Source organism: Mauremys reevesii, linkage group 5 (genome assembly GCF_016161935.1).
Source record: "Mauremys reevesii isolate NIE-2019 linkage group 5, ASM1616193v1, whole genome shotgun sequence".
Lineage (NCBI taxonomy): Eukaryota > Metazoa > Chordata > Testudines > Geoemydidae > Mauremys > Mauremys reevesii.
Genome location: NC_052627.1, coordinates 65,559,621 through 65,822,254, shown reverse-complemented (window position 1 = coordinate 65,822,254; position 262,634 = coordinate 65,559,621). Strand labels below are relative to the sequence as shown.

The following is a 262,634-nucleotide window of genomic DNA, read 5'->3' as shown; positions in this document are numbered from 1 at the left end:
ACAGCTAGGTACAAGAAACCCTGCAGCGAGCAGCCCTGGGAATAAATTAGTCTGAGGGGAAGCTCTGGCAAGGTTTTATTGAGAACTGTTAGCAATCTCACCCTGACGTTTGCTGCTTATCTTTCTAAAGCTGCAAAAGAAATGAGAATTACATGGGTAGTAGGATAGGGAATAGCATGGTGACCCAGTCACTCTCAATGAGCATGTTGCCCTTCTTGATTGGAGTTTCTTTTACCTCAACTGGAACAAGCCTATGTTTTTAGAGCAGTGAATGAGAGACCAGTATTTTAGTCCAGGCTCTCTATGTAAATGTTGGTTTAGTAATTCTATTTGTTCATTTCTAACAGTGAACTAGTTGCAGAATGACACAGCTGTTCCATTTATGTAGAAAATTGGTCAGAGTATTTGAATTACAGGTAATTAAGAGTTACTCTGATTAACTATGGATTTGCTACTGAGTAGTTTTGTAAAGTTGTTAGAGTTTTATTATATGCCTTATGACACTTTGCACAGGGTATTTTCATGCCACTATACATGCATTTTTAAAGGTAACAGTTTAAGTGTAAGCACTTAAAGTACAGTTCTACTCCATAGAATAGCTTACTAATATGGTATTGTGAGGCTCCATATTAGGAACCTTTTTAAAAAAAAAAACCTACCTGAACACCACCTTTACAGTGAGAGTCTGCAGCTCCATTATAATGGGTCTTACTCATAGTTGCAGCTCCTTGGAGGCAGACACCAGGTCAGTCAAAGCAGGCTGCAAGAGGCCACATTCTTGAAGACCCAGTTAGCAAGCCAGTTCAAGTTACTTCTAGAGCTGCTTTGTAGAGCTAATTCCTTTAAACCTTAATTCAGAGGTTATTAGGTAGAACAAATTATATAAACTCTTCCTAGTGGAGAGTAACTTCAAATTCCACCCAAATTAGTGGCGGATATATATGTACATATGTGCCCGACAAAGAAAACAGAGGAGAGGGCAACAGTTGAAATCTCCCTCAGAACTATAACCTTGTGGTGGGTGGGTTGGATCTGCTGACTTCCATGCTAGAAGAAAGGTGATTCTCAGCTAAGGCAAATTTTCCTGTTCTTCACAGTGAAAGCCTTTCCAAAAGCAGTGTATCACCAGCATGGGAAACAAAGGACAAATGATGAGATACTGTCTTTTTTTTTAAATACATCAGTTACAGAGTGAATACTAGCATACAGGTCTCTTGCTCCAATGGCAGAGGAGGCCTTCACATTTAATTTGTAAAACTAGTGAAGATGTGAAAAAACATGACCAGGTGGCCCCTCCTCCATCTCCTTTTTGGATATTAGTTATGATCCTTCTGGAAGCTTCCAGGCTTCTGAATGAATGAGCAGGAATGGGGGCAGGGACGAAGAAAGGCCCCTATCTTCTGAAATATACCAATTTAGTCATCTACTAACTGATGCCATAGCAGCAGTTTCTTTCCCCTGATTAGCCCCATGGGTGGATGCTCTTATTCCAGAATTAGCTTAATCCTCTTTGATTAAATTAATTCTGAATAAGGCACTCTTATTCAGGAATAAAAAAGTGTCCACATATGGAATTAATGAGGCATTGCTTTAAGTTCACAACCTATCTTATTCAAGCTATATTAATTTAAAGACCAGCCCTTACGCTAGTTTGAAGTTTGTACACAACTTGTTTTCAGTCCCTCTAGCTAAAACAAAGACTCATTGTAACACTTAAAACTTTGCAGTTAAACACCATTAAAATCAATTACCTAAAGCTAAAGAAAAAAAAATCTCAGACATTACGGGGGGGGGGGGGAAATCAGCTCACAGCATTCTAAAAGAGAGAACAACTTCTGAATTTTCTAATTAAAAGAGCATGATAAAGTTTAGTTATCAACACAGAGCACCTCCCATCTACAGTGGTTAACATTTCTGCAAGTAACGTTTCCATGGCATTTCCTATACTAAGCAATCTATGTCTAAACACGGAAAAACACTGGAGTAATTAGACCCCATTATTTTCATGTTAATGGCAGTCACTGTATATATTTTTGTTTAAAAGAGAACGTAAGTGAAACAGAACACCAAAGCATCCTTATAGCATTCAGAGAAGAAATAGGCTCTTCAGTCCAGTAAACACACCAGTTGGCTGTAAAGCACAGTAATTGTCAGAAAGATGACTATAAAAATGACATCATGGGATTCCATATTCATTTTCTCTCTCAATAACATTCTCAACCTAGAAATTTAAAGTCAACATGAATTTCTCTCTTCCATCATTACCATATAAAGATTCTGCAGTCAAAACTTACTCGACAAATTGATGAGGTGCAAGACAGAATAAAATCCAGCTCATTTTTCTGTACTGACACTGGATAACAATTTGCGTTTGCCAGCATGAGTCAGATAGTCATCCTATCTGTTCCCTATGTAAGAACTTGCCATTTTTATAGTAATTTTTCTGGCTACAATCAATATAAAAAATATTTTTCTCTTCATTAGCTGGAGAAGTTTCTGTTTCCCTATGTAACCTACATAATAGTCTAAAAAGCTGAAGTCGACATGATAGCAAAAAGGAACACAGGGTACATGAGATTACAATTAAAAAATTGATTTCTATATCTCATTTTGCTGTTATTTTAAAATGCATAACGTGAGCAGTGAGTATTACTAATTATTTCAAGACTGCTCTTTTTTTGTCAAGTTAACTTTACAGATTATACATTTGCTTTATATATTGCCTTTTGTTTTAATGGAATTGTTCATGGAAAAACTCAGACAGCTAATCTAATATTCTCTATGACTCCAAATAGCATACATTTTTTTAAAAATGTTTACACAAATATCAGTTTAACACAGTGCTGTTAAGGACACCACATCTTTTACAATGACAAACTAGCCTTTCAAGTCATTCCAGGAAGAATAAGGCTTACACCCCTTTTATTCATCCCATTAAAAGAAAATGCGGAAGAAAAAGGACTTTTGGCAGTGATTCTATCGCCAAAGTGAAACACAGAGCTTGTCTACATATGGAAGTTAAACAATTCAACTAAAATTGGTTTAAAAAAAACCAAACAACCCAGACCTGCTCTGTGGACACAGGTGATTCAGATCATTGAGATCAGTTCAGGTTTTGTTTGGACCTTGGAAGCTAAGCAGATGAGACAGATTTAAATAGAATTAAGAGCAATTATACATCACATTGCACCAGCTTAACTAAATCAGTTATCACATCTCTAGTTAATTCAATGCAGGGTGTGTAGAGCAGGCAATAAAAATCTTTAGCACAGATGAATGAGAATGCTCAGCCTTAGGGAATGATGGGTTAACTGAGCAAAGATGTGAAAGGCAGCCCTTGAGGGGACAACCCTTCCCCCCAGATTGTTCCTTCCCAGGTGCGCCTTGCTTCCCCTTATCTCTCCCTGCTAGCTCAAGGCTTCACTGGGGAAAGGATTTTAGGGTCTTCCACGCTCTGCTTCAAAGCCAGCCCTACTCCCAACCCCTACCCCAAGTCGCCATGAGAGCCCGGAGTGGGGAGGAGTGCACAGACCGGGCACCCATGTTCTAGCAGCATAGGCTCTCCCCCCCACCACTGCTCTCTACTGGATGGGATCCTGGGGACTCATTTTCGCACTGCCAGCCTTGGATGCTGCTGCCAGCCTCAGGATCTAGCCTCTCCACAGCTGGTTCCACATGCCCTGGGATGGCACCATGAACAGCTCCCCCTCTCAGCTGGCTCACAGCTTCCTGTGGCACTGAGAGGAGCCACCATGGGTTCCACCAGGAGAGCCTGGCAGGCAGAGTGGGACATGGGTGCCATCCCTGCTCCCTCCAGAGCCCCTGCCTCCCTCATCTCACTACTCACCCCTCCTCCTTGCTGGCTGCAGGGTTCTTCCTGGTCCCCAGCACTGAGAGGAGCTGCCACAGATTCTGGCAGATTGAGAGCCCAGGTGCCAGCTGTGCTCCCAGCCACATGAGATTTGACTAGCTACCAGACTGCTGGATGGCCATGTATGCAGATCACAGGGTGAAAGGTCACTCAAACATCTTCCAGGCCTCTCTAATTGCTCCAGGTCACTTCCTTATAGCATTGTTTCATTTGAGTTTAAGAAACAGAGTGATTAATTTTTTATTACTGACTAATCCAGTTTAGTTCAAACCATAACAGTGCATGTTCCTTTCGTCTGGCAAGAAGGGAGTTTTTTGGTTTTGGTTGTTTTAGTTAATAATAGAAACTTACTGTTATGCAATGTAGTTCACTGTCCAGGGCAGGAAATCCCCTACCCAGACTACATACAAAAAGAAGCTGATAAGTAACTGAACAAAATTTGCTAAGAATAGGCTAGGAGGGGCCTAACAGAACTGACACAGAATTGCATGATGTATCAATCATCGGAAAAGAGAGGCCCAACAGTTTCAAACTATGCCAAATGTACCCTACACGTACTAACTTCTAGTGTGGTACCTAACATTGCCTCCCATTTCAGTCATAAGGAAAGGAGTGATACCTGTCATTAGGGAATCCTGACAGCAAGAGGTTTCGTTTTGGATTACATCTCCTAACAGCAGTAACAGAGGAGTCTGGTGAAGGCTGGTCCTCCTGCTGAGTCTCACACAGAGGACAAAGCAAACCCCACATCCTAGAAACATGCTTAACACTACAGATCCTTAAAACTTAGCCTTGCGTGCAACAAGGGAGTTTTGGTCATACCGTTGAGCCCAAGAAAGCCTTTTTTATATATTACATGAAGAACCCATGCAGCCCCAAATCGCACATGATATCCACTAAACCCAAGAAAAAAATGAATTCTGGATTCTATAAAGTAATCTTACCTTGAGTTTCTGCACCAGTAAATCTATGCCCCTGAAAACATTCCACACAACTGTGACAGCATGGCACGTGTTTTTCTGCAGATATCAGAATTGGCAATTTGGCTCGATATAACACAAAGCATTTACCATCACTACACTTAATATGTGTCAGGTCCATGTAGTTTATCCACTGTCTCGGCTTACTGGCTACAAAATAGAGACACTTGGGCCTTACGGCATGTTCTATGAAAGGATCCAAAGAGTCCCCAGTCCCTTCCACAGGGATGGGCACATAAAGCAAAATGAGATTTTCGGGTCTTTTCCAATAGCCTTGAGCTCAATTTTTATGCATTTCCCTATGAGTGAGGGATGGGCTGGATACCTGATCCATATAAATTCCCTTAACCTGAAGACGTTAAACTGCCCACCTGCAAACTATTGTTTGTTTGACAAGTCTCTGCCAGATCCAGCAGCATCCCTTAAGAATAAACCCTGGGAAAGCCTACCCATTTTATGAATCAAGAGGCATTTTACAATGCCACAAGAGCATCCCTATGTAAATGTGCTAGCAATGCTACAAATACTATCCCTTACCTCTTACACATCACTTTTCATCTGTCAATCTCAAAGTGCTTTACAAAGGAAATAAGCCTCATCATCCTCATTTTACAGATAGGCAAACTGAGACACAGGTAAGTGACTTACCAGGTTCACCCAGTAGGCCAGTGGTAAAGCTGGGAAGAGAACCCAGGTGTCCTGAATCTCAGTCCAGTATTCTATCCACTAAGCCACACCAAATAAGCAACAGTGTCTCAGCTTAGTCTTTATGTAAGAGATTTTATTGCCTTCATTACAAAGGGGTTAACTGGCTACCCCTAGCATCAGAAAATGGTCAATTTATGCACATAGCTTTTAGTGGCAGATATACATTCTCCCTCTACAGCCCTAGAGTTAAAGACTTTTCCTGAGTTCATGCAGTTGTAGATCTAGGAACCCTTCTGATGATCAAGTTATGAATATTCCTGGTCACTAAATGGGACACTATGCTTCTAGGTTGACATACATTTCTTAGTTACAGGCCAGGGCCTGTGCTCTCAAAGGAAGGGGGTAGAGAAGGAGATTCTTCCTACTGTTCTCTCCTTTGCTTCTTCTCAAGTCTGACAAGGGCTTTCCTGAAAGATGGGTCCAAATTAGGCACAAAGGGAGGTGGAGGGATGCTTTACAGGAAGCCTTCCTCCAATTTTTGACGTTTTTTTCAAGTGTGTTAACATAAGGCTGTATGAAAGCCTGCTTCTCTAAGCCATTACCTGAGCATCAGCCACCATCTGCAAATGCACAATTTGCTGAGGGCCTAGTTGCTGGCTCAGTAAAGAAAATCTGGAGCTGGTGCCTCGGGGGATAGATTTAAGTCACATATTTAGTACCATTTTAGCTTAACTTAGAGGCCACAGGTAAGCACCACACTGAATCTAACATGCTGCTTGCTGAAATTTCACTCCATAACTTAAGGCCAGGATGAAGCACAACCAACTAATCAAATATTCAACCAGCCAAGTCTTCTCAAATATAATTGAAAATACCCGCTTTATTCTTGCTTCCAGTGATAGTTCAAATAGGTTCCTGGCAGTCCCTTTCAGCTGTTTCACCTTTTGTATCGGCTGGTGCTCATTAGTCTGTGTCTTTTGCTGCATCTAATTCCTCTTCAGCTTCCCCATTTGCCACCGCTGTCCTACTGCAAACAGCATCTTTAGTAGAGACTTTTCTCATTTTAATGTTTGGCAGTTTCTTCAGATCACCATCCCATTCTCTTAAAGAAAAAAAAAGATATAATAGAAAATAATTAATGTTTAAAATTCAGAACCCAGAAAAATTAACTACTGTTGGTTACTGAAAAGGGTTTTTAAGCAGGTCAGGGAGAGGCAGAAGTCTGGAACCAGAAAGGATTTGCTGCATTAGCCTTAGCCTGACATCAGTCCCAATGTGCTCTGTCCTCTGCAAACCTTTACTGGTTCATGTGTGCACAAGCAGGTGCGTACCACAAATAATACATCTTCCTCCCACTTGTTCTACACTCATGCTGAAATCTGTAAGGGAGGCACTTGTCAGCTGGGACAGCATATCAGCAGGGGAATCTAAAAAAGAACCCCAAGCCAGCAACTATCTAACTGTGAGATAAGAAAGCAATGGGCTGGGAGAAGGTGTATATGATTAGCAGGAGTGGGGTGCTGGGTTAAAAATAAGCAGATGGGGATGCTCAGGAGAAGTCAGTGCTTAAAGGGTTAACAGACCTAGTACTGACTGTATAAGGGAAGATTAAAGTTTGCTAAAATGCATGCTGCTGTATACCACACTAATTGCAGTGTGTTTACACATCTATACAGCATTGGGCTGCAACATGGTAAGATCTCAGCCAAGAAAGGTCTGGTCTGTATTTTGATAGGTTATCACTAAGGGTTCTGCGGGAAGTGATGTTGGCCATTTATAGCAGTGACATTCTTCCCTGATAGTCAGTACTTGCCCAGTGCCCCAGCACGGCATATGGGGGGATGCTGATGCTGTCTTTTTGATGAGGCATAAATCAAGAATTTTTTTTTTTTTAAAAAAGAACAGCAGTGTTAATCCAGCTCCCCTGTGAAAATGTTAAGTCAAGCAAGTCAGCCTTACTAACTTACACTATCAATTTAAATCCCCCCAGCAGTTTCAATTGGATACAATGTTTTTCATTTCCTGTCCTGAACCTCTATACTGCTGCCGAGCACAATTAAAACCGTTATGACTTTTCAACACACATCTGGTTGCTTTCAGTGATGAATTAAGTGATTCACATATCTATCTAGTTTGTAAAGTGCTTTAGGATTCTGTGGGATAAGAGACCCTGACAAAAAGTAAGTTACATATATTACTCATTCTACTCCCACTGTCAATTTCTATTCTGTACCTTTCTGACTATGAACCAGTTGGTTTTAGATCTGACAGACTTAACTCCCTTTGTGCAACATAATGAGTGCAGTTGGATCAACTTCCCCATTTGGGTGCTCAGTGTGCAGAGCTAATATTCCACCTACTGGAAAACAGTAATTCATTATGATCTATGAGAAATGTTAAAATGTTGTATGAGTGATTCCAAGGAGATACAAGGCACGTGTAATTTAAATTCACGAACTGAATCTATTACTTTCAAAAGGCTTGAGGCTGCATAAAGGAGGAAGGACTTGTTTAATAATCACGTCAGGCCCAGGTTCAAAATTATAGCTGTTTGAGTATACTAAAGGCAGTTGGTGGATGATTTTTCTCAAGGGCAATAGCCATATTTTTTTTCATTTTTTTTACATGGACAAATCTGCTGTGGTTCTAACAAGGTAATAAAACAGAAACCTTCTGTCAGAATTTTCATGGTACAGTAAGTCACTCTATGAATTCCTGATCTCATGGCAATTGGAGGTTTAGTGCCTTTAAATCTAACTCCTACCACACAGATGAAATCCTCCAAAGCCTTCTGCCTAATGGACAGAAAAGATTGAGCTGTGGTAATTAATCCACTGCACTGCCCAATTCTTAAGATTCCTTATCGTTATTCCTAAATAAATGTAGTTCTCGACTGTATAGTTTGCCTTAAGTCTGACTGGATTATTATTGCGGTTTTGTATTGCCATGGGAAAATGCTAGTTTACTATGCTGAATTTTTAAACAAACATTTAAAATGCTGAGCACCTGTAACTTTCTCTGAGTAAAAAGGACTCGAAGGTGCTCAGCAGCTCTGAAAATCCATCCTTAAGGATTTCATTTTACAAATGGACACAGGAATTACCATATCAGATTTGACCACTGGTCCATCTAGTCCACCATCCTGTATTCTGTATCAAAAGAAGGTCCAAGAAAGTCTGATTATAGAATAGCCTGTTGTGGAGAAAGAGGGATTTATGTGTGGTATTTTTTATAAATATCTTATGCCCTTCAGGCTGTCCATAATATTCTTCTGCCTCAATGCACAGAGTTAAATCAATAGGATTGTTAAAGGAATCAAGCAGGAAGGCAAAACAATGACACAGATAAGAGTCCTCGAGGAAATAACAGGGAAATTGTTTATTGGCTCCATCTAGGCTAAGAAGCGTTTACTCTCCCCCAGACTAGGCCTAGTATGAAAGGGGATCCAAAACATCTTTAAAATGATGGCGTTGGGAGGAAAGGGAGGCTGCGCAGGGAGTGGCAGTGAGAGCTAAGAGACACACTGAAAGAGAACATGCTACGAGCAGGACAGTCTGGTTCTCCCCAGAGACGGGAGTTAACTAGCTGAATGGAACTTACAAATACTTGCAAAGAAAGATTAAGGTGTAGGTATAGAAAAATAGGTATTAGGACTCTGTTTCTCTAACATTTTGCTCTGCAAGCTCTGGCTGAAAGGATAAATAATGTTTTGTTTTGAAGATGCTGTTTCTGTCACTGCACACTTATATTGTCACAAGCTCCAGAACGGAAACTTTTACAGGTGCCAAACCCAGTAGAGCCTGTCACATTAACACAGTTAGGAAACAGGGTAGGGGGCTGCAGCACAGAGATCCAGTCCCAGAATGGTTGAACTGTATGCTGCCACCCAGAGTATGATGCGGAAGCCAGGCCTGTCATCTAAGGGGTGCTCTCAAGAGGGACAAAAACCACAGTTTCACCTGTAACCATGATGCCTGTCCATACAGAAAGTTTCTTTCCAGTCTCCATGACTTAGTGGCTGGCTCATGCTTTGAAATGTTATATCCCTCAACAACAACAACAACAAAAAAGTTGTATCTCCTCTAATGTAACTGTCTGAGCCAGTTCTCATCCATATAAATGGCTAATCATTTTACAATGTCTTCTAAGTTGTTGGCAGGAATGATATTTTATGGCTGTGCATTCCAGGCTACACAAATCTTGGAAATCACATTGAAATCTTAAAGGGAAGAATCAACAACTGCATCTGGTGTACATATGCAATACTACTGATTTTACTATATCTAGTTTGTATGAAGTATCAGAGGGGTAGCCGTATTGGTCTGGATCTGTAAAAAGTGACAAAGAGTCCTGTGGCACTTCATAGACTTACAGACATATTGGAGCATAAGCTTTCATGGGTGAATACCCACTTCATCAGACACATGTTTGTATGATGCACCCATCGGAAAATAAAACTGTGCCCCAACTCATATGGGTTACTTAAGGGTATATCTAAACAATGCAATACTCAAACTACTGCATAATAGGGTAAATGAGATGCAGATAACTATTTAGACTTTTTTGGGGGAAGGGAGGAGAGTGTATGTGGCAGGTAGGGGTGGTGCTCGGATATCTTCCCATTTACCATTAAACGTTGTGCCTTGAGCCTATATATTGGCCTATCCTCCCGGTTAAGAACTGGATGTTGGTCTCTCTGGGGCCAGAAGAGTCTCCCAAAATGACATTCAAAGTATGTTTTCTTCTCCAGGATAGGAACATGCTAAATCTATAGTGCACCCTACTGAGCCTTTGCTGATGCATGGAGAAAAGAATCAAGCCCAGCACCATAACGCTGATCCTCTGAATCTCTCAGAGCATGGTCCTCGGTTATTTTCTATAAGAATTGCTAAAATATAGACAGAGAACTTCCCACCTTAAAAGTTTGTTTGAAAATATCCAAAAAAAAGAAGCCATTGAAGTTATATGAACTCAATTCTAACAGTCTCAGCACTTTAAACCTTATAATATTTCAACAATTGACTGTTACTAGCTAGTAAGTTACAATTTTTAGGCTGCAGTAGCTAAGAAAAAAACTAGAACAACAAAATATTGAGTAGACTAATAATATATGTCATCAGTTTCCTTTCAAACAAGAGAACACTGTCCTCCACCAACTGCTTTTCGTAGAATGCTGGGTTGGTTGGGTTTTTTATTAAAAAAAAATAAATTGGTGGGACATGCCATGTCATTTCAAGAGATGTCCAGTTGGGCACATTCAGACCACAAATAATTAAATACAACAAAAAGAAACTCACCTGAAAATTTTAAGATGTTTGCCATTCACAATGTCGGGAATGTCTAAAGGGAACAAAATTAAATACAGTTGGATTACCAGCTATAAATTATCCATAGCAATTCTCATTTCAGAGCAAACATTAAACTAGGACTTCAAAAATGTATCAGGTATATGCTAGCTGAAGGACTGAACCCACAAGGTCAGAGGTGGATACAGATCATACAGAGAATGGTGAGGTCCAAGGGTAATAATCTAGCAGGAAGTCTATCTTTTCTCCCACAACTGCCAGGAAGGGAGAAGATGCTGGGATTTCTAACAAGGTGCTGTTTCTGAGCCTATTTTAGCAGGGCAGTGGGGAGACTCTCCCAAGGTACTTTATCAACTTTTTAGTTGCCTCTAGTCACTGAAAGGAAGCTGCATTTCGTCTAAATGTTTGTGTCAAAACCGGCAAAAGATTTAGGCCCTTAAAAGGAAGCTGCAAATGCCTACAGTGAGATTAGCAGCATAATTAAGTTATTTGTATTACAATTGTACCCTAGAGTCCCCATTGTGCTATACATACATACACGCACACTCCCGAGAACTACAGTTTAAACAGACAAACCAGTTAAACTATGGGAGAAAAGTCCCATTTCAAAACTGATTTAGGCACTTTGGCTCCTAAATTGCTAAATTTGTTTTGAATATAGGACTTGGACACTTTTGAAATTTTACTTGAAGTGACTTTGAATCACAGAAGCGTAGAACTGGAAGGGACCTCAAGAGGTCATCTAGTTCAGCCCCTGCACTCGTGGCAGGACTAACCAGACCATCCCTGCTCTTAAAAATCCACAATGATGGCGATTCCACAATTTCCCTAGGCAATTTATTCCAGTGATCAACCACCCTGACAGTTACCAAGTTTTTCTTAATGTCCAACCTACACCACCCTTGCTGCAATTTAAACCCACTGCTTCTTAACCTTTGATAAGACAAGGAGAACAGTTTTTCTCCCTCCTCCTTGTACCTTTTATGTACTTGAAAACTATTATCATGCCCCCTCCCAGTCGTCTCTTCTCCAGACTAAACAAACCCACTTTTTTCCAATCTTCCCTTATTGGACCTTATTGCTTTCTAGACCTTTAATCATTTTTGTTGCTCTTCTTTGGACTTTCTCCAATTTGTCCACATCTTTCCTAACATGTGGTGCCCAGAACTGGACACAGTACTCCAGTTGAGGCCTAATCAGCGCAGAGTAGAGCAGAAGAATTACTTCTCATGTTTTGTTTACAACAGTCCTGCTAATACAACCCAGAATGATGTTTGCTTTTCTTGCAACAGTGTTACACTCTTCACTCTTATTTAGCTTGTGATCCACTATGACCCTCAGATCCCTTTCCGCAGTACTCCTTCCTAGAGAGTCATTTCCCATTTTGTATGTGTACAAACTGATTGTTCCTTCCTAACTAGATTATTTTGCATTTGTCCTTATTGAATTTCATCCTATTTACTTCAGTCCATTTCTCCAGTTTGTCCAGATCATTCTGAATTTTAATCCTACCCCTCTCAGCTAGGTATCATCCACAAATTTAAGTGTACACTCTATGCCATTATGTAAATCACTGATGAAGATATTGAATGGAACCAGACCTAAAACTGATCCCTGCAGGACCCCACTTGATATGCCATTCCAGCTTGACTATGAAAAACTAACAACTACTTTCTGGGAATGGTTTTCCAAACAGTTATGCATCCACCTTGTAGTAGCTCCATCTAAATTGTATTTCCTTAGTTTGTTTATGAGAAGGTCATGCGTGACCATATCAAAATCTTTACTAAAGTCAAGATATACCACATCTACCACTTCCCCCCCATCCACATGGCTTGGTTCTCTGTCAAAGAAAGCTATTAGGTTGGTTTGATATGATTTATTCTTTAAATCCATGTTGCCTGTTACTTAGCTCCTTATTATCTTCTAGGAGTCAGCAAACTGATTTCTTAATTATTTGCTTCATTATCCTTCTTAGTACTGAAGTTAAGCTGACCAATTTGTAATTCCCCAGGTTGTCCTTATTCCCCTTTCTATAGATGGGCAAACATAGTGCCTTTTTTCAGTCCTCTGGAATCTCTCCCATCTTCCATGACTTTTTGAAGATAATTGCTAATGGCTCAGAGATCTCCTCAGTCAGTTACTTGAGTATTCTATGATGTATTTCATCAGACCCTGATGACTTGAAGACATCTAACTTGTCTAAGTAATTTTTAACTTGTTTTTTCCCTATTTTAGCCTCTGATCCTACCTCATTTTTACTGGCATTAAGTAAAAGTTGGATGTCCAGTTGTTACCAAGCTTTTTGGTGAAAACTGAAACAAAAAGTGATTTAGCACTTCTGCCATTTCCTGTTATTGTTCCCCCTCACTCCCAAATGAGTAACAGGCCTACCTTGTCTTTGGTCTTCCTCTTGCTTATGTATATGTTCTTGTTACCCTTTATGTCTCTAGCTAGTTTAAATCTTGTTCTGTGCCTTGGCTTTTCTAATTTTGTCTCTATATACTTGTGTTATTTGTTTATATTCATCATAGAATCATAGAATCTCAGGGTTGGAAGGGACCTCAGGAGGTCATCTAGTCCAACCCCCTGCTCAAAGCAGGACCAAATCCAACTAAATCATCCCAGCCAGGGCTTTGTCAAGCCTGACCTTAAAAACCTCTAAGGAAGGAGATTCCACCACCTCCCTAGGTAACCAATTCCAGTGCTTCACCACCCTACTGTGAAAAAGTTTTTCCTAATGTCCAACCTAAACCTCCCCCTCTGCAACTTGAGACCATTACTCCTTGTTCTGTCATCTTCTACCACTGAGAACAGTCTAGATCCATCCTCTTTGGAACCCCCTTTCAGGTAGTTGAAAGCAGCTATCAAATCCCCCCTCATTCTTCTCTTCTGCAGACTAAACAATCCCAGTTCCCTCAGCCTCTCCTCATAAGTCATGTGCTCCAGCCCCATAATCATTTTTGTTGCCCTCCGCTGGATTCTCTCCAATTTATCCACATTCTTCTTGTAGTGTGGGGCCCAAAAACTTAAATCCTACTTTTTATATTTAATAAAATCACTTTTGTAATTTGACCTAGTTTCCACTTTTTGTGGACTTATTGAAGATTTCCTGGTTAACCCAGGGTGGTCTCTTGCCATACTTCCTATCTTTCCTACGCAGTGGGCTAGATACTCGTGCAAGGTCAAATAGATCATTGCCTGAACTGGGACTCAAACCCAGGTTTCCAGTTCAAATAATTAATTTTAAAGATCAATAAAATATTAAGAAAAAATGAGCATGTATAAGATTGTATCTTCATGGAGGGGTATAATCAGATCTTGCTGTTTAAACCCCTGGATATCCAAATGACAATCTCTCTTTGGCTGTGGAACACACCATTTCCCCCACGCAAGCCATTCAACTGTCTTGGCCCCTATCACCATCTGAATTGCCTGGAAAACTTGAGGTGATGCCTGCTTGAGTGACAGGGCACCTCCACTTCACTATCAATGTATCTGTTTACATAGTAGTTGAAGTTTAAACTGTTAATTATATATCATTATTATAAACAGAACTCTTGGTACTAAGAAACTGTCATTTTGCAATTACTGAAATTTCTATTTTAAAGAAATACAGTTGTATAATTTGTAATTACAATGTTTTGTTTACATGGTATGTTGAGATTTGTCTTCTCTTTCCTTAAGTGATTTTATCTCTTGCTTAATCATAATAAATAGCAGTAGCTTTTAATAAGAGCCTTTTATATTGATTAGTGACCTGCCTGAACCTAACTAAATAGGAAATAAATGGGATCGAGTAATACACTGATTATCCAACCTTTACTGATTTAACAGTATGCAGAATATAGAATACAAGCTTTTTGTATATAGATGTACAGGAGAGATGATTTTTCTAATTTCCAGTTGAAATTACATGGCCTGAACTTACTTATATCCCTGTGCATTCCTATTGGCATCAAGGTGGTTGTACAGGGTGCAAATCAATGCACAATTTGGCCAAGAACCTTTAGGTTGTTTTACGTGACACATAGTCATTCCCTGTTTCTTGGCCATTTCTAAAATCTTACAGGTGACCTATTTCTCATGCCATCAGTAATAGCGAACACTTTAGAGAGATTCTAATGCTCAGAAGCTTTGAAGTTTTAGCACAGCTTGAAATGCCTTATTACTATCTAGAAACAACTATATAGATTTAAGGAGCAGCAAAGTATCTCAACAAGGAATGATGCTACCTCTGTAGCATTAAATCTAAATTACTGCCTCATGTCATATAAATGTCACATTTCAGATGACTCCTATGCGGTCTCTGATTGACCCTGAACACACAGTGAAAGTTATAAGTTATTCTTTGTCCATCAATTTTCTTCACTCTCAAGGTAATAAGCCAAATAATTCTATCAATACTGGATTATGTATCACATTTCTTCATGATAAAATATAGCATGTTACTTATCATTCATCTTAGTTGTTGTAGTTAGACTGCTGATGCTTTTAAAAAAAATATTTTCCTTACACTGAATTATAAGGTCATATACTGAAGTGCAACCATACATCAGATAGGCCTTGAGAAGTACTGGGCATTATCTCAGCTGTTCTACCTATCTTGATTACTGCAACAGGGATATCTACACTACTCTACACAATCCCCAAACCCTTGATTTTGGGTCCTGTATTTTAGTGAATAGTTTCAATGAGAGAAGAGTCCCTAAACGAATACTGACCCAAGCCTTGAAAATCTGACGCATACCCTTCTTGGCTTGTGAAAGAGGCATGAACAACTGGTGCTACTCTCGACCGAAAAAACAACGCCTCATTCAGAGCAGGACTCTTCCTTTCCTTCTTCAAATATACAAATAGTTTGAGCAACACTGAAGAAACCCACCCTGGACAAATCAGTTCTACCCATCTACTGCCCAATGTCAAACTTCCCATTCCTGAACAAACTCAAAGAGAAGCTAGCCAAAGGCCAACTACAAGCTCATCTAATTGAAGCTAAAATTCTAGACCCATTATAATCTGGATTCAGGACAGAATATGGAACCAAAACCACTTTAGTGGCACTGAGGGATGATTGCCTCCTGTCAATGGATAAAGGACAGCTCCATTCTGATCCTGCCGGAGCTCGCTACAACCTTCAACACTGCTGACCATGAGATAGTGCTGTCTCACCAGGGAGAGGGAGCAGAGGTCCAGGGTAATGCACTAAAATGGCCTTAATCTTTCCTGGAGGGACACAACCAAGGAGTAGCGGTAGAGAAGCAATTTCCCATCACTAGACCCCTCACTTGTGGAATCCCACAAGGTTCAATTTTCTTCCCAGTCCTTTTCAACATTTACATATTGCTACCAGGCAAACTGGTCAGACCACACTCTGCTCCGAGTTCAAGGTACATTTCTTCCACCCTGCCATCTCTAACATAATACACAGAAACACGTATACTTAAAAAAATAACAATTAAAAATAAAAAAACCTTACCAAAACAAAGGCACTGCACCTTCTCCTGAGAAGATGAGAGAACAAACACTACATGACAGATGAGTAGCCACTTCATGTAATGTATTACTGGAAGGTGCTCAGATGTTTGTAGAACGAATGATTGCCTCTGCTGCTGCTCCTAGCTTAACTGGACAGTAGCAAAGTGAATCTTTCCCAACGCTTGTCAGTTTTTCTGCTGCTCACAGGCTTCTGAATAGCACCAGGGAAGACTCAAGATTCTGGTTAGTTTTCACTCTGTAGCTACTTGGCAGAACTCTGAGCAGCAGCAGAGGCACAACTGTCTGAAGACTTAAGGTGACATCTCTGCATCAGTTTATATTTGGTTCATATTTAGAATATTTTCTTCACGTAAGTGCTAAATTGGTTTTGGAGGGGGTTTTTGGTTTTGTTTTTTAAATGAGTTTAGCTTCTTTAGAAGTAGACTGCACTGACATGGGAAAGCTTCCAAATTGTCACAGGAGAGTATATAATCCACGCTTTTCTGGCTTACACAACATCAGTTGAAAATAAATTTTGCCTTTCCTTTATTTTCATGGCTAACTCAAGTGCTTTACTCCCATGTTGTGCAGCAACTGCTGTAATAATTGACCCTGCAGATTTATCCTAATTGTGAACTCAACTGTAAAAAAAGTGAGAGAAAGTTTATATAGTATCATAACCTATATTAAAAAATATTGATGGGAAAAGGTGCAAAAGGGAGAAAAAAAGATTAAACTAGTGCAAACAAAAACTCCTGCTGATATCACTCAAGGACTGTAATTAAGATCATGCCCACTAAAGAAAAAAAGTGTGAGTCCCAAAATCAATAGACCAAAAGTGGTGTGTCAGAAATTAGGCCCAATAATTAGAGGATTGGCTATTCTGCTCATCACTCCCTAACAAAGAATAGAGATGGAGAAGGGGGGGAGTTTCACCATCATGGGTTCCACCCCTACCATCTTCTGGGACCTCAGGAGCCACTGTGGCATCATTGGGCTTTTGTCAGTCTAGTCCTGAGAGATGTCCTGACCAGTCAGGGCCAAGAGAGGGACCCAGATGACATCAACACCTTCACTGTCTCCAGCTAAATCCCAAACACCATCTAGGATGTGAGACTTTGTCACACACACCCTGTGTATTCTTTTCCTGCCCCAACTTATTCCTTCTCTTTCCTATCCTGCTCCTTTTTCCTTCTGTTTAATAAAGGTCAGGCTTAGCCAGCCAAGACTATATATTTTGCAACACTGCTGTCAGCCTGTGACCAGAGAGAATGATGAAAGCAATTCCTTAAACTGCCTGAAGGTGGTACAAGTTTACCAGGTCTCAGAGTGGCTAATAAGACCATGTGCCATGCTGCTGTTTCTCTAGCAGTGAAGATACTAGTGGAGACAACACAGAGACAGGAATCATTTTCTATCTTTTCTATTCTTTTTCATCCCCTCTTGTGTGCATTTGTCTTGTCTGTCTTCTAAGAAATGGGATTAGTCTTTAACAGCTTCAGTTCATTTTTTTCTCCTGTGCAATATATACACAAGCTCATCCCATGTTTATTTGTGTTAAATAAAATAATTTCCTGAAAGATTGTGATAAAAATATGATTCATCTTGACTTGGAGAGAGGAGATTTGGTCAAAGAGATTTAAAAAAATAAAATCTCGATCAGGCCATGCTCCCAATTAAAATGCTATTAAATGTCGTTGGTATCTACCACAGCAATAACAGACATTTTACTTTTGTAGAATATAGGACGCAAAAATCATTTAGATCTAGATTAACCTTATTCTAATACTGCAATATAATCAAAAGATTTATGGGCACCTGTACACCTAGAAAGTGAGTTAAGGTTTCACAGGTTTAAAAAATGAACATCTACAGATCATCTACTGGAAGTGAAAGCACTAGGATTTATTGTTCAAAAAGCAAAGTTTTATTCATTAATAGCTATGCATCTTTAATAAGCCCATCAACACAGTGCCTAGGCATGATACCAACACTACAGTAGTACCGTATTTCCTCACAAAAAGGATATACACTTGAGACAGGCATGACAAATGTGAGACCCAGGAAGCATGAGGAAGTGTGCCAGACAGACATGGATTTTTGTGACAGTAAGTTTTAAACGTGTCTTCGTGTTCATGGCTTACTGAGATGTTTTCTTGGGGAATCCCTGAAGGGTGGTTAATGCAAGTTCTTCAACACAAGTTATGCAAAAACTCAGTTTCTGAAGCTTCGCCTCTTGAGGAGAGGGCCACTGACCAGTGTCACCTATTAAAGGAGGCCCTAACTTCATAAAGAAACACTTGAACTGTCCCAAGGTTGTTCTTAATCTGAAACCTGATATGAACTTTTAACCAAGGGAACAAACCAGGTTGAGGGATTTGAAAGGCTGCCACCTTCCAGAGCCCTATTTGGAGTTGGGGGAGACCTCCATTAAGCTTTTAGCATGCAGGTAGTACCTTTTATTGTGTTTGAAATGTTTTCACTATGATATTTTGCCCTAAGAATAAATGTACTTTGCTTTGTGAAGGCTGACTGGTAACTTGTGTACCCTGCATGCTGAAGAAAGAGCAACATAGAGATGCTGTATCCCAGTCAGACCTGATCCTTCCACAGTCTCTCTCTCCAGTCTGGAGGGAGAAACATGGGTCTCCGTCCAAAAGAGGTGATGGCTAAGCCTGAAACCTTAAGAGAGTTACAACTGAAACTGTGACAACAGGCCTTATGGTGTACCTTGAGGTCTTCAGAGTAGTGCACCAGAGAAGCGTGGTGTGTATAGTCAAGAGCCCTCCATCAGAAATGCCATGTCTTTAGCTCTCAGATGTTGAAATATAGGGTGTGTTAGCAAAAACACAGAACACTATATGTACTCTTGATGGTAATATTAACCAAGATGTCTAATATTCTGTCTTACTAATGGATATTAACACCAAGATTTTTGAAAGTGGATGCCTTAACTTTGTCTCCTAAATTCATATTTAGGCAACTTAATAAATGGCCTATTTAAAAAAAAAAATGCTGAGCATCCAGTAGCTCCAACTGAATTCAATGGTTGCTTAGCATTTTTGAAAAATCAGTTATTTTGATGTTTAAATATGGATCTAAGAAAATAATTTTAGGCACCTTATTTTGAAAATCCTGATATTAAGCTTCTGTTATAAATAAAGAGAAAATATTTGGGGTTACGTTCAACCTAGCATCTTCTCAAACAGAATTTTTGATCCCATTGGAATCACAGATTATAATTTATATTATTTCCATCTAAGCACCAACAAGATACTCAGTCCTGTACAGGACTGTTAATACAGTTCCTGCCCAGAGAATTTATATATTGGAAGACAAAGTGCACTGTGATATCTAGAAAAAGGAGCTACCTCAGGAATAAAAAACTGAAAACATCTAGGGAAGGTAAAAATACAACAGCTTAGGCGCCGCAAGCCTGGGAGGCGGGAGAAGTGAAGCAACCACGGCGTGCTCGGGGAGGCGGGGCAGGGGTGAACTGGGACGGGGAGTTCCCCTGCGTGCTGCCCCCCCCTTATTTGCTGCAGGCGGCCCTCCCTGCGCTCCCCTGCCCCAGCTCCCTCCGCCTAAATGCTGGCGGCGACTGGGGCAGCCGAAGATCTGGCCGCCGCGGTTGCTGCCGAAGAAAATGGCGCCCCCCAAATTCTAGCGCCCTAGGCGACCGCTTGGGTCGCCTAAATGGTTGCACCAGCACTGACTAAAAAAACAATTTCCTTAACAACCTCATTGATTATAAGACTGAAGCTTCCTTTATTGTTATTGTTCCTAGAAGAATCAGTACAGCATTTACTAATTTCTCTGAATACTCAGCTGCCGGTGTAGCTGTTTAAGAACTTGTGCATGAAATTCAGCCTGTTAATGATCAACTAGTGAAGAAATGTATAATCTTGAGTATCTATTCACTTGAACATGATTGTTTATACAAAAATGTCAAACCTTGGATGACTTTTAGAACTCCACTTTTATATTCTAAGGTTGCTTCAAGGCAAAACATACAACACAGAAGGGAAAATTCTGACATCAATAACAGAGAGAGACACTCAAATATAAAGTCAGTTTGAAGATATTCCCTTTTATTAGAGAAGCCTCTAGTGATGATGATGAGATAGAGCCACTAAAGCACAGTCTCCAGCCGACTTCCCATTTTTTTCCTCCCATTTCCAATTATAGTATTTAGCAGCAACAATTTTCTCTGAATGAAGACTGAGTTCTAGACAGACTGAACCTTCAACAGCTGCGATAACAAATGATGAATGATTTGAGGCTGCATTTAACATGTAAAGGGGCACCAGCAAATTAAAAATGTCACATTTTTGTGATTTTTAAACTTACAGCAATAGTAAGAAAAAATTCAGATTTCTATAAATGAAAACATCTTGTTTCTTTATTTTTTCCAGTTTGTTTACCTTGTGCATTTGATAGAGTTGTTTGCTAGCCTATTTCATTGACTTTTTTTTGTTTGCCTGGAACTTTCACACAGCATCAGGAGAGAAAAAACATTTTTAAAAATAAGGAAACAATTTTTAAAACCACAGAAATTGGAAGGAGGACTTTGTATTGGTGAACAACAATTTGAAAACAAGAATAGATTTTTAAAAAGTCATATAGATTGCTTCCCTATTTCTGCCCGAGAAGAAATGCAAAAGAGGAAGCGAGAAGAAAGAACACTGGATTCCCATTGTGCACTAAGTCACATAGCTTAACACCATGAACCCCTGAATTGTTTGCTATCTTATGAAGAACAGAATATGAGAAGCTCTGGAGGATTAAGTATGGCTGGCGAATATTTTGAAAACCTTTCATTACTCCCCACTATCCCCCCACCCCATGAACATTGGAAACACTTGTTTCAAAGAAGCTAATTGGCCAAGATTTTACCTTCCAAGCAGGAAACAAATGTTGATTTTTCCATTTTGTTAATGAACTTCATATCACTATGAAAGTATCACTGACTTTGAATACTACTCCTTCTAGACATTAAAGTTAAACTGGTTATTTGGCTCCAAAAAGGGTTTATTTTTAAAAAGTAATGTGTCAGGTCATTAAATTTGATATTACTTTCTACCACATCCTCCTCAACACAGCCTGGATATCAGTCTCCACAATTCCTTTCCCCATCCCAATTAGCCTTGTTACACTTGATTCCTGCTCTTGCCCATCAGCCTAGTTCCACGTACATGATTTTCAGTCATTTCAGGCTCTCTCTCAAGCATAGCTGGTATTTGCATACCACCTTTAAAGAGAATATATATTTTTAAAGGGCTGCTATCAGTTCACTTAGGCTCAAAAATTTCCATTCTTTAATGTCAATCCCATGCAGCATCCCAGACTGATTCCTTTCATTGGTAATACTCATGCTGCGGTTCTCAAGACGCACACAGCTCTCTTCTCAGCTATTTTTAAGGCATGATGAGACACTGTGATGATAAAGGGGCAACTGCTATTTTTTCCCTGGGACAATTTAAAAATAAAGACCAACAATCATGTCTGGCAGTCTGACTTTATATGTATTTGTGATAGCAGCCAGTGAAAATGCTGAAATGTCAAATTAGAAGTTAAGAATATTGTTTTGAGCTGTCTAATGGGCTATTATAACTTTTGTTATAAATTACAGCATTATTGTATTCTAAATGTTTCAGGGTTTTGTTTCAGGGGCCTTTGGTTGTTAAAGTTTAAATATTAGGGTATTTTTATAAATGTACACTCTCAACCCTACTCCAAACATCCACGGGGCCAAAGATTCATCACCAGCTACACATTTGAAGAGGTCCTTCTGTATATGTATCTCCTCAGCCTGATCAGAGTTTCTGTCTGTTGGGTCTACACAAAGTTTTAGGTGGGGTCAGGGTGGAGCAAGAGACCGGTCAAAATGAAGCACCATTCCTTGATGAGCCTCTACATTTTAATGAAGAAATCCAAGAAACCCAAGAAATTTAATTAAGGCTGCAGCTATATTAATACCCTTTGGCTCTGCTGCATCTACTGCAGGAGCCGTGCTCCACCGCAAATAAGGAGAAAGTGTAAATCCTGGTGGAGGCAGGTCCAATTGATACAGGACTATTCCTACCTCCTTGGATCAAGGGTTCTTTTTCTCTTTAAAGATCCCTGTGATTCATGGAGTGGGAAGCCTTGGGCCCTCTAAGTTTAGTAGGCTCCAAAGTCCTCCCTCTTAAGTGGACAACACTCTGTAAGCTATGCAACATGAATCTCAGTGATGTTAAGTTTCTATTACTGAGACAATGCTATGATGTTTCATGGTACAAATGTTTCATGGCATGAGTTTGGGATGGTTACCAGTCATGAGTAATGAAGCCATGAGCAAGTAATGCTGTCATTTGAAATGAGAGCTAATAAAACTTTATACCAACAAACAACCTCATATGTATGTCTCCAAACACATAATTATGTACCCTTTTAAAGAAGGGGCAACCTTTTTGTTCAAGCTAAAAAAAACCCCACCTTTTTTAAAAGAAAAGTTTTTAAAAGGGATGCGATTCATGCTCTTTTGAGGTGGCTATATTAATATGCTTTAAAAACAGAAGTCAGGATTCCTGTGAAGTCTATCAACTTTAGTAATCAAAATCTACATGCACATATGTCTTACAGCAACATAAAGCAGAGTCATTGCTCACAGGTGATCACTGCATTCAAGGAAGTAAAATGAATTTCTAACTAGGATCTTTTTGTTTGTTTTTACATCTACCTTAAAAGAACCTGGAAATCAAGAGAAGTAAAGGAAGATTTATTTCTCTAAAACAAGAAACCAAAGTATGACCTAAAGCCTTCACTAGAACGGGGCGCGGGAGGAACAGCTACTGCAGTTTGCACAACAAAGAAATAATAAGGCAGCCATACCTATCCCATATCCTTCATAGAGTTGTCTTTCATGCTCTATGGTCTGTTTGATGATCATCTCCCTGGAACTGTGCTGCCTTCCCTGTCTGCCTTTAATGCTGTTATGTAACTCAATCTGTTCCAGTTCATCACTGAATCGATGCAAATATCTGAAAGACAACAAGTTTAAGCTATGAGATGTCTCATAACATTTTAATAAAACGATACTGGTTTGGTCATTTGCCAGGGAAATATTTACCAGTTGTTTCTTTACCATCTGCACCACATCTAAATATGCCACAGATCCAGTTTTTCACACTAAATTCAAGATTTGCACTATTCTTCCAAAAGAAAAATTCTGTTTAGGCTGTGACCTTTAGACTCTTACCCCTCAGACTTAGCAGAGTATAGCATGTCACCTATTGTAGCCAAGAATCTCTGGCAAAAGGAAGACTAGCACTGTACTGGGAAAACTTCCAAATTACTACAGGATAAATAATAATAGGAGATATACCTATCTCCTAGAACTGGAAGGGACCTTGAAAGGTCATTGAGTCCAGCCCCCTACCTTCACCAGCAGGACCAAGTACTGATTTTTGCCCCAGATCCTTAAGTAGCCCTCTCAAGGATTAAACTCCCAACCCTGGGTTTAGCAGGCCAATACTCAAACCACTGAGCTATCCCTTCATTTTTCTCATGGCTCTTTACTGAACCCTCTCCAATTTATCAACATCTTTCTTGAACTGTGGACACCAGAACTGGACACAGTATTGCAGCAGTAATTACACCAGTGACAAATACAGTGATACAATAACCTCTACTTGTGACTCCCCTGTTTATGCATCCCAGAATTGTGTTAGCACTTTCAGCCATCAGCTCACATAAAAACATAAGAATGGCCCTACTGGGTCAGACCAAAGTCCATCTAGCCTAGTATCCTGTCTTTCGACAGTGGCCAGTGCCAGGTGCCCCAGAGGGAATGAACAGAACAGGTAATCATCAAGTGATCCATCCCCTGACAAACACAGGCTAGGGACACCATTCCTGCCCATCCTGGCTATTAGCCACTGATGGACCTATCCTCCATGAATGTATCTAGTTCTTTTTTGAACCCTGTTATGATCCTGGCCTTCACAACATCCTTTGGCAAGGAGTTCCACGAGTTAACTGTGTGTTGCGTGAAGAAATACTTCCTTTTATTTCTTTTAAACCTGCTGCCTATTAATTTCATTTGGTGACCCCTAGTTCTTGTGTTATGAGAAGCAGTAACCACCACTTCCTTATTGACTTTTTCTACACCAGTCATGATTTTATAGTCCTCAATCATATCTCTCTTTAGTTGTCTCTTTTCCAAGCTGAAAAGTCCCAGGCTTATTAATCTCTCCTCATACAGGAGCTATTCCATACCCCTAATAATTTTTGTTGCCCTTTTCTGAATCTTTTCCAATTCCAATATATCTTTTTTTGTTTTTTTAGATGGGACAACCACATCTACACATGGTATTCAAGATGTGGGCGTACCATGGATTTATATAAAGGCAACATGATATTTTTTGTCCTATTATTTATCCATTTCTTAATTATTCCCAGCATTCTGTTCGCTTTTTTGAATGCCGCTGCACATTGAGTGGATATTTTCAGAGAACTATCCAAACTGACTCCATGATCTCTTTCTTGAGTGCTAACAGCTAATTTAGACCCCATCATTTTATATGTATAGTTGGGATTATGCTTTCCAATGTGCATTACTTTGCATTTATCTACATTAAATTTCATCTGCCATTTTGTTGCCCAGTCACCCAGTTTTGAGAGATCCTTTTGTAGCTCTTCCCAGTCTGCCTGGGTCTTAACTATCTTTAGTAATTTTGTATCATCTTCAAATTTTGTCATCTGTTTACACCTTTTTCCAGATCATTCCACACTCATGTTCAGCTGATTGTCCTGGGAAGCAGTGACTTTGAAAAAGATTTGTGGACTGTAGTGGATAGAGTCTCCATTCATTAAGTGTGACCTACATTCTTTGTTCCTAGATGTATACGTTTACATTTAACCGTACTACAACACAATGTTTGCTTGTGCCCAGATGACCATGCAATTGAGATAATTCTGAGTCAGTGACTGTCCTCTTCATTATTTATCACACCTCCAATTTTTATCAGTTATTTTATGTTTTCTTCCGGGTCACTGATTAAATAGCATAGGGCCAAGAATTGATCCCTGCAGGATCCCACTAGAAACACACTGGCTTGATGATGATTGCCCATTTACAGTTACAGTTTGAAACCCCTCAGTTAGCCAGTTTTAAATCCATTTAATTGGGACCATGTTCATTTTATATTATTCTCGTTTTTTTAATCAAAATGGCATGTGGTACCAGATCAAACGACTTAAAGGAGTCTAAGTATGTTATGTCAACACTATTACTTTCATCAACCAAACTTGTATCCTCACCAAAAAAAACAAAAATCAAGTTAGTTTGAAAGGATCTATTTTCCATAAATCATGTTGATTTCCATTAATTACATTACACTCCTTTAATTCTTTATTAGTTGAGTCCTGTATCAGCCGCTCCACTGTCTTGCCAAGGATCGACGTCAGGCTGACAGGCCAATAGTTAGCCGGGTCATGTTGTTTACCCTTTCTAAAAATTGGCACAACATTAGCTGTCTTCCAGTCTTCTGGAACTTCCTCATTGCTCTAGGACTTATTGAAAAGCAACATTAATGGTCCAGCAATCTTCTCAGACACCTCTTTTAAAACTCTTGGAAGCAAGTTATTTGGACATGCTGATTTAAAAATGTCTGACTTTAGGAGCTTCTGTTTAACATCTTCCAGAGAAATTATCACCAGCATTTGATCAGAGTATATCATCTGCTTCCATTACAGAACAGAAATATTTATTGAACACTTCTGCCTTTTCTGCATTATTCTTCATAATTCTACCATTTCCATCTAGTAATGGACCAATACCATTGTCAGAACTGTTTTGATCCTAATATATTTTAAAAACTGCATAGCAGATTTCTCCTTGTGTCCCTTATCAATTTTCTATAATTCCTAACTTCTGGTTTATATTAATTACTACCAACTTTCCCTTTATTCCATTTGTTATATTTTATTTTTTATAGCTGCCTTCACGTCCCCTCTAAACCAGGTCGGAAGAAGTACAGCCTTCTTCCTTGATTGCCCAACACTTCCCATTATAAGACCCTGCTTTCAGCTGCTTATAACTTTGCCAAACTTTAATCACTTGAGCAGAAATTTCTCAGGCCAGGTGTCTCCCTCAGGCAGAACTTTTTTGAATGTTTCCGCTAAAATGGTTTAGCCATTTCAGAGAATGAGATTAGAGAAAAAGTGTTATTTTGCCTATGATAAACATATGTACTGTCATTTCTCTGAGAAGCTCTAGTGCTTCCATGCTTTGGAGCAAGAACTTGAAATTTAGTGGGGGTAGCGGGGTTGCCCTATTTTTGCCATTCCTGTGAAACAAACAGCCAAATCTGTCTAAGATATGAACCTATGAAAAAAATCCCTGTTTATAGATGTTCAGTAAAGACCTGGTAAAAGTTTGGAATCTAAATTCTCCAAAGACTCTGTCAGTACTCTAACATGCTCCAACCAGGGCTGTACTTAAGGACTATCATAATAGTTATACACAAGGGAGCCAAATTAAGGTTGCACAAGCAATTGTAATTCTAGCATTTCCTAATTTTTGAGTGCTTGACTTCACGACCATAATAATGCTGTTTTAATGTAGTGTTTTGAATGTGAATGCTGTTTTAATGTAGTGTTTTGAATGTGAATGTGAATACACTAAGTAAGTTATTACTTAGTGTAACCTATCTTAAGTAAGCGCTCTGCAACCCAGAAAAAAAAAAAGTCATATGTTGCCTGCTATAAGTGGTCTTTCACTAAAAAGTCAAACTAAAGTACTCTGGATACATTGAGGATATTTTAAATTCTCATGCCATCATTTATACTGCGAAGACTTTAAAACATAAGATGGGAGTAGATCCTATAACATACACCAATGGTGGATCTGCCCCAGAGCAGCACCGGAGATGCTCCTCAATAACGCAGGTTTCATTGAACTGCATACAAAATATGCCATAAATACTGGGAGTAAAAGGAATTTACCATCATGATATAGGCATTACCTATTAAGAGACGTAGCTGACAAATTGGTAACGGTGGCAGCCTTGGGTACATGTAGTCCTATGTATAGTAATGATATAGTGCCCATACAGGTCCCCACTTTTGCAATAGCTCTGGCGCTGTTCAGCTGGCCTTCCTAAAACAGCATGTGGCAAAGCTAAGCAGCGGGTCTAAGTGAAGTAGAACCTATAGATTGCACTTTCACCAAGAAATGCGACTAACACTTCATGCATCGGGGACATAAACAAACAAACATTTAGATTACTGATCATGTAGTTACTGGAAAAGATATAGGTGTATCCATTTTAATTTGAGTTTGCCTTCACTACACATTCAGAGATATAATATAAAAGTCTCTCTGGTTATACTCTGATCTCATCCAGTAGTTCCAGAATAGTTATGATCTACTTATGCTAGCATAATATCTTCACTAATAAATCAATGAGATTTCTAATAATAAATATGAAAGGGAAATATTTAGTATATTTAAGATTCATCTTAATTTACCAGTCAGTAAGTCAATCTTATTTCCAACAAAAAAGAGCCTTTTATATTCTTGTATACCCCATTCTTACTTTTCAATTAGTTCACAGGCTTCTTTCTTTGTGTAGTCTGCTTTGCTGGGATCAAGGTGACTTTGAAACCATTGCAATTTTTCTCCTACAGGAACAAAGTGTGTTTTAATTATTACAGTAGCACTAGCATAGAATAAACCCTGTCAATGTTCCTGCAATAAATCCCATTTTTCAGGGGTTTAAAATTCAGTCATAAAAAATTGCCTCACTATGGCACAAGTACAAGGTCTCAGTCTAGATATGAAATTAATACAAAGAATAGGTTTCATCCAGTTGTCATTTTTAATTTGGGAGAGAAGATAGAAGTTGTTTACAGATGTTTTCCATCTTCTTTTACTATATAAATAAATAGTTTTAAAGTACTGGAAATCTGGAAGAAAATATTACTTTTTTTTTTTTAAACACAACCCAATTCTTCAGCAATCAATACACACAGTATATTTTTTTCAGATAGTAAAGTGCAGAGGAATTAGATGAACATCTTAAAATTATTAAAAAAACATTCTGTAAGTACTGCTTGAGAAATGTTTAAAAGTACCTAAAATCACTTTCAGATCATGTTATATTACAACAACATGATTGGGGGGGGGGAGGGGAGGGAGAGAGGCGGAATCACGATATTGGATCAATATCAAGACAATCAAATATGCAATGGAGAAACTGTCAAAATTAGCAACTTAGAGTTGCAGCATGAGAAACTGTCCTGAGGCCTTTTCATTCCCTGATCAACATATCTGCATAATTTAAGAGTAAAGTAAATTAACAAGGTAAACCATCAAACTCTTTAAAACACTATCAAATTGTGATCTGAAATTTACCAGCCTTCCAAGTTGTTGCCCGATATCTCTGTCAATTCACAAACATCTACATGAGATGATGTAAGTATAAATTTCGGAGTAGGCTACATCTAATAATATGGATTGACAAGGCTTGGTGGTATTAATGAAACAGAGGTTTGTTCTGTAGTATGCCAAGTTGCCTACTGCTACAGTCAGCCACTTGATGAAGTCCATGTGTGTTGCAAAGAAGTGAAGTCAAGAGATACCATATACCTCTTAGCTCTGATTTCACTTGCAGTTGCCAGGCTGAAATGAGAACATCCCTGATATTCCAACAATTATACAGTTTATTAATAGATTATAAAGACAGTCCTTGCCCCAAACAAAGAACAACTGGATAGAATTCCTTTTCCCAGAAAGTCTGTAAGACCTAAATTATAGGACAAATTTAATTTTGATTTCACAGAATATCAGGGTTGGAAGGGATCTCAGGAAGTCATCTAGTCCAACCCCCTACTCAAAGCAGGACCAATCCCCAGACAGATTTTTGCCCCAGATCCCAAAATGGCCCCCTCAAGGATTGAGCTCACAACCCTCGGTTTAGCAGGCCAATGCTCACACCACTGAGCTATCCCTCTTCAACCAAGCAGCTTATGATACTTACCTACAATGCTCAGACGCAAGGCTTTTTCATTCTTCAACCTAAAAGACAGAAAGCACACACACTAGTCAATCATTTCCCCAAGAGAAAAATCAATGGAAAAGCTGGATGAAAATATGTTGTAGCACAATTCCACCTCTAAAACTTGCCAACGTCACAACTTCTGATTTCCTTTTTTATGTGAGAGATCCAGGGCAAACGGTTAATTCAGATTTTAGTAAACTATTTCCAACATTTCGCTATTGCGTTGTTTAAAGTAATGGTGGAAGGGAGGTGAAGGCAGAGTAAAAAGACCCCTTGATATTTATTGGACACTACAATATAAACATTTTATTGTGACAAGTAGATATAAATAAGTGTTTTGATGTCTTTACAAAGCCAGCCAATGACTCAGATTTTCTTGATCTGTTCCCAAAGTTTTTTTCTTTTTCTCACTCTATCTGAATTATGGGTTATATACTGAAACCTCATCAATTCTGAAGGATGCATATGTAACCTGTTGTTCAGTATGTGTTAAATGCCCCACTCTAGTGGCTGGTTTACAAAAGATACAAGTCTTCTAGAGCTACTACCTAAAGGAGCTGCTCAAGTAGTAGACATTCATGATTTTACCACTGGAGAGTTCAGTTCAATCTCCAGCTAAGACCCACATTTGTCCTAATTTTGTTTCCAGCAAGCCAGGGTAAAATATACAGAAGTGTTCTAATTATTTTTTTACTTGGGCACTGAAAAAAACATTATAATAATGGCAGATTAACACTGTCATGTTAAAGCTTTATTAACCTTTTAAAAACAGTATCACTCCGTGTGATGGAGACTCTCCAAAAGTTATATATGGGAGAAAGAGTCTGATTAAAATATACAAAATAAAGGAGCAGATCCTCAGCTGGTATAAACTTATAGTGACACTGACTTCAGTGGTGATAATGACAATTAACACCAGCTGAGGATCTGCCCAAAATGTCTAGGGCCGGGGTCTCAAACTCAGTTTTCCTTAGGGCCAGTGACAGTCCTCAAATCCTCCCAGAAGGCCAATAATGTCACTGAAGATGGTGTTCAGAAAAGAAAGCGTTTATATTTTATTTTTTACTTCAAATTTCTTAGAAATAATAAATCTGTCATACAACTTTATACAATTCTTCATCTGCCAGAGTTTTTAGTGTTTGCCAGACACCTGGCAACGCTTCAGTTCTGTCAGTTTGTTGATGTTTGGCCTCAGTGACTGAGCAGTTGAAACCTTCAGGATTGCAGCAAGGTGTGCACCAGACAGTTGAGTTCGGCATTTTGACTTGTTTATATTCATTGTGGAAAAACATGATGCTGCCTCCATGGCTGCCTGTGTCTGGCAACTAATGATGCTGCCTCCATGGCTGACTCTGCCCGGCTACTAGTTTTGGTATCTCTGTCCCTCTCCCCCAGCCAATGGGAGCTACAGGGGGCGGCACCTGCAGCAGACATTGCTGGCAGCATGGCTGCATGCATCTCTCCTCCCCGGGCCACAGTGGGGAGGTTCTCGGCCCCAGATGGCCCGCAGGCCGGGACTTTGAGACCCCTGGTCTAGGACACCCTCTACCTGGGATGGACACACTTTTTTGTGCAGTAGAGTCTAAATCTAAATAAATTAGTTTAGCAGGGGATAGGGGGAGTGGAAGTTATTTTTATTTCTTCAAACATTTCACAAGTAAGAGCAAGGTTATAAATGCTAGCTAAAAGATTAGAATGCTTAAACAAAAATGAAGTTAATGGAATTCATCTGAATGAGGGTTTGCAGGATGAGCAGACTTCAAATCTGGAATGTGATGAGCACAGACAATACAAAGGATTTAATATTAAAACAAAATTAAAATGTGAGTTGTACCTAATGTTTGAAATAGAGACTAGTGTAGGAAAAGAGGGAAGGAGTGCAGTGCACAGAATTGGAAGCACATGGGGAGAAGCAAAGCAAAGGGAGAGATTTTGAAGGAGGAGAGCACAGAAAAAGCACTCATTCCATAAATAGGTAACAGCATGAAAAAAAAGACACCAATGAAAGAAGATGACAAAGGAAATAGCATAGGCAGATGATACACTATTTTGTTTTGTAAAAACTATTATTAAAAATAGCTGAAACAAAAGTCAGCCCATTATTTTTACATATTAGTTATATCAGAAGCTTTGCATTTTATTTAGTCATCTTCAGTGTTTGCCATACCTTACATGACAACACACACAGATAATAGTGCATGTCTACAGAGTGTTGCCATGGAGAAAACTGGGACGTCAGACAGACAAGCAGCCTAACTAAGTGTAAGCTATATAGTTTCACCCTGGCTGTAAATGCTGCATATGAGGTACGTGTTACTATCCAAAAACCACTACAATTTTTTGTTGTTTCTTTTTTCAAGGGGTCGGGGGGTGAGTGCTTGAATACACACAGGCAATATTTGTGTGTGCGCATTTATGGAAACACTTAACAGATTTTCATGAAAAGAGTTAACATAGAACACATGTTATTTACATGATTGGTACTGTACTCTGCAAGAAGAGATTAGAGTGGGTGGCGGTTAAAGCCATGTAGATCCCAAATGAGAAAATATTAGACTTCTGAAAGGATCACTGTCATTTTGTGGAATCACTAATAAGGAGAGGGATGAGGGGACTCTTCTGGCTGGGAAAACATTTTCTAAAGTTGTATCTGTTCTAGTCAAGAGCTTAACACAAGGAATTCTTCCAGTGAATATTAGGGCTTGTGGAAGTTGTTGCAGTGACAGCAAAGGAGTTTTTATACACAAAACTATCAGCTTTCTCAAACTGGCCCACCATTTTGGATGCAGGATTGAGCCACGTGGAACTTTACAAGTGAGAAACAGTTGCCCATCACAACAGGCTGCAGTCTGATAAAAATGCACAAGTCAGCCACTCCAGCTCCTCGTGTCTTAAGGTATGTCTACACTGCAGTTAAACACCTGCAGCTGGCATGCGTCAGCTAACTTGGGTTCACGGGGCTTGGACTATCTGGGGCTATTTAACTGCAGTGTAGACATTCGGTTTCGGGTTGCAGCCTGGGCGTTGGGACCCTGCAAGGGGGGAGATTGAAAAGCGGCGGTAAAGGTGGTAGCTTTTGTTTGTTTGCAGTATGGGTATCTACCCAATATTATTATTAATTTGTACTACTGCAGTACCTACGAGCCCTAGACATGGACCAGGACCCCACTGTGCTAAGTGCTGTACAAACTCAGAACAAAAAGATAGACTGCATATGGTGGATGGCTAAGAGATGAAATGGAGGTTCTACTCTGAAAATTGAGACTAAACTTTGGTTCTACTCTGCAAGTTCTATGTTTGTGTCTCAGGCCTGGTCTACACTAGGACTTTAATTCAAATTTAGCAGTGTTAATTCGAATTAACCGTGCACCCGTCCACACCAGGAAGCCATTTAATTCGACATAGAGGGCTCTTTTTTTTTCTTCTGTACTCTCCCCCGAGGAGGGGGGAGAAGCAAATTCGACATGGCTATGTATGCTAGGCTAGTGGATGCAAATCGAACTTAGTAGCCCTAGAGCTATCCCACAGCACACCTCTCTCTGGACTGACAGGACAGCAGTCCAGATGCTCTGACTCTCCAAACACAGCAAAAAAATGAGAAAATTGAAAAAAATTCCTGTCTGGACAGTTAGAGAATCAGTTAGATCATGGTGAAGGGGTTGAGCACAGCCAGCAGCAAGCAGCAGCTCTCCAGCAGCAGAGTTCTCTGAAATTCATGTAAAAAGAGAATGAGGACCCAGAATAGAGACCCAGCTCTGATCGGTGTGTGGCGAGGGATGTGCTGGAGTGGGCTCAAAAACTGAGCTGAAGGCAAATGCAAAGGCCAAAAGAAGAGAGAGAAAGAGGAGAGAAAGAGAGGATACAGGCGGGATACAGGATGGCGGCAGCACAGGGAAGGGACCCAAAAAAGAAAGCAGAAAAAAAAAAGCAAAAACGGAAAGCATGGAGCGGACTATGGAGCCTGCCACAGTGACCATGGACCACCACGGCCACGACAGTGGGAGACGATGTTTCGGGACGGGGGGATGGAGGGGGAGGAAGGCGGAGGAGGGGGGTTGGGGAGGGCAGGCTTGAGCGCAGCGTTTCCAGCTTGGTTTCTCTTTCATCAGCTCCTTCATCCTCACTCCCCTCCCCCCCCCTCCCCCCCCGCCTCCCGGCCCGAGGCCGGGACCCGATGAAGAAAAAATGTAAACTTTTTTAAAAATGTAATGTTAAAGTAACAGTAACATGTAAGGAAAGGATCTCTATATATAGGGAGGAAAATCATAAGGAGATAGGGAGAAAGCTCAATAGGAAATAGAGGAAAAAAGGAGAAGAAGGAGGGGAGCAGAGGGAAAGAGGGTTGGGCAAAGCTGCTCACAATTTCGCACCAGGCTTTATTGAGTTTTTGGGGAGTTTTTGAGGTTTTAATTTTCCCAATGCATAATAATACTGGCAGCTGGCTTTTGCTGTGGCATCGCTCACGCAGCATGCTCTGCTTTCTTCAGCTCCTCTCCTTCATCTCTCCTCGCTCTCTCTCTCTGCAATTAATATTATTTAACGTCTGCCTAAAAGTCCAAAGTATTTTTAAAAAAAATAAGCGAGACGGCGAGCAGAGAGAGTCAGCGGGCGCGCAGAATGAATGTAGACGAAAGCCACAGAATCAATTGGACGCAGGGAGGGAGGGGAGGGAGGAGGAGGGGGAATCACAGTTCCTGCAGTATCCCAAAAGCATTGCATTCTTGGCTGATCTCCCAATCCGAAATAACCAAAACATTCACATTTTGTCACATTGGCCCCCAGCTCACAGCCTACCCCCCCCCCCCCCCCCCCAAAGGAAAAAAAAGGAAAAGAAAACTCTTTCTCTTTTTTTTGTGTACCCAATGCTGTGTAGAATGTGCTGGTAGACGCGACGGCACTGTGCTGTACTGTAGCATCCCCCCCCAACCCCCCCACAGGTGGCTGGCTGCTGTATATGTCGTCATCATCATGTCTGCATCAGCCATCATCAGCCTTGCTGTAGATGGTGTGATCTCTCTGACTGGCCCCCCCACTCGCTGCATGCCCCGAGCCAATCCACTGCCAACCATCAGCCATCATACCATCAGCCAGCTGCCTCCATCAGCCCCCCCCTTCATCTGTGTGCCTGGAGATGCTTCTGACTGGATGCTGTCATGTCAGCAGGATGCACTTTCCACCACCCTGCTGCTGCTGTGTCTGGCTGGACAGGCTGTTCTCCTCCTTTTCTCTCTTCATTTCAGTCACAAGTCTCATCAGTTGTGTCTTTATTGCCCAATTTTTAGTACAGGGTCTGGGGACACAGGGAGCCGGAGGGTGGGGTGATGAGGGGAAGGAAGGGGGGGGGGGGGTGCAGGCAGAGAGCTGCTGGGGAGATGCCAACAGCTCATCATTCCTGCATACACTGACACTGGCCGCTTGTGCTCTCTGTTCTCTTGGATCTGTACTACACTAGCCCCTATGGCTATCTGGATATTCAGGAATTATTATATCTGGATTCATAAAGGAGGTTCTTGATTTTTCCAGGATTTATTTTTTCTACCATAAAGGCACCCTTCAGCGAGGGCACCTGCGACAGCAGCAATGCAAATAATGCATGATGACTGCACACTATGGCATATATTGCCAATTATGCATGGCATGACAGTATGTATGGCTGATGACCAAGTAATGCTGCGCTGCTGCCTGTGGTGGCGCTGTGCTGCTAGCTGTATCTGCAGAATCTCTGTGCAAAAGGCATAAAGTACACATAGTGACAGTGAGCCAAACAGGCGCCAGGTCATGGTTGCTGCGCTAGCCTGCTAAAGGGTAATCCAGGGAAAATGGGCTCGAATGTGGTTTCTGAGGCTTTAAATAGGAAGGAATGAAACCGACATGTACCCAGAACACACCCAGGACAACCCGGAATGAAACCCGAATTCACCGGGTCGGGACACTCAACACGGGTGGGACAGGTGGAAGTGGGTGAGGAAGGGGATTGCAGAGGGCAGGAGCTATGGCAGAGCAGGTGCTGCAGGGCAGGCTGCAGTGACACAGCTGTCAGGTCATTTGCAATGCATGCTGTGCATGCTCTCACTCCCTCTTTCCAGCAAAATCTGTCATCATTTTCATCAACAACTTCATCTTTCCCAGGAGACAGATTCACCAAAATCCAGATTTGCAAAAGCCAAGAGACAGACAGAAAAAGAAATGACGCATGGCAAAGAAAAAACAGGGGGGGGCTGAAAGACAGAGGGACGATGGAGCATCTGCGAGGCTGCTCCTGCAGCAGAGCGGACCAGCAGAGAGCAGTGGAGGTGGCATGAGGACAGCGGAGGCACGAGGAGAGGAGGAGGAGAGGTGCAAACAAGGCGACACGCTCCGCTCCACATGTTTTGTTTTGCAGGCAGGGACAGGCAGGAGGAGCAAGAGCCCTGCAGGCAGGGCAGGCCCGCGACAGCCAGACAAAGTCCCTGACCCCCTCACCCAACCACAAAGTCCCCCGCGGGGCACGAAAAAATAACTGCCACCCCAGGGGAGGAAAGGGCCCAAAAAAAGCTCAAGTACCCAAAAGCCAAGTCCTTTCTCTCCCCTCCCACGCCCCAAGCCCAGTCCCCTCCCCCTCCCCCAGTTTCATAAACCCCGCCCCTTTCTTTGTTTCCCATGTAACTGTTCTAGTTCTTTTTGACTGTACTGTTTTTGAAGGGGGGTGGTTGGTAATTGACTTTGACAATCACACTGGTGACAGGGACAGGGGGAGGATCAGCAGCAGGTCACACACACACCAGGGTCAGTAGCAGGGGGTCCACTCAGGTATGGGAGGTGGCACCAGTGTGGTGCAGGAGGGGGGGGGTGGACTGGAGTGGGGGGGGGGGGGGGGTTCGGGGGGGGGGGTCCTGGGTCCTGGACCACAGAGGGGGAGGGCAGAGGAATCTGTATCCGCCCCCCCGCCACAAGGCAGGCCCACATCCCACACAGAGTCCTGGCAAGGTCCCAGTCACTCCACCCACACAGTCCCAAACCTCAAATCCAGGAGGCTGGGAGGAGTGGATCTGTAGAGCTGTCCAGGCTCCAGTCTGCAGGCTCTTCCACTCTGGAGCACAGGCTGTCATCCCCGCATCCCAGTTTAGCCCTCACCCAGTACCCCATAGAGTGTCACATCCATCATAAAGTTAGTGTAAACATTTCATTATGTATAGTATTTTTAAAGTAGGTGTTGGTTTAGTATTTATATTAACTTTAAGCGTAAGAACGGGGTTGTAAGGGGCAGAAACAGGGGAAGTAACTGGGGAGAGTAACAGGAACAGGTGCTGTAAAAGCACAGAGGCAAGTTCAGCTTGCTTGTCGTTCCTGAACAGTCACAGGCTCACCTGCACGGGCTTAGCCAGAGCAGGCACAGGCCCGCCATAGGTGGTGGGTGCCAGCATCTGCACATAGGGCAGGGCTAGCTCACCGTTTTTTTGTGGTCCCTGCAGAGGCTACTACCCTGCAGGTCAGGTCGGGAAACTCTGCCATAGGACCCTGGCAGCGTCTAAACCAGGGTGCCAGATGGTGGTAACTTTCCCCCCACCTCGCACCAGCTGATTGAAAAGCCACCCTAGGCCCAGCAAACCACCAGTGCACCCAGCTGCCAGTGAGGCCCCGGGTCGCCAGCGTTCGGCAGAGCTGCGGGCGGGTCTGCTGCTGTAGCAGGCACGAAGCGCTGCCCAGCGGCAAGCGCCAGCACAACGCAGCGGAGCGCGTGGCGCGGGTCTGGAGGAGGCTGAGCGTGAGGCACAGGAGGCGCCCCGCCAAGTGTTGAAAATCAGAAATCAGGCAAGGAGTTTCGCATGCAAGGGTGCGGTTAGGAATTTTTTTCCCAGCATGCCCAGGAGGAAACCCGGGAAAACCCCAAATTCGTGACAGCATTCTGCTGGATACGGAGCCTATGGAACTGGACTCAGTGTGGATACGACTGGGCACAGTGCAGTGTACACAAACCAACACCAAGATCATAACGCATATTCCACAAATTCGATTTTGATTCAAATTTTTCGTAGTGTATGTAGTGATTACCTCAGATTCCATGTCAAATTTCCTCAGTATCTAAATTAAGAGGGTTTTTTCCTCTCCTATAAATTCCATCCCTGGCTCAAAAGGTCAAGCTGGGTTCTTTGATCCTATTTTAAAAATTACTGTTGAATGGATACATTTTCCTTCGCTTCCTATTTCAGGCTGTTAAACAGTTGCTGTTCCCTCCTCTACCCACGCCCATTTTTCATTAGTTGAAGTGCTTTGCAAATGTAGTTGCTGGATCAAGATCCTTCCATATGAAAAGCTCTCTATAAAAATTAAAATCCTCATTCTTTTTTCACATTTGGCTTTCGACGTCTTCACTTCTGCTTATATAAACTGAAAACAGTTAATATTCTATCATTCCAGAGATCGAATTTGTAAGCAAGAGTAAACATTAAAGCAGTCCTGCTGCTACCACCACCTTCATGAGCTCAAGATAGATTAAGATGCAAAACATGAGACGTGCTAGGGAAAAAACAAAATCACTTCTAAAAGGCAAGGGTTTAAGGCTGCTTCTAAAGGGTCATTTCATGTCAAGTCAAGTAGTACAGTAAAAGTCTTTCAGCGTGAGATATATTAGACTGGCATATCTGCAATGGAAGCATGCAACATACCACAAACCCCTTAAATACTTTACAATATATGAGCTACAAACACTGTATCCTTACTTAGAACAAGAAAAGAGTAGCACTTAGTTAACTTTGACTCCCAGAAGCACTATAGGCCAGTGGTTCTCAACTTGTGGCCCAAGTGACATCATCAGGGCTGTAACTGGGGACAGGCGGCCGGGGGGGGAGGGGGAGGGGCACGTGTTCCAGATGACCCAGTGTCATACCCTACAGAGTAAATTTTGCTACTAAAAGTTGTACCAAATTCTTCATATACCCTGAGGGTATTCAGAGGTCTTCCAGGGGGACTCATCTAAATCTTAACTCATCTAGATATTTGCCTGAATTTATACCAGGATAATTTTCCTCTGTAGGCAAGCCATAGACTGGGCAAAGTAGGTCGAAGATCATAATGCAGTCTCAATCTGATACTGATGGCAGTGACAGTCTTGTGCATTACTTACTGTTCACTCATTGTCATTCTACAGCATTTTTACTTTTCTAATATTTGTCACTTTCTCCACTGCATACTTAATTGAGGTTTGCAAAGCACAGTGAAATCCTTGGTTGGAATGATAAGAGACAAGTATGATTTTAATTGCATCTGCATACACTGCACCAGCACCTCTATTTGAAAATTTCCATTTCCAAACCATTATTATTAACTGGGCCTTTGGTTTTACATAAACACTAATTAAGCCCTAGAATGAAGATACTTGACAAATTTTCAAAAGTGTAGAACATATATTTTATCTATTTAAAAATGTTAAGACAGCTATGAAGATCCATGTGCTCCAGTCTCTACAATTTCAGCCACTTCTCATTTCATATCTGTTCTCTCTACATGGAGCTTGTACACACTACCACTTATAGCAGCATAACTTCTGTCACTCAGAAGGGTGTGATTAAGCCACCCTCTCCCCCGAGCAATGCAAATTACACTGACATAAGTGCCAGTGTGGCTAGTGCGATGTGCCTCTCGTGCAGGTGCAGTGGTTACACTGACAGGAGAGCTCTCGCCCAATAGCATAGCGCGTCCTCACCAAACACACTGCAGCTGTGCTGAGGTAGCGCTTCTAGTGTAGACTAGCCCATACTGTATGCAGGGTTATGGCACTCACTGCTACGGGGGTGGAAAAACGAGAAGTACTAGGCTGAGGAGAGTTGACTGCCATGAACAAGTGAGGAAGAAGCAGACAACAACGGAAGCACAGGTAGAAGACAGCAGCACAAATTCAGGAGACTCCGTTAAATAAACCGCAAAAAGCTATTTTTAAAAAGTGGTATTTTACTGAAGTGGGAGTTTCATTTAAACCTGTGCAACAGAATACTAGTTTTCAAATATTTTACAATTATGTATTTCAAATGTCTTGTTCCTAATTAGTTTAAAAAAAAAAACCCTAACCTACACATACACCCATTAATTCAAATCATGGTTAGAACACTAATTCTTAAACACAAATATTGGAAAGTGAGGAAATTCATAGTCAGAATTCCACAAATATCCTTAACTCAGCCATAAAACCCTACCTCTGCACGTCGTTCCACAAGAAGTGTGGTTTCAGTAACACTTCAGGCACATACTCTGGAAACAAAACCAAACTAAACCCAAGTGTGGTGTGTAGTCTTACTCTGGTTATTGTTACTCTAGTTATTACCATCACTTACAGCATGTGATGGGTCAGACACTTGCAAGGAAGGGATTGATAAGGGTCTGTAGTCCCAATTGGCCCTGCACCGCTATACCTGTAGCAGATGTCAGGAGAGGAGAGGGGAATTAAAAGGAGGTGGCCCAGCTCAGTTTGGGGTTGACAAGGAAAGAGAGCGGAGCTCCACTCCTCTTGGTAACAGAAGCTTGGTTTCAAGCAAGAGTCTAAGAGAGATGAACCTCCAAGCAGATGGGACAACCAGCCCAGAAAGAGTAATTAAAAGGATTGGTTGCATCAAGACAAATCCTGGGCAGGGTGGGGTGTGGCCCTGCCAAAGACTTCTCAGATTACCCTGGTTTTGAGTTTATAATATTCCTTTGTCTTTTGAACTCTAATACCCTGGAAGAGGAGGGGTTAAATTGTGACCTGCCTGGAGGGCGGAGTCATGGTAAGAGGTGGACCACTGCAGGACCAGTGTGGCTGTTGGGGTGCCAGATTGGGAGAGAGCTGCCAGAAGGCACCTCAGCAGTGAGTCCACTCTTTTTTACATTGAAGTTTAATTTTCCTGGTTGATTACTATTGTCTCATAACCCTAACAACATTTAAATATAGTAGTTCGTGAAAAGCGAGATTAACTGTCCTCAAGGTAGATTTGATTTAAATCATGATGTAAATCACTAGTCAGGAAGACTCGATTTAATCATAGATTTCTACATAAAAGTGCATTCTTGTTGGTTTTATAACCTTAATACATAATTTTCACAACTCAGTGATAAGACCCACACTGGATCTCTTTTATGGCCTTTTGCCATTATATGTTTTCCCTTCTAGTGAGAGAATGGTATGGTAGATCTCAAATCAATGAAGGCTACACTCAGGCCTCAAGACTTCTGGAAATATGCTGCTCAAACAGTTTCACTTTTGTTTCTACTGCCTGTCCCTCCCTTCTCACATTTATCTCCAGACTTCTTCTCCTTGACCAGATCTATTCCGCCCCCAACCATCTTCTATTCAATGAACTTTTTGAAACTTTGCACTTTTAGAGAGAAGTAAGGGATTGACACTGTACATAAATTTGCAGAGACACGATAGGGTTGAGGTCTTATTTCTCACCTCTATATATTATTTATTTATTTAAAACATTTTTGCTGTTAACAAGCATGTTATCTCTGGAGACAGAAATCAACAGTCTGAGAACTGCAAAACATGCATCCGACAAAGTGGGTATTCACCCACGAAAGCTCATGCTCCAAAATGTCTGTTAGTCTATAAGGCGTCACAGGACTCTTTGCTGCTTTTGCAAAACTAAGCTTCTCTGCTGTGTTTTCTAGACTTAGTTAGCACTGAGTCCCATTGGGTAGATAGAAAGATTAACCTAAATAATCTATACAGAAGCCCCTGGAACCCCATAAAATTGGGTCCCTAATCCATGAACTATTGGAACACATTTACAAAATTTTTCTTAAACATTACATGAATATATTGTCTCATACTACAGAATTAGAATTTATAATCCCTATTCCATTATGAGATATCTTTGAGCTATAATGTATCTTAATTAAAACTATCTTTAGATAGATTTTTTCCTCAAAAAGCATTTTATAAAAAAATCTGATTTAAATAAATAAAATCTGATTTTTTTTGGTTTTTTTTTTTAAATCATTGATTTTTATCCACCCTGACTGTTCTGGTCATCTCTAATCATGCATTTAATAGATAAAATGTGCAATAGCAGAGAATCTCCCAAAGCAGTTCTAATATATATATATACATATATATATACACACACACACACACACACACACTTAAAATGCTAACAAGCAGACCTTTAAACCACTAAGCAGCCCTAAACAAGAGTTCCCAGCTTGAGAAGATTTGTTCCCAGAAGAGAGAGGCTGTCCTGCCAGTAGATCAGATCACCATGGCATAAAGGAGCTCCATCAGTAGAGACAATGATAATTCTTCACCAAATGTTCTACCCTGCCTGCACTAGGCAAACTCTATCCCTCTCAAGACAGTGCCCTTCGCTAGCCCCATAGAAGGTGGGGGGGAAGAGGAGAAGGGAAGCAGATCTCATTACAAAGCAGGAAAAAAAGATGCAGGGACCGCCTCTAGAGATGAGTTATTCAGACTCTATTCTCATTCAGTCTTTCCCGCCTTTGGTAAGGCTGCAAAATATGCCAACTAACTTGGTGTTTTCTGTCATCTGGACACTTGTACCAAGAAACTGAATTCGAACCAAACTTATTGTCAATGTCAACTTGCAGTAGATTCAAACAAGGTGAAAAGCTTCATGTCAATTACCAGTCACGTGTTAATCAGAATCATTTTAAAAAGTACTTCAGTAAATAGACTGATAGTGTAAGTAAAAGTTCTGAAAATCATCTGGTAGAATTTGGCATTAGGTTCAAGTTTTATGCAATGATTTTACATTTTACTTAATCCTGTCTCTGTGAAAGGGCGTTGACTAGATGACCTCTTCAGGTCCCCTCCAATCCTACATTCCTATAATTCAGTACCTTGACTTTCTAATAAATCAGGTTGTCTAATTTAATTTTACATTATTCCTGTGCTGACACTTCTATCAGTTTCTAAGAAATGTTATTCTATAAACAGTCTCACTATTAGAAAATATCTGATATTCAGCCTAATTATCTTTGTTTTAAATTCATATTAATAACTCCTAGTTTTACCCACTTACCAAAAAAGGTTCCAAATTTCGTGTTCCCCACTTTCCTGAAATTCAGACGCAAAATAGTACTTTTAAAAACACAGAATTATTCTCCCTTTCCCCCACATTGGATAACAGTACAAATTAACTCACTTTTCCTTTTTTTCCTGTTTGTGCGCTTCTCTGGTAAGCTGAGCAGCCTTTCTGCTGTAAGGATGGATGACTTTTTTCTCTTGCCCTCCTCCTCTGCCCTTTGGTACTTTTGGCTGAAATGAAACATAACAAGGAATAAAATGAGACACTTCAGTTCCCTTCACAAAGTGTCTCATAAACTAGTGCAACCAGAGTAAAAGACTGCTCAAAGGGAAGCCAGCAGCACCTTATCAAAGAGATTCACTCAAGAAAGAGCACGCATTAACACCTCAGAAGGTCCAAAATTCATACAGTGGGTGGGCTAGTATAAGTTATATTCATGTCATTCCTTGTGTTACTAAGAATAATAAAACGCAGACTCCTGAGTTCAGATTCCAACACAGCACATGCAATTTGAAAATCAGGCATACATACTCTGAAGGCTGAAGCAAAGTTCGCAGTTATAACACACACCAACTCTAAACTAAAAAAAGATATAAAGGCTGCTACTCTTCTAACAGAAAATACCTTCCTTCTTAAAGAACTCAATGGTGAGGAAACTTTAAATTACCTCTCCTAACAAGGATGCAATTTGCAGTATACCCTTATTTAAACTTTTCTCTATGTTTAATGACGGCTCCATTTAAACCCTTGTCAGGAACCCATCTAATTTGCACAGAAAGAACCAGATTGCAGCTGCCACCCACAGAGACTACATGTCCCAAAATACAATGCTCCATCTTAGTGGAGCAACAGAAATCCAGTGGTCACTTCTGCATTAAAGGACTTCTACAAATAGAGATAAAGTTATAGCTTTCTGCAACGTCAGTGACTCAAGTGCATTTGTATATGTTCTAAAGAAAAACATCTTAAGCAAATGTTCAGGTTACAGGAAGGGGCTCTTTTTAAAAAGGAATGCATTGCAAGCCTCATCCCCACACCACTCCATTTCCCAGCTCTGAATCTGAAACAAGAAACTTCTCAAGAAGATACAGCTAGGAATACAGCTGTAAAAAACTACCTAATACAAACCAGACTCACGTTGCAGTTGTGGCTAGTTCTTTTCCCAGTAGTTCCCATTATGCTTATTTATTTATTGTTATGAAGTTTGAAGGTTGCCCCAAAATTAATGGAAAGACTACTAAGCAGTGCAACATTGAGGAATGCATAGGGAAGAAAGAAAACAAGAGTAAGCTTGGTCATAAAGTAGTGATCCTGCACTAGTGTTCACAAGTTTATTACTGTGATGATTTAAATTTGCATAGACTGCTTCCTCTAGCACTTCTTGAGAAGACACCCTGAAGCTCCACTAATTTAAAGAAGGTATTAATAACCAACTAATGTTGCTCATGTGACTTCAGCCCAATTACATGACAAACTGGAAGTAGCAACAACATGAACAAGGAAGGTATATAAAAAAGAAAAAATCATGCCATAAGCAGCAAGGAATTGCAGTTTGATGGCCTTATTCTAGTCCACATCACAAAAATGTGGGTAGGAGGCTGTGTCAAATTATATCACAAGACTGGAACAGAAGTTTTTCAGTTTAAGATTGGAGTTTCTAGACAGAATATTGGTGGGAAGTCTAGAAAAACATAGATAATTGCTCTAGTCAAGTCATTGCTAACAATCATAGACTCATTTGCCCATCCTGTTCAGAAACACACTGAAATACAACTGTGGAACAGCAACACACATACGAGCCAACTACTTGCTCAAAACTTGAGCCAAAAGTGTCCAAAAAGACAGATACGTTTCAGTTGCTATACACTGATCAACACCGCTGAGAGTACAAATTTAAAACTTTAATCAAACACTTATATATGGTTATCTTGACAACTAATTTATCCAGACAACTCCCTGTAGATAGTGCTTGAAATGATTGATTCAGAACCAGTTAACATTATATTTACTACCACCTGTTAGTTTTTCATTCACTCGGTTTGGTGGTACGTGTCTAGGGAAGACCTTTGGCTGCAATCAAGTTTGTCATGTTCATTTACTTTTGTTTGTTTATAGTTTCTAGAACAGAATGATTTTCTGTCCTGTTGACTTGACATAGAAAAGGAAAGAACCGATTAACTACCTGAGCATTTAACAGAACACTGATCCTATTTCAACTTCTGCAACAAGTTTCAAATTGCCTTTTCTGATGATAGAACAGCTTAAAAAATGGCCTGGTTAAAGAACCTGCAATGAATGTCTGGAAGAGTTTTTAAAGTACACTCTGTGGTACAACAGATTTTATTCACAGCTAGAATTAAAAAGTACTAATATTTTTTAAGTGAAGAAAGCACAGTTTGCAAATTGGAATGTGTATCAGTGGACACCATTAAATATGACAACGCAGAATTTTATTACACTAGTTTTCCTACTCCCTAAACTTACAGTACGAAAATCAAATACACCTGCTGAATTTGCACATGCCAAACTGCAGGTAAAATATTGGGGGCAAGGGTTGAGGCTATTTTGAATATTTGGCCTTGAAAGCTAGAATACCTATTTTAGAGGAATTTCCCATAAGCATATAAACAAAGTAGATTATTATCTTGACTTTAGTAAAGCTTTTAATACTGACCTCATAAACAAACTAGGGAAATACAACCTAGATGGAGCTACTATAAGGTGGGTGCAAAACTGGTTAGAAACCCATTTCCAGAGTGTAGTTATTGGTGGTTCACAGTTATGCTGTAAGGGTGTAATGAGTGGGATCCCACAGGGATCAGTTCATGGTCCAGTTCTGTTCAATATCTTCATCAATTATTTCGACAATGGCATAGAGAATACACTTACAAGCTGGGAGGGCAAGTGCTTTAGAGGACAGGATTAAAATTCAAAATGATCTGGACAACCTGGAGAAATGGTCTGAAGTCAATAGGATGAAATTCAATAAGGACAAATGCAAAGTACTCCATTTAAGGAACAATCAGTTGCACACACACAAAATGGGAAATGACTGCCTAGGAAGGAGTACTATGAAAAGGGATCTGGGGTCAGTGGACCACAAGCTAAATGAGTCAACAGTGTAACACTGTTGCAAAAAAAAAAAAAAAACATCATTCTGGGATGTATTAACAGGAGTGTTGTAAGCAAGACAAGAAGTAATTGTTCCGCTCTACTCCCCGCTGATTAGGACTCAGCTGGAGTATTGTGTGCAGTTCGGGACACCACATTTTAGGAAAGATGTGGAAAAATTGGAGCGTGTCCAGAGAAGAATGACAAAAATGATTAAAGGTCTAGAAAACATGGCCTATGAGGGAAGATTGAAAAAATTGGGTTTGTTTAGATGTTTGAAAACAGATGATTGAGAGGGGAGATGATAACAGTTTTCAAGTATGTAAAAGACTGTTACAAGGAGAAGGAAGACAACTTGTTTTCTTAACCTCTGAGGCTAGGACAAGTAGCAATGGGCTTAAATAGCAGCAAGGGAGGTTTAGTTTGGACATTAGGAAAAACGTCCCATCAGAGTGGTTAAGCACTGGAATAAATTGCCTAAGGAGGCTGTGGAATCTCCATCATTGGAGATTTTTAAGAGCAGGTTAGACAAACACCTGTCAGGAATTCTCTAGATCAGTGGTTCCCAAACTTGTTCCGCCACTTGTGCGGGGAAAGCCTCCGGCGACCCAGGCCAGTTTGTGTACCTGCCATGTCCGCAGATTCAGCTGATCGCGGCTCCCAGTGGCCGTGGTTCACTGCTCCAGGCCAATGGGAGCTCCTGGAAGCGGCAGCCAGTATGTCCCTCGGCCTGCTCCGTTTCCAGCAGCTCCCATTGGCCTGGGGCAGTGAACCGTGGCCACTGGGAGCCGCGATCGGCTGAACCTGCAGATGCAGCAGGTACACAAACCGGCCCAGCCCACCAGGGGCTTTCCCTGCACAAGCAGCGGAACAAGTTTGGGAACCACTGGTCTAGATAATACTTAGTCCTGCCATGAGTGCAGGGGACTGGACTAGATGACCTCTCGAGGTCCCTTCCAGTCCTATGATTTGATGACTTAAAGTTTAAACCATTTGGACTGCTTACATTAGGCATGTATTAAAAATCAGCAGAATAGAAAGTAAGACTTACACCTAAACTTTACTCCTTTTTCTGTACTAGAAATACTGTTGCATATATATTTTAAATTATTATTAAAGGAATAAAGATTTTGAAAAGAATATACTCCCAGGGTATACCAAGTTATGCTACAAATGTATTAGTTCTCTTATACTGTGGTATGTTGAGGTAAAAATATTTTTCTGAATACAGCTGGAATAAATTATTTGTTATGAAATGTGTGGATTGCACAGCTTCGTATATTAAACACAGACTCTGAAAATTTGTACTTTTAATTATATTGTGTAGCAACAGACTCCCAAATCTATCTAAGCAACTTGGATATTTAATTTCTATTAGAAACCAATAGGGATTATTATGTCTAACTCCCCCATCTGACTTTGAAAAGCTCATCTATCATCTTCATATTGAGCAACACAATTCTATATTTTGGTATTTTAATACACTGGAAGTGCCTCAATTGAAAAAAATATGAATGTTATGATCTCCTGGTTACTTGTTATTTTTGGTCTTTGTATATATATTTGCACATTTCAGTAGGCAGGGTTAAGAGTGGGTGTGCCGGGTAGGGCAGGTGGCGCGAACAGGGAGTAATGAAGGACGGTCTGGCCGCAGGGGAGCGGCGGGATCCCTCAGTTAATTCTGTGCAGAGTTCTCACGCTGGAATGATTTAAAAGCACAGAATAACTGTACGGAAAGGCAGATTGTCGCGGGGCACTAGGTGGAGGGCCCTGAAACACAGAGACAACGAACGACACCCCAACGCCCCCGTTCCCCTGTATCCTGCCTGCAGCCCCACTGCAGCACTGGCTGGAGCCGGTTCTGGAAACAGGCGGAGGGGCCCCGGGTAGGTTCCCGGCTCGCTCCCGGGCACGGGCGAGGCACCGGGGTTCCTGCGGCGAGCGCGGGCGTGTTGGGCTCCGCACGCGCTGGTTGCCCGCAGGGAGCAGCCCCCTGGCCCGGCCGCCCCCTCGCTCCGTGTCTGGCGGCGACGAGCGCCACGGCCCGTGTGCTGGTGTCTGGAACAGACCCCGCTGAGCTGCGGCCCGGCAGCGCGACCCACCCCCGCACTCACCATGGCGAGTCCCACGCGGCGGGCGGGCGGCACGTGCCGGAGGGGAGGGGGCACCGCGGCAAAAACCGGAACCGCGTGTCCGGTCCGCCGTGAAAAGAGCCCGGCTCAGTGTCCCGCTCCCGAGCGCCCCGTTCCGCCTGCGCTCGGTGATTCCGTCTCTGGCCCAGCGCCGTGTCCCTCCCGGGGGCTGCGGCTTGGGCTCCTGGCCGTTCCGGGTGCGCGTCTCCCCAGCGGGTGGTGGGCCGGGCCGGGCCCGCCTGCTGACCGCCAGCCGCGGGCCACCCCAAAAAGCCAACTACAGCCACGTGCGCGGGTGTGGCCAGCTCCCGCCCCCAGAGCAGCAGTTGCCCTAGAAAAATCTCAACACGAAACCAAGTCTTACGAAGGACGGTGTAGGAAACTAGTACCCCGTGACTGATCCCCCAACGGGAGCAGCGGTTGACAATATAGTAATAATGATAGAAAGCAGGTGTGTCCTTAACACTAGCAAACAGACCTAGGAAGTCAGCAGTTCTCAGTGCTTTACTCCAGAGGTCAGTCTGCCCCAAAAATAAACATTCTGTGCACAATATTTTAAAATGCTGAAAAATTTTATTTGTCAAATAAATGTGGAGGCTCCAGCATGGCACTGGCTGCACAGAGGTGGGAGATCACTGTGCAGCTGCCCCCCGGACACAGACTCAGCAATGAGGCTGCACCCAACCCTGACACAGTGCAAGGACCGGGCCTGCCCCAGAAACACCCCAGGGCCCTGCCCTTCCGTGTCAGGTGCACCAGGTGTGGGCAGGCAGGCTCAGCAAAGCAGGATACAAATGTGGAGGGGCTCAGTGTGGGGGGATCCAGGTGTGGGTTGAGAGGGAGGGGAGTTTGCAGAGCTTGACAGATGGGGAAGAAATCGGGGGGTGGGTCTGACCCAGTTCCAGCTGCCCTGCAGGAGAAGAGTAAGTACAGTCCTCCCCAGCCCAGCAGGGATGAGCAGCTGAGCCCAGCACAGGGTAGGCGGTCACCAACCAGCTTTTCCCCAGTCCTGCCCTCTGCCCCACAATGATTTACCTCTCTTCTGTCTGCCCTACGCACAGAAAACATACTGCTGGGGAGGGACACATGACCGCTAAGTACTACCAGGGGTGCTGGAACAATTTTTATAGTTGAGGTGCTTAGAGCCATTGAATCATAAACTACTATGGGTGACGGAAACTACTTCAAGCCAGGGGTGCAGAACCACCCCCAACACCCTTTGTTCCAGCATCTATGAGTACTACTATAAAATTCCTTAGATATGTCAGAAGAGCATCCTGATAGGTTAGCTTGGCAACTGCATCCTGGTAGATTACTTTGGCAACATTATGTCAGGACACCATTTATTTTATTCTGTCACAGCGGTAACTTTTATCTCATGAAGATACTATAGCTTCAATATTTGTATGACATCTGCTTACACAGCTTCTTTTAAGGAAATTATAGTAAAATATCTTGAGCTAGTTCAGAGTCTGATATAGTGTGAAAATATACAGAGCATTTTCCATAGAATATATGTCCTAAAGAAGCTATTCTTTCGATTACTAAAAGTCTTAAAAAAAAGATTCTTGGGCCAGCTCCTCAGCTGGGGTAAACTAGGATGCTACCATTTAAGTCAATGGAGCTATGCTGGTTTATTACATTAGCTGGGGATTTGGCCCCCTTGTCTCCTGTGGTGAACATCTATCATCTACCTATATGCTCTACTCTGCCATTCTTTTCCTATTTTGTGCTTTTTTTTTCCCCTTTACTCCCATAAACTGCTACCTTCCAAGACCAACTCAGGACATCTGAATACCTGGTCCTGCAACCCTTATGAGAAAAGTCCTTAATCACATGAGTAGCCCAACTGAAATCAGTGGAACTACTTGGGCATGAGGACTACTCCTACTTTTTTGCATCAGAGCTGAAAGGTAGGGCCCATAGCACCTACAACAGTATGTGGATTTAAAATAATACAGAATATGGGATAGTATGTGACTTCAATATGTAATGACTATACTGAGGAATGTAGTCTCTTTATTTGCACTTATTTACCATTTATGATACATGAGAAAGAATGAGGTTATATTGGAAAGATGATTCCACGATTTTTTTATATATATCCTAAATTATTAGGATTTGACTGGATATAAGAATTTTTACTGGAAATTCTTGTTTTCACCTGTGTGGCAGTGAGGATCAAACACCAAACAAGGCTAATAATATAATTTAGTCAATATGACAATTATATTAGAAATAAAATAGAAAAAGTATCTGGTTACAAGTAACTTCTCCCAAGTCTGCAAAGTCTGTTTTTCTGTCTGAGACAAAAGAAATGTATGAAGATGTAGGAGAAAGATAAAAGCATATTATCATAATATTTTGTGTTAGTTTTTTTAAAAGAAAACAGAATAAGTGTGGAAAGGACTAATTTTCCTCATTATACACATTGTTTCCAGAAACTGCAGCAAAGCATTGCGTCACCTTTGGACTTCAGCTTGACAAGATGCATTTATTTCAATGACAACTAGATGTGGTTATTCTGAAGAAAGGAAGAAATGAATGTATTAATAACTTGTTTCTTGTGAAACAAATTCTGCATTCATATTAATACAAATAATATTCTGAACATTTAGTTTTTACTATGTTAATTTTTCAAATTATTATTTTTAACGTATTGAGGAATTAAGTCTTCTCTCAATGAACATTTAATGCCCAGCTACATGGGGCCATTTACACTATGGATAAGCAGTTTAGGAAATCCAGATACCACAGAATTGTCTCCCAACATAGTTAAACACAATACCATTTTGTAGCGTACACTGATCCTAACCAGGCCTGATTCTCAACTCTGCCACATTACCTTATGCTAGCATATCTCCTTTGACTTAAATGGATTTTTATTAGTATTACACCAATGTAGCTGAGTTGAAAATCAGGCCCAGCTGCATTTTAACTCTGTTCCAAATTGTGCTACAACCTTGGACAGAACTGGCTACAGCAACAGTTTTCAAACAGTGGGTCGGGACCCCAAAGTGGTGTGAACCCATTTTAATGGGGTCACCAGGGCTGGCTTAGATTTGCTGGGCCCAAAGCCAAAGCCTGAATCCCACCACCTGGGGCCAAAGCCGAAGCCTGAGCCCCAGTGTCTAGGGTCGAAGCTGAATCCCGAGGGCTTCAGCCCTAGGTGTTGGGGCTTAGGCTATAGGCCCCCTGCCTGGGGCTGAAGCCTTTGGGCTTTGGTCCCCCAGCTCAGGGCAGTGTGGCTCAGCTTTGGCCTCCCCCTCCACCCCCCAGGCGATGGGGTTCGGGCGGGCTCAGGCTTTGGTCCCTCTTCCTAGGGTCGCGTAGTAATTTTTGTTGTCAGAAGGGGGTTGCAGTGCAATGAAGTTTGAGAACTTCTGGGCTGTAGCATTTCAAGGACAATTGTGACCTAGGGATCCTTGGTGCCAGTTGGCAGAGGTCATAGGGGGTAATAGGGTTTTACAGGGATCCCCTGGGTTGGATATCTGCATGGTAGTTCACCTAAGGATGGGATGTGAGGTCTCTACCAAGAGCCAGTAGTCTACTGGTCATCATAATCATTGTAAAATGTATGTAAGGGTAATATTTAAGGAATTAGGTATCTATACTAAATGTGCTTAAGGTCTTGGAGTTAAGGTAGGTCACCAGAAAGGTACATACTTTTGAAGAAGTTTCTCTCAGGTAGGAAGTAACTGACACCTGGCCAGGGCTGGCTCCAGACCCCAGCGCCAAGCGTGCGCTTGGGGGGGCGTCCCGCGGGAGGGCGGCAGGCGGCTCCGGTGGACCTCCCGCAGGCATGCCTGCGGAGGGTCTGCTGGTCCCGCGGCTCCGGTGGACCTCCCGCAGACGTGCCTGCGGGAAGCCCACCGGAGCCGCGGGACCAGCGGACCCTCTGCAGGCACGTCTGCAGGTGACTGCCAGAGCGCCCCCCGTGGCGTGCCGCCCTGCTTGGGGTGGCACAAATCCTAGAGCCGCCCCTGCACCTGGCTGACCACCTCTATATGATATGCTTCCTGCTGTATGCCTATTTGCACTGAGCCAGGTGTGAATTGACAGATTATGAAATCTACAAAAGAGGAAATCTGTAGGAAGAAACAAACAGCAGTGGGGAAGGCTCCTGTTTAAGAATCAGGACAAAGGATTTGTTTGATATATCTTGGAATGCAAAGAGACACACTGAATCCTACACCTAGGAGTCAAATTGACAGCATGCATATCTCATGAAAGAAGAATCTTAGAATATCAGGGTTGCAAGGGACCTCAAGAGGTCTGCTAGTCTAATCCCCTGCTCAAAGCAGAACCAAACCCCAACTAAATCATCCCAGCCAGGGCTTTGTCAAGCCTGACCTTAAAAACCTCTAAGGAAGGAGATTTCACCACCTCCCTAGGTAACCCATTCCAGTGCTTCACCACCCTCCTAGTGAAAAAGTTTTTCCTAATATCCAACCTAAACCTCCCCCACTGCAACTTGAGACCATTACTCCTTGTTCTGTCATCTGGTACCACTGAGAACAGTCTAGATCCATCCTCTTTAGAACCTCCTTTCAGGTAGTTGAAAGCAGCTATCAAATCCCCCCTCATTCTTCTCTTCTGCAGACTAAATAATCCCAGTTTGTGCTCCAGCCCCCTAATCATTTTTGTTGCCCTCCGCGGGACTTTTTCCAATTTTTCCACATCCTTCTTGTAGTGTGGGGCCCAAAACTGGACACAGTACTCCAGATGAGGCCTCACCAATGTTGAATAGAGGGGAATGATCACGTCTTCGATCTGCTGGCAATGCCCCTACTTATACAGCCCAAAATGCCGTTAGCCTTCTTGGCAACAAGGGCACACTGTTGACTCATATCCAGCTTCTCGTCCACTGTAACCCCTAGGTCCTTTTCTGCAGAACTGCTGTCTAGCCATTCGGTCCCTAGTCTGTAGCAGTGCATGGGATTCTTCCATCCTAAGTACAGGACTCTGCACTTGTCCTTGTTGAACCTCATCAGATTTCTTTTGGCCCAATCCTCTAATTTGTCTAGGTCCCTCTCCTCCAGCATATCTACCACTCCTCCCAGTTTAGTGTAATCTGCAAACTTGCTGAAGGTGCAGTCCACACCATCCTCCAGATCATTAATTAAGATATTGAATAAAACTGGAAGGGTCACAGCTCACCTGGCTGTAAAGCACTACAAGGATTTCAGGTGAGGATTAGATATGAGAGTGTCTTGTTAATTAAGTCTAGGCTCTAGAATGGAGTGTTTATTATTTTATTTTATATGTAACCATTTGTTTCCAATACTTCTACTTGTTACTAGTTGAATCTCTATACTTTGTTTAAAAAACTTGATTTCCCTATAAGCAAATCTAAGTGCTGTGAGTTAAGTGTAGCAGTGATCTGAGGTGGAACTGGTAAGTGGGGGTATACTGTTTCTTTGGAAGCAGTGAATTGGTGGATTCAGTGAGTATCCTGTGAACCAGAAGCTGGTCCAGAGAGATGCTCTGAGGACTGGACTGTGCCTGTTGTTAACCAACAGAGTGACAGCAGGATCTGTGAAGTACAGAGGGAGGTGCTTGTGCTGCTGGTGGGGTTGGGGAGCTGACTCACAGTTGGCCACAGACAAGGACTCACATTAAGGGAAGGTGGTAGTGAGGTGTTTCACAACCCTGGGTACCCCAAGGAAGCATCACAACAGTTATACAGCTGGATGCCACCCATGCTGTAAAACAGTACTATGCTTTAACCATTTGAAGAGACAATTGCAACCCAATATATCATTTGTACAGTGTGGATGGACCCAAAGGGAACATAAGCCTCTCTGTCAAGATGGGAAGAAAAAAAAGAGACTGGATAACTATGAAGAAAGAAGGCAAATTTCTATCCACATCCACTATGCAAGAGAAACTCACACTCCTTCCTTCCTATTTTCCCTGTTCTTCCACCAACCGTACTTTGCATAATAAAGGCAGACCAGTGAACCCCTCAGCCACTGAATCATTTAGCAGGCTTTTGGAATTTCCTTAGTCATAAGAGGCCTCTCTTGCCTTTCAGCACTTTACCCATCCCACATATTGCTTGTAGAAAAGCTCCTTTTCACAAGAAATGTACATCATTGTCATGCATCAGAGATTAAAACCTAACACAACATCATTTCTGCTCTTCCGGGAGAAGACTGCTACAGTGATGGGATGTTCTAAAACTAACTAAACAGAGATTTTTGCAGTAAATACTGGAGGAAGTATGGTCTTGTGATTAAGGCTCAGGAAAATTTGAACAGAATGGAAATAGAACTAAAATGAGTCAGGGTACCATTATGTTATCACTTTTTCTCCATCTATATTTTTAGGATAATTTTAAACAGAGTTGCTTATCCTCTTGTTTTAATAACATGCAACTTAGGTCACACTGATATTAGACGAAGATAGTTAATGATCCACCTAGGTCCCAATGCCTTGTATGCCCAAAACTGTCATTGATCATTCTCAGTTGGAGTTTAGATCTGCAAGGAATGCCAAAGGGCTCCCAGAGATGAAATTGCAGAGATTCCCTTCTTGAACTCAGAACACTTGTAAAAGTTGTAGTACAGCGTAATAGGGAAGGGATTTTTTTTAACCAAATCACCAAAAGCTTTGTCACTGAAGTAGCAGAATAATCTCCTAGTAGTTTGAAATGTTCCCTAAAGGCTATTCAAGTGCTATCATGTACTGAGGATCAAAAAAGTGAGTTAATTATCTCGTCGGCTACTGAACTAAAATAGAAAATTGTGACCGGCACATATCTTACAGGTGCTAAGAGAAAGATACTAGTTTCACAGATGGATTAAAAAGTATATTGTAACTGAGGTGTTAGGGCAGTGGTTCTCAGCCTGCACTCAGCACAAAGCTGCAGCCCATGTGACATTCTCCGGGCCACACAGGTAGTATTGGACGTAGCCTACAATGGTAAATATGTTGAGAACTATTGTGAGGGTAATATCAAATACAATAACTTTGTGATAGTTTCTTCGTTTGTAGTGCAAATAATCTTGGTAAATATGAAAACTTCCATCTTGAACAGTTGTTCATGCTGGTTGTAGGGTGTGTTTTGTTTGTTTTCAAACTCCACTATCTAACTGATATTCAGTTCTGAGACATACACAAAATTTGTAGAGAATTCTAGCATGGTTGCTTGCTCCTTTGTGGTCTAGAGGCCTGGGCCCAGTCGACCTTGATTACTGAAGAGGCACAACTAAAGAGAGCAGCTGGTCCCCTACAAAGGAAGAGCAAGTTGCATTCAGGGAACTTGGCAGATGAGACAGGGAAGACTCTAAAACCAGGGGGAGTTGTTAGGAAGGGCTGGGAGTAGCCGAAGCGAAGGCAGGAAGGGACTTGAGGCACCACGGGAGCTTGGGCCTGTGCCCAGCCTAAGGCTGACGGGAAGGCCTTTGTGTCAAGTTTTAGTTTAAGTGACCCAGACCCAAAGGAGGGCTGTTGTTGCACTTGTAAAATCCTCATTTGGAGCTAATTTGAGGAAAGGGGAAAGTCAGGCGAAGGACTGTTCACAGGGCTGCCTGAGGCCACAAAAGGGTGCCTGAGACGAGGCCACATGTTGACAGAACCAAATTTTATTTTTATGATGTCCTGCTTTTATTCAAGGTTCAAATGTCACCTGAGACCCTTATCAAGTTAAGTTTTACTTGCAATTTTTATAGCTATTGGAATATTTGTGTAACACACTTAAAATTTAACATACTATGTAATCATTCCGAAGTGCGCTGGCAGAAATGAAATAAACACTCCAAGTAGTGTCAGTCACATCTGGTACGTATCAAAATTTGTCCAGTGTGGGTTGATAGACTGGCCCAGCATTAGAGAGCTAAGACATCATGTACTATATAAGCAATAATTACAAATTATAATGGGTAAGAGAATTTGGATTTAATAGTAATGCAATGTAAAAACAATGTCATTAATTATATGACTGCTTGCCAGCTGAACTGAATCTAAAATTGCTATTATTTTGTGATTCAGAAAAAAGTACATCTGTTCTACTCAATGTGAGAGAAAGATAGACTTGGGAGATAAATATGAGTTTAGGTTGTTTCTTTTACTGTTTGAGCCAAATTTAATTTTTAAAAAAATCTTGCTAGAGCCCTGATTTTTTCCCCACTGCCTACCTCTTTATTCGGTTATTTACACCTGTGCGATGTGGGTGTGAAATACTACCAGAGCAAAATTGTTGCATTTCATATGCACTGCGCACTTGCTGTACTTAGGTATTAATGACTGCAAATACATCTAGATAGAAGTAGGCCCACAGATGTATGTTCATATCTGTCACTATCATTAACATGAAATACTAAGCACTTATACACTATGGTGATGAGGGACATATAAATGTCTAGTTAGAAAGAATGTGGAAGAGCTACTAGTTATTGAGGAGAGGGAAACTATATTTTACTGCTGAAACTAGCTGATCAAACCATTCTACATCTCTGCTGAACTGAGTGAAGAGACCTTTTTTTCCAAGTGTAACCTTGTCAAGTTCTATAACCTTTATCATTTTGTAATTGTTTCACATCTTGTTTTCATATCTAAGGACCATTTATTGACTGAAAATGTATGAGCCACTTTAGAATATTTCCTGTTCCTTTAGAAGATCAAGTATGGGATAAAAATCCACTTTGCAGCATGTAGCTTTCAAAACCTGACATTTCTTACTAAGATATCACCTTCAATAGACATAAATTCATAATTTCCTTATCTCAAGGGCACTTGCCAAAGACATTCAGATTGGAGCATTGATAGTACATTACAATATTTTCTCTCTTTGAATAGATTAGTGGGCTCTCAAACCTAGCAATGGTTCAATATGTTGCCTGATTACCATACTTTCTAATCCACATAAGATCATAGCCCTGAGTATTACTGGATAAGATGTCACAGCTGGACATTTGCCATTCTTAAGGTTACTGAGAGCAAGTGGAAGCGTCTTAATTTGTAATATGATTATGTGTAACCTCACAACATCTCCATGTATCAGAAATCTATAAGGCTGAAAGGTCAGATTTCTTTTAACTGTATCAATTCAGTTATTTATTCATTTGCGTTGTAGTAGTTGCTAAAAGCTCCAATCCAAGTCCCTACTCAAGGGTTTTTAAATGAACATGGGTTTTAATTTCCCTCTCTGTACAGTTGGCAATGACATCCCTTTCCTCACAAAATTGCATGGGAGAAGGAAGTTATTCAAAAATCTCCTTTCATTAAAGTGTTTTGATCTGGATACAATTTTTGAACAAATATTTTATTCTTAAAAAAACTGCAGTTTAGTGTCAAATTCAGAGAGTAATTTCAGCCCCCCAAAATTAAAAAAGAAAAAGTTAAAATGTTTTGTGTTGACTCTTTAGAAATAAAATATTTAAATTTTTCCTTTTAAAATGATGTTTGGTTTTGAAATTTGCCTAAATTAATTTTTTAAGTTAAAATATGTAAAAGCAAAATATTTCATTTTGGATTAAACAGAACATCTCTGTCAATGTAAAACAATTTTTTTTGTTTTTTTATTTTGCTGAGAAAACTGAAAAGTTTTCATTTTGGATTGACTCAGGGAACTGAAACATCTATTATGTGAACAGCTGAACAAGGGTTTCCAAGGCATTGCTTTCTCAAGGAGGAAGATTTGAGATGCCAAACAGACAGAGGGCATTTATCCAAATGGATTTTTTTTTTTTACAGGAAAATCCTCTGGTTTTCAGGAAACAATGTCACGTAGTATGGCTGATCCCCAGTTATTCCGTCCTCCAAAACACAGTGACAGCCAACTTTTGACTTGGCTAGACTGAGAGGCCATCTCAGTTTGTTGGAGTGGTGGGGGAAGGGTGATGTTTAGGCTTTTCTCTGCCCACACTCTCTTCTGTGCTTGTTGTCATTTGGTTACTTTCTTTTGGTTTCCTGTGCACCATACATTGGAAGGGATCAGTAGCTGTTAAAATGGCTTTTCCCCTTCCTTTCTGCACAAATCCAAGGATGATTCTTCTCTCACATCACTTTTATAGCACCGTAACACTAATAACTTAATGCAGTTACTCGCGATTTACCCAAGTGTGGGAGGTGAATCAGGCCCAGGATATATACAGTATAGGCGCTGATCCTGCAAAGATGAAGTTAATGGGACTGTATGCAGTGTGTAAAGTTAAGTATGTGAGTTGGGCTACCTTTCTCGTCATTGCTTGAACTACCATTTAACTGACAGTGGAAGAAAAGGATGTGGCAGGAATATACGATTTTTCTCCAATACTGTTGGAACAGATAGGTTGTGAAGCACTTTATGGAATCTATCAAGAACCCTTAGAACTTCTGGGAAGCTACCTGAACCCTGAGGATGTTTCAAACCAAGTCAGACTATCACCTAAGAGAATCACTGAGTATACAGCAGGCATATTTGAGAAAGAAATCTGAAATGCCCCAGGAATTGATCAGCATGAAACTGATGAGGTTGAGTCGCCTGGACCATGAGCAAAGTTAAGATGCTGAGGATGACAATCCATGGAGAAGAAAACCTGCAGGCAACAGTGGGAACAACTGCTGGAATTGTGTTAGGCCTAGTTCTTTAAAACACATACAGCCATTCTGCTGTTTTTATTAATGTTTCAAAAAGGAATACAAATAAGAACCTAATTGAATAGGAGGGAAATGATTGGGTTATTGTGTGAGAATGATAACTCCGATGTAAATACTGTAGAGATGAAGACCACTTCCCATTTATGTTGTTTTTAAAAAATGATAAATGCACTACACAGCCATCTCTATACTTCAACCACTCTCTTTACCTCTACCAAATTCCCCTCTCCCAGTTACTCCACTACTCTTAGCCCATATGCTTTCATTCATTCATTCATTCATTTAGTCTTCTCAAGTTGGGACTCAGGATTCAATCTCTATTGCTTTGCAATTTAGACACAGTACCACTTGACTCATGCTTTGGAAGTCTGCCAAAGGTATCCCACAGGCCACCTTTTAGTCCTCTGAACAGTCAAGTTTTCCTGTACTGCACCATGAACAAGGGCTAGAGCACCCGCATTGTGAGAGGGCACAGGAAGTCTGGGATATGAGTGCTTGGACTTGGGCCTGCATAATGAAGTATAGATGCTGGAGCCCCAGGTTGGGACCCTGGGTTCAACAATTCATAATCTGGGGTAGATGATCAAGCCTAAAGTTAACAAATCCAGGCTCTAGGATTTGTGCCACCCCAAGCATGGCGGCACGCTGCTGGGGGTGCTCTGGCGGTCGCCGGTCCTGTGGCTCCGGTGGACCTCCCGCAGGCATGCCTGCGGATGCTCCACCAGAGCCGCGGGACCAGCGGACCCTCCACAGGCACGTCTGCGGGAGGTCCACCGGAGCCGCCTGCCGCCCTCCCGCGGACGCCACCCCAAGCACGCACTTGGCGCGCTGGGGTCTGGAGCCGGCCCTGAGTTCTACTAACCCTGAACTTACACTGCAGTGTAGATGTATCCTATGTGATCTAAGACAAGTCATCAGAATGTCTCTCCTTTCCCCAAGCTTGGTATGGTCCACTTGCAGGGATTCTGGGCCTGATTTTTTTCCCCACTGCCTTACACTTTATATACTCATGTTGCACTCATTTTACACAGAGATACATTTTAGGTCCCAATCCTGCAAATATTCTCTCAAGTAATTAAATGGAACAATTCATGGGCATAATGTCAATAGAGCTTCTCACAGGTCTAAAGTTAAGCATGTACATGATTATTTGCATGAATAAGGCTCTAATTTGTAAACTAGCACACGAAGCAAAATTAATGGAGAATCAGACATAGTGACTATAGTCAAACTGATAGCCTAATAAAATCTAAAATGTGGAATCCTACTTCGAAATAATTACACCTTTGTAGCATCCTAGTTTCCCTTCATTTCTAAACAAATAACCTAATGTACTACTTGAACTCTTTACTTTACACTACCGATCTCTTTCTTACTCTAGCTTTTTGGACCTCCATATCTTTCTTTCCTTTCCAGTTACACTACAGCCCTGATCAATTCCCTCTCACTAACAAAAGAAGTAGAAGACCATTTATTCTTCCGGTCAGAGGTTTTTAGGCTATTGCAATTAGCCGGCATATCCAGTCACTCTAACAATACCATTAACTGTATACAATTAGGAAACTATCCCTTTACTTATTTAGATTATATTTTAAATGGCTATCATGTTCTAGCTGCTGATAAATATGTTTTAAAATATTTAAACATGATTTAAAAATATTAAAAAATAGAATAGCAAAAAATCAATACCAGTGCATGCAAACTTACCCATTCAGCTCAAAACCATCTGCTTTCTTTCCCAAACCTGCTAAGCTATCCCCTCACCATAATGTAGTAACCTCCCACAGCAAACTGTCCAAATCCTTCTATTCATCCCATCTGTTTGAGAAAACAGATGAGCCTTTCAGCATCCCTAAAGATTGCCCAATATTAGGCTGTTGGACTGAGGGGACCTGAGAACCTTCTCACTAAAAAGGCCCTGCAACCAGACTATGGGATACTGATGTAACATTGTTGTCATGCTGCTTAATAAACTCAGGGAATCTCTAGCAGAAGAAACCTAGGAACTGATTCTCCTCTCACATACACTAGTTTTCCTTCCCTGTAACACCATTTACTTTAATTGCACTATTCCTGGTTCACATCCATGCAAGTCAGAGGAGAATCAGGTCTATAGTTACTTGTATTGTGTCATTGTGCTAGACTTTGTACAAACACATAACAAAATGATGGGCCTTGCCCCAAAGAGCTTAAAGGTAATAATTTGTCTAAATGTATAATATAACATTTGTGTATGTTCATTATTTGTTTCACGCCTCAAGGGCTCTCTGTAAGGCAGAATGAAGGCAGCGGGTTGTGTAGGAGCAAAGGCAGGTCCAAGGATCTGCTCCCACTCTCTCCTCCCAAACCACTACCTTTGAGTTGCTTTGGGCTGTGCAGGGTCAACTGGGAAGCCACAGACAGTCTCCAGGGCGAGTATCTGTTTTCTCATTCTGCCTGTACATCTACCCAGCCCAGGCTGCAGATTTTTTTTCTAAGGCTGTTTGTAGTGGAGTGGCTGCCCCACTCCGATAGACAGGGGTTAAAAGCAGCCAAGCTAGGCTGATTGGGGAAGCAGCCACAACTGTGGCCAGCTCAGTTAGGGCTGCAGGCCTTAGTGAAGGCCTACAAAGGCACTGGGGCTACAGAGGTGTAGCCTGGGAATAGGCAGAGGCAGCTGGTCCTAGCCTCTTGCCAGTGATGAGTGGCCATTACAGACTGCAGTCTGCTCCAGAGAAAGGGGGCTGGATGATGACTGGAAGTAGCCACTGAGGCAAGGTGGGCATAGAGGGCTGAAGGTTCCCCTGGGAGGGGAGACCAAGAATGTGGGGGTACTGCTGGGGCAGAAACCTGAGATAAAGGGTCCGGGAGGGACATGGGGCCAGCGGCAGGAGAGACACTGGCCAGGAAGCGCTCCATGTGCTGGAGAGCTAATTCCCAAGATGACCAGCAGGAGGCACTGTGCCAGTGAGGCACGCTTCACTACACTATTTCTGCATTTAAAATTCTACCTGTGCTGCTGTAGCACTTCTGTGCAGAGACACATTACAGCAATGGGATGGGTTCTCCTGGCCCTATAGCTAATCCACCCCCCCCAAGAGGCAGGAGCTAGGTCAATGGAAGAATTCTGCTGTCGTCCTAGCACTGTCTGTATTGGGGGTCAGGTCAGCATAGCTACATCTTTTTCACACCCATGTATACACTGGGGTTGCGTTCTTGAAAAGAGAAATGGATATCAAAACAATGTATACTGGGGAATTTTTCCCCAGAAGAAATAATGGAATGGGGGGAGAGGGGGAATGCATTCACAGCTTCACCACACTCACCTATGACAATGCTCTTTTTGCCTAAACAGTGTACCTTTTTACAATGACAGGCTATACCATACACATTTTAAATATAAAACATTGAATAAAATAACATTGAACCCTACTAACACCATTCAAACACATAGAACATTTTAATACAATAAAAACAGTATAGTAATACAGTATAAAACAGTGTCAATTACGCTAAACTTAGGTAGGGGTGGCGACTGGGTTTTCTTGGGCTGGCTTTTCCGTGGCTGGCTTCTTGCTTGCAGAAGTCCTTAAAAAGGATTTTACCAATGTCTGCTCTCCTGCATGAATCTTTGAACAATAGATTTCCCTATAGCAAACCACTGCATCATTGAAAGCCCTGGAGACTTTGGCAGACCATTCACTAAAAGGATCACTGCTCTGTATGATTTCTGTCATCTCATCCGGTAATCCAAAGAAACAGGAGAGATTCTTTGTCATCAGACTCTTGGTTTCCTGCCCTATGTCATTGTCATCATCGTCTTTGCTTTCCTCGAATATCTGTTGTTGGTCCAGCTCAATCAGTTTCTCATTTGTCAGTTACTCAGTGTGAGACTCCAACAACTCCTGTACATCATTCTCTTCCACCTCCTCAAAGCCAACATGCTTCACCAACTTAACAATTTCTTGCTTGAGAGCAGGAATGGCATCAAATCCCACGAAGCCGTGGACAGCATCTAGCCATGCATGGTGCCAAATGCCATTCATACATTGCAAAGTGACCTCTTCCCACAACCCGTCAATGTTTTCCATGCCGTTCAAGATATTATAGGACTTCCAAAACTCCTTTACACTGGGCTTTCCTTCACCTGCCATCTCCTTAATCAGCATGGAGAACATCCTCCATAGGTAATAAGCCTTGAATGTGGCCAGTGGATATAAGTACAGTACTGTACAATAGGGGAATGTGTTCCAATTCACGTCAGTCCTGATCCATGCAAACAACGGATATGTGGATCAGGACCAGCGTAAATCAGAACACGTTCCCCTATTGATGAGCAACAGATATCCGAAACAATGGCTAAGGGGAAGATATATACCAGGGACTCCCTGTAGATCAGCCCTAAATCACAATAAAGACTTCCCTCCCTTATGAGAATGTATGCTTTAATGGCACACTACACTTTGGGAATGAAGGACCTGACAGTGTCCCTTTAATTTAGTGTTAAGAGTAAGGTGCAGCACAGTTTTCTTCATTTTAGAGTAAATTGAATCATGTGCCTGATAAATAATTAATTGATCTATTCTTAGATACACTAAGATGTTTTCACCAGTAAACAGTAATAAGAATGCAAGATGAAGGAACATTTTCCTGACAAAAAAACTGCCTCATTTAAGAGACGGTTTTTATACTTAGACAATTTCATGTTTCTCCATAGAACATGGAAAGAATCTGCAATGGGTCAGCTTTGCATCACAACACATTTTCTTTAATTTAAATGTGATTCATACAGTAGATAATTCTTTAGTCCTTTCTGTTCTTGGTGTCTGTTTTGGATGTTCTCTTGGTGGTTTTTTTTTCCCCCCATCCATTCACATCTCTGTGGACCAGATAATCAATTTGCAGCAGTTGCACCTCTGTTGTATGAATGTACTACATAACATGCAATACACTTTCTCATTTTAATTAATCAGTTTGGGAACTATATTTGCTAGAGATTCCTGGATACAAGCTTCCTCGTCTGATCCCAGAATGGCTTCATCAGTTGCTCCCATGTGATCGTTCTGAAGCCAGCTAAAAGTAATGCCACTGATGACTTTTGTTTTTGATGATTCTCAGTCAGAATAGACAGGCAGATTGAGACATTCTTGACTGCAGCAATAACTGTGTACAGGATCACAAGAAATGACAACCTAAAAAGTTTAAGGATCAGCTTTTCAGGTGGCTTAAATCAGTGTAGTGCTCTAACTTCAACATAGCAACATCAAGATATACCAGCTGAGTGTCTGGCTCATAATACTTTTCAATATTAATCATTAGAGCTTAGGTCACTTTAATTACTCGGTCTATTGTCTGAATTTGACCCACAGACTCAAAATTAGATTTTTAAAAGAACTGGAGATGTTTGACTTCTAATGCTTGTAATTATGTATGCTAAGATAAGGGCAATCAAACTTCATGACTCAGGCCTTAAGCTGCTTGCTGTAGGGGTCAGGAAGGAATGTATTGCCTGTTGTATAACCTGTTAGTAGCAATATTTTCTTACGCCGTTTTCTTTTTCTTTTTTTTTTTAAAGCATCAAGTCATGCTGAAGGCAGGATAGTGGACATGAACATGCCCGTGGTCCAATCTTGTATGGCAAATCCTATATCCTATTTGTACATTCCATTTATTTCTTGATTTTTCTCAGACTTTCCTCCTCACAACCTCTATTGTGTCAGATGTTACTTGCTTTAAAGAGCTGACAACATATAAAAAAATAGGTCAGTATGTATATTTTTTGAAAAAGCAGCACTGTTAGTGCATACCTGATAGTTGTCTTGGCCCCAATCCTGACCAAATATTGTATAGCATGACACAGGGCACATGAAACCCCAGAATGTGATGTAAATAAGTTACATTCCAGCCCCAACAATCGTGGAGCAGTTTACAGCCAGTGTATAAAGGGAGAAGAAGGGAACTACACGTGCTGTGAGAGAAGCTAGAGTTGACTGCTTTGTGACTGAGATGCTCATGCACACACACACACTCTGCAGTGCATTCTTGACTTCAGTTGAATGTGACAGATTTACACCATCTGAGGATGTGGCACTATCTATATGAGATGACCTTTCCTCAAGTCAAACCCCCAGCCATCTAACAATTATTGTGATTCTCTCTACTACTTTTAATCTCTCTTTTTTTTTTCCTGGTAGTGAGGTGACCAGATCGGAAAACAGTATTGCATTGGTACTTTTTTTTTTTTTTTTAAGGAATTGCCTTTTGAAAAGAAGATAAATAGGATGAAAACAGCTGAGCTTTTCAGTTTCCAGAAACTGTAACTTCCGGTGTCTGAACTGTTTCACTCTCCCAAGTGTGTCACAAACCAAAGCCTTCTGAGTTTAGCCAAAGGGAGGGGAGGATCAGAGGCCTTTACATCCCCATATAGAAGGCAGAAATGAAGAGTAGTGGAGCTGTGGCAGAAAGACAGGTCTCAAAAAACAAAACAAAACCCATTAGGAAGTCTCACGCCTTGGCTACACTTGCGAGTTACAGCACAATAAAGCAGCCCCAGATGCCCTAGCTCACTGCCCGTCCTCACTGGCAAGGCACGTACAGTGCTCTGACCCTGCAGTTACAGCGCTGTTGATACTCCAGCTTGACGAGTGAAATAACGTTTGCTGTGCCCCTGCTGGAGCGCCGCAGCACCAGTGTGAACGAGATGTTGTGTTACTGAACTGTGATCAGCCTCCAGAAACATCCCATAATCCCCTTAAGTCAAGTGGCCACCCTTGTCATTGTTGTGAAATCGGCTGCAGGAATGCAGAAATGCCCTTTCAAAGCTCTGTTTCACAGAAGCTGGCTGCTTATCAGCTCTGAGAAAAAGCAAACATTTGCTGTTTGCTTTGAGTGAGTGAGAGAGAGGCAGGCGGGAGGAGGAGGAGGATCTGAACTTACAAGAGAGCATTCTGACACACTCTCGGCACCCCAAAAACCCACTCTCTCTCCCTCCATGCACACACAACACACTCCCTGTCACACTCCACCCCACCTTACCCCACCCCATTTGAAAAGCATGTTGCAGTCACTTGCATGCTGCCCATAATGCACCGCTCCCAATGCCTCTGCAAGTGCCACAGATGTGGCCATGCCAGTGCGCTTGAAGCTGTCAGTGTGGACAGACTGCAGCGCTTTCCCTACTGCGCTCTATGAAAGTGGATTTAACTCACAGCACTCTACATCTGCAAGTATAACCATGCCCTCAGACTTTGCAACCCCATGACAAAACCAAAGAACAACATTAGTAATATGACTATTAACATTTGCCTGCACTTGCACATCTCACTTCAGGTGGCTCTTTTCTTCCTAAAGGATGCCAAAGAACTTTACTAATTTTAAATCATAAATATCTAAAAGATTGATTTGAGGAGGGAGATCCTACTTAATATGTAATTACTCTACAGGCAGACAGTCTCCTGGGTGCACAGTATAATCTTGTTTCCATTTATATACTGTAAAAAAACATTGCAGCTAGATCCTCCTGGCTGTATTACCCATGTTTAAAATGTAATGGAGAAAAATAGCATAGTTGTTTTCTCTTGGCTAGGTTTGGAGACCACTTGCATTTGACAACTATTTTAAAGGCTTTAATATTTTTTTTATACCAGCCTGTGGTAGATTAAAGCCAAATGCTTAAAACAACTGGCTACAGAAAACAGTAACAGAGGCCTGAGGAGATCTTCACAATGCAAAATGTAAATTTGAATCGTAGACTATGAGATTGAGCAGACCTAATAGATCACGCAAACCAGGGCAAGACCTGGTCCAACAGTGTTTTGACAGCTTTGTCAATTCTTATTTAAATTGCTCAGCTGACAGTCTTCCACCACTTTTCTCTGGCAACCTTCCACAGTCTAAAATGTTACTGATTTCATAGCCTCCAACTCAATGTGAAAGAGAGGATGAGCAGACTGTGACATGATTTAGTAAACATAATTTTAGTGTCCTTGTCATTTGTGTTTAGCGTTGACAGCATGTTCGGGTATAAACAAAACAGAGGAAGAACTGGTACCTACCTCATAGAGTTTACAGTGTAAATGGACACGCCAGCCACAAACAGCTTTGGATGATGCAAGAAAGGTAGTTATGATTTTTTAAAAAAAATCTATGCATAATAGCACTTCTAACGTAGTTGCATTAAATTAGGAGCTTTAATGGAAGATGTGTATTTTCAGGCTGAATTTCAAGGAAAAGAGTGGTTGCCTTGTTAACTGAAGGTGGGAGGGAGTGCGATGTCTGAGGGGAGAATGGAAGAAAGCTTAAGATAGCTCTTTGAAAGAAGTTAGTAGCATTGCTTTCTACTTTAGGCTGTACATTTTCGTATTACAGAGTCTGCAAACCCTGATTTATCCAAACTCCTTAAAGCTGCAACATGCTTTTTGTAATGCCATAAAAAGGCAATAGTCTTTTTTTATAGCTATAAAGACACTTTCTGAATTACACAATGGTGGAAATGAATTAGATTTTGCAGAATTAGAGCACTACTCGTTCAAAGAGAATTATGGTAACTACAAGGGTTGTCATGAAAATCTTGCTAATTTTGCCTTAGATAAATTGATAAGCTTACATCAGCATCTGTAGTATTAAATAAACCTTCATATATCTACTGTAGGGAATACCTTGAACACTGAAGATACTGTGCTAAAGTTACTAAGGCCAGGTCTACTGTACACACTTACATCGGTCACTTGGGTGTGAAAAATCCACACCCCTGTGTGATATAGTTATACTGACCTAATCCCCGGTGTAGACAGTGCTACATCAGTGGGAGAGCTTCTCCCATTGACATAGCTCCCCCCTCTCATGGATGTGGATTAACTACACCAACTGTAGAAGCTCTCATCACCATAGGAGCATCTTCACTTAAGTGCTATGCAGCTACAGTGACGCAGCTGCACTGATGCAGCATTTTAAAGACTAGATCTGCCCTAAGATCTAAAAGCTTACAGAAGCAGCAATCAGAGTTGTAGTTGCTGGTGCTTCAGAGTAGAAAGAATGAAAAGTGGTGTTTTTAAAGAGCAAAAACACTGCCCAAATGTTACACAATAATTGTAATGGCTCATACACAGCATGCCTGATGCCCATATCACATGGTCCATCGTGAGATTCATCATCATAACCATTCTACCTACCATGGCATCAACAAAATCCTAGCGTTGGACTGCTTCAGTTATTGGCCTGATATTTTCAGCCTTGTGAATAGGAAAACACCCAGCATAAACACAAACTGATTCTTCTTTGTGCTCCAGTCTGTTTTCATATGACTAAGCACAAAAAAGAGGACTTGAATAGGGTATCAGCCTCTCTTTATAAGAACAAGGATATGTTTTGTGTGTAGTGGCTAGAACGTCCCCTGAAGTTGCAGTTTAAGGCCAAACCCTTCAGCGCTTCATTTATTCCTGTAATATTCCCACTGAAATCTGCAGGATTCTGCCCCAACTTGATCTTTTATTTTCTTAGTGCTAGAGTGGCAACATAGAAAGAAAGCATAGAGCCAAATCTTCAGCTGGTGTAAATGGCATAGCTCTACTGAAGTTGTAGTACAGTATTGTCTTTAGGAAAATGCTGTCCATGAAATCAATGGGGTTATTCTGGCCATTTTTTTTCTTGTACTACAACATCCATTGGCGATATAATTCTAGTTTTCAGCTTCAGCTAAAGCCCTACTATCTTGTTAATTAAATACGTCCACATAGAACTGTATGTAAATAACTGTTTTGCATTTTTCCAGTAGTACAAATTGTCTTGTTTGCTACAAAAAGTAGACAAGTAATGACAAAACTTCCTAAGGGAAAGTAACTACAGTACAATACTACTGTCTCTTCTACCTCCTCTCTTATTCCCAATATAGAGAGAGGAAAAAAATTGAATGGAGGAGAAACAAGTAAAACTACAGAAATGATAGCACAAAAAGCATTTGCATGTCTAGTAGAGTATTTAATTGAGGAATCATGCTGCACTTTATTTTCTGCTGTATAAGTGCATTGCATTAAATACAGACTAACACGGCTGCTACTCTGAAACCTGCATTAAATGGTATCATCTGAGATTTCTAAAACACATTCACTTACCAGGTAGAATGTTATTGCTAATTGCCCCATTTTTAGTATTCTGTACGTGAAATATTTACCACATACAGTCCATTGTAAAGCAACACAACTCATTCCATCATTCTTGAGAAACTTTGTATTTCTTCATTTACTAGCATCATTAGAAGCCTGTTCAAGGACAGCTCTTTCTTAGTGAACGCATTGCAGGGGGATGTGAACTTCTTTTTAAAATGGCGGTTGAGACTGACTAGCCACAGCACCTTGTTTAAAAAAAAAAAGTTGCATAAGGACAAGAAATAAAAGGCCAAGTTCATTCTTGGATGTAAGCTGTCATAATGCCCCTTATGTCAATGCACATGTTTACAGCAGGCTTGAAGTTGCCCCTGTCTTTCAGGCCATATTTATCCCAAACTACCTCATTCCCAGACTCCGTTCCATGACCCACACAGCTTCCTTCCACCTGAAAACTCAGAGGTGGCACCATTTGCTATGCTACCAGTAAGCGTTTGCATGGGGTTTCAAAGATTTAGCCATAGAAGACGGTGGCCAAAAACAGAGATACAAATTACTTCTATACTAGAGCTGTATGAAATGTTTGCAATGAAACCTGTTGTGTATGAAAATAGCATAGTATCTCTCAGTAGGTTGTGAACCCCATAGTGTGTAGCCTATAGGATGGTTTGGGGCTTAAGAAATAAATGGAAATTAGGTTTGGGGCTTAAGTTAGCCAAACCGTAGAAGAGTATGGGAAACTGAAGTTGTTAGTGTGAGAAAGTTAGAGATAGGTTGGAGAGAGTGTGTAATGAGAAAGTAAGAGTTAGCAAGGACATGACTCAGAGTTATGTTACCATTTATGTATAAATAGCTTAAGCAAGGTTTTTAATTCGTGTTTTTGAGAATTGTGAATTTTATTTAAATGCTGTCTATTGATAGTATGAGAAAAACATTGGTGCAGACATTAATTTAAATAATGGTCAATGTCAAGAAAGTAGAAATAAGAAAGTGGAAGAAACAGAATTATGGTAAAGGACAGTTGTATGTTAATTTAGTACTAAAGGAATAGTTTTACTAAATTGTGGGGAAGCTCCAGTTAACGTCAAACATTAGGTTCCAGGATTTTAAGGCTGTACTTCACTTTATAAGTGGATGATCACCCATTGATAGGCTATTTCATCTTTGAATGTAAGCATGACTGTAGTTTTTGTTTGCTTAATTTTTGTTTTTAAATAAAGTTTCAAAGTGTTTCCTATTGGACCTCTGCTAAATAAATGTTCTGTAACGGACCGAGAGGCTCAAACCTGAAAACTAAGTTGGGTTTTATTGCACCCTTATCTTTAAAAACATAATATTAATTGGAAACATTTCAACATAAGGTGATCCTTTCCATATTGTGTGTTTGGGAAGCTGCCAGAATACAACCAGAGTAGCAGGGTATGTTTAGCTAAATCTTGCAGTTGTATATATTCAGTAAATATAACAATCTAAATCCCATTGTGGATCCTTCATATTATCTTTGCGTAAAGAGGAAAAGACACAATCAAACCAAAGAAAACTTGCTTTTTCCCTTCTTTATGCCAATCCTAATGTTCAATTAGGCCCATGTTTGAAAGGCTTGCTAAATTTTATAATCCTGGACCCAGTTTTGGGCAAGCCTCGTTGAAGTGTCTTACATCAAAAACACGTGAAATTCATTATATTACATGTGTTTCACTTGAAACTTGGCTATAACGTTCAGATCCCAAACTTGGAGTGCTAGAAGGTGTGAACTCTCATGCACTGGTATAAAGACAACATTCAGACATCTGTGAAGCAAAGAGGGATTAGCTGTATAATAATCATTCCTCCTCCAGAAAACACAAAGTACTTCACAAAGATGAGTATATTAACTCCGCCTCAGTTTCTCCAAGGAAGAAAGTGAAGTACCCAAGGCCACAAAGCAATCCATGCCATAGCTGGAAATAGAGCCCCTAGCTTTTGAGGGTCAGTCTCATGCTCTAGCCACTGGACCACACCGCTTCCCTGGACACTGCACAACACGCACAGCTGTAAGCTATGGCTATTCTGAGCCCCACTCTCTTGTTCCCAGGGCCAGGAGTTTGGAGAAGAGGGGTAAATAAATCAGACTTATATGACCAAAGTTCTGTTATTCCTGAGAAGCCCAATATCTGTTCACATCCACTTTTTTCAATTTGTTTTATTAAATATTGAATTTGATATCTGCTGGTGTGGTTGCATGTACATGAGTTTGAATCTTTCCTATTTAGCTTTGATAGCTGAGGTCAGGTGCTTTGACTCATTTAGCCCTACAGTAGACTGTCATATAGCTGTTTGTGCCTAACAGGCATCTGGAAATGAGACTTACACAATATTGTACTTGTGTAAGTGGATAAACAAGAACAGATCAATTCATCAATTTCTAAAATAAGTAGGAATGAGAAGAAACAGTTCACCCCTTCCTGATTTTAATTTTTTCCTTAATTTCCCAAAGGAAACTGGAATGAGCTCAAAAAAGCCTGTGACATACTGTACTCTCAATTAGTTTCTATTGAATCAGTACCAGACCAAAAAGAAACATCCTTCTAATAAGATGTAGCAAAATAATCTGCAACCAAAATTAATTTGACATACTTTGGCCTAACATCTTTCTTTACTAATGCTTGAATGTTATCTCATTATGTTCTGCTTAATAATTTTCAGCTTTAAGCACCTTTTCTTTTTCTTCCTTAGTTTTTAGTTGCTAATATAGTAGATATACTACCTACTATATAGTAAATGGAAACAAGCAGACAGTTATCGTATTTATTGTGTAATAAATTGGTATGCATGCTTACCATGTTTCTCTTAGAGTCAGAAGTGTTGAACTGAATTACCATATAAACACAACTGCTATCAACTACTGGGGATTTTCCTTAAGTGTGTGGTTGGGGTGTACAAATCCTGTACCAAGCAAGGAGGAATTAGAGTAACTGTGTGCTCAGGCAGCCCCACCACCCATGTGAGGCATGCTAATCTTGGAGAAGGAGTCTTAAAAGGGAGAAGCTCTGTTCAGAAGTGCCGAGCTTGGGGAAGTGGACAGACTTTATATTCTGTCCCTGAAAGGAACACAGAAATGAGCCAAGCTACTTTAGGTGGTCTGTGAGCACAGAACTAGGACAGATAGCTGGAGGATCCTGCTAGGATAGAGGGCTGGTGCCACTCCTTATTTCTGTTAAGTTAGTTTCCTTTCCTTTGTTACCTTGAGAATTGAGACTAGTGGCTTGATCCTAGGGCAGACCCTCACTGAGAAGGAGCCTCCTGAGGAAAAGGTTACCAAACATAGGAAGTCATCCTGGGAAGAAGCAAGAGGTCTTACAAGATAGTTCTTAACCACTTACTACAAGGATCCCTGGGCCGGAACCCACAGTAAAGGCAGGTATAGGCTTCTCCTGCAGCATCAATGGGAAGAAGGGCTATCGGGCCTGGACCAGGGATTTCATTCTGCTGTGAGGTCCTGGGAATATTGGGTGAAAACCCCTAGCTTATCCTGAAAGTGGTGAGACCAAAGGTGACTTGGCTGGAGGGCTGAATCACAAGGCAAAGGAGGACCACCAACAGACCTGGTTGGCAAGACTACGGAGGAAAAAATGCTGCACGTAGCCACAAGGAAGTGTGCTGGCTGGTGAGTCACATTGCCAAAATAAAGGTATATCTACATTTCGATCATGATTCTCAGCTGAAGGGGACATACCTATGCCAGCTCCAACTGAGCTAACACACAAGGTAGTGTAGCCATGGCAACCTGAGTGGTAGGATGGGCTGGTCACCCTGATATGTGCTAGGGCAGGGGTGGGCAAACTTTTTGGCCCAAAGGCCACATCTGGGTATGGAAATTGTATGGCGGGCCATGAATACTCATGGTTCCTGGCCAATGGGAACGGTGGAGGCAGTGCTTGGGGCAGGTGCAGCTGGCTGTCCCTCTGCATAGGAGCCGAAGGGGGGACATGGAGTCCCAGCACATGCGGAGCAGGGCAAGCCCCAGACCCCGCTCCCCATCAGGAGCTTGAAGGCCAGATTAAAATGTCTGAAGGGCTGGATGTGGCCCCTGGGCTGTAGTTTGCCCACCCCTGGCCCAGGGTCTTGGATAGGTCTGTATTTGGAGCAGCTAATCCTTCCCACCACTTGTGCTGCCATGGCTACACTGTATCTGGAGTGTGCTAGCTCTATTAGATCTAGGGTGCGGGTGTCCCCTCAAGCTAGGAATCACACCCCCAGCTCACAGTGTTGACATAACCTAAGTAGTAGGTATCTATGATTTGTCTTGGAAAAGGGATTTGAGTTCTATCCACTGCTGCCATGAATTTCCAAAAGCCCATGAAGTGTAGCATAATAAAAACCATTAAACCCCAGGTAGCTGCAGATTGTCTCCATTTTCAATCAGCCAACCTTATTCTAAAATCAGTCACATGGAACTATTACAAATGTTCCCTTGTGTACCATTAGTCTGTAGTCAGGTATTCCAAAAATGCTGCCTACTAAATAAAAATAATGATGACCACTGTGGGTTTGCAGTAATTGAGTTTTATAACATAATTAAACAATGAGCAGTATACATGGAAATGCAATTGGGTAGCTAATTATTTATGTTTGAAATCCATAGATTATCTAGTCTCTACTGGTCTAGGTTCAATTTTCAATTAATATTCTAGTAATCATTGTCAATTTTGAATATAGGGAAATATTATTTAATGTTGTGTGATATTGTCTACTAGTACTCTTTATTTAAGAACTTGATTTGTATTTTAAAAGGAATCTGTAAATAGATCTAAAGAAACTGCTAATTCACAGAGGCAAATATTACATACCAGGAAAAGTTATAAATTATATAGCATTATTATAGTACAGCATTTATATACATTAGTATACTCAAGCAGAAAGATGTTTGTTTTAGTGATCTCTCTATTATAATATCCACAAATTGCTACACCAACAGGTATAACAATTATGTATCCAGGCATATGACAGGTCAAGAGATTCATTCGAAGTATGAAGAATCAGAAATTTATTTTTAGATTATTTAAAAAGTAGTCACTGGATAAATAACAAAGATAAATGCCATTTATTGTATTCTATTTACAAAAGGAAAACTACCTAACAATACTTCTCAGTTGTATCCAACCAAAAGTCATGAGCCAGAGGGGTACTTTATAATCAACTTCTCTGTGTGGTAAGTTGTTGCAGTTTTTGTATTTTCTCCCTATTTAGAATAAAACATGATCAAACTATAAGGCTGACTTCTGCATGTTTTCTTTACTGAATAAACTTTATTGAAGAGGGTTTCATACTTGAAATTTGCTCCATATTTGTTTCTTTGAACTTTACCCCATAAAACCTGCAAAAATATATGCAATGACAAGGATATTTTTGACAAACAACTATTGAGACACCTTTTTCTTCCCCCTCAAAAGAAAAAAAAAATTCTACCCATGCCTAAGTGGTGACATTATGGGGAACTGGTTCCTTTGTGTTTTTTCTTGATAAGGTGAATGAATTGAAAATTAGTTTTACAATGGGAAGCTAAAGCTTCCCCATAGATAATTAATATTATTACTATTCAATCACTTTAAATAATCTATCTCATTAGCAACTAATACCACCAGCTCTTCCAACACATGAGTTAAGTAGTAATCCCCTAAGGGAGAAACTTAATAAGCAGTGTAAAAAAGATTAATTGATTCTACTAACACTACCTTACCATAAAAGGATTAGATAATCATTCTGAATTAAAGGCTGAAATTAACTGCAAAATTAGCAAATACCTTTCCCTTTCCCTCTGCAGTGTTGTGAGGACCCAAGGCTTTACAAAAGACAGAGGGTATGATTCTGACCAGAGACCACTTGTGACAATCTGCAGCCACAGTGGCTTGCCCTCCTCCTACACTGATGGCTCCAGCCCTGAAGCTTAGCCCCTGCCATTTCCCTGGCTACTGCAGATTAACTAATTTTAATGCAACACTGTCATGGAAAAGAGAGGTGTGCAGTGGAATCCCCTCTCTCATCAGCCTGCTGAAATCCAGAGTAGTTTGTTACCAATCCAGCCTGCATGTCCCCAGCTCGGAAGGGCCTAGCTTCTCTCTGAGTCATTCCTCTCCCATGCTCTGGAGTGTACAGCCTAACCAATCAGCACAAGTGTACTTCATTGCAAGATGAAATGTTTATATATCTTATCAGTAGGGATGTGCGCTGTAGGCTGCTCTCTGTTAGAAGATTTGCTTCTGTGCAGGAGCCAGGCTCACCCATTAATGGCCTGCCCCCAGGAACAGTTCACCTGCAAGGGATCACACTCAAGCCCTCTAGCAGCCCATGCTCTGACTGCAGTGGGGGTAGAATTTGCACAGTTTCACAGACCCTCCACTCAACCTCATACCACTTTCCCTTTCTCATACCCCACTATTTGACTGGTAGCCCTTGGTCTTTCCCTCCCAATCCTGCGAGAGGCTGCTGAGTCCATGGAAGTCTTGCTCTGCCCTTCATTGCTGTCTGCTGTAAACGCTCCTGTACTGTACCTACCCCAGTGAGCTCAGCTGGGCACCAACTCAGCATAAGGCTCAGGGCACGGGGCGGGGCAAACTGGTGCGTAGTATGATGGTGGCCACTACCCATGCTCGTAGAATATGGTGACCTTCAGCCTTAAATTTCAGTTTGCTCTACAGTGGGCCCTCTGGCAGGGTATATGCTGGGAACATTTGCCTGCCTGGCTTGTAGCATGTTCATTGCCAGTGTGTGTGATGTGCTGGGGTGCACCTGGACTGAATGGGAGAGTGAGGAGTGGCTGCAGGGTGGGAGGGGAGTGCAGGTGACAGGGGAAATGGACCAACTGAAGAGGGAGCCAGGGTGGATGGTAGAGGAGCCATGGTCTGGGCTTTTCCCTCTCAGAAAGCATTTATCTGTGGCAGCATGGAGTGGACAAGCATGAGCCTTAGTTCAGGCAGAGTCCACCTGGTGGGGCCAGAGCCCACCAGGACATTTGTCTTTGGATGAATGTGGTGCTATTGTTGACTTTTACTCACAAATTTTCCATGTACTCCCACATACAATTCACTCCCATTAGGCTCTACTGGCATGACAAGTTAGATTAGTTTGTGGGCGCTCATAAAGGTCTTCCTTCCTTACCTGTGCCCCATATGCATACAACATGTATGCACTAGAGCATGCAGGGAGGCCTACTTTTAAACACATACACAACCCCTGTACTCCCAACAAGTATATATATGCATGACTCCCACATACATTCATACACCTCACCCAGGCACACACTTATACGTGCCTCTCAAATGTACATAATCCTTCTCCATGTGCACATACTTACAAGTTCTGACACACTCCCTCTCTGCACCCCTTCTCATAAAGACAACTACCTCTCCCTCATGCACCCTCACACACAACTGCACACAGATTCATACACCCCCTTTCTCACACCTACGCCTTCATGCAGTGAATCTCTTCTGAGAAATAGGTGTCTCATGAAGTCTCTTGCAGGCTGCAGTTGCTGGTGGGAGCCCTGCCCCACACCCGCTCGGACCCAATGTTCCTTATGCCTGGTGAACTTTGGAGCTTGGCGCTTTGAACCTAAACTGAGCTGAGCAGGGTTAAGCAGTGACTCTCTATCCCTCAAAGGGATCCTCAGAGGTCCCTTTGGGAACCTAAGCCAGATTGCCACAGGACTCCCTTCCCTTTTCCACTGCGAGTTACCCTAGGTTGCTTTGTCATCTGAGCGCGCCATATAAAGGCCCAGTCTCAGCCCTCTCTCCCCCATTCAGCTAGAGCAAGCCAGAGCCTGCCTGCTTTCCCAACTGGATATTAATTTACAGCTTCAGAGAGCTGCCTGCCTTGCTCAGATCAATACTTGGGCTTGAGCCAGGGGTGAAACACAATCAGTGGGTGACTATGCTACCTACAGTTTTAAGGATATGACAGATATTCATGATTTGGTCATAAGCGCCTTGTCCCTCTCTGAAACCAGCTTGTTGTAGTTCTGCTTCTATTATTTGGTCATGCAATTCCTGAATTACGGAGAGCAGTACTTTACTCATGTGCAATATCTGGAAGATGATACAATAGTTGCTGCTTATATAGCCCCTTTCTTTGGTACAGGGGGAAAGATTCCCTTTGTCCAGTCATCAAGCCAATCTCTAGACCTCCATACATGGTTTCACATTCTCCACATGAGATCAGCGAGGGCCTCTTTCTCAGTGGTGGAGTAGTTCCTTTCTCCTGGGAACAGCTACCGACCGAAATAGCTGATGAGGTGCTCCTCGCCTCCTACCTCCTGAGAAAGGACCTTCCCGAGTCTCGCTCCTGAAGCATCGGTCTGGACAATGAATTCTTATTTGAAGTTGGGACTGAACAACACTGACTCGCTACACAGACTTTCCTTGAGGGTCCAGAAGGCATCCTCTCGCTCGTCTGATGGGCGGACTTGGTGGGGGCTGTCTTTAGTTAGGACCCCCATTAGTGGGGTGGCAATGGACACAAAGTGAGGTACAAACCACCGGTAATACCTGGCCAAGACCAAGAACTGACACACCTGCCGCTTTGTGGTTGGGGTTGGGTAGTCCTGGAGTGCTTGGACTTTTCCAGCGAGGGGCCGTGCCTGCCCTTTGCCCAGGGTGTACCCCAAGTATGTGGTTTCTTGCCACCCAATCTGGCATTTCTTGGGATTTGTGGTAAGTCTGGCGGCATGCAGAACTCAGATGACAGCCACCACCTGGTTTAGGTGATCTTCCCAATGGCGGCCATAGATCACAACATCATCCAAGTAGGCCACGGCATACATGGTGTGTGATTGTAGGATGTGGTCCATCAAGCGCTGAAAGGTCGCCGGGACCTGGTGGAGGCCAAACGGCATCTGGGTGAAGTGATATAGTCTGGCCGGAGTAGCAAAAACTGTTTTCTTTCTCAAGCTTGGGTCCAAAGGGATTTGCCAGTATCCCTTTGTGAGATCCAGGGTTGTAATGTAGTGGGCTCATCGACGCAGGGCATTAGGTACGCATCAAACTTCAAAATGGCATTCACCTTCCTGAAGTCAATTCAAAACTGGCAGGTTCCATTGGGCTTCGGGACAAGGACGATGGGGCTCCATCACTCACTCTGAGAACCTTCTATGACGCCAAGCTCCAACATCATCTGGACCCCCTCCTTTACGATTTCCCACATTTGCCGGAGAAGGGGATGGGAAGTCTCCCTGGCCATCTTGCCACATTTGGTCAGAATGACATGGTGGGCAAGGGTGGTCTGGCCGGGCATCGTGGTGAAGGTCTTGGGGAAAGCTCTTAACAGGCAGAAGGCCTGCTTGTTGCTCAGCGGTGAAGATATCACCTAACTGTGTTCACCATTGTTGCGGGTCTCCTTTGCCTGAGGACCCAGTGCCGGTTCAGGGGTGTACAGGGCAATGAGTAGCCCCTCATGCTCCTGCCATAGTTTTAGGAGATTTACATGGTATATTTGTTGTTTTCTTCTGGTGATCCAGTTCAATTTCATAAGTGACTGGGCCCATCTGGCAAATGACCTTGTAGGGGCCCTGCCAATGAGCCAAAAGCTTTGATTCCTCAGAGGGAAGCAGAAGGAGCACTTGGTCGCAAAGGACAAGGCCATCAACCTGGGCCAACTGTTCGTTGGCATGGCGGAGAGTAGGACCTTCCCTCTGGTCCCGACTAAAGTATGCAAAGCCAGGTTGGGTGGCTGCACCTTCCAGGTGGTTCTGATCAGGTGCTGGGGCCGGTGGGTCATTGGAGTTGGGCCCCTTTTCCTGGGTCACACCGTTCTTGGGTGAGTTCCCCTTGAGGGCCTCCTGTTTAGGCATCGCTTCGAGCAGTAGGGCCCAGAGCACTCCAACAGGTGTGGGTGCCAGTCCCACCGTCATTACCTGGGTAACCTCGTTTATGGTAAGGGGGACCCAGGCCCTGAGGTACGGGCTTATGTCCCAGTGGATGCATTGGATCCGTATCTCCCCAAGAGTCTGCTCGGAGTCCAGGGCAAGTTCCTGGTGGACAAAGGTTTGTCCACACCCTGAATCAATGAGGGTGGTGACGGGGTCCCCCAACTTCCACATGGGAGTCATAAGTTTAGTGGCAGATTGTTGACATGCCTGCGACTTGCCTGTGTAGACCCAACCAAAGCTTCAGTTCATCTTGGTGCATTCCTGTTGCAGGTGTCCGAACTTGCCACATGAGAAGCATGGCCCCACTTCAGGGCATCCTAGCCACGTAGGGGTTTTGGCCATGTCCCAGGGTGGACTTGGGATTGGCGCCTGGGCCTTCTGATCTGGACACCCTGGCACTCCCCAGGGTGTAGAGTCAGGTTGTCGTAGGGTGTCATCCGCCCAGCCATCCTGCCTTCGGGGTTTGGGCTGCCCATTGGCCAACTTAATGAGCTTGTCCATCTCCATCATCGTGTCAGGGATGCTTTGCGGTGTGACTCACTCTAAACCGCTTATCGCAGGGGTAGGGTCACTGCCCACATTCTCCACTAAGTGTAGTGGTGTCACAGTCATCACTCCCCCTTTGGGTCAAAGGGAGGCCATACCGTCTCACTAAGTCACTGGGATCATGGTCTAGTGTCAGGGGAATTAGCATACTAGGCATTATTGCCCCGGCTTTGTAACAGGGTGGAACCCCAAACAGTCAGTAGGCCCTAGGCCCTCAGGCAGGGCTGGGCTAACAAGCCTTCTATAGGCTCAGGCCCATAATCAGGAAGCACAATGAAACAGTCTATGGGCTCTCACCCTTAGGCAGGGGAGGGCTAGCAAGCAGTCTATGAACACTAACCCCCAGGTAGGGGAGAGCTAGCTAGCAGTCTAGGGTGGGGTGGCACAGCCCCACCTGACTCCACTGTGTCCTCGCCCAGGGCCCTAACAGTGGCAGGGTGTCCCGAAGTCTGGTTTCCCTGGACTACTTCCTACCAGAGTTCCAGATCAGACTCCATGGTCTCAGGATCCTCTGCTTCATCCGGGTACTCAGCTGCTGGCAGTCCCACCAGCTCCTCCCCAGCCTCAGTCCTCTCCGGGTCTAGGGTGCTGCCTGGCTCAGCCGCAGGGTCAGTGGGCTGCAGCCAGCAAGGCACATCTGTCTCCTTCCCTGGCTTGGCTCCAACTGAGCTAGCAGCTTCACCTTTTGTACTTCCTGCCCTGCCTCTCAACTTCCAGTGGGAGGGTTGAGCCTGGCCTGACTCTGCCCACAGGGCAGAGAGAGTGGTTCCTCCCACTCTAGTTCAGAGGGAGGCCACACCACCTCTCTACAAGGCTATTTGCTGTGAAATTCAGTTACCCAGTTAATAAGACTGCAACATGGCTAACTATACAATAGCAGGTGCAATGATGTCTCATCTGTGGAGGAGTAGAAAGGCATATTAAAATTTCATTGGGATGCCAGAATTGAAAGAGCCAATTACAAACATCTATTGACTCACAACTGGAAATCTTAATATGGACAAGAAATGATGTAATGAAGAACATTCCTTTTTTTATATATATATAAACAATGATCAATCCTTTGGGAAAGTGAGATCTTGTTTGAGTTTCTTTTTCTTTTTTTTTTAATATAGACTTTTTGTTGGGAAATTGAGCTGTCTTTTCTCATTCACACTTGTCCCTGAAAGAATTGTGTGAATTTTCACAAACACTCTACCTAGGTCTTTGATTAAGAAATGTGTCTTAGAACATTGTTTTAGGAAATCTCAGATTTCTAGTAATATAGAGAGATATAGGTTGGAATTTTCAAAGGCACCCGTCTCTTGTTGAAAGTCAATGGGATTTGAATACCTAACTTCCTTACAGGCCTTTGAAAATTCCAGTCACAGTTAAGCTCCTAAATCTATGTTTAGGCACCAACATAAACAGCCTGATTTTCACAGGTGCTGAGCAAACAACATTTCCCATGGACTTTAAGGAGAGCCTGGTGGGACACTAAGCATCTTCAAAAAATCAGGCTACTTATGTAGGACTGAGATTTTCAAAGATTCATAAGCTGTTTGGGTGCCAATTCCAGTGGAATTAAGTATCCAAATCCTTTAAACAGTTTGAAAATGTCACCATAGGTGCCTAAATATAGACTTAGGAGCTTTCTATTAGGCTCCTACTTCTGAAAACTTCACCCAATTATCTTGTAACTCCAACGTCAAGACCTGAATAACAGCGTTACTGCTATTTCTTTTCTTTTTTTAATATTGTAAGTATACTTGTAGCTGGTGAGAGAAATAACATTCCAACATGAGAAGCAGTTCTAAGAAATGGTATAATGTACAATATAGCTAGCAGTAGAGCTGTTATGCTACTTCACAGTAAAACCAATGAATTTTCAATGCCTGATATTAGTAGGGCAATACCCAAACCTAAGTTCAGTCCTACCTAGACAGTAAGTGTCATACTTTTCTTTACATAAGAATGGCCATTCTGGGTCAAACCAGTGGTCCATCTAGCCCAATATCCTGTCTCTGACAGTGGCCAGTGCCAGATGCTTCAGAGAGAATGAACAGAACAGGGTAATTTCGAGTGATCCTTCCCACATTGTTCAGTCCCAGCTTCTGGCAGTCAGAAGGATACCCAGAGCATGGGATTGTGTCCCTGACCATCTTGGCTAACAGCATTGATGGACTTATCCTCCATGAACTTATCTAATTCATTTTTTAAATCGGTTATACTTTTGGCTGTCACAATATACCATGGTATTGAGTTCCACAGGATGACTGTACACTGTGTGAAGAAATACTTCTTTTTGTTTGTTTTTAACCTGTTGCTCATTAATTTCATTGGGAGTCCCCTAGAAACATTCAACATGTTGACAAAGTGTACTAATTATATAAATTGAAGGGACATGTTAATATTGTGCCTTTGTAAACACACGACATTCTCCGTGAAATGTAGTGCACTTATTATGGAAGGCTTTAGTCTAAAAAATATTACTTAAGACTTGGTGTATTAAAATTGTTTTTTGGATACTATGCCAGCTCTTGCTTAGTGGGTATTGCAACTCAGAACAGCTGTTTTTTTTTTCCTGACAGCATCTATATTATTCACTGTAAACTAAATCTGTTCATAAAACAGTATCTGCCTAGCAGCACCAGGGGAAATGATTTTATACTAATTGAACTGTTTGCTATTATTTTTATTATGGTTTCATGTGAGCAGCCCTGCAGTTAAAATTTAAAAGGCTTCGCTCACTCTTTCCTTTGTGGCTATAGGAGTCTGTGGCCGTCCCTCCCCATTAGTCTTGGAGTGAGGCCATGGCCACTTGCAACCGCGTATCTATAATGGCAAGGCTCAAAGGGGAATTAGCAGTCTCAGGAGCTCAGGCCCTCTGGACAGAGCAGAGCAAAAAGCCATCAAAGGGGCTCTAGCCCTCTGGGCAGGGCCAAGCAGTAGGCAGTTTAAGGAGCTCTGGCTCTCTGGCAGGACAGAGCGATAAGCAGTCTACAGGGCTCTGGCCTTCTGTGCAGGGCAGAGCAATAAGTAGTCTTTCACCTGGCCTCCTGGCTCAAGCAAATAGTGGACAAATGCAGGCCTCTTTGCCAAAGGTGGATAGGTGGCCACCCCAGGGGCCCAAGCCCACCCTACTCCACTGGGTCCCAGCCCAGAGCCCTAACTGTGGCAGATGGTTCCACCACTATGTCAGCGGGAATCCCACCGAAACACACTGACCAGAATGCTGGCAACAGAATCGGGCTATTGTCTGGTGTCCCTGGGCTACTTCCTACTACCACTGTGGCATATACCTCTATCTCCTGGGATTCTTCTGTCTCCTTGGCATACATAGCCAGCAGGAGTCTCAGGAACTCCTCTGTGACCTCACTGGTCAGCAGACCTGGCAACTCTTCCAAGTCATTGGGACTGCAAAGCTCAGTCTCAGGTGAAGGGTTCAGCAGTGGGTAAGAGGCATCTATCTCCTTTGGCTCTCACACAACTGAGCTGTGGGACCTGCCCTTTGAAATTCCTGTCCCACCCCTCTGCTTCCAGCAGAGTGAGTGTAGCTTGCCTGGCCCCGCCCACCAAGGGTGGGAAGTCAGTTTCGGAGGGAGACCACACCCTCTCACTACAATGGCTTATAGTTTTTTTTTCCCAAAAAGACATTACTTATGGGAGTGAAGTTTCCTAGAAACATAAGAATTACTGACTGGATCAAACTAGTGACATGTGTAATCCAAATTCCTGCCTGTGACACTGGCCAGAACCAAAAGCTTCGGAGGAAGATGGAAGAAACCTTGTAATTGATAATTAAGGAATAACCTGCCAATAGGGGAAATTTCTTCCTAATGCTAATGGTTGGCTTATGTCCTGATGCATGAGGCCTTGTGTATAGTTCCCTCCACCACCCACATCTTCTACTGTAATTGATCATCCATATAGATATGCTGAATCTTATTGATCTAGACATTAGTGATATTTTGGCAAGGAGGTCCACAGATGAATTATGCATGGGAGGGAAGAGGGAGAAACAATCCTTTTTCATGTATAAACTTCTTGCCTTCTAGTTGAATTGAAAATCCGTTTGTCCTTCCATTATGAGAAAGGATAGTTAGGAGCTCCCATTTTACCTTCTCTATACATTCATTGTTTTGTATTTTTCTACCATGTCCCCCTCTTACTCATTTCCTCTCTAAACTCACTGGTCCCATCTTTTCAACCTCTCTTCATACTGAAGTCTTTCTGTGTTTTTGATCATTATGGTGCCCATCATTTTTTAGGTCGGATGATCAAGATGGAATACAATATTTTAGGTAAGGGCACACCATTAATTTAAATAAGGGTATATCATATTTTCAGTGTTTCTACCTAATTCTGTATACAGCCTTACATTTTGGGTCAAATAAACAGCGGATGTAAACTGGTGTAGCTCTAAAGTCAGTGGTGCTATTCTGATTTACAGCAGCTGAGGATCTGACTGTTTGCTTTTTTGACCACTTCAGATTAATCAGACACTTTCCTTGAATTGTCCAATGACAGCAAGTCTGCTTCCAGAGCACCTACAGATAATACAAGGCTAGATATTTACTAGCCTTAATATGACTATAGAGTGGAATCGTGAAGAGCATTTTCCTCTTGCACAGCCCTATGTGGCTAGGGTGGAGTAAAGCAGAGCAGGTGCTATGCACCCAATACTACCTTCCCTTGGGGTGGGGGGGGCTCAGATTATATGCAGCAGCCAGTAACTTTCTCCCCACCACCCAAGCAGACCAAGAGAGGAGCAGGGAAAGAATTACAACTCTGACCACTGATGTAGCCTCTCTCTCACTGCCCTTTTTGCCATTGAATACAATGGGATCTGCTGAACGTTCACTGCTTCTGAAAAATCAAGCCACTTACTTAACTGCCTAAATATGGACTAAGAGCCTAATTTTAGGCACCCATTTTATTTCAGCCCTGTATGTACTCCCCAGCAGCACCACATTGAAAGACTGTATGGAATGGTGACTTAAAGGGTGATAAGACAAAGCATAGATTTTTGTGTGTGAACATGGGACAGAACATGGATTTGTGTATATGTGGAAGGGACAATGGCATTTTAGTTAATACCACCTACAGTAAAACAAGCTACCACAGATAGATAACATAACCAGGGCAAGTAATGTTTTCGTATTTCCAGTCTCAGCCATTATGCTGCATTAACATGGTCTGTGCAATTAATATGGTGAAGTTATGACCAAGAAGAGCTGCAGTTAGCTGTTTGCCAGAGAATCAAACACTGGCAGACTAACTGAGCCCCTGTAGATTTCTATTAAAGCAACATATTTACCACCCCCATTTGCTTGTTAGGCTGTGCCCAACTTTGCACCTCAATGGTGAGTGTATCTGTTTAATTCATGAGTGATATTCCCACTAATGGCTCTTATTTTATCCTGAGCTAAGGCAGATACAGTTGAAAATCAGTGAGAAGGAGCAGCAATATGTTTGGAAGAAACCCTGGGAGAAAGTGAATACTTTTTATTAAATATTTTGGCATAAATGAGGTGCCTACATATCTGTATTGGGAGAGGGAAGGGGAGGGCTGGAGAGAGAGACAATTTGTATTGTAAACAATATATTAAGTATAATGGAAATCTGGCATTACTGATAGTATTCAGCAGCTGAGAGAGGGTGGATGAAGGGAAACAATATTATAGTATATTGAGTTCTTTACTGCAGTGTGAACATATTTATAGAGTATGGCGATAGATATAGGAAATATGGGACAAAACATGATTTTTCTACTTGTCTGTCCAACACGTCTTCTGTTGTTTCCCTCTGCAACCAGCAACATACTCCTGCTGAGAGTCTTTTACTGCAGTTCAATTCTAGGGCTCTCCCATGGCATCATCTAGAACAGGGATGGGCAAACTACGGCCCGTGGGCCAGATCCAGCCCCTCAGGGCTTTGGCTCCAGCTCACAGGATTGCCCCCCTGTGGCGCCGTGGGCCCCACACCACTCTCAGAAGCGGCCAGCACCACTTCCCTGCAGCCCCCCCGGGTGGGGGGCAGAGGGCTCCGTGTGTTGCCCTTGCCTCCAGGCACCGACCCCTGCAGCTCCCAATGGAAGCTTCGGGGGAGGTACCTGGAGGTGTGGCAAGGGCAGTACACGTGGAGCCCTCTGTCCCCCTCCACCAGGGCCGCAGCGCCTCCTGGAGTGGCACGGGGATAAGGACAGGGCAGGCATGCAGGGAGCCTGCCCTGGCCCCGGTGCGCACTGCTGCCATCCCGGAGCCTCTTTAGGTAAGTGGCACCGGGCCAGATCACGAACCCCACCTGCACCCTTCCCCCCAACTCCCTGCTCTAAGCCCCCCTGCCTGCACCCCTCCTGCACCCCAACTCCCTTCCCTGAGCTCCCTCGTACACCCTGCACCCATCTTGCACCCCAACCCCCTGCCCTGAGCCCCCTGTTGCACTCTGCACCCCTGTGCACCTCAACCCCCTGCCCTGAGCCCCTTATACACCCTGCACCCCTCCTTTTCCCCAATCCCTTGCCCTGAGACCCTTCCTGCACATCACACTCCCTCCCACACCCCAACCCCCTGCCCTGGCCCTGCATACAATTTCCCCACCCAGATGAGGCCCTCGGCCCAAAAAGTTTGTTCACTCCTGATCTATAATGTGATAGGATTTTCAAGCTGTGCTCACTCATTCAGTTTCTGCCTGATAAATTTCAGTGTGTACATACTCTTTGTCAAAACACTTTTATAAATGAATAATTCATCAGAGGGGCTCCATTTTGCAATAGCGTGCAACATTCTGTAAGGGTATCAGGTCAATCTCTGTAAAGTGTATGAGTCCTGCTACTGGGTATTGAGAGATTCAGAAACTCATGCTACTTGTACTCTTTGCCATTTCTTGCTCAGGTATTTATTGTTTGATAGATGAGTACTCTTCATGACTTAACTATTCATTTTGTAAGGTGATCTTGGAGACATGAATCCCCATTCTACTTAAGGGTAACCTGAACTTGTTTCTTTTCCTTATGTGGATGAGTAACTCATCCCGTATTTTTGAGCATTTGCAGCAGAAAATCAATTTTTAAAACTTCCTTTCATAAATATTTAAGCAAGTGAGCTTAAATATCACTTCCTATGAGCATGTGGTGCTACTAAAACTCACTGAGTATTATGGGGGTTGCTGACCCCTACTGCCCTTACAGGGGAAAGACCATCCCTGTTATTGGGCTCAAATAGAGTTGAAGTGAATTCACTTAAGAATTCAAATTAATATTCTTAGGAAGCATGTCGTAATATTTTGCCAGGTCTACTTGGGACCAAAACATTTATGGCCTGATTTTCCAGAATGGCTGAACACCTACTCTCTCTGATATCTGTAGGTGCCTGTGAGTGAAACCAGTCACTTAGTGACTCCTTGAATTCTGCAGCGCAAGTGCAAAGTCAGTGTTTTGAAGAAACAATAATCCCAAATCAAGAAAAAAAGAGAAGTGGCTGAGTATGCCAAGTTTTTGGCAAAGGAGACCAAGGGAAGACTCTAAGGACAGATTTTCAAGGTACACATGATGTTCTTACTGATTAGGTTGCTTTTTATTTCACAAGAATGTTAAGAAATAACAAATTTCTAATTACACTATGGGGAGTAATAAAAATACTAACTTCACAGGCTTTAAACACCACCCATTTTCTAATATAGAGCAGGACTTTGTAACAAAGTTTCTAGTCAGTAGGCAATAGCTGAAGATGGAGGTATTGAATCCACCAGCAGAGGGTGCCTAAATTCTTCTACTAATTCTGTAGAAATATGGAGTCTGAAGACTAAAATCTCCCCATAATTACTCGGCCCAAGCCAGGGAAGCTAATGATCCAACCAGCAGATCAAATCTGGCAATGAATCCTGATCTCGTGCTACCTGAGGCAGATTGTGCATACGCTAAGGAGAAGACCAAAATTAATGTAAAAAATTGACAAGGACTGCAAAGTTCAAACAGTGTTTCCAATTTCATGCCAAGATCTCCATAAATGTAAAATTTGAGACTGATTTACTTTCAGTGCTTCAACAAAAGTGTGAGAAGAATAAGAATGTTCCTATTAATTTCTCCACATATAAGAGTTTTGACTTTGTGATGTTAGAACAATCAGCTCTGTGCAAAACCCCACCACACAAAGAATAACGCTCCAGTGCTTTGTATTGCCAGGATAATACCCCATATTCATCAAGATCTTTTTTATAGATGAAGTTGCACTAGTCCTCTTTTCTTCATTTGGCTTTCAATCACTTATTCTCTAAGGAAAACTCTAAAGAGGATCATGAACTTTATGCATGTTCTAAACATCATTATAGAATTGATTCCCAATATCTGAAAAAATGAGATAATCCATTATGATATGAACAAATGTATTCTCAGAATACAAATACAGAGGGCCTATCCATTCCATAAGCACCCTGCCTGCTAACTTTCCCGCAAAACCTCCTAATGGTACATGCAATAAAATCTTTGCCTAATTACTGAAGAAAACAGTTTGCTGGTTTTGCAGTTAGATTTAAATAACAGTAAATCAAATTCACACAGTAAAATGTATGCTTCTATGTTTGGGATGGAATTTTATATCTCTGCTTGTTAGTTCTTCCTTAGTGCAGTAATACTGCAGATGAAATTCTGTTGTAGGGAATAAGCTATTAAGTTTTTGCATGGGGAAAGAAAAGGCAGCAACTTCCTTACTTCTTTTGCTGTAGTAATAGTGATATGGGCAAGGAAGAGAGATTTTTAATGTATAAGTATTCCTTAGACTTAAGCCTTTGTCTAGTTTTTTCTTCTATTTCACTATTGTGGAATTTGAAGTATAGCTGTGTCCTCTGTATACACCTATCTAAAGGGACAATAAAAATAACATTTCACCTAAATAGACTTATTGAACTACTGCTAAAAAGTTCCGTTGTTTTCATTTAATAGGACAAGTGGTATTTAATTATCATAGCATTCTCATCACTATTCTTTGGGTAGATTCATTTATTTAAACATTCACTTTCTTTTCTTGTGTAACCGTGGTATAAATGATTAATAATAGTAACGTCTATCAGAATCAACGGGCATAGTGTCACGTACTATACGTACACCAAAGAGACTGACTTTGTTTCTGTCCTGTGAACTTTATGTAGCAGTTGTTTTCTTCTCTGTACATTAATGTAATGACTTTCATAAGTGAGGGTTAAAGCCTTGCATTGCCTCCTATATTCTTAGATTATCTATTTATTATTTCAATTTAAAATAATGAACAAAGGCGCCTCGCCAAGGCTCTAGAGGCTCTAAAACATCAATTCAATAACATCCCAACATTAAAGTAATCATTCCAACTGGCACTCAGCCAGACAGACACACACTCCTTTTTACCCCTTCATTGTTGTGGGAGGCAGACGCCCAGCCTTCTCAACAATCCCTCTCAAATGGACATCTTCTGCCATGTGTGGAGAAGGACACCATTCAGGCTATTTCAGACCAAGGGGTGGGGAAGGGGGAGATCAAGCTCCACAGTCTTGGAGTCCTCACAGAGAACACCCTGCCGGGTACTTCCTCTCTTTTATAGTGAGGAGCATCCAGCTCCAGTGTCCCTGATGACTGCAACTGTGGCATTATGGCACAGGGAGAGAGGCAATTCTTCAGCCATGTAGGCTACTTCCAGCATAGATAGGGTTTTATAGGTCATGACCAACACCCTAACTCCACCCAGAGACCAAGCGTGCCTAGCACAGATCCTGGAACACTGGCTTCATGTGTTCCCAGCAAGACAATCCCAGCTCAGTGAACAATCCATTGCATTCTGCACCAATGTCAGTCTCTGGTCTTATGGGGTAGCCCCATGTAGAGCACATTGCAATACAGAGATGTATATTGGTGATGATCACATATTCAGGTGCATAAGTGTTCTGCCTGTATTAAGTAATGAGTCCCAGTGGTTACATAAAATAATCAAGGTGAGTTTCACTGGAACAACTTGCACTTCTTCAAATTTATTGAAGACAAGTTGTATTTACAGGATATTATATCACAACAAAAATGTGGCTATCAGTATAAATTCACACAAGAAAAGTCAGAGTTCAGACTGAGCTTATATCCTGACTTCCACACTCTGCTCTCAGAGGCCAGATTCCCAAACCCTTATTGATGCTGAATAGTACCCTACTCCACCAGTAGTCCACTTGGAGCCAATGGAACTGCCTATGGAGTTAAGGGATACTAACTAGAGTAAAGTATCAGAGAGGTAGCCATGTTAGTCTGGATCTGTAAAAGCAGCAAAGAGTCCTGTGGCACCTTATAGACTAACAGATGTATTGGAGCACGAGCTTTCGTGGGTGAATACTCCAAAATGTCTGTTAGTCTATAAGGTGCCACAGGACTCTTTGCTGCTTTAACTAAAGTAAGGTTATCAGAATCTTGTCCCCACTGTATTGGTATACATGGCACATAATCACTCAGGTTGCTTACTACCAGTCTGTTTTATTAAGTGCAGATTTTATCTCCTGTTTTAAAACAGATGTTGACTTATAATTGAAACCAAGAATTGTAATTAACTGTTGGATGTTTGTGTGCGTGTTCTAGTCAGAATGAGACTTGCTATTGCCCTCTCTTCAGAAGTCTCTAGTTCTTGCCGATTCTGCAGAAAGGGAGAAGTGATAAAATGCTGTATTTGCCAATCTTTTGAACCAGGTCATTTCACTGGTAAAGCTGAAGTAAACTGGATTAGGAACAGCTGCCATAGGTTCTGCTGCTCATGAAAATAGAAGTAAACCTAAGACTGATTTTTCACACTGAAAAATGTGTCTGAACTAATATGTCCCTGATCCTACTCCCATTGAAATCAATGACAAAACTCCCATTAAATCCAGCAGATTCAGAATTGGGCTCTATACGAGTCCTGAATGCCAAAGTGCTATATTAGAGAGACCAGGTGGATAAGATAATATATTTTATTGGACCAACTTCTGTTGGCAAGAGATACAAGCTTTCAAACAAGACAGAGCTCTTCCTCAGGTCTGGAAAAGGTACCCTGCGTGTCACAATTAAATACAAGATTGAACAGATATTTTAGCATAAGTTGGTAGCACATATTCTAAGGTACCATTCAAGTGAATTACTGGTATCCACCTCAAGGAGGATTTCTAATCCAAGTCACCAACAGAGACCTTTCATGAATGTGAATGAAAATGGATGTGCGGTAAGTTATTCATTTTTTATCCATCTTTGCTCAGAACATAGTAACTGAATTTAGTTTCAGTATACATATCACAATATTTTCTCTTTAAGAGCAAGCATTAACAAATCAAATTGGTCTAGTCTATATATATACACTGTCTTCATAACCATAATATGATATTTTAGTGTTCGACCCTTAAAAAGGTCATTCCAATTTTCTAATAAGAGCTCTGGCCAATTACTGCTTTCTGTGCCAGTATTCCCTGTTTGCCAAGATGAACGGTGTGACAAAAGATGCCTATATAATAGCCTTGCTGAACCCTTAGAAGACATTCTGTGCAAGGCTATTTTAATGTGACCAGTGAGAGAGTTCTGAGGACGGAAGGTGGCTAAATCTCAATTTAGATTTTAAATGAAAACAAACTCTGAACCTTTAGGAAAGATTTAATAGCAGCTGCTGTGATCAGATTATTTTTACAAAACATACTTTAATGTATTAGTAAATTTAATGTATTGTAAATAGCTTGAAAACAAACCATTTGTAAAATAAATGGTCATAAAACATTGTTATATACAGTAGCCTGAACTTTTTTATTGTGCTCCTTTACTTCAGCCTACACAGGCACCTCAAGGAAAATTAATCCAAATTATCTAGGTCCTTGGTCTACACCTACAATTTGAGACACAAAGTATATGAGGCAATATCTTTTATTGGACCACCTTCGGTTGGTGGAAGGTACAAACTTTTGAAGCGCTCTGTAGCTTGAAAGCTTATATCTTCCACCTGCCTCATTTACCTTGTCTCTCTTATAACCTGAAACCAACACAGGCTACAACAACATGGCAAACATCTCAAACTGAGGCTGACCTAGCTACATCACTCGGAGATGTAAAAAAAATTCACACCCTATGTGATGTAGTTAGATCAATGTAGCCCTCAATATAGATGAAGCAAGGCTGATAGAAGAATTTCCCTATCAACCTAGCTACCACTTCTTGAGGGGGTACACCCCTTCTGTCACTGTAGTATCTACACTACAGCGGCAAAGCTGCAGCTGTGCAGCTGTAGTGATCATAGTACCTTAACCATGTGAATTTACTTAAACTGTGATAACTTTTTGTGTGGACACCCGCATTCAGAACTAGTGGCCTTAATTTGGTTTAGTTTAATTCACTCTGGCCAAATTTAGGCCACTTTAATTCTGAATTAGTATGTCCACACAGGAATTTAATGCAGGTTAACTAATCCACTTCAAATTCACACTTCCAGTCAATTTGGATTAAATGTCCTGGATGTTCCATTTAAACAAGTCCTTAGCTGTTATTTTCTAACACATAGTAGATTGTAATAGACTGTCTAGTCAGTGGGGGATAGCTCAGTGGTTTGAGCATTGGCCTACTAAACCCAGGGTTGTGAGTTCAATCCTTGAGGGGGCCACTTAGGGATCTGGGGCAAAAATTGGTCCTGCTAGTGAAGGCAGGGGGCTGGACTAGATGACCTTTCAAGGTCCCTTCCAGTTCTAGGAGATTGGTATATCTCCAATTATTACCTAGTGTGATGAACAAGGTTCCACTTTATAGTGAAGTTATTTGGCAATGATGGTACACTGCCAAAGTATATTTCAAAAAGAGTCCATAGTCACTAGTATAGTAGATCTGGAAACCCTATGTTAAGTGTAAAGAAAAGTACATTATCAATAAACTATTTTCCTCAGTGTTAAAAGTAATGTATTTTTAGTATAACAGCATGATCCAAAACATCTTTATTGATTCTGTCAGACCTCCTAGTTTAGCTTTGAGAAAACATCTTTATATGAATTCAAGGTGGCAACATTCACCCAAATTAGATGGTTCCCTTTCAGGAAAGGAAGAGAGTAGTACATGTGTTTGAGACACTAGGGAAAAGTTATAGAAGACTTGTGGTTACCAGGCAAGATGAACATCAGGAGGCAGGATTTAAGGAGGTAACTAAGAGCTGTGCAAATGTAAGAATATTGAAATTTAAGGAAAGTGATAACATAGAAGCTTACATTTTAAGATGCTGATAATTTAAGAGCCTGATCCTGCAGCCATTTCATTCATACAACTCCCACTGACTTCAGTAGGAGTTCCACAAACTAAGTGGTTGCAGGATCAGGTCCTAAAAAGATATAATGTAACTATCTGAATTGGAAATTAACCAAAATACCAGAGTGAATATCTCTAGATTTGTTCTGAAAGATGCCATGACAATTTTAACAAGTGAGCAGAACTTTTATTATATGTCCCCTTCAGAGAGAGAATTAAGATTTAGGAATCTACTTTCCTACTGATTCTCACTCATACTAGTGTGGATTTACTTGCTTAATAATCTGGGAGACATTTAACCCAGTGCTGAAGAGCCAACACAAAACCTGTATCTCACTGAAGCTCTATTTTGAAGGAATAAGTGGCACGTAAGCCTTTTTCTGGACCTCTGCGCACTTGTTAATTTCACCCATAATGCACTGAGGAGACAATAAGCCCCTTCTGATCAAACTTCATGCACAAACAAGGTTCAATATATATTGATTTAGTAGACTCAGTCATGTCTAAAGTTACTATTCATATAGGGACTAAACTTGCAACATGCAGAGGTCCATTTGTGGGGTGCTGAGCCCCAGTAAATTCCATTAAAACTAATGAGTCTTGAGGACATTTAACACCTTGCAAGAGAGTGAACTGAGCCCATAGTTCAATAGATGACTCACCCACTAACATTTGAGGCCCTGGAAAGAGCCAGTGCCATAGATGGTTCTGCTGCATAGAGGAGATGCCTTGTAGAGAATAATGCAGGAGAATTAAACATTCCTTACATGCCACAGAGCTGAGCATCCTGTGAGCTCCACATAGACAGGTATGCTGTAGAGAGAAAGTAGCATGGCTATCAGCTCCATGGTTACACTAATCCATTGGCTGCAAATGCTAACAATGGCATACAAGGATCTGTGCTGCTATTTCAGCCTTCTGCATAGTTCCTCACTCAAAGCTTATCTCTTGAATGAGGAGAGTCTCTGCATAACTGAACAATTCAAATGCTTTGAATTGGGTTTTTGAAAGCACTTTTGTATGTTTTCAAACGAAGATGATCTATGCGTATGAAGATGTTCCTAGACTCAGCACCTTTCTATATCAAATTTTGTGTTTTCATGCTTAAATAGTGCACAGAGAAATAATATTTGCTCCTGCTGAATATCAACAGACCTTGACAGCTCTAGCTAACCTCAGTGCTAAGCCAGCTTCAAGCCAATTAAAAATATTCATGCTAAAGATATTGCACTGTTGGATCACAGTGGTTAACATTTTAAACTGTCTTAAGAGTTTTCAACTGATTGCACAGTGCACGCTTTGACATGCCCTGCTTTTTAGATTCTGAAATAGATAGGAAGTGTGGAATGGCAAAGAATTCATATGGACAAAGACTGATTTTCATATAACATTCATGTACAACGTGCTTTACAAACATTATCTAAATTCTTACAATACCCCTGTGAGGTAATGGAGTATGAGTTCTTGCTTTATAGATGTGGGAAAATGAGTCAAAGGGTAAGAGGCTTGTCCAAGTCTACAGAGGGAATCAGCATCTAAAGTAGGATTAGAATTTGAGAATTCTTAACTTCCAGCATAAACTCAAACCACCAGAACATTTTGTACATTATGGGTGGGATTTTTAAGAGTGCTTAGTGTTGGTTTAACTGTGCTCTCACTGAAGTCAACTCATAACATATTGGTCCCATCAGAGTCAACTGAAAGACTCCCATTGACTTAAATCAATATGGGGCCATATTCTATATGCTGTGCCTATATATTCATAGGTGTATTCATAATGTAATGGAAAAATAGTGGGTGGGATTTTTAGAAGTGCATAGGCTTAACCCAGCTCCCATTCAAGTCAATGGACCATGAGGTTGCTGGCAGACTTAGATGTCCCCTCCAGGGGGTGCTAGAGAACTGAACACATTGTCACATGCACCTGGAGGAGAGCTGAGGGAGGGCTCATCCCGCTGACCCCTCTACATTGCTGAAGGGGTAGTTTGGTGCTGTTTATCTCTAGTTGGTAATATAGCGTGCCCCACTCTTCTATTGCTGTTATGATGAGGTTGCTGCTTCTCCTTTCCTACCGCTGGCCCCACCAGTTGCTATGTGAACCAAAAAGCATCTTCTGTCTGATGGGCTCTATTTCCTCTCCCTTGGCTGTTACAGAGCTGGCAGCCAAGCTTTATCAGAACTTCTCATATGTGGGAATAAAGCCACATGCCCTAAAAAAGAAAGATCAAACTGTTTGTTTCTTTTTTAAATCAACAGCCCATCTGCTTAGCAACACAAGTTTTCCACAGTATTGTGTCCCTAATGAATACAGAATCCAGTTTTAGGTCTCTGTTCTAACATTCAGAGCCTTCCATAGGACTGACCCTAGCTACACTGGCTCTCCCTCCAGGACCACAGCATCTTGTCACAACTATGCTCTGCGAAAAGGCTTACGCTTCATCCACGTTCCCAACCAGGCTGAAGACAAGTGGTGTGCAACACTTACATTTGACAGCTGCAAGCAAGCAACCTCTAGCCAGTCTGTCAGAAAATGTTATTCAGCTGAGCTGAGAAAGCCACTGGCTAACCTTTCCAGCCACAAACCATCTTCCTGAAGCCAAATGAAGCCACAAGAGTCATGACAACCACCTGCATAAGTAATATTATTTTCAGTTTTGTTTTTCCAATTTTTATTAGTAGACAGATGCCTCTACCTCAGCATTCTTACGCTTGCTTTTATTTTAACTCTAACAGATGGCTGGTGGTGAGTGTGTGAGTGTAGGAGTTTGTGGATAGAACCCACAGAATTTATTTGAGAACACTGCTTGTTGAATAGTTCCTCAAATAGCCAAAACTATCCTAGAATAAACAACCTCACTGTCCAAAAGATCACAGATGAATATATCTTGTGTTAAGTGTGTTTAATCATGAGAAGCTGTTTTCATCTAAAATTTTCATTTGAAATTTAAATGCAACAAACTGTTATCTTGACTTGGACTGGAATTGTAGAATCATACGACTGGAAGGGACCTCGAGAGGTCTTCTAGTCCAATCCCCTGCACTCAAGGCAGGACTAAGGGAAGGGGAAGAGATTGGCTATCATCTAACCACCTACACTGGAGTGGTACATGGGTACAGCTGTACTAATGCAGCTGCACCACTGTAGTGCGTGTGGTGAAGATATTCTGTGCAGATGGGATAGCAGTCTCTCATCCGCTGAATTACTCCATCTCTGTAAGAGGCGGAAACTATGTCAGTGGGAGAGTGTCTCCCCCAGACATAGCGGTGGTATGAACAGCTCCCTTGAAAGAGCTCCCCTTTAGCTTCAGGGGTCTGAACAAGCCTCCCTCTTGGGGCTGGGGTTGTTTTAGTCAAGGCCTTCCCAGCCCATAGACTCTCCCATCAGGTTCAGACATCTTCCCCACCCTCCTTATTGGGTTTGAGGGGATTTTAGTCAAGCTTCTCCTCCCTTGTGGCGCTGTGCTAGTTACCTCAGGCCAGCTGTGGGTTTCAGCTAGCTTCTCCCTCAGATGGTTTTCTCTAGCTGATCTCAGGCTCAGCAGACATCTTTCTCCTGAAGGTGTCCCTCTCTGAGGGATGAGACAGAATATATACAGCTCTCTTCTCCCAGATCATTCCCAGTTGGTTGGCTGAAAAGGGAATCGTGCCTCACCCACTCTATAAGGTTCCTGGTCCTGGGCTCTTAAAAAACAGTAACTGATGTTCTCTCAAATACTGTTTATTCCTGCTTCCTCTCCACCAATACCTCTTATTTCCAAAGTATTGTGCATACATCAAAACCTCCCCAAATCATAAAGGAGCATGCCACATGACTAGAGTGTTGTGACTGCTAGGTACTACTACCTTCAAGGGGGCAGACTGCCTGTGGCAGGGCTGGGGTATAAACCCCTTGGATGCCCTGCCAAAGGGGTAGCTTCTTCCCGGTAGAACAGGCAAGTGCAGGGGCCCAGAGTAAGGAGCTCAGCTGCAGGCTCTAATGAGGGCAGGCCCAGAGGAATCAGCTGAGTTGAGTGGAGCCAGCTGTGCTGGGGGCTGGGAGGAGATATAAGCCCAGGGGAAGGCTCACTGAGGAGGTGAAAGGTGAGCCAGGGGGAAGACAGAGAGAAAGCCTCAGGGGCCAATAGACCCAGAGAAGGGTCAGAGTGGGGATGGTGTTATGTGAATTGGGAGTCTGTATTAAGCACTGTAAATAAAAAGACACAGGTGAACCACCTGAAGGAGGTGTTGGGGCCCTTTCTTTGACCAGCCCAAGCACAGAGCACAGGGATGAGAGGGCAGTAACTGTGCAGACCCTGTGACAGTGCCCTATCAAATCCTCACACAGAACATTCAGAGAAGCTGGACCTAGACTATGGAGCTCACTTCTACATGAAATAAGCCTGACCACAGATCTCACCACTTTCAGAGCTAAATGCAAAACTCATTTGTTTGACTTAACTTTCCCTCAGTAAGTTCTCTACACATGCTGATGCACAACACACCCAGTCTCTCTCTCTCTCTCTCTCTCTCTAATCTCACACACGCACAGACACACAAACTAATTCTAAACAACCCCTATAAATGAATCAAGTCTTTTAAGAAGACTGGGAAGAAAGAAAGGGAATGATTAAAATATTTTTATAACATATATAGGTTAAATATTTTAACCTATATGGCACCTATGTGATGGGTGCCATATAGGTACCATAGATAGATAGAAAAAAGAACAATTTCCCTACTATGCTAGATGATCCAGCACTGACTACATTCAGTGAATCCCCTGATTTCATCATTACAATATACAACAGTCAAAATGGGGTGTAGGATGGGGAACAGATTAATTGACTCCATCCATGGAAAGATGCAGGGGACTGGATAGACACGTAAAGCCAAAATCAGCTTTATGCAGCTGAATCTGAAGGGAATCATCTCACCTCAGAATAGGGAGGAAGCTCTTTACATTTAGAATCTGGAAGGCTTCCAGTGCTTGTGTATGTCTTATACGCAGGGGCGGCTCCAGGCCCCAGCACGCCAAGCACGTGCTTGGGGCGGCAAGACGCGGGGGGCGCTCTGCCGGTCACCGGGAGGGCGGCAGGCAGCCAGCCTTCGGCGGCTTGCCTGCGGAGGGTCCTCTGGTCCCGCGGCTCCAGTGAACCTCCCGCAGGCGTGCCTGCGGAGGGTCCGCTAGTCCTGTGGATTCGGTGGAGCTGCAGGACCAGCGGACCCTCCGCAGGCACGCCTGCGGGAGGTCCACCGGAGCCGCGGGATCGGCGACCGGCAGAGCGCCCCCCGCGGCATGACGCCATGCTTGGGGTGGCGAAATGTCTAGAGCCGCCCCTGCTTATACGGTAGCTGTGCTTCCCCTAAGAGCAGGAGTTGGAAATGGTTTTAATTATTAAAATAGCTGTTTTCCTCAAAAAGCAACACAAACCAAACCAACATACTACCAGAAAGAGTGAAAGGAAATACTCAGCATGGAGAAAGGGATAGGAAATGCTCCAAGTTCCAACCATGTATCTGCTTTTTTGTTCTAAAATTCAGCCTGTTAGCTAGCTCTAGATTCAGAGATACAATTAATAAGATAAGTATTACTTTTTTAATTAGATTAAAAAAAAGCCCAGATCCTCAGCTGGTATAAACTGATATACTTCCCATAACTTCAATACCAGTTTGTACTGGCTGGGGATTTATCTTTGTGGTTTTCAAAGTTTTTCTCACATGAAAGTTGGTTGATATATTTTTAAACATATTGATCCAGCATCGCCAACAGAGACGCCTATACAATATACAATGATGGCACAATAAAGGGCTTTTTAGAAAAAAAGAAAATCTACAAAATGTAATAATCAGCTGCCACAAATAAACTAATAAATGATATCACCATCAGACATGAAAAATTATGTGCTATTGTGTAACTCAACTTTGGGGAAATTGTTGAATATTGAAGGAAAGACACTACTAACTGCTATGCTAATAGACTTCTTATCAAAAGATAGTCTGGAGAGAGAAGATGTCAGAAATATTGCAATAACAGTAGGCTGACAATTGTTTGAAGTATTATAAAGAAGGACTGCTTTTGCCTGGAAATACCTCCAGCCAAGAAACACAATAAAAAGAAAGATTTTGCCTCTTAGTTTGAAAAATTTATGAGCGAGACTACTGGAAAAATACAAAGATAATGGAAGGAGTGCTGTATATGGGAAATAGTTTCCTGAAATATGTTAAAGTTAACAAGAGGACCCTTTACAAATAGGAAATTGAAACCAGAATAAAGGATAAAGCTCTCTGGTTTTATAGGGGTTGTTTAGACACAGGTTTGACAAAGATTTGCCAGGACAAAGGTTTTTTTCTCATGCATTTAATATTATATAAATTGTAATCTATCATGAAAATGAAATGCACGCTCTGAGGAAGGATGGTATTCTGTTCTGTTCCTGGAAAGACAGACACTTGAGTTCTATTCCTAGATCTGCACAGATGCTCCATATGACCTTGAGTGAGTCACTTATGCCAGCTTTTCAAAGGCAGGTTCCTCAAGAGCTTTTCAGAGGAGTTGAGCACTGCCAGCTCCCACTCAACTATAAGTTGCTCAACGCATCTGAAAAGCAGGCCGCTTATTTAGGTGAATAAATAAGGATTTAAGTGCTTCAGTTTCAGCATCCAAATTTGAAATTTTGGCCTCAGTCTCTTGGAGACAAACCAGTCCTTCCTCCACAGCTGTGGAGCTCTCCTGACAGTGGAACCAATGTGGTTTTCTTGTTTAGGGGAGACTGTGGGAGTGGGATTTGTGAGGATCAGAGAGGGGGATTCATCCCCCATAGACTGTGTCCCCACCCACCTGCATATCAGTACACAGGAAATGTGGGGGTGCAAAGGACTGGAGAAGTTGCTGCTACACAGATACTCCAATCGTCCTCTTTTTTCCCACAATGTGCACATGCTAAGGCTGCAGGGCTCTCTGTAGTCTCAAAGTTGCAGTAGTGACAGCAGAAAAACTGTACAACTGCTCCATGTTCTGTGAAGGAGGAGTCCTGTCCTCTGGTTGTCCCACAGCGATACTCAATGTATTGCCTGCTATTTGAGCTATGAATTGTACAGATGGGACTTTGGCCTTGATGCATACGAGCTGATGGCTTTCCTACACAAAAGACAGTCCACCCAGAATATATAGGTTCAAAACTCACCCCCTTTCTTAGGGTTTTGCTCGATGACTCATCTATAAAATGAGAATAATCCTTAATCTCAATACCCCTGTGAAGCACTTAATTCATCAATGTTCAAAGCTTAGCGATCCTGTGATGGAAGGTTCTAAAGAAATGTGAAGTATTATTACATATTATTATTAATTATTATTTATTATTTATTTTGTTATTAGAGAGGTCAATTGTTACTTTTGAGTAGGGCTGACAAATGATTAAAAGTTAATTGGCTTTAATTGCGAGATTAAAAAAAATAGTTGTGATTAATTGCTGAGGACGGGTTCTGCTAGATAACAATCCAAAGCAGTGCAGACCACCACATGTTCATTTTCATCATCTGAGTCAGATGCCATTAACAGAAAGTTGATTTTCTTTTTTGGTGGGGGTTCTGTAGTTTCTGCATCAGACAGTTACTTTCTTAAAACTTTTGACAGCATATTCCACACCTTGTCGCTCTCAGATTTTGGAAGGCACTTCAGGTTCTTAAACCTGGGGTCAAGTGCTGTAGCTATTTTTAGAAATCTCATGTTGGTACCTTCTTTGCATTTTTTGAAATCTGCAGTGGAAGCATTCTTAAATCAAACAACATATACTGTCATCTAAAACAAAATATGTGGCAGAATGCGGGTAAAATCATGGAGCACGAGATATACAATTCTCTGCCAAGTAGTTCAGTCACAAATTTAATTAACACATTTTTTTAATGAGCATCATCAGCATGAAAACATATCCTCTGGAATGGTGGTTGAAGTATAAAGGGGCATACAAACATTTAGCATATCTGGCAGGTAAATATCTTGCAACTCCAGCTACAACAGTGCCATGCAAACACCTGTTCTTGCTTTCAGGTGATGTAAATAAGAAATGGGCAGCATTATCTCCCGTAAATGTAAACTAACTTGTTTGTCTTAGCAATTGGTTGAACAAGAAGTAGGACTGAGTGGATCTGTAGGCGCTAAAGTTTTATATTGTTTTGGTTTTGAGTGCAGCTATATAAAAAAAAAATCTACATTTGTAAGATCCACTTTTACAATAAAGAGATAGCACTACAGTATTTGTATCAAGTGAACTGAAAAATAGTAATTCTTTTGTTTATCTTTTTAGTGCAAATATTTGAAGTACTGTACACTTCGTATTCTGTGTTTTAATTGAAATCAATATATTTGAAAATAGAGAAAAACATCCAAAAACATATATAATAAATTTAAATTGGTATTCTGTGGCTTAACAGTGCGATTAAAACTGCGATTAAACACAACTAATTTTTTTAATCTAGTTAATTTGTTTTGCATTAATTGCTTGAGTTAACTGTGATTAATTGACAGCCCTACTTTTGAGTATTAAACGTATACTCAGGACTGTATCAGAATTGCAAGCTAGCACTTTAACAATGTGTGTGTGTGTGTGCACAAGTGCGCAAAGGGGGTTTCAGGTTCTGCAAGTGGACGAGGGGCTCTGTAGCAAAGCATGTAAGCAGAGTCAGTTCTGGAAAGAGCCAGCTTAAAGCAAGGTAGGGTGTGTTCTGTGTCTCTGCTTTAAGGTCTGTCTACACTGAAATGGGGAGGTGTGATTGTAGCACGTGTAGACATTCCCAAGATAGCTTTGATCAAAGTGAGCTTGACTAATGAGAGCACTGAAGCCATGGCAACATGAGTAGCAGCTGCTTGATCTGGATGAGTGTAGCTAGCTTATGCAGCTGTCCATGCTGCTGCAGCTTCACTGGTAGTGTTACTCAAGATAGCTTTGATATAGCCAAAGCAAAGCTAGTTTGAGTATCTCTACACATGCTGTAATCTCATCTCCCAGCTGCAGTGGAGACACACCCTTAGGGAACAGCCTGATTTTTCTCTCTCTGATTTTGGGTTCTTGTGCATTATCATTCGGAATTCTAAGAAATAAAGTAGTGTTATGTTGCAATCTTCCAGCAAGATTATTTATGTTATCTGACTTCTCTGTATGCTGCAAACTTAACAAAACACATCAATGATGCTACAGTGCCAAAGTATACTTCTAATAGTATACCTACCACTACATGTAAAATTATCTGTGTTTAGTTTTGCTTTTGTTCTCCCTGTTCACCAAAGAATGCCCTTTAAATGCCACCAGATTGAAAATGTGAACTGGAGGAGAAAATGGGCTAAAGAGAAAGGAATGAATGGGCAGCTCCTAAGGTGAAGCTGACCTGCATGGAACTCAGGTTAAGATTGTGTGTACAAAAGTGCCTTAAAGCTCACCTTTGTACCCTCATCTGTTGCTGCAGCCTCTCTGCAAAGCCAGTTCCCCTGTGTTGAGTTAAACTAGCCAGAAGCAAGGAATGATATATATTTAGTTTATTTATATTATAAAAATATAGCATGGGAGGGGTCAGATTTCTTTGGGGAAGACACTTTCAGTTTAAATTGGGAAGATAAAGCAACTATTGGAGTATAAGATAGACTTATGGACAATTGACTTTTGGACTTTTCCAGACACCAGAAGATTTGGCACATACCTCAATAAGGAAGGACAGACATTTGCCATGTATTTTCGTTGAGCCTCTGACAGTTACTAATGCCGTAGTTTTATACTACCTTGGCAGAGCCCTTTTGCAGGCACAGAATGACTCACCTGATATTGTAGTTCACACTATTTATGCAGTCGTTCAATTGTGAGCAATGGCTGAGGAGAAAACAGATGAGTTCAGCAAAATGGCAATTGTCATTGGATGTGGGCAGCCTATGAGATCAAAGTGACCTTTTAGTTCTTAGGACAAAGACTCTAGAGTGAGGAAGGTTGAATGGTTTATTTTTGTGTCTGTGATTTGTCCTGTCTGTGACTGTAATTTTTGGTTTTGTTTTGAAGTTTTTATTTAATAAACATGAAGAGAGAGGGAAGTGGGTAAAGGGAGAGGGAAAATGGTGGGGTGAGGAGTAAAAAGCAATACAGTAGAAAGGAGAGTGGGGAGCGTAGTGCACATTTTAGTAAAAAAGACATTGAGCCAGATTCTGCCACCCTTGCTCACTTTGAGTCATACCTTACTCCACATGTAGTTTAATTCATTCCAACGGAGTTAATTGTGGAGTAGTGTATTTCTCAGTGTAAGGGGTGGCAGAACCTGGCCATTTGTACTTAAAACAGATGCAGATACTGACTTGTTCACAGAGATACTGGGGATAGCAAAGAGCCACAGTGGGCTCTTAAAATCTAGCTCTAGAGTTAGTAAGATATTTAAGTACATTCTTCACTTTAAGCACATGAGTAGTTCCACTGACTCCACCATCTGACTGAACCAGAGCCCTAGTGTCTACTGCTTGGATGCAGACTCAACCAATATTTGTATCTGAAAGGTACCACAGTTCTCCAAAACAACAGACTATCTGTAAAGAAAAACAGATAATCATTTGCACTCATGAGGAAAAAATGTTTATCTTTCTATTTCTTCTTATTTCTGTTATCACTTGCTCTCCTGAGGATCAGTAGATAGAGTTCATTCTGACTCAAAACATACCGTTCTTGGAGGAAAGTCATGAAAATAAGGACAGAGGCATGCTATCTATGTTCAGGTCAAGTTGAAAATCATATGAAATGATAGGACACAGTAAAATTACCAGAAAAAAAGGGTAGATGATGCTAATTAAATCCAGAAGTATGAGAACAATCTGGAATATAGTGATTATCCATGTAGTTATCCAAGTGAAGAAGATAGTCTTTAAAGAAGCAGCAAAAGATCTGTTGATGTCTGGCAAATGTGATAGAGAAACATTGGCTGGACTGGATGTATCAAGATAAAAAAATATATAAATGTGTTCTAATCACATCAAGCAACAGAAATTTTTATTTTAAGAAGTGGTCAAAATAGTCTGATTCAATTAAACATTATTTAGCAATAATAATAATTTGCTGATTATAGCCTCATGATATTGATACTGAGATGAATGGACTCATTTTGTACATGAATTGTGAATTTAGAGTTCAGATATTTGTAAGGTACAGTTGAAACATTTGATTGAACTATTAAAATGATAATATGGTTTTGTACACTACACATGATTTCCTCCATACAATAGATAAACAAAAGACTAATATTACAATGTATCTGTATATTTCTGCTGTACATAAGAGGCATGTACAAACCATTCAGACCTAGAACTAACCATTCACACCTAAAGCTGCTAATCATTGCTAACAACTGATTCACACCTAAAACTGAATAAAAGATATTTTATACTTCAGTATGCTTATAGGCATAACATTGTTTGTTTTATATTTTATTGTAGAGCTTTTAAAATCATGATATTTGGTAGCATGGAATAAGAGACATCAAATCAGCTTTTATGCCATTGTTAAGGAACCCATATAAGATGGGATTCAGGCAGCAGGACATCATACCCAGTAAGTGACATATGCAGTATACTAATTTAAAATGCCTATTAGAAATAAGATTGGCATTAAAATCAGTGACAACATGGAAAAGGTGAAGAGGCATCCAACTGACAGCAAAAACTAAGATCAGTACTGTCAGTCTGCAGAAAACCCTCCGTGATCTTGTCTTAATTCGAGTGATGGATCGGGATACTGTAATCATGTCTTTCATCTCTGAATTTTCTTCTGGTTTCATCTCAAAGCAGATTGGTACCCCTGGTATGAACTTACTGGATGAAGAGAGCTGGCTTCTTTCTGTACCAGAGGTTTCTGGGAGTTCTCCAGAATTATTATCCTGATGACTCCGTAAAATAGCTGGCATCACACTGGCACTCTTTTTGCTATACCTTTTTCTGTGTTGTCCGACAAATGTACAGCTCCATCTAGAACTGCTGGAGAGTTGCACCTGAGATCTACAACTCTTGGGTGGATGAAGTGTTAGGTTTATCATCTCATTTTCTTCAAATTTGTTTTCCTTGTTTGACAATCTGGAATTTACACTCCTGCAGACGCTGGTATGACTTACGGTTAAACAAACCAAGGGCAATATATACTGCATGAGTAATAAAGAAATAGTAAAGGCAATTCTATATGAATCAGATGGCCATGATTCAATACACAAATGCCTGCTGTTCAGTGTCTCTAAATTAAGGGTTTCATGGAGATCTACAATTTTGTGGAAAACTGGCAGAGGGGAGCAAATTGTACAACCAAGAACCCAGATAGTTGCTATTAAGAAATAGCCATGTTTTGCTGTTAAATTACTAGAAAGGGGATTTTTTATCATGCGGTATCTGACAACAGCAATAGAGATTAACATTAAAGTTGAAACCAGAACTGACACACATTGGAGGAAAGGCATAACATGGCACATGATTGCTCCAAATATCCACTGATCGAGCAGGACAGATGTTAATGTAAAAGGCGAACAAAACAGCACAACTAAAATGTCAGAAAAGGCTAGGTTTCCAATGAGAATGTTTATTATTGTGTTCTGCTTGCGTTTTATTAGAGCCATCAGTATAAGTAGATTTCCCATGAAGCCAGCAAGACTTATAAGTGTGTACAAGCCAATCAGAAAGTACCGTAAGTCATCTACGCTGCTCTTATAGTCTTCCCAGGCAGAAAAATCAGAACTCTTGATAGTAGCAGAGCTGTTCTCCTTAGTAAGCATTGTGTAGTCTTTCAGTTCTAAATCCATATTACAGTCCTGCTTAGAATCAGAAAGATGTTAATTAGTAACTGCAGAATAGATGACATTGGTGTTAATCAGAATTTAGAGAAACAACCATTTTCTTTATTGCTTCATTACATTTAAAAGTGCAGTAATATCATTATACTTTGCCCTAAATCCTGCATAATTATAAACCCTCACCAATTAATTGCCACAGTTCTTAGCATGTATTTTATGCAGCCTACCTAGCCCCAACCTTTGGATTCTCATATTTTGCACTTACAATTTAAAGCGTGGTGCAAATGAAGTAAACAATTAACAATGGTTTGCTGTTGGCCAGATTGTGGACCCTTTACTCATGAGTGACCAGCTATTTATCAAAGTAGTCCCTTTAGAGTCAAAGGGACTAGTCATTTGAATAACTGCTCACCATTGTGAATAAGGAGTTCATAATCTGGCTCTGTGCAATAATTGTACCCACCCATATACTATATTATTAGGGTATCTATTTCTGTTACATGACGATAAACTGCACTGGAGTGCTTAAAAATGCGTAATGTTTTGTTCCAGCTATATTCACTATTTTTATAATAGGGAATTTCACCAGAAAAAGAATCTTTCAGAAAGTGTCACACTATGGCCCTCACTGTTCCACAGAATTCAGTTCCCAGTGTGGCAATTTTTTAATTGTATAGCTGCTATACTCAAATTAATCTCCTTAATCCGGAAAATAGTATTTAATATATGTTAACAATAGATAGAGCCAAGTCCTGCAGATTCCACTGATTCAAAGCTTCCACTGAAGTTACACAGAGTTTTGTCAGTAGAGGTGAAATAGAGAATTCTGGGTTAATACTAGCAGTCAGACAAATCCTAGCAAATCTCCCTTTTACTATAATGGGATCAGTGAAATTTCAGCACCATTGCAACAACATAGTTTGTTCTGTTATAGATTATTCTACACAGTTTTCAGGTACGTCCTCAAGGCACTGACAGGGACATCATCATCATCACCAGAAACCTCCTCTGGATCCATCCTTGCCTGCTCTAGCAAATGAGAGATTGAAGTCTAGTGTATATGAGCCACTCAATGATGCTTGCTGTCATTAAGATCAAGCATGCCGCGTTTGAAGGATTCTTTTACTATGACTAGTGACTTCCACAAGAATCACTTATGGTGGCCTAGTGCTCCCCCTTGTGTCCTGCCCCATGGACATGAGGTGTACAGCCTGCTTCTGTCCAATCAGCGTAATGTGCACAATATGCCATTCTAGTGTATGCTCATAGCCTGTATCAAGACGTTGGAGTAATTGTTCAAGATCTACCTAAGTACCCATAGATGGTTGGTTGTTGCACAGAGCAGAAGGAATGTCCACTGATGCTTTGTGCTGTGGCTACAGTAGTGGGCCACCAAAGACAGCTAGGTGTGCACTGAAATTGTACTGGTTCAGGTATAAACCTGCCTTAGAAGACTGGAATCTCCCCTTCAGACCCTTTGATAAATACAAGGCAGTACTCTTATAGAAAAGGTGGACCACAAGGAAATCTCATGTATTGGGGGTGGGGGAGACCTAGCTATCTCCAAAATCAATAGACTATTGAACCAAAACCAGTATATTCTTCATTTCAGCTAAGTGTCAGTGGAAATATATTTAGTTTTGCCCCCAAAGGTCTGCATATTTGGATTAGTTATAAACACTAATGTTGCTGCTCTGACTTATGGGTTGATGTTGCCTTTTTTCTTTCTGAGAGAGGTCACGAACAGAACTGAAGTGATGTGGTGTGACATTACACCACATATTCTTCATAGAAATATGGTTATGATATGACTATGGCATAACTAAAGTATAAGCAAGATGGCTCATGTAAGATATCATTGGAAAGGTTATGATTTACTGAATATGATTATCTAATTGGTATGCATGTATCATTTCTGTATCTAAAGTTAGGGATATTGACTATGTAATAATTACAACTGTGTTTGTACTTGGGGGTAATGCCCACCAGACAGTAGGCAATCCTCCTGAATGACCCATTTAAGAAGAACAATAGAACTTTGAAGATGCTGCATTAACACTACAAGGTCAGGTGATAGAATCACCTGATGAAAAATACCCCATTGGATACTGCTGGTACTTTTCCTTTGTAGGGGGATGGGGATCAAACGAAGGATTCCCGCCTTAGGTAAATCCTTTTTAAGGGTTGGGAAGAGGGTTGATCTAGACTCTCCTCTATTTCCTACCCAAGAAGAAGGACTGCTGAAAGAACCTGAAAGGACAAAGGAACTAACCTGAAGGGAAAGCAAGGATGAGTCCAGACTGAGACAGGAGTCCAGTCTGTAAGAAATATCCGGAACTCCGAGCTACAGAAACTCTGCACCCTGCCTAATTCAACATTTAGGGTGAGAAATTACATTTTGTAACCTGTTTCTTTAGTGAATCAAGCTTACTTTGTGTGTTTTGTTTTATTTGCTTAGTAATCTGCTTTGTTCTGTTTGCTATCCCTTATAATCACTTAAAATCTGTTTTTTGTAGTCAATAAATTTATTTCTTGTTTATAACATAACCCAGTTTGTGCAATTCGTATCTGGCGTGGGCAAGAAATTGTGCATCTCTCTTTTCACATTGAGGGAGAGGGTGAATTTTTATGAGCTTGCGCAGTGCAGATTTTTCTGTACAGTACAAGACAGTATAACTTTGGGTCTGCACTCCAAGGGAGGTGGACAGCTGAGTGCTGGGGCAAGTACCTTAAGCTGATCTTAGTGTCTGTGTCTTTCTGCAGCTGGGTGTGGCCCTGCCTGTGTGTGCTAGAGGAGGCTTAAGAGCCTGGCTCAGCAAGACAGGGTAAAGGGGGCCCAGGCTGGCAGAAAAGGAAGGCTCAGTGGTATCCCAGTACATCAGGTGGCACCTTAACAGAGGGCAACCCATCACAGTGGTACTCCTACTTAAGGATGAAGACAGAAAAGTATCACTGCCAGCTGTGGGAGAGTAGAATAACAGAGTGGAAAGAGGGAGACATTTGGGTTGGTCTATACCTTAAAATTAGATCAACCTACCTATATCACTCAGGACTGTGAAAAATTTCACAACCTGTGTGATGTAGTTAGATCAATCTAACACCCACTGTAAATGCAGCTAGGTCAACAGAAGAATTCTTCCATCGACCTATCATCTCTTGAGGGGGTGGTTTTAGACAGGGCAGAAAAAACCCTTCTGCCACTGTATTAAGTTGCTATGCTTCAGCTTTGACACTGTAGTGCTTGTAGTGAATATGTATGTACCCAGAGTCAATTTGCATGCATGAGCACTGCTTGCCTCTCCCAGAAATAATGATTCAGTACATATATTGGAACTGGTGGGTATTTTACTAAGCTTGGGCTGCAAATCCTGTTTGTTTTGCTGCATGCTGGTCATGCAAGAAATGGGTGGGGGATTGTTATAGAGATGATTCAGTAAAGAGGCAGTTGCCAGTTTCTGTGGGTTTCTACCCTGACTCACAACACTTACACAGAGTGTCTTGATCTTGAGTGCTATTAGCTGAATGAAGCTGAAAATGCTTCTCCACCATACTGCTGGTTTTCAGCCCACAATCACACAATAACATGCCACTGATATTATTTGGACTTTTGCTCTTACTGAGGCTTCTGTCTTGCTGCTTGGTATTAGCAGCAACTTCTACTGCTGGGATTTGTTATCCCTCTCTGGCCCTATTCTTGTCAATGACATCCAGTGAGACTTTCAATAAGTCTTAGGTGCCAGTCACTTTCAAAAATGGAACTTAGGCTCCTAAATCACTAAGGTGATTTTGAAAATGTTTCCCTTCATCATATTTAAAGTGAGGTTCCAACCTGAACAGTGACAGTAAAAACAGTATCTTGGGGTTCCATACTCCTTGTGTCTCATTGGTTTCCTATCAACTTTGCTTTATAGTCACCATTCATCGTGTAAATAAATGTACTTTAAAGTAAGAAAATACATCATGAACCAAGAAGATCCTCATGACATCTTCCTGAACCATGTTCACCTATGTCCAGCTGTGTATCTTAATTTTCATCTTCCTCTGATGAGCACTTTAGTCAAATTGTTTCTCCCCCAAGTTATGTTTTTAGGAAGAGTTTTGTGGGGGGAGGAGGGAGAAGGTGTTTTTTTTAAACCATTTAAACTAATCTAAAGCCTTAAAATGGCACAAGGAGCTTAAACCACTGTCCTGTCTGAGCTCAGTTTAAGATATAAAGTGATCTAACTTTATATTGGTTTAACATGTCTGAAGTGGATTATGTTCATTATTCCACTTTAAGGCCTGTTATTGGCTTAAAATGCAAAAAGCAAAAAATCCATAAATCATAATTTTGGAGGATGGAAGAACTCTGTGTAAGCTTGCAAGTTTGTCTCTTTCACCAACAGAGGTTGGTCTAGTAAAAGATATTACCCACCTTGTCTCTTTAATATCCTGGGAACAACACTGCAAACACAATGTTAACCCTGTATAGTTAAGCACCCAGAAGCCAAGAAATACAAATGTTGAACATATAACTTTAATGCTGCCCTGTTGCATATAGGTATTATAATAATCCATAATTACTTAATCATTGCCTGTCTAAGCTCCTAGAAACACTGAAATATATTATATTGGATAAAAAAATGTCATGTAATTACAGACTGTGTCATAATGCCTATATGCAACAAAGGAGAGTTAAGGCTGTGCATTTACAAAACACAGATTAAAGAGGTAGAGCTGCCACTGCAACTGTTCCAATTCTTTTATAATTAGTACATTCAACATTACATTTCAGTTTAAGAACCTTTGAGCTCTGAAAAGAAGAGTAAGAGCACTTCAGAACGCCAGACAAGTGTTTCATCATATGTTAATGATGAAAAGATTACTTATCTCTCTTAAAGTGGCCATTATTGATAAAAGATAATAAATATTACAAAATTCTTCTGGAAAAACAACAATATGGCTTCCCACAGTAGGCAAATAATCTATTCATTAAAAATAGGATTATACCTCCAAATTCGAAGGAGTGTGATATACCATAAATTAGTACCTCACTGATCAGTAAAGCAAGCCTAACATATTATTAAAGTATATGCTACTGAGCACAAAGTGTAACAAACGTCTAGATAAACAACCAAACAAACACTGAAGACCTTACAACTTAAGATTTGTAACATGCTTTTCTTTATTTTTCTAGAAGCAGCAAAGAATCCTGTGGCACCTTATAGACTAACAGACGTTTTGCAGCATGAGCTTGCAGCATGAGCTTGCATCCGAAGAAGTGGGTATTCACCCAGGAAAGCTCATGCTGCGAAACGTCTGTTAGTCTATAAGGTGCCACAGGATTCTTTGCTGCTTCTACAGAACCAGACTAACACGGCTACCCCTCTGATACTTTATTTTTCTCGAGGGAGGCATTTTGAATTGTGCCAGCTAATACAATATATTATATTTATCATCCAGCAATCAACTAAAGTATATTATTAGTTACTTAGACAAAATGCTAATTTCATTAAGCATAGATTTTCAATTATCCTCAGTGGAGTATTGCCAAAGTATAATTGGTTAAAAATAAAAGAATTAATTTCAAAGAATCACAGAGTTAGAGATGGCAAACACGTGCTCATTCCAGTTGGTCATTTCTCATGTTCTGTAAGCATGTCAGAGGTAAATTATTCCTCAAAATGTAAAACATGAATGCCAGAATATTTATGTTTAAAGGGCATTGCATTAAGTATAATTCAGCAACGTGGGAGGTGTTCGATAATATTTATTTCCATTTCAAGGGATATTGAATCACTACCTCGCCACACTTGGGAAAAGTCCTTAACTGGATACTATCTGCTTTAAAAGGTATGCGCACTACATTCCATTAAAGCGATTATAAATAAGGAACAGAGATTTCCCTCTAGCAGCCTGGCTCCTAAACTGCACCTGGGTTCGTTCAGTGTGGAGCTAGCCCCGCCTGGGTGCCTTTGCAGCAGCCCAGGTAGGGCAGTGCCCGGCAGCAGACGTGCTGCCTGGCACAGGTGCTCTGAGCGGCCATCGGGGCGCTGACACCGGCTGGTTATTGCAGACGTGGGGCTGAAAAGCGAGCGCTCCCCTTGCGGGCCCTTCCCGGGGTACTTCTCAGCTGCAGATGCTGGGCCAGATCCGCCTCCCATCGCACCAATGGGACCGCCAGGGGGGCCGCCGCGGCGGCTTCTCCTCCCGCCCCCTGACCGCGCCCCGCTCAGCAGCTGCGGGGCGAGGGCTTCGTACTGTACCTGCCGCCTGAGCCTCTGCCTGCAGCGCCCGCGGGGAGGGCGAGGCCCGGCTCCTCTCTCTCCCGGCGCCTGGCTGCAGGGGGCGGTCGCTGCGCTGCGCGGTGGTGGAGGGACCCTGCTCCGGGCCGCTAGTGGCCCGCGCTGCCGGGGAGAGCCTGGCCCAGGAGAAGGGGCGAGCTGCGGACAGGCGGACCCGGCACCCGAGCCCCTGTCGTGACCGTGGCCCAGGTCCTCTCCTCCGCGCTGCTGGCGGGCGGCGACCCAGAGCCCGGGCCGGTGGGGACAGAGCGCTGCCGCCCCCCTGCCCGCTGCTCAGTGCCAGCCACACGCGGCGCGAACTGCTGCCGAGCGGCTAACTTCAGCCCCCCTCGCGCCCCCGCCTTCCCCGGCCCCCTCCCCAGTGATTTCCTCTTAAGGTGGCCGGGGGGTTGGCTGCTCAGCCTGCCTCGCCGCCTACAGAAGCCAAACCCAGCAGCGAGACCAGCGGTATCTTGTCTGAACCCGGAGTCACTCCACTGAGCTCGGGGGAGTCACTCCGCATCACTTACACCTGTATAACTGAGATCACAACCTACCGGAGGTCGAGTCATTCGGGGACCATTCGGTATCCCTTTAATCCCGACAAACGGTACTAAATACAATGCAGCGTATGCATCCTCCCCGAGCCAGTTCACTCCTAGCCATTCAGATGCCCCTAAGCCCGGCTAGTTAATTTAACTCCCCCTCCCACCTGCTATCCAATAATGTTCATTTCTGATCGGCGAGTCTTATAGAAGCCAATGATTTATCGATTTTTTAATGGAGAATAATTAATATCCATGAACCATACTATCCCAAAGTCCTCAGAGCGGCTTTCCTAGCAGACAGTTTATCGCTTCTGGAATCCTGGAGAAAGAGCAAAGAGCAATGAACCGTTTTACATGTGCGAAACACCGCCTCGGGGAGGGTTTCTGAGCTGAAGGCTGTGTCTTTGTCTGACAGAAGCGTGGGCGTTGGGGGTAAGAATGGGTGATGGGAGGATTAAGATAGAGAGAAAAGAAGCAGTGCTACTAGACTCCCTGAATCCATCTCCAGGTGAACCACCAGGGACTGGGAGGAGTAGGGGGGAGCATTCTTGAAACATTGGCTATCCTGCCCGTTTTTACTTTCCTAAGCGTGTGAAAGTGTGGGAAGCGGCAGCCAGGGCCCGCATTGCAGAGGGTTTAAAAAGTGATACAATATTTTTAAAGATAACAAGTGATTTAATTTCGGTCGGATTTAGTAGGTATTAGGAAACATACAAAGTCCCTTTTAATTCGGACGAGCAAAAATCAAAATGACAAATCAATCCACGAGGTTAAACTGGACATCTACCTTTTCAATGTTTCAGATAACTCAGGTTTTGTATGCAATTGTGCACGTACTAACCAGCTCCAGCTCTGCTCCTTATGGAAAGTGCTTGAACTTTGTCTCCTTACTTGGATGTTGCTTCCCATGGAGTGATCAGGTCTGTTTGCCTTCTTTCTATAATCTCCAGAGTGATATTTGTAAGGTCTTCCTATTTTACTGATAGATCTTTATGTACTCTGCAATTTGGTATTCCAGTTTACACACAGATCACAACTACTGGAGGTGTATTTCAGCAGGAGCTCTATAATCATGAGAGAAACTAAGCGAATTTGAAATAGGTCAGATGCCAACAAAACATTTTGAGCCTCCCTCTTAGGTTTTATCGTCATATTTGCATGCATAGCAGAGAGAGGGAATGCAGCTATTTAAAAACATGATATAATAGAAGGTATAAAAATGGCAGATCTATGCTGTACATTAGTTAGTAAATAGGTCCGAAGTTGAAATATTGTGACTTGGAGAATACCACAATAAAAGGGAGAGTTTTGCATAAATATCTTCCAAACAAGAACATCCTTGCCTAGAAATAATATAAAAGCTGGATCTAGTCCCTGTTGATGTTGATAGGAGTTTTTGCCATTCCCCCTTGTTGGAACAGGATCAGGCCTAATTCAGTTTATTGGGGAATCTTGACAAACTATTTCATGCAATATTTGTTTCCTGTAAGTTTCAAGATTACTCCTTGTCAAAACTTCATACAGTGGTTTTGATATGAAGCTATTGAAACTGTAAACAAATCCTACACCATAGATTCAGTAGGTCATTCTCAGCTAGGACCATAGTTCACTTATTTTGCTAAAACAGAATGTATTGTATATTGTAGGAGATAAGTAATCTGGAAACTCACCAGTAACAAGGTAATCACAGCAGGATGATTGGTACAGTTTTAGCCTGCATTTTCTTGATTTGGACAGTTCAGAATTTTAATACTAATTTGAAGATACTTTTAATGATTTGATTTTCACTGTTTTCAGTACTTCTAGAAGAGTATGGGAGTTGGTGGACTCTGCATAACAACATTGGCTTACTATAGAAATAAATAATGCAGTCCTTACAGAGGAAAAACTGTATTCCCCTCAAAGGGAGAGTTCTGGCTGATCAAGGATCTAGCCCAAGACAGGACATGTTTAAGTGACTATTATTTTTAAAATTGTAACATTTCCTTTTGAAGTGTAGGGTCTGTCATGGGATGAGACATTAAGAGGCCAAATTCTGCTAGTCATATGGAGTATTTCAAGCACTCTGCAAGAAGTCTCACTGATCACAATGGAACAATAATGGGAGGAGTAAGTTAGGTGCAATACAGTTTCAGTAAGAGTGATAGAATCTGGCCCTACAGTGAAGCCCCTTTTAGTGGCAGTCCAGGTGAAAATTAAAGATCCAAAAGCACTTTTTGGAAAGAACAGGGAATATCCCCACTGTCCTAACCAACATTCCTTCCTTTTCTCAATAGATCAGCTTTTCATGTTGAAGTCTGTATGTCAGCTATTTCTACAAATATATTAGCTTTTCCATTCTCTTACAGTCACTACACTATCAATTGCTTGCATCCGAAGAAGTGGGTGTTCCCCACGAAAGCTCATGCTACAAAACATCTGTTAGTCTATAAGGTGCCACAGGATTCTTTGCTGCTTCTACAGAACCAGACTAACACGACTACCCCTCTGATACTCTACACTATCAATATTTAATACTGTGCTGAACACAAACCTTTGGTATAACTACAGTTTGAAAAGCTTTACCATATAAAAGCAAATGGTCATACACATTTAAAATACCTCCCAGACCATAATGAAACTGAAAATGCCAATACAGGGGCAAATCCTGCTCAACTGATGCATATGAGTAGTCTCTTCAGTGTAATACACAAGTGAGCACGATTTGTTCCATATTATTCTATTTTTCTTCAGATTATTCATACAGAGCAAAATCTATTCTACATGCAAAAAGCCTGAGTAATCAGTCTTTGTGCAGGTGGAGTGCAGCGGGGTCCCAGAAGTGAAATCCAATCCCACAACCAATGGTTTGTGAGTGGGGTTGCCCCAAACCACCTCCTCTCACTTCACACATTGCTCTGAGTCTGTTATTTTAGTACAAGTTTCTCATCAGACTCTGAAATGTCTCCTTCACTCTGGGAGTATATTAAGATTTTAGGGCCTAACTTTTAGAGGTGCTGAATACTCAAAGCTCCAGCTCAAGTCAATAAGATCTGCAAGTGCTCAGTGTCTGTGACAATCCGGCCTTAAATTAGTAATTGTCAGAATTCTCTGGCATACAATCACCCTGAGTCAGATCCTAATGTCATTACGAAGTCTGCTTCTAGTGTAGCAGTAATCCATCAGCAAGACATTTTGACAGCAAGACATTTTGAAAATTTGGAATGAATTAAAAAACAATTACAACTTTATGATTTGATATGATATATAAGGAAGTTATATACAGTATCTCTGTTGTTTGAAAATACTGCTTTCCACAGGATAACTCGATTGTCCATGCCATCTCTTCCCTTCTTCTCTCTCCTCTTCTTCCCTCCAAAATGCATGTATTTAAAAAAATCCTACAGGTTATTTGTGCCTCCATTTGTGCCTCTTCCCTTTCCAAAAAGACAGTGTAAGCCAAATTCCTTCCTTATATAAAACAATCAGTGATGAGCCTGGACAGCAGCAAGAAAGGTGACTTTGTGAAATACAGTTGTGATATCTGTGCATGTCAGGATGTGTCACAGTGAACTGGCATAACACATGGCAGAGACCATTTTAGTACCTTCTGTTTACCATCCTCCAAAGATACTAGTGGAATGGAAAGATGAGATCATATGATGAAACTGCGTCATCTGGTTCCCCCTCAAATACAGAACATAAATATGTCTGAACACTTCTGCACTGTCTGCATTATTATTGACCATTCTACCATATCCATCTAGCAATGGACCAACACCACTGTTAGGATTTGTTTTGTTACCATTAATTTAAAAAAACCTCCTTATTGTACTTAACTCTTCTGATCACAGAGTTCGCCTTGTATTCCTTGGCTTCCCTTATCAATTTGCTATAATGTCTAACTTCTGCTTTATACCCATGACTATCAATTTTCCCTTTCTTCCATTTGTTATATATTTTTATTATTTTGTTTTTGACAGCTGCCTTCACTTCCCCTTTAAACCAGATTTTTTATTTATGTATTTATTTTTTTAGCAGTACAGTCTTCTTCCTCAAATGTGGGATCTTGTAAGGATGAGTCTAAATGAGTCTGCTTCACCATAAAGCATAAGAGGTTGTTTCTGGCTGCTCAATGCTTATTCCTGCAGCTCTGATCACTCTTGTGTCTGCCTTGACTCCAGCCTTGTTCCTGTCTGGTTCCAGCTTGCTACAACCCTGCTCTGACCCTTGGCTTGTCTCCTGGCTCCAGCTCTGACCCTTGGCACTGACTCCTGTTTCCTATTTCTGGCTCTACTCACTAGGCTGGGCAACAGTTCTAACCACTAGATCCTGGTCCGTCGTTTGTGGGGGTAGACTAGGGCTCCAGCACAGCAGAGGGTAGTATTTAGTCCTATAACAGAGTGCATATAATGTAGTCATTCGAACACTGCTGCTGACAAAGCCCCGATTCACTCGAATGGTAACAGGAGCAGGTTCAGTAATACATGTGAACAATACATAATTGTGCAACAAAAGCCTTGCAGACATATGAAAGTAGAAGCATATGCTCATTATTGCAAAATGAAAACAATAAACATAAAGTTTAAAAAATCTTGGCAAAAAAGAGTGACATTTCTATTCAGAGCAATTTCAACCTCAAAGACAGGTTTTTTGCACATAGAAAAGGATCACACAAAACTCTCCAGGTATCCCTTAACTCGCCCTATTGTATTTGAGTATTGCAGAGCATTGCACTAAAAGGTGATTTGTGTAACATTTGTGCTGCAGTATCTGGGCAAAACAAAATAAATGACAGAGGATGTCATCACCTTAATTTTGATATTTTCTTTTTCTTTAATACATCCTTTACAATATTTTGGGATATACAAATAGATTATGATGTCTGGATTGGTCAACAGGCAAGCTAGTAATATTGCTTTCCTAATGGCTCTATAACAGCTGTTACTCCTCCTTCAATGTTAAATTATTATTTTATGAAAGGTTGTTATATTTTATCTGTTCAGTACTGTTTTTCTAGGTAGGGTGTTTGCATACTATGTGTTTTGTTGCAGAAAGTCAATTACTAGAAAATAAACAATAATGTTTGCAGCTCATGGTTTCTTTGGTGTACTGAGATAATGTACTCCCCAGAGAAGTCTGAATATATTATTTTACTGAACTACTGCTTGGCTATTTTGTTGTTTCAGTATTCTTGTGTCCTTCCCATGGCTAGCAATAAGAAAGAATTATTGGGGAGTTGTTTGACCTCTTTGTGAACCAGGGAGTTTGAGCTGGAAAGTGCTATTAGTGCTGACACTAGAGAAATATAGTTAGAATGGATAAGAGGACTTCTAAAGTCTGAGTTCATTTTATAAGGCAAGTATACTATGTCTATATATTATGGAACATTTACTTTACAACACATATTACGAGTCTGAAAAGAAAACATCTCTGCTTTATAAGGTGAGTCCTGATTATTACTGTTTTGGGGTTTTTTTAGTGCCCCACATGTGTTTTAGGTGTTTCAGTGAGGAAAGCTATAACCCCTGTCCAATAGAGTTTACAGTCTAAATTTAATGCATAAAACAGCATGTGGGGGTGACAAAAGAGTAAGCTTGTGGGAGGGGTGTGTGACGTGAGATAGGACAAGGGTTATAGCAATATAAGCTGCCTTTGAAAGATATTGCAGGGTACAAAAGTTAAGAACTACAGCTCTAACTCAATGGTTCTTAACACATGGGAAGCAGTAACACCAGTTTTGGTACTATAAGCCTTTGGGATTGTACTCCAATGAATTATATTTTGGGACTTCCAAAGTACTGCACAAATCTTACTTAATTAAACCTGGACACTCCACTGTATGGTAGATACGGGAATGGGATGAAGGATGGCCTTGTAGTTAAAACTCAGGACTGGGACTCAAGGATTCCTAGTTCTGTTGCCAACTCTGTAGTAGACTTGCTGTGTGATAGTGGGCAATCCTTCAAGGGCCTTGTAAATTTGCCCCCACTTGCAGAGTGCTGAGCATCAGGAACTGCCATTGCATTGACTTCATTGTGAGTTCACAACACTCAGTCATTGCAGGAGCCAATCTTTAATCTCTATTGACTTCAGTTTTCTCATGTGTAAAATTAAGATACTAATAGTCACCAATTACAAAAGGGATGCTGTGAGGATTGGTTCATCCGTGTTTATAAAGTGCACTGAGATCCTTGGATGGAAGGTTCAATAGAAACAAAGTATTACAGATTACTTCCTGTACTACAGAAGTGTAGCTACCTCAGAGGTGAAACATTGCAGCTGACAGTAACAATATGCAGTATAAGATTGGAAAACAAGAAGCAAAGAGTCTCTCATACAATTGAAACTGCAGGGATTTTTTTTTAGATAAGACAAATGTAATTTCTCTAACACCACTACTCAGAACTAGGAATGTGTAAGTAGGCTCATCCCTTGCCTCTGGCACCTGTTGGTAGTCAAAGTGCTGGGGTTGTGCATGAGACACTAAAGCTTACATTTATTTTTTTTTAAATAATGTAAGGTGGGGGAGGATGGGCATGAGCCTCACAGAGAAGCAGTTAAGTGGTGGGAGCCTCCTGGTGCAGGAGGAACAGGGGGAAGATAGAAGAAAGTGGTCCCTTCCATTTTAGACTGGCAACTCTCTCACTCCTTTTAAAAAATCTGTAAAATTGGCACTGACCCTACCCACGAATAGTGTCACAGGCTCTTCAATGACCAGTGGTCAGACCCTCAGTTTACAGATCCTGAAGGGGCCATTGTCTCAGAAAGAAAAGCACTATCTAGGGAATGCCAGTACTAATGTCCCCTTCAACAGCTGGGCTTCCCTGTCTGAGTACTGGCCAGCCCTACTCTGCTCAGTTGAGAAACATGGGGGCTCCTGGCAGTTATAGCTGTAGGTTTAGCTTAGCCACAAGCCTCAGTACCGGTCCCTGATTTCTTCTTATACTAAGCCAGGCCTCCCATTTACTGGTAATATTGTATTAATTAATGTAATGAAATTACTACTGTAATGATGATAGCATAATAATAATCATCACCCGACATTTTTCGACAAGGCAAGTCACACAAAAATTGCAGAGTGCCATCCTAATGCAGCTATGTCTGCAATGACTTATGTTTCTTAATGAATTTAAGTCACTGGAAAACCCAGGATCTCAGCTTTCTAGTCATTCCAGACTTAAGTGAAATTCACCAGTGTTTGCAAGCTACATGGTAGTTGTGGTGATTTTTAAAAATTAAATACAAGTTTAATTGTATGACTTTTCTGAGACTCTCCACGGGGTCCTAAAATCTTCCAGGTTCTGAGGCTTGAACGCTACTACTACAACCCTTAAGCAGCAGTGCTTTGTTGTTGAGTTCATGGGGTGAGAAGTGGGAAAGGTGAGCAGAACTAGCCAGGTGCATCCTGTATTCAAATATCTGATCAAACTTGGAGTTTTTACAATAGGAGCTGCCTAGGGCAATGGTTCTCCAAATTTTCCTTCTACATATCATATTATGAGGATAGTTTTACCCTTTCATGGCCTATTTCTCTTCCCAATCCCCCAGCCATCCCACTGATGAATTGTCATGATGTTCCAGCATTCAGGAAGATCCAACAGACCAAAATCTGAGAAATGCTGAGTTAGGGCAAAGCAGGACTACATACAGCTGTGAAACGTACCTGCAGAAAATCATACATTCACTGAATCTAAGGAGTACTAGTTATACTTCCTTGAGGTTTGGTGGTTGTTTAGTTGACTTATTTTTACTTTAAAGAAAATATTTAGCATTCTTAGTATTTCGAAATGTAAAGAAACTGGGCGTTTTTACATTTGGGACTCCTTATCAGTTCAATCACTTTTCAAGAGAAAACAAAGTGGAGACCAGTTGTGCTGCTTTAAAGCAACAACAGAACACTTTATAACTGACATATCCGAGACACAATCCATGTTACCAGTCACATCTCTAGCCAGCTCTTATATAATATCGTTTTAACTTTGGCCACAAGGCGGCACTGGCTTGCAAACAAAATGTTGCAATATTCAATCCGTAAAAGCAATTTCAATCTGCTTCCCCTCCCAAGTTCTTCTCAGTGCAATCCCCCTCCCCTTTTGTTTCAATACTTAATTGCATTTATTTCAGAATTACTAGGCAACCCACCCCCAGATGTATAATTTAAAGGTGATGTGCTTGCACTGGGATCTTCAGGATCTGCTCAATAGAGCACCATCATGTGATACTGGGATAAGGTGGAGTTCAGCTTTAAGGGGGTGTCTCCAGCTCGCTTCACAAATCTTTAGGGTCAGAGCTGGAGAAATACCAGTGGATGTTTTCCCCATTGCCTGGCTCCTTGTTCTCCATCCACCCTTCTGCTCAAACCCTCCCCAAATCAAGGAACGGGGGAAAATAAGATCAGTTACAAGGTGGGTTCCTGTTGTGGTTTCCTCGTTTTTTATTTTATTTTCATTTGTGGTGCGCGCGCGTGCTGTTTAGAGGATGTTTCTGTGGCTCATCAGGGGGACAGAACAGGTGTAGCTGAGAAAGGTGTATTCCTGACCGTCCGGAGTCTCTCTTGGGTATGTTACCTGTCGGTCCGGGCTAACAGTATGGTATGCTTCCCGGTGAGCGGCTGGAATAGTTTTTACAGGGTATTTCCCGTCACCTTGCGTTGCATTCTGGTCGCTTTTTATCCCTTAGCATCAAACTTCGGATCAAATCTTTGGAGAGAGCAGGAGAGGTCTGTGTGATCCCGACGAGGGGGAGGGCTGGGTTGGGTTGGGTTGCCGGGCTGTGTGCTTTTTCTGCCTGCCTTTAATGTCTCCTTCCCCACCCCTAGAAGCATAGGTTAGCCCCTCCAGGATCCTTTTTTTTTAAGGCGTGGGGAGCCTGAGCACAGAGAGGGCAAACCGGCGTCTTCTCCGGCTGATGAGCTGTCAAGGAAAGACAAGCGCGGTCGCTGTCAACTTCATCTGCTCCCCCTCCCAGCTTATCTTAATGCTATCCCTGCTGGAGAGATGGGGAGGGAGGGAGTCACAATCGCACAGCAAACACAGCTTCCTTTAATCCGATCACAGGGGGGCGATTTGGGGGCTGGAGGCTCCGGTGGCTTCTCTGTCGAGAATAAGGAGCACAGGCATTTCCCCATTTAGAGCCGTCTACTAAATAAGAAATAGTTTAAGAAGGAGCTCGGCAAAATCAGCGACACTCAGGCGTGACACCGAACAAGGTCCTGCGGCGAGGGCTGAGTCTGTGGCTGAGTTTATTATCCAGTCCCTCTCCTGATTGGAGATCTGGGAGGAGAGAACACATCCCCCCTTCCTGTACCTGGACCTGCGGAAACCTACTGAAGTCCCAACCTGCTTGGAGTTGTATGACCTCTGCTGCTGAAATGAAAATGTGGTTAATGTTTACAGCAAAACCAGTCCTGGTTTGTCTTTCAGCTGGTTCCGGCAAAGTCATACTGTCGGGAGTAGATAATTCATGAAGTCCTCATTGCAGGCACTAAATACTTCTAAATACAGCTTCTGGTTCTTGGGAGCGCTACTGTTTTTCAACACAGACAGTTGTCTGTTAAAATACAAAATACAACAAACGCAGTTTGGCTAGGGGCCTTACATACCATGATGACAGGCTGCATATAAAATCCTAGAATAGACCGGGGAGAATAGACAGACTGCATGAAGCTATGTGGTAAAGATATTATAAGCGATAACACTGAGGTGGATGGATGTCTGCTATTAAGCTAGCTGGAACAATCAGAGTAGTCAAACTTTGGCCAGTGGATGTAGATCGCCAAAGCCTGGTTATATTAATTAGCGATTTTAAATGTGCATGTATTGCTAATAATGGTTGTAAAGAATCCGTTGCAGAAATGGAATGCAAAACCAGCTGAGCGTGCGATTTAATTTATGCGTGAGCCTCGTTTACTTTTGTAATCTTCCTGTTGAATACCTAGGGCCCGATCTTGCAGTCCTCACTCTGGCAACGTGTTCAGGTCTGTCTGAGTGAGAGTACGGGCTCTGAACCCTAGCATATATCAAACAGAAGTAAGGCCAGTTTCCTGATGGGAGGAAAACATATTTCCTCTGAAGACTTACCTCTGTGTTTGTGTTTGCAGTTTATACGGACTGTCATTTAAGGTAACTTCACTCCCTGGAGGTATCTTAAAATAAAGTGGATTTCAGCAATATATGCTCCGGCGGCTTTCATAGTCATTGAAAATCACATTTGTGACAACGACATTATGGAGCTGTGATTCAGGAACTATTAACATGGCGTAAACTGGCAATACTCCCTCCTACAGTTCTGACCTGAGGTTAAGCATACAACATTGTAAATAGCGTGTCTGAGATTTGGCAAAGGGAAAATTCCAGATTCAACCAGACTGTTGCTAACTGCAGGTTGTAGCAGAGGTGTGTCCGTTTATTGTTGACTTCTTTCAACACCCCCACCTCCCCACACACATACATGCCTGAGTTTCTGTGATGTAATAGCCTGCAGCTTTTGCGAAGGAGGGGCTTATCTGAGCATTTCTATTTGTGTTGCATAGGTAAATATCGATCGCTCCCCCCCCTCTTTTTTTGCAAACTGTTTAATTTTTGCTTTTTTCTTTTCTTTTCTTCCCCCGCCCTTTGTTCTTCTCTGCTAGACAACAATTCTGTCTGACATTAAAGTGATCAGAGTTGCTGATTTGCCTTTGACCCAATGTCAGTGGCACGTTAGTGACCAGCCGGTCAACAGTAGAAAATCAATTAGGTAAGGAACTATGTTTTGCAGTAACTTTTTCATCACTGTTTACTCATGTCAGATTGGGCTTGTCCTTTGATATTTTATAGCTAAATAGCTTTAAAATAAGAGATGCATTAAACACATGACAATTTGAGAAAACAGAACATAACAGGTCAGAAGAAACCTTAAAAAGAATGTAATGTTTAAAGTTTCAATCGGTCGTAAGCTGAGCTCACTTTTTTAACTACATTATTGTCGTGTGTTAAATGTAATTTGTTTAGATAGTGAACTGTCGGCAACTGTTCTCTTCTCACTTGTAAATATTTTGCAACATAATGGAGCTTTCTTTCTTTCTTTCTTTCTTTCTTTCTTTCTTTCTTTCTTTCTTTCTTTCTTTCTTTCTTTCTTTCTTTCTACTGTATCCCGCACTTCCTACAGAGGCAAAACTTCTCATCGTTTGAGTAAGGGGCGCGGGATCTAGGCTATCTAGCCCTTAATTTTGGTAATTCGCCTTCCAGTCTCTATTTTACATTCTAGGATTCGCGGACTTCCAGAATCTGGAGAGCGATTATTAAAATTGTGCTCACACGTCACCCCTAGCATAGATTAGGACCCATTAACCCCCTTTCTTCCTCCCTCAGTTTTAGTGATACAGCTTCTTTTTGCATGTGAAGAAGTGTAGGATTAAGATCTCAGTAATGGCAGAGTACACAGGGTAAGGGGCGAGGGATTTCGCAGAAGTGCTTGCGCCGCTATTTAGCAGTGAATAATTCTCCTCCCAACCCCGTCATATGGCGAAGATAGTTAACCATGGAAACCGTGTCACTACAAACATTCTATTTTAAAAAAGCTTTGGGGGAATAATTCGAATGAAAATGATTGATGCTTGAGAAGGGTGAGAGATGGGTATCGTTGAGGGCTGTAGGTTTGGGAGTGATTCCTTTTTCTTTTTTGAAGCCCCAGAATGGAGAAGACATAGAATCCATTAAAATTGTCTTCTCCGTCTAGCCTCGTTTTATAGCCAGAGTCGCTTATACAAACAGAAATTCCGCCTTGCCTCCATTACCACCCTGACACTATACCTACGTCCTCACTTTCTAGTTTGTCAGCAGCACTCGCTCATTCTAATCTGTACAGCTCTTCAGCTCCGCACAAAGCAATCTCACGGTGGCACACTCAGAGAAAGAACTCCTGTCACCACGTCTGGAGAGGCAATTACATTCAAGGGAAAGATTGTGACACTCCTGATATGCGTTGGCCCACCCACATTGTTCCAATCCCCCTTTCCATAGTTCTTCATCGTGGTTGGCAAACGCGTGACATGAAACTAGAAGGACAATACGTCTGCTTCTGTTCTGCCTCTGAAACGATGGTCCCTGTTATACTTTCGGTTATATTTAGCATAATTTAAGACGATACGTGTCCTTCCCCCGTGATCAAGCGCCCTCCTCCGAATAAATTCTCATGCGTATGTCTAAAGGACTCGTCTGCTTCCTAGCGTTGGGTGCAACCACCAGCTGGGAAACTCTTCCAGCTTCGTTCGCTGTCAACTCGTATAAGAGCGAAATAAGCCTATATTCCTGACTGAGAATTTAAGGCTCGGGGTGCAGGGCGCTGGAAGTGACTTCCCCGTTGGAGTCTATTCGCAGCAGGACAGCTCTGCTAGGGATTATATACTCATCGTCCTGCGTGCTGAATCTCGCCTTGCTTTTTGGTCTGTCCGTGGTGCTGATGAAAATTCTTCTCGTGTCGTCCGTTCTGCTTATGGGCAAGTCTTCTCACATTCCTTGGTGCTTTCTGCTCCAGAGTGAGCGGCACTGCTGGCTATATTTCTGAGTCAGTTGGGTGGATGCTGCCCCGAGGTGGATAAGCATTTGAAATGGTAGAGAATATTCCATTAGCATTGCTTGGACGGGATCCTCATGGCAGGTGTTTGATGTAGGGTAGTCTGTAAAACCTCTTTTGCTGTGGGGATCTTGCTTACTGTCTGAGACCACTTGGTCTGTTTTGAGGGTTATGAACAAAGAATCGGAGAAGCAACTCACATACTCTGTACTGCAGAACGAAGGGCCAATCTCTCTCCACGGTCACATCTGCATCCTTAATACCATAAAATTATGGCACAATTAAAATGATAAGAAATAAACACGTGCTCTTTTCCCTTTGCAGATTGTTATCAAGGTTATCGAGGAAATGAAGTGACAGCTTTTGGTGAGATCCTGCTGTTTGAGTGATGAGAACATTTTGAGCTTCTGAAACCATTCGGAAGAAACTCAGTGCATTCGAGACCACTGCAGGGCGTGGACGCAAGTTCCAACAACATGAACACATCATTTCTCTCCTCTGCTGGGAATCAGTCCATCCACCTGAACTTTTCAGAGAAGAATTCCAGAATCATACACTTTCAAGATGAAGATTGCCACATGCCATTGGCCATGGTCTTCACCTTGGCTCTGGTTTATGGGGCTGTGATCATTCTTGGTGTCTCTGGAAATTTAGCCTTGATTATTATCATCTTAAAACAGAAGGAGATGCGCAATGTTACCAACATCCTTATTGTCAACCTTTCCTTCTCAGACCTTCTAATGACCATCATGTGTCTCCCCTTCACCTTTGTATATACTTTAATGGACCACTGGATTTTCGGGGAGGCCATGTGCAAGCTGAATCCTTTTGTGCAGTGTGTCTCAATCACAGTCTCGGTTTTCTCTTTGGTCCTCATCGCGATTGAACGCCACCAGCTGATCATCAACCCTCGAGGGTGGAGGCCGAATAACAGACATGCCTACCTAGGGGTTGCTGCCATCTGGATTCTAGCCGTGGCTTCCTCCTTGCCTTTCCTGGTTTATCATGTATTAACTGATGAACCCTTCAAAAATATAACAATCGATGAATATAAGGACAAATATGTGTGCTTGGACTTGTTCCCTTTGGACACTATCAGGCTTTCTTATACCACAGCTCTGTTGGTGATACAGTACTTTGGACCACTTTGTTTTATATTTATTTGCTACTTAAAGGTAAGAGAGAATCTATTTTATGATCTCTCCTTATTTCTGTCTGATTTCTGTTTGTCCTTATAAAGAATTGCCTCTGGGCTAAATGATTATATATTTTTCTTTGTTGTTGAATTTTGTTTTTTGCAGATATACATACGCTTAAAGCGAAGGAACAACATGATGGACAAGATGCGAGACAATAAATACAGATCCACTGAAACCAAAAGGATCAACATCATGCTGATCTCTATTGTGGTTGCGTTTGCAGTCTGCTGGCTACCTCTTACCATCTTTAATATTGTGTTTGACTGGAATCATGAAATTCTACCTGTTGCCACCTGCAGCCACAATTTATTGTTCTTGATTTGCCACCTCACAGCCATGATATCTACCTGTGTGAACCCTATCTTTTATGGGTTCCTCAACAAGAACTTCCAGAGGGACTTGCAGTTTTTCTTTCATTTTTGTGATTTTCGCTCCAGGGATGATGATTATGAGACTATAGCCATGTCCACCATGCATACAGATATTTCAAAGACCTCTTTGAAGCAAGCAAGCCCAGTAGCATTTAAAAAAATAAATAATGATTACGATGAAAAAATATAACCCCCCCTCTCCAACCCAAAATGTTGGCAGTATGGTCACAGGTGATATGGGCCCAAGGAAAAGCACAAACTTGTAACAAAATGGGTAATGATTTTTCTTTTTTTAAGGAACTCTTGTCACTTTGAAATTATATGCTGTGCATTTTTCCCTATTGCTGCTTTAATATTCACAGCAGTTATATTTGAATCACACTATAAGACATTGTTGGACCTGCTTCTATTTAGGGTTTTCATCAGCTGTCTTTTATCGGAAAGTTATGCACGTCTGCACTAAGATTTACCTATTGTATTTATCAAAAAGGACTATTTTTTTCAGCAGTGTGAATATATACAAATCCATTGGAAACAATAGTGGTCTAAATGAGAGTATCACTAAAGAAGACATCTAGTCTGGCATAAAATTAGATCATTCTGATTTGAAGAGCTTTATTTTTTTTTAATCCAGTTTTAGAGAAGTATTAAATAAAACCCTGTTTGCTGGAATAACCAGACAATAATGACTCCCTCAGAAACCCTCAGATTAAATTAAATGGTGACATGCATATGCATTGTTTATAGAGATAATTTGTTTTTTAATCAATTAGGATCAAAGAAAGAATTAAGGGCCATTTTCTGTTCTTATTTATGCTAGTGAAAATCCAGAGTAATTCCACTGAGTGCAATGGAGTTATTCCAGCTTTTCACCAGTGTAACTTTTAGCAGAATTTGGCTCTTAATCCTGTCTTTGAATTTGATCCTAACATCTTACAGCTAGATTTAATAATGCAAACATTTTTTTCATTTAAAAACCACAATTTAACATTTTCATTTGCTAACATCTGAAGGAATCAGACTGTTAGCATGAAGTTTGCCCCTAACTCAAGACATACACACCATTTAAATCCTACTTAGACCCTTTTTTGAGGACCTAAGTGGTGTTTAAGAGCCAGCCCTCTGCACAGGGTGGAATTTCACCCTCAAAGAATACTTTGAAAATCAGGTCCACTAGTAAAAATATGTGGTGGTCCTGGCTATTTGAAATTTTAATAGTAATTACTTTGCTAGTCTACATTAATAATGTAGAGCTGTATTCTTCCATCAGATACAATGACGTATTTCTGGACTTTCTCCAGCACAATGAAGGAATTGATCCAGATTTCCATCATTGTAAAGTAAGGCAGAATTTGGCTTGAAATTTTTGTTGGCATATTTGGTTGCCATACACCCATTCCATCTATTGATCAAAGGTGTTTTCACCTGGGGGGGCCACTCATTATTTGCCCAAATGTTCACAATACAGTTCTCTGAATTACCGGTATAACATTTGTTAAAAGGCTTCTCAACTATAAATCTCCAGAATATAGGCATACAGGGCTAGATCCTCTGCTAATGTAAATCTACATAGCTCCACTGAAGTAAATGTAACTACAACAATATTCATTAGCTGAGAATCTATGCCATAAAGTGTACTTTTCTGTCTAAGTCAGTGCCTATACAAGTAATCAGCTTGTTTAATACAAAGAATAGAGCTGATTCTTGTTTACACTAAGGTCCCTTGAAACTATTTTGGCAGTATAAAAAGGCCTAAAAGTAGGTGTAATGTAAGTATAACATACATGGAAATTAGGCCTGGCATCTCTAAACATAAAGGATCTCTAAGTATGATGTTGAATTTAATATACTCAAAATATGATAGGAATAGATGATTAAGAAATGAAAATATTTTGTTTTGCCAGTGTTCAAATGTCAAAAAATAATTTGTGCCTTGTGCAGTCTTATAAATAATGTATTATATAGAATGTTAAGGTATCAGTGTGTCCTTGTGCTATTATAGTTTCATGTATCTCATTTTGGGAATGTTATTATGAGGGCGATGAGACAACTACTGTACATATAAAGTATCCAGAAGAGAACATTTTGTTTTAGGAGTTTGGCCACTTTTGTGTTTTGTAAGTTTTTCCTTTTCTCTGTGGCCATCTCTGGTGATACATTGCCAATAGTTTAACAATGGGCGTCTACTAATATTTCCCCTTCACTCTGTGATAAATGCCATGAATCAGGGGTAAACATTCTTGCAGGGAGAAATAGAGCAGGACTGGCAAATCCATCCTTGTTTTTCCCATTTAAAGAAAAACACTTTATTGTAACCATACAGAAGCCAGGAGACAAAAGTATTTGGCAAACTAACATATTAATGTACCTGCAGGAGACGTTTATACAGTTTCCACTGTGTTTGGCTCCACTAGCGCAAAGGGACTCTAATGCTAGTATTGCCTGTGATGCGAATAGGAGAGTGGGGTAACCAGGGGTGCTGGAACAATTTGTATAGTGGGGGTGCTGAGAGCCACTGAACCAAACTGTAAACCCTGTACATGCTGGAAACCACTTCAAGACAGGGGGTGTGGCAACACCCCAGCACCCCTACTTCTAGCACCTAGGGAGGAAACAGCTCCTATGCCAACCCCAGGGGCGGCTCTAGACATTTCGCTGCCCCAAGCACGGCGGCATGCCACGGGGGGCGCTCTGCTGGTCGCCGGTCCCGCGGCTCCGGTGGACCTCCCGCAGGCATGCCTGCGGAGGGTCCGCTGGTCCCGTGGCTTCGGTGGAGCCTTGCCTGCCACCGGAGCCCTGCCTGCCACCCTTCTGGCGACCGGCAGAGCGCCCCCCGCGGCATGCCGCCCCAAGCACGCGCTTGGTGTGCTGGGGCCTGGAGCCGCCCCTGGCCAACCCTTCCTTGTGGTTGGTGTAGGACATATAAACAAAGCAAAGCAATCCCTGATGACTGTAACAGCCTCTTGAGACTGCTGTCTGTGTGGTTAAGTTACAGCTGTCCTATAACTGTTCTAGCAATCTACTAGAATTCTTTGAGGGGGTCAATAAGCATGTTGACAAGGGGGATCCAGTGGATACAGTGTATTTAAATTTTCAGAAAGCCTTTGACAGGATACCTTACCAAAGGCTCTTAAGCAAAGAAAACTGTCATGGGATAAGTAGGAAGGTCCTCTCATTGGTCAGTAGCTGGCTAAAAGATAGGAAACAAAGGGTAGGAATAAATAGTAAGTTTTCAGAATGGTGCAAGGTAAATAGTGGTCCCAGGGATCTGAACTGGGACTAGTACTGTCCAGCATATTCAAAAATGATCTTAAAAAAAGGGTAAACAGTGAGGTGGTAAAATTTGCAGATGATACAAAACTATTCAAGATAGTTAAGTCCCAGGCAGACTGCGAAGACCTACAAAAGGATCTTTCAAAACTGGGTATCTGAGCAACAAAACAGCAGATGAAATTCAGTGTTGATAAATGCAAAGTAATGCACATTGGAAAACATAATCCCAGCTATACATATAAAATGATGAGAGGTATATATTAGCTGTTACCACTAAAGAAAGAGATCTTGAAGTCATTGTGGATAGTTCTCTGAAAACATCCACTCAGTGTGCAGCAGCAATCAAATAATCTAACAGAATGTTTGGAATCATTAGGAAAGGGATAGATAATAAGAAAGAAAATATCATATTGCCTCTATATAAATCCATGGTACATCCACATCTTGAATATTGCATGCAGATCTGGTTGCCCCATTAAAATATATATATATATCTTGATTGAAAAAGTTATAGAAAAGGGCAACAAAATGATTGGGGGATGGAATAATTGCCATATGAGCAGAGAATAATACAACTGAGACTTTTCAGCTTGCAAAAGAGATGACTAAGGGGGGATATGATAGAGGTCTAGAAAATCATGACTGGTGTGGAGAAAGTAAAAAAGGAAGTGTTATTTACTCCTCATAACACAAGAAGTAGGGGGTCACCAAATGAAATGAATAGGCAGCAGGTTTAAAACAAACAAAAGAAACAAAAGGAAGTATTTTTTCACACAACACACAGTCAATCTGTGAAACTCTTTGCCAGAGGACGTTGTGAAGGCCAAGATTTTAACAGGTTCAAAAAGAATTAGATAAGTTCATGGAGGATAGGTGCATCAATGGCTATTAGCGAGGATGGGCAGGAATGCAAAACCATGCACTGAAGTATCCCTAGCCTCTGTTTGCCAGAAGCAGGGAATGGATGACAGGGGATGGATCACTTGATGACTACCTGTTCTGTTCATTCCTTCTGAAGCACTTGGCATTGGCCAATGTCAGAAGCGAGGACACTGGACTAGATTGACCATTGGTCTGAGCCAGTATGGCTGGTTATGTCTTATACCTGGGAACCAGCCTGGTGGACAGCCAGCCCAGCATCAGGTGACCTTTGCACTCTTCCCCCTTTCCTCCCCAAGAAGCGCTGTGTACTCTTCAGCTGAGGATATAGCCCAGTATATTTTGCAGGAGCAAAATATATTAACAGTGCAGTTTAATTTATTTGGAATGGTGGTGCGAAGTGAAGACATTGCAGAGAGGATTCTGGGCATGAGAAGGTTCCTCCTTTAGGACAATGTGTTTGCAAATGCCTGACACCCACTAGGGCATTTCAAAGGCAAAATCTTTACTCTTCAGAGTATTTTTATGTAGGGCTGGAAGTGATCTGAGGAGATCATCTAGTACGTCCTTCTCATGCTGAGTCAGACCAAGAAGGCATAGAACATCCATGGCAAGTGTTTATTTAAGCGGTTCTTGAAAACCTCCAATCACGGGGATTCCACAACCTTCCTTGGAAGCTTGTTACAGAGCTTAAATACCCTTATAGTTAAAATGTTTTTTCCTAATATATAACCTAAATCTCTCTTGCAGCAGATTAAGCCAATCACTTATTGTCTTGCCTTCCGTGGACATGGAGAACAATTGACTAATTCCATGTTATAACAGCCCTTAACATATTTGGAGACTATTTGCCCCCACCCCTCAGTCTTCTTTTCTGAAGACTAACCTTACCCAGTTTTTTAAACATTTCCTCATAGATTATGCTAACATTCAACTTCACTTTAGTGTCAATATTTTGACAACAGGTCCCCAAATGCCAGAAAGAGACCCCTCCCGCTCACCTGCCACATCACTGATCCTGTAGAAGCAGCAAAGAATCCTGTGGCACCTTATAGACTAACAGATGTTTTGTAGCATGAGCTTTCGTGGGTGAACACCCACTTCTTCGGATGCAAGCAGTCCGAAGAAGTGGGTGTTCACCCACGAAAGCTCATGCTACAAAAAACATCTGTTAGTCTATAAGGTGCCACAGGATTCTTTGCTGCTTCTACAGAGCCAGACTAACACGGCTACCCCTCTGATACATCACTGATCCTGTTCTTCATTTTCAGATTTCCTTCCCTGTACTGCTACTTCCCTCATCCTGTGCCAGCCAAGTTCCCTTGTATGAGAGCCATTCATCCAAGGTCATGTTGTCCACATGAATTCCACAGTTTCACATTTAGTTTCACATTTACCAAAGCAACAATCACACAATTTTGAAATTGGTTCTTTTATTGTGTTGTACTGTCCACTTGTAACCCACAACCTATGCTGACTTCTAGACAAAACTCTGTGCAAATTGCTTTTGTTCTGACTTTCAGCCAGGTAGAATGTTTTAGAGAGAGAGAGAAAGTAATCAATATGGCATTCTTATTACTTATTCATTTATGTACAGTCCATATAAATCCAAACTACAGCCTTAAATAATACATTGAATTTAATAAAAATCTGATAGCCTCCCTTTGTTTGGTCATTTACATTATCTTAGACTCTCCTCCCCCAGCAACAAACATTTTGCTTTTGTTTTTGAATAGTCAGTATTTTTATGATTGACAGCAGATAAAATGTTACCATATGTGGGTACCATGTTAATAATTATCTGTGTTCAGACTAGTAGTCCCATATTCCTTATTTTCAAAATACTTGTTATTGTGTATTCTAATCTACATCCTTTGTGTCTTCATAAAGAAGGGTTACATGAAGATATAAAAGGAAACATCAATTTATTTGTTTCTAGGTTGACACCTACTGTTGGTGTGATGGAAAATAATCTTGTATGAGGCCTTTAACTAAGGACTGTATTTTATGGTTACAATTAGAAAAACTAAAACAATTCCCCTGATTTTTAATCCCTTTGAGTCCATCTCTGAAAATTATGTTTAAACCTGGGGAAAAATTTTTCCTACATGACTGGCCCCCATCTGACCTGGGAATTTTGCTAATTATGCTTCAGGACTGGCCATTCAGAAGGCCAGTGGATTGAGTGTCCTGTGCTGATCTTGCCATCTTACAATAATGGCCCAATTAAGTGAGACACTTGCACATGTCATTGAAGTCAGTGGAACTCCTGAGCATAAGGTTCAACATGTGTTTAAGAGCTCTGCTGAATGATGATCAAAAGCTTTTCAGCTGGCCATTAGGATTGATCACCAATACAAAGAAGCTGCTTGAGATCCTACTACTACTACTGTTAGTGAGGAGGAACCAAAGCCCTTCCACCTTGATCCTGTATATAAATATTTTTACTTAAAAATTATTACAGAATTTTCATGAAGTGACATGGTGGGACATACGCTGAAGATGCCATGGATGATCAATGTCAGCTAATTCCAGTTCAGGGTGTATATCAGCTTCTACTAAAAAAGATCAACTTCTATGTAAAATGTCAACATTTTAATTAAAATAAATTACTCACCCACAACTAACTTGTCATTGCACCTCTTGTTCTAACATCAGTTGTTTTTTTTTAAAAGAAGAAAATTCTTGATAAATATTGTCCCTGTTTATAACCAGGGTTTATAATAGGAATGCATCCTATCAGCAAAGTCTGGATCTTGATCTGTATCCAGGCCCCAGTTCAGCAAAATGTTTGGGCACACGCTTTAATCCAGCCCTATTTGGTAAGACCATGATTCAGCAAATCACTCTAACTGCGGTCAATGGGACTTAAGCACATGCTTAAAGTTAAAGATTTTCTTAATTCCTTTGCTGAATAGGAATGGACTACTGAATCAAGGCCCCAGACCTGTCCCAAAGATCATAAAGATTTGCTTCTTGGGTTTAGTTTCAGCTTTTTATACAGGTAAGTTCAAGCCATAAAGTTTGGATCTAGAGTTGGATCTGGAGTTCAAAGCCTGAGGATGTTTTGATCTAGGACTTTTGTTCAAGTCCTCTTCTCGTTCTTAGCAGCAGAGACTCTAACCAGCTGATTTGCAGTGAATGAAAGAAATAAAAAATATGGATTTTACCTTTCTCATTTTTACAGCATATATAACAGTACAGAACATGCTCTCAATAACATCTCTGATTTATGCAGTTGAAAGGAATTTGGCTGGATGGAGGGGGTGGAGAGGGAGGAGATGCTAAATTATACTCAAATGATAAGTTGCATTGACAATCTTTTTCTCAGCTAAAGGATGTAGATCAAAATCATGACTGATCTACCATGTTCTTTTCATTTCTAAATTATTTGATATTCAGTATTTGCCTCTCTAAGGTGAAAAGACAAATACCTGAGTCATTACCAGTGTGTGTTTGAAAGGAAGATATGGGGTTTTTTTTGTATAAGTTTTACTGAAGTCCAAATGTTTTGGGATGTCATGTAATTTAAGAAAGGAAAAAACTATAACCAACTCATATCTTTTATGTTCTAATTTGTCTGTTGCTAACACTGATATATATTAAATGACATTTTTGTTTAAAAATAGCACTAGTGGTCTAATGTAAGCTAAAAAATTAAAGAAGGTGCAGGATTAAGGCTGTCAATATGTTGCACTTAAGTTCTGTTCAGGGTAGGGATGCTTTCCTGAATGGGCCTTGTACTGTGTCATATGATTGTAAACCTAGGCGTGGCAGTAGCAGTTCAGCACAGAGAATTCCTGTTTATCACAACAAATTGTACTCCTCAGTTCATCCTTTACTTTCCATGTGCATATCAGACTATGGGCAGATTTCCCAGATCCACACTGCCCTCAGAAATGTATACCAGATACGTCTGTTTCAGATTGTTGCATGGGTGTAACTTACATTGAAATCTCCAATGTCCAGTCAGTCTACTAATTTTGAGAGGATATACCTGTTCAAACAAGAACAAGTATATCTGACATAACATACATTTTGAAAGGTAGAAGAAAAACAGAGAACAACAGTTAATCATTAATTATTGCATTTTTTGAGATATGTATATGAAGATTTGAGGGCAGAATCAAGAACTAATTGAGGCCAACAAGCTGTCATATAAATGGTTTGTGGGGCATTGGAAAGTATGCCTAAGCAGTGACCTCTAACAATTAAATTTCACTGTTCCACCATTTTAAAAAAAGAGAGATCCTCACAATTGCCAGGCAAGATAACTGATAAACCTGTTAGGAATTTCCATCTCAGATTTACCTGGATCTCATTACCAAAGCCAAGGAAATTAGCATTTTGGCATTAGCAGAAAAGTATATTCTACAGTGCAGCCCTTGATACTGGCAAAACATTGAATTCCATTTCTTTCATATCTACAGGGTAAGGGCAAACTATTTTATGGCAGGAGCAGAGCCTTGGTCACCTTAAATCTCCCTTGTGTTTATTCTCACTGATGCGGTGTAGATCTTTTTTACCCTCAGACCCTTCCATCCCCCTAAGTTGTTTAATTTTTATGCTCTTTGTATTGTTTCTTAATAAAAGATGTCTGTGAAAAGGTGTTTCTTGGAGGAGCCTCAGGTTTTTGTGTTGAGTATTCCTCATGTCACAAGTGTTTCAATATATTAACCATGAGGTTGGTGGTTTCTGTGGAAATGCTATTGCAAGTTTGACAGTTGAATCTCATTTTGGAGACAAAATGTATCTATTAACATGTTCCATTCTCTTCCTCATTTTATTTTAAGATTCTTTACATGTGGTCCTTTTGCTTTATAAATCTTTCACCTAATGGATAAGTTTGTATACTTATGTGGGGCGGAAAGGGGTCATTTTAAATTGTTGCAAGTCAAGTAGTTTTACTTTAAAAAATACTAAAACTATTTAGTCCAGAGAAACAAGAAATGATAGGCCAGCTCTTAGTACGTGCTTCTCTTACTGCCAAACCAGGAAAACCAAAATCAAAAGATGAAATTATGAATACAGGTTATTTGTAAGACACTCTCAGGGATGTGAGTCCTACTATTTTAGTCACAGAAGTTCTTTTGCATACCTTAGGGGACACCATGATATGCAACATAACCACACTTATTAACCATGCTATTTATTATTAAAGAAAGGAAAAGAAAACATTAAACAATACAACACAAATTACAGAACACAACTGATAAACTAGTTACTTCTGTTGCAATCTCTTCTATATGCCTCTTTGTAGAGAACTTTTAGAAGAGATTTCACATTTAAATGTGAAATCAGGATGTACTTCATTTGGTAAATTAAGACCAAAGTATATTGTTTCCCAAAGTTATTATCAATTTAGTCTTAGTTTCTTATTAGATACTTAAAATTGTTTATGTATGGACAAAATAATTTGTTTAAGGGCAGGCGATGCCTGTCTAGTTGTTATTAATAACCAGCCAGTTTATAATTGGGCAAAAATAAGCAATCTTATAAAATCTAAGAAAATATTTAAATCAGTTACTTTGAGAAAGCCATTTAAGGATCTTCAAGACAAGCCAATTATGAATAGTAAGAATCTTAAATCCACTATTTCTTGGTTTGCCAATGGTTAGCCTCTGTCTCCTCTCCAGAAATACGTAGTCTAACCATCTGGTGATTAACAGGTGAAACTGTTAGTATTTTAAATTACAACAGAATTTCCATACCTAAACAAAATTATTACAAGAGTTTTAAAATCTAATCAAGTGTTTTAGTTCATTTTCTTTCACGAATCCATGTTAAAGTTTTGGGGAGCTTTTCCTAGAATTAGTTTCTTCTTTAGACCTCTCTGTTCTTGTTAGCTCTCTCTAATAGCTTGCTTGTAGAGATGGACAGGATGACTTGTGGCATGCTTGCTGTTTAAGCGGGGTAGTGTGTGAGTGTGTGTGTGGGGTCTCACTTCAGAGTTTTGTACCATTCTACTTCCTATTATTTTAATGGGGATTTAATTATTGGCAGTGCTCAAGCACTTCCTTACCCATATTAGGAAAACAAGAAGAATAATCTCTCCAAAAATTGTTTTGATTATTCTTTTTGTTTTCCTAATATGGGTAAGGGAGTGCTTGAGCACTGCCAATAATTAAATCCCCATTAAAATAAATATTCTATACTTTAATGGCCTCTTACATTAGTAAGGGGCTCTGGCTTCCACACTGCAGAGCACAAAACTGACTCAAAGTAACAATATCACAGAGTTTCTAGCACACACACACCCACTCCACCCAAAATGTGGTCGCTCTAGCTCTAGGAACATGGTACAATGTGGGAAAGCTTTACTGCCTACCCTGCATGTTACCAGGAAGCAACACACTTTGCAAAAGGCTTGATCAGTTCACTCTCCATTGCAAACCCAGGAGGCGCTCTAATACTTTGATTGCAGATTGGTGATCAGAACAGAATGGGCTAATGCTGACCTGATCTGCTTCCTTTTGCCCAGGGGGCGTGTAGGGGGGGGACTTCTGTTTTCAACAGAGTGGATGGCAGATTGTCAGGATAAAGAGGACTAAGGAAGTTGTCCCATGGAATTGTGGGATACTCCTGGATGACACTTGGGACCTGAGTCAAGTGGGGTTGTAGCTATACTGCAAAGCAATAAGACTTTGATGCTGGGTCCCAGTTTGACTTAAGCTCAGACCCTCCAACCCTCCAGGGCCCTGGTACAGTAAAGGGTTAGTGCATGGGCTCAAGCATGGGCTTACATTGCAGTGAAGACAGTGTAGTCTCTTCACTAGCATTGTCATTGCAGTCTGCAGGAATGAGTATTTAGACGCTGATCCAGCAAGATACTTAGGTATCTACCTAACTTTCAGCATGAGTGGTCCCATTGACTTCAGTTAACACTGTTCATGTGCTTACAGGTAGTAGAAGCAAAAGTACCTTGCTGAACCAGGGCCTTAGTGCCTGATCAAAAGCACATTAGGTCAATGGAAAGACTCCTATTGACTTAAATGGGCTTTAGATCAGGACCTTATTTCAAGCTTTCTCTTTCCTCACTCTCACCCCAAATTAGATATGTCTATTACTGCTGTCCTTTGCTTATGGAAGCAGAAAATATAATGGATTCCCCAGTGTCTCTTAGTACTATGCATTTTTCTTAATGCAACTTTAAGCCAAATGCATCTGCCAAAACTGTCTGGCTTGCTGATTTTAACTAGGTTACTGCAGTGAAAAATTGGAAGAAATGCACTGGCAATGCTGAATGTATTTTTGATTCCTGACAGGTGTACACATTTACAATTTTTTCATTACCAAGAGTGTGTGTTTATTAATTATTATTATTATTACTATTATTGCTTCTATTTTGTTATAATTATTATTATTATTATCTTCAAGAGCTGAATGATTTGCATTACAAATTCACCCTGCACTGTAAGAAATGTCAGTTTGTGGCAGGAATTGTAGATTTCACTAATAACAATGCTTCCAGCAACAATGTGATGACAAATGTTGGCCTCCAAAGTAATATCTTTAAAATTAAGTATGGACAATATTAGATTAAACATATGAAAATTCAGTTTGAATGGTGACATATTTTTATTTGGAAAATTACAGTTTCAAATAACTTCTTGACTGTGTGAAATCTGGCCTCACCCATATTGGTTTTACAAAAGGACTTATATGGAGTTATTCCTGATTTATATCAGGAACATAAATGACATCAGATTGTAAATGACATCAGAATCAGGCCTGCACTATTTATTTTACACGTATAGGGCTGAAGTCTGGGACTGTAGAGTGTTTTGTCTGTACAGTTTCTAGCATAATGTGACTCGGATCTGGTTAAGGTCTGTAAGTGCTACTGCAACATAAATCAATAAAAATAATACTAATTAATAATAATGATAATAAGGATTCACCACAGGCATGAATGTCTGCATCCTCTTCCTTTTATTTGTCTTTTTTTTTATCATTTCTACTATGAAAGCTGGGCTTACGCTTCCTACTCTTTCACAGATCTTTAATCTACACTTTTTTGACAGTGTGACTCTTACTCCTTATTTTTGTCCAGGAACAAATTTCAAGCCTATCACTGCAGCACCCCTGGAATCCATTTGACTGGGCTAATTCCACATTAAATTTTTACGTTTACTGTAATATACGCTATGTATCATGGATTCTAGATTCGTTCAGAAGGTTCCAAAAAGACATTCTAAAGGCCAGATTCTAATTTCATTTAAATTGATGAAAATCCAGAATAACTTTACTGAAGTCCATAGTGCTACTCCAGAGTTACACTGGCTTAACTAGGAAAAGAGTCTGGTCTCTAATGTCATTAGACCATTTCCTCTGCCCCTGCCCTCCATCCCTATGAAAATGATATCTATCTATTCTCTAACCAATGTGCTTTTATTCATTGCTGACTATGCCAGAGTCTTACATTTCTTATAGCAATTCAGTCCCAATAAAATATAATCTTAATACACAGATAATGCAGTTCATGATCAGGAGTCATGCACATTTTGTTGATGATCAGCATCATATGATAATTTTTAGATTAACTTGCATTTGTTCCAAGGGGCAAAAAATGCATTTGATAGTGGTATTTGCTACCTGTTAAATCTCAGCTTTATCTACCTCCTGGATTGCAACTTTCCCTCAATCTCATTTCTACACAGCCCATTATCTCTGTATGCCCACCCCTGAGCTAGCCTGCTATGATGCCATCCTTTTGTCTTTTAAATCCCATTTTAAAACTTCTTGCAACCAGGCCTATTAACTTTTACATCAAAAAGAAAAAAAAAGACTATGACCTGGATCATCCTCTCTGGCAACAAACAAACTTACAATGGGGAGAACGTGTCTGGGAGGAAGCAACAAAGAATCCTGTGGCACCTTATAGACTAACAGACGTTTTGCAGCATGAGCTTTCGTGGGTGAATACCCACTTCTTCGTATGGCATCCGAAGAAGTGGGTATTCACCCACGAAAGCTCATGCTGCAAAACGTCTGTTAGTCTATAAGGTGCCACAGGATTCTTTGTTGCTTTTACAGATCCAGACTAACACGGCTACCCCTCTGATACGTGTCTGGGAGGATTTACTTGCAGAGTGTCTCCTGTATTATTGTGTTAGAGACCCTGATTTTCTACACAGTAATAGGCCTTAGAGACTATGGCCAGCTCTGCTGTATCGTTCTGGATCTGGGGGAGGCCAATGCCATTCTTGCAGAAGTCCTATGTCTCCACACTAGCTCTCACCTCCATGGCTCCATCAAAGATGTACTACTGTGGTGGCCCCCAAGGCACCTGATGGGGATAATATGGTAGTTGTAGTTTTTATTATCTTTTCCAGAGAACTTCTATGAGATCAAAAGAAGGACAGTGTGTTTTCCCCAATCCACCTACTTCTCCCTCTGGCTCACTCAGTACTCTTCCCCTACCCTAGGCTGACCAGACAGAGCACTCTTTGGAGTGGGAGTGTGTTGGCAGAAAGGAAGTGTTGTGAGGGTGGCTGATCTCTTGCATCTGCTTTGGTGGGAGATATCTATCTGCAGAGTTTCCCATATGTTAATGGATGGGAATGTTGGGCACAGCAATCTGACTCTATAATAGTTAAAAATGTGGAACCAAGGTACACACCACACATCACTGCTTATTTCAGTTATTTGCTTTATCATGTCCCATTCCTCTCCTACTTACTGACTACTTAGTCTGAAAGTTTCTAGGGGAAGGGATCTTGCCTCTGTATATGGTTGTGTACTTATCCAGTTGTGTATTAACAGTAACATATTATAGTGCCTGAAAGTGGGCTTGAAGCACATGCCTTTCAACGAGTGATGTACAATGGACACGTTACACTTGGTCTTTGGGTTTGAAAAACTATAGGTGTATAGCAACCTGAAGAACATTATAAAAAGATGGCTTTTTTGATAAGGGCTCATAAATACTCTCTGCTTACTTTTTAAAGACTGTTTTTTCACCAGTAAGCAAGCTGATCGACAGTTTTCACTTGGTATAATGAAGCCCCTCTTCTTCAAGTGTTTTTTTCTTTTATAGCTTAGTTTTAGGAGACTTATGGTGCTTCTTAACTTCGAGATGGATTATTATTATAAATTTCTTATTGGCTAAGGCATGCAAAAAGGTTACAGATACCCCCTCCCCAGTTTTTATGATGAATAAATGTAGTATTCATCATAAGTATGTACTATACAGCTATACTGGCTGTATAGTAAAGTCACAAATCTAATTCATAAATTCTTACTGGAAATTGGTGCTAGCCATGTCCACGAGACATTTTGTTTATGTTGACTGTCCACAGGCATGGCCCCCCGCAGCTCCCAGTGGCCACAGTTTGCCATTCCTGGCCAATGGGAGCTGCAGGAAGTGGCAGCTAGCATGTCCCAGCGGATTATCCTGATGGGCCGCATGCTGAAGGTTGCCGATCCCTGCTCTAGTTGTTTTACCCAGAAATGGGACAAGCCTGCATGGAATGTGACTATGCTTCAAAGGAAAGCTGTGACTAGACGTAGACTCCAGAGTGGAACCTGCTTACCACAAAGAAAAATTCCTGTAGCACTATATCATTCATTTTTGAAGGAGCTTGAACATCTGCAGAGCAGGGGCATGACAGTGTCTGCAGAGACCATTACACAGCATGAGTAAACAGCATGGCGATGATAAACAAGCCATCAGGCAAATTATGCATCTTCAAAGACCCACAATCACTGAATTGAGCATAGAAAAGATGCCACGATCACTGCCCACAATTTATAACAAACTGCCAAAACTCTCCAAAGGCAGAATCTCTGTGGTCTGTGAAGCGAGGAATGGTGTGACACTGGCAGACCCCAGGCCGCACTGAACACTGACAAAAGCATAGCTGGAAACCTGTCTGGCCTATCCATGTGTTAGCATTGTTAAAATAGATATTAAATTGATAAGAATGTGTTTAGTCTTGATGAAATGTTTATAGGATGCTGTATGTATCGATTTCACTTATAATATCTGTAGCCCATGGTATAAAGTTATTTTGGATGTTTGCATTGTAAACCTCTGTAATTGTGTAACTCACCAAACAGAAAAGAAGCAATAATTAATGTGAAGTACTGGTCCTGCACACAAGAAGGCCCACTGAAACCAAATGAGTCATTGTGAAACATCAAAGAGCAAAGATTTTGTTGATTGTCTCCCCTCCCCCGCTCAAGGAGACAGGCACCAACAGTCGTTCCATCAGTTTGAATTCTGGCGGAAGGAAATAAAAATGTCTGACTAGAAAGAACTGTATCACTAAGGTATGTTACACATGGCACCACCTACTGGCTAACCCTTACAGCAAGTATTTAACAGTTTCCAAAATGGTGGCACGGATCTCAAGTAACACATAGACTCTGTGAAGAAATGTTGGCTCAGTTCAGAGTTAGCTGTAATACAACTTTAGCATTCCATCACATCTTCCCCTTTAAGTTTTACATTCCTACCATTTAAAATATTTACACTATCATGCTATCTATAAAGCTCAGTACGTATCAGTCTAAGTGTCTCTGAATCATATTGGTTTTTCTAATTACATGACCCAAACACATAACAGCTTGGTCATCTGGCTGTCCTTTAGTTTCAATGGCTGTCTCTAATCAGTCTAGAATCTGAATAATCTTCTTGTTCTGTATCCACCATCTGTAGAGTTTGCTTTGTTGGAAAAATTGGAAGGAATACAGTGGAAGGCAACAAAAATGATTAGGGGGCTGGAGCACATGACTTATGAGGAGAGGCTGAGGGAACTGGGATTGTTTAGTCTGCAGAAGAGAAGAATGAGGGGGATTTGATAGCTGCTTTCAATTACTTGAAAGAGGGTTCCAAAGAGGATGGATCTAGACTGTTCTCAGTGGTACCAGATGACAGAATAAGGAGCAATGGTCTTAAGTTGCAGTGGGGGAGGTTTAGGTTGGATATTAGGAAAAACTTTTTCAGTAGGAGGGTGGCAAAGCACTGGAATGGGTTACTTAGGGAGGTGGTGGAATCTCCTTCCTTAGAGGTTTTTAAGGTCAGGCTTGAGAAAGCCCTGGCTGGGATAATTTAGTTGGGAATTGGTCCTGCTTTGAGCAGGGGGTTGGACTAGATGATCTCCTGAGGTCCCTTCCAACCCTGATATTCTATGATTCTATGATTGTTCCTTCTGAGGAACAAACTGAATATGTCTACAATTTCTGTTGAATTCTCCACTGTCAGTCTCAATCATGTATGATCTGGGTGATGAATTCTTTTTATTTATGACAGCTGGAGGTCTCCAACCATTTTTCTTCATCCAATTTTACACAACACAGTCATTACATTGAAGACCCAGCAGTTCTTTTATAAAGTGAGATCTGTTATAAATTGCTTGTAAGCTCTTTTTGCCTTTTTATCTGATTTGTCTACTCTCTGTCCGACCACTTTGCAGATAGATTCTTTTCCAAAGTCAGAATAGTAGTTGTCTTCCCATCAGGAATTGTGCTAAGCTATATCCAGGAACTGCTATCAATGTTGATCTGGAGCTCAGAAGAACAAGGAATGAATCATCCTGCTGTAGGATATTCTTGGCTGTCCGTAGTAGTTAGTTTCATGACTGCTTTAATATACTAAACAGCTGAAAAATGTCCATATTTTGTGCATGTATTACATCTTGCACCCTTGTTTGTACACACATCTTTTGGATTATGATTTTTTCCACATCTTGTGCTTTTAATCCGATAGGTTTTGGAGTTAGCCTGGGACTTGTTTCTCATAGCCTCAGGGGTGTTATGATAACTGCATTTAGCAGTTATGTTGTGTTTCTTTACTACTTTTAAGCTGGTATTTCAGGTTTTTCAAGTTGCTCCTAACTTTTGTTTTGCAGCTTCATTAGCTCATTGTGATCTGCACTAGCTGTTTTGTTATCTAGATAGGTGTGTGTTAAGTCTGTCTTTAATTGTAGTTGCTATGAGACGCTTTTGTCTATAAGCTCAATAACCAATCCATCTCTGATATTTTCATATTTTACAGTCCAAAAATTACAGTTTTCTGCCTGGTTCTTGAGTTATCTGATGAAAACATGCTCTTTCATAAGCCACATTTCTCTGAAAAGTTAGATAAAACCATAAAATACTGTTGCTGGAAGTTGAAAGTATCATTACTTTATTTCTTAGTTATGGAAGTAAACATGGAGGTTGGGCCACCTCATTTATTTAAATTAACACACTGGCATTTTCCTGAATATGTTATACCCCCAATATACCTGGGTTTATTTGACTGGAATGTGTAAATTGATAAATATCCTTGTGTATATTTAATCTGAATACATAGTGCTCTTACTACATGTACTTGCAGTTTTTTAAATGAATGTGCTGTCATTCAAAGAGTTGCAGGTGCACATATCTGGAGTATCACACATTCCTTCTGATATAGTCTCTTGCATATTTTGATACATCAAATATATGCACCTCTGTATATGTGAACTATCAATTCTAACAAATACATACAGTGTTGATTGAAGGAATTATTCTGTGTGGAAAGAAGAAAGCATTTTTACTAACATTTTTATGATTTTTCTTTCCTCTTTTTCATTTTCCTATTGGCTGGAATGGAGGAGCAACGTTTACTTCTCACTGAGGAGAGAGGACATAGGAATTCAATTCATTTTTAGAGGGGAATCTTTTGTGTCTTTTACGTCACAGTGATAAACAATTTATCTACCAGCATTGGGGCCAACAACGCTATCCATATAGGTATTTATACCATGTCTATTACTATGTTAGCCAAACAAAACCCTGTTTTCTCACTGCCACAAAGTGGTATATCACATCACTGTTATTGGAGCATTGTGTTTTGGGGAAGTCTTCCTCCCTGTTTCTTAATGATTAGGAAATGCTTTATTGTCTCTATCATCTCCCCAGTCCTTAGATATCTTTACTCTTTCTTGCAAGAAGTTAGAACCCTCTAATTTGAATGTTTTCACTTCCTTCAGCATATATTTCAGAACTGTTGGGATGCAGACATCCCAATAGTTTTAATTCCCTGATTTATTTTTTATTTATTCTGAAGTTGTGTTTATTAATTTTTTCATTTAATACTTTTTATTCATAGGAAAATATGTTCAGTTTCCCAGCCATATACATCTCATTTGTCAACAAATGAATCTCATTATCTGTTAAAGCTCTTGCAGTCTCTCAGTCTTCTCACTTCTTATATATTTTTAGTTTTGTGGTGTTTGCTTTTCAAGACTTTTGCATTTCATTTTCAAATTACATCCTTGGGTGTCTTGATTATTTTCTGACATTTCTTTACTGTACACATTTCTTTACTTGACTCCATGGGTGCTCCAGGGCTGAAACACTCACGGGAAAACAATGATGGGTGCTGAGCAGACCCCATCAGCTTCTCACCCACTCTCCCAAGTGCCTCCTGCCTGCTCGTGGGCCCCGCAGATCAGTGCCTCCCCCTCCCTCCCAGTGCCTCCCGCCCGCCGCGAACAGCTGAGAGGAAGGGGAGAGGAAGGAGGACATGGTGTGCTCAGGAGAGGGGGAGGAATTGGGTGGGAAGAGGTGAGGTGAGGTGGGGTGGGGGTGGAGCGGGGATGGGAAGAGGCAGGGTGGGGGTGAGGCCTGGGGCAGAGCCATGGGTTGAGCACCCCCTGGCACTTTGGAAAGTCAGCCTCTGTGATACACACTATTTTTATAGCAATGATCCTATTGACTTATAAGTCTCATGCACTCCCATTTTCTTTCACTGATCCCTGCATATCTCAGTTGTGCTACATTTTGCTTTCAAAGATATTTATTTTTCCACAGTATAACTCTGTTGGGATGCCTACCATTTGCTTTAAAGTACTTTCCAGTATTCCTTCTGTGTCTTTCTCCTGCAACTATCAGATTCCCCAGTGTGTGTGTTAAGCAATATATTTTTCTATAATTGCTTTCAAGACATGTTGTAATGAGCTGAATTGCATAGAAGAGGAAAGGGAAGTAGAACAAAACTGCTTGTGATGGGGCAGAGAGGCTGCACACCACCAGAGAAAGTGTTAAGTACAACCTATGGGCCCAGCTAGCTCCACTCCCTCCCTACATTTGCAGCCGATGGAGGGGGAATTAGGGACGGGTTAGAGGAGAGAGCCTGAGTCAATTCAGGATTGACTGGCCAGGAAGGATGGAGTTCTGCCTCAAGGGAGCTTTGCTTGCAGAGTTGCAGAGAAATGAGCAGCTGCTGGGGAGGAGCATTTAGTCCCCTAGGACAGGCAACACATAAGTAAAAGACTTTTGGGAACCGCACCTGAAGGAAAAGGCAGGGATGCTACACAAGAAGATGGTGGATGGCCCAGTATTGAGTTGGGTTTGTTTGAAATGATTTGGGGCTAAGCTGTTCCAAATTCCACAGAAAGGGATAGGACTGAAGAAATAATTAGCTGGTGGGCTGGAGCCCTATTCAAAGGACATCAGAGACAGAGACTTCTTCCCCCCCCAGGGAGACCCAGGGTCATGTAAGGGCACCAGGAAGGTCCACAAGCAGGCACTGTTCCATCCAAGCCAGTTCACTGCTGTTGCTTTTCTAAGAGATGAGAGAGTAGAAAAGTATGGGGCAGTGGGGAACTGCAGACAAACAGAACCAAATTCTGGCCATTGCTCTGGTTGCTTTTCACCACTCTAATTTAACTGGATTTCTGGGAATTCCCTCATCACCTACCAACTGGCTCTGGTGCAGGGGATTTTTCTTGAGTGCCTTTGTGTTCTGGCTATTCATAGTTCTTACAATGGCTTCTTGGGTCTGTGGCAGCCAGGGGTAAATTAGGGAATCCCCCAGGCTGCTTTAATTTATTTAAAATCCAGGGGCTACAAAGGCAGCATGGGACCACTTTTGCTTCTATACCCTCTTCCTGAGCTACACTGAGCAGTGCTATGAACTGGGTCCTCAGTCTCTAGGAGCAGACCTGTACTGTAGCTGGTTGAGGAAAGAGTAGGTGCTGTGGAGAAAGTTGTGTCAACATGGAAGGCGAGCTTTGCTATGTGTCTGAGCAACAGAGCTGCTGAAGGAAATTCTGGCGGTGACATAGACATCTTGAATATTAACTGCAGTTTTCAGTGATACATTCCAGGTGATGTAAAAAAGAATTGTGACATGTATCCAACCCAAAGAGCCCTGAGCAAACCAGATGCAAGCCATGTGGGGGGTACTAAGGATGTGTGAGGCATTCTGAGAGTGGAGGTTCCTTCTCCTCTTTCACATTCCATCGCAGGTGCCTAAATATTATTGTTGCTGTACACCTGGTATAGTGACTTACACCAGTGTAAAGTGTGTGTAAAATATCACCAACTCAGAATGGTAACATTTCATATCCACACTGCATGTTGTAAGTGGCTACACAAGGTGCAGAGAAACAGTGAATCAACCCATGTGAAGGCAGGTACATTAGAAATGACAAGGTTGCTGCTGAGATGAGAAAGATAAAAGTGGGGCATGTTTCATATATGACTGATGAAGAGGGTGTGAGAGGTAAATTTAGTGGATGGAGTACTAGGATGTGCAACCTAGATTCTCTAATGAAGACTTAATGGTTGTAAGGACAAGGGGGAGACAAGGATGAAGCAGCCATTGTGAGAGGTCACTCAAGTGGGACCATAAGTATTACTACCTACAATTACTTTGTAAATAGATGAAAGATAGAGATTTGGCGTGGAAGCTAAGGGTGAAACAGCTGAGACAGTACAGTACTGATCTTTAATTTTGTGTACCTAACATACATATTTGGCTATACTTCTTTACTTACCATTCATTGTCTTCAAAACAAAAGAGGCTACAACTGTAATCCTGCATTCAATTTTACTATGGCATGTGATAAATATTTAAAGGCATTAGCATCTATAAATATTTTTAAGATGTGGTGTATGAAAGATTTAGGAAAAGCTTTTGGAAAAACCTTAAAGTAAGTTGTCTGACTAGAAATAACCACCGTTAAAGCCAGCACAGTTTATATTTGCAAGGATATTGTCTGAGGAATGAATTTACAGAGGGACTTTTGCCATTACATGTGGGAGTTCTTAATGTTAACAACTTAAGAAATAAAGGGGCATCAACAATAGAGGGATAGAACACTTGAGAATTTGCAGAAATCAGAGTTTATGGGGAGTTACTAACTCCAGTGACTTAAGCACTACAACCATGTTTACTGAGAATAAATAGAGTTGGTTTAAAAACAGCCAAGTGCTAGGGGCAATATATTCTTGAATGTAATTGTTAGTCATGGGAATATCTCCAAATGATTTTCTGTGTATCTGGAGAAGAAACGTAGTGTGTTTAGCTTGAGGAAAAACAAAGAGCAAGGCTGACTCCACCTTGTTTCTGACTGCTTCTCCTTCTTTCCAGTGAAGAGTATCTAGACACTTATAGAAGCAATGGTAAACAAGGAGAGGCCAGCATTGACCATCTAGCTGTCCATGGAACACCAGTCCACAGAGAGCAGATTGGATTTATGGTATCTCATATTAATGCCTATCCTTCCAGTTATTTTCAGTCATAATGGGGCAAATTTACAGTGGAATACTATTAAAATCAATGGACTTAAAGAAAGGAAGAATTTGGCTCAGTTAGGTCTCTTCCAATTTCTGGAATGTTGATCTTTTTTACTTCTAATCTTCCTTTGACATATTCATGGAATCATAGAATCATAGAATATTAGGGTTGGAAGAGACCTCAGGAGGTCATCTAGTTCAATCCCCTGCTCAAAGCAGGACCAAAACCCACTAAATCATCCCAGCCAGGGCTTTGTAAAGCCGCCTTAAAAACCTCTAAGGATGGAGATTCCACCACTTCCCTAGGTAACCCATTCCAGTGGTTCATCACCCTCCTAGTGAAATAGTGTTTCCTAATATCCAACCTAAACCTCTTCCACTGCAACTTGAGACCATTGCTTCTTGTTCTGTCATCTGCCACCACTGAAAACAGCCTAGCTCCATCCTCTTTGGAACCCCCCTTCAGGTAGTTGAAGGCTGCTATCAAATCCCTCTTCACTCTTCTCTTCTGCAGACTAAATAACCCCAGTTCCCTCAGACTCTCCTCGTAAGTCATGTGCCCCAGCCCCCTAATCATTTTTGTTGCTCTCTGCTGGACTCTCTTCAATTTGTCCACATCCCTTCTGTAGTGGGGGAACCAAAACTGGACAAAATACTCCAAGTGTGGCCTCACCAGTGCCAAATAGAGGGGAATAATCACTCCCCTCGATCTGCTGGCAATGCTCCTACTAATACAGCCCAATATGTCGTTGGCCTTCTTGGCAACAAGAGCACACTGCTGACTCATATCCAACTTCTCATCCACTGTAATCCCCAGGTCCTTTTCTGCAGAACTGCTGCTTAGCCACTCGGCCCCCAGCCTGTAGCGGAGCATGGGATTCTTCCATCCTAAGTGCAGGACTCTGCACTTAACCTTGTTGAACCTCATCAGATTTCTTTTGGCCCAATCCTCCAATTTGTCTAGGTCACTCTGGACTCTATCCTTACCCTCCAGCGTATCTACCTCTCCCCCCAGCTTAGTGAGATCTGCAAACTTGCTGAGGGTGCAATTCATCCCATCATCCAGATAATTAATAAAGATGTTGAACAAAACCGGCCCCAGGACTGACTCTTGGGGCACTCCGCTTGATACCAGCTGCCAACTAGACATCGAGCCATTGATCACTACCCACTGAACCCGACAATCTAGCCAGCTTTCTATCCACCTTATAGTCCATTCATCCAATCCATAATTTTTTAACTTGGTGGCAAGAATACTGTGGGAGACTGTATCAAAACTTTGCTAAAGTTAAGATATTGGCTTCTACTACAGTCTCCTTTGATTTCTTTGTTTTTAAATTGTCTGCATTCTCCAACGTTTACCTCTCTGTCATTAGCAACCCTTGAAATTAATATTTATCACATATATGTTGCTTTTCAATTTCAAAATGCTGTACAAACATGAACTAATGAAGACTGGAACAACAACGACTTTGAAGCAAGAGTGAGTATATAATCCAATTATATCAGCTTGGGAAACATAGAAATGGAGAGATAAATGATATATTTTTTAACTCTCCACTAATTCTAGATGCCTCCTTTTAAGTGGCCAAATTGGGACAAATAGTGTCTGACTTTTAATGATGCTGAACACCCATAACTCATATGGAAGATAACTAGAATTGTAAGTACTCAGCACCTCTAAGAATCTAAGGCACCAGTATTAGTGGAAGGTTTTGATGACATATGCCTAGATTACTTGTCTAGAATACTTGAATAAGTGGTAGATCTAGAATAGTATTCAGGAGTTCCTGGTTTCCTGTCCTATGTTTAATCCACTCACTGTTACTTTAATCATTTACTAGTAGACCATCAAAATATGACAACAGAGAGGCAGTGGGGTGAAGAGGGCACTCTTCCCTTACATGACATGTGCTAACTTGATCTTATTGAAAGAATGGTTTCCTTAAGATCACATTATTTAAATAGGCAACATACACTTGGAACATTATTTAAGTTATTTTGAAGATAAGTCTTCTTCATGGAGCTACAGTGCCATAGTCAATGGATGTAATTTTATATCCAACTGAAGTAAACATGATTACCAAGGCCTTGTCAACCAGAAGCACTGGATTAGTGTCTCCAAGCAGATCTGTTTCAGTTACAGTTGCTAGTTAACTTATCACAGTATTTATAAAAGAGTTTTGTTTTTATTTGTTTCTACACCAGAGTATATATTTAAAATACATTTTATTTACAAGGTAGCACCCTAGTAACACTGGCACGCCACAATTGTGTGTTGTCTAAAGCAAACGAGTAGACTAGCCATAAACCATAGAGGCCAAACAACAGAACATGATTGATGCTGTTAGCTTGTGATACCATGTACCTGAAGTGTCTTATGAGATCAAAACCACAATCTTATTTTGTATTTTATAGTGGGAAGATATGAAACTCCCTCCCACTGGTAACACCTAGCACATCTAAGGATCCAATTTCCTAGAATCAAAGGTTAAACATTTTTGGAAAAGCAAAACAGAAGCATACATGAATTTTTAAAAAGTTGTTGCTGCTACGACTGCAGCATGACATTAGATTTATGTAACTGTTGTACTTCTGCGTGCCGCACCTTCCCACAAGGGTGAAATCCTAGCTCTGTTGAATTCAATGGGGCACAGCATTTCCTGGTGGAGAATCCAGAGCAATACAATCCTGGGACAGATTTCCCAATCTCTAGAGCCTTCTAACCTCATTTGTTGAGCTTAAATTCCTTTTCCAAATCAGCGTCTGCTTGTAAGCTCAGAATGACTCACTCACTTCAGGGCATACCTGCACAATTCCTATGCCCTTTCATATGTACAGTCACAGTACCAATCATTTATACAATCAAAACAGAGACATTCCAATTAAAGGAACAAAACACAGTATGTGGAGATATGGATAAGCAACATTATAATTTGTGTGACTGAGGCTGACCAAAGCTGGCTTTTCCATTATAGAAGCAGCCGAGAGTTCCATTCCTCTTAGCTTGTTAGGACTGAGACTCACAGAGCAGGTGTCCATGGACACAAAACAGACTGATCAGGTCTTATATCTTACATGTCCACCACATTGATATTAATTCACTTGTGTGATCTAATGAAGTCCAGGAACAGTGGTCACTATTTTTTTAAAAATCAATATTACCTATAGCTATCATCTTTTAGTATTTACTTAAAACAAGGAGACACCAGATGCCACTGTGTGGTCCATCTTGGGTAAATGTTGACTTTTTAGGACCTGATATAAAGCCAACCAAAGTTAAAGGGATTTTTCCCATTGACTTCTATGGACTTTGGTTCAGGCCCTTTGGGCTTGATCCTGCTGCCACATAGATCTCAGGTTGCTGTTGAGCATGAGGAGCCCTGTAGGAGTGTACTGAGCAATAACATCTTGGTTTAGTGGCAGTATCCTGTAAAACTGATATATTTTCAGGGATTTTGAGACTGTTCCTGGCCCTCCCATGACTTGTCAACTTGATCTGATAAATAGGGTTAATGTGTTGAAGATAGGAGAAAATGACTAATTTCAAGGGACATTGTAATACTTACCACCTTATATAATATCACAGTTGTTGCCCTAATTTCTCTCACACAAAAACACCCCTTCTACTGACCTTTGAATGGTGACCATGGTATCTGTAATTTTTCACATACTACTCCATGAGGCAAAAGCTGTCTGCATCTGATTTTGAGGGAGATTGATCAGAATGATAACTTTTGTTATAGATATATGGCTGCTGAAGACTGGTTAGAGATATCATTTTTCAAGTCTACAAACCCTGAGTAGCCAAGTATCCTATTTTCATTTGAATTGTCCAAATAGCTTAGAGCCATAAGCTCCCCTTCACTGTGTGAACCATGGAAATTGGAGCAGGAGGGCCATGAGGAGTATAGTGACTACACAGAATGTTCCCTTCCACATTGTAGCTATTACAATCTCCTCCCTTCAGGGGGAAGACCAGATAAAAATGGCAGAACCAGAAGAAAGACAGAGCTAGGAGTTAGGGAACATGCCTTTCAACATAGCAGTGTCCCTTTTCAACCCAGGCAGGTAGTCAAAGTTTGGGGCCCTGTAAGTATTCCAGTTGGGAATAAAAAATTGTGATAGGTATTTCTCTGATGCAGTTTCATTTGCAAAGAATGTACGAGGTCCTGGGTCTCTCAAATCAGAAAGAATCAAATAGCAGGAAATAGCCTTTTTTGCACATGGTACCAACAACACTCTTTTCACCCTGCACTCCTGACCCAAACACGTCAAGCACGTGTTTTCAACTGCTCCTTCACCCTGTCTCTCCCACTCATACTGTTCTCAGTTTGTGTGTGTTCTTCCCCTCCTTCCCAAAACCTACCTGCTCACAATGCCAAGTTGAACCCTCTGCTCACCTGGTGCTAATTTTTGGGAGGACTCTATTAGGCCTTGTTTTAGGTATTACCCTTGACTGGCTCTTCACAACTGACTTAATTGGGGGATTCATTCACTCATCAGTTTAAAAAGGTTTTAACTCAATTCAGAACAAGGTTTGACCCAGCTCAACACATCCCTCTACTGTGACCCACCTCAGCTCTGTCCATCACCCTGAGGAGGCCTGAAATGGTAACACCCAATAACCCATCTCAAACAGAAAGAAAGAAATAATTTAACAAGTTATTTAACACTTACATATGTCTGTCTGTCAGGATAGTTTCATAATATCAACATAAGAATTTTATTGCCATCCAAATCTTTGGGGCTTTTCTCTTCCTTGATTTCTTTTCAGTGTGCTCCTGAGGCATGGCTATGGTATCTGTGGGAATTGCTGTCTGTGACAGTTTCTAACCATTCTGTTTAAGTAGGGGACTTATAACTGTCACATTTTTCTCAGCCTCAGTGTCTGTAGTAACATTCTCAGATTCAGGAGGAGTCCTGCTGAAAGCCTGTCCCCTGATACTGCCTTAGATAAATCCTTATGGATAACTTTTGGTTTTACCCCTGGGACCCAATTTATCCTGTACACCACTTTGTTTATTTAACTCATTAGTGTATAGGGTCCCTCCCAAAGCTTATCCAGCTTAGGGCTCCTACCCTTCTTTGTCCTAGGATTGTGGAACCAGGCCAACTCCCCTCTTAAAAGTTTCCCTATATGACTTTACATCATGCAGCCTTTTCATTTTATCAGCGGCTGTCCTCAAATTTTCCTTAGTAAAGATATGAATTTTTTGAGTTGTGGATTGTAGGGTTTCTATGTAATCCAAATGGTTTATATCCCTTTATTCTTCTTCAGGAACACCATACCATGTTTATTGGGGTCCTTAGCTCATGCCCAAACATGAGACGAGTTGGGGTATACTTTGTACTCTCAATGACTGCTGTTCTATAAGCCATCAAAAGGAATTGGACATGCCGGCCCCAGGCCCTTTGGTGCTGTACTACAAAGATAACCAGATGAACCTTCAAAGTCTACAATTTCATCAGATTGTGGGTATGCTGGGAAGTGTGAGTTTTGTGGATCCCTAGAATCTCGCAAACCTGTTGAAATGCTTTGGATTCAAAGATTCTCTCTTGATCTATGTATAACTCACCCAGGATCCCAAATCTGATGAATAATTAATTCACTTGGATCAAATTGATTTCTTATTAGATATGCTTCAAGCCATTTTGTGAAGTACTCCAAAGCTATCAACAAGTATTGATTATTCCCAGTCTCTGTCTCAGGTAAGGGCCCAAGAACACCAATGGCAATGGGCTCCACTGGTGCCCTCATAGGATACTGCTGCCAAGAGACTCTGCCAGTTTCAGGGGGAACTTTCCTTGCAAGGGAAGCATCACCTTTCCTTCACCAGCTTTCTACATCCGGCTTGCATTTCACCCAGCAGAAATTCTCCCTTTGCTTGGCTAAGGTTTTGTAACCCCAATATGTCCAGCAGTTTTATGATCATAACATTGTCTCAGAGCCTCCATTTTAATATATCTGGCACAACCAGCTGGTGCCCATCACATACCTCATCTCATATGCAATATTTCATCTTCAAACTCCAAGCTGTCCCATTGACCAGATAGCCTCTACTGTTGTATTGTGAAGGGATACTACATTCCAGGGTGGCTACATTTGCCAATTGATTTTCCATTCAAACACTATCCTGATATCAGGATCTTCTCTTTAGGAAGTTTTTAGTTGCTCCGGGATTCCTTCCTGCAACCCCATCCCCATTGTTCCAGTGGACGAACCAGGAACAGGGGCACTTCTGCAAATTGGTGAAAGACGCACATGCACCCCCTTTAGCAACTAATTCCTTGCGCTTCTGCTTGAGGCAGTGTTTATAATTAACCTCCCAACAAAACCATCTGGAAAAAGCATTAGCATTACCATGACAGGCCCGTGTGTGATTGTGAAATCATAGTACTGCGGTTTCTCCAACCATCTGGCAAGCTGTCCCTCTGGATTCCTGACTCTAAAGAGCCATTGCAGGGAAGCTTGGTTAGTCCTGACCATAAACGGCCTCCCAAAGAGATAGTGATTAAAGTGTTTTCTAGATTTAAACACTGCTATGAGTTCATTTTGGGTAGGGCAATAATCTCTCTCAGGAGAACTTAGACTTTGACTAAGCTACCACCCTCTCAAGTACTTTGTGTTCTTGTGTCAGCACTGCCCCCAACCATAAATACAAGCCTCTGTGTCCAATGTGAAAGGGGTTTTTAAACATGGATAGGCCAAGACAGGAGCAGTCTGAGCCTTTTTCAACTCTGAAAATGCGACATCACACTCTGCAGACCGCTAAAATGGTTTTCCTTTCTCACCCAACCTACGCAGTGGTTTTGTAATACTGGCAACCTACAAATGATCCTTCAGTAATAGGAGCAGAGCCCTATAAAATGCTGCACATCTGTTGGCATCAGGGGAGTTGGCCACCTCTGTATAGCTTCAGTTTTCTTTTGTCCGTGAAAATTTCCTCCTCATTAATTGTGTACCCAAGCTAGATTACCTCTTTTTGGAACAACTCACATGTTTTTGGATTCAGTTTCAAGTTGGCCACCTTCGGCTCAACACAGTTCATTTGTAAATGTTTTAGTTCCTGTTCAAATGTTTTAGCATGCAGCAGGATATCCTCTAGGTATAACACATAGGCTGAGAGTAGCTTGCCATGTAATACTCTCTCCATTAGCTTCAAGTGTGGCTGGTGAATTGCACAAGCCAAAAGCCATCACTTTAAATTGCCACAAGCATTGTCCTGCTGTGAAAGCAGTTTTTTCCCCCTTGTCTTCTGGATCCATTTCCATTTGTCAATGCTCACTTTTAAGATACAGTGTGGAAAACCAAACTGAATCTGCTACAGCATCTAACGTATCTATCTAGGTACCATCTATTCATAGTAATGGATAAGAAGTCTTTAAAATGACTTCCTGTAACTTTCTATAGTCTACACGTACCTGGTGCAGCCAATCTTTTTTTTTTTTTTTTACCAGAACTATGGGTGAGGCCCCCAGAACTGGCTGAAGGCTCAGTAATGCTGTCCTGATACATTTTCTTCATGGCCTGGAGTGCCTCTTCCCTTTCTGTGGCTGGTAACTGGTGAGGTGCCTGTTAATGGGTCAGTTTCCTCCAGAACCAATCTTGTGCTGGACCAGTGTACTACAACCTATATCTTTGTTGGATGAAGAGAACAACTTCCAATGTATAACCAGAAAGTCTCTTATACTGTTCTGCTGTTTCCCATTTAAATATGCAGCACTACACTGTACAAAGTCCAGTAGAAACTCTGGGAACTCACCTTCACCTTCTTCTCCCTTGTAGTTTTCTTCTATACCAGATCTCACATTTTGCCACTGCAGTCCCCTTTTTACTGTTTGCTTCTTGTCATAAACATTCAGCAAATGAACTGGGATCAGTTCTTGGTTTGGATCCACAAGAGCTTTAGAAGCCAAGATTCCCCCAATACCTTGGGTCTAAAAACAGATTTCAACCACTCCTCATCTTTGTCATGCTGGAAAGCTAACACATCATCTAGCTGTAACAATACTTTCTGCCCTCAGTGGTAGGACAACTCATTCACTGCAAACCAATTGCCTACAAGCCATTTATCTTACCTAGGCCATATCTTTAAAGGGATTTCCACAGACTGAATTTGCACGACACCTTTCCTTGTATTGTTTTCACAGTTATTAGCCTTAATGAAATCCAAATATTAGCTCATTCACAATTACAGTCACCCAGATTTCTTGCTCAAATTTCAAAGGTCCAGTCTTCAAACCCAGTTTTTTGTTTTGTTACCCCAGTCAGTGTCTCTGTTGAGACCAATTAAGCTGTTTTGGATCCCTCCATTCCCTAGCTTTTTTAGCACATCTGGTCTTATAACTTATCTTTGAACGTGTGCCAGTTATTCCTATACACATCACAGATCATATTACACATTCAATAGCCAAACTCAAATCTAAGAGAAAACTGTGGGCCTGATCCTTGTACCTCCAAACTTTGCCTCTTCAGCCTGGTGTCCCCTTGTTTCCCAAACTGGGAGAGATGCATTCAGTAGACACGTGACAGTCTGTCTTGGCCCACCTTAAATTTATAACAACCCTCTTTGTGGCCAATTTAATCATAGTACCAGCATTTAACCGAACTCTTTGCTTTAATTCTTGCATTATTGCCAATTTCCCTTGTTTTACAAGCTAAGTTTATCATTTGTTCCAACCATTCAGTGTAGCCATGAACCAGATTAGAATCCCCTCTTTCATCAGACTTATTGAACATGGAGCTGTACTTACAGAGCTCATGGCAGTCAGCTTCCATTTTCCTCACAGTTGCTTTCTCCTCTCGTGAGCTACTGCAAGAAAAGATTCAGGTTCTGTGGCAAATCCCGCAATCTCTCTGACTGTTTTTGGCCTCCTTTTGTTCACCTTAATATGTAAATCCAAGTCCTGCTGAACACCTATAAATTGGTCCATTGCCAATCTATTCTGGAAGGCCTTGGTGGAATCCAGATATGCCAGGAACACAAATCACTGCAAGTGTTCTGCCAGCCCTTAGCTGTGCCCTGACCAATTCAGATTGATATCTAGACCCAAACCATATGTCAAGGACTTGTAGCAGGTCTGGATCATTGCATCTCTTTTCTGGGGGTAAATTCTGCACCATCAGAGCTGGGCCACCCAAGCTGGCTTCTGGTATATCCCCCTTTCTGTCCCTTCTTCCAGCCATTCATTTGAGCTATAACGTTGAATTGAGCCAAATAAGCCTCCCAAGGAATTTCCCCCTCAAATATAGTGAGCTTTTGCATTATTTATGCTGAAACATCCTGACCTCTCCCCTCTGGGCCTCTGTAGGTTACAAAGGGGGCAGAAAACTATTGTAAATATCTTGTTTTACCCAAATCCTCTGGCAGGCTTACTGCCTCCTCCAGGTGGCTGCCTTCCATTGTGGACAGTGACCCTTTGATTTCCTCCTATAGCTGAGTTTTTAGCTCCAAAGGTCCTTGTTGTAGCTCATCTCAGTTGCAAGTTCCGTATTGGTTAAAGCTTGCTTGGTCTTTAATGCTTTGTGGAAAATCCTTTGGTGTATGGCAGTCACCTTATCTCCTCTTTACTGTTCCAGCCTGGTGGTTTTTAGCTGGGTTTCCAGATAAGTCCAGGCACTTTGTAGTTGCTATTGCAACAGGAATGTCATCTCATCCTGCAAGTCATCTGGGAAACTTCCAGCACTTGTTTTAAATCTGGTCTAAATTTCTTTTGTGAAATCGCCAGCTCTTGTTTTAGGTCTTTTTTAAAATCCTCCTAGCCATTTTTGATTTCTGAAAACACCTTCGTTATTTGTTCCATCATAGTGCAGCAGGAATACCTGCTCACAATATCCCTTCTTGGAAACTGGGTCCTGTTCCTGACACCACTGTTGTCCCTTTTCGACCTTAGTGGCTACTCAAAGTTTGGGGTCCTGAGGGTATTCCAGTTGGGAGTAGAAACTGGTGATAGTTACATATTTCTTTGATATTGTTTTGTTTATTTACAAATAATGAACAAAGTCCTGTATCTGTGAACTCAGAGGGACTCAGATAGCAGAAAACAGCGTGTTCTGCAGGAATCCTTTTCAGCCTAACCCCCCGACTCAAAATCTTTTCAGGTTTCTTCCCAGGTCTGCCACATGCTTTCAGCTCCTATTTCAGCCTCTCATCTCACTCAGTTTGTTCGGTGCTATCTTCTTCCATTTACCCTTCTCCCCATCTGATCGCCGGAGTTGGTGACCATACCCAGTCAAACCCTCCACTCACCTGATGCTAATTTTTGGTCAGTGTTGACGGGGTCTGTTTACCCCACACTAGCCCAGAAAGTGTTAAGTCCATATTATTGACAGCAAAAGTCCCACCTCCCTGACGGGACTGGGCGTGCTCCAAGTGCTCTAGCAATATAAAGGGAGGAAGCCCAGCTCATTCTGGGCTGGAGGCTGCAGGGAAAGGATCTGTCTGGGAAGCTCCTCCAGAGGGCCAGCCACAGCCCCTGACTGTGCCAAGAATCAGAGCCTCCCTACTAGTAGGAAGTGACCTAGGGAGGGTGACGGAGTGGTACCTCGCATCCGTGAAACCTCAGCATGTTTTGGTAGGACGCCCCGCTGAGTCAGTGGCAAACTGCTCCGCCACTGTTAGGGCCCTGGGTCAGGGCCCGGTGGAGTTGGGTGGGCCTGGGCCCTTCTATGGGGCTGCCACACCCCTTGTTGGGCGCCCCAACCCCTATTGAACTCTGGCCGCTAGGCCACGCTGCCCTTCACCCAAGGGCTGCTCTGTTGAACTCTGGCTGCTAGGCCACACTGCCCCGATCCTAGGGGCCCTCATCGGTATTTTAGACTTAAGACCTTGACCTGGTCATCTAGAAAGCTTGGGGGAGGACTCATAGGTGGTTCTCTTCTGCCCAGGACTGGCCCACAACATTTTGGCACCTGAGGAGGGGAGCTCAAATGATGCTCCCATGGCCCCTTGCTTGGGAAAAAGCTTTGAAAGGTCTCAATTCTGCCCTCTTCCTCTCATGGTACTGCTCTGCTACCTACCCCAATAAAGGAGAACTAACAACTTAAAATGCCTTGTTCAAAAAATTTAAGTAACACTTAATTTTCAAACACCTGAATAGCAAATGTAACTTTTCTTGTCTGCATAGTAAACACTGGCATTTTTATCTGTTTGGATAATCAAAGTGGTGCTTTCTGTGCCTTCTTGGTTGCAAAGATTTGAACTGCTTCCTGCTGAAGGTCCATAGTCTGGGCCAGCTCATGCTCTATTGAGATGGCTGTAAGGCCAACCAGCCTCTCCTGTGTCATTGTGGAGTGTAGATGTGTTTTTATTAACTTCAGCTTGGAGAAGCTGTGTTCTCCACTGACAACTGTTATAGGAAGTGTTAGAAGTATGCGCAGAGCAACAAAAGCATTCGGAAAGAGGGTGATCATCTTATTTGTGCACATATATTCCAGAACAACCCTTGGAGTTGACCCTGCTGAAATGTAACTTGAAAGGGCTTTCAGTTCATCACCTAAATCACTCGCATCAATATTGCGCATGTCATCATGTGTCAACACTGTCTCTAGTGCCCTGCCTAGTCTTCTTCAGGTATAGTGAGGAGTTTTGGAATATTATACAACATCCCAACTGCCATGTTCTTTGAGCTGCATGAAATGTTCTTCAACTGACTGTATTGCACAATCTAGCATCTCATAGACTCTTAGACTTTAAGGTCAGAAGGGACAATTATGATCTTCTAGTCTGACCTCCTGCACAACACAGGCCACAGAATCTCACCCACTTACTCCTGTAACAAACCCCTGACCTATGTCTGAGCTATTGAAGTTCTCAAATCGTGATTTAAAGACTTCAAGGTGCAGAAAATCCTCTGGCAAGTGACCTGTGCCCCACGCTGCAGAGGAAGGCGAATCCCTTCCTCCCCCCCCCCCCCCCCGGGCCTCTGCCCATCTGCCCCAGAGGAAAATTCCTTCCCGAGCCCAAATATGGTCATCGGCTAAATCCTGAGCATGTGGGCAGGACTCACCAGCCAGACACCCAGGAAAGAGTTCTCTGTAGTAACTCAGATCCCACTCCATCTAGTGTCCCATCACAGGCCATTGGGCATATTTACTGCTAATAGTCAAAGATCAATTAATTGCCAAAATTAGGCTATCCCATCAATAAACTTAACAAGCTTAGTCTTGAAGCCAGATATGTCTTTTGCATCCATTGCTCCCCTGGTTAAATAATTCATCTTTGAATTGTTGTTTGGGGTATCTTATGGGATTGTCCCGTGCCTCGTAATCAAAATGTCGTCTTCTTTGGTGACTCTTGTATTCTTGAATGGGTGGGAAAATAGTTTCAGTGTGAAGTTCCTCTGCCAACTTCTGTGTACTCTTCAGAATGTTTTGAAATCCCTCATCTGACAGGTAAGACTGTAGGTATGACTTTGCTTTGTCCAGTTGTTCCATTGCTCCAGATATATCAAGGTCAACACCTTGGAGTCTCTTGCTTACAATGTTTATTTCAAAAAGTATGTCATGCCACAACACTAAGTCACACAGAAATGTGAAGTTATGTATGTTACTGGTTATTCCATTCCCTCTGCCACTGTTCTCCCATGAACAGTTCATGTCATAGCATTATCCTCCATAATGGCAACTATGGCATCATCTATCATCTCAATTTGGTGTTTGATAGGCTTTATCGCCTTTCCCATTGTGTGGCACTCAGTGGTTTCAGTGTCAGAGAGGATATTCCCAGATGTTTCTTCTAAATTTGCCATTGATGAGTTGATGCAGAGAAAAATATATAGATGCTTTGAATTACATTAAAAACTTCAGCAGCCTCACTAGAAGCTGATGCTGCATCACTGACCACCAAGACCACCATTCTCTAATGAATGAGAACTGCATGGGACAAAAAAGGCTCGAGGGTTTAACTCTCATATCTGTGTCTGCACTCCTCTGTTCTTTCGTCTCATGTTGGGACCATTATCGTAGCCCTGACCTCTCATGTGAGCTATCGCAATTCCTGTATTTTCCAGCTTTTTAAGAAGCACATTTGTCATACCAGCTCCTGTAGTATCATCGATGTCAATAAATTCTAGAAAACGCTCTCTGATAGTCACCACTGCAGGGACATTTTCACTAAATTCTGTTGTTGTTACAAAACGCACCATTAAAGTCATTTGTTCCGTGTGGCTGATGTCAGGTGTGCAGTCCAGAATAACAGAGTAATATCTTGCTGACTTCAGATCGGCCACAATCTTCTGTTTGACTTTTGTTGCCAGTAACTGTATGATCTCATTTTGAATTGTTTTTCCAAGGTAGTGGTGTGTGTACATTTCTTGGGTGGTGACTCTTCTTAGATGCTCCTGGAGTACAGCATCAAACTCAGCCATCAGCTCCACAATTTTAAGGAAGTTTCCATTTTTTGGCACATACAGCTGATCTGAAGTTCCACGCAGTGCTAGGTTTTGGGTAGCAAGCATTCTCACAGTGGCAATGAGGCTTTTCAGAACATTTTGCCAGTAAAGAGACTCAGATGCAATCTTCTCTTGATGTTCATCCTCTATGGTGGCCTTTAACCTTAGTCTCATCTCAAGCTCTTTCCACCTATGGAATGTTCTATGGTGATTTGCTGCCTTCTCATGGTATGCTAGATCTCTAGCCGGATTTTTCCAGTCTTTTGTTCCTGTAGAACCCAATGTGGCTGGAACATTAGACTGGAAGAGTTTGCAATAAAAACAGTATGCAGCATTCTAGGTTTTTGAGAACATAAGCCACGGCTTCTCCACTTTGTCACTACAGGGGATTTCACACCAGTAATGTGTTGGATGCAAACTTCTATTTTCATTGTCTTTGGGGAACATGAAGTTTTTCACTTGCTGTGGCCTATCCAGTACAAGGAAGTCCCTCAGGCTACTGCTCAAGTCGGTTGACAGTCCTGGATCATCTAGACTTAAGGAACTAAACTCAGCAGCAGCTGTTTCTTGTGCCTCCACCATACTCTTCTCTGATCTACACTTTTCTTCAGGAATGTGCATGGTTACATCCATTTCAGATGGAGATATGGATGCTGCAGTAGCTGCCAGGTCACCTGCACTCTGACTAACTGGAAGATCAGGCATCTCCTCATCACTCACATCCTCACTGGGGATGGAAGGCTCACCATGAACATATGTGTCTATGTATCTCAGGAGAGCTCCTTCCTGCTTAGATAGAAAAGCTTCCTTTGCTTTCTTTCTTTTTCTGAATGCTGCCCCAGAGGGGCATCTTCTTCTTTCACACATGACTGCTGTTCTGTGCCAGCTATACTGGCTCTCAACACTCAGTTGAAGGGGACAAATTAGCAGGCTGGTAGCAGGGCCTGAGTAATGGAAGATATCAGCATCTTAAGGGCCTAACTGGCTCCTACTATTTCAGCTGATTGCCTGTTCTCCTCAAGTGGGTTCAAACAGGATGCTCCCTGAGAAGCTGGTGTTAATTAGTCCAGGCTCCTGGAGGTGCTAGAGAGGTACATAAGAGGCTCAACCTCCTCTCACGCTGCAGCTCCTGCTGCTTTCTGTTATTCCCTCTCACCTTTTCTCCTACCTGCCTGTTATGTCTCTTGTGCCCTCCTTCCTCCAGCACAGCACTCCACCATCTCTGTGCATCTAGAGCAGAGAATATATGTTGACCAGCAGCAGACACAATTTTCTACACTCTGGGTCCTAGTGGTGCCCCCCTACAGCCTGGCACCTGAGGCGGCCACCTCTGCTTCTGCCCTCAACCCCCTGTTTGTGGAACGAGAGATGGTCACAGGCAGACTCTTAGGCTTTGTTTTAGGTGAGTTGTCTTACAACTGATTTAAATGGGGGACTCATTCACACATCAGTTTAAAGAGGGTTTAACTCAACCCGCAACATTTCACCCAGCTCATAACACTGGCATGTTCTTTTTTAGAGCCTGGCATGAAATCTGCTGATGGAAAGGGTTTGTACTGAGTGGCATGTGAACCCCATAAAGCATATATGACTACAGATGACAGGATAGGTTTGAGTACATCCTCATCTTTCAAACATGCTTCCATGAAAAGAGAAGGATATGGTCCAGATAATTTAAGAGGAGGTAAATTGGCAGTGGAGAAAGACATTAATCCATTACAAAGGACAAGAGTTCAAGGTATTGCTCCTGTTCAGTGAGAAGACATCATATTTTCCTATATCTTCTATAAATATTTTGTGTTCATGACATTGCCTTTTATTTTTCACAAAAATCCAAATACTGCATCTACTGTACTTATTCTGTAGTGTTATGTATTAAAGTGTTTACACTAAGAAGAATCACACTAGCAATGTGTGGGTGATAGCTTTGTTATTTTAGAAATGCTAAAACTGAGAAGTTCTCAAGTCACTATGGAAATGAACTGACTCTTGCCATGTTCTGTAGTAAAGGTTTCAAACAAGCAGAAATAGATTTTTTTTACATAACATAAAAACAATGAGTGTACAAGTGATAATTTATAGCCAGTTGTGTAAACACTTACTACCCTGAATAGTGCTTAGTCTATGTGCTAGACAATAAAAAAAGAACAGAAAGGGAGGGAGGGAGAGAGAGCTTATTCCTGATCCTCCTCCACTAGTATCAATAGGAGTTTTAGCATTGACTTCCACTGGAGCAGGATTGGCTTTATAGGGTATGTCTATACTGCAAAGACAAACCTGCAGTGTAGAATCTCAGAGCCTGGGTCAGTTTGACTTGGGTTTGCGGAACTTGGGCTGCAGGGCTAAAGAGTAGCAACGCTAATGTCTGGGGTCAGGCTGGAGGCCAGGCACTGAAATCCAGAGCGAGAGAGAGTCTGAGTCCAGGCTTCAGCCCAAGCCCAAACATCTACACTGCTTTTTTCCCCCCAGGAACAGAAAACATTTCCAAAACCGCTGTCAGAGTGTTTTCCTTTCATTTTTCATCAAATTTGTTACTACAGTATTCCTTTGATTTATATAACAGGCTGACTACATTATCTGTATTGATCACCAGCTTGCAGAATACATAGATAGCATGGTGTAACTCAGGGGTGGGCAAACTTTTTCGTCCGAGGGCCACATCTGGGTGGAGAAATTGTATGCAGGGCTCGGGCAGGGGGTTGGGGTGTGGGAGAGAGTGCGATGTGCAGGAAGGGGCTCAGGGCAAGGGATTGGGGCAGAGGAGGGGTGCGGGGCATATAAGGGGGCTCAGGGCAGGGGTGCAGGATGGGTGTGGATTGCAGGAGAGGGCTCAGGGCAGGGGGTTGGGGTGCAGAAGGGGTTTGGGCTCCGGCCTGGCACCGCTTATCTAAAGCGGCCCCTGGGGGAGAGGGGGCGGAGGGCTCCACATGCTCTGCCCTTGCCACACCTCCAGGTACCTCCCCCGAAGCTCCCATTGCCTGCGGTTTCCCATTCTCAGCCAATGGGAATTGCGGGGGGTGGTGCCTGGAGGCCAGGGCAATGCACGGAGCCCTCTGCCCTCCCCCACCCAGGGGCCACAGGGAAGTGGTGCCAGTTGCTTCTGAGAGCAGCACGGGGCCCACAGCACCACAGGGGGCAATCCCGCAGGCCGGATCCAAAGCCTTGAGGGGCTGGATCCGGCCCATGGGCTGTAGTTTGCCCACCTCTGGTGTAACTATAGTGTAAAAATGCTTATGAAATGTGTCAAGTTATAGTCCTTCATGCCTTGGACTTTCCTTTTGGCTCTTTCTTCTTTAGTTTCATACTGAATTCTGAACTTCTCTGTTAATTAAATGAGGATTTTCTATGACAATAGATGGAAAAACTTAGTCAAAACTGCCAAAAGTGGTTAAAATAAAATTGGAGGGTTTTTTGCAATACAAATAGTTGAGTTCCTTTCCTTTAAGTACAAGGGAGGATTAAATTAACCAATGTTTAAAATAAAAGCAAAACACTGTAATACATGGCAAATAATCACAATGGGAGTTCCAATTTACCCTAAAAGCACAATAAAAAATTCACCTTTCCATCAATAAAGTAAGACTAAGTGGCCACATGTACTGAAGTTGAAGATTCAGGGTGAAATCCTGGCTCCATTGATGGCAATGGAGCGAGAATTTCACCCTTAATTTCTTTAAGAGGACATGTGTATTGGGAACTATGATCAGAAAAAAACAAATAGGAGAAAGTGTATGAAATGAAACAAAAAAAACTGCCCATAGAAGGAAATATTCAGGACTCATTCCTGAAGTCACAATGTGGTCAAAGCTCTCATTGTCTTTCTTTGGAGTATGACCAGCACAATGTATTGCAGAATCAGGCTCTTCGAGAAAAGCTAATAATGTGAACAGTCAACTTGCCTTCTCTTCTCCCCTATAACTCTCTCCTCCAATTCCCTAATCATAGATGCTGAAGTTTCTCATCTGCACTCCTCCTCTAACCCCTACATGTGCCCCAATCTCACATCACATAGGGCTTGTCAGTACAGGAACACTGAGGAAAATTAATCTGAATTAACAAAAGGTGTGAATTTAAAGTGGATTAGTTACACTGCATTACCACCGTCATTCAGAATTAAAGTGACTATTTCAGTCAGTGAAACTAAATGAATGAAGATCATTTTAGTTCAGAATGAGCCCTTAGCTTGTAAACTCTTTGGGGGCAGGAACTGTCTGATTTGTTCTGTCTTTGTACAGCAACTAGCACAATGGGGTCCTGATCCATGACTAGGGCTCCTAGGTGCTACAATAATATCTAATATAATACTAGAAGGAGCTCAAAGATCGCTGTAATGGATATGCCATAAGACCCTGCATAGAATAGACAGTAAATGTGTAATTTAAATTTAATTCCAGAATGTAAAATTCTCTAAAGCCATCTAATACATTCAGTCTATACTGTCAGTTCTGAATATAAAAGTACATACCATGATGGAGCAGTTTTAAGAATGTATAGCTTTTAACTGGTCCTTCACTTCCTGCTTCCTTTATTATTGTGGCTATAATGTTTCACTCAGGAAGAGACTGTAATGTCCCCCTTCTCCATTTTTGTATCTTTTTCTTTGTCCCCTTAACTCTAGTTTCCCCCATTGATTACACTAATATATAACACCAAGCATCAAGGAAGCTTATTGCTCGGCTTTCAGTGAAGATAGTTGCTTGTGACTCCATTGGACCCCTTAAAAGAGTATAATTATGTTTTCTGTTTTCATGAGTGCAGGATTCATGTGTCCAATATCCAGATACAATTTTTTTTAGAAAGATTCTCATGACCTGATTATCAACATCAGTATTTTTTTCTTCTTCTAAATCAATATTAGCCTGTTATTAGCCAGCATTATATATTGTCTTTTTAAGTCTCAGTTATATAACTATTGCCTTTTCTTTGGCTTACAATTCCTGCTTATTATTCATTATTATATGGAACATTCCTCAAATATGCTGTATTATTTAAAGAGAAAAAAATGAAGAGCCCATAGGTAAATGGAAATCTTTGTGATGCTGTTTTGGGGGCAATAGTATTTGATTAATAGATGGAAAGAATTTGAGTAAACCTACATTCATCCAGAGCAAGATCCATCAGCAAATCTTTGTTGCATAAAATAAAATTAAATTAAAATAAAATAAAAGAGAAACAGAGATGTTGTTCTAGCTTGCCTATGCTTTTTTAAATTAATTTTTACATTGTGACTTAAGTTCCAATTGGTTAGTGCAGCAATAAACTAAACATCTTACACTTTAAAATACATGAGTGTATTAACACTGTGATAGGAAATTGTTTCCAATAATGTAGTGCTTATGTTTATATGCTTCTTTGGGGATTTCCTGATTTTGGTTATTAATTCTTTAGCAAGCTCTGAAAGAACACAGCAAAAACAAAGCTAAATTTAGGAAGATTAGATGGTATAAACATATTACTTGGCCTTCCCTATAAATATATTGGAATGACCATCACTCATTGTGTTTAATTCCTGAGATGATGATTATCCTAAATTATATCCTGTTTGAAGTATAAATGTTTCTTCTCAGTGTGCCAGGGCGGCATGTATGCTAAGACTTCTAATTATCTTTATTCTTCAGAAGGTTGCCTGAAAAACATGTCTGCCTACATCCAGATTGATTTATCCAGAAGGAAGCATCTTGAGAAGACGAGACTTCAGTGTGCAGTTCAAGGTCAGAACCCTTCTAAAGTTAGAGCACTGAATGCTGTCAGACCTCTTAATTGGAACAAAATGTTGTTGGTCTGAGCAGAAATACCAAGGATTTAATGAGCACAGAGACTGCACTCCTCTCTGCCCCCTAAAAATAGATTCCAGGTCAAGCTGAGGTATGCTGAGGAGGGATTGTGTGGGAAGCTTGCGCTACCATTCCCTTGACTGTATCAATTCTATGAATAAACAGCAGACTTCAGGCTCCGGGACTGCCAGATCAACATGTTTCACAAGTGCTAGATACACTCTAACTTTTCCCTAGACTCAACCTATCAAAACCAAATTTGCTCCCAATTAGAATAAAAGCTACATGAAACCCCAGTAAAATCTACTTCCTTATACTATCACTACTCTTTGCATTCTGAAGGGGTGAAAAATGAAATACAAAGCTCAACTTTTCCTATTAGTAGGTTAGATTATGCCTATAGACACAATCCCAAGCAAAGGCTGGTGTGTAGACTGCACCAACTCAAGAGCAGGCATTCTGACTGAAGGTACCCTCTCTGAGACACAATTCCCTCCCTTCTTTCTCCTTGTTCAGGGCAGGAGAGTACTTTGCTGCTGGCCTATATGAACACCCGCCGCTGCACCAGCCAACAAGGGAGTGAATCCAAAGCGCTATTTCCTGTATATTTCCACCCACTTGTTCAAGGAGGGGAGGAAGTGTACATGATGGACCCCTTGATGGCCTGGAACCAAGGTTCTCAGACTGCATGCCCAAGCAGGGGATTGTAAGTTCCAATTTAGCCCAATAATAAGAAAAAATCCACCCCTCATTAGTAAGAATAACAATGACAGGAGTACTGCAGACTGTGACACACTCAGTGCAACTCAGGTATCATTTTCGCCAGTGTATGTTTGTGAAATTATTTAAAACTTCTGTAGACTTAATAAAAAGAAGGTTAGCTATTGGTTTCCCAAATCCCCTTGGTTGCCTTCCCATCAACAGACATCTTGCATGTTCAGTTTTTCATTAGAGTTTTTAATATCCTAGGGAAATAAAATGTATAAGATACTTTTTACAAGCTAAGTTAATATGCAGTTCTTGCAGACTGCAGAATATGTGTAGTACATCAGTCAGCAGGGGAAATAATTTAAAAAAACCCCAATTGGCTTTTTTAAACAACGTCTAAATGTTATAACACACCCAGGACTCGAAGCCACAACATGACTTATCCTGAATTTCATCAACAATTCTGCCAGTAAACATGTATTAGCAGTGATCCCCCAGTGATCATAGATGGCATAAACTAGAGTACTTAACAGTCAATGTGTTGAATTAAGCCCTGTTGGCCAATGTTCCTTGCCTGTACATTGTCCAGCACAAAGTCATGTCAACTCCAAGAATTTTATATTGCAAGGAGCACTACCTTAGAGATTTCCTTAGATTACATCAAGTCAGCCAATCATTCTCCTGGCTGTGCAGCATCACTGGTGAAATGAGGGGCCATCCAATTTTGTAGAATTCATGAGTAAAAACAACAAGATTCCTACCTGAATAGAAATTAAATATTTTAAAAATAAACCCTCCATGTCTTTGAAATTAGACTATGCATTAGTTCCACTTCAATAGATTTTTCTCTAAAAACTATTTATGGTCAGAGGCATTTTACCCTAACAGATAACAGGGGCAGCAGTTGCATTTACCACTGTGTTTAAATTGTCCAGTTAAGCCCTCTTTAATGAGACTCTATCTTTGTGTCACAAGCAGTGTGCTATGAGACCAATTAATTACAAAATAGAGATGGAAAAAAACCCACCTCACTTTAGCTTTCTGCATTCAGAAAAATCAACACATGATAAAGAAAAGGGGATTGTGACAAGGTGTGATCCTGCCTTTGTCTTTTGCTGTGTCTACACAGACTGTCTGGAGACCTTCAGTTGTTAAATGCCACTGTGTAGTTTATTTACATTGTCTTTCCACCATCTTTACTGATCCATACACAACATTATTTACAGCATTAGTTTCTTCTCATCTCTCTGCCAAGGTGAGGAGAGGAAAGAGATCTCTCCACCCAGAGATCCTTCCTAGTTCTGGCTCTGATAGGCTGCCGCCAGCTGCCCCCTTCCTTCCTGTGCTTCTACTCCCTGTGTTAATGGACTAATTAGCTCGTTAGTCTTCTCCCAGCCCATTCTAATCCACTAATTAGGCAACGTCAGGTCCACTCTAGATCAGAGTTCTAGCTATGCTGTTGGTTGGTCACAGGGATTTTCAAGGATATCTCCTCAGTCTGGCAGGGCAGGTGCAAGGATGTTTCGCACCCTAGGCAAAATTCCACCTTGTGCCCTCCCCCACCGCACTCCCGCCCTGAGGTGCCCTGTCCCCCCACGGCAGCTCCCCCCCTCTGCCCTGAGGCACCCCCCTTGCGGCAGCTCTCCACCCTCCGCCCTGAGGCACCTGGAGCCTGCACTCCTGATTCCCTTCTATGCTCCAACCCTCTGCCCCATCCTTGATCCCCCTCCTGCCCTCTGAACCTCTCAATCCTAGCCTGGGGCACCCCTGCACCCCAACCCTCTGCCCCAGTCTGAAGCCCCCTCCTACACCCTGAACTCCTCTTTTCTGTCCTCACCCCAGATCACCCCTGCTCCGCGCATGAGCATGAGCAACCCAAGCACGCCGTCGCTGCTTCACATCTCCCTCCACCCAGGCTTGTGGCGCCAATCAGCTTAGGCGCTGCAAGCCTGGGAGGCGAAAGAAGTGAAGCAGCCATGGTGTGCTCAGGGTGAAGGCGGGGCAGGGGTGAGCTGGGGTGGGGAGTTCCCCTGCGTGCCGCCCCCCCCCTTACTTGCTGCAGGCAGCCCTCCCCGAGATCCCCTGCCCCAGCTCCGTCGGACTAAATGCCGGCAGCGACCAGGGTGGCCGAAGATCTGGCAGCCGCTGTCACTGCCGAAGAAAATGGTGCCCCCCAAATCCTGGCACCCTAGGCGACTGCCTAGGCTGCCTAAATGGTTGCACTGACCCTGCAGTCTGGACAAACACAAATAGTTTGTGAGCTCATCTACAGCTGCACCATGCTTCAGTGAAGACACTACCTACATTGACAGGAGGGGGTCTCCTATTGGTGTAGGTAATCCACTTTCCCAAGATGTGGTAGTTAGGTCAATGGAAAAATTCCTCAGATCTAGCACTGTCTTCACCGGGGGTTGGGTCAGCTTAACTACATCACTCAGGGATATGGATTTTTCACACCCCTAAGTGACATAGCTGGTTTGACCTAACTTTTTAGTGTAGACCAGATCTGGAATACAACAGTGGGCAGTTCCTTCTATTTTTTAAAACTAAATGCTTGATATAATGGGTAAGAGAAAGGTAAAGGATATGCATTGATAAAGGGTCAGAGTTAAGGTTATTTGTGGAAACTTAAATCAAGAATTTCACTTTCAAGTGCTTTTTATAGCTACAGCACTCTGACAATATTGTTTTAAATAATATGTATTTAAAACCTTAGCTTTATCTTAGCTTTTTTGCTGAGGATTTTTTCTCTAATAAGTATTTAATAACAATGGTATGTGAAAATATAATATATATTATTGCTTTTTACTTTTCTTGAATCTAATCAGTTCAGTTGATGTCAACCTGTTTCTATAAAGTTGATAAACCTCTTGTTGAACTGGCCCTGCTGGAGGAATATATAAACTCTGCAATCTATGAATTAATGGGAAGAATCATGAACATTTTTGATTCCACCATGGCCAAAATATTGTCACATCTACAGTGATGACTGTCATAATTTGTCCCTTGGAGTAAGGAAAATTTGAGGACTCTGTTATCTCATCTCCCCTTGCATGGAGTTTGAAAAAGAAGAACCTTAGCCCTAATATAGCTTCTTGGAGCCGACTGCCCCCACCGTTAACTATTTGTTGAAAAGTGACCATTTATTCCTACACCTTCTTTCCCCTGTATATTATCCAGTTTCTACTTTGACACAGATCTTTATCTTGTCACTAGTCGGTTTTCCTTAATAGCTTATTCTGAGAGACTGCATCAAAGACTGTTTGAAAATCCAAATACATTATATCAATTAGTTCCCCTTTAGCCATTTTTGTTGACCTTCTCAAACCTTTCTAGTAGATTAGAGAGGCATCGTTTTCCTTTGCAGAGGAGTTGTAGTTTACCCCATCATATCATGTCATCTAAGTGTTTTATAATTCTGTTTTAAATTATTGTTTCCACCAATTTTCATGGGGAAGTGATGGACAATAACAAAAACCTTCACAAAAACCACCACCACCAAAAACCAAAAAAATTCCCAAGATCATGCTTAGCACTTTTTTTTAAAGGAAGGTACAACATTTACAGCCTTCCACTTACTCCAGACTGCATTTGGCACTTAGAATGATTTCTCTACAAATGAAGATTTGTTTTCTCAACATCATATGCCCATTTCTCCAGAGTGTTTCACTAGTGTTACAACTTTACTTTTTACTTTCAATTGAAAATGTATGCTGCGACTGAGGTGACTTTATTGGCATGGACTAAGGTTGAAGAAGGAAATCATATTTAAGGCAAACAATGTGTGCGTGTACAGCCTGTTTGAAATACTAGCTAGTCTCACAGATGGGACGTGCAACAGCTAATTCATTTCCTTTTTCATAATGGCAACTTGATATCAAGTACAAACACAGTTAAGAGTATCTTTCATTGTTCCATGTTCACTACTTCACATGTTTTACTGCTGGATCCAGAATATAAATACAATCATTTTTCTCTTGTGGAATTTTGTTGAGTGTGGTCATCTACAGGGCAGAATGCATTTAGATAATCAGGTTTTTCAATACATATTTGAATGGTAATGTGTGATGTACAAAACAGTGGATGGTACTAGTTAGATATTTTACACACTATGATGCTGTATATATAATAATAACTGCTATTGTTTATTATAACTGTATATTTTAAAATAGCATCACAGCCCTAGATGCTATTGAAATGAGTGCCATACACAAATACTTCAAATACAAATTTCCAAGTTATGACTTATTTCAGTCTTTGATGCTTCCATGGTGATGCTTCTGGAGCAGACTTTAAGTGCACTTTCTGTGGGACATTCCCAACACTTTCTTTACACTGCTTTACAGCCTGCTTGGTTCAAGGCTCCTGGCATAATTGGAAACTGATGTTATTTATTGAAGCTGACATCTCTTTCTTAGTCACTTTTTCTCTGCCCTTGGGAAAAAGAGAACAGAGAATAATAATGTAGAAAATTGTTATAAAATCTTCATTACAACTGTGCCAGAAAATAATTTGTAGAGAGCTTGTTGTGGGAGGCAACATTAATGAATATTGCACTAATCCGTTTAGTTTTGTCCTCTGCTCTTTACCCAACATATTGATTTAAAAAAAAGTTCTTTCTCTATGCAACTTGAGGAAGTACTTGCAAGTGTTAATGTCTCTCTCTGGCAGAATGATAGGCTTCTTGTTACTTTTTAACCTTTGTATTATGACTCTTCAAACTGGGTGAGCTGCCCTTTCCTTTCAGAGTCAACATTATGATGCTTCTACAGGGACTGATAGAGTTTCCTTGGGTTTGTGATTATATTAGTCAAGGATGTCAAACAATGTGATGCTTCTGCACTAAACAAAAGAAATGTTGCATTCACTGTAGTTTTCCAAAAACACCCTGTGGGAAAACACTTCTAGTTTTTGAGAGCTTATGCAAGTACATCTGAGTAACATTGTAGCTTGTCAGAGAGACCTATTGGGAAATCTAGCATTTCAAATTGCAGACAAACTTTCATACTGGTAATTGCATACTACATTTAAGAGCTGTGACAATTAAAATTGTTTTTCATCTACCTCCAGAATCCCCCAAAATTATAAATAGTTGTTCAGGGATTTGTGACAGAGTGCTGAGAACCAGCAGCTGAATCAGCACTCTGGTCACTGTAAATCCAGTTAGCGCCTGAGAGAGAGCCTGATTGAGGGTAGGAATGGCTAGTTACTATATCAGCCTGAGTTGGGGGGAGCTAAGCAGCTAATTAGTCCCTTAACTGCAAGAGTAGAAAAGGAGCACAGGAAGGGAGAGGAATCTCTTGGCATGGAGTGAGCTCCATTATGATTGTATAACACTATAAATAAGAATTGCTGCATGGGAATGTAAGAGCTTTGTGGCTTATAAAACACAAATCTAATACATGGTGGTGATTACGGACTGGATGTGTCAGAGTCATTTATATGAGAAGACAGGAGTAGAGGAACTGTACCTTGTCACATGGTTAAACGATGTTCCCTCAAATTTAGAAGAAAAATATTCCAATCTTTTTTGTGAAATGCCTTGAGCTAAACTTATTTTGATCTTAGGTATATAACACTCTCAAAATTCAGTTTAGTAAGAGTTCATATACTATTTGGTAGGAGATAGAATAAAGAAAGACCTGTTCAGAAAAAAATGATGATGGTTAGGCCCTTAGTGGAAGGGAAGGATGGTGTTTTGGTTAGTCCACCAAACTTTCCTGTCTAACAAGCATCACTCTGGCCTTGCTTGGGTTTGGTTGAGACAGCTGCTTTTCATCCATGTATGATCTCCCCTTGGCATTGTAGTATCTGTGCCAGCACTGGTTGCATCTGTGAAAATGAGATATACAGCTGAGAGTCATTAGTGTACTGATCACAAAATCTGAGACCAGAGAAACACCAACACCCAAACTCCATCCCAGAGCCTGCACCCCCAGACCACCTCCCCTACCTAAACTTCCTCCCAGAACCCAACCTCTCACCCCTTCTGCACCCAAACTCCCTCCCAGAGCCTGCATCCTGCACCCAATCCCCTACCCCAGCCCAGAGTGTGCAACCCAGACCTCCTCCCCCCACCCAAACTCCATCCCAGAGCCTTAGGCAGGTGAGGGGGCAAAGTTTGGGGGAGCAGGTTCTGGGCACCACACAAATTTCTATAAACCTGCCATCCCTGCTTGGCACAACATTAGCTTTTTTCCCAGTCTTCTGGAACTTCCCCATTGCTCCAAGACTTATTGAAAATCCACATTAATGGTCCAATTAAGTTTTGAGTCAGGCTTTTAAAATTCTTGGATGCCAGTCATTTGTACCTGCTGATTTAAAAAATGTCCAACTTTAGTAGCTTCCTCCAGATATCCTCCAGAGATACTAGTGGAATGGAAAGAACATTATCATCAACATTTGATGAAACTATAATATCTATTTTTTCCCAAAATACAAAGCAAAAATATTTATTGATACTACTGCTACCTTTTCTGAATGATTATTAGTATTGATAATTCTACCACTTCCCTTTAGTAATGGACCAATTGTCCTTAACTTTTCTTTAATTCCCAGTTCAGGTAGATATTCAGGGACTAACTTTGATCAATCTAGCATGCTAAAAATGGCAGCATGGACAGTGGCTTGGGCCCAGCATGTACCTAGGATCTCAAATTGGATTATCCTCAGGCAGCTAGCTTAAGTGGCTGCCCGTGCCACTGTGGCCACACAATTATTTTTAGCATACTAGCTCAATCTACCTGAACTTGAAATTACACCTGCCAGCTACAGTTTAGACATATCCTTAGAGACTAAGCTAAAGTATGTGCTTGGGATGTGATTCCCTTGGTCATGTACACATACCTGGATTGGTTCTCATTGAGCTGGTGTGAGAATAAATAGCAGTATAGTTATGGTAACACAGGTTGCAGCTGCAATAGTGTCATAGCTGAGCAGTGCTATAAACCCACTTGAAATGGGTGGATATGTACTCGGCATGGCTCTGCTGTGCCTTCACTGCCACTACCTGTGCTACCAGGGCTACCCTGCTATTTATACTCATACTAGTTCTATGAGAGCTAGTATAAGTATGTGTACATGAGCAAGGGAATCACACCCCAAGCTTGTACTGTCGACATAGCCTTAGTCTTTCTGTGCCTGTAAAATGAGGCTAATAGTACTTCTCTTCCTCATGGGGCTGTTTTGAAGATAACTATGCTAATGACTGTGAGGGGCTCTGCTGCTATTCCATAGGGGAATAAATAGATAAGCAAGTCCAAGAATATGGTAGCGCAGAAAAGTCCAATGACAGCAGGCAGGAAAAGTAATTGTTTAAAAAAGTTGGTGATTGCTGTTTTTTCCTGTTGTGTAATAGGAATAATGTACCTAGCAAGTTGAAGGTATAATTAACTCTTTTCCCCCACTCTGAAATGAACCCTGTGGCTTTACCCTCAGCATTTAATTGTTTGAAAAAAAAATACTGCCTAATATAACCTGCTGCTATGAATATAATCCCTTAAAGACAACAATTGAAATACATTCTATCTGTTTTAGGCAATTAAAGAGTGTTTCTCTCTGTGGTAATTAGTGTCATTTTCCTCAACAGTAACAGTCTCATGGAGCTTTCTGGTCTTTCATCTCAGCTTAAGCAATGAAAGCTGATTATTTTGTAGATTTGAATGGGGAAATATAGCTGAATACCATCTACCTCTAACATTCCCAAAAATACAGAAGCAGGAAAGGATAAAGGTCTATTTCATCCATTTATTTGCTACCAAAATTTTAACAAGGGGATCAGAAATGTTCCACCTAAGTTGAGGCTACATGCAACATTGCCTAGATAAACTAATACCCCCACATCAAAATCATCAATCCACCCAGCTGTCTCAATCCACCACTGCAACTTCTTGCAGCTCATGGAGGCTTCTCTCTCTGACTCCATGACCTGGCAGCTGTTCCTCAAAGTGTTGGTGGGTGATCTGTAGCCTTTGCTAGTAACAGTGGAGGCAGGCATTTCATTTGGAGACCTCTTGCTATGGCTGGTTGGTGAGGAATGGGTCCTCTCTTTTGGCTGGTTGGGAATAGATCCCCTTTGGCTCTTGCAGGGATGAGTCTCCTTTAAGAGCTGGAAGTCTCCCTTTGCTGGTATAGAAGGATGAAATGAGAGAGCAAGTCTCTCCTAGATGGTATGGTTGGTTTGTTGGGAAAATAGATTTATCCTGACTGGTGGAGTGTCTGGAGGGACCAGTTCTCCAGGCTATTTAGCAGTCTATGTTCTCCAAGCTTCATGTTTGATCCAGGGCCGCCCAGAGAATTCCGGGGGCCCGGGGTCTTCGGCGGCGGGGGGCCCCCCTCAGGGGCGGCTCTAGACCCCAGCGCGCCGAAGATCTGGGGGGCGGCATTTGGCTCCGGTTGAGCTCCCGCAGGCATGCCTGCGGCAGGTCGACCGGAGCCCGGGACGAGTGACTGCGGCGGGTGCCGTGGTCCCGCGGCTCCGCTTGACCTGCCGCAGTCATCCCTGCGGGAGGTCCAGCCGAGCCGCGGGACGAGCGCCCCCTCCGCAGTCATGCCTGCGGCAGGTCCACTCGTCCCGGGCTCCGGTGGACCTGCCGCAGTCATGCCTGCGGGAGCTCAACCGGAACCGCAGGGGCCCCAGAAAACACTCGTGGGGGCCCCTGCGGGACGCGGGGCCTGGGGCAAATTGCCCCTCTTGCCCCCCCCTCTGGGCGGCCCTGAGTTTGATCAAATGTCTGGGGGAGAAGTCAGTTTCACGATTCCCACTCAGTGCAGAAGTAACTTGGGTATGTTTTCTTCCTATACATTGTTGGAGCAACCCGCAGGGGTGCATGTTTCAGAGACTATGTGATGTATCCACCTATCATGCTCTTAGTAGTGCTGTTAGGGGACACAGAAGGGGAGTTCCCCTTGCAGTAATTGCATGACAAAGGCAGGCACACACACACAGTACAGCAGCTACCTCAATGAATAGCCAGCTCAATGCCAGCTCAAAGGAGGGCTAGAAAATGTAACAAGTCAAACCAGCCTCAGCATTCTGAGGATGGTCTCTCAAACAAGATTCCCAGGCACTCTGATCAGGGTTGGCATGAGAATTTTTTGTGGGGGGGAGAAGTGTTCTTTTTTTTTTAAACATCTCAGATTTAACTTACTCATTTTACATGAGAAGTGTGTGTGCAGAGGTGGATGGGAATGGTGTGGATATTTTAGTAACCCACTTACCAGACATTTGCTGCTGAAATTGAGTCAGGATACTTGTTTCTTTAAATCATAGAGATCGGTTTATATAATTATATATTTTCAAGGCTATCTTCTCAAGAAAAGGGACTAGACATTTTTTAATGAAAGCTGAGATTCTGCTTCTTGGGGCCAAAGGTCTGTTCTGTTAACTAGAGGTTTGCACAAGCCCCACTCCAACTCATCAGTAATTTCTGTGACTTGTGTAGTGCCATCGGTTTCTTCCTTTCATCTAACCTGACTACAAGATGCTGCACTCCCAGCCACCTGCCTGGACCACTCTCTGAAGGAGTGTCCTGAAATCACTGCCTTGTCTGCCTGGACATATTTATTGATACAGTCCTGTGAGCAGTGTTTACAGTGTTCCTCAAAGTATGACTAGACCTAGTCAAAAAGCATGTGTGTTACAATACCTACAGCATTACATGCTGGTAGGATATCTTAGTCACTAATTAACAATGTTTCAGTTTCAGTAGGTGAAGGAGACTTACCAAGACTTTCATACAAAATACCTACCACTTTGATATCAGAGAGGTAGCCATGTTCAGGACCAGACTTCAAAGAGAAACTGCTGAGCTTCATGCATCCGACGAAGTGGGTATTCACCCACGAAAGCTCATGCTCCAAAACGTCTGCTAGTCTATAAGGTGCCACAAGACTCTTTGCTGCTGAGCTTCAGTTCATCTGCAAATTTGACACCATCAGCTCAGGATTGAACAAAGACTGTGAATGGCTTGCCAACTACAAAACCAGTTTCTCCTCCCTTGGTTTTCACACCTCAACTGCTAGAAGAGGGCCTCAACCTCCCTGATTGAACTAACCTTGTTATCTGTAGCCTGCTTCTTGCTTGCATATATATACCTGCCCCAGGAAATTTCCACTACATGCATCTGACGAAGTGGGTATTCACCCACGAAAGCTCATGCTCCAATACGTCCGTTAGTCTATAAGGTGCCACAGGACTCTTTGCTGCTTTTACCACTTTGATGTAACTCTCAGTAGAATGACATACAAAATAATTATATCACATTTAAATTAACTCTTCTAAAGAGTCCCCAGTAGCATGAAGTGTTAATAATTAAACAAAGGTTCTTTCTTCTTGTGAAGAGAAAGCTGAATCTCAAAGGACTATGCTTTAGATCAATTCAATGAACAAAACTTGTTTTAGACTGTAACTATTTACCCTCCATACTTTGGAGGTGTTTGTAGTTAATAGGTTGAAAACAAGAACTTTGCTTAAACACCTCAAACTGATTTTATTAAGTGTTTTGGAATGAGGATGTGCCTAAGAGAAACTGGGTTTTGTTTTCTTCTTTCAGACTGTACATTTAGGTCTAGTTTGGAAGCCTGAACTACATTTGCCCCCATTATGCATTCTCAAGAGCTTGATAGAGTATATCACTCATGTGAGAGTGTCTGTTGGAGGGAGGGTCTCTGATGCAACTGCGTAGAATTAACCTCTGTATCGTTAAGGTAGCTACCAGCTTCCATGATGAAGCTGAGTTTTCTTTATCTTTAATTTGGAAAAGTGGTTTGGCCCAGATATCTCCAGATTTACTCTACAGACATAGCAAAGCATCTTGGTGAAGCTGAAAAAAAAATTGTCAATATATAATTAAGCAAAATCATTAACAATTTCTGGGCACAATCATGTTCCCACAAAAAACTCTTATTGATATAAATGGGAACAGATCAGGATTATTATTTAAAATGTAGTTACAATCATATTTCAGTCCCCATAATGACTTTCCTTTGATTCCAAACAAAGTAGATCATTCAAATGTGACATCATGCCTAAATCAGAACAGTATTCAATAATTTGAAACGGCCAGGATCAGTTTCAAGTATCTCTTCAAAGTTTTCTACTTGTAACTTTCTTTCATATAGGCCATTAAAAAATTCAGGATCTCAGAGCTCTTTCATAAAGCCTGACAGGACTGCATACGCAAGAGTTTTCCCCACATGCACAGTTTAAGATTGGTTGGTTTTTTTAGTTATTGCAAGGGATGACTGTTTTGTCTTTGTGTAGGAGAAGCCATTTCACTGTGTATAGTCACTGGCTATATCTAGTTTCACAGTCTTGAAGCCTGCATCATAAAGATCTGCAGTTGAGCTCTGTTAGCACTGATTAAAGTGACTCAGTTTGTATACTTCCAGGCACTTGCTTTGTGATGTCTCTAAAGGCATTATCTTCATATATAAGTGCACTAGCTTTTCACTTATGGAGACTTGGGTCCCAATCTTGCAAAGACTTCAGCATGTATGTTTAAGACTTCGCAGGATTGAGGCCTGGGATTCAGGCAGAAAGCTTTGATAACTTCAACCTCTTCTCTAGTAACTTTTTGTGCATCACAGAAAACCACTACCAAGAGGCCAGCCTCTTTTCATTCAAATCCCTCCTTCAGATATACTCTCTGTGAAGCCTTATCAGAAATATCCACCAAAGAAAGAAAGAAAATAAACAAACCAGACAGCTTCTGCTGCTCTGGGACTGAAACCTCATTTTGTCATCTGGTTTATTTTGTGTCTGACCCTTATGGTCTGTCTAATTTAGAATGTAAATTCCACTTGGTATGTACCATCTGTGTTCCATACCACACAATATGTATTGTGGTACTCAAAAATAGCACAGTTCAGTACAATTGCCAGAAAATGCCCAGGAAATAGCAATAGTGTGGTAGATCTAGAATGAAGTACCTTAGAAGAGCATGTAATGCTACAAAGACCTTCATTCTGTAACTGATTACATGCAGACCCCCCACTGGGGCTCTGTGTAGGTACACTGACATACCCACATGCAATTGATTGCAGGATTAGGGCCTTACACAGCATCTGCTCACGCCTTACTATGCTATGTAGGAGTAAGGCATTGTGTTATCAGTCGTTTTTGTTTCATGATCAGTAAATATTTCTCAAGATATCCTCATATACTAGATGTACAACTAGAGCACAACCGACTGTGTTGTCATGGGTTACAATGAAATTATAGCAGTGTTCACTGTCTTACATATAAAATATGTTGTGTTTTATTTATTTTTATATATATATGTGTGTATGTGTGAGTATATATCTAGATAGAGAGAGAGAGAGAGAGAGAGAGAGAGAGACACTACTTGAAGGCTTTGTGGTGGCAATTTGCATATCATCCAATGTAAATAGCATACACCTTCCACATGTTCTCTCCATTCCAGTTAGTACAATGACGCTGATTAACACAAATCAGAATCAACAGTCCTTTTGCAAGAAAAATATTGATGCACCTAAGGAAAGCTTTTATATTTTTAAACAAAAGCCATTAAAAATATTATTTAAAGAACTGGTTACATATGTATTTATTGGTGTACTGAAGTTGTGTGCGTGTGTAGAATTGTTACTGTATTAGTTCTATGGTTACTTCTGATCAAAGACATAGATTAGTGGATTCCAAGGCTAGAAGGGAAAAACTGGTGTGAGCTTTTGTATAACACAGGCCACAGAACTTACCCCAAATAATTCCTGTTTGAACTATCCTCCACCCCACAACTCATCTTTCACTGCCCTGAAAACGAAGCCATACCCACTTAACCTGAAGAGCCAGTGGAACAGTGGGAACTGATCCATCCCACCTGTGCCTCATTAACAACCTCTGGCTGGAGCTTGTTAGAAGACGTGTGGACTGCATAAGAAGCTACAGGGCCACAGGAAACAAGGAGAGGAAATGGTGGTAGAGTGAAGCTGTAAGGAGCTAGAAGTCTCCTGCAAGCAGTAGAGTAGAAGATTGCAAGAGAGTTTGAGACTTCAGGGGCCAAGAATCCAGTCAGGTAGGGGTCAGAGTGGCCTGCCAAAAACAGGGAATAACCACAATGAAGCGAGAAGGCTTGGATACTCTCCTGTGAAAAGGGGAGAAGCCCAAGACTAAGTTTGGGACATGAGGGGGAAAAGACTCCAGCTAGATAGGGGTGGCTGTGGCCCAGGAGACAGGAGGATTCTCATCTGGAAAAAGAGGAGAAGCCCTAGAACTGAGTGCTTTTAAATTCTATAAAGTAAATTAAACTTAGAAAGGGGATGTTTTATGGATTATGGACTGGTAGAGTTTATTTAAGGAGCCCACAAGAGGGGAAAGATGAAGTAGTGTGCTGCAGAACCACCGCAGACCATGAGCAGTGCATGGGTGGTGGCTACTTTTGATTCCACCCTAAATACATGAAAGGGGTATTTGTGGTGATGGAAGTGCTACTAGATAGCTCAGTTCCTATTCCTCTGGCCATAATTTCCTTATTTCTGAGGAAATTCTGAAACATTCCCATCCACACACAGGATTCTCTTGCAGGGGGCATTATTTAGTCCTAAGTCAAGAAACAATTATCCTTATAAACCAGGGGTAGGCAACCTATGGCACATGTGCCGAAGGCGGCACGTGAGCTGATTTTCAGTGGCACTCGCACTACCCGGGTCCTGGCCGCCAGTCCGGGGGGCTTTGCATTTTAATTTAATTTTAAATTAAGTTTCTTAAAAATTTTAAAAACCTTATTTACTTTACATACAACAATAGTTTAGTTATATATTATAGACTTATAGAAAGATCTTCTAAAAACGTTAAACTGTATTACTGGCACGTGAAACCTTAAATCAGAGAGAATAAATGAAGACTCGGCACACCACTTCCGAAAGGTTGCCAACCCCTGTATAAACTAATAATTGAAAACATCTGAACAGAAAATGAAAGAGAGTTACCTACTCAAAATAAAAACAGACAGTGTTGCTGAAACAAACAAGACCCTCTTCCTTTGTGTGTTCCTGCCCTAGGTGCCCCTGTTTGTGGAGTATGAAACTGGAGGGTGGAAGTGATTTCTCTCCCTACTTAACTTTTCTTTTTGCATAGCTAACACTTGTCTAAAATTCTAAGCTTTCTGTGTAATTTTTTTAATTGGATATTCTTCTTCTTCTGTAAACAGCATTTGAATTAAGGGTGAGAATTCATTCTTCCATGGTACATTAACCTCATCCATTTTCCACTAATCCACTAGCAATAAAGCACCCTATCAGTATTTGAACTCAGTTATTTCTATACCCAAACTGGCTGTGTTACACAGCAGGGTAGGCAGTCTTTACTCAATTACTGTAAATACTCTTCTGATGTTAAATTTGCCACCAATAACTAGCTGACCTCATCAGTAATGGTATTGCTCAAATATATTTCCACTGAGTAAGCAACTAGGTGAAGCTGTTAAACAAAAGCAATCACATTCATTTTATTTTAGGGCTCTTTAAAATAAAGGTGGGGGGATCCATGTTTCGTATATGGGAAATGTCAAAATATTGTAAAAGCTCCTATGCACACATTAAAACAATGAAGAGATAAAAAGAAGGGTGAAAATATTGCCTGACTCACTTAAAAAAAAATAAACAAGCCGAAAATAGGTGTTAAGATGTGTGATTAACTTGTTTACAGCTAATTTAGAGATTAAATTGTTTCTGCAATTTTAATGTCATCTCATAATTTGGTTCAAAGCTTTTCTGTAAATTGATTTTGGACATCCAGGAAAAAAATATAACAAAAGTAACACTAGCTAATACATTTCTGAGAAACATGAACATCTAAACATTCATCCAGGGAAACAAGACTTCAATATCTTCAAATGCAACACAAGTGTTTTATACAAAATAAGCTGTGCTGTTGTGCCTTCTACACTGTGAAGGAAATGATAATGGTTCTGGCAACAGGCTACACCTTTTTTCATAAATGAAGGCTAGGATCCTTAGGTGGTGTGAATGGTTGATTTATACCAGCTGAAAATCAGACCCTAAATACCTAGACATTTTAGGGGCACTACCACTGGTGACACTTCACAAGTTCAAAGACACACTTGGAAATTCAAATCCCCACAGGAAATGGCTTCCAGCAACATTGTTGTGCACTATTATATTAAGAGTCTGGAATTCCAGAGACCTTCCAAATATCAAAGATAAATTTACATAATAGGCCAAAGGTGTAACTCAAAAGGGATAATATGTGGCTTATAGTTATAAAGAAATAATGGCATAAATGATGCATTTGGTCATACTGTTCTTATCATGTATCCTCTTTACCCAACTGTAGATATGTAAATATGGCCAATACATGTACTGTATCTGTTCATGCTTTAAATTCACTGCTCCTGATTCCTGTATTCTTGTTTCTCTCTCCTTTCACTTGCTTTTTAAAAATCATTCTTTTCCCTTTTAGAAAATGACTATCAGTTCAGATGTGTTAACGTCTCTTCCTGTTATTGTAAACTTCAACAAGAAACAATCCTTCCATCAATATGATATTGTCGCTGAAATTGAATGCAATGAGAATTTCCTGGTATATAAATACAAAGGAAATTATATATGATTCAATATTCTGGAATATACCAGAAAAATAGATTCAATAATTCCAAAATATTGGCTGCAGCAATTTCTTGTCAACACAAAAATAGTACATTATATTTTAACAATATTAAATAGAAAGGTGTTTTTTTTTAATTTGTGGAAGATTTGACACTTCTGTCCCATCTATTAAGAGATGAAAAAGATCCCAGTCTGCTTTTCTGGGTCCTTTAGAGAGGCCTATGCATAAATCATCAGCATAAACGTGGTAGTTAAAATCATAAAAGCACTCCAGCATAGTATGTACAAAGATAAGAGAAATAGACTGAATGCAACTCATGCTAGCACAAATGTGGCTCTTCATTGCCCTCTAGGGGTTAGACTGAATATAAAATGTTGTGAGGCCACAACTGCCTCTATCTAGAGCAGGGGTTCTCAAACTTCATTGCACCGTGACCCCTTTCTGATAACAAAAATTACTACATGACTCTGGGGGGGGGAAAGGGGGCACCGAAGCCTGACCCCACCTAAGCCATGCTGCCCTGGGAGGTGGGGCCAAAGCCCCAATGCCCTGGGCAGAGGGGCCAAAGCTGAAGCCCAAGGGCTTCAGCCCCAGGCAAGGGGCCTTTAACCTGAGCCCCTCCACCCAGGGCTGAAGCCCTCGGGCTTTGGCTTCGGCCCCGGGTGGTGGAATTTGGGCTTCGGCTTTGGCCCCGGGACCCAGCAAGTCTAAGCCAGCCCTGGTGACCCCATTAAAATGTGGTCATGACCCACTTTGGGAACATTTCTGTGGGTATCCAGTGATTCTGGGTTGGCTATCACAGGAGGACACTTTGAATGGACTTGGGGGTGCATCTACTCTTAACCGTCAGGGGTGGTATAGCACCACAAAGAGTGCTTGAGTGTCTGACAGGCTGGGCTGGCTGAATTAGGGAGCTAACACCCAGCTTGCCCAGGCAAGACTCCCTCATGCAGGAGGCAAGTGGCAACAAGGAGACTCTCAGCCATGGGTGCCCTGAGAATCAACACAGAACTGCCCCTCTTTTCCTCCCCCCAAAAGACAACAACAAATCACCCTACCAAAAGAAGACACTCTGTTGCACACACTTCTCCCCCTTGGTAGAGGATGAGAGAACAAACTCATCACTTCAGTTTTGCCAACCTCAATAGATCAAAAATCATGAGACCAGTGCAAACCTAGTGAGACTTTTCTTAAAGTCTCATTTATGTTTTTTGGAACTAAGTGGTTACTATTCCTTTTTTACTAAAAAAGTTCATTTCCCCCATCTCTAAATCATTGCCCTCTAGGCCTCATCCTCACCATTGATAAACATAGACCTGACTATTTTAACAGTGTAATAATGAAGGGCCCTTGGGAGAGCAGTCCCCGAATGAGAGTGACATCCTTCAGTGTGACTTCAAGCTGTGGTGTCATTATCTCAGGAAAGTGAGGAGATAGAAATTTCCCCTAAAAGAACAAAAGAGTCCCCAGGACAAAAGGTAGGAAAGTCATTTACACAACTGCACAGAATTCCATTTTCACCTATGTCACTTGCATATAGACTCCATCAGTGAAAGACATCACAGCTTTCCATGTCCAACAGGATGTTGAAGTAATGAAAGCAAAGGAAAAAATTCACCTCCTTCTGAGGTTTTTCACTCAGTGCTCAAATTGAGCAATACTTCCAGATAGTAATATGTTCCTACTTGCAGATCCCCTAGCTGAAGAGGATAAACAATGCCACCTCATTTTTGGAGCATTTAAAGATGTGTTAAGTGTTGTAAGATTGAGGTTTAACCTCTGTACAGTATATACCATACAAATCCTGACAAAGACAAATGCCAGACGATTGCAGAATCCATTAGTAGGCTACAAAAAAAATTCATAGCTGATTAACACCCTGAAAAGAAGGGTTTTCATTTACGTGGATAAGACAATCAGTCAGTGCTAGCCTGAATATCTTGGGTGAAGAAGTACTTGATTTCCTCAATTTCCACAAAAAAAACATGAAAATGCCACTGAGAAGATATATGCAGAAAACAAGTGAAATCTGTAGGCATGGTAGTGAGACCCAATGCCCTGCCCTCACAGAGAGAAGGAGTTGATGTGGTACAACTGAACATCCTTCACCAACCTTACAGGGCTAAGTGGTATTGTAAAGATATACACTTTTTTTCTGTTATTTCGGGACTGGATCCACAATGGGACTTTTCATTGTGACACTGAGCATCAGAACACTCACCTTGCAGGTGCCTAGAAAAATCTCTGGAATGGTATTGGGATTAACAAAGCCTGAGTTAGGTACCTAGCCTCCTAAGATAATGAAGGGGGAAAGGCAGGCATGTAAAAATGTGATCCCCAGAGCATGCACCTGAAAGATTGCTATTCAAATCCTCTCTCCTCATCAGACAGAGGGGGAAATTGAAGCGGGGTTCTTTCACCTCCTGAGTACCCTAATCACTAGGCTAAAGGTTATAAGGGAACTCATCCTCCTCTGGCTGTTTTGGGGGGGACTTAAGTGGCCTCTGAGCACACCTAACAGATCAGGCCCCACATCTGAGATAGGTGGAGGAGTGCTTATTTTCCCCCAGTTCCTGAATCGTGCTGGGGCTTTAGGCTTCTGGATGCCTAGTCAGAGAACAGTGTACATGCCCAGAGGCAGAAACATAGGTGCCAAGGGAACTTTTCCAGTGAAATACATTGAGTGAGTTCAGGTGCCTACAGGGTTAGGTGGCAGCCAAGCAAGGGTTTTGTGGATTGTAGTGGTTCCTACATCTGGCGTTTAGGCATCTAAGTACCTAGGTGGATCCAGGTCAATGTCACAAGACCGTTGAATGAGTTATGAGACCAAAATCAGAAATGGAATTGGAGAACAAAACAAGAGGAGAGGCTCAGCAATGTCCCCTCATTTTGCATACCCATACAGCACACATGTTTTTCCTTGAAACTGAGTAATCTAACTGAAGAATTAGTATGGGGCTATACCAAAGAATCATACAAATATGTGATTGGTTGTTTTATCAAAAGCCTCAGTGATGTTGACAAGATGTACTCAGATTGTGATAAAGCGTTATACCATACTATCTGGGTGCTTCAATTCTGCTGAACATTTATTGGAGACAGGAAACCATAATTGACTCCTTCCACAGCCCATATCTTATTTAATGAGCCAAGAAATCAAACATGACAGATGTCAAGTAACCAAATTACAGCATCGACCTTTGCAATACAAAGGCTTCCTGTCAAAGTTTAATAGGCTATTAATCCAAGAAAATTCATCCTTCAGGAAGTGACTGCCTTGACCCCCAGTTCATAAAATATTGTGCAGAGCCCTTGTCCACAGAGACAGCAACTATGGATATCATACACATAGCAGAAGTTGTCAACAGACATCAGTTTGATGAAGAAAGCTTTCAGTCACTATCATAGTTATTTGCTGCTGATTCCAGTCATAAAATGGATTTTTTCAGTTTCTGATTTTTCAAAATGGGGATGGGGAGAAAGAATGGAAATATCTCTTGGCTTAGGGAGACAATGATATTTTCTTTGATGCTGAATGGTTATTAGAGCTATATATCCTCAATTAAGAGGAGTCATACTGCTTGCGATCATTATATATAGAGAGAGACATGAACGTTTCATTTTACCTTTTCTGAGATAGCTAGAGAATCATGTGTGGATATCACTTTTACTTATCTGCTGGGTAGTCATGACTGATCTGAAGAGGAACATATCTAGAGAACCATTACACCAGCTGTCAAGCATTTGAAGAAAAGTGTTTCAGCAAAGGAAATATATAATGACCAGAAATTTACTCTGCAAGAAAGTAAGACTGGAGATAGCTGTTCATTACAAAACCAGCAAACTTTCCAAAAGATCCAAAAGCATGTGTTGGATTGAGCTATTACTTTCTGGGCTACTATACCTGCATTTCTCTGATGGCCCAGATTAGTTTCTGCAAAATACAAACTTACTTACCTGCTTTGAGATCTAGAAATGAAAAAGTGCTATATAAGCTAAATATTATTAAATTGATACATTACGTTTCTAACTCTTATGATTTCAGACAAAGTACTCTGAATACAGCCCACAATGGTGTTTTTACAGGCCAATCCAACACCCCCGGAGATCAATGATTGGGACTATACCAACTCTGCACAGCCAAACAGAAACAATGAGTGAAATCCTAATTCCATTGAAATCAATGGAAAAACTCCCATTCACGTCAATAGGGCTAGCATTTCACTTAATAGCTGTATATGTGGAAAGTCCCATTACTGACAGTAAACCTAAGAACACAGGCTTTATGGAAGGGACTGAATCAGTGTTTTGGGAACACTGACTCCTCCCACACCAACTTAGAGCCACTTGCAGGCACCTGAAGCACCTTCTCAGGCAGTCCACAACTATAGGCTAGATATTACAGAGCAGCTCCATACTGGTCTACCAGCATGAAGGTGGCTGCCATGTCCTCTTGCCTAGCCTCTCCATAAATTGGCCCATTTATGCAGCAGAACTACAGTGATATCAATAAAGTATAGGCCTGGATGGAACAAACACTTGCATACACCAAGAAACAGTACAAATTTCAATAAGTAGCATTGCCTATTTTCTGTCTTCCTTGAACAGAAATGTCCAAGAAGCACAGTATTTGAAAACATTAAAATACTATATATACATACTGCCATTCTCCAAAATTGAGATTCAGTGGTGTAAATTCATATAGCTTCTAAATTAATTAACGTGAGTTCAGGAAAACTCAGCATTTTATCTGTGAAGATAAGAAACATTAGTAGTAATTGGTGAAATTATGTTCTCAACATGCTTCACATATGACTTCACCACCTGGATTATTAGTCTGAAGAAATGCCAAATGTTCACTGTTGAATCTACTGACATTTCTGGAATGGAAAACTGAATCTATCCTCTACATTCATTCTTTCCACATTTCTGAGTACTGTGTTAGTGTATTTTAATGCAAAAAAGAAAAGGGTGTCTGAAAAAAAAATCCAGTTCTTACTAACTGTGAGATGTAAATAAAAGATATAGTAGCATAAAATTAAAAATCAGCTAGGAGTACCTCAGTAAGGAATTGTTGCGTTGGCTAACCAACTGTTTGCAAAACAGCAAAAGGCTTTGGTAATACTGCCAAATTATTTGATCCTAGTCCGCGTCATCAAAGAAATAAAACACACACACACAACTTTGTATTGATTTATTAAAAGTACAAATTGAAAAGTACATTTATTATACCACGTAATACCAGATGATAAAAATAAATTTAATACAGCAGTGATTAAGTGGAAGTGGCAATAAAGAGATAAATCAAGCAAATTATTTGCCTTTTGTTATTGGTTACCATGATTATCCTTCAGCAATCTTTTTGGCATTTGATTTCTATGCTCTGTGCATGAAAGCTACAAAGATTAAGCAGAACATAAATTAAGAAAAAGATAGGTATGCAAATAATATGGTTGCAGATAGAGGTAACAGCATGAGAAAATACCTGCTTTGTAGTCATATTCCAAATTTTCTCAACCATTTTATCTCCTTTGTTAAACTACCTTTTTTGTTTTATATTTCAGTGGCTATCATACACTGTAAAGACAATTCTATTGCTTGATTATATTTCCATTTTGTATAACATCTGTAGGGACCTGTCCTGTTTCATTTGATTTTAGTGGCACAGGATCAAGGCATAGAATAATTGAGTAATAGTAACACTCAATCTACTATAGTAATAAGGGATATTGGACTGATTTTTCTCTCTCGCAAGAGTAAGTAGAATTTCCAGGATGCTAAATTTTTATTTGAGTCACTTTTCAGATAGAACCACATTTTAATGAAAAAGTATTTAATTTAAATATAACTGTATTAGAAATACAATTTCATCTGATCTATTTTAAAAGACTCTTCTGATAGGCCCATATGTAATTCTTTGGCCTAAGTATCTGGGGCTTTCTTTCTTTTTCTTTTTTGCATGTGATACTAGATGGAATTAAGGTGTTGCATTTTGATCATCTGTTAGTGATCTGAATCAATGTTCCCTCTAACTTTTCATGTAGCTGATCAAGCCTTCATGCCCTCAGAGACATAATTTTACTGAACAACCATGAAAACAAATCACAAAAAATGAATGGGCAAAATTTGTAAATATTACTATTACTTTTCCGAGCTAGATTTTTTTTATTAATCAGTTAGGATTTGGCTTTTACTGTGACCACAGGGAATGGTTTCATATGTCAGCGTCCCTATTAAACTAACATTTAAATCACCTACATTGCCCGCTGCTCCAATGTCACTGCTTCTCCCTCATCACATCTCCTCTTAATAGCCACAATCCAGTAATTTACTATTTCTTCCTCCATATACTACCAGTCTCTGCCTCATGTCATATTTTGCTGTCACTTCTCTTTGTCTCCCCTGACCCATTTCCCTTTCGCTGATGGTTTATTTTCTCTCCATCTGCTCCAATCAATGCCTCTCCCCTTCTTGTATGTCACTTATGCCTCATTGCCCTGTGGAAGTTCCCCCAGTTCCAACCTGTACTGACAGAATTGATTCTCTGTAAGAGAATGAGATTTCCAGTCTTTCATCCTTTATTCTTCCAGCCCTTGCTAAGAGCTCTTCTAAGCAGTGCTCCCTGTCTACTTGCTATAGAGAAAAGAAGTAACTAATACGTATGAAGGGCTAGAGGTGGTCTATATATACAGTTTGGTAGGACCGAAGGCCGGGAAGTCGGATCAAGGGTACTACTTGCTTACAAAACAAGGTCAGTGCAGGCTGAAGATACAAGGAAGGGGAGTTTCATACAGTGGCTCTGCTTGTGTACTTGGAGCAGCAGATAACATCCCAGGCTTCTTGTTCTTCAAGAATTCTTCCAGTGCTAAAGCTCTTCTTCTGCCCCGGAGCTGCAGAAATAGTGCAGATATGCATGCTGCCTTTGTGTGTGTGTAAGTAACTATTGTGAGTATACCCTGTTTCCACCCCATAAACGTTTGTGGAAATGAGGCGCTGAAGCTCTCCCAATGAACAAAAATTCCCAAGTGGACTGAAAATGAATGAGCTACTCTGGATTATGTTTCGTTTTAATATATTGAATTACTTCAGTAAGTAAACCAAATTAAGAAAATTATAGGCATCGTTCAGTTTTTCCAGTGACATTAATGAGTTTTAAAGTTCAGGGTATCTTTGTCTTGCCATAAAATAAATGATGCCTTTTTCCTTGATGAAATTAAATTCAACTTGATTACCAAAGGGTTCAGCAGTGGTGGCAAAATCCATTGCCTCCACTATATTTTTGTTTTCTATTTGCAGCTTCTGATTCTTTAAAGTGTCTTGCTTTTAAGACACTTCCCCCCTCTCTCCAAAAACAAAAGAAATTAAGTGTTCTGGTGCCACTGGGGATCAGAGGATTTATTATTGTTCTAACTAGAATCTAACCTGTTATGAAGAGCAAATGGCATGCTGTATCCTCAGCCAGTTGTAGATTCTGTACGTTTGGCAGTTGCATTCTTAGGTACAGAAAACTCCAGTAATCAAACCTGAAGGTCAACTGGGCATGGATCTCTGAGCTTAAGTCTGAAAACAGAAGGGGCACAATCTTCTTGTCAGACATAGATTGGAAAAGGCAGGGTGTTCTTTTGTGACCATGGCTGTTTGGGTTTTCAGAAACATTGCAGAGGACAAGTGAATGTACGTAAAACTCATGAGACCAGGATGGAGTTATAATGGACCCAGATGACAATCAATTTAAAAAAATGTTGCAGTGTGGTCAATTGTCTGATCAATTACAGGTCCCAGCATGACACCTAATGATCATGTTCACATACTACCATACTCCAGTGCATTAGTGTGTGCTAACTATAGCATTTAATCTGATGTGACAGTGAGATCAGGTGTCTCTTATGTTACAGAGCTAACTGTACTTCTGTCCCCCTCTAGCCTCTCTGTGTGACTCCCTCAGGTGTCAGGCCTCAGCTTTTTACCTATGTTGGGTGTAATTACACAATTATCCCACTCTGAGTGGCCCACTGGGCTAAAGTACCCTGTGTATCAACTGTGCTTACCCAGATAGTCCAACTGGATTTGATACCAACCGTTCTTCCCTACGGGAGTATATAGTAGTTAAATAGCCTTCTTAAAACAAAGTATGTTTATTTTAAATGTTTAAGCATTTTAGAGGAAAAGATCTTAAAACAACAGTTTATATGCATGACTATCTTACCTAATGGCTTATCATGCTCTAATGATAACCTAGGCAGGCCTTGCTTCTTTAGATACCATAATGGGTGCATGCACCTTAGTCTCATTTCCATGAACAACCCTTCCCCTCTTTTGAGAAAGAGAGACCCTTGTTAAACTGCTGTAGTCCTTTTATTCTGTGTTCCCAGGCAGTGGCCTTTCTGGACAAAATTAGTTTATCAAGTGGGCTGAGGAGGAGGTAAAATTCTTACAGCCCACCAGCTACAGAGATCTGACTCTCTAGCCCAAACTGTGGCAATTAACACTTATAGCTCTAGAGATCACCATTCGATTCCTGATGTGTTGGCCAAGAGGGCAGCAGTCACACTAACAGTCGAGGCATTGTCCCTTAACAGCCCTTAAGTGTTTGTGGAGAAGTGGCTTTTCTCAAACCATTATGTTTTATTACTGTTGTTTTTCCTTACATCTCCCTATTAAATTAAATCAATATGCTCATACAATAAACATCCAGTTATTAATTGGATCAACATAGTATTCAGAAATTAGTACAGAGCACCTCTGATTCTAGCACACCCTATGTTACTGAGCCAGATCCATCCCAGTGAGTGCAGTAGGATGCAAACTGCAACTCCATATGCCAGCAAGACACAATAATCTCCAGTGGAAATTTGTTCATAGAGGGCAGAAGGTATTTCCAACCTCAGGGGTTAGATTGGAGAAGCAGTATTAATTTGGGACAAAGCTCCATAGGATCTCACCAGTAAAGGCTGCTGAAGAGGTTCACTAAATCACAGCATCTCCCCAACTGCCTTGTCCAGCTGTCCCAGCCTAACACAGCACAGTTTTGAGCTGTGCTTGAACCCCTTCATGGCCTGGCAGAGGGTAGATTATGGCTGTCTTATGTGGATGCAAAGTTCTTTGAACAACTTTCCAGTGATGGGGTCCTGCATCCTGATTTATATCAGCAGAAGTGAGCATAAACTGGGGAGAATCCAATCAGCTGTAGTGCAGAAAGCTGTGTGATATGGTGCTAAATCAGAAGCAGTCTCTTTTTCACATTGTGAAGAACCTCCTTCATTAGTAGTAAAAGATCCTTGCCACTCTCTCAGTGGATCAGTTTTTACCAGTGACAGGTAATTTTGTCAATTTCATCAAAGGTCTCTGAAGCAGTTTTTAATTATTCATAATTTATGCAGAGACGATATGAGAGGTCTTGAGACCTGGAATACAATTTTATATTTTGTATTGCATGATGTAAGTGTGAACAAACAAGAAATGAGCTCATTGCTATAGGCATTCTGCGATTGAAGAATGCTGTGTTTAGAACAGTGAACTGTGTTTAAAGTAAATGGCCTTCCATATTAACAAATCTAATCTCCAAAACTATACTGACAGTTTCTTGTTCAATCTATGCATGGTTTTTGTCAGTTGTATTCAATGTTGTCAATGGAAAAGGAATTTGGTTTCTTGTCCCCATTTGGAAGTACAAAAGCGATGCTTGCTTCAAAACTATAAGCAGAGTATCACAGGAGAAATGTATTGGAAATCCTAGATCAAAACAAATCAGTTCACTTTGACACCAGTCCTGCTTATTTAAACATACCATACTGTTTCACACTCTTGTCCACCTCCACTATAATGATGGCATACATGGTAGGCAGGTTTTTCAAGGATTGCCATGTTGAAGAATACCCAGAAATAATCTTTGTTACAGTCTTGTGCTGAGGATTCCAAAATTGAATCTACCGTAACTGGCAAGGAATGAGGGAGGTAATGCTTTTGTGGTTAAGGTACTGGCCAGGGAATTAGGAAACTTGATTTCTACTACCATTCTTCCAGGGATATCTTGTGCGACCTAGTGTGAGTCATTTAACTTTTCTGTGCCAAAGCTTCTTAATTTGTATGGGGATAATACTCAATTATCTCCTTGGATAAAATAATTGTATATCCACATAAATGAACTCCTATCCATATCAATGAAATCTGTTTTGTTTCCAGAGTCAGTCTCATCTTGGTTTGTCTCTTTTATTTGTCGTGGCAGCTCTTTTCAGTGTAAGTTTGCCATTCTGCTCTTAACAATACTGACTTTTTCATATCAGCTAAAGAGGGAGGGTTAGATTTTTCAAATGGCAGCCTCCATTTGTGCATGCACAATTTTCAAAGAGGAAATCCAAGGTTAAATTTGACATTCTGGGTCTCATTTTCAATGGGACAGGACTGACATTTGTGGTTTCATGACTTTGAAGACTCTCACACCTACATGTGCACTTTCTGTGCACAGTCCCCTGCATACACACCCAATGAGATTTGTGTGCATCCAGGTGTAAACCTCTATTACTTGTGTAGGCAAGTGATGGAATTTGTCATCTGAAAGTGCAAGGGAGTGTACAAAAACATGCATACTGGAATATGTATATGCAAACCCAGGGTAGAAAACAGGGTGAAACACAGCCCTCCTCCCTTTAAAAATTAGAGCTAGGGAATGTCAGATTTAACCTTGGATTTCCTATGTTGTTGTTTTTTTATGTTCCAGATTCTTAATATTAAAAAAGAGGGTTTAAAATATATAAATGATGTACAAGTACAAGACGAGAGGAATGGGCTGGCAAGAATGTATCACATTTGTACAGGGAGGCAGAAAGTTAAGTAGGTAGTTAAGTCTGTAATCTGTGTTCAATTCCCAGCTCTGTCAGAGACTTTGGACCAGTCCAGCCTCTGTTCTGCCTACCTCCATTCTCCTATAACCCTTCTCCTGGCCAGGGCAAACCCACTAACCACAGCCACTTCCCTCTATCTCTCCTATGCTATCTTGTCTGTTGAGTGGTCTTTCTGTCATTGTGTGATGGGGTCTGCAGGTGTGTGGCATGTATCTGAGCTAATGAGTGTCATTGAGGTAAATCTACTAATTTCTGTCTATTGAGTTAGACATGCCTGAGGCACGACTAAGGGTATTTCTTCGGTGCAGTTAGCTCAAGTTATCTACATTTGAGTTATCATCTCTTGAGTTAGCCTTGCCCCAGTGAGAGCAGTCACATTGCAAACTAACACTTGAGCTGCACAGATTGTTGGGATTAGCAACACACAGCAGCTGCAGTCCCACTATATTATTAGCTCAAGAATCAGCAGCGCACATCAACCTGTGCCCCCAACAGGCTAGCTAGTGCAAGTTTAAAGCATCAATTAATATGAGCTAGAGACTTTTGTGTCTGGATAGGAGTCAGGTTGGGGCAACACTGCAGTGAAGAAAGCTCTTAAGCAGCAGCACCTACTGAGGACATGGTACCTTCGTTAGGATGTTTGAAAGTGCCAGGTCAGCAGCTAAGCCCTTAAATATGCTCTTGTTCTGGCCCTTTCCTCCCTGCTGTGCACTCAGGACCTCCTGTGGCAACTCTCACCCTTTTTCGAAGACACCACAAGTGGCCAGAAAAAAAACTTCTAGTTACCCAAAATATCAATTTCACATGTGAAGACTCTTGAAATTTCTGGCCAAAGTACATGTAGAATTAAGTAAGGAATTAAACCACTTTTGTAGATGCAGTTTACAAGCTTGACAACTGATAAAACAGTACTTAAATTGGCATGAATAAAAAGACTAGATACAAATCAATAGTGATACAAATCATAACTGGGAAAAGTCTAATAGAACCTACTAGAAGAGATGATAAATGAACTGTACGTTCTCTGAGAATAGCTGGAGAATTAGTATGCCAGTGAATGGATGTAAAATTGTTATAAAAGAAATTGTCTGTAGGGAGCTCAATCATCAAGAAATTACTGGTTGTGTTTGGAAGGATAAAGAAAACAATGAACATTTCAAAAATAAATGCTAGACGACCTTTTTTTGTTTCTTCCAAATTTGAAAGCAGATGTTTTGAAAAATGTCTTCTGTAGCTAGAAGGTCAAGCTCTCTGTTTATGTTTTCTTTTATCTAGTTATAAGAAAAGGATTTCATATATAGAAACAACAAACAAACGAAGTTTTAGAACAGGTGACAAAATGCTGTACAGTAACTTTTGAACTTGTTTCAGAACAAGACATTTTAACTTTGCAAGCCATAATATTGATATAGCGGGAAAGATGAAATGTTGGAACCAAAAACAATTTATACAAGTAAAAATTGACTTATTAATATCCTGGCAAAACATAAAGACTATGGATGACTGATACAAACATGACTGCAAGAGAAATATTAATTGGAATGCAAAACAATGATGAAATTAAAGTTATCAATAACAATACAGAATGTGTCTTTCATTTTCATTATTGCTTTTTTCTACTTTTTCTCTTCACACACATAATATAGCATATTAATCCCAAGGAAATTTACAGTCTTGAGGTTTAAGATGAGATTTTTAACTGGTTCCTAAAGTGTACAGAAAAAAATTAACCCAGCATCATAACAACAATACATTGCAATTTTTATGGTGTCACTTTTAACTTTAAAAGTATTATGGACTCAAGCAGGCAGAACTCCCTCATCAGCTTTTGGCAGGAACTGATAAAGTAAGTGTCAAAAACGGCTTCCTGGAGCTTCAACAGAAGGAATTGCACATGGCAGAGAACAGGCCTGAAATCATTTCTAGTCCTATCTTAACAGATGGTATTGGATCACAGTACCAGGAAGAACGTGCATCAAATGTTAAGACTGTGAAAACTAGTATTGTAATTAATGGCAATGTTTTACTGAATATATGTAACCATTTGAAAATGTTCTCGATGGACATGATGATCTACACTACTGACCCAGAAGACAGCTGTCTTCCCTGCCATCCGAGAAAGGAGATAGAAAGAAGTGAGAACACCATGAGCAGGACCAGCCATAAGGATTCCTGTTCTCACTCTTGCTCCACCAAAGCAGATTCCACTCACTCTCCTCTGGGCTGGAGGGAGGTGGCAAGAGCTGGCAGGGATTTCATGGACAGGAAGAGTCATGAAGGTGCCATGCCCAGAAGTTTCAGCTCCACCTTAGAACACGTTGACTAGACTAGGCAACTTCTGATTAATAGATTTTTCTTATGGTGTCCCCCACACAGTGTAATTCTGATTGTGCTTACTTTATCTGGCAAGGGAGAGAATGGGTAAGATGAGGCACCCAAATACATTGGAAGAGAGAAGGAAATGGTTCATACTTGGGCTTTCAATTAAACGCAATTAATGCATATGATTAATGCAAAACAAATCAGATTTTAAAAAGTCAAGATTAATCTATTTTAATTGCACTGTTAAACAATAATAGAATACCAATTTTAATTTATTATAAATATTTTTGGATATTTTTCTACATTTTCAAATATATTGATTGCAATTACAACACAGAATACAAAGTGTACAGTGCTTACTTTATATTATTATTTTTATTACAAATATTTGTAATAAAAAATACAAGTCCACTCAGTTCTACTTCTTGTTCAGCCAATTGCTAAGACAAACAGTTAGTATTATCTCCCATAAATATAAACAGTCACTTCTTATTTACAATGTCACTTGAAAGTGAGAATAGGAGTTAGCATGGCACTGTTGTAACCAGTGTTGCAAGATGTTTATGTGCCAGATATGCTAAGAATTTGTGTGCCTCTCCATGCTTCGACTTGTAGGCTCTAAAGTTTTACATTGTTTTGTTTTTGAGTGCAGTTATGTAAAAAAAAAATTCGACATTTGTAAGTTGCACTTGCATGATAAAGAGATTGCACTACATTAATTGTATGTGGTAAACTGAAAAATATTATTTCTTTTGTTTATCTTTTTTACAATGCAAATATTTGTAATTAAAAATAATATAAAGTAAGCACTGTACACTTTGTATTCTGTGTTGTAATTGAAATCAATATATTTTAAAATGTAGAAAAACATCCAAAAACAGTTACAAAAAATTTCAATTGGTATTCTATTATTGTTTAACAGTGTGATTAAAACTGTGATTAATTGTGACTATTCTTTTTAATCTCACAATTAATTATGATTGTTTTTTTTAAAATCCTTTGACAGTCCATTTAAAATATCATGGCACTAGCAACACACATGCCTTCCTACTGTGTATACCTATCCCTTTCTCATACACATTGTTTCTCTTGCTATCCTCGGTCCTGACTTCTGACTCTGCACATATATACTTACATGCATAACTTTACTTACATGAGTAGACCATTAAATACTTACCTACCCATAGAGAGATTATCAGCATTTTCTTTTGATTCTATTCACTGTGAAGTATTTGTGGCTGAGGTCATTTATGTTTCAGGACTCAGCTAGGACTTTTTGGGGTGCCGTATTTAATAATAAATGCAGAAAGCTATGCACTGCAGATACAAACTTCTGTTGCACTTAACTATAGATAGCACAGCATTCAAACATGACATTACAGACCAGATTTTGAAACCCTTATGCAAAATAGTACTTTACTCATCAAATAGTCCCACTGAATACTATGGAACAGCTTTCAGAGTAAGATGCTACTCACCTTGAGTAAGGCTGGAAGAATCTAGCCTAGCATGAATATGAAACTTGTCCTCCTTGGAGCTATGATAAAGTTAATTCAGCAGAAAATAGTCTAATCTGATTAGACTCTGGCTGCTATGACGAAAGTGTGCAAGCATAGAACTAAGTGTTGGGTCTGAAGAAAGGAAAAGGGACATTAGTGTCCTCATGCTGCCCTGTGCAATATCAGAATGGTAGATCACAATCCTGTCCTTAAAATATAAAAATGAATATCCAGTGTTTGAAATTAAACATGTTGAATAATAGATTGATATACAGCTGATTTTATAAACTCTGTATGGACATCAACAACTCCGATTGTTAATATTAAAATTTAAAACAATAATAAAATAAAATATTTATTTCTGCCTGTTTCACAAGTTAATGAAAATATCATCTGATGTATTCTTATTGCAAATCAAGGTTCACTAATACTCCCCTAACATAAAAAAATCAGTATGCTCCATGTAATTAAGGCTTTTGAAAACATATTTTTTCCAGTTGGTAAAATGTCTGCTTTCATATTTTCTGCCATTCCCAAAACAAAAGCAAAAATGAACAGTAGAGGAAAAACTCAGTAAAATAAAAGCAAAAAATTGTTTTTGTAAACATATTTATGCAAAATTTACCTACTCTATCTAAAAGAAACTGAAATTGCATTGTCTTTCCATTGCAATAGAGGATGGAGAATAAAATAGGCATGTGAGCTATACTGTCTCAGCTGTTCATATTAAATATTTCTCTTTTTATCCCAGAACATGTTAGTACTTGCATTGCTGCTTTGCAGATTGTTTCAATTTCTGCCTTTGTTGAATGGATGCTGATGTTTATTATGTATAATGCCTTTCATAACCATTATTCTAAGAGAAGCCCTATGTTCACACTAAATAGTGTTCTGATTTGAAAGATTTTCCAATTTGAGAGAGATTCCATTTACTCAAAATGAAGAAGTCTGTGGGAAATGATAATTTTCTCAAAATGGAGGAAACTTGTCTAGTACAACAAATGTGATTGCTATAGGATGATCTCAAAATACTAAAATACTTTTACAAAGCATATATAGGGAAGGTACGTGTGACAGGTTGGAACCCTTATGAAGCCACCTGATGTACTGAGATACCACTGAGCATACCTGTTTTGCCAGCATGGGCCCCCTTTAACCTGTCTTGCTGAGCCAGGCTATTAAAGCCTCCTCTAACACACACACAGGTAGGGCTACACCCAGCTGCAGATCAGCTCTGGGAAGACTCAGCTTAAAGGACTTGCTTCAGCACTCTGGTGTTCACCTCCCTTGGAATGCAGACCCAGAGGTATATTATGAAATCCACCTCCTCCCTCAATGTGGAGGAAAGTATGCACAACTTCTTGCCTGCTGGCCCCACCCCATTAGAAATTAAAGAAACTGGGTTATATTGTTAACAAAACAAATGTTATTAACTAAAAAAGGCAGATTTTAAGTGGTAAAAGGGGTAGCAAACAGAACAAAGCAGATTACTAAGCAAATAAAACCAAACACGCAAACTAAGCTAGTTTCACTAAAGAAATTGGTTACAAATAGTATTTCTCACCCTAGATATTGTTGCAGACAGATTACAGAAAGTCTTGAAAGGCTGCTGCACTGGTCTCCCCCTTGAGACCTCAGGTATTTTTACTCACAAGCTAGATGCCCTTCCATCTTGGGTTCAATCCTTCTCCCCCCAGTTCAGTTTTTGCTTCCAGGTCTTTTTCAGTATCTCTTTGGGTGGAAAGCAGAGGAGAAGCATGATGATGTCACTCCTCTGCCTTATATAGCTTTTGTGTAAGGCAGGAACACTTTGTCTTCAAGTGGAAAACCATTGGCATTCCAAAAGGGGAGGAGGGGTATCCAGCACCAAGTGACTTGGAACCATGTCTCTGCAAGGCTGTGGTAGCCATTGCTCGTAGGTTGTCTCCAGTGTCCACAGGAAAGCTAAGCTCTTTCACAGTTCATTGTTTCTGCTAATGGCCCATTAGCCCTGTCTGGCTTTTCCACTGTTGTACGTGAAGGGCTGGTTGAGGTTGACACCCAAGTAACACATTTGAAATACAGACACACAGTTATATTCCTAACTTCAGATACAGAAATGATACAGGCATACAAATTGGATAATCACATTAAGTAAATCATAACCTTTCCAATTATATCTTACATGAGCCATCTTGCATAAAGTACATTTCAGTTATGTCATATTCATATCCTAAGTATATTTTCATAAGGAATATGGAATGGAATGTCACAGTATGATTCATAAGATGCTTAAAAATCATGTAGTGCTTTGCCCGAACAAGAACTGCATGACAAGAATCAGTGTTTTATTATTATTATGATATTTACATTTAGCAACTTGTTTGCACCTAATTAGCTCCTAGCTTGGAATACTTTCCTGCATTGTTTCTGAATTATGGCTGGGGAATTAAACTTGATGTTCCAGGCTGTTGTCTAGCATGGCTCCTCTTAGGGTAACAACTGGGTGTGGTGCTGCAGGGCTTTGGGGTCCCTTCCATGGATTTACCAAAAACCTGTCACAATGACATTTCAAATCAGTCATTTAACAAATCTGAAGCCACTGATATTATTTATTAAGTTTAATATTGTTTTTATGTCCAGATATTTATATGGCTCATTTAGTCTATTCCCTGCCCTTTGCATGTTGAGCTGCTGTCTTCAGTACTTGAAAATTATAATGTCACAAAGTTAGCTTTCATACATGAGCCCTCTACTGATCTGAATGTCTCTTATCTGAATCAATTCTATAGTGTTGAGTCAGAGCAGGTCCATCTTGTGCACTGAATAAGGCAGGTGGACAAAATAACATCTGATCATGTAATTAAATATTATATCACAAGCACATACATGAGGGGGTTGAATTAAGGTTGCACACAGAACCTTAATATATTGGCATTTCCAAACTTTTGAGTCCTTGACTTTGCAATCTTAATGTTCTTAACATTTTTTAGCATAAAATGTCCTACGGCTTTTTAAAAAAGCAAACTGAAATAACAGAAATTCCATCATGTGGCATAATACTGATACCTCGATGGGTCATCAGCAGGCATGTAACATTTAGATCCATCTCTGACCGTTGCCACTTGAACCAATGGATAGGACTGATGGGAGTAGTAGGTTGTCAATCTCTGTGGTGCTGGAACTAGGGATACTGGGGATGGCTTGAAGTGGTTTCTATCATATACAGGGTTTACAGTTTGGTTCAATGGCTCTCAGAATCCCCACCATAACATTTGTTCCAGCACTCACGGGTGCTTGGATCCAGATCTGGACAAAGCACAGCCCATGGCAGCACAGAGAATTGTAGGAAAAAAGCCCGCTCAGTTTCAGGTTTGAATATGTCCAGTGCAGATGAAATCTTAGTAGAATTTAGCTGCTAAAATGACAGAAGCCTCTACTGAGCATATGCAATTTTTCAAAGGCTTATAACCCGGCCAAATTTTGATGGATTTTCACAGAGATGGTAAAAGGCACATCCCTGACACAAAGGCCATCTCCCCACCCATACCAAATTCCTATTTCAAAGCATGGGGTTGCTAGAGTTTTTCAAAGAAAAGGTACTAGAATTATTTCACATGGGCAAAGCAATGGATTTTCCCTAGTCTCTTCTCTGGAAACAGCTGACTGGCTGACATTTTCCAAAAAGATTCTGCTTGAGGCTGACATGACAGAAAATTTCAGCCCAAACAGTAAAGTCTAGCAAAGTTATACACAACTGAAAACAGGATTTCATAAAGGGAAGTGTCAGGCAAACGTAATTGTCAGTACTACCAGTCCCACTGTAAGAAGGGGATAGTTGTCAGGAAACATAGTGACTACCTTGTATGCTTTATGCTTTCTGTTATATTTTTGAGTTTGGGGTGTATAAAATTGCATTGAAGAATTGCAGCTAGACACTTCTATCAAGCTGATGTCAGTTTGGGTTGAACCAGAATCCCTGCAATAACTCTTACCTAGAGGCCAGAGATGCTGCTGACTTGTGTTCCAACCTGAACCTCTGAACATTCTCTCTTGCTGGTTTGCCGTAGCCCTGCTATAGTCACTGTTTGCTCTTAGGTGCCAATCCTGCAAAGGCTTGCTTAACTCTTAAATTAAGTATGTGCATAAGTCTTTGCAGGGCTGAGGCCTTAGCAGGATCCTGCCTTTCATCAATCTTCTGTGCTTGTACCTCCCTATTCTTTCTTTCTGTCATTCTTTCTTAGTTTCATGTAATCAAAATGAGATGAAACCATATCACTAGTGAGATTTAAAATATATTCTTTTTGGTGACAGTTGACCATTTATTTTTGAGACATTGATTGTGCAACTATGAAGAGCTGTTAACATTTAATATTGTTGTTAATGTGTAATAATTATATTTCACAAGTGCCCAGGGACTCTGATGAGGGTTGAAATGAAGCCTTATTATGACTGATGCAATACAAACAGAGAGGCAGATACAGTTCCCGTTCCAAAGAATTTACAAAATAATATTAAATCTGCAGTAATATTTAACAGTGGCCCTATTCTAGTTAAATTGTACATACAAATTTCAGGTAAATCTACCACAGTAAAATAATGGTGCATTATCCTACAAACATTTACTCAGGGGCTTAACTTTACATGGTGAATTAGTCCTATTGTTTCCATGGGACTACTCACTTGAGTAAAATTAAGTGCATAAGATAGCTCAGGGCCAAAATTCTGACTTCATCTACAAGAGAATAAACATATACATATAATGGCAAACCCTTCTGCATACGGTGGTAATAGGTCACAGTTTGGCATTGTTAAAGATGGTGTAGTATTGATTAGACTTTAGAGAGTAATCCTTAACGGGGAGTAGCTATACATTTGAAATTAATTTTAATCACAGGAAATGTTTATGGTGCTGTTCTGTCAGCCCCTTACCTGAGCCATAAGAAATACTAACATGAATGGTGAATTCCTCATATCTCCAGCATCCCTCAAGATTTGATTTAAAAAGAAATAATCTCCATAATAGCAGGTTTATGCCTACCCAAAACATTAGGAATGGTCCCTATGTTTGTCCTGTCATGTAAGTAAATACATGGCTAATGAAAATAAAACTTACCGTTTACTACTTTAAATAAATTATGAAATACAGTAAACACTGAAATTAGGAATCAATTAAGCAAACATCATTTTTAAAATGATAAACTGAAAACTATTATTCATGTTGGTAGAGGAAATTAGAAATGGTAATAACTAATTGAATATAAACATTGACTGTACCTTTGCCCAATAGATTAACAATAGTTGCAGTGTTTTTCTTAATTTCATGTGGCGATAATGACCTATTTTAATATAGGGCCCAATCCTGTAAAGTACTAAACCAGGCCAATAACAAATTACAATCTTTAATAAAATAGCACAAGAGTTTCTTAACTTTCTACCTACATTGTCATCTTGTCCAATACTTCTCTTTTTCAGAGGCTATACCTGGCTCTGTAACCTACTCAAGCTGTTGGGCATCATAGTTGTGAAAGATGCTCTGTGCTCTGTAAGACTGGGCCCTACCCTTTGGGATAGAAACTGTTTGTTCTGTGTCTATATAGCACCTAGCACAATGGAGTCCAGATCCATGACTGGGGCGCCTAGGTGTATGACAGTAATACAAATTAATAATAAATCCAAAGCATATTCCTACTAATTATAGTGGGCACAGTTTGATGGGATGGTGGAACAGGGGTGGGATGGATGGTGAGGGCTAGCACCTCTGCAATGGAAATATTGCGGGGGCTGATCTATGTTTCTACTCCTGTACATCATTCCCTGTAAACTGCACATACATGTTGGGGGTGAAAGTGAGAGCGGAAGCTGGAGGGGCTGGAGTGGCCACCAGGGCACCTGAGATCAGACTGGGGCACAGGTAGAAACTCTCCTTGCTGAGTCTCAGTAGCTTACCGCACTCCTCCAAAGAGCACCCACCCCACTTCCACTCCTGTCCCTGACTCCACTGTTTCCCATGCAGAGGCCTCTGCCCTCCATTCACAGGCAGCTTCTGCTGCCTCTATGGCTTCAGCCCATAGTTAGGTCCCTGTCTGCAAACTAACTCTACTTCCATGTAAACACTTAGGACAACAAAAATTATTAGGGGTATGAAACGGCTTCCGTATGAGGAGAGATTAATAAAACTGGGACTTTTCAGCTTGGAAAAGAGACGACTAAGTGGAGATATGATAGAGGTCTATAAAATCATGACTGGTGTGGAGAAAGTAAATAAGGAAGTGTTATTTACTCCTTCTCATAACACAAGAACTAGGGGTCACCAAATGAAATTAATAGGCAGCAGGTTTGAAACAAACAAAAGGAAGTATTTTTTTACACTACGCACAGTCAACCTGTGGAACTCCTTGCCAGATGATGTTGTGAAGGTCAAGACTATAACAGGGCTCAAAGAAGAACTAGATAAGTTCAGGGAGGATAGATCCATCAATGGTTATTAGCCAGGATGGGCAGGGATGGTGTCACTAGCCTCTGTTTGCCAGAAGCTGGAAATGGGCGGCAGGGGGATGGATCACTTGATGATTACCTGTTCTGTTCATTCCCTCTGGGGCACCTGGCATTGGTCACTGTCGGAAGATAGGATACTGGGCTAGATGGACCTTTGGTCTGAGCCAGTATGGCCATTCTTATGTTCTTAAATCACAAGTCACATGGCTTCTAAGAGTACATCTACACTTGCAAGTGGACACAGGTACATGTGCGTGCCCTGCTAGAGGGGCGCTTCATACTTATTCAATGTGTCCATATATGCCTTTCCAGGCATGGGTATATGCTGTGCATGTACACATACCTGCATCCTTTGCAGCAGGCAACAGTAGAATCATGAATTCCGGGGTGGTATCCCAGAATCCTTTGCATCACAGGAGACACTCTGGGAACAGCCTTGCTGCATGTTGCAGGTACCCTAAGATGTTTTCACACATTTTGGTGACAGCAGCTTCTGCTTATCTCACCCTTCTTCCAAACTACTTTGGAGACATGGAGTATGAGGATTTGTTTCTACTACTGCTTGTGAGACAAATGTTCCAGAGGTCCAGTACCGGACGCTGGAAGCATTTGCTCTAGAGAATTTTGAGTCGCTGAAGACAGCTGGCCCAGTAGAAAAATAAGTCCAATGGCATCCTATGGAAAAGCTAGCTTGAATGCTGGAATTGGAATCCACGGGTGGACTGTCTCTTTGGGTCCCGGAGACCCAGAATGGTGTGGTGGGACTACATTGTCTAGGAACCTGGGATGCCAACCAGTGGCTGTAGAACATCAGGATGAAGAAGCATACCTTTCTAGAGTTGGGCAAGGAGCTTGCATCAAACCTCCAGTGCCAGAAGTGCGTGGTCATCACTGTTTGGAAGCTTGCAGCACCTAACAGCTACCAGTCAGTTGCAAAACAGTTCAGTGTTGGGAAAGTCAACTGTGGGGACAGTGGCTGTAGAGTTGTACAAGGCTATCATAGAATCATAGGACTGGAATGGACCTCAAGAGGCCATCTAGTCCAGTCCCCTGCACTCATGGCAGGACTAAGTATTATCTAAACCATCCATGCTAGGTGTTTGTCTAATCTGTTCTTAAAAATCTCCAATGATGGAGATTCCACAACCCGCCCAGGCAATTTATTCCAGTGCTTAACCACGCTGACAGCTACGAAATTTTTCCTAATGTCCAACCTAAACCTCCTTTGCTGCAATTTAAGCCCATTGCTTCTTGTCCTATCCTCAGAGGTTAAGAAGAACAATTTTTCTCCCTCCTCCTTGTAACAACCTTTTATGTACTTGAAAACTATTATGTACCCTCTCAAACTACCCTTTTCCAGACTAAACAAACCCAATTTTGTCAATCTTCCCTCATAGGTCATGTTTTCTAGACCTTTAATCATTTTTGTTGCTCTTCTCTGGACTTTCTCCAATTTGTCCCTATCTTTCCTGCCCAGAACTGGACACAATACTCCAGTTGAGGCCTGTTCAGTGCAGAGTAGAGCAAAAGAATTACTTCTCATATCTTGCTTACAGCACTCCTGTAAATTTATCGCAGAACGATGTTTGCTTTTTTTGCAAATACCTTTAGGCATCTGAAACTCATTGGCGATGCCTCCAGGACCAGCTGGATGCCAATTTGACCATTATGTGCTTATGTTTTGCTTGTTTTGCACGTCTGAAAAGGCAAAGGACAAGACTTGCACAGCAAGTGGTCACAGGACAGAACTAGACAAATTGGAGGATTGGGCCAAAATAAATCTAAGGTTCAACAAGGACAAGTGCAGAGTCCTGCACTTAGGACGGAAGAATCCCATGCACTGCTACAGGCTGGGGACTGACTGGCTAAGCAGCAGTTCTGCAGAAAAGGACCTGGGGATTACAGTAGACAAGAAGCTAGATATGAGTCAGCAATGTGCCCTTGTTGCCAAGAAGGCTAATGGCATTTTGGGCTGTACTTGTATGTGTACTTGCAGCTTTGGCTATGGGCTCAAGGACCTTTATACCTTCTTTGGGTAAGGGTCAGGCAGCAAAGGAGAGCAATGCAGCGTGCCCATGGCCCTGGAGGCCTATCACTGCCTGTGATCCACACTCCTCAACCCTGTCAACACTGCACTGACTGTGGGGTGGGTACAGGGCCATGGCACAGCGTGGGCACGTACGCACCCACTCCCCGGCCTCATGCTGTGTAGGCTGCCCAGACAGCAAGTGTAAAAAATCGGGACGGAGGCGGGGGTAATAGGAGCCTATATAAGAAAAAGCGCCCAATATCGGGACTGTCCCTATAAAATTGGGACAGCTGGTTACCCGAGCTGCTGTGCCATGGCTCTGCACCCATCCGATTGCAGTTTGAGGGGTCCAGGTTGCGCCTTTCACGCACGTCACCCTCCGCTCCCAAAGCATGGCGGAGACTATGTGCGCCCACTTCAAATGCCCGCCTCCTGACTGACAGGCGCCGCTGCCTGCGGCTGCCACAAGCGCCCAGGGGAGTGGGAGGAGGGAGAGGAAGAGCTGGGGCTCCTCGGGGAGCAGCGGCTCATGGACTCGCGGGCTCTCTTTTTAGTCTTATTTTTTTGCACATGCGCACACAGAAAACAATAAGGCCGGGCGAATTGGAACGCGAGCCGGGATGCGCATGCGCGCTGGCGCCGCTGACGCTGCCAGGAGAGTAGTTCCAGCCCCCGGCGCACGTGTAGAGGAAGCCGGAAGGAGTGTTGGGAGGGGGCGGGGCCGAGCAGCGTGGCCGTTCGCCGCGCGGTGGAGATGGAGGTGGCCGAACAGCTGGAGACGCTGAAGTTTGATAACGGGCGGGCTCCGGGGAGTCCCAGCGCGGCGGGGCCGCAGCCGGGCCAGGAGGAGCCCGCGGGCGGCGAGGAGACGGGGCAGGAGGAGCCCGCGGGGCCGCAGCCGGGCCAGGAGGAGCCCGCGGGCGGCGAGGAGCCGGGCCAGGCCTCGGCGCCCGCGGCAGGAAGAGCCCCCGGCGCCCAGGGCCCGCGGGAGGAGCAGCCCGGCGAGGGCAGTGCCGACTCGGACAGGTGCGTAGCCCAGTTTAGCCCCCTCCGCCCCCTGCTCCTCGTCCCTGTGCCGGCCGCTGGTGGCGTTCACAGCGCCGGTCAGTTTCGGGGTTGGCAGGAACAGTCGCGAAACTGAGCGGAGGCTTTGTCAGTTTCACCCTTGTGCGGCTTGGGGAAGCGCTGACCAGCAGCAGAGCCCTGGGCCTGCCGGTCGCCACCATCAGGAAAATACCATTGCCCCATTCATGTGTATTTCAGTGATGATGGTTATAGTGGCTTTCTCCCCCAGCAGCCCTCTGGATGTGCTCCTGTGCCTTGTCCTCCTCACAGGTGTTGTCTTCCCTATGGAAAGGGAGGAGAACTAAGCATTACTTGCTGAAAATGAGAAAATTCAATCAATGTACAATTCAAAGCAGGTTGTTAACTGTCAAGGTTTTTGGTATCAACTGTCGTTTTAAGCCAAACCCTAATCTCTACTTTTTGTGGGGTGTGTGTGTGGATGGGGAGTCATAATTTTAACAATGGTCCCTCAACCACTGTACTAGTTTCTTTTGCATTAGTATTGGTGGATCATGGTGAACAGATTTGAAAGAGTTGATTTAGGGGACTTCTAACTTACATAGCTATGTATGAAGCTATAGTGAAGGGTAAAAATGTATCTAGTCCAGGCTTGCCGAACTGTTCTTTAGGGTATGAAAAGTAAGTGAGAACAGACTCGCTTTGTAAGTACAGAGGTGAGCAGAAGTGTAGTACAATTGGTGAGAGGAATCTTCCATCTACTTTGTGGCTAAGTCAGATCAGATTCACTTGAATCCTTCTATAGCTTCACTATCAGGAGATAAACATGCTGTCCTGTTGGTTTTGTATGCTAGGGTCCTGAGCATGCTTGAGGAGCTGCAACTTACTAACTACAAGATTCACACTTGGATACAGTCATGAGTAATGTTTCTATCTCTCCATCCCATCCTGGTGTACAAAGACTTGGCCTCAGTTGTTCATGCCTTTGTCACCTCTTGGCTGGACTGCAGCAATGCAATATACCTGGGCATGAAGCCTTTGGCACTCTAGGAAACACTATGTAGAACAAAACACTACAGTGCATATCCTCAGCATCATAGCAGACCTCATCATAGCTCTCTGCTCTCTGCAGTTACTTCCCATGTAATTTTGAGTCAAGGTCTCAGTCCTTATCTTTAGAGCACTGTATGGGTCCAAGATCTCTAAAACACCGCCTAAAAGCCTGAGAAAAAAAGACTGTGGTCAACAGTTACCTTCTCCTCTTGCATAATGGAACTATCAACAACAAGAGTAAAAGTTCTGTGTCCCTCACAGAAGTGATTCTCAAGGGATGGTCCAAGACACTGGAATGAGCTTCCCCCCCCAAATGAAGGGCCATCACAGCCCTCATCACTTTCTATTTGAAGTGCAAGGCCCATTTCTTTGACTTGCCTTTTCTAATATAAACACATAAGAACAGGTATAGTCTTAAAAAAGGTATATTATTTAAAAAAAAGAAAAACTACCAAAACAAGACATTCCTCAACACATTCTTTTCCCTCTGGGGAGAGGATGAGAGACCAGTGACAGATGTGTAATCATGTTTCTTAATGCAATACTGGAAGATGCTCAGATACAATGGTGATGAGTATGGTATAAAAACTTACATAGGATTATGTCTGGTAAAGGTTAATGCAGAAGTTGAGGGTTCGTTATTAAAAGAAAAATATCTTAAGTGGTGGGTCAGGTTTTGCTCAAGAAGTTGTCTCTTGACACCAAAAAACTTGACAGCACGTGTGTGTCTTGAATCTATCCTTAGGGGTGAGGTGGGGCAAGGGAGACAGAGAAGGCCCTTGCATTGCAGGTATGACTTCATCTGGATTCTTCTGACTTCCAAGCTTGTGTCTCTGGTGTCAAGTTTTGGGTATGGCATAAAGAGCTTTAGTATCGTTTGGTTATGTTTACATTAATGTGTAGGGTGACCATAGTTCCCTATGCTGAATACAGGACACCTGGTTAAAATTACTCTTATTCAAGCGAGTTCAACGGCAATCAATCATAACTATGCAGTACAAACGTTCAAATTAATGTCAGGTTGACTGAGCCCCCTGTTAAAAAGAAATACTACATAGCTGAATTATTTTTATTTACCTTCTTATCTTTAAGGCTTTAGGGTTCACACAGGGAGTGGTCACACACACACTCTCTCTCTTCCCCCCCCCCCCCCCAATACAGCTCTCTTAAACAGATGCGGGGGTGGGGGGTGGGGTTGACCGACCTGACCCTCCCTGCCCAACGCTCTCCACCCTCCATGCCTGGCTGGGCCCCTGGGACAGACTCTCACCTGGTACCTGGCACCACATCTTCCTGAGGCAATCAATATGTGTGTGTGTGTGGTTACATGCTTCTCTTTTCCCCCTCCTCCCCCCCAATTTCTGCCAGGGTTCCCACCAGAATGTGGCCAGCAGCAGCCTTTTGCACTGGGAGGGAAGGGATGGGTGCTGCTTGCAGCTGCAGGGCAGGTGTAGGAGGGGAAGGGATGATCTGGCCCTTGTCTTTGCAGAGCTTATCTCTTCCGTCCCCACCCATGTGGCTGGAAGCAGCTCCTGTCCCTTCCTGCCTGCACAGTGTTGAAAGGCAGCTAACACCTCCAGGCTGCTGCTGGCCACTGACATAACCCATCCGCCTCCTGTCCCCTGGCTACAGCACAGGCAGGAAGGGGTTAAGCCCTAGGGATGCATTGTGCACCAGGGCCCAAGGAACCTGACTGCAGGGGCTTCAGGAAACCCAGCCAGAGATATGGCTCAGCATGGGAGGGTGCCTATGGGTTGGAGCAGCTCCACGCTATCTGGGGCAGGACCTGGGGAGGGGGACAGGTGAAGAGGGTGCTGTGGAGCCTGCAGGGTCGGGGTGCAAACAGGATGGAAATTGCTCCCCCCCCCCCCTGCACCACTCTAGAGCTTAGCTGAGGTGCAGAGAGTCTACCCTATGCCAGTACTGTGCGGGGCTTTAGCACATGCAGGGCTTGGCTCCTCCTGGCCAGTGCCCCGGCCTAGAGGGTCTTGGGTTTTCCTGGGGTGGCAGCCCAGCCAGACGCAGAGGGGAAGGAAGAAGCCTGCTGGCAAGGCTGTTGGTGAGCTGAGCACGCCGACCAGGGGCTGGTTCTCCGCACACCTCTGGGAGCAGGACGCACCCCGCCGGGGAGGATATGGATAAGCAGCGGGGCTGGGAGGGGTGTGTGAAGGGGTAAAGAAGGGAGAGGGCAGCATGTAAAGGGCCTATGGATGAGCAGCAGAGGTGACATGTAACTGTCAGCCACCTGGAGCCTGCTTCCACTCACCAGCCACCGCAGCTCACAGCACGTAGCCAGTGGGACGAGGCTCTGCTGCTCTTAATTTTTTGTAAGCACAATATCTTTGCATAAAATGAAAGTGTGTGTGTGTATTTTGTTTACAATTATTATTTTTATTACAGTGGTGTTCAGGAAGTCTAGTAGAATGGGGCCTCAGTCAGGACTATGTAAACACTCATAGACCCAGTAAGCTTACAATCTAAGAAAGATGGTGGTTTTGTTCCATTGCTGGTAACTGGCCTAATCTTGTGTTGTGCCCTTATATGAGTTATTCAAGGATAATAGATTAAAGTATAATCCTTGTGTCTTTTACTTTAATGTAGCATAGGAGTTTTCTTACAAAAAGATACAGATGTTTATAACTCCTGTTTTTGTCTTCTGCAGTGATACGGATTCTGATAGTTCATCTTCTGTCTCCTCTTCTTCATGTTCTCTTTCAATTGGATCTGTTGAAAGTGATAGTCAGCAAAATGGAAATAACACATCTTACCATGTTAAACCAAAAGATGAATTGCCTCTTGAAGTAAGTATATTATGAAAGCTTTCCAACATTTTCCAGTTATCGTGTTAAATATATTTAACTTAATATATTTACAACTTTTGTAAAATCACTTTTTTAAATAAAATGATCAATGGGTTTATGGCTCTCACTTGCTGATTAGTTGATTATTTGAGATTTAGTTGTAAGTGGTGCATAGGATCTGGTCCAACAGGTGAATATAGCTGAACCACTCAGTAATAGCAACCATCATGTAATAAAATGGATCCCCCCCTCTAGGGAGAAAAAAACCCAATGAAATCCACCACAGTGGGATTCAACTACAAAAAGGAGATCTACACAAAAATGAGAAGGCTAGTTAACAGAAATTAAAAGTGGTCACTAGTGAAATGCCTGCAAACTGCATGGAAACTTTAAAAAACCATAATGGAGGCTCAAACTATATGTATACCCCAAATAATTAAAAAAGAAAAACAGTAAGAGGACCAGAAAATGCTACCATGGTGAAATAGAGTAAATAAAAGTGGTTAGAAATAAAGACATCTTTTAAAAATTGGAAGTGAAATCCTACTGAGGAAAAGAGAAATGAACATAAACTCTGGCAAGTCAGGAGTAGAAGTATAATTAGGCAGGTTAAAAGAGAATTCGAAGAGCAACTAGCAAAAGAAATAAACCAGCAGCAATACTTTAAGTGCATAAAAATCAGGAAGCCTGCTAAACATTCAGTAGGGCCACTGGACAATCAAAGTGTTAAATGAACACTCATGAAAGGCAAGGCTGTTGTAGAGAAGCTAAATTAATTCTTTGCATCTGTCTTTGCTGTAGATGATGTGAGGGAGATTACTATACCTGAGCCATTCTCTTTTAGTGACAGATTTGAGGAACTGTCACAGATTGTGGTGTCAGGAGAGGAGGTTTTGGAACAAATTAATAAACCATAACAAGTCACCAGGACCAGATGGTATTCACACAAGGGTTCTGAAGGAACTCGTATGAAAATGCAGAACTACTTATTGTAGTAACCTATCACTTAAATCAGCCTCTGTACCAGATGACTGGAGGATAGCTAATGTAATGTGGATTTAAAAAGGCTCCAGAGGTGATCCTGGCAATTATAGGCTGGCAAGACTAACTTCAGTACCGGTCAAGTTGCTTGAAACTATAGTAAAAAAACCCCAAAATTATCAGAGACATAGATGAATACAATATGTTGGGGAAATGTAAATCAAAGTTATGCCTCACCAATGTATTAGAATTATTTGAGGGGGTCAACAAACATGGACAAGGGTGATCCAGTGGACTTAGTGTACTTGGACTTTCAGAAAGCCTTTGACAAGGTCCTTTACCAAAGGTTCTTAAGCAGTGTAAGCAGTCATAGGATAAGAGGGAAGTTCCTCTTGTGGATCAATAACTGGTTAAAATGTAGGAAACAAAGGGTAGGAATAAATGATCAATTTCAGAATGGAGAGAGGTAAATAGTGCAGTCCCCCAAGAATCTGTACTGGGACCTGTGCTATTCAACATACTGATAAGTGGTCTGGAAAAAGGGGTAAATAGTGAGGTGGCAAAGTTTGTGGACCACACCAATTTATTCAAGATAGTTAAGTTCAAAGCTGACTGTGAAGAGTTACAAAGAGATCTCACTAAAGTGGCTGACTAGGCAAGAAAATGGCAGATAAAATTCAGTGTTGACAAGTGCAAAGTAATGTACACTGGAAAAACAATTCCAACTGTACATACAAAAGGATGTGGCTTAAATTAGCTGTTTAGCACTCAAGAAAGATCTTGGAGTCATTGTGGATAGTTCTCTGAAAACATCCACTTAATGTACAAAGTGTGTGTGTGTGTATATTTTCTGTTCATAGTTGCATTAGGTCCATTAGTAGGCTCTCTAAAGCAATTTGTCACTAATCAGGAAGTATTTGTTAGTGGTTTTCTTCATCCTTTGTGTCATGCAGATTTCCCTGTTTTTTTTTTTTAAATTCAATCTTTCTTTCAAATGTGAGACTCGTAAAACTTGAATGTATTCTGCCAGTTTCACAAATTATTTTAAAATGTTTGTACAGCTTATCAAACCTTGGAAAAGTAAGTTTTGGCCCTCCCAAATGTCTTGTCTCTTCTTAAACTCCCAAAGAATTCAAAGATTATGCTGACCCATCCCGCTTTTCACTTCATATTAATGAGAATTGTCTGGTGGGTAACAAAACTTGTTATGGATTTTTATATTTTGTTGTGTGCTTGCAATTACAATTCTGTTCTAAGTACTGCAGATGAAACATCTTAATGTGAATCTAATTGTTCCTTTCTTTGCTCCTGAGTTTCATAAATGGTACAAACTCATTAAATAGTTCTGTAATTATTACTCCCTATTTCAAGATAAGAACTAAATTCTAATTAAGATATTTAAAACTGGCTTCTTTCTGATAACATGAGGATGGGTAATTAGCCATAATCTACTTTATGTGAAGTAAGAATAAAAGGATTATAAAATAGTTTAATGCCATTATATAAATTGACGATATGCCTTCATCTATAATGCTATGTGCAGTAATAGTCAACTTATCTCATAAAGAATACTACTGAATTAGAGGGTGTTCAGAAAAGGGCAATGAAAATGATTGAACTTGTCAGGATCCTCTATTTTAGAAAAGAGGCAAATAAGGGACATGATAGAAGTATGTAAAAAAATGAAGCATTTAGAGATGGTAGATCAAGAGCTTCTGTTTTCCCATTCTCAACACAAGAATGAGGGAATGGGTGGTGAAATTGAAAGGTGGCAAATTGAATACTGAAAAAGGGAAATGCTTTTTCACTTGATGCATATTTAGACTGTAGAACTCAGTACTGCAGTGTGTCACTGAGGGCAAGAATTTATACGGTTTGGAGGGATTGGATGGCAATATGAATATTGGATATTCAGAGTTGTAATATTTAATTCAAACAAAGTACCTTGGAAGGAATAAATAGCTCATGCTTTAGAGCTTAAGCCAACTTCAAATTATTAAGGATTAGGAGGAGATCTTCACTGGGGCAGATTGTACCATACCTTCCTACTATGTATGGCTTTTGCATCTTCCTTTGAAACAGCTGGTGCTGGCCATTGTCAGAGACGGGGTATTGGGCTAGATAGGTTTGGAATAGGATCTAATATGGCAGATCCTATAATACTGTGGGTTTTATTGATGTTCTTTTGTGTATTGTGTTGGACTCCCCTAAATTCGTGCCAATTAAATATATATAAATTCTGCACAAACTTAAACACGGAAAAAGCATTTTAAAAGAATTTTTAAGCCTGTTGCCCTGTCCTTGTCCTATTGTTACCAGCTCATCTTGTGTGTATAGAAGATAGTGTGCTTGCCTAGGGCACAGTGATACATATCACAATACTTTAAGGACTGAGGACTAGCTTTAGTGTTCTCTACTTTTGGCAGGTTTTTTTGTGTTTAGGACTTCACGCCATAAAAGCAAGGAAATTGAGTGATTGAGTCAAACAATGACAGGCTCTGTAGCTATAGCAGTGGTCTGTCTGGTTCTGTAATATTCCTGATGTACCTTCTGAGTGTTATTTTGTAAGCTGATACTTACTTGCCTGTTGTGGTTAAATTTACCATTTACTACACTATTTAGCACTGAAGACCCATGAGCAACTTTGAAACATTAAGGATGTGTTACTCACTATAATATAGTCAACCACAAGCTTGGCAAGGCTGTGAAACCAAATGAGGACTTTTATATGAGAGCAGAGCCGTATTAGTATCTCTATACAAACAGGGTTTTCATCCCACAAGCATTTTCTTTTTAACATGAATTTTAGATAATTCAACATTTCAATATAGATGAGCATCCAAGGATTTCACTTCGCAGTTTGAGCCCAGTACGAGAATTCTTGTTCATTTCTTTTGTAGGTCAAGACTTAGTGCTGGTAAGAATTGCACAAAGATGCTTGTAATGACTCCACTATATTTGGAGGATTTTCTTGCCATGCTGTATTAGGAGGAGAACCTCACCAGACATTTAAATTGTTTTATTTAACTAAAACAACAACGTTAAGTATTCTGGATTTTTTTTCTTCAACAGCAAACATATAATATTTTAACAAAACAAGCATATGTCCCTCACTTCTCACATTTATCTCCAGCCTTCTTCTCCCTGTCCAGATCTATTCCACCTCCATCAATCTTCTATTCATTAAACTTTTTGAAACTTTGCACTTTTAGAGAGAGGTAAGGGATTGACTCTGTGTACACAAATTTGCTGAGGGACAGTAGGGTTGAGGTCTGTTGTTTCTCTCATTTTTCCTGTTAACAAGCATGTTACCTCTGTGGGGAGACATCCACAGTTTGAGAACTGCAAAACTAAGCATCTCCGATGGTATCTTCTAGACCAGTGGTCCCCAATGCAGTGCCTGCGGGCACCACGGCGCCTGCCGGGGCATTTGTGTGCCCGCCTAGTGCCCAGCAGGGGAGAGAAGCTGCAGCTCCGCGACTGCCGGGGACCAAGAACTCCGGGGCTGCATGCTGCGGGCGCCGGTGTTCTTGGACCCTGACAGGTGCAGGGCTGCAGCTTAAGCTGGAGAGAAGCCACGGCCCTGCATCTGCTGGGGACAGAGAACTCCGGGGCTGCGGGCTGCAGGTGCCGGTGTTCTCTTTCCCCGGCAGGTGCGGGGCCCGCCTAGTGCCCAGCAGGGGAGAGAAACCGCGGCCCCGCACCTGCTGGGGACAGAGTACTCTGGGGCTTGAAGCTTGCGGGCGCTGGTGTTCTCTGTCCCTGGCATGTGCAGGGCTGCGGCTTCTTTCCAGCTTCTCTAGGGCTGCAGGCTGCGGGCGCTGGTGTTTTGTCCCCGGCAGGCGTGGGGCGCAGCTTCCCTGATGGGGCCGCAGAACTCCGGGGCTGGTGTTCTCGGTCCCTGGCAGGCGTGGGGCCGTGGCTTAAGCCGGAGAGAAGCCGCGGCACTGCGCCTGACGGGGACAGAGAGCTCCGAGGCTGCAGGCTTCATTCTATGTTAAAGTAAGAATAATAAATATATTTGGACCAGCAGTTCAACAATGTTTTACTTTTTTAAAATAAATAAGATGAAAACTGTTTGATATTTATTTTGTAAAAACGCCTTAATTTTTCTTACAGGTAGATAAAAAAGAGCAAATTCACATGGTAAGGTGAAAGAGTAATTGCTGAATAATTTAATACCTTTTACGTGTAAAATTACCCTTTTTATCTTATGGATTCATATATTATGTATATTAAATATGATGTTATTCATATTATTTAATGTACAAATACAAAATAAGCCTTGAAAAATTGTTGGCGCCCACCACACTCTTCTGAAAACATGAATGTGCTACTGGCCACAAAAAGGTTGGGGACCACTGTCTAGACTGAGCACTGAGTCCCATTGGGTAGATAGAAAGATTATTTAGGTTAATCTATACAGAAGCCAGTGGAACCCCATAACATTGGATCCCTATTCCATGAACTATTGGAACTCATTTACAAAACTTTTCTTAAATATTACATGAATATATTGTCTCATACTATAGAATTAGAATTTATAATCCCTATTCCATGATGAGATATCTTTGAGCTATAATGTATCTTAATTAAAACTATCTTTAAATAGGTTTTTCCTCAAAAAGCATTTTATCAAAAAATACAATTTAAATAAACTTTTTTTTTTAAATCATTGATTTTTATCCGCCCTGATCGATACCAGCACCAGCAACCTCCTGCTTAACAGCAGCGGAGAGGAGATAGCTTCAAGTCCCATCGAAAGGGCAGACAAACCACTTCTTTGTCTTCTGCATCAGGCCTTAGATTTCAGGCTTGATGTGAGGCTCGAGCTGCAAACCAATCTTAATTTGTTGGGGCTCTTTCTCCTTTCTTCTCCTCTTTCCCCCCTTTGGATCCTAGAAATAATACAAAGGAGTTATTTCTTATGGTTTTACACTATCCCTTCCATCCCTGTTCAGAGACTCTTGGAAAGCTAAGAACAGAATTTAGTTTGCTCTTGGAAATAGGAACTATATAGAATGTTCAAAAGGGATTCTATTCCATACACTTTCTGGTTTCCGATGGAGGACTCTGACCCATCTTAGATCTGAGAAAGCTCAGCTCCATCAGAAGCATCCATAATTCCTTCCCTATCCACCCAAAATTGGTTCAGGGTTCTGTTTACAGGGTGTGTACCACATTGTTATGAGGGTTTCACATTGCAAGTATTTTTGCTTCCTTCTGGGAGTAGATCACTAGCAGTACAGGTCCTTCCCTTTGGTTTCTCTACTATTCTCATATACAGTATTTACAAAGTGTCTACCAGTGGTGGCAGCACATCTAAGATGATAGGCTATACATGGTGTGGAGAATAAGGGAGTTGTGTGTAATCTCCTATAAATATATGCACCTCAGTTTACCTGTTTGATATTATCCTGCCTGACTGCAAGGAGTTAAATTGAAGGAGGTTTTTTGTGGGGGAAACAAACAGGAAAATGAAATAATGACACACGAGGCTCATTAGTGGGACATTGGGGGGGCGGGGGGGGCTATGAAGTGGGGAATGCTCCTGCCTAGCTCCAGTCAGGCTGGCAAGGTTCACTCTTACCAGGCCTGAGCCTAGGATCAAAGAGAATATAGATACCTTAAAGCAGAGGTTTTCAAACTGGGAGGTATGTACACCTATGGGTGATTCACCAAGGTTATGAGGATGGCATGATGACTTGATAGGCCTGAGCTGAAGGAGGGAGCTTTGAATAGGTGGTCTTGGGTGCTGGGGCTAGGCTTCCTGCCCGTATTGCATCCTCACTGCAGGAGGCTGGTGGGGACTCTGAGCAAGTAATTGAAGATTGTACCCCGGGAGTACTGACTCTCCTGGCAGACAGAGCCCCCTTCTGAGGGTGGCATCAGGACACCTACTTCCCTTGCTGGACAGTGCCTCTGCTGGAGAGGTGGATGGGATTGTGCTGAAGGGTCAGGATGGGGGCTGTGTCTAGAAGAGGAGCCAGTACTCATGGGATGCAGCCTTCTGCTCCTCTCCTGACCCCAGCCCTTCAGCACTACCCTGTTTGTTTCCCCTCCGCAGTGGGGAGTGAGACAGATAGGAAGCTGGGTCCTGGCTGCTGAAGCTGCCTGACCACTGCAGGGAGCAGAAGGCCTCCTCAGCTACCATATGGTGAGCACCTGCCCATCTCCAGTAGGCTCTCCCCTGGCACCCATCTCTGGCTCCCTGCAAAAAAATATTTTTTTGGAGGGAAACGGGGAGAGGGGTGCATGAGACATGAATCTCTGAAGGGAAGCTCACCCCCCCCCCCCAAAATAAAAGCCTGGAAAACTGCCTTAAAGATATTGACATAGGGAAGAAATGAGTGGATATTCAGAAGCTGTCTGGAGGGAGGCCCTGACAGAGAGACCGAGGCCATGTCTACACTAGCGAGCTTACAGTGTCTCAGCAGTGCTGCTGTAAGATTGCTCCTGTAGCTGCTTTATGTATGAAATGTGGCACAAAAATTGTAGATTTAGGCCCATTTCTGGTTGGGTTGGGGAGGTATGATATCAAAATTGTTTATCTTAGTGTACAAGTCCATCCTAGGAAACTGGATAAAGGAGTCTTCACTAATATCTGGTTTTTAATACTCTGGTGTTTCCTGATTGTGGAGAGCAAAAATAACAAAAATTAAGCTAGTACTTTGAGGTCTGTTGAGTATCTGTGGAATCTACCCAAGAGAATCCAGAATACATTGGATTCAAGGATGAGTGAACTAACGTGTAAATTATCTTAACACCGTAAGAGAAGAGGTCTATATCAAACTTAAAGGAATATAGGAAGAAGTTACACATGGTGTCTTCCTGACACTATCAATGCAATACAATAAAATGGGATGATGAGGATAATTAATACTGAATATTTTAAAGTTTTGTATGCTAATAGTTTTAGAGAAAAGTTTGGAGGGTAGTGGTGATTGCTGTACTGTGATGGATCTTTCAACTTTTTGTTACACACCGTGAAACTTAGGGCATGCTTATGCTGCATTCAGGAGGTGTGATCGCAGACTGGTGGCTGGATAGGGTAGCTCTGCCCATAAAGGACCCCATGGATACGTAATTCAGTGGCTGCTTCCTGTGCTGCTATAGCTTCATGGTTATTGTTACTCAAGCTAGCTTTGATCTAGCTAGATCAAGACTGTGCTGGGTATGTCTACATATGCTGCATATCTGTGGACCGCAGTATAGATATAACTTTAGATAGGTACAAAGCAGTACACGTAATATACATACAGGGCCAGCTCTAGGTTTTTTTGCCACCCCAAGCAAAAAAAAATTTGCCTCCCCTCCCCCTTTTTTAGTGTGTGGCTTTTACACATTTTACACATGTAGGCAGCACCGGAAAGTCATTTTCATTTTTGTCCTGGCATTTTAGCCCTATAACCACTGGCACCAACGCGACAAGGAAATTGGCATGAATGGCGCCAGTAGGGCGGCACAGTACACACAAGTAATCGTTAACACATTTACACACGTTCCCATTGAGTGACCGTGTCACACGATGTGACACAATATTTTTCACGTCACGCTCCTATCGCACCACTGTACTTGGCCGTAGGTAAGGTGCTAGTCGCTGGGACGCACACTAGAGCCAGCCCTGCCTGGAGTTTTCCTAGCACTGAGGCCGCACAGCTGGGAGCCTGAGAGGCATGCAATGGAGAGAGTTCCACGGTTGGGCTTTGGCCAAGGAAGAGGCACTGGGCTGGCTGGATGGATGCTGCCCCTCTCTGCCCGGTCGTTCGCAGGAGGACACTCCAGGCACCAGAGCGCTGTGCGGTGCTGGAGAGGGATGCGGCAGCCTCTGGGGCTCCAGCAGGTAGAAGCTCCCCGGGTGTCCCGGGTACCGTCCTGCCCGGCCTGGCTCTTACCTTGCTGCAGATCTGGCCCGAGGACTCGTCTCTCGCTGCTCCTGCCGCCGGGGGTTGGGGCTGCTGCTGGATCTCAGCCCTGGTCATCCTCGCCTCGGCCCTGGCATGAGTTCGGCTCAGCCCGGGCTGCCGCTCCCCTCCCTTCCCCGGGCAGGAGGTGGCGCAGCGGGGAGGAGGCGGTGGTGGGGACAAACCGAGGAGAAGCCTGCCGCTGGTGCTGGAGGAGCGTCCCACCCAGCCGCCATATTCCGCCGCCACCCCCTGCGCTCCGCGGCAGGGGCAGAGCTGTCCTACTGGCTCCCGCCTGAGTGGGGGTGGCCGCTGCCCTCGGGGACACACTCTCCACTGAGCCGGCTTCCCCTGCCCCACTGCACAGCCCCGGTGGCACCCGGTCAGAGCAACGGGTGGTCAGGATCCAGCCCAGGATGCTGCCTCAGGTCGAAGCTGGGGCCCCAGCATTATGCCGCCCCTGGTAATTTGCTGCCTCAAGCACCTGCTTGTTTTGCTGGTGCCTAGAGCCGCCCCTGTATACATATGTATCTCTGTGGGGGGGCCCTAAAAAATATTTTTAAAATGTTCTCGTAGGCTGTTTTATTGTGTGCTAGACAACATCTCAGACGTCTTCTTACTAAAGGCTTACTAATTTATTGCAGTACTAGTATCCTATATAATTCAATAATTTTTAGGTTTGATACGCTCTTCTCCATGCTTTTATATCACATATTTAATCTCTGCTGTGCTACATTTAATACCATTTTTGTCTGCTGCTACAGAAATATTTTCCAGTGTTGTACATGGGTGTGATTATATAATCATCTAAAAGTTCATGTCAGAAAGTGAAGTTTAAAACTAAATTTCTCTCAACTGTTCAAGTTAATCTTCTTTGAGTAAAACTGACTTAGATGTAATGTAAAAGCAGCAAAGAGTCCTGTGGCACCTTATGTCACATGCATCCGATGAAGTGGGTATTCACCCACGAAAGCTCATGCTCCAATACGTCTGTTAGTCTATAAGATGCCACAGGATTCTTTGCTACTTTTACAGATCCAGACTAACACGGCTACCCCTCTGTTAGATGTAATGGATATACATGCAGCAGTGCTGTGGCATGGAAGTATTTAAAAAATCAGTAAAATAACATTCCCCAGATGTAATTTTCAACTCTCTTTAACAACTTTGTTTCTATTCCATTTATTAGAATGAATGTATTACTAGAATTTAGCCATATTTTTTTTCTTGAACTGCAAAAGTCAAATGTTTAAAATCATACTCTGCTAGCCATTGAGGAATGTCTAACCACAAAGTATTATATTTTGAAAATTAATTACTTTTATATTAGCAGGGACCACCTCCTGTTGAAGATTTGACAATAATTCTGCCTGAGGATGTTGAGCTGAAGCCCTTTGGGACAGTTTCAAGCATTATTGAGCAGTTAGGTAAGCAAGATGTATTTTCATTTAAACAAAATAAGAGAACTATATTTTTATATATGTGTGTATATATATATATATATTCATGATAATTGGAAGCACTTGGAAAAGAAGCTACATATTGGTGTACTAGAATTGAAGGATAAGGCAGTCCTCCATTTCCTTTGACTTCATGCTCTTGCAGAATGTAAGGGAAAAGAAGGTAGGGCATTGAATGCAAACTGTTCTACTGAACAGATAAAAATTGTATTAAAGCTAATGTTAAAAAATTATGTAATACACAGGTTAAGAAAAGAGTGTCTATATGTCTGGGTATAGTGCTTAGATTATCCACAAATACAGAGTTTGTTTTTAAAAGTCATATAATACATAGAGTACATAATCAGCAATAATCCAAATTTAGGTGAATAAATTTAAGAATAGAGTTTTGATATTAGCATCCAAGTATTCGGGTACATCACTCATGAGAAGTTGTACAGAGATTTGATTGTGGAAAGCAAAATATATCAATGAGTGGAGATTGTTCCTCAGTAATTGAGAATTGGTAGAATTACTTGTGCTGAATGCCCCTCTGTGGCTATTGGATGGTTAAGTCATTGTCTGAGTTAGTGTGAAAGTGCCATCAAGAGCTGAATAGAATCTGCATATATGAATGGAGAATCTGGACGAGACCCTGAGTTTCTCATTGTATGTCTACCCAGCAAAAGAAAAGTCCTGCAGGGTGGGAGGGTCCCAGAGCCTGCGCGCCAGCCTGAGCCTGGAAGTCTACACAGCAACAAAACAGCAGGTTTTTCTTTGCTGTGTAGACATACCAGTGATTCTCAAACTTTTGTACTGGTGACCCCTTTCACATAGCAAGCCTCTGAGTGCGACCTCCCTTATAAATTAAAAACACTTTTAAATATATTTAACACCATCATTATTAATGCTGGAGGCAAAGCGGGGCTTGGGGTGGATGCTGACAGCTCGCGACCCCTCACATAATAACCTCATGACCTCCTGAGAGGTCCCAACCCCTAGTTTGAGAACCCCGACATACCCTCAGTGACCAAATGTGAACACTTAATTGGGAAGCCAAAGGAGGTTGACCAAGTGAACACAGCACGATTACAGCAATAGACAAAGAAATGAGGTGTCAAGTGGCTGTGTTTTTTGTGAAAGGTTTAAAATGAGAACTTTTTCTCTATGATTTGGAAGAAGTTATTTAAATATCTTAATTACAGAAATATTTGGGATGTAAACATTTAATCTTCCTGTAAACATTTAAAAAACCTTCAGAAAATTTTTTAGTCCCACATGTTATATTTAAATTGTCTTAGACCTTGTCTGCATTGCCACTTTACAGCGCTGAAACTTTCTCGCTTGGGGATATAAAAAACCACTCCCCTGAGCAATGCAAGTTTCAGCACTGTAAAGTGGCAGTGTAGACAGTGCACTAGCGCTGGGAGCTACTCCCCTTGTGGGGGCGAGTTTTTTAACAGTGCTGGTAAAGCTCTCCCAGCACTGGTGCTGCAACTACACAGCCACGTTAAAGCGAAGTAGTTGGTACTAAAGACATACCCTTAGAAGGTATATAGGATGATGAAGGAAAGCCTTCAACGTCTTATAGCAATGCAGGCCAGAATGCTTTCTCCTCTCTCCTTCAGTATATGGTAATAGAGAAACCACTTTTTCTCCCACAGTGCTTGCACTATGCATTTGTTCATCCTTTTCACATTTTTTACTTATGTTGTTCCTGGCACCTTGACTCAGGTATTGGTTGCAAGTGCCAGCAGCCATAGGATAGAGCAAGGATAGGCAACCTATGGCATGCATGCCGAAGGCGGCACTTGAGCTGATTTTCAGTGGCACTCACACTGCCCGGATCCTGGCCACCAGTCCGGGGGGCTCTGCATTTTAATTTAATTTTAAATGAAGCTTCTTAAACATTTTTAAACCCTTATTTACTTTACATACAACAATAGTTTATATATATATTATAGACTTATAGAAAGAGACCTTCTAAAAATGTTAAAAATGTATTAGTGGCACACGAAACCTTAAATTAGAGTGAATAAATGAAGACTCAACACACCACTTCTGAAAGGTTGCCGATCCTTGGGATAGAGCATGACTAAAATGCGGAAGTGTTTCATGTTTTGCGCTGGTTGCAGGGTGAGCCCAGGTGGGATTGTGAAGTATAGTGGACAAAAGCATCGATACAGGCAGTATATATTAAAGGGATATTTCAGGTCCACATAGATCCCAAATGTAGATCTTGTGAAATCGTACTTCTGTAGCACATGACATTAAAATAAATGTTTCTATGAAATCTTGTTTAAAAAACTAACTTAAAGCTTATTTGTGGGAGCACATTATTCCTTTAAAAATATTTCAGACCTAATTGTTTCACAAGCCTATCACCTTTGAGAACCAGGAATTGAAACTCATTTTAAACAAGCCTGAAATTGACTAGTAGTTTCTTTTTGTTCGAGTGAAATCCAAAAAATAAATTAGATCACTTAAAATGTATTTGAATCTAAATTTTTGCTGGTAATATAGGGAAGGAAACCTGCTTTTTCTTTTTAAATGAATTTGAACCTGACAACCTCTTCTATCACTGTTTAAATTTGGTTCCAAATAGAAGTTACTGGGAGAAAGGAAGGAGCTGTTCACGCAGTCCCCTTGCATTTTCTAACTGTTCAAAGGAGTCAGAATGAATCTTGGGAGAAAGTTGAGTTCAATTGTCCTCACTTGGAAGGATAGTAACCGTGATACAGATCCTCTGGAAGTAAAAGGAATAAAGTAGGGCCTAATCTCTTTTCTTCAGTCACTTATTTCCTGAGGGTCACTTACATTTAGTTGTGTACATGAAATTTTAAGAGACTGAGGTTATGTCTACACTTTTGTCGGTATGATTTACGTCAGAAGTGTGAAAAAACACATCCCTGAGTGACAGGTTACACTGACAGACGTGCCGGTGTGGACAGCACTATGTCAGTGCAAGACACTCTCCTGCCAATGTAGCTGCGGCCGTCGCTCGTTGGGGGTGGTTTAATTATGTGGATGGGAGTGCTCTCTTCTGTTGGCATAGAGTGGCTACATGGGAGATCTTACAGTGGTGAAGCTGCCTTGGTACAGCTGTGCCACTGTAAGCTCTCTAGTGTAGATGTGGCCTGACTTTACAGGCTTGAAAAATATGGCCTAAGTTTTATAGTCCTTATGACTTCAAAAGAACCTTCCAAATGTAAACCAGTGCAGGGATGGGTGGTGTATTCCTGAGGCCCTGTCTACACTGGCAAGTTTCTGCACAGTAAATCAGTTTTCTGCGCTGTAACTCCCGCACATTACACACCACCATGCCACTTAATGTGCAGAAACTGCGCAGTTGTAGCACTTTAAAAAAAAACCCATCCCAACGAGAGGGGTACAGCTTTCTGCGCTGGGGCTACAGCACTGTGGTGCCAGTGTAGACACCATGGTCAATTACAGTGCTGTGATTGGCCTCCGGGAGTTGTCCCACAATGCCTGTTCTCGCCTCTCTGGTCATCAGTTTGAACTCTACTGCCCTGCCCTCAGGTGACCAGTCGTCAGCCCCACCCTGTAAATTCCTTTGGAATTTTGAAAGTTCCCTTCCTGTTTGCTCAGTGATGCATGTAGTGGTCTCAGCACGTTTCCAGGTGGCCATGCCTGCTCCACGCACCAGGCGATCCCCCTCTTGGAGCAATGCCAAGCTGCTGGACCTCATCAACATTTGGGGAAAGGGAGCTGTCCAGTCCCAGCTGTGCTCCAGCTGTAGGAATTATGATACCTATGGAAAGATTTCACAGTGTATGATAGAAAGGGGCCATGACCGGGACACATTGCAATGCAGGATCAAAGTGAAGGAGCTGTGGAACGCCTACCACAAGGCGTGGGAGGCAAACCACTGCTCCGGTAATGCACCCACAAGCTGCCAGTTCTACAAAGAGCTGGACACAATACTTGGTGGCGACCTCACCTCCACTGCAAAGACCACTGTGGATACTTCGGTGGCTCACATGCCAGTTGAGAGTGGACTGAGCCAGGAGGAGGAAATCTTGGACGAGGAGGGGGAGGGAGAGCCAGAGGCAGAGGATGACTCAGAGGTGGATGCAGCCAGGAGATGTTAGCTACCCTGGAGGAGGTTAGCCAGTCACAGCTGTCGGATGTTGGCGAAGCGGAAACAGAAGAGGAGGCCCTTGGTAAGTGGATTTGATTTTGGGAATTGCTGAAGCAAGTTGTTGGGGGCAGGAGGGTTGCAGAAAGCAGGCTTGTCTCCCACCACATGCCTAGTCTGAGTGACGGAACAGGCTGCTGATTGATTCCCTCACTTCACGGGAATCTCCTTCAGAGACCTCCAGGAAACACTCGAGATACTGGGCAACCCGCTGGTTCTTTGGCAGAGCTGCTGTATTTCTTGCCCCATTAGCGGTAACTTTCCCGTATCACTGTGCCATCACGGGGAGGAGGACGGGGGGGGGGATACCATTGCTGCACACAGGTGAGCCACATAGGGGCCAGGGCGGAAGCCGCAGGCTTGGAGAAGACCCTCCCTTGATTCTCTGCTCACCCTCAGCAGCGAGATATTGTCCATAAGGATCACATCCTGTGGAAAGTGTGGGGACAGGAATGATTATCAGCCGCCCCTCCCAGTAGTCCTGCTCTCCCCAAGAGCCATGTGCCCAGTGTACAGCAGGGTCGGGGAAGAGTGATTTACCCTGGCCCTGTAGCTACTCACCATTTTGGGGGTCTTGTGGCTCATGGGTGCTTGCCTGGCGTCAGCCAGTTAGTGACAGGTGTGTGAGTGCAGACTGTGTTTTAAATCACTGAATCAATGTTCTCTGTGTTGCAAACAATATTGCTTCTGTAAAACGTTGTGTTTAAACTTCACAGAGATGACCTGGGGAGCCCAGCCTCCATCTTTGTTACCAACTGCTGAATGGCTGTGCAGGATTAGAAAGCGGTCAAGAAGAACTAAGGAGGAGTTTCTGCGTGAGGTTATGATGCACTCCACTGCCAAGAAACAGGAATTGAAGGAGTGGCAGGATAGCGAGAAGAGGGACTGAAAGGAGAACGCAGCATGGCAGAATGAATCTACGTAGCGGCTCTTTAAAGGTTATGGAGTGCCAAGCAGACATGCGCCAGGCAATACTAGCTCTTCAAACCAAGCAGCTCCGTGTGTGCCCGCCCTTCCCTACAGCTGCTGTCACAAAACTCTTTCCCACCCCCGACACCGCCAATACACTGTTGTTAACCTCCTGGCTCCAGTCTGTACCTGCTGCATTCCACTCCTCCCCCCTCACAGTCCAGCACTGAGGACTCAGACTACCCACTGCACTCAACGCCTGCCCTCTGCAGTTTGGCCCTGCTGTAGTACAGTACCTGCTGCATTGTACTCCAAAGGAGGAGGATATGATCAGGACAAACCAGGATATGATCCCTAGACATACACACACCTGTAGCCATCCCAGGACCCCTCCTCCTCTTGGGACCTTCCCTTCCCTCATCCCCATCCCTACTGATGTGTGGTTTTTTTTATTGTTTGTTTGAGTCTCTCCTCTGGTTGTCTTTTAATAAAAGAATTGTGTTGGTTTGAAAGCAATCTTTATTCTACTAATTGAAAGCAAAAAGAGCCCTGCAAAACAACAGAATTGTGTTAAACCCACATATTTCATTGTCTGCACCAATCGCCTTCTAGCATTACAAGCATAGCAACAAATATTAGTGGCTTTCAGCTTCCAATTGCTACCTCAAGGCATCCCTTATCCTTGAGGCCCCATGCTGTGCCCCTCTAGTAGTCCTGTTCTCTGGCTGTTCAGGGCTCTGTTGACCAGCATGCGGCTTGCTCTCACTAACATGTTACGAATGGTGGTGGAGTTACTCCTTAAACTACAAAGTCAAGAGGAGTGCGACATTGATCTTGCCATGCTTAGTAGCTACAACACGAGATTGCTTGTGGCATTCACAGAGGTGACCACAGTGGAACACCACTTTTGGGCTTGGGAAACAAGCACTGAGTGGTGGGGTCACATCGTGATGCACGTCTGGGATGACGAGCAGTGGCTGCAGAACTTTTGGATGAGGAAAGCCATGTTCATGGCACTATGTGATGAGCTTGTCCCATGCTCTGAGTCTGCAGACTACCTTATTTAATAGCTGCGAGGTGTGAACTGGCCCAGTAATTTCAATTGATTGCCATTATGTTTCAGAACTGACAATGCGAGTCAACTGTTTCAATTATCACTTTAGCTATTAGCATTTCACATAATTTAGGCAAGGTATCATGGTATAAAGAATTGGAATCAGGAGTCCTAGGTTCTCATCTCTGCTACTGACCTGCTGTGAGGCATGGGCAGGTCACTAACTCTCTGTACCTCTGTTTTCCTTTCCCTTTAATTCTCTGGGAATGGGCTTTCTCCCTGTGGCCTTATCTTCAGTTGGTTTGTTTATCCCACAATCTCAAACTGTCCTCTTTCCTTTTGGATACTAAAGTCTACATTTTCTCTTCCACACTAGCAAAACCTTCAACTTCATATTGTCTACAATGTAACAATGCATCATAAATACAAAAATCTGTAGTGCACTGGAAAGTAAAATATAGTCAGATTTAAAGGGATTAGAGTAACCCTTTCAGTGTGCGAGGCCCCAAGGGACCATACTTTTTTCATGCAACCCCCTGATTCGGAGTCTGAACTTTTAGGCTGCAGCACACTCTGCTTCTTACTGTAGCTTTCAACAGCAAGCTCAACTGAAATGAGACTCCTGAGAGAGGCTGTACCTTCTGAAAGCAATGCAACCAGCAAAGTATGTGCAGTTGAAGCAGGCAACCTTTTCAAAACAAGATGGCATTTATGAGTCAACTGGAATAGAACATGTGGCAGACATTAGGTGAGCAAGTCTAAGGTTAAAACAAAGTCTAAGTCAGAGTCCATATTGGTAGGACTAATGGTCCCAAGATTCCATTCGCTTCTGAGATCTATGTTGTCTCCCAGTATTTGTCTCTGGATATGTGTACGTTGCAATGGAAGCCCATGCTTGAGCCTGGGCTCCAGCCTGACTCTTCTTGCATCTGCACTGCAGTTGTGCTAACCTAGGGTTTGGATCCAGGGTCACAGGACCATGCAGGGCTGAATGGTCTTCACTCGAGACAAGCCAGGATACAGGGTCCGAGCCCTATTGCTTTGCAGTGTATACGCAGCCCTGCTTGACTGAGGTCCCGGGAGTTAGTCAGAGTTAGCCAGTATTTCACAATTCTATGAGATAACTGCCTTTGTCCCCTCTGTCCCACTCTATTGAAAACAAGAAGCCACCTCCAGTTTGCAAACGGCAGCAGCTCACGTTCAGCATTACCCATTTTTTTCTGATCATCAGTCTAAGTACACTGTTAGAGAGCCTTCTGGGTTTGCAATGGAGAGCGAACAGATCAAACCTTTTGCAAAGCAAGCTGCTTCATGGTCATGAGAGCACAACCAGATTTTGGTGTATCTCTGGCATGAGGCCAGTAAAATTGTGGACTTCAGCAAAGGCATCAAGTCTGACTATGCGTACCAGGAGATAGCTTAAACTGACAGCTCTGCAGATTTTTTGGACAAGTGATCAGTGCAGGTTGCTTATTAAGAGGCTGAAGAGTGAGTACTGGAAGACCAGGGACAAGAACCGAACCTCAGGCAACTCAACAACAACAAGCCCATTTTATGATGTCTTTTGGGTTTTGGATACTGCACCCAGCACAGAGCTAATTCTGCTTCATGACAACCTGGTCAGCAGGGGTATCCCCTGCTGGCCACTGAATGCAGCATGGGAACTGATGGGAACCAGCAGCAGGCTCTCAGTGAGCAGCTTGAATTGACTCTCTTTTAATGGAAAAAAGTCCCAGAGCAGGCTGTGGATCAGGATCAACAGCAAATTCTCCGACCATACTTGGAAGAACTGTTTTCTTTCCACCTTTCCCCACCCCTGACAAGGAACAGCCCACTGACAAACCTGCAGAGAACCTGGTGGAGACAGAAGCTACCCCAGAGGCCAGTAAGTGTGACTCAAATGTAAAGTTTATTATTACATTAGTGTGAGAGATTTCTGCTGTAAGAAGCAATGCAAAAATAAGGCCTGGCTACCGGCGTTCAGTTACTAATCTGTAACAGCACCTAGATGTCTTCTGTCTTCCCCCCCAAAGGAGTTCAAAATGGTGACTTGGAATTTCAAATGTTCATAGACAGCTGAAAAGGTTATTTTAACTATGTCACAGATGTCTGCTAGGGCCATTCTTGTTTTCCTTTTGCCACTCTTTAATCACTCCTCCTGGATCTATTGAGCCACTTGTAAACAGTGAACTGTGTGTGTGTGTTTGGGAAACAGTATTCTATTTCCAAAAGTAGTCCATTCAGTTAAAAGGTAATCCATGCAGTCTGCGGGTCACAAAATCATGTCTCCAAAGTGTGAGTGTAGTGTTGTTCCTTTTCCCTCCAGAACTGTCGGATATGGGGTGGAGAAAAACTGCAGATTTCAGCGTGTTTGCATGCAGCACTTAGCTCAATAACAGTGCAAGCTGTTAACACAGCATCGTGTTAATTCCTTCATAGATTGTGACTCAATCCTGGCCGCTAATAGCTGCAAACTTTTCCTGAAGCAGGAACTCCAGATAGTTACCTACATTGTGGGGAAAGGCATATTTTCCAGCCCCCCCCCCCCAGCTGACCAATCCACTCCACTCACAAATGTGCTGTTCAGTCACTATTTGTTTGGATACATGAGCTGTATACATCCACCAGCTTGGAATAACATCTCCCTCTGCCAATAGAGCACCACAAAAACAGTTGTCTTCCAAAATATGAAAGGCCTGAAATGTCAGAAAAAGCCTTTTCCGGCAAAGGCACTATGCCCCTTTCTGCCCCCTGAATATGGCACTTAGTTATAATTTTTTTTTGAAACAGAAACAGAAAAAGATTATAGTTTTAAACTGATCACTGTTTCTGCACTTCACACTGCAATTAACAAGGCTATGTCCGGAGACAGTATGAGGACTGAAGTATACCCCTCACAATATGTGTTGGTTCACTTTAGAAATGTTATTTGTCCTTCAGATTCCACAATCATTAGTTCTGTGCTCCCCCACAGAGCTAGTTTAGCCAGTAACCCTCTTGTTTCTTTGTCCTATTTCAGGACCCTCAAGCTATGTTGCCTACTGTTCTTCGGGAACTCGATCCCTGGCCCAATGTATCTTCATGGACGATTCCGAAAGGAAGCGTTTCCACGATGATGTTATGGTTGGTGCTCTTGAGAGGGTAGGCCAGCCGGTCCAGTACCAGAAGAAAAGGGATGAAAGACTGGAACAAAGGCATGCTGACAGGAGGCAGGAAAGACTAAGGCTCGCTGCCCAAGTGGAAGACCGGGTTTCAGCGACGGAGCAGGCACTTGCAAAACTGTTCTTGGAACAGGAATGGCACCTAAGGGAAGAGGACAGAGCTCAACAGAAAGAACTGTTTCAGCAACTTCTGTCCATAATGACTGCAAGAGCACCAGCTCCTGCTGCCTCCCCCACGCCATGGCATGATCACCCTGCAACATACCTGCAGTAGCTTGGATATCTCCATGTTGGGGCAGCTTGTGCATTCAGGAGTCATGAGGTGTGGGGCAGGACAGCTACACGCCAGGCAGCCTTCCTTCTTCAACCCCTTTCCAGTGGAAACCTCCACCCGCTGCCTCTGCTGCCAAGAGAGGGAAAAATATGTAAAGAAGGGAAAGGAGAATGTGGGGCCAGGGGACGTGTAGAAATAGATTGTGTTGGGCATTAACTATTTCCTGCCCTTTTTTGTGTGTGTGGTTTTATAATGGCAGCTGGCCTGCCCAAGACTGAGTGTTTTAATATTTTAAGATATGTTTACAAATAAAGCATGTTATGTTTTCAAGAAAGTTTATTGCTATCACTGCATTACATGTTGCAATCATGATTTGAATTAATACAGCTAAAAACATGTTCACGAGCAATTAAGTGTTAGTGAGGAAGCAGTATTCCTCTATTTAGCTAGGTACAGCGATTCATATTTCAATAAATATGGTCTGTACAGCCATTCTGCTACCCCCTCCCCCTCACCAAATTCATTATTTGTGTCATTGACTTGTATTGCATGGTAATCAAGCCCACTCCCCTCCAAGCACATTTATACAGGTACTATTCCCCCTCTTCCATTGGGACATTAAAGTCCATAATGTGAGAACACAAAGCACCCCTGACTTCTGCTGCCCAGGTGCAACCAGTTCCTGCAATGGTAGCTGAGGGTTATGTTCCAGTGTACCCTTGCTCTCATAGGTCTTTCAGGGGGAAATGGCTCACCTCTGGCTTCACAAAGGTTGTGAAGAGCACAGCAAGTGACAATAATGTGGACAGCTTTGATGACACTGGCATCCAAATGGATTTGTGGACACCTCCAATGTGATTTTAATTTGCCAAAAGCACATTCAATAGCCATTCTAAAGCTGCTAATTAAACCTTTTTGCCAGGGCCTCTGAAACAAGGGTACAGTTTGGCATTGTGAACTTTTTCTGGATAGCCCATGTTGACATTCATAAAAATGCCTTTATGGTCCACTAGTGCCTGTATAACAATGGAGTAGTACCTTTTGTGTGGTCCTTGAAGGGAAAACTATGGGCACTTGAGTCCCCTCAATAACCCTGGCATAGTTAGGAAACCCCATTCCGTCAAAATCAGTAATTTTCTGAGGAATATCTTTAATGCCTGTCTCCTTGGGGTAAACCAGACACCTGATTCCTCAGAAACCTCCGCCATCACCTTACCCACCGTTGACTTTCCAAACTGGTTGGCAGTGGACCTATAGCGGTTGGGTAATTGGCTTCCAGACAGGTATAGCAGCCCACTTTTGGGTGCATTACCGGAGCAGTGGTTTGCCTACCACGCCTTGTGGTAGGCGTTCCACAGCTCCTTCACTTTGACCCTGAACTGCAGTGTTTCCCCATCATGGCCCCTTTCTGTCATGCATTGTGAAATCTGTCCATAGGTGGTATAATTCCTACAGCTGGGACTGGACAGCCTCCTCTCCCCAGCAGCTTGACATTGAGGTCCAGCAGCTTGACATTGCCCCAAGCAGGGGATCACCTGGAAAGATGCGCTGAGATCACTACAAGCATCACCAAGCAGACAGGAAAGGGACTTTCAAAAATTTCCAAGGAATTTAAGGGGAGGGGCTTACAGTTGGTCACCTGAGGTCAGGGCAGTAGGGTTCAAACCGATGACCAGAGAGGCGAGAACAGGCATTGTGGGACACCTCCCGGAGGCCAATCTCAGCACTGTTATCGACCAGGGTGTCTACACTGGCACCGCAGCACTGTACCCCTGGTGCAGAAAGCTGTACCTCTCTTGGGGTGGTTTTTTTACAGTGCTGTAACTGTGCAGTTTCTGCGCACTAAGTGGCTTGGCAATGTGTACACCTCTGGAGTTACGCTGCAGAAAGCTGCTTTACTGCGCAGAAACTTGCCAGTGTAGACAAGGCCTAAGTGATCGAGACTACACTAATGGTGATGAGACAATGAGAATGTCTAATTGAGCATTATGCTGCCTCGAGGGGACAATTTACCTTTCAGTCTGGATTTAGTATTCCTTAATGTTGTGCCCAAGAAGCCCATTGAGTTTCTGTGGGCCAGCAACTATCAACGATAATTTCTGCTAGAATAAAGGAACAGACTTTAAATTCTTCTGTGCAGTAAAGGAGCAAAAATAAACAAAACCCTTGAATACAGTCAACTCTTTTTTTTTTTTAAAGGAATAAACTTACATTTCCTCAAAGATGAAGATACATTTAAAAATGTAATTAAAAGAATCCAGTAGACTTATTTCCTGTCTACCAAACTATGTGCTCAAAACAGCAGATTTTTTTGTGTATGTGTTTAAAGGAATAGGTATGTTAGAACAATGACTTTGAAGCAATTTTTATAATGTATTAATATTTGAGATAGCTTGTCCTGTCTGCATGGTCCTTCCCCTAGAGGGGCTAGTGTCCCACCATCCTAAATAACTCTTTCAAGGAAATGCTACAAGTCCAGTTCCAGGGAACTTTTTTTCTCATTTATTCTAGTTCTTATACTGTTTTAATTTTAGCTTTTAGGCTATCTGCTACCAGTTCTTAGAAACAAATAATCCCAGATGCCTTTTGAGGTGGATTTATCAGACTCATAAATGTTCTAGAACAGATTGCCATAATCAGTGTTTTTAAAAAAAACAAAAAAAACAAACAAAAAAAAAGCTACTGCTCAGTGCCTGTTCAATTATACCACTCTAGTAAGCTCCCATCAATTATGGAGTATTATAGCTCTCCGTCAGGAATCTAATCACTTTACAATTAGCTTTAGCAGCAGCACTGTGTGGAAGCCATAAAGCTTCCATATTTATAGCAACAATGTAATGTCAAGTTATAACCTCCATGCCACAGTGTTTTGGCACATCTGAGCTTCCCTTCTGACAAGTGTAGTTCTTTGCTGGAAGGGAGGATTACCACAATGCAGGATATTGGGATGACCTTTTAAAAAGGCTTAAAAAAAGATGGTAGCATTATTTTTAAAAAAATGTACTGGTAGCTGAGATGTACTGACTCAGTAGAAACAAAATACAGATGTATCCACAGTTCGGTCTTCAAAGGATAACTTATTTTTGGTTATAAGCATTAACACAAACACCAGAGAGAGAATTTGGCCTAGACCTACATCCATTTCTGCAGAGCACTACTTTCCTACAGGCAGCCTCCCCTCTTTTTTTCCTATGCAGTAAGTTTCTAGCACTTAACTGCTGCACACCTTATCTTCTGCAAATGCTCCAGCAACCTTCCTCTTCACTGGAGACAAGGCAGTGCCTTTCACATCTGTTCATACTGAGTCATTTAACTGTTTTGTTCAATCTTATAACAAGGAGTGACTATCCTGAAGCCCATGGCACTTGTACATAATTTAAAACATACAAAGTTAATTCTTCAGGTAGATGCAGCCGTGTGTTCCACTTTGATGTGGGTGTGCTCAGTGGACTGAAGCTGGAGAATTTTGCCTAGCAGTACCTGTAGGAAGCAGTTCTCAAGCCAAATGGAGACTAACATCATATTTTAACAGCTATGTTCAAATTTTATAACTTATAATTAGGGCCCTACCAAATTCACAGTCCATTTTGGTCAATTTCACAGTCATGGGATTTTAAAAATAATTAATTTTGTGATTTCAGCTATCTAAATCTGGAATTTCACTGTGTTGTAATTGTAGAGAACCTGACTGAAAAAAGAGTTGTGGGGTGGTCGCAAGGTTATTATAGTGGGGTTTGCAGTATTGGTACCCTTAGTTCTGCAGTTCTGCTGGCAGTGGCACTGTCTTCTGAGTTGGGCAGCTGGAGAGCGGTGGCTGCTGGCTGAGAGCCCAGCTCTGAAGGCAGAGCCGCCGCCAGTAGCAGGGCAGAAGTAAGGGTGGCATGGTATGGTATTGCCAAACTTACTTCTGTGCTGCTGCCTGCGGAGCTGGGCCTTCAGTCAACAGCCGCCACTCTCCGGCAGCCCAGCTCTGAAGGCAGCAGCGCAGAAGTAAGGGTGGCTTGGTATTGCCACCCTTACTTCTGTGCTGCTGCTGGCAGGGCGCTGCCTTCAGAGCAGGGTACCTGGCAGCGCAGAAGTAAGGGTGGCAATAGCGTGACCCCCGTGCAACTCCCTTTCAGGTCAGGACTTCCAATTTGGGCAACGCTAGTCTCCCCCCATGAAATCTTTATAGTATAGAGTAAAAGCACACAAAAGTCCAGATTTCATGGTCCGTGAATTTGGTAGGGCCCTACTTATAATATATATTATAAACTATAGTGGCAGCTGGTGGTGACACCTATACTTAGATTGAAGAGCACTTAATTATAAAAGATTCTTGTGACTCTCTTTTAGAGAAGCTGTTAACACAGAGGTGGGCGAACTACGGCCTGCGGGCCACATCCGGCCTGCGGGACCATCCTGCCCACCCCCTGAGCTCCCAGCCAGGGAGGTTAGCCCTTAGCCTCTCCCCTGCTGTCCCCCCTCCCCCACAGGCTCAGCTCACTGGGCCCCGAGTGCTCTGGCCCACTGCTCCTACCGGGCAGCGTGGTGGTGTGGCTGGCTCCGGCATGATAAGGGGGCGGGGAGTGGGGGTTTCCAGGGGGTAGTCAGGGGACAGGGAGGATGGGGCAGACATTCGGGGGGGGGGGAGGGTCAGGGAACCGGGGGTTGGATAGGCATGGGAGTCCAGGAGGACCAGTCAGGGACAGGGGGTGGGCGAGGTTGGATGGGTCGGGGTTTCTGGGGGAGGCAGTCGGGACCGGGAGCAGGGGGTGGTTGGATAGGTATGGGAGTTACAGGGGGCCTGTCAGGGGGTGGGGGTGTGGATGGGGTTGGGGCAGTCAGGGGACAGGGAGAATGGGGGTTGGATGGAGGTGGGGTTCCGGGGGGGGGCGGTTAGGGGCAGTCTGGGGACAAGGAGCGGGGGGGGGTTGGATGGGTCTGGGATTCTGAGGGGGCAGATGCGGGCGGGGCAGACTGTTTGGGGAGGCACAGCCTTCCCTACCCAGCCCTCCATATACTTTTGCAACCCCAATGTGGCCCTCGGGGCAAAAAGTTTGCCCACCTCTGTGTTAACACATCTGCTGCCAGGTGATACAGTTGGTCCTGTCATTCAAACTGAGTATAATACGTTTGGGGAAGGTTTTTAAAATTGTAAATAATGGTTTTAAAATAGTTATAAATATCTTGATAATACATACATTAGCCATTCTTTGACATTAGCAGTGCAGGTGTGCTCAAGTATTTTCACTTCAGCTAAGCTTCAAAGGCCCAGTATCTTTGAAGCAAGAACAAACTAACAACTTTTGCTGTGTTCATGGAACTGGTATGTCTTGTTTCTTTTAAACTCTGTATGACAATTTGGGCTGGGGGACGATGGTGGAGGTTGAGTGCAATGCAATTGTTGTGCATTTAATCTGGAATATTTGCTCATTCTGATATGGGATTTATCACTGTAGTTAGCCAAACTGTTTTCTTTAAAACAAACAAACTAAAAATTACCCAAAACAAACTCGTCTCCACCCACCCAACAAACCAACACACTTTAGCATGTTTCAGAGACCCATAGTCCAGGACATAACTTCAGTCTTCAGAATGATTGCATCCAAAAGTAAAGCTAAACCAGCAAACCACTTTCTCCACAAACTTGACAGGGTCAAATTATACTTAGTGATAACTAGTGACTTGCTACTTTTTCATATGATCCCACTGCCTTCAGCTGAAAGACAAGAAGCTTTCAGGGGATCCACATTATGTTTTGGGCCAGAAGGCAAGTTTTGCCTACCTATGATGCCTCCTAGTATGTGAAACTGTTCTCTTTCCCCCTTCTTCTGTTCCTTCTTCTATTTCTATCTGAATTAATTTCTTCTCACTCTCCTCCCTCCCCTATGAAGGTCAAATATAAATATTGGTCCTGTACATAACTTTTCCTACCTACCTAGAATCTCCATCAATGTGTCATTCTTGCAGTATTGCAAGAGAGGTTTTATATAACCTTGGAGTTATTGTGCTTTCTTGGGTTTCTTGGCTGTCTATTAAAATGCTGATACTGCAAACAGAAATGTATTTTGATATATTATATGTGTAAAGGTAAAACTTTATTTGAAAAATAGTTTAATGTGTGTATATATATCTCATGACAAATTGTGCATCGGTGTCTCATCCACAAATTTTATTACTTAATGCTGTTTCATAATTAAACATGCTTTTTATTATTTGCAATTACTGCTTCTTGTTAAAATAATTTGGTAAATACATGTTTAAAGGTTAATATGTTTTAAATCTTCTTGTATTTTAGTAATAATTGAGTCTCTGAAAGGCCTACCTCCAGTAAATGAGGAAAGCATCATTTTTAAAGGAGATCGGCATGCAGCAGGAAAGGTGTGTGAAACACAAAAGCTATTATATTGTATTGCAGTTTGTTCTGTAAAATAATAGTTGCTAGGTTACTTTGATAGCACTCTTTAGTTTAGAGTGTATCTATTTTTGCATGTTTTTAACACCTAACCTGTGTATCTTGTATTTAACAGACGGTATATGTAATACTAGAATAATTAACCATACTTCTAATACTTTCAAGGAAAAAAGTCTTAGTTTTTTATAAAACTGAGTTTTCAATAAGACACTTCAGAGGTATACTTGTAAATGAAAATATTTCTTAAAGGGACACAAACTTCAAATCATGCATATATGAATATTTTACCTTCTCTTACAAGTTACATTCAACATAACTGTAAATGAAACATCACAGTTTTTTTATTTTATTTTGTGCATTTGACACCATTTCTCTATTGCAGGGTTTCTCAAACTAGGGTCTGTGAGGGTACTCCAGGGGGTCAACGAGTTATGTCTGGGGCCACCAGCCCCGCTGATCAACTCTTCCCCCTCCCAGCGCCTCCTGCATGCTGTGGAACATCTGTTCAGTGGCGTGCAGGAGGCGCTGGGAGGAGCGGGGACAGGGTGTGTTGGGGAGAGGGGGCGGGAAGAGGGGGAGAGAGGTTTTGGGGGAAGGCATGGTGTAGGGACGGGGCATGGGGCTGAGTGGGGGCCTTGGGGGTCTACAAAAGATTTCAAATAAAAATTGGGGTACTTAGGTTGCTAAAGTTTGAGAACTGCTGCTCTATTGTCATTTTCACTGTAGTCCATTTTCCCCTCTTGTTTATGGGGGAATTGGACAGCAATGGGGGAGAAGCACTTTCCCCTTCTCCCGCCTCCCCCCCCCCCCAAAAAAAGAAAAAGTTTGAAAATTGCAAACATTGACTTTTTTATTGTGGGGTTGCACCAGTGAAACTCTCTCCCATTTTATTTTAAACTGACTAGATTTCAAGATTTTTGTCCTCTAAAGAATTACAGGACAAGACAAGAGTTTCTGCTGTGGTTTGATTTCAGTTATTTAAAAATGATCTACAAGTTAGCTCTTTTGGCAGTAAATGGGCATTGTGCAGGAAACTAGGAAAAGTTTGGAGAGAGTAGGATCTACTCCTAAACTGTAGGAAAGGTATGGGGTGTTTTTAGATCTCTGCTGCTGTTTTAACCTTGGGCTAATGTTATGTTATTCAGGTATGATCAGATATATTATCTGAGAAAATTGGCTAATAAACATCAGTTGCTTATGAAGGGTGATTTACAGGGCTTTCTCCCTGGAAAATTTCAAAATTCTGATGCAAACAATGAAGGTGGGTGTTTGGGATTTTTTTTTTCTTGATTTTTTTTATAATGTAAAGAGTTAGGCTGCTTCTGGCTCCTGCTATAAGAGTCTGTATAAATTAAGACTGAATGAACATTTCCTATTTAAAAATAAAATAGTGAAACCTCTTTATCAACACTTAGTATTGACATTTAACTACTAGCAAGCTTACTGTATGATTTTAGGAATGTGAGTCTTTGTGTAGTCAGGAACTATCTGCAGCTCTCTTCAGAGTAGGTATCCCAACATTGGTCAACAGCTTTTCAGAAGGCAAGTTCCTGGTCATAGGAAAGAAAATGTGACAGAAGGGTCAGTAGGGTTTTGTTTCCACCAGTCTGAGTCAGCTGCCTGTGGAATAATGGATTGACACATGCAAAGGAGGAGGAGTTTTTCTGTGTTTTTCTTAAATAGAAAACAGACCTATACTTGGTGCAGGGGTGTGTGTGGCGGGGCGGGGCGAGGTTTCAGGGTACCAGTTCCAGGTGCTTGATTCTAAGGGTCTGCTTTGGCTTTAGAATTTAGAACTGCCTGACAGCTACTGTAAAATTTATACCAATGATGTAGGGGCTTTGGATGTCACATGATTAGCAGAGCTACAGCTTTTCAGTGGGATGGGGAAAAGAGATTGTGCTTAGAACTGGGTGGGAAATGGTTTTCCCATGAGATTTCAGAAACTTTTCTACTCTGCAACAGGACAAAATCAATACCTTTCAAAATGTTTAATAAAAAGTGAGAGGTCTCTTCTCCGCCCTCCCCTAGTCCCATGTGAGTGCCATAATCACTATAGTCAGCCTGTCTGTCTGGCCCATTGAATATAGAATTATTTATACAACATGGGATAAATTGTGGACTTGAATCTGGGCCTCTCAGATCACAGGTGAGTGTCCTAACAACCAGGCTATTGGCTTTTCTGGGGTGGGATTTTCTCTGTGGTTTAAACCAGAAAATCCATCCTAGAGTAGAGAAAAATTCCCAACAAAAGTTTCCTTAAAACAGATATGTTTCATTTTCTGATGGAAAAACTGATGTTGAAAAAAAATCTTGACCAGCTGTTGTAATAGTGCCTTCCAGCTTAGAGTGTATGCTATGCGCTCTCCTTTTCTGGCTAGCATGTATAGGGCTCTGGTACCTTCTTGCTCCTCTCCAAACCTTTGCAGAAACTTATCACTATTAGGGGCACTAGTTCTTCAGAGTTCTTCTGTTTGGTAAGTCAAAGGATTTCTGTCATGCCTGACCCCTGGCCTGGTTCTTGTAATATCACTTCCTTACTATATATTTGTTTCTAGACACATGTGGCCAGGTGTTTCTCCACTAAATTTCAGTATTATCCACCTGCTTATCAAGACTTCATTCAGACTTCAGTTTTTCCTGAGAACTCAGTGAAAACTTAGAAGCCATCTAATTGCAGAACAAATTTAAGTGGGGTTTTTAGATTAAATTGTACTTTTCCCTATATTTGATACGTACTTGAAAAGAAAATGATATATTTTTTTTTACACAGGGAGAAATGGTTCTTGAAAAATACTTTCTTTAAAAATTGCTACCTTCCAATTGAATAGTAACAATTTGTGGCTGTATCTGATGGAAGTCAGAAATGAAAAACCCAAGAGTCTGTAAAACAAGTTTCCATTTTGCTTTTATACTTTAAGTATTAAAATGTTTCTGTACATTGTATACTGTCTGTACAGTGAAGGCTTTCTCTGGGTTGAACAAGCAACAAAGTGTAAAGGAAGGAGATTTTTACAGCCTGTTACTTCTCATCAAGATAGTGGTTGTCCACAGTCTAAAGCTGATTATCTTAATTTAACTGCAGATTTTGAAAAATCAGTTGACCCATTATGAGAAGTGTTTCAGATTACATACAGGCTGTTTGAATTATATTAAAAAATGGATTACTTTTCTAAATTATATATTTTAGATCAGTAAAATGATAAATTAGATTAAAAAGGAATATGAGCATGATACTTGGATTATTACAAGTCACTTAGTGCTGTAAAGCTGTGTGGTAACTTGCAAATGTGGGCAATTACACAATACATAGTGAACCTTTAAGGATACATTCCCTGATCCAAAGAGTTTCCAATCTAAAGACAAATTGCACAAAAACAGCAGTACAAGTGAGGGATTCAGTGTGGATGTTAAAAAGGGAGGAAGGGTTCCTTGAAGAAGTGAATTTTAGGCAGGGGTAGGAAGTTTTTGGTAGAAAAAGACAGGGAGACTGTTCCAGGTATAGGCCCCACCAAATTCACAGCCATGAAAAACGTGTCACAGACTGTGAAATCTGGTATTTTGTATACTTTTACCCTATACTATAGAAGTACCCTATACTATATGGTAAAAGTATACAAAAGTACACAACGCTGCCTTCAGAGCTGGGCAATCAACCAGCAGCTGCTGCTCTCTGGCTCCCCAACTCTGAAGACAGCACAGAAATAAGGGTAACAATACCATGACCCCCTTACAATAGCCTTGCAACCCCTTTTTGGGTTGGGACTCCCAGTTTGAGAAATGCAGAGTCTTAAAGGCTTTATTTGTTTATATTTTGCTGTTTTTAAATACATATTCATGTTTTATTACAACACCATGAAATTTAAGATTTAAATATTTGAAACTGTGAAGTTCAAGATTTTTAAAGTGCTATGACTGAAATTTATGAAAATGGACCATGAATTTGGTAGGGACCTGGGTATAGAAGACTGTGTGGTAAGGCAATTTCCTGTCCTATCCCAGGGAGACCTTATTGAATTAAGTTTCAGTATCTTTGGGGTACTTTGTATTAAATGAATGGTTTATATCAGTGGTTCTCAACCAGAGGTCCATGGCCCACTGTGGTGCCCCAAGCAGGTTTCAGGGGGGTCCGCCAAGCATGGCCAGCATTAGACTTGCTGTGGCCCAGAGCAGAAAGCTGAAGCCCTACCGCATGAGGCTGAAGCCTGGGATTCCAAGCCTTGCCACCCAGGTCTGAAGCCAAAGCCTAAGCCACTTAGCTTCACAGACCCACCCGTGGTGTGGGGCCCTGGGCAATTGCCCTGCTTGCTACTCCCTAATGCTGGCCCTGCCTTTTGTATGCAGAAAACAGTTGCTGGGGGCCTTGGAGTTTTTATAGCATGTTGGGGAGGCCTCAGACAGAAAAAGTTTGAGAACCCCTGGTTTATATATTATTGTGAACCAGGATTGTGTGTAACATTTTGAGGGGGGAGATGTGAGAGCTGGGGATCAAAGGACTATACTGAACAATGTGCTAGACAAGAATGGGCTTTTGGAACAGAAAGTGTTAAGTGGTTTTCCTGCGGAATGTCTGGGGGGTGGAGGGTGAATGCAAATTCCCCACCTCTGATTATGCAAAAAACTCCAAACTTTAGAATCTATGCCATGAGGAGTGTGTCATTGTTGGCTGATCGCCTGTTACATGAGATCAAGATAAAGTAAAGAGCAGTATAAAGGAAAGACAGAACTACTTGTGGTGATTGTGGTTCTGAATCTAAGATACATGTGAACTGGTAACACATGGGGAAAGCTAGTTGTGGGTTTTGAAGGACTGATGCCTACAGAGATTGGAGTTGGGGTGATCTCTGGTAAGCTTTTTAGCATGCTTATAGGTTCTTTTAGTGTATTCTCTGTAATGCTTTCACCTTAAGAATAAATGTGCTTTCTTAGAAAACTGTGTTTTAACTTGCAACTGTGGACAATTACACTGTTCATAACCTCTGGAAGAAAGCAAAGTGCAGATGCTGGCCCTTTGGGCAGTCCAGCTTGCTAGAAATATCACAGTGTAGGGAGGAAACTTTGCAGCCTGTGGGGAAAAAAAAGACCCATTTAGGAAGGATAGAGATGTGGATCTCTGTCCAAGAAAGGTGACTGAGGATCCACTAATGTAGAGTGGTTGCTCTTGGTAGACCATGGAGGGGAAATATAAGTGCCTTGCCCTGAACTTTGACAAGCAACATCACCAAAGAGAGAGACCAAAGAGTAATAAAGGAAAGCAAAGAGGTAACAAGGCAAAAGGACAGGGAGGAGCAGAGGGAGTCAAAGCAGTAGAAGAGGATAATGAGAGATGGGTGGAGGCAAGACTATGTTGGCAAGGATGAGGAGTTCGGATTTGGTGAGAGACTGCTACTGGTGCGGTGGTGACAAGGTTAGATATGGAAAGAAAAAAAATATTTTTTAGCAGTGATATTTGCAGAAGACAGACATAACTGTCAAACAACTCAAAAAAAATCTGATCACAAAATCTCAACATACAAAAATTAATTATTTGATGTGATTATTTTAATGTTTAGTTAATGTTGTCTTGATAATAACCAATAATGTTTACATTTAAAATTTCACAGTTGTCTTTCACTTTGGAAGTTGTTTCTTCAGGTAAATTGTGATTTTTTTTTTCCTTTCAGATATATGAGATATTTGGTCCTGTTTTGCATCCCTTCTATGTGTTACTATTTAACAGCCCTGAGCATATTGAAGCAAAAGGTATTAATATCCAAGATACCGTGTATTTTGCGCCATCAGTAGAGGACTTCACCCAGTATATATTCACAGAGAAACTAAAACAGTGAGTTTCTAACTTATTAAAATATTAGTATAATATATATTGTAATGTAGCTAAACAAAGCACAGTATCTTAAACTGGCCAGGATGGGGGGGGTGTGTGTAAAAATTTGGTACTACCAACTTTGACAAAGATAATCTAATTTTCTCTGCATGTACTTTTCTTTAAAAACAGCTACAAAAAACACCCCAACAAAACTCTTTCAGAAATTCACAGCCAGGCTGTAATGACAAAGTTATACATATACGCCTCTACCCCCATATAATGCCACCCGATATAACACGAATTTGGATATAACATGGTAAAGCAGCACTCTGGGGAGGAGGGGCTGCGCGCTCCAGTGGATCAAATCAAGTTTGATATAACGCGGTTTCACCTATAACGTGTTAAGATTTTTTGGCTCCTGAGGACAGTGTTATATCGAGGTAGAGGGGTAGTAGTGTAGAAAGATAATTATTAGAGGAACATATGTAATCTTCAAGCTTCTAAGTGTTTGAGCAATTACTGAAACTTAAATTATTGTTAAAACAACCTAAAATACATAACCAGACTTTCAGTCTTCCCATGTCACTATTTTATCTGAAATAGTTTAATTTTATTGTAATTGGCACAATTTCTGCAACCCCCGCCACCCCTTTTCTTTGTAATGTATTTCATTTTCTTTCTTCCACAAATGAAAGTTTTCTTCTGTCCTAAGAGACTCTACCACCATTATAAAAATCCCTCTGACACTGATTTTTTTTATTCCAAATGTGATGTTATAGTATAAAATTTATTGTCTAGCATTATGACAAAATAGCACTTCTGCAACTGTAGTTAATATTACACAACTCAGATTGCATCTATGTGCTGCAAGTGGAGGGGAGGATGGTCATGTAGAGTAGCAGTACATTGTCTGATGTAGCCCATAGTTATCTGCAAGGCTATAGGACTGGGTTTGCATTCTTTTCATCCTGCATCAGCAGATCTCTCAGTGTATCTGGGTATGCTGAGACTTATGATTGTGACCTGAGAATCAGAGCTCCAAGTACAGCTAGCTTTGGTCTCTTATACGTTGAGCTCCTCTGCAGCCAGCATTGATGATTGACAGCAATTATAATGCTCCAGGTCTTGCTCCTGACTAGATAATTGTAGCTTTTCAAAAAGGAACACCTTGAAGATCAGGATCATAAGGGAAGCTATGATCTCTTTTGAAAATGTAGCCTATGTTCAGCCCATATTGAACAAAGTAAAGTTTCAGTGTTTTATGCATAAACCTCACTTTGTTTTGTTAACTAGTACACCAGAGGAAAGTAGATGTTCAGTTAATAATGTAATGCTTTTAATGAATTATAATCACCTGCTAAAAGGGAAAATACAATTGTCTGAAACATGAAGTCCGATCTAAAGAGTATAATTTTAAGATTTATTGTCACATCAAAAGGCTGACTTATCAGAAATATTATGGACTTATAAATCTTAAGAATAAATGCCAAAGTTCAAAAATGAAAGAATTATTACCCCTTCTTACAGAAGGCTATTTAGTATCTCTATTCATGTGAACTGTGTTGTGGTATGCTGAGGAAGAAAAGCCTGGCTCAGAAGTAGGATGACAAGTTTGTCATTGTTTCCCTGTCTGGCTTATAGCAAGGTTTGAGTATTATGGGCAATCATTATAGTTGCTAAGTGTCATGTAATGACCTACCAGAGCTACAGGTTCCCTTTGATACTTTGCTCTGGTATTTCTGACAGACATTTGTTTTCTTACAGAAATTCTGGGGGTGGAGGGTGAGAAAGAGAGATGTTTTTGTTCCTCTGACATCAAACGCAAGAGTTACATTCCATCATTAAAGCAATTTGGCAGTCTTCTGCTGCTCAGAAATAATCAGTTGTGTGCACACACAACAAAAAGCAGGTTTCCCCTCCTAAGTGTTTGTATTTCATCATTGTTGGTTCTGAGCGCCTCACAATTATTAATAGATGTTATCCTCCCAATTCCTGTGTGAGGCAGGGAAGTGCCATCTATGGTTTTACAGAGGGGGGAATTGAGACACATGGTACCTACCATGACTTGCCCAAGCTCACATGGATAGTCTGTTGCTGGAGAAGGAATTGAACCAACATCTCATGAGTTCCAGTGCAATGCCATAATCTGCGAACCATATTGTAGGCACTTGATCAGAGTATGAAATGTGTGCTGCTATGAGAATATTAACTCCCCTTTATTCTTACTGCACGTTGTATCTGCTTAATATGTGTGTATCAGCAGAAATGTACTTAGCAATAACTGTCTGTTATCTTCTTCTTCTCTTTATTGTCTTCCTTCTCTCTTGGGGAATGCTCGTTAGGTGACGAGTCCCTTAAAATAATTTTCTTGTTGACTGAGGTAGAAATGGGAGGGGTTACTGTGTCTGACTTCCAACCAGTTGGAATTGTAGATTCTTGCTGCCTGGCTTCCTTGTTTGTGGAGCCATGATACTTAATGCTACGATGAGGGAAGAACAGTGCAAGTAGAATTGTTAGTAATTTTCCCCTTGATAGCCGTTATGCAGCTGCTATTAGATACTTTCGAGGTAGTATACATATGCACTTCAGTTATTTCTATTTACAAGTTTTATGTAACAAAATTGTGGTCAGAAAAGCTTATTGTTTTACTTTTGGACAGATTGCTACACCAGATGTTTAGTATTATGGTAGCTGAAACAATTTTTCTGAAACTGTCATTTTCAGTTAAAACCCAGTTGCTATCTTGAATATAATTGACATTTGGGCTTAATGATTAGCATGGGCTCATTAGTGCTGCCTTTGACAGCCTCAGGAACCTTTGAGAAAGCTGACAGATGCTTGGATTTGTCTGAATAAGTTTCAGATTAAATCTTCAAAAAATCCAGTTTATTTACTAATTTTCAAGACAAACCCCAGAGAAGCATTCACTGATAAGAGCTGTGTAGAACTATCCATTGTTGCTTTTTAGGACCTCTCTTCTGTTTGTTCTTGGGACCAAAATTTCACCAGTCTCTTCAGCAGTACTCAACAATAATAGTATTTTTCCAAACTTATTTTGTTTTTTATTCCTATAGAATCTGGATGCATTCAGTTAATACACAAGAAAATAAATTTGGGCTCAGCTCTTCCCTTTTTCTGGACAGACCCATGGGAGGAAACCTCATAGGGATCCCTCATGTAGCTCCCATATATATTATTTCAGGGTTGGGGGTAGGAGCTGGAAAAGACTTCAGAGCCTCTCCTTAAAACTGTTGGATCTCCAGTAGGCTGGACTAGTCCAACAGAGACACTGGCTCTAGGCCTCCAGTGGGAAATCCCACTCCTCAGCCTAATGGCATCCATTAGCTGCACTGCCAGAGACTTCCCCTGGCAACAACTGTCTCTAGGAACACTGAGGAGGATACAGAGAAGATGTATTATCTTTTATCCAATTTCTGTGGAGTTGGAGAAGAATGATGTGCATTTCTTCCACCTCTTCCCAGCCCAGATCCCAGATATAGAGAGGAGATGCTATCACAGAGGAGCCTTGTGTGAGATCTGTCCACAGAGGATCTCACTCCATGTATGCATTGAAAGGGAATATTATGGTCCATAGAAGAACTCAGTTGCCACTGATGCATTAAATAGATTGATACTTTCTAATAAATACTAACAGTGGGTTTTAATATCTGAAATAAGTAGGTTCCTCATTCGGAAGTGATAAGAATTATCAATATTAGTACATATTTTTTGTGTATCTTATCAATCAACTTGAGTACCTTGGTGCTCTTCCTCAATCTGTCCATCATAGATATACTTACTGTGAGGATCATAATAGGCTTTGTGGCAATCATAGATGTAGTAATTCTCTAGAACACATTTTGTTTGGTGAGTTTTTTGTTCCAGGCTTAATTTCGTGACTAAAGCCCTAAACAATTTAAGTTAGATATATCAACCAAATGTAGATTAAAAAGTAAATAAAATAAAACACCCTTTTACTTTTTACCATGTTCCAAAATATAACTTTTTATACTTATTACAAGACGATACTTGTTTCCCTCACTCTCATCTACTTTTTCCCTTTAAAAAAAGTTACCAGGTTTTTCGTGGTTTTATGTGCTTTGAGTATAGATTCTATTAGTTTCAAGTTAACTGCACCTTTGACCCCCTCTGTGATCTGCTCAAGCTATACTTTCTTAGATCTCAGTCCTTGAGCAGTAACCTCTCTCTGGGCAGAGGCATGCACCCCTCCTTCTCTAGACTGGAGTTCAAGGCTTATAGGCCTCCTGCACTTCAATGTGATTATTCCAGCAGGCCTGACCAGAGTCCAGCACCTGCACTTTGCGTTCTCTAAGGGTTATGAATAGCGTAGGCAAGTAGTTATAAGTAACAAAACAGCTCTTTCAAAGTAGAGTACATTTATTTTGGGATAAAAGCCTTACAGAGAATATATATAAAACAATAAAATGGTCTAAACACTACATTAAACTTACCAGCATCTCCCCATAAATCCTGTGGAGACCTTGGCAGGTTCCAGTCCTTTCAACCCTTTTTCAGTGTTTGGCCCCTACTTGGGCAAAAGTCTTGTCAATTTGTTGAATCAAAATAAAGGATCCTCTTCTGTCAGTTCAAGCTGGCTCTTTATACCCCCAAAAGCCTTTGTACCGAAGTCTTCTGAAAAAATTGGTAAAATTAGGTAAAATTAGTCATTGTCCCTTCTCCCAAGGGAAACTTCAGTCACTTGTGCATAATTAGTTTTGGTATTTTACAGTAATCACCCCCTAACGATTCCAGATTCCACAGTGAGCCGGGAGCACAAGTATATTTAACACTTTAACACTTTCTGATACAAAGATCTATGAATATTCCATGAGTCCATATCATCTGGCCCATCTCAGGGTAATAGTCTTTGAAGTTTTCATGCTGTCAAGGGCTGGCACCCACCATACAGATAACGTTCATAATGTTAAATGTAAACACAAAGATATGCCTTTGTCAATCATATCTGTCACAGATGCTATAAGAAAATGCAGACTTTTAGGCAGTGTCTTGCTGGAGGGCAACCTGCTGTTTCTCTGAACCATTGGGTAGTATAGTTGATGTATTTTAATCTACATATTTGAAAACTGGAAAAAAAATCTCATTATTTGTTCGTATAGTGCTGCAAACGTATGGAAGCCCCACTAGTGGCTCCATAGTTGTGGTTGAGTTTTTTACACTTAAAGAATTTTATGTATGAAAAATTTAGTGTATCCTCTCCAAAATTATAGCACTTAGTCTTTGGGTACAGAATACACTTTCTGACAATTGACAAATAAATCCAAGTTAAAGTTTACTTTAAAAATGGGTCCACTAAGAAACTTAGCACCCTGTGTTAGACAACTGTTGTGTCCTGAGAGATCTTAATAAAGGAACTGTTCAAACTCTTCAGGCTTCCCATATAATTATAACTTACAGTTCATTGGCTACCTTTAAAGAAGTTTTACAGGATTAAAAGTCATTTTTTCCTTTATTCTTCATAACAGAAAGTTTCTCCTTCAGCAGGCCCTGATAAATTGTGTTATTACAGAAAACTATTAAACATCACCCTCTTTCAAAATGATTGACATCATATAGCTCACAAGAACAGTGAAGTTAGAGCCGCCATTAGAAAAAAGTCCTTTATGAAAATGGCCACTGTCTCCTATTGTTCCCAAAGGGAATGAAGCCTAGATGCTTGAGGAAAGATTGTGACTCCTGACACATTCCACCTTCCCTCAGGTATCTTGGCTTTTCCATGAGGAAAAAAATTGGAAGTCAAATGTTTTTGGAAACAAATATCTTCTAATTTGAGGCTACAAACACTATTGTGTATGAATCTTAATTGTATGGTTACTGCATAGGATGAGGTTAAGGTGCCTTAATTGTGTATTTTCACATCTTACTGTGTTTGGATATCTCTTAAATGGAACCTTAATGTTGAATTTCTTGGGTTTGTAATGCTTGTTGTTGAGACAATTACATCTATTTTACCATTCGTTTACCCATGTACTTTACCTTAAGGAGTTCAATATTTTATCTGGGAATATAATAAGATTACACAATTTGGCTTTTTAAAGACGTTGAAGGGTGCCCACATTTGCTATGAGAAGTTATAATGACAGATGCAATTTCAAATGAGTTCCTAACAAAGCAAGTACTAGCGATTCAATACACAAAGTGAAATTTGGTTAAAATTAGATTTTTAGATGGTAGGAATCAAGCTTACCTAGTGTTCTGAATGCCTAACGTGAACTGGTAGTACACTTCTGGTGAAACAATTCATGAAATTTGGATTCTTGAGCCAGTTTTGTTTTGATCTTAAATCTTAAATACCGTATATACTCAATCATAAGCCGGTTCATTTATAAGCCGACCCCCCCCCCCCAGATGAATAAGTAAAAATGGAAATTTTTTATGACCCATTCATAAGCCGACCCTATAATTCAGGGGCAGCAAACTTTGGCTCCCGGGCCATGAGGATAAGCCGCTGGCGGGCTAAGATGGTTTGTTTACCTCGAGCGTCCGCAGGCACGGAGGTAAACCTAAGTAAACAAAGTGTTCCGGCACGCCAGCTGCTTACCCTGGTGGGCTGGGACAGCAACTGGTGGGGAATTTTTTTTGGGGGGGAGGGGGAGAAGCTGGGGGTCAGGGGAGTAACAAGCCATGGCTTACCTTTGAAATATAACATTAGCATAAACAAATATCTTAGCAAATATCTTGGTATTTCAGATCAAAGCATTTTTTTAAAATTATTTGTAAGCAATGTGGAGAAAGATATTTTCACCATTTAAAAAAAGGCTTGCATAAACTTTCTCTCCAATATCATGATTTAAGTTTACCATATAGTATTTTTTTCACAAATGGATGGTAGTACAATTTAATTTTTCATACCTGCTAATTTGCAGAAGACTGACTAGTGGAAATTCAGGGACAATCGTCAAGTTGACCATTTTTGCATTTGCTTTTTATGTTGATATCTTTGGGTTTTTTTACAGACTTTTGAGTGAAATTTAACTCAGGACTGGTAATTGTTCGTCTTCTGAGTTAAGCAAGAAGTGTTTACTTTTGTTTCCTTAAGCCATCTTTCTATTGTGCCAATAAGTAAACTGCAGAGAAAACCTGCTAAAACAGTTGAATGAATTTTCCAGCTGGTGGTGGATGTGGGTGTGAGGGGTTTCTAATAATAGAAAGGGGAATGAGACAAAAATGATAGCAAGAGGTAGTGTATGATCATTGTGGTTTGAGGAAAAAGGGGAGCGTATATGTAACCCCCATACTTTCTGGATGTGGTGCTCTGTCCCATCTAGTGGCACCAAGTCCACTGAGTGAGAGAGAGAGATTAATGAGTCTGTTCTACAGCCTTAGCTAACAAGCCAGTTGGCTTTTACCTCATGCAGTAGAGGCTCATGCACTAAGCTCTCAGGTTCCATCCTGCCTGCTGACGATCGGGGTCTGTCGGCATTACACAATGGTAAGCACAAACCAGAAGTGGCAATACGGAGGAGGATGAGTTGGTTGGACACAGGGCCATAAGTAAGAAGAACCTCCTTTTAACATTAGCTATTCCTCCAAACTATGCTGTGCCATTGTCAAAACAGACCCTTAGGAAGGAGAATGGCCATACAACAGGTACCCCAGTTTACTGTAACAATTTGGCTTTAAAAAATATTTGAAAAAGTACTCAGCCAAAGCTTAATATTCACTATATGAAGCCTTCACTTTTCACTCAAAGTAGGAGCATTGTAGAAATGGTGTGTAGTAACTGCATGATCTACTGAGCTGTGAAATATATTTCTAACTAGTTAGAAACTGTTTTAAAGACGAGCTTAAAATTCACTTACATTTTATTCAAGGTGCCACAGCTGCCTATCTGTTATCTTAGTGCTGTTTTTTGTAAAGTAATTACTTTACATAAAGTCACAGAATTAGGAATCTCTTGTTAATCAGTTAATTAGATTTCTATTAAAAGCTTCTCAATATCTTTGTGTCTAATCTTTTAGGGAGAAAGGATCTGATGCATCATGGCAGCATGACCAAGAGCCACCACCTGAGGTAAGTTTTAGTGGATCACCTGGTGTCCACTTTGAATTTGCCTTTAGTGCCTATGGAGAAGATATCTCATCCAGTGTTCATGGTGCTACCTCCCCATGTCTTTACCAATCCTTGCTGGTGTGCTCCAGCGTGGTAAGACAGCTTGGACCACTCCTGCTTTTTGTCTAGAGCCAAGAAAGCAGACAAATTATATCAGATATCTTTGGAGCAGATTTTATATTTCCATACACACCCTGCATCTAATTCACTGATAGTGGCTGCTGCTAGTAGCAGGTTGAAGTATGGACAGGCACATTCCACCTCTGCTGATAGAGAGGGAAAAAATGTTCTTTTCTTCCTCTCTTGGTATTAGGGTGGCAAATTACCTGTTATCAATTCCAAAGATGGCACTGAGCGTGCAGGATTTGCTTGATGACAAAAGTAAACTGGCAAATGCAATCCTAACAGAGATTCAAATTGTGGCAAAGCACAGTCTCTGGACTTCATTTGACACCTTGAACTCTTTTGCTAGAGCATTGATGTCTACTGCTACTCTGAGGAGACATGCTTAGCTTTGTTCCTCTTCTTTGTCTCGGTGCTAGAATTAAAATGGAAGATCACCCCTTGGAAGGGGTTAGTGTTCTCAGTGAAAAGATGGATGAGTTGCTGAAGGAGACAAGATTGATGATCTGCTCTTTGGGCTTGATTTCTTCTATTAGGAATAGACCTTTTACTCCTCCTTTCTGTTATCAGACAGCATTATCTGCAGTCATCTTTGGGTTGTTTCTCATCATATCAAAGACATCAACGGCACGAGCAGGGTATGTCATTTTAGAGCCAGCATAAAAAGTGTTGTATTTTTTTATTTATTTTTTAAATCGAGGTCTAAACATAAGCAGTCTGCTACCTCTCCATCATCTTTGTTGCACACCATCCCTGAGATTTGATGCGAGTATCAAGTGACCAGAACTAATCAGCAAGGACCCTTCACTTCTTCAGTTTGGAGATAGGCTAGCCCATTTTATCAGCAAATGAAGGCTTATTATATTGGAGGAATAGGTCCTAGAATGTTAGAAACCACTATGCCATTCAGTTTGAAAACCTTTCAGTTTCCCCTGCCCTTCCCTTTTCACTGAACTGTCTCAGGAGGTTATTCTACTTTGAGAAGTGCAGAAGTTACTTCTCATAAGGGCTGTAATGAAGGTATCCAAACACCTGAGGGATCAGGAGTTTTATTCAGGTTACTTTCTGGTACAGAAGAAGTGGAGTGGTTCATTTAATTTTAAATCTAAGAAACCTGTACAATTATATTCGGAAATTTCGGTTCTATACATTAACTCTTGCCTCCACTTGCCTCCACTTTCAGTCATAGATTGGTCTGTGACTCTTGATTTAAAGAACATATTTTCATAAATATCATAGAATCATAGAAGATTAGGGTTGGAAGAGACCTCAGGACATCATCTAGTCCAATCCCCTGCTCAAAGCAGGACCAACCCCAACGAAATCATCCCAGGCAGGGCTTTGTCAAGCTGGGCCTTAAAAACCTCAAATTCCACCACCTCCCTAGGTAACCCATTCCAGTGGTTCACCACCCTCCTAGTGAAATAGTGTTTCCTAATATCCAACCTAGACCTCCCCCACTGCAACTTGAGACCATTGCTTCTGTCATCTGCCACCACTTAGAACAGCCTAGCTCCATCCTCTTTGGAACCCCCCTTCAGGTAGTTGAAGGCTTCTATCAAATCCCCCCTCACTCTTCTGCAGACTAAACAACCCCAGTTCCCTCAGCCTCTCCTCGTAAGTCATGTGCCCCAGCCCCCAATCATTTTTGTTGCCCTTCACTGGACTCTCTCCAATTTGTCCACATCCTTTCTGTAGTGGGGGACCCAAAACTGGATGCAGTACTCCAGATGTGGCCTCACCAGTGCTGAATAGAGGGGAATAATCACGTCTTACGATCTGCTGGCAGTGCTCCTACTAATTCAGCCCAATATGCCGTTAGCCTTCTTGGCAACAAGGGCACACTGTTGATTCATATCCAGCTTTTCATCCACTGTAATCCCCAGGTCCTTTTCTGCAGAACTGCTGCTTAGCCAGTCGGTCCTCAATCTGTAGCAGTGCATGGGATTCTTCCATCCTAAGTGCAGGACTCTGCACTTGTCCTTGTTGAACCTCATCAGATTTCTTTTGGCCCAATCCTCCAATTTGTCTAGGTCACTCTGGACCCTATCTTGCTGAGGGTGCCGTCCATCCCATCATCCAGATCATTAATGAAGATGTTGAACAAAACCAGCCCCACGACGACCCCTAGGGCACTCCACTTGATCCTGGCTGCCAATTAGACATCAAGCCGTTGATCACTGCCCATTGAACCCAATGACCTAGTCAGCTTTCTATCCACCTTATAATCCATTCATCCAATCCATACTGTTTTAACTTGCTGGCAAGAATACTGTGGGAGACCATATCAAAGCTTTGTTAAAGTCAAGGTACATCATGTGCACTTCTTTCCCCATATCCACAGAGCCAGTTTGACAATCATTTGACAATGATTGAAAGTACCTTCATTTTGTGGCAGCAGAACACTATTTCCATGACAAGGTGCTGCCATTTGGCCTGCCCACAGCACCAAGAGTTTTTACTAACTGCCTCTCCGTGGTTGCAGGTCAATTGAGAATGCAGAGTATTTCTGATTACTCTTATTTGGATGATTGGCTATTGAAGGCTGACATTTGCATGGATCTATTAAGCCTCATTGCTTTTACAACCACCCTTTCCTCAGACATGGGACAACTTCTGAATGTCAAAAGAATCAAATCTCTGTCTAACTCAGAATTTTATTCATAGGTTCTATATTTGACTCAGTAACCTGGAAAGCCTTTCTACCGGAGGACAGAATTTTTAAAAGATATTGCAATATATTTTAAACATTCAGATATGCAAGTTCGCAGATAACACTAAGGCCTTGGCTACACTGGCGCTTTACAGCGCTGTACTTTCTCGCTCAGGGGTGTGAAAAAATACCCCCCTGAGCGCAGCAAGTTACAGCGCTGTAAAGCGCCAGTGTAAACAGTGCCCCAGCGCTGGGAGCGCGGCTCCCAGCACTGTAAGCTAATCCCCTCGGGGAGGTGGAGTACCTGCAGCGCTGGGAGAGCTCTCTCCCTGCACTGGTGCCGCAACCACACTCGCACTTCAAAGCGCTGCCACGGAAGCGCTCCCGCGGCAGCGCTTTGGAGTTTCGAATGTAGCCAAGCCCTAAGATACTAATCTTTTCTCTGGGTTTCATGGCAGCTACTACTTACATGTCTCAGAACGAGGCCAGTATAGCATTGGATATCCTGAGTATACAAACAAATCTGGACAATCTTCAAATGTTGTTCATTGTGCCTTGAGACATTCTGGACACATTGATGTGGTAGTCAGCAAACATTTTCAGAGGTGTCCAGTTCAGTCTCCTGTTGTTGGTGACCGTAACTTCATATGTGTCAACAGATGTTTGGTGAGGTGAAGGGTGCATCTGAACCAACTTAAAGTTTGAGGTCACTGGACTTTTCAAGGGAGAAGCTTGCACATTGTGTTGGACTTGAGCCATTTGTCTGGCCCTCAGATCATTCCTCCCTCACTTGGAAGGTTTCTGCAAGTAGTTCTGCTATGTGTTATGCCAACAAATGTGGGTGCTCACCCTGCTAAGCTATGTGCAGAGGTGATCAGGTTATGGGACTGGTGCATTCTTTGTGACATTTATCCAGTGGTCTTGCATTTAGCAGGACAGAACACGATTGCAGATTATCTCGATAGAGACAGTTCTCAAATGTACAAATGGTCACTGAAGGATCAGTTGATTCAGAGCATACTTTCCAGTTGGGTTCAGCAAGACATGGACCTGTTCACTATGAGCTTCAACAAAAAGTTTCGCCCTTTCTGTTCAAGTGCAGACAGGAACAGTCAATCCATATCAGATGCTTTCATTCTACACTAAGCATTCTAGACTAAGTGGGTCTGTATGCTCTAACCCACCCCCACCCCCCCTTGATTCAGAAGGCAGTGAGAAAGATAAGTCAGGATAGGGTAGAGATGCTTCTGGTTGCTCTGACTTGGTGGTATCCGCAGTGGTTTATGGATCCCCTTCAGCTGTTCAATGGGGCCTTTGTACGTCTTCCTCTGTCTCAGCAAGTGGGCAGGATTCTTCATCCAGACTAGCAGTGCTTTCACCTGATGGCCTGGGTGATCAGACTCTGGCTCTTGAGCAGACCTGTTCCTCATTGGTTTAGGATATACTGCTTAATTCTACAGAGGTATCTACTAGAATGTGTTACCATTTGAAATGGACCAGATTTGTGGCTTGGATGAAGGGAAAGTCTGATTCTCCTGTCTCAGCTACCATACCTTTTAGAACATTTAATGCACCTTAAAAACTAAGGGGTTATCCCATTCTGCTGCCAACTGAACTTTCAAATAGATCTCTGCTTACCATTTTTTTAGTAGATGGTAGATGGCTGCTTGTGCATAATATGGTTAAGAAGTTTATGAAGGGGCAATGCATTATGCTTTCACCCTCTGAGAAATCTTGTCCCTCCTTAGGATCTTAATTTGGTTTTAGTTACACTCGAGAGGCCACCTTTTGAATCCTTGGATGAGTGTTCCTTATTATTTGTCAGTTAAAATGGAATTCATTATTGTCATAACAGCAGCCAAAAGGGCGAGTGAATTAAATGTCTTGATGGCTGATCCACCTTTTATGTCCTTTCACAAATATAAGGTGGTTCTTAGGACTGATCCCAGGTTTTTGCCAAAAGTGGCTTCTGATTTTCACATCAGACAATTAATTTGATGGTATTTTTTTTCCAAAGCTGCACATTAATAAGGGTGATCTGTTTTACATACTTTGGAAGTAAGAGCTCTTGCATATTTAGATAGAACTAAAAGCTTTTGACAATCATCTAGATTATTCATGTTTTATGCTAAGAATCACATGAGTTATACAGTTATTCCCAGACTATTTCTAGATGGATTAAAATGTATTGTTGAATGTTACATATTAGCAGAAATTCCTGTGCCTGCGACAGTACAATCTTATTCCACTAGAGCTGTGGTAGCTTCTATTCTTTTCCTTAAGCAAGTGTCTGTTACTGAAATTTGCAGGGCTGCAACCAGGAGTTCTGTACACACTTTTGCTAAGTATTATACTCCCGATTTGGCCTCAAGGTTTGAAGCTAGATTCTACTTATGCTTACACTGTTAAATGTTATCAGACAAACTCTTAAAATTCACAATACACTTCTATCAGGCCTAAATATGCCTTTACTGCCAATATACTGTAGAGGGTTTTTCTGGCCAGTTCAAATTTTGGAATGATGAATTATTAGCTGTGTGATAACTGGCTTACCCTGTTACTCATTAACTTCTAATGAGTAAAAATACATTGTAGGCAGCATCCAGTAGCTATTAACAATATTACATCTATGTTTTTACACATATATAGTTAGTTATTACATCCAGAAAACTAAGTTAAGCATTCAGAAGTTAGGAAATGATAGAATTAAAGTTGCTTGTGAAACCTTAATTTTAATCCCTTTTGCATATATATATTATGATACAGTCTGTAATTATTTGATCAAACTATTTTCCAAAGGACCTCTGTAAGGTATTCTAAAAGTTAAAATGTTGAACTTTAAATATATAAGAACTTTTTGATAATTTTTCTAAATAATATCTTTTTCTACTTTTCTAAGGCCTTAGATTTCAGTGATGATGAAACGGAGAGGCAGAGAAAACAAAAGAAAAAGAAAGCTCCGAATCAAGAAAGAAAGAAACCTAAATCAGAAGTGAATGAATCAAGTGAGTAAATACCATAGAGAAAATAAATGGTTTAACCTCAATCCCTCAGACCAAGTCTGAAAAGCATAGTGATAGAGATTTCTTTAAATTTCATACTGGTTTAATATTGGAGCTTTGGTACATTTCATCATGAAATCTTTCATTTTTTTAAAAAGTTGTAATTAAAAACACATGAGGACACATCCCTTAAACTTGCACTATTTGATACAGATAAACACACTAATAAGTTTTTGAGGAGATTGTTTTGCTAAATTATCACTTTTTTCTATGTAAATATACATAACTTATTAAGTATCAGCAGTACATATAATGAATATTCTAAATTGTCAATTTACCTACTATCCAAAAATGAAAAAAGTAAGAAACATGGTTAGGAATGGAATTCAGTTCTTTACTCCGTAGCTGACAGTAGCTGAGAACACATTGGGGGCAGCTGTCATGAACTCTCACAAAAGGAGTAATGACTCATTAGTGGCCCTCTCTAGAGAACATTTATCAAAACTGACACTGCATGGGAGCTGCATCACAGACACCTTGGCTGGAAGGACATAGTTGCCTCAGTGCAGAGCCATTGAGTAGAGAGAGAAGACCCTACCCACTAAATGAAAACATTTAATCTTGATGAAGCACTCAGTTCATCATTTACAGTAACCCCTCACTTAATGTTGTCCTGGTTAACGTTGTTTTGTTATTCGGTTGCTGACCTGTTAGAGAACATACTCCTTTGAAGTCCCGCAGTGTTCCCTTATTACGTTGTATGGCCCCTCCCGTTCTGCCCGCCTGGCGCTGCTGCCGGATAGTGGGGTGGAGGTGCGGGGGGCTTGCTCTGTTCTGCCCACCCATTTCAGCTGGGGAGTGGGCAAGTCCCCACCCCACTGCCCAGCAGGAGCGCTGGGCAGGCGGACCGGGGCAAGCCCCCGCGCCCCGACCCCGCTCCCTAGCAGCAGTGCCGGGCGGGCACAATGGGGTAAGCCCCCATACCCCCACCCCGCTCCCCGGCAGGAGCCCCAGGTGGATGGAACAGGGCAAGCCCTGCAACCCGACCCCACTCCCTGGCTGGAATGCCCAGCGAGTGGAGCAGGGCAAGACCCCATATCCCGATCCCGCTAGGCCACTGCCTCGACTAAGCTTCACAATCAGTACAGTATTAAATTGTTAGTATAAAATTATTTAAAACTTATCCTGAGTGTGTATATATATATAATGTCTTTTATCTGGCAAAAAAAATTTCTCTGGAACCTAACCCCTCCCCCTCCATTTACATTAACCCAGTAAGTGTACATAGTCTGACAAGGATTCTGGTGTAACTGAAATTTAAATAATCTCATTTCTTTACTGGAAAAGTGGAGGATCTGTTATATGTTGATGTATCTGCACAAATGTCACAAACGCACCAAAGTTTATTAGAATAGTCTAACCCTTAAACCATTGGCAAGAGTTGTTCTTGATGCATTAGTCTAGTGGTGGTGGCCTGGAATTTGCAAGAGTTCACCATTGTTTTTCTCTTTTGGTTTTGAGTCTGAAAGCCAAATACAAACATAACTCACTAAACTGGACCAAATAATTGCTATCAGATGAGCTTAAATATTTACAGATTAAATGAGAATTTTATTGTGAACTAAAAATATTAGTTTGCTTAAGTATTACATTGTCTGGAAGATTATATATATACTTAATATTAAATTTGCATGTGTGTGCAAACACTACATAACCGTGTACACGTTTAGATTGAATAAATGGGCCCAAAGAGTCAAAGCTGTTAACATAACTCAGTTAGTGTTCAACAGTAAATATTTTAAACCAGATTCAGTGTTTAGTAGTGAATGCCATTAAAAATCCTACTAACCTTTTATTAAAGATACAGAAACGAAGGAAAATCAGTTAAAGCAATTAAAATGTAAAGTACTAAGTAAGGCTTTCATTTTAACAACATCCCCTGTTCCCTTCTCCTGAGCTGAAGAGAATTTTTAGAAGGACAAAAACCCTTGTTTGACAATCTTTTAGATGATATCCAAGATAGTAATAGCTGTCCTTTTTGGGAAAAAGAGAGGTAATGAGTTGTGATAGGCTGGGGCTGTTATTGCTGCTGCTGTTAAAGTCTGATCTTGTTTCCTAAGAAGATATAAGACAAAAACACAGAAGGGGAGAGAAGAAAAACAAAGATGGAAAATGCAGCTTCTGTCCCTGATGTTGACTTTCACTTGCAACCTCACCTCTGGAAATACACAGTCTTATCAGCCACACCAAGCCTTGGCAACAGCATTGGGCTGTTCAGGGCATTGCTGTAAGGTGCCTCTTTCTGGTCATGGGCTTATAGCAGTGTTACAAAATATGCAGTCTTGTTTTTTATTAGACAGAAGGCAAAAGGAGAGGGATAGGGAAGGGAAGAAGTAAGGTGGGGAAAGAAAAGGATACATAGAAGCGTTAAGTAGTTGGCAAAGTCTAACATCCCCGAAAGTATTCAGGATTCAACTGGAGCTGGTGATGTCGTCTAGCGCGCTCTCCCTCTGTCTCAGTTTGTCTTTCAAGTTCAGGATAAGAAGTTCTGGGATCCCAGGAGACCTTTGGAATGGCAGCCATGATGGGAAGCTTGTTTCAGTCGTCGTTGGCAATCAGCTGCTGCTTTTGCTAATTTTTTTTTTAAAGTCTTGTTTTTAAGAGCCCCGAAAGGGAGGTTTGGATGGAATAGTCCATTCTTTCAATATTTTTGTTCACCAGTCGTTAGGCCTAGTTTCCGAAACACCAATTTTGGCCTATTGATTTTCAGTTCCACACTTTTCTTGTTTACCAAGCATGATTTTAACATAGTCTTTGAGTTATATCACTAAGTCTTTTTATTGGGACTAATTGAGTTTTTCTGTTTTGATTCCGCACCTTTTCACATCAACATTTGTTGTTATAGATTGTGACCTCTTATGAACTCACTCGCTTTTTTTTTTTTTTTTTACAGTTGAGCTCATAATTAACCTGTAGTCTCAGTTATTACAACAGTAGGAATGTCAATAAAAATGCAAATTCCCTAGACGACTAATGCTGAATCTTGTGAATATTTTATGACCAAAGACATCCTGATAATTTTCCTTTCGGTGGAATAATAAGCTCAGTTTTTTTAAATGTACATGCTTTTAAAATGATCTTCCACAGTGAGTCAAAATACCGTTTAATTAAGGGCTCCATGGCATTTTTTGTTATAATAAAAATCGAAATCCTGATTAAGCCTCATATGTGCTTACTCTGATAAACTAAAGAATTAGAGTTAATATAGAGGATATCCTTTGACACTACCTTGCATGAGACATGTAAAATTTAAATGGTAAAATCAAGATTTGTCATACTGCTGTTGATAAATTGTATAGTCAATTGCTTGACCGCACTTTGGTTTGGTATGAAATGTATTCAAGAGGCCAAATGACCATTTTCAGTCAGGTTCATTGCTAAAGAATATTAGTTTCAGAGAAGCTGTCTTGTGCAGGTGTTGTTAAATTCAACATACACACAAGGTGTGCTCCCAAAGTTACACATTTTAACTAGGAATGTTTATCATCCTATAAATGATATTGCAAGTTACAAAACTTTTTACATATCACTAAAATCCACCAGTTTGTCACAGTTCTTTATCTTGTTGTTCTGTTCCATCCTTATTCTTATTTTGGATACTAGTATTTTAGATACTGGTTCATGAAGGTACCTCTTCAGCTTGTACCATGTCAGAACATTAATGTATTTTCCCTTTGATACTTTTCTTGTGTTCTAATGCCAAAGATGAGTTTAGCTTTGTAAAGTGAACAGGCTTATAAAAAGATATAGGTCAAAACAGGACCTGTAACTGCTAGGGAAAAAATATATATAAAAAATAATGTTATATTGATACTATATGCTTAATGCATATTAATATATGTGGAATCAATAATTCACGTTGATAATGTGATATAATTATAATTAGCCTTGCATATATTGGTGGACTCTATGCATAAATACTGTGTCTTGGCTTCTTATCTTACCAAAATATGGTGGTGGTTTTTAACAGCTACAGGCAAATTATTAGGTTTATTGTATTTACCCAGTAAACAGTTGGTTGTTTATTAATCCAGTACCAGTAATCTTAGCAGTGTTCAGTGGAGTTAAAATCTGAAAACTCCTGTACAGAATCAGAACACAAATTTTACATCTTCAGCTTTATATTTTTTCTATTCAAAACAAACTCTTAAATTTTATTGTAAAGTAAACTTTAGAGTGTGCTATTCATAATTTGAGTATCCCTATGGTAAATAAACCAATGAGCATGCTGCGGGGGGGGGAAGGAGTTTTCTTCTTTTTACTACTAATTTTCAAGCCTTCAAATCCTACAAGAAAAACCCACTAAATATCACTGTTGTTTCAGCATTGTTCCAAAAACAAAAACAAAACAAAACAAAAACAAACAAACAAAAAACCCTAAACCTAATGGAGTTTATTTAATATTTTGTTTACAAATGGTAATTTATTGACCACACTAATCACACAGATGTTTAAAAGATACCTTACAGTTCATATGTTTTATTTTTTCATCATTTTTAAAACACAAATAGGTCAGTTGATAAGCATAATCTAGTCCTGGTTTTGAGTTTGTTTAAATGTGGGTTGCATACTTTTATGTTTAATTTAGATTTTAAAGAGGAAGAGAAGACCACCTGTTTTGTCAGACTTTTAGACTAAACTGTTTTAAATATAGTCCAAGTTCTAAAATTTGAATATTAATACTAAAAAAAAAGTAATTCTGTGGCTATTTTTTAAGGTGAGAATAATGAAGTTCAACATCAGCCTATGCAAAAGCCTACTTCAAATTATTCAAGAGGATATCGTGGCAGAGAATTTAACCCTGGCTTCTCAAGGGACAGGTTTCCTCATCCATCTGTTAATCCAAGTGTCTCAAGACCACAACTAAGAGCTCCGCACTTGTACTCTTCAGATCACAGGCTACATCAAGAATCTGCAATGTTTCCACAGCCTCATAGACCAAAAAATCCCATGATGCTGCAGTATCCTTTTCCTCCTCCAGGATATGGACCTGTTGGTAATGAGATGCATCACTTTCCACCCCCAAATCCAAACATGATGTGGACAGGGCCCAACATGTACTCTAACATTTATAGTCCACCATTCCCATTCCCCCCGCCCCCTCCCCCACCCCCGCCCCCACCACCTGCTTCTCCAAATGGTCATCCATCTCAGTTTGGACCTCACAGTTAGATGAGTATTTTCATGACTGAGTGTACAATGAGTGGCAGATCTTGGAAAACTATGGCCCCACAAACCTCCGTATGTTTTGTGATTGCTATTTACATTTTATATGAGGGAGCTTAAATTATGTAGAAGAACAAAATAAATCCAAAGTTCTAATGCTAAATAGATACAGCCTTATGCAGCAATATCAGACGTACAAAGACTGGTGTTTCTTTTGATAAGCCCATCTTTAAAAAACTGAAATATATTGAATAATGATTTAACTTTGATATGTAGTAAGTTTGAAGCATTCCAAGAATTAATAAACACTATTTTTACATTGTAACTGTCTAGATGTGTTTTTGTACCAACTTTTAAACTAGCATTTAGATAAAGTATCAATCTGATAGAGGTGCGAGAGGAAATATTTGCTTTTGAGATGAAAATAAGGCTATGTTGACATAAATACCATGATGACTGGTCCAGAAAAATATTTTAGGAAAAATACAAATATTGTAGTTTGTATCTTACCTGAAAATGTTGCTTCTGTACAACTTGTTGAAAAATATTACATAATTCAGTCTACTTTCATCACATTCTTAAGACCAGTATTATATACCCTTTCTAAGAGGGTACTGTGACAGATACTGCAACTACGTGCAACTCGAGGGACCATATTGTATTAAGTTCACGAATACTTTATGAATCACTATGGGCCAGGGATTG

General features: G+C 41.5%; 4 protein-coding genes and 4 long non-coding RNA genes across 21 annotated transcripts; 5 read left to right on the top strand and 3 right to left on the bottom strand.

Annotated features, from left to right (window-relative positions):
• Window positions 1–5,611: 5,611 nt before the first annotated feature.
• Window positions 5,612–47,748, bottom strand: TMA16 (translation machinery associated 16 homolog). The gene is made up of 7 exons (XM_039539349.1): window positions 47,550–47,748; window positions 42,442–42,554; window positions 29,309–29,346; window positions 27,866–27,950; window positions 23,157–23,305; window positions 10,797–10,839; window positions 5,612–6,601 (listed from the first exon to the last, which is right to left on the bottom strand). Exons 1-7 carry the CDS (start codon window positions 47,550–47,552, stop codon window positions 6,463–6,465), a joined length of 570 nt encoding a protein of 189 aa, XP_039395283.1. The 5' UTR covers window positions 47,553–47,748; the 3' UTR covers window positions 5,612–6,462.
• On the top strand, window positions 47,041–50,381 carry LOC120405655. 3 transcript variants are annotated; one of them, XR_005598749.1, is made up of 3 exons: window positions 47,041–47,321; window positions 49,343–49,480; window positions 50,009–50,381. It is a non-coding gene; the product is annotated as an uncharacterized LOC120405655 (long non-coding RNA). The 3 variants fall into 3 exon arrangements; XR_005598750.1 differs by lacking the exon at window positions 47,041–47,321 and adding an exon at window positions 47,775–48,082; XR_005598748.1 differs by lacking the exon at window positions 47,041–47,321 and adding an exon at window positions 48,399–48,490.
• Window positions 50,382–82,013: 31,632 nt separating this feature from the next.
• LOC120406983 lies at window positions 82,014–94,755 on the top strand. Its single transcript, XR_005599716.1, has 5 exons — window positions 82,014–82,114; window positions 82,931–82,963; window positions 86,029–86,202; window positions 91,701–91,802; window positions 94,295–94,755. It is a non-coding gene; the product is annotated as an uncharacterized LOC120406983 (long non-coding RNA).
• A 7,795-nt stretch (window positions 94,756–102,550) lies between these two features.
• On the bottom strand, window positions 102,551–152,060 carry NPY5R (neuropeptide Y receptor Y5). Of its 8 annotated transcripts, XM_039542228.1 has the most exons (3): window positions 151,923–152,060; window positions 150,877–150,944; window positions 102,551–104,694 (listed from the first exon to the last, which is right to left on the bottom strand). In XM_039542228.1, exon 3 carries the CDS (start codon window positions 104,683–104,685, stop codon window positions 103,351–103,353), a length of 1,335 nt encoding a protein of 444 aa, XP_039398162.1. In that variant the 5' UTR covers window positions 104,686–104,694; window positions 150,877–150,944; window positions 151,923–152,060; the 3' UTR covers window positions 102,551–103,350. The 8 variants fall into 8 exon arrangements, with proteins under 8 accessions (XP_039398162.1, XP_039398164.1, XP_039398166.1 ...); XM_039542230.1 differs by lacking the exon at window positions 150,877–150,944 and having other exon boundaries at window positions 151,923–152,051; XM_039542232.1 differs by lacking the exons at window positions 150,877–150,944; window positions 151,923–152,060 and adding an exon at window positions 111,652–111,671.
• On the top strand, window positions 119,687–128,215 carry NPY1R (neuropeptide Y receptor Y1). 2 transcript variants are annotated; one of them, XM_039542234.1, is made up of 3 exons: window positions 119,687–119,874; window positions 124,349–125,199; window positions 125,326–128,215. In XM_039542234.1, the coding sequence occupies exons 2-3, from the start codon at window positions 124,501–124,503 to the stop codon at window positions 125,782–125,784; spliced, it is 1,158 nt and encodes a 385-aa protein (XP_039398168.1). In that variant the 5' UTR covers window positions 119,687–119,874; window positions 124,349–124,500; the 3' UTR covers window positions 125,785–128,215. The 2 variants fall into 2 exon arrangements, with proteins under 2 accessions (XP_039398168.1, XP_039398169.1); XM_039542235.1 differs by lacking the exon at window positions 119,687–119,874 and adding an exon at window positions 123,044–123,074.
• Window positions 140,963–167,338, top strand: LOC120406984. 2 transcript variants are annotated; one of them, XR_005599718.1, is made up of 3 exons: window positions 140,963–141,020; window positions 166,256–166,348; window positions 166,928–167,338. It is a non-coding gene; the product is annotated as an uncharacterized LOC120406984 (long non-coding RNA). The 2 variants fall into 2 exon arrangements; XR_005599717.1 differs by lacking the exon at window positions 140,963–141,020 and adding an exon at window positions 162,289–162,375.
• A 5,503-nt stretch (window positions 167,339–172,841) lies between these two features.
• On the bottom strand, window positions 172,842–191,804 carry LOC120405715. 2 transcript variants are annotated; one of them, XR_005598796.1, is made up of 3 exons: window positions 191,648–191,804; window positions 173,431–173,488; window positions 172,842–172,951 (listed from the first exon to the last, which is right to left on the bottom strand). It is a non-coding gene; the product is annotated as an uncharacterized LOC120405715 (long non-coding RNA). The 2 variants fall into 2 exon arrangements; XR_005598795.1 differs by lacking the exons at window positions 172,842–172,951; window positions 173,431–173,488 and adding exons at window positions 189,098–189,595; window positions 190,128–190,265.
• Window positions 191,805–206,466: 14,662 nt separating this feature from the next.
• Window positions 206,467–262,251, top strand: NAF1 (nuclear assembly factor 1 ribonucleoprotein). Of its 2 annotated transcripts, none has more exons than XM_039542718.1 (8): window positions 206,467–206,899; window positions 210,612–210,750; window positions 220,969–221,062; window positions 236,912–236,994; window positions 242,692–242,852; window positions 250,835–250,886; window positions 256,601–256,706; window positions 261,481–262,251. In XM_039542718.1, the coding sequence occupies exons 1-8, from the start codon at window positions 206,628–206,630 to the stop codon at window positions 261,933–261,935; spliced, it is 1,362 nt and encodes a 453-aa protein (XP_039398652.1). In that variant the 5' UTR covers window positions 206,467–206,627; the 3' UTR covers window positions 261,936–262,251. The 2 variants fall into 2 exon arrangements, with proteins under 2 accessions (XP_039398652.1, XP_039398651.1); XM_039542717.1 differs by having other exon boundaries at window positions 206,469–206,899; window positions 220,966–221,062.
• The last annotated feature ends 383 nt before the right edge of the window (window positions 262,252–262,634 follow it).

Excerpts from the sequence above, each read along its gene's own strand:
- TMA16 (XM_039539349.1), bottom strand. Across the intron at positions 29,347-42,441 it reads AAACAGGAAAAAAAGGAAAA|GTTGAAGAATGAAAAAGCCT; the intron begins GTGAGTTAATTT and ends TCTGTCTTTTAG. Across the intron at positions 10,840-23,156 it reads CTATGAAGGATATGGGATAG|ACATTCCCGACATTGTGAAT; the intron begins GTATGGCTGCCT and ends TGTTCCCTTTAG.
- NPY1R (XM_039542234.1), top strand. The coding sequence starts at position 124,501 with ATGAACACATCATTTCTCTCCTCTGCTGGGAATCAGTCCATCCACCTG. Across the intron at positions 125,200-125,325 it reads TATTTATTTGCTACTTAAAG|ATATACATACGCTTAAAGCG; the intron begins GTAAGAGAGAAT and ends TGTTTTTTGCAG.
- NAF1 (XM_039542717.1), top strand. The coding sequence starts at position 206,628 with ATGGAGGTGGCCGAACAGCTGGAGACGCTGAAGTTTGATAACGGGCGG. Across the intron at positions 210,751-220,965 it reads AAGATGAATTGCCTCTTGAA|CAGGGACCACCTCCTGTTGA; the intron begins GTAAGTATATTA and ends CTTTTATATTAG. Across the intron at positions 242,853-250,834 it reads TTCACAGAGAAACTAAAACA|GGAGAAAGGATCTGATGCAT; the intron begins GTGAGTTTCTAA and ends CTAATCTTTTAG.